This window comes from Ammospiza nelsoni, chromosome 2 (assembly GCF_027579445.1).
Source record: "Ammospiza nelsoni isolate bAmmNel1 chromosome 2, bAmmNel1.pri, whole genome shotgun sequence".
Classification (NCBI taxonomy): domain Eukaryota; kingdom Metazoa; phylum Chordata; class Aves; order Passeriformes; family Passerellidae; genus Ammospiza; species Ammospiza nelsoni.
The window spans coordinates 44903144-45144301 of NC_080634.1; the positions used below are offsets into that span (position 1 = coordinate 44903144).

Here is a 241158-nt window from a genome sequence, read left to right on the forward strand (position 1 = left end):
AGAGCTAGATTCTCTTCAAATTTGAAATCACACATTTTGAACTGGACATTCAAGCCAGGTGTGCAGGTATTCAGATATGGAGTGACAACTTTGTGTTAAGAACTGAAGCTTGGAAATAAATCACTCAGTATGATTTCTTCCTCACAGTTGTGGGCCACACAATAAGGATGAAAGATTAGGAAGAGAACAGATTACAATAATGTATCAGTCTGCCTGTTAACATGATTTGTCATTTATTATGCAATATCTACTGCTTGATCTGATCTTGTGTTAGGCACTTCCAAATTAAGAACGTATTTGTTCCCTTAGATCAAGATCCCTAGCTCCCAATTCCCATGTCAATGACATCTTCAGCTAGTGCCAATGGCAAATCTTGAGTCACAGATAACAGACATTTTACTAATAAAAAGATAAATATGGCAAATATTTCCCCATTTGCTAAATCTCAGCTGTATTTTTTAATGCACACTTTGTAAAAATATTCTGCATTTAGGTGGAATAGCTGTATGCTGAGATCTGGATAAACTTGTTCAGTACTACCAGTTTTCAGATTTTTTATTATTTCTTCCCTGCTCAACAGAAATTCCCCAGATTTCCCACAGTAAGTGATACTGCTTCCTTACTCAGACTTCATCCCAAAAAATCTCATTCATTAGTTAAGTCAGGACTCTCCCTGTCCTATAAAAGCAGGGTTTCTGAGCATTTGCATAAGTTTCTGTTAGCAGAGTAAATTTCACCTTCAGTTGAAAGCTTCCACACTTTTTGGGGGGAGAACCTCTTAATTCATGAGCATGCTCTTACTAGAGACTGAGAGTTTTCAAGAAATTTTCTATAGAAGGCCACTTGTTCATGCTAAAAAGAGAAAGGGCTATTATTATATCAGCTTTCATGCTTCAAGATAAGCCTGCTAAAAATGTAGAAGTTCATAAATTTCCTGGCTCCGTCAGAGTTCCAGAATTTTTTTTGGTCTAAGTTTAATCATTTTGCTGGGTTTACATAATAGTGAAAGATCTATTTTTCCATATAGGTAGATATAAATCTATTCAAAAGACACTGAACATCAAGAGGAAAATTTAAGAAAAGGCAAGCACAGTGTCCAATATAATTTTGAAGAATGCAACAATGAAGTTTGAGAAACAAATTTTTCTCATTTTAAATTCAGTAGTTACCCTGTTGGAGCAGCTTTTTTACTTCCTTCTTAAAGTCATGCTACAGAAGAAGAAAAGCCCTACAAGATATGCAGCTAAAGTAGTAAAATCAAGCAGTTAGAACTGTGAAAATCAAGGCGTTGGAGCTGCATTTGTGATTTTAAATTTGTTCATTTTAATACATAATTTAAACTGTCATTACTATAAACTGTCATTACACAATTACTTTGAATATTTTTCCACATAATTCTGACTCGGTATGTAGTCATTATTCAAGTGAGTAAATATTTAGTGGAAAAAAATCAACCCATCTTTATCTACAATCACAGAATCATAGAGTGGTTTAGGTTGGAAAAGACCTAGGGGAGCCTTCATGGGGAGATCTGATAAATGTGCTACAATGATGAATTGGCCAATAATATTAGCAAACACTAAATCTGACATATTTTTCCTCATTAAGCTTGCTTGAATATATGTAACATTCATTTACAAGACTGAACTAACACTATTTTTCTAAGGCTGCCATTTCTTATTCTGGGACTATGCTGTGGCAAAAATCCTAAAAATGTAAAAAGATGTTGAATGTAGAAATCCCCACTGCCTGTTGCTCCTGGTAGCCTGCAGTACTGTGAGGCAGTCTATAAAAGATGGAAATGAGGAGACATTTCACCTTGTACACACAGAATGGCAGTAATTGTTCAGAATAAATGCAAAGACATTTTCACTGAGAATCAGTTTCCTCTAAGAAACAGTTTGTTCCGTATAACCTAATAAAATATACAAAATAATTTTTAAAAGGTTAGAAAGCCTACTGAATGTAATGATGAAGATAAGAGAGGGATTCAGACATTTTGTTGGTTGGAGAGTTAGCACAACCTACTCACAGACAGACAAAAGTCCTTAATTTGGAAATGAAATAAGGGTTGAAGAACAGCTTACAAAATTCTCCCCAAAACCCTTTGAAGTAGGTAAGATAAAAAACCAGATTCTTATATTAATAAGATAATTTATGTATTGCTTCACAAAGCTGTTAAAGGCGTTCAGTGAATATTCAGTCTTGTACCAAAGCGCGCATCGCTTCACGAGCTGTATGCTGAGTTTCCTTTTGAACATCCTCTGCACATCATTAAGTGACCAGCTGAAAGCCAGCAAGCTGTCCCAGACAGACACACAGACACGCACACAGGGACTGCAGACACCTGCTTCCAGGATGTCCCTGCTCCTGGGGCTCCTGTCCAGGACTGAGGCAGGAAGCCTGGCTGGGAAAGGGCTGTGTGCTGATGCAGTGGTCACTGGAACAGGAGCAGGGGGCAGTGCCCCAGGTGCCAGAGCAGAGCTTCCCCTGTAGTGACCACAGCAGAGGGGACCCCACACCCATGGAAGGTCCCATGTCCCAGCAGGTGGGTAGTTCCTGAAGAAAGCTGTCACCATGAAGAGCCAACTCTGGAGCAGGGGAGAAGTGTGGACTGACCACAATGCTCAAACCCCATTATTCTACAAAAAAAAAATTCTATGTAGTCCGTCTTCATGAATTTTGCTTACTCTCAAGTAAAACAGATCAATAATTTTTATTATATTTGATAAAGAAAAATAAAATAATACACTGCACATAGACTTTTCCAAGAACATTTTCTTTCTATTAGGTGCCAAATAACAGTTAAGTCCGATTTTCCCTCCATGAAACCTGTCATCTCAGGCAAAGAAATCCTTCAAATATTAAATACATGTAAAGTTTGTCATGCATCATCAGAAATCATGTATATTTTTTCAATTAGTGAGGTTTAATTAAATCTTTCCAGAAACATCTGATCATGGATCAAATCATCATTTGTGGAAGTTAAAGAGAAATTTCCAAACTCTCAGCTGTTGAGTAGTAGGTAATCGCCAGTGAAACCTAGAGAAAATATTTTTAAGCCTATTAGCACTGTCCAGTGTTTCTTGAGTAACTTTTAAGTTGTAATTACCAAGGAAACCATATATGTGTTGATTTGCCCACACTTCCTTCCTAGAAACTGCTGATCTGCTACAGAGAATGACTCTTGGCAGCTTTGGCTTAGGAAGTCCTGCTTTTCCTAAGTTCCAGGCTTCATGCTTCAGCACAGCTATCTGGCTACTTGTATTTCAAGTGCATATTTTAACACTAACTTTACATCTCCAACCTACATTAGCATCACAGAAACAACTGCCACCTAGACCTACTCACAGATGATTTGGTTGCATATGACTTGACAGCTGCTGTTGATTCTGTCTTAATATCATTAACCTATGAAAATTCATTCAACATAACTGCAGCCTTCCACGCTGAACTTCATAAAGTAGTTCAAATCATTGTTTGCTGCAGGTCATTAAGAAACTAGTAAACAGACTATTTAACAATGATGCTAATGTAAATTTTCCATGACAGCAGTCAGTGGTATCCTGCTGACAAATGATAATGTCCTCACAACGTGTCCTCAGAGCTCAGTAATTACTTCAGTATTCATAAGTGCATTTGGCTGGAGGTTTACCTGATCTGAATGCAAAATCTCTATGCAAAGTTTGCATGTGCTTAGTGCATCAGGTACATGTACAACATGAAAATGTTCAAAATATCTCTAAAAGAATAATCTGTTCACTTCAGGCATTACACAATCTTTTTCCCATCACTGAAGATTCTTCCCAAAATACTGCTTTATTGAGCTATTGCTTTAGCTCCTCACCTTACTCTTGTAACACAATAAGAAAACATTTCAAGGAACAAAAAGTAAAATGCTCCAAAAGAACTGCGAAAAAAAGCTTTAAAGGTGTCTTGGCTACTTGTGTAAAACAGGCTTTTGATATTTCAAACACCACTAGCATAGTTTGAAGCATGGTTTTATGATGATGTTTCCTTCAAGCTGCTTTTAAGCCTTCTAAACTATTTGAAGGACAAAAATCTGAATTTCAATAGTTAAGACAGAATAGCTAATTTTTTAATGAGTTTGTTTATTTTAAAATGTCCACTAGTTGATTAAATTTACCTCCAAATGCATAGAGAAATAAATGTATTTGAAGCATCAGTGATTACATGTGAGAAGTCATATTAGAGAGGGATAGTCTCAGAAAATGAGAAAATCTGTATCTTTAAAAGAGGGACAATAGGGAATCTAAAGAAAAAGGGACACCTCACCTTACTACAGACTGCATTAACATGGAAAAGATGTGTACACAGAAAACTTGGAAACACCTGAAGAATAATAAAATCAAACAATGTGTATTTTTCAAAAATTAACTGTGTCAAGCTAAGCTAATCTCCTGGGGTGGGATAACTATATTACTGGGCGAGCTGATTTTGGCTGGCGTCATTTCCCTCACAGTAGCTGGTCTGGGGCTGTGTTCTGGATTTGTGCTGGAAGCAGTGTCAGTAACACAGGGATGTTTTGGTCACTGCTGAGCAGCCCTTACACAGAGTTAAGGCCTCTCCTGCATCTCACCCCACCCTACAAGCCAGTAGCTCAGTGTGCACAAGGAGCTGGGAGGAGACACAGCTGGGACAGATGACCCCAGCTGACCCAAGGGACATTCCAGACCGTACAGCACCGTGCTCAGTGTGGAAAGCTGGGGGGAAAGAAGGAAGGGAGGATGTTCAGAGTGACAGTGTTTGTGTTCCCATGGCACTGGTACACTTGATGATGGATCCCTGCTTTCTTGAAGATGGTTGAACACTGGGCAGCCCATGGGAAGTGGAGAAGGAATTCTTTGCTTTTCTCATGTGTGTGTGTCTTTTTCTTTCCTTATTAAACTGTCTTTATCCCATAAGTTTTCTCATTTTTACCATCCTGGTTCCCCAGTTATGCTGCAGGGGGAGAGACCAAATGGCTGTGTGGTGCTGAGTTTCCAGCTGGGTTTAAACCATGGCACAGGGAAGAAGAATTATGTTGAAGTATCTTGAGTACAGTGAGAAATTTAATTCTTTTTCATATTAAATTCTTGTAGGAAAAGAAGGGAAATGTCTTCTGCATGAAAAAACATATAGAGACTGTGTGTGACTTCTTGGAAAGCTCTTCTCAAAGAATAACTATCGGTATCAAATGGGGATTTTCTTTCAGACTGCAACCCATAGAGATTTCAGGCACAACTCTGTTCACTGCTTTCATTAAAAGTATGGATTAAAAAGTTAAAAAATATTGTAGATGAAATAGGATATGTGAGGATTACAGAAGCCTGGAGACTTCTGAACTGTCCTAATAAATACATAATCTAGAATTAAAAAGAAAATAATAAAAAAAGAAACAAAGTTCACAACAAACTAGTAAAGAGAAATGAATACTGAAAATGCCAAATGAGGAAAGAAGGACCTGGAAGTTTAAGAGTATTAGAAAAGACCTGTGAGTCAACAGTGCAGTATTACTGCAAAAGAAGGAAAGGGAAAATCTGTTGTCAAGCATTCTGAAGGTAAGATATGGGTCAGAATAATTTCCTTCTACTTGTTTACAGAGAGAATGCAGCTGAAGGAATGCCAGTGGCTTTCAGTGCCATACTCCAAAACACACACAGTCACCCTGGAAAGAATACAGAAGAAAACAGCAGGAAAGAGAAGAGGGCTCAGAAAGTATTAATAGTGAAGGAAGACTGCAAAAAGAAGGGTTTCTTTTAGTCTAGGCAGACAAAGACTTGACAGATCTTTTAGGACCTGGCAGATTGTTAATAGGAAAGACAATGATCAATTGTTACGAATTGTCCATGTGAAGGAAAGACAAAAAGTACCCAGTACAACTTGCAGAAAAGACTATATAGGTCATATATTAATAAAAAAATTGAGAGGAGAAAGCTTGAACAGGACACCCTTGGAGAGTCTTTTAGCAGAAATTCTAAAAAAAAGTAGCAGATAAAAATCTCTGTAGGAAGCTGTGGTGTATTTGTTCCTTCCCCAGAGGCAGAGGACCGGACGATATAACCTCTGGAATCTATTCCATCCCTGTATTTCTAATTCAATGACCACATGATGTGCTTTAGTAAGGACCACTTACGGGTTTTTTAAAAGAGTGCTCCAAGTGACATAAGGTTAGATAATTTCACCCTTTTGCAAAGTAGCATTTTCTTCCCCTAAAGGCACCCCTGCTTGCCTTGCACTTACTTGCAGATTACAGGGCTATTTAGCACAGCAGAAGACTGAGAAAGTCAACATAAAATGCATTTTGGATAATTTTTATAAGTATGTATACATCAATTATTATGACAAAATCTGACCTGTTACAAAAAATGCTCAATGAAAAAATTTTCTGCCAATAATCCCTAGTCCTTAGAGTAGGAATCATTGTGTATCAACTGTTAAATAAACCAACAGCTTATAAATTAATTTATTTTCAGGGACATTAGAGCTAGATGGGACCATTACAGCACTAAATTGCTTCATAAACTTTACTTAATAATGCAACAGATAAACCCACCTTCTATCTTCACCATGTATTTTTGAAGAAGAAATAACTGAATAAAAACTGGTATGTCTTGACTATCAGAGCACTAGTAAGAACGTATAGCATTTAAGGCATCAAAAATTGTCTGATTTTCTAGGGAAACAAATTCTGGTTCTGCAAACACAGTACATGGCTATAGCTGAATGACAGCAATTATCTAGTCTGCAGCTTTTGTGGTGTGGGGAAGGGGGCTGGAAGCCAGCTAGAGCTGAGCCAAAGAGACAGATTTATTTAAGATAAACTTTAACCCTGCCATGGAGCAAATAATACAATTTCGAATACAGAAAGGCCAAAACTGTGGGCTGAAAATGCATCGTCAAATCCAGGCAATGTTTTATGGGCTCTAATTAATGTGAAATATAGCAGAAAATAGAGAGAGTGTGTGTCATTTGAGAAAAGCATTGCAATATTTGATTGTATGTTTTTTTCTGAAGCTGAGAAACAGCTCAATATAAGTAAGGAGTACTTTGGTACAAAAGCAGGATATTTATCTCTCAGACAGGCAGATACAGGTCTGTTAGGGACTGGGAAATGCAAGACAAGATCACAGGATGTAAGTGAAAAGTATCATTTTTATTGGCAATAAACCTCACTAAAATTAATTTTTATGAGCAATTTAGTGTATCAAACTGCAGTTAAATTCTATAAGTATGATTCTGCAGAAAGAGCATTGAAGGTTTCCTGGTTATCATGCTTGAAATATTTTTTATCAAATTTGTTTCACTTCATGTGGTAAAAAGACAGGGCAGAGGCTTCCTCTCAGCAATTTCACCATTCCCTTTCTCCCTCTGGATCTGGAATCATCCTTTTTGCTCATCCAGCATCATCACTACCGAGACTTGTGCAGCTTGATCTGATGAGGTGATTCTCTGATAGTAGTGAAACCAGCACCACAGAAACCAGCTCACTCCTTGTGGGTGACAGCACTCGGGAGGTGAACAAGAGAAATGAGCTAAAAACCATTGCCTTCAAACAAAGGTGAGCTTTGGGGTGTTTTTTCACAAGAAGTGACAATTAGGTCAATACAGCAAAATGCTATGGGTAGTGAACAGAGGCTATATTTTATACAGTTCTGACATCTTCCTCACTCTGCTAAGTAGATTATGTCCCAGAGCTTATGGGAAAACATTTTAATGAGAACTGGTAAGAAAATGAAAAATATTTTCCATTAACTTTTGGCAAAAAAAAAAACCCAAATTACAAAAATATTTAGGGGAAAAATATTATTTGTCATGAAATTAGTGTGATGTTTTAATATGTTTTTGTGGTTTTGGTTTTTGGTTTTGTTTCAGTTAGTTGGGTTAATATAGCCCAAAGAAACAGTCTTTTTTTATTTAGGAAAAGAAAAATTTTATTCACAAGAATTCACATTCCAAATATCTGTAATTACCTAAATGGAGTTTCTGTCTCCTGATTTTCTTCTGGTTTCTTCCCATCTCATTCCACACTGAATTCAATTTCACTACAAAGTGTTCACCTGCGGGGTGTTGTCTTTGTTACTGTGACTGCTCTTTGCTTAGGAGATGTAGAACCAATGTCCTGATCCCAGATAAAAAAGGGAATTTTTAAGTACTGCATGATTCAGAGGAGCCATGTGCATGTCTCCTGTCCCCAGCAGAGGGAATATGGGTGAATGACCTTTCTCCACTTGTTCCCTCCCTTTCAGGTAACAACCTGACTTTTTGGTGTGGGTGATTACCAACTAGACTCCTCAGATACACCCAGAGGAACCCTTCCTTTGCTACTTCAGAAAAGTACTCAGATGAGTAAGTATGAAAAATGAGAATGAAATACACTTATTTTAAACCCTGTTTCATGAAAGTTTGCAAACAGTTGGTCTCACCTGCCCAGTACCTAGAAGATTAGCAATAACTCATTTTGAATTCAGGAATTACTATAAGTGATGGGCAGAAACCAGCATTAGCAAAAGTTAATCTTTTTTCCCTGTATAAGCAAGACCAGATGGGCTCAGGTGGAATGCTTTTAAGTTCCTGCATTTTCCCCACAAGCACACCTGTAATTGATGAGGAAATTACCCCATCCTTCAGAATTGCCTGGCATTTACTACTGCAATAAGCTGTACTTAGGAAAGAAACATTACTTCAAACTTTTGTATTTTCTAAGGTACACCCCATGATGCAGCCCAGGTTATAAATATGGACAGAAAAAAACCTATTAAGCCATTATAAATGTAATGAATATGAGATCAAATTTAAAGGGAATAGATTCTGATTTTGTTATTTTATCAAATTCCCAGGGACTGAAGCTGTCTGGAAAGTATTGCAGAAAAATTTCACAGTACTAATTGATTGAAAAATAAAATAGCAAATGAAATTCTGTATAAAAAAATTACAAAGAAGTGTACATGAGAAAAAATCCCCTTAACTATGCATGCACAATGATAGGCTCTAAATTAGCTATTACCACCCAGGAAAGAGATATGGAAGTCTTTGTGGATAGTTTCCTGAAAACATCGTCTGCGTGCTCAGAAGAAAGTGATGCTTTAGGAATGATTAGGAAGAAAATGAGTTAAGCAGAAACCAGTTTTACACCTGAAAAAATGTGTTGTATTTCATGTGTCCTGTTTTTCAGAAAGACATAAGAGGCAGCAGAAAGAATAGTGACCAGGAGGATTGATATGTAGTATAGACTATAAGATATGGGAAGACAGAAAGCGGTGACTGAAAGGTGACATTATAACAATATATAAAGCTATGAATGATATTGCAAGGTAAACATTTTTTTTATTATTACTACCTTTCAGAATTTGCAGGAAAAGGTCAATACAATGTAAGATTTAAATCAAACTAAACAAACTGCTTTCTTAGTATGGGGTTATAGAGTCATTTGCATAGAATGCTGAAGTAAACGTAAGGCAACAACACTGTAGGCAACTCTTCAACACAAAGACCTCCAGAAAATCTTTAGTTTAAAAGCCCCAAAGCCCTGACTGTCAGGAGGTCAGAGGACTCAGAAATAACCTCCCCGAAGCCACTTAAATTTTAAAGGAAAAGCTGCTCAGCTCTCCTACTCTTTCCTAATAAAGCTCTATCAGTTAATGTTACACATAAGATACTGTTAAAAATGGACATTGAGTCTAACTTAATAAGGCAGTTCTTAATTATTGCAGTGCTACCACATTTTCCTCAGGTTGACAAAACTCCCTGACTGATATCAGCACAATTTAAATTATATCAGGATTTTTTCCATTCCACAACAACTTCTCCTTTCATGGTCATGGCATCTTATAGTATCCCATTAATTTCCTCAGGTCATTGGGTTTGTAAAGAATGATGTTAACATGCATCACGGTAGAAAGGAGTAGGACTGGTGGATGAACACATTCAAAGCTAGATGCACTGTACTACAGTTTTTCCAGTATCAAAACAAATCTCTTAATGAGAAGTGTTATTAAAAATAATTAACTGTTCTCTCTACCCCAGAATTTAAATTAATGAAAAATAGTAAGAATGAAAATAGGTGGAAAAGATCTTGCAAAATGGAATAAATTGCTGTGAAGCTATTTCTTGAAAAGGAGTTCTGCTACTGAAAGAAAACTGTATCTTCTTTTTTGTGTGATGGTTATCTATTCAGTACTGCTGATATGACTACAAAAGTTCACATGAGACCATGCCAAAGGGTGGAGTGCACCCAAAAAAAGTACATAGAAAAATTCTATGATGATGATTTGTTTTTTATTTACTTTTTATTGCCTAGCACTTCACAAAAGACATAGCCGTGTCCCAGAGTTTACAGTCTAAGGGATCTATTTGACAGATGTGTGAGCTACAGCATTTCATAAGGCAAGAAAGGACTAAAAAAGTACAGGGTGTTGACTCAACTGGTTTTGCCACCATTTATTTATTGCTGAAGCATTTCCAGTGGCCACACAGTGAGAGCTGCAATGAAAATTGTATTTGAAGCAAGACTAATCTGAATGAAGGAGTCTCTTTTGGGATGGATCTCTGTACCCAGATGGTTGTGCCATGGGGAGCCATTGTGGCACAGACATTTGCCTGCTCTGGAAGGAATCATTAGGAGCCCTGGCACACAGTCCAGGGGCATGGTGCTGTTTGTTTTAAAGCTGCCTCTGTGCACCTGCAACCTGCTAGGAAGGGTGATGGTGGATCTCTATTTTTGTGTCTTTTGATAGTGAAATTGTCATTCTTTCCTTCTCTCTGTGCTCCTGATTGTTACAACCTATCCTTGACAATTGGCACAGCCTTTACATTCTCCCTTTCTCACTCAAGACCTCCCTCAAAAAGTTACACATCTCCAGACACATAATAGCATGCCTTTTTAGTAGATGGTGTAGCTGGAATTTGCATTTTGGGTGCAAGAACCTATAAATAAGAGTCAAAGTTGCTACTTCAGCATGTGGTTATTTATGTACTACATATGTAAGACGAACTCTGTCCATGGTGCTAGATATCTGTCTCCTCCCTATCCTGCTTTTCCTCTGGGATTTCCATAATGAATGCCTCTGGTATCTTCTCTGCAGTTTTATTCCTCCTAGCTAACATACAGCCTTCATCTCTTCTTTAGAGTAAATATTCTCATATTATTCAAGTTCCTGCAGGGTCTTTTCATACAGTCATTTTGTTCAAGCACAAGACTATCTGATCAAGGAAATAGCCAAGGGTTTCCAAACCTTGCCAGAGGCAGGGGGGCTAAAGTCATATTCCTGCATCTTCTGCAGCAGGAATCATTCATGTGCTGCAGAGATAGCCAGACTCTGCTGATTCTCTACAGAGTGAGTCTTCTCTCTAGTGGTGGCCTCCAGCCAAGGCCAACAGGAGCTGTTTGTGCCCAAAGGCAGAGCAAGCCCTCACCACGGACTGTCAGCACTCCCCAGACAGACCCCCTCTAGTCTATCCCTCCCATACAACTGATGCATTCAACGAAACTTCTTTCACTAATTTCTTGATTTCTCTGATATTTCATTGTGGAATTCTGAGGCCTGTCCCTCGTTCCCTCAATCACCAAACACAACTTTCCTAGGTTGCCTGAGGGGAACTAAGGGAATCCTGGGACCTCAGCTCAGGAGTGGCTTCAGCACAGCACCAGGAGAACACACAGGCTCTTCCTTCTGGTCTCCTCTTGCTTGGCAGGCCACAGCTAAACTGGTCTGTGTGGCCAGGCTGGGCTGGGAGGGTGTGCTGCAGGCTTGGCCTCTGTCACAGAACACCACAAGCTCCCAAAAGGAGCCAGTTTCATCCTGTTCCAAAACAGACCCATGGCTGCCCAAATCTGAGGCCATCAGTGATGCTTGGTGGCACCTCTGTACTGCCCAGGAGGAGGAGAGAGAAAGTCATGGAAGAAGGAGTGAAGTTGAGCCTGGTAAGAGAGGTGTGTGTGGGGTGTGTTTATAGTTTTGTCTTTGTTTCTTACCATCCTATTCTACCCCTTACTGGCAATAAATTAAATTACCTTTACTCAATTGGAGTCTGTTTTGCCTGTGATAGTAACTGGTGAGTGATCTCCTCGTCTACCATGACCCATCAGCTTTTTCACCTTATTTTTCACCCCCTTCCTTTTGGGAATGGGAGAGCAGCTTCGTAGGGACCTGGCAATCAGACAAAGTTAACTCACCAGAGCAGTAGAGAGTCTAAAATCTTATCTCACCTTTCTTCCCCTCCAGCCTTAAGCCTGATTACATCCCTGTTACATCCCTTTCCTGTACCAGTTCTTCTGTAAGATAAACATTGTCATCAATCACTTCACCATCTCCCATTCACTTCTCAAAACTTACTGAAATAGGATTTTCCCCCTTTGATACTGCAATTCTTTATTTTTTTTCCCCTTGTGTCTTTTAAACAAAATTTCTACAGTATAGCCTCATCCCCTTTCTTTCCTCTGCTTTCCACAGCTGCCAAAATGATCCTGAGCAGTCTGGGCAAGGGAGGGTCAAGTGGAGGACGGGATTATTTCCAGGAACAGCACTGAGTGATACCATTACAGGAATACTGGGTTCATCTCTGACAGTGAACATTAGAAACCAAAGCCAGAAAAATGCTGGTTTTAACAAACGAGAGAAGATATCAACTTGAACAACTTACCCTGGGAAGTGATGGATTTCCTGTCCCTTGAAGTCTTTAAATCAAGATTGGATGTTTCTCTAAAATATATTGTCCAACTCCAAGAGAAATTACAGATTTGATGGAGGAACCTCTGGGTGAGACTCTTGGTCAGATCAGGGTAGACCATTGTGTGTTCCTTGTGCACTCTCAAATTAAATTTAAATTAGCATGCTACCATTGTGTTTGAAAAAGACCAAAGCATGCCTCAGCTCAGTTAGCAGGCAGTACCTTGCTGATCACTATCATGGATAAAGGTCTAAAATCTTAATATTTAATACTTATTTTGCATGAATTCACATGCATATTTGCCAGCAAAATAACTAAATGTTTTTCCAAGTTCACTTGTTCTTAGTGACAAAGAACCAGACAGCCATGGAAATACTATTTTCATTGCTTTTTATCTGGGTTTACAAAGTCAAAAAGTTAAATGATGAACAGTGGAGGAAAAGAGGAACCAAATTTTGGGGAGAATTTAGGGAGACAAAGGAGGCAAAGCAAGGAAGAAGAAAAGAAAATCAAACAAGAGCGAAAGCAGAAGTTACAAAAAGAGATGGGTAAATAATGTGAAGAACAAGCCTGCCATTTCAGAGAGAAGACTGGAAAACGTGAAGGGAAAGTAAACAGAAGTAGAAGATTTACTGAAACATAAAGTATTCTGAAATGCAGGTTAAGTCTGTTTGCCATTGACCTGCAAAGAAATCTTTCAAAAAGTAATTAATTTACAGGAATTTCGCCGTCTCCCAAACACACACACACACAGAGTCATGCGCACAGCTGGACACATCCACACTGATGAGTCTGTCTATCTATACATCTCTGCTTTCAATGTTCTCTGCTTACTCTCCCATGTGGTAGATGCTAGGAGCCCACAATCATTCTTCACAAATCACTGTCACCCTCTGCAGCAAATAGAGGGGTTGTATTTCACCCTGCAACAGGAGAGTTTGAGGACACAAGGTGCAGTAAAAAACTAAGAAAGTAAACTTGAGTGAAAGGAGGCAAAACTCTGATCTTGGAGCAAATGTGTGTGTTTCAAAGCAGAGCCATAAAGCTCACCTTGAAAAAATCACTATTCTTTCATATTGCCAATTAACATTTTAAAATTATGCTATTGCAACTCCAGTCATTCCCTGTGACTGACAGAAATATCTTGTAAAGCCACATGTGAAGCTAGAAGCTCCCTCCTCTGACATACAGCTATTGTTGGATGATTTCATTACCTATCATTTATTATATATATCTTTTAATTATTAACTGCAATAGACCCAGACTTCTAGCAGCTCCTCTGGGAAACTTCCAAGGCTTCAAGAGAAAAATTCAAAGGCACCAGAAAAAGACTAGACAGTAAAAGAGCTCCATTTTTTTTCCTCCCACTTAAAAATATTAAGAAATTAAAAAAAAAAAAAAAAAAAAGAAAGAAAGAAAATAGAAAATAGCGAAAAGGAGGTGGCGTAGGAGCAGTGAAGTTTTCCTTTGCATTCGCTCTCCTCCCTTTGGCACGAGTGGCACAGCGCTGAGCGCTGCCCTGCTCGCTCCATCCCCTGCCGCAAAGCGCGGCCGGCAGCGCGGAGCGCTCCCGCGGGGAGGGGGGCTCGCCTGCCCCGCTCCGCAGCCGCTCAGCGCACGCACACCCGCCCGGTCACCCTCAGTAATAACAGCGGGTACTTCACAGCAGCAGCCCCAGGGATGGGCTGCGGAGGACGAGCCTCCCGCGCCCCGCCCGGGGCACTGTCCTTGCCGGCCCGACTCCGGCCGCACAAAGTTCAGCGATGCTGCGCGCCCGCGGATGGGGGAGCGGCACGAAAAAGGCGGGGTGAGGGGCGCGAATAAAAATTTATAAAAACCACCAGTACCATCAACAACAACAAAAAAAAAAAGCCCCCCCAGAAATTAAAAATACGGGCGAACGCGGCGCCTGCGGCCGGCGCGGCGGCTCCGCGGCTCGGGGCGGAGCGGGGCGCGCTCGGCGGCCGCTCCCGCCCGCGGCGGTGCGGGCGGCGGGGGGGGCGCACGGCGCATGTCCGCCCGCGCCGCGCCGCGCCTCCGCCAGACGCTGCCCCCCGCCGCCAAACTCACCACCATCTTCTGCATGTGCAACATTTGCAGCCGGACACACTCCGCTCCCCGGCGATGGAGACTGCGGGAAAAATCCGCCGCGGCGGCATGGCTTGCTGAAGCGGCAGCCGGGAGAGAGGCAGGGCGCGAGCGGGAGAGGATAGCGAACAAATTCTAAAACCAAACCACCCGAAAAAAAAAAAAAGAGAAAAAAGAAAAAGAAAAAGGAGGAAACCTCTCTTTTTCTCCCCCTTCCCTTTTTTTTTTTTTAATTTTTTTTTTTTTTATTCCTGGTTTTGTGTGTATCCTCCTCGCCCTCGATGCCTCTTTAAACAGCATCCAGCGAGCGAGCGGGAGAAGGCGAGACAGAGAGGCAGAAGAGAAGATGAGGATAATTTGCAGACAGCTTGTCTTGTTGTTTTCTGGCTTTTGGGGACTAGCAATGGGAGCTTTTCCTAGCAGCGTGCAAATAGGTAAGCGCTGCATTGGGCTGCGTGCGTGTGTCCAGGGGTTCAATCCTTTGCGAAGTGAGTTGAAAAGCAGGCTCTGGAGGCAGCTTTTGCAGATTTCTCCTCCAGCACCATCCCATTTCCGTGCCTGCACGAATCATCCTCGTGTTTCTGTGTATGTGCCTCCGTGTGTCTGTGTGTGTGTAAATATTTCTGTGTGCGTTCGCGTGCGGGAAGGAGGATGCTTGTCTTGTGCAGAACTCCTTCCAGCCCCGGGGGTGCGGTGTCGACAGGGCACGAAGGGGCTCGGGGCTGGTGCCCCTTGGCTGCTTTAGCCCCCTCCGACTCCCCTTGCTCTTGCCTGACTCTCGAAGGAATGGCGAGTCCTGAGCAGCGGAGGTTGCGGTAGCCGGCAGGGATGGGGGGGCAAAAGGCTACATCGTCCTTCGTTCCTCTGTGTAGTTGGAAAGTTTAGGGTTTTGTAAGTGTGTCCCTCTAGTCCTGTGCCCCATCCTTACCCCTTTCCCATCGCCTCCCGCTTCCCTCCTTTCGGACGTGTTTGGGATGGGACGCAGCTATCTGAATTCTTTCCAGCTCAGCTCCATCACTGCATCATTTCTTGTGGACTTGTAAAGATGCTGCTAATAAGGCTGAGCTGCTCCCTGCCTGCACATGGCTGCAGAGGAGCAAAGTTCATTATCTTCCTCTTCAGTGCAGATTATCCTACGCCGAGTTGGTATTCCCTTTTTTTAATCCAGAAAGCATCGTTCCGCTTAATCAGCCCGCCACTTAATGTGAGAGGCTGTTGAGCAGCTGATTTACCAGTGTGTTCAGTATCAAGGAGATGGAGGCTAAACACTTTAAAAGGTCACTGTAATCATGACAAATCTGGGTATTTATGTATGAAAGGCTGAAAACCGAGAAGTCAGAAAAGAAGCATGAATGCATCAGGGAGGTTAAAATCGATTGAGGACGGTGATTTAAAGGCAGTGATTGTGATTATGAATACGATTAGTTCCTTATCCATTAAAGTCTTAGGACTTGCCTTACTGTGCAGCTTTGGGAGAGACAGTTGCTTGGTTTTACAAGACACTAAGTGGCTTGCAAATGATTTACCCAGCTGCTTTTGCTTTTTGCTTTTTTTTTTTTTTTCTGTTTTTTGTAGGTGGTCTCTTCATCAGGAACACAGATCAGGAATACACTGCTTTTCGATTAGCAATCTTTCTTCATAACACCAGCCCCAATGCATCCGAAGCACCTTTTAATTTGGTTCCTCATGTAGACAACATTGAAACAGCCAACAGCTTCGCTGTAACAAATGCCTGTAAGTAAACATGCCACTGATCCGACCACCTTACACATAAATTGCAGTGGAAAGAACAGGAAACCACGTAGTTATCTTGCATTGTAAATATGTCGGGAAGTCTGTCTTCGGTACAGATAGCCTTTGCAGAACAGCAAAAGGGGCAGCAGTCCTCGTTAGTTCCTTAGTGGAGCAAAATCCCCTCTCCTGCCTTCTGCTGACTAACCTGATGTGACATTTACTTTGGTAAAAAGTAAACTGCAGTATTACTGTAGTTTCTTGCTTCTTTGTTTCTATGGAGATGAATTTTGTTGTTGTAAAGAAAAATTGTGAATGTGTCAATAAGCGCATAAACCCCACACTTTTGTTTGCTTCTGTGCATGCTGTGCCTTGCATGTATTTGAAAATATATGATAATGTTTGTGCTCCCAGATGCTTTTCTAATGGCTGGAAAGGAGACAGGGAAGCAGTGGTGTGCAGGATAATATATCTGAGTTGCTTGACGCTGCAGTTGATCTGGTGATGTCACTTGAGGCAGCCCTGCTCTTATATTCTAGGTTGTAAATGTCTCTTACCATTTCGTAATGCATACATCCTGTGGATATGTCTCTGTGCATCCATACATTGGTGCCAAATCAAGTTAGTATCTGAGCTACTTGGTTTCACAGACCACCTCAACTGGAACAAATATTCTCGTCCTACTATATATTTTATAAACACACACACACCCACATACACACAGATGCACATACACAATGAGAGGAAGACAGAGCAAGAAATGCCCTTAACAAATGAGGTAACATTTATTTTCTTTAATTTCCATTTTGATAAAAGTGATGTATAATTAGCTGAACTTGCTACATTTCAGTCACCCCAGGAACCTTACCAGTGGTTAAAACATGTACTAGATATGCCTAATCTCTGAGAGGGGCAAAGCATTATTTCTATTTCTTTTCGTGTGTGTCTGCCTTCTTAAAAGGAATTCATGTTATTATGTAAGATGCTGGTGTACTGTGGGGCAGAGCTGAAGACTGTAGTAGCGTTACTACTTTGATGTTCATATTTCAGGACTCTATAGGTTTTCCTCTGTAGCTCTTAAGTTTTCCAGTCCCTCCTCTCCGTTCATGAGTGAATTGCCTCTGGAAGTAGATGCTCTAAGCGACATTGCTGAGCGAGTTTAAAATAGAAACATACTGGAGAATGTCTTACTGCTCATGGTGCCTTTAAAATATGTGCTGTGTTTCTCTTCACTTTCTCACTGCCATCTCTGTGGCACTTTTTAATATGTAAACATACAATATGCTGTGCAGTTCTCATGAATAATTTATTGCATGATTACTAAATTTATTTATCCAAGTCTTTGCTACTTCAAGTTTCAGATGACCTTGCCACCCTGTTTAAGAGGAAAAGCTTCTGAGCTGCCAAAATGGCTCCATTCATTTTATGCAGGAAAGGGTGATGTCCCGTAAAGCGTGGATTCTATATTAAGCAATGTATTAATTGTATTTAGCCTGGAAATCAGTATCAAATTCCATAAGGCAAAAACATTTCAAAAGATGCTTTGAAACTGGAAGGAATCAGGTCTGTGCAGGTGTAGTACATTGAGAAAATACTACAGTTCATGTCAACTTTTGAAAGCACTGATAATATTTATTCCATGAAGACCAATGACACACTAGCATTTTTAAACTTAAATTTTTAGCAAATGGGATGGGACTAAAATTTTTGTGTTCTAAAATCTGTAATTTTAATTTAAGTCAATTATTCTAGATTCTGCCTATGCATCTAGTTTTGTCAATTTCTCAAGCTATTGCTTCATTTTGGATTAAGGATATTGCTTAGTCTTTCCATTTGAATGTTAGTGAACTAATTCTGATTTGCACACATTTAAAATTATCTAAAATAGCACCACTTCACTGTGTAAAACTAAACACCTTTAAATTCAAAGAAGTGTTTGGCCAAACCTTTGCTGATTTACACTATTTGCAGCAGATTCTTCTCTCTTTCTAACCACCTTATGCTATTTTTGCCTTTTATTTAACTGAGGAACACCTCTCCCATTATGTTTGCTGTCATTTATAGAAATAGTGATTCATAACCTGATCCTTTTTTTTTCTTCTTTAAACTGAACCCAGTTTCGGTTCCAAAGTATTTAAGAGCTTTAGAAATGACGAATCCTTGTAGTATGGGGAGGTGGCAGAGAAGAAAGGGAAATTAAATGTATATGCTTATGTGTGTATATGCTCATAAAATTCTGTACATTTGTATTAAATAGAAGTAATCCTAAAGGCCTTATTTATGTTTCTGCTTGCCACTTAAATGCACATGTATTTTTGCATTAGTCCAAGTTTGCATTTATTTCGTGTTTTGCAGTCTTGTGCCAATAATCTGACTACTTCTTTTTAAAAACATTTTATTACTGAAGAATATATTTTAAACAACAGATATTCTCCTAATGAAATGTAGGCAAACCAACTGACAACTGAATGAACATATCTCATGTTCCTTAAGCTAAATGTGAGCAGAGTCCTGCAAAAATCAATTGTCTGATAGCTGGAGGACACTGGCTTCCATGTGATTGAATTTCCTGGCTTGACAGAGGCTTCTAAAGCGCACATGTGTGAGTTTTTCTAACCTAATTAAAGAAACCCCCACCATCAGCTCTGAATTAAGTGATTTCATATGTTTTAATATGAATTGAAAACTCTTTGCTGAACCGCTGTGAAACAGTGGGTTTGGACCTTGCTGTTTGCGTGGAAATTACTCAGAGCACACGTCCCCAAACAAAAGCCTGAGAGCTTCTGGACCGAGATGAATATTCATGTGAGTTCAAGCATAAAGCCCTGAGACATTACCAGTTTCCTCTACTTCTGTTTCCATTTGCTGCAGAGGTTACTTGTGCAGATTCAGGGCCTGACCCTTTGCATGTGTCAGAGACAGTAGACAGATTATTTCAAAGGATTATGGATGGCATACTAGCAGGTAACTCACTGCAACACTGGATAAACTTTAATGGTTTTTTTTTGTTTTCACTAGGTTAAAAACATCTATCAAAATGTTCACCCAGGATACTTTTGGAACTGGAAAATTTTGTATGTTCAATGTCATAGCTAATTTCCAATGGTTATTTTATGCATTTTTGTTGTCTTCAAACAGGCCTAGAACATTAGTATTTTTATTTTAAATCTTGAATGCATATGGAAACAGGTTGCCTTAATAGATAGAATCTGTTGTGAGTTATCAAAATTGATCTGATCTATATCACTTTGGAGATTTCAGTCCTTTTTCTTTTCCCTTCACATTTGTGTGTTTTATTTAAACTCTGTTCATTTCTTTTGCACTACATACATTATTCAGAGAATCCCTCTTACTGACAGAGCTGAAATTATTCAAAAACATGAATAGTACAAGATTCTTACTCATCAGAACACAATACACCAGAGCTGAAACATTTGTCTATTGGCATACATTGGTTTGCCACTTATAAGCAGGAAATTCTGCTCATGATTAGAAATCTACCTGCATTCAGTTTGATTTCAGATGTTGGAGCAATACATTGATAATTTGGAGGGGATTGTATATATTTATTCTTTAGCTGAATGCAAAATAATTTTTTTCCCTCCGTGCACCATCTATATAGTATGTTAGTATATCTCAGCAACACAGTCAACATTAAACATGCTTGAGTACTTAGGAGAGGTAGTGCTATGGTTTTATAAAGAACTATTTGCCTTTCAGCTCTTGTGGTTGAGAATTTTTCTCAAGTTGAAGTTTGAACAATCCTTAATCTGTAGCAGTTTGCAGTTCTTGCACAGAATTAAGCTAAAGGGAATGAGGAGAGATTGATTCCAGTCTTTCATTAGTGTTTTATAGTAAAGGTAAAGCTTTTCTCTTTGAGTCTGTTTGACTTAATGTGTATTCTGAGATGAATATATACCTAATAAATGTAATTTAGGGAAAATGAGACCCTTCCTTCCTCTTCTGCACAGTTCCATTCTTAGTAGATTTTAATCCCAGTAGAGGCAAACCTCCCAAAGCATAATCTTGTTTATGTGCCACATGAATGCGAAGAAAAGCCTACTGAAATAAAAAAAAAAATTGTATCTTGGAATAACTTTCCTCTTTCTCCAAGAGTTAGTGCCTTGGACTCTTGTGCCCTCTAGATTTATGTGGGGCTGATGACCTGAAATTGGAGGGCCTGATTCTGCCTCACTAGTGGGAATGCAGTTTCTGGGGAAGATCTGCTGAGGTCAGAGGCAGCCCTGAGGTCAGACAGGAGCCTTCCTTGTCACTCTCACCTCTCTATATGTTTGTCTCTGGGTTTGTACATGCTCCCGAGGGGAGCAGCAATATCATTTTGGAGTTAACTTTCTGCTGAGAACTCCAGAAAGCTGAGGAAATAGACTCACACATAGTATTGCCCTTATATTGTGACTATCTGTCATTTTACTTACAGGAGTTTTCAACTTTGATTTCCTCAGCTGCATCATAATGGGATTTTCATTAAATGTGGTTATTAATTCTGCTTTATAATTACAACTCAATTTAGCAATAGAAGCGTAACCTTGGTTGAATAATCAGTGTCATTTAAAAACATGATGTTCTTTATTTAGAAAGTGAGATTTCATACAGCTGAATGATGTTTTGCTATCAAGAGCAGTGCAGTATTCCCAAGGATGCAGTTTGGAGTGTGTTGAGAGTTATCATACAGTCAGGTTTTAACTGCAAAAGCAAATAGTGTACCAGTTAGCTAGAAAGATGGAACTGGATTAAATTCTACCCTTCTAAGACAAGTTCAATTACAAAAATCCTTTTAAGTGAGTGTTTTGCTTTAATATGTGGAATTTATCTCAAGCTAGACTCCAATTACTGTTAACAATTTCTCTTAACATTTTTTATTATTATCAGTTGCTGATGGAATCAAAGAATGTGTGTGTACTTGGGTGTCATCTACCATAAGAAGGATTCTGTATATTTTTTAGAAATAAGAACATCCATATTCAACGAGTTTCATAGCTCTAAATGTGATATTTTTAAATAACCATACAACAGAGAGATCAACTGTCAATATCTCCAGTCCATCAGAGTCTGGTTTTAATTTTCAGGGTTATTGTTGGGAAAATAAAAGATGGGCCTTTGCTGACCTACAGTCAGATTTCTACCCGGGAAATCCAGAACATTCATTTCCCTGGCATTTGTCCTAGCATGTTACTGGACTGACTAAAACTTTAAACTCAAAAGCTTTATATGAGCCTATAGAAATAATTTAATGTTCATTTCAGAGGATTAATAAGAAAGGCTGTGTTCCTTCATTCCTTTTGCAGAAGGCAAAGCAGTGCAGTACTTTTTGTGTAGGACAAAGACTTTAACAAGTAAATTAAATTGATTAACTTCAGCTTTATCATTGTGATCTAAGTTTGTATGCTAGTCAAAATAAGTCATGCATTTCATTTCTAGGTCCTGATTGTTTTGAGACTTGCTTGTTCATGAGAGGGGAAGACGTCTGCTTTGATTTCTTAACAGTTTTAGATCCCACAATGAATTGTGCAATTCCAGACTGTGAGCAGGTGAAGTTCTTTGGATTTAAACATGTTGGACCAAATAATCATTTCTCATAGTTCCTATTCCTTAATATATGACTCATTTAAGGGTATGAAATCTGTACTAGTGCAAAAGTGAAGATGTCTCTGTGATTGCACCAGTGTAATTACAGGGAAAATTGGCCTGTTCTCTAGATTTCCATTCCTTTGAGCACTTAGTTTGAGGCAAAGATTTTGGACTAGTACAGCACCAAGTCTGCTTCTGCAACTGAGGTGGGCACACCAAAGTTATGTGGTAGGACACAAAGTCAATCTAGATAATTTATTCCTGTGTCGATCAAAAATTGTTCTAAATTTTGGAAAATAAATTTACTCAAAAAGTATCTGATCACAGTGTCTTGTTTTGAAATTTCATCATTGCTTTACTGTTAAAACTTTTCTCAGATGTTTTAACATCTTCCTCAGTCTAGTATACGTTCTTACATAGATTTTTGGTTGTTACTATGGCTTACAAAGATTCCTACTGGCTTTTATCAAAGTTGATGTGAATTCATTTGTTTGTCAATGCAGTTGTATCTTGAGTTATCTCAAAAATTCTATATTAGTGATGTCTGCTTTCAGGCACCCAAGTTCAAATAGGAAGGCTACCCTACATTTTGGCACTCAGAGACATTCTAGTATTTTCCAGAGTCCTTAGTAGCCCCTGCCTTCCTCTTGGCAAGTGCTTATGGCTGAGCACTTGGGAAAACCTGTCCTCTGTGCAATATATAATATAATATATAAATAATATAATATATAAAAAAAGTAATGCATGGGGCAAGTGTCTTCTGTCGGTGCTGCTACTTCCTTGTGAGGACTGAGTTTCTTCCCTCTTTTTCCCATAGTCCAGATGAAGTCTGCCTGACTTGTACAAGTAATTGCAGGTTCCGTGTGGTGAGAAGATGGAACCAGAGTGACACATACCCATCATCCTTGTCCTGGCAACACATTGGAAACACCCAGCTCATCCCTCCTCTTCACCAGTTCCTCCAGAGCTTACTATAGCTAAGGTTTATGTTGGACTCAACTGGAAATACCCAGATACTTACAACAAAGCTACTGTAATGGCTGGATTTTGACCAGCTATGTTAGCATTAGCAAACTCCAATGCAAACACTGGCCCTTGTCATGCAGGTTTTTTTCCCCCAGAAAGAGCTGTTTGTGATTTAAATAGGGGCTCTACCTGAGCAGTGATTGCAGTTTGGAACCTCTTAAAAAGAAGGAGCAGTAGGAATCCAGTTTATTTGCAAGAGGAATATGTTCACATTTTTCATCTCATAGCTCAAATTTTTAAACTTAGTAAATTGCTTAACTCCTGTTAGTTTTAAAAACCAAAATGTTTGGCAGTTGGACCCCTGGTACATAATTGCCTGTTTACAAAGAAAGTCAGTTGGGCTACTGTTTTCTTGTGTTCCACAGGCTACTTCAATGTTGTATTTGTATGCAGCAATTGCTCCTGAAGTATGCAGGCTTGTGCAGTACCTTTCACTATATTCATGACCAACATGCAGTTGTTTTTTCCTGCAAATACAAATACAGCCCAAGAGCAAGAAAAAGTACTTAACAGTTTTCACTAGATTATTTATTAGACTGTTTGTGGGGAAAAGCTTTAAACACATTTTGAAGATGTATTAAAATACATTTTTTAACTACTCATAGCAGCTCTCTGTTTCTTGCTTTCAGACCCTCTGTGGGGTAGATTTCTGCATGCACGCTGTTCCAGTAGCTTCTGTGGTGTATTTTTATAATGAACTTAAACCCATGAAAATGCAACTTCATTTTTTATTTGCTTCATTTTTACATTTTTTATTTTATGTTCTTGACGTAAAGTTCAGATCCACCTAGTGAATATCTGTCAAATTTTAGGGAAGTTCACAGACAGAAAGTTAATTGCTGAAAAGAATTGAAATCTTTATGCTTTGCTTGCCACAGATTTCAAGGATATGGAATTTGCATCTTCACATTGTGGCGTAAAAGATGATCCATATGTTAGTATTAGAAATTATCACTCAAAATAGTTAAGAATTATTATTAAAATATTTTTTTGTTAATTTCTTTCTCAGATATGTGCTACACTTATTTTTTTTTATTATTGTCAAGGTCCCCTTCCAACCCAAACCATTCCACAATTTCTTTTTCTTAGAGATTTCACTGATGTCACCATGTCAGGGTCAGATCTGTTTTCCCAGTGGGAAAAGCAATTCATTTAATAGATATTCAAGATAAAAACAGCAGCAAGAGAGGAAATTCTTGTAGAAAGGAAAGTATGAAATGTAGAGTATTATTTGTCCCCAAAAGCTTCCTGTGCTATTTTAATATTCCTGATGTTCAGTAGAGGTGTTTCATGCTACTAGTTAATGTGAGATATGGATCTGGATGATGCTGTGTTAAGGTCTGGAAAACATTGTGTATAAGGGAGAAAGATTTTCTTAAACACAGATACATTCATGTAACATTCAGGAGAGAAAGTTATAATAATTTTTAAGTAGTATTTGGCTATCAATAAATGGTGCACTTGTTTTCTCACCTAAGCTGATGGGGGGGGAAAGGGAAGAGGCTTTTACAGGCCCTCAGTCTCAGCAGAGTAGTGTAGGATCGTCTTGCAAAGATTTCCTCCAGGTTTTCTGTATGGATCCTGGAGAGGTTTGCTAATAAAGACCTTCAGCCTTGGTAATTTCCTTTCATTTAAATGGAGAAGAGTGTTTAAGAGTGGACTTTTCAAAAGCACTGCATCTGGAAGGATAATTTCCTTCAAAAATCAATAGTCATGGGCTCTTGGCTGACTCAGGAGTTTTTCTCACTTCCCCTCCAGGTAGAAAGCACAAGCCAAGTAAAATGCTGGGTTTTGGGGCTGTTCCCATAGCCTGTTAACACTGTCTCTGTGTCTAGCTGTTTGTGTGTCCTCCAACTGAGAGCTGGTCAGGAGTTTTTCTTTCTCAGGTCCTTTGTTTAAAAATCAGTATCTTTGGTCAGCTTCTCACAGGTAAAAGCAGCAGAGTAATGCTGTATGACATGTTATTATATAGATCAATTAATAATTAGAGTTGCTGTCTGGAGGCACAAACAAAGATCCAACTTCAAGATGAAAGATTCAAGAAGAAGAGCATAAGAAGTGTATTGGGACAACTTTCATTGGCATTTGCTGCAGGCTTACATAGATTCCATCACAGTGTGTGTCTGGAAGGTCAGGTGTGGTGCTGAATGGAAGTGATCCAAGTTAGAAGTCCTTGCAGATGATGAGGAAGGATATGAGAGCAGTCTGGGGGAGGAAATGTTGACTGATGGCTATGAGCATCATTGCTTCAACAAAGAAAAAGTAAAGGTCACCAAGTGAATGGGAATGTAGACAGTATGCAATAATGTCCACAGATAAAGGATTGGTGGGACCATTTTGGTCACTCACTGGGAGCATCAAGATGCTTGTCAGCCAACCTCAATACCCTTATCCAACCTGTAATTTTTTTTTTCCCAAATAAATCCAGTCTTAAAGACAAAAAAAAAATCTCAGGTAAATTGTCATGTCATCAACACTTCGTTGGGATATGTCACCCAGCATCTTTGTGTTGAATGTGGGAGCCATAAAGAGTAGGAAAGGAAGAAGTCTACTGGGTCTATTGTTGGCTTTTACTTTGGAGGGATACCATAATCAGCATGATTTTTCAGAGTTGTGCACCTCCCAGAGCCCCTGAGGTTTGTTCTGTATGGTTGCCAGCACAGAAAGGTGGTTTGGGACACCTTTAGTAGCATGGTTTAGGTATGGCAAGATATGTAAGGAGTTACAGAGGCCTTTTTCAAGTTCCCTTGAAAATGCTTAGGGTGGACACAAATGGTAGGGCTTTTTCCCTCGTAAGAATAAAACCATCTCCTAACCCCAGCAGGGACTGTGGCTTGAAGCAGCAGTGATATAAGCTTGCTAAATGTGTTCCAAGACCAAATTAAGTAAATTTTTGCTTACAAATGTGTGCTAATCCCCGTTATTTGTATTCACAGACTCATCTACCTTCAAATACAACTTAATGGTCATATGTGTTACACATATTTCACTTTCTATGAGCCACAGAGGATGTGAATCTATTACTGCTTTCTCCTGGAGGCTTTGGGCTGTTAGCTTAAGATATCAAGAGTTATGAATTTAGCTTTGGAAATCCCTAGTTTCATCTGCTTTGTGTGTCAGACGAGATTGCAGCCTGAACACAAACATGATGATGAATGATATTTAAAACACAAGAATATTTGCAGAAAGCAAAAGACTGAATAAAGGAATACAAGAAGTGCTCCCATAGCTGTCTTTGATGATCTGTTGCAGTGTTCTGAATAGCAGATGTATATGGAAAGAATAACAAAGGACAAACCCTTTCTTTCCTGATACTATTAAGTCCCTAAAACAGGGGCAAGTAGTAACAAAAGACCTCAGCAATTAATTATTGTTGTAGTAATAGCTGTATTTACAATGTTCTGTTTACTCCATCCATTAAATGCTTAGCTTAAATTATTTATTATTCAGTTATTATTGAAATCAGCTGGAAAATGTAAAGGTCTTTTCAGACAACTCAGAAAAAGAACGGGCACAGTTAATGCAAATGCATGTATGCAGCAGGTAATTGACACGGTTTCGGCAGGGGCTGCCTGAGGTGATTTGGAGCCCAGCTGGGAGGTGGGTCTGCCCTGGTTCTTCAGACACCTTTGCAGATCAGAAATGAGAGATTACCCAGAGTAAGGAATTTAATTTAGAGTTTGAGATCTTTCCCCTGAAGTTGCTCTTTGCCCTTCGTGGACACCCAGCTGGGTGGGAGAAAGCTCCAAGATCCATCAGGAGCTGTGTATTAAGGAAACATCATTATTTGGTGTTGGAGAAAGAGGATTCAGAGTGCAGAGAACGGACTGATATGGAGCATGAAGCACCTCTTGCTGCATGGGGAATTTTCTGCTTCTGGAAACACCTGGAAGGTGTGGCTAGTGCTTGTGAACCAGGCACTATAGCGGGTGCGAGCTGACATGACTTTGTAAAGATTTAAGGTGAACATTTGGTTATGCCAAGCTGAAAATGTAGTACAGAGATGGAGTAAGACCTAGACCAGACATCCAGTGAAGCACAGGAGGAGACACAGAGGAAATTCCGTTTGCTTCTATCAGCTATCTGCTTCTCTCTTCTCGTCCTCTGTTTTTTGCTGTTACATGCCCCAGCTTTAGATGACAAAATGAGAGCAGTATTCAAGAAGCACCACCAGTGGAAGCAGTTGACGTGGTGCTTCCCAAGCTCTGCACCACTGAAGAGGATCCAGGCATCCCAGAACCAAATTCATAATGTCCCGGCTCTACCCCACAGCTAGGGACAGGCTGTTGTCCTTCTGGGTTCAGCACCAGAAGCCACAGCAGCTGATTAGCTCCTGTAATGTATTGATTGCAGATAACTGTCAGCTTAACTACTGCAGGGAAAGGAAGGAAAGGGAAAGAGCATAAAGCATTTGATTCTTGGTCACAAGCAAAAAAGAAATTGCATCCTTATATGACCTCAGAAAAACTCTGCTTTTTTCTGTCTTTGTCTTACTCCCCCAAGTCAGACTTGGACTCCAACATGGTCAACACTTTGAGGGAGTGGTGGTGCTGTACCACAAAAAACAGTTCATGCAGATGAATTGGATTGCTTCCCTCCATTCTGTTCTGGGTCTCTAACAGGTGTTGAAGGACTACTGTTTTTTTAATTTCCTGATGAAAGGACCAGAAATGCCATCATTCTTTCGGTTACTGTTTATGATGGGAATCTCTTGCTCTTCAAAACTGCTGGCAGGAACCAGAGATTCACAACTTAATCACATTTTCTTTGTCAGCCTTTCACATACTATACTAAATGGGAGACTAGCAGAAAATCCTTTGAGCAATTACAATAATAGGATAATAATAATTTTTGCAGTTCCTTGCCCTTATATAGTGTCTGTGAAATTAAAATGAGATCCAGCATAATGTTACCCATTTGAAAAGGCATGGATATCCGCTTTCAGGAGCATCACCTTGAGAAACTACTCTCCAGGGCCTTACCTTCCTGCTACCTTTTATTTTAAAGCAGGGCTGTACTGCCACCTTCCTATTCACGTCTGTGAGCAATTGACTGCACAAATGAAGTCACGAAAGAGAATGTGAATGAGGAGAATCAGCACCATGAAGAAGTTTTTTTTCCTCTTGTGCCTATAAAAGAGGGGGTTTTTTTCCTCTTGTGCCCATAAAAGACAGGAGAACATTAAAGGATAATCTCTCCAGTTCAGAGGGAGCGTGCTTACATAAGATATTTTCCTTTCTTGACTGCACATCATGTAGGTCTTAGAAGTACTTGTTAAGAGAGTGAAGTGAGTGCCACCAAAAATGTAACACACAGGTATGGCTTTAAGCCTGTTGATTTCTTAAAAGATGTGCATTACAACAATGTACTGCCTTCCTGTCTGGGAAAGTATTGTCTGCAGACTGTTGGATTATTGGCACAGTAAGTTAGCAGTTTCTAACTACTGAAATAAAATCCCTCAGGGCCTTTGCTTGGCCTCAGTAAAAGTGTTTCACATTTAACTAAAATTATAAGGTTCAGTGTCATGCTTTCAAAACTTTGTACCTATTGTTAGTGCTGTAATGATGGTAAGTTCCTTACGGTATATGAAGGAATAAAGGCGTGCTATAGTTTTTTCACTGAGACAAAAATAGAAAACTCATTAAAATCCTAGGGTTCGGGATTTTTATTTTACTTGTTGATAGAGACTTTCCACACTGAGAATAATGAGCAATTTCAGATTTTAGTGGGAACCTGTCCCTTTTTCCACCTCTCAGCAGACAGAGATGGAAGCATTCAAAACCAGCCAGGAACAAAGCAGACTATCTCCCTGCATTTGTAGCATGGGTGACTGAAAGAATTGTTTGTCACTTGCATTAATGTGTCTGTCCTGATGCTTGACTTCAAGAGAGAAAATAAGGCCTCAGACTTCCTAAAATCCAGGATGTACCACAATTCTGCTCCCTGTATAGCAAGTTGTTACCCCTAGTGGAACTCCATCGAGGGCAGCTTGGATGTGGCCATTCCTGGTGCTGCACTGGATGAAATGCTTTTACCACTGATCATCATCATTGCATGTCAGAGGTTATACAGTAACACTTCACACTCTCTTTTCATCCTCATCAAACAGATGTTTTGGTCCCTGATGTCTGTTTGGCTGTAATCCCCTGGAATTTTAACAGCCTACAGGGGTCCCAAAGGATTGCAGCAGAGGTTTGCTGGAAGATCTCTTTTCCACCATGCCTGTGTTTACCCAGCTAATTCTGTCTCCTTTTGGCTTTGTGAAGGACATGAGGAGAGCAGAAGATGGTGACTCTGTCCTAATTTGCGCCTTTTACTCTTGCATCTACATTTCATCCAGTACAGCCTCTACCAAGATTAGTTTTGGGAGCTTGGACTTTTTTCTTAGGATTGTTACTTGTGTTCCAAATGATACACTTGGTTGACAGTGTTTGTACCCAAGAAAGAGGTATGGGATAATAGGAACAAGTCACTGAGGCTACAGCATTTTGGGATAGTGTCTTAGGTTGAGCTGCAGATACATGCAATAACATCTTACTTGGTTTTTTCCATCTGTATGTAGAGAAAGCTCTATAAAACATTTAAATTCCTTTAAAATGCTGTATTTTGGCTTTATGTGGAGAATTGCAAACCTTTAGGAGATGCTTTTCAGGAAGAGACTTTAGGGTACTTTAAGCATTGCCCATCCTGTCAGGGTAAATTCCAATACCCTGTTGGAAGCCTGGATGGGAGTTATTTTACTTAGAACAAGTTGTTAATTTCTGTTTGAAACTGTTGCCCAGAAGCCTGTGTAAATGTGTATAGCTGACAGACAGCTGTCCTTCTGTGCATATATTTTTGTACTACTTTCAGCCACTTCAATGTTTGAAATACTAAATCTAGCACTCAGACAGCTTTGGAATTTATGCCGGTCCCTGAAGGACTTTGGCTTACAGTTATTCATATAGGTAGTTTTGAAAATTTATGACAGAAATAATAACTCTGTGGTAATATTCATCCAATTCCTTATTTAGAGCACCCAGTGTGAGATCAAAAAACGAGCAGCTAGAAATTCTTGGGGCAAAGCTTTGGCTCAGTGCTCTGCTGTTCCTCACAGAAGGGGGATGCCAGAGACATTGCAGAGACTTAAGGCAGTTTTCAGAATTTGTAGAGATGTAAAACCAAAGTGAAATTTTTCCCAGCAACTAATATATTTAACTGTATTTTAGGTGCTTATCTATTTCACCTTAATCATTGTTTTCTAATATTCAGGAATGTGCACATGCATTGTAGAAGCATTTAGTGAGTGACCTCTGTCCCACTCCACGTGCTGCTCGGGGCATGATAGTGATTTTCAGCAGCTTGTTCTGCCCCTCTTGCCCCTCTGTCATTGTTTGTGGTGTTGCACACAGCACACTCTGGATCTCAAGAGGCTGTGGCAGATCTCTCGCGTCTAGGCAGTAAGAAGGGCACCCTGAAAAAACAAGAACAGGCAGGAGGAGATGAGTGGAGAAGTGTCCCAGTGAACTGCATGATCTAGTGATGTGGTGTTGCCTTTCCTTCTTCCTTCCCTCTTGGGCCATCACATTCACCAAGCTTCATGAAAGGAACCTGCTCACAATATATTTCTTTTTTTTGTTGTACCTGCCATCTGTGTTTTCTGCATTCTGTAGTCAAAAAGACCAACTGTGACCTGAAGAAAAGTCCCTTTGCAGAGGGGGCAGCACATATCCTTCTCACATGTATATCTTTGTAAGAAGAGGGTTAGTGATGTGATCAAGCATGAGCAAGAGATGTAAACATTCAGGTGTGATCTTTCAGATATGCTTGGGATGATAGTTTAGCTTTGATGTTTATTTTTGTTTGATTTTTTGGAGGTTGTTCTGTTTTATCTCAAATTCAAAACTAATAATAAAGAATCACCTGCATAAACCTTAAAAAAAAATAGAAAAAAAGAAGAAAAACTCCAAAGTGGGTGAATGTGGGCAGAGCTGGTACTTCCCATTTCAGCAAGGCACACCAGGGCAGGTGTGTTGGATTAGACTTTTTAATAAGCAAAATAACTGGTGCTTGTTTATATACCTTGAAATTATGTAGGTTTTCTTCTTGCTCTTCAGGGTTAATATACTGTGGCCATGCCACAAGAGTGTGTCTGCTAAGTGTTTCTAGCAAGAAAATGAAATGCTGCCAGAGACCTGGAGATCTGCATACCTTGCTTTTAACACAGAGCGACAGCTTTGAATCACACATTGTGCCGCTGCACAGCCAGGATTGTAAATACTGAATTTTAATTATCAGGTGTATTCATAATTCATTAATAGGAGGTAGACAAATAGACTGGGCTGGCTTTGCAGTGCAAGAAAGATAAATGGAAGATGGTGCATAGGTGATAGGTGCTGGAGTAGAGTGTGTAGAATTTTTCTTTCCTCCATTTTGTCTTCCTGCAGCTATTTGTCTTGAACTCTCAAAGTCATTCCAGGAAGAGAGGCTGGAAATAGGACAAATGTACATTCATCACAAATGTTCAGAATTCTGAAACGAAGCTTTAATACAATGTGAGCTGTTGAATGCAAAAGCTGCAGGATCAGCCATGATGTTATGTATGTATGTGGCAAATATTTCTCTAGTTACCTAATAGCAACCACTGAAACTTCAGATGCATTAAATTAAAAAAAAAATTCTTCACCATGACCATTGCATTTGTTCTTGAATGTATAAATCTTACTGATTAATGATAAATATTCTAGGAATTGCTTATCAGTTTGGGTGGTATGATAGATGATATGTCACTGATTTAATGACATAAAACCATGTTTAGGTAATGAACTTTTCACAGTCTTTCTCTCGTTAATATACAATCACCAGCTTCAACAGTTTTTTTTCAGGCTAAATTAAAATTAGCATGTGAGACATGTGAGATATATTCAGTATATCACATACTCAGCTGTAACTTGAGCCTAGATAGCAAAGCACACGATTGCCTAACCATCAGGCTGGGTTTGGAGAAGTAATCAGCTATAAGAAAATGATGAGCACATAATTTTAGATCATTAGAGGTAATTGTTATAACTAGGAATGCTTTTAACCTAAAGGTGAATAAATGGCACCTCTGCAGTATATATGTCCATGGCTTGGAATACCATTTGAAATGAAAGACGTAGTGGGAGATAGAAAATGGAAGTTCTTTGTTTGTTCGTAATATCCTTTTTTCTTGTGGAGGTGCCTTGGGAGGCTTAGGATGGAAATGACATTTAATACAATGTACTATTTGTGTGGAGGCTTAGTGTCAGATATATGTTACCTTGCTCCTCAATGGGGAAGTTCTTTGACTCTCTGGGTCAGCACTTGGCTGGGAGGCTCCATGGCCTCTACTAATCTCCACACGTGGGTGTCAGGGGAGTCTAGGGAAGCACAAAACTTCAGGGCCACTAACCTGTTTTACTCTGATGCAGTTCATTTGGGAACATAATTCATACATTTTGAATGAAAAAGGCACTTGTAATTTTTTAAAAGTCAAAAAATGCCAGATACCCCATACCCCATTGCCTACTGTGAAAACACCTGCTTATAAAATGATATGCAGAAGCATACTTAAGAAGTCATGGCAGGCAGGGGAAGTTCCCACTGCTGGAAAATGGGAAACGCAACTTCCATTTTTAAGAAGGGGCAAAAGGAAGACACAGGGAACTGGAGACCAGTGAGTCTCACCTTGGTGAGTCTTACCTTGGTGGCTGGCAGAGTCATGGAGCAGGTCCTCCTGGAAGCTATGCTAAGATTTAGATTAGATATTAGGAAGAAATTCTTTCCTCTGAGGGTGGTGAGGCATTGGCACAGCTTGCCCAGAGAAGCTGTGGATGCCTCAGCTCTGGCAGTGTTCAAGGCCAGGTTTGATGGGGCTTTCAGCAACCTGGTCTAGTGGAAAATCAGTTTGGAATGAGACAGATTTTCAGGCTTCTTCCAATTCCACCCTGTCTATGACTCTTGCATTTTCTACTGGTCCGGCATTTGGTGTCTTATTTCCAAGAGTGGTGTGCTGACGACACACACTGTTCTGTCAGCCAGAAAGATAATGGGAGATGTTGTTCTCACTTTTCTGAAAAATAGGGCTGAATTCTTCTCCCAACTGAATCACCAAATGTCAAAGGCAGTTTATTTTGCTGGAAAAAAAAGGTCAGTAGGGTTTCTGCTGAAGCACATAAATGGTTTCACCCAATTATGGAGTCAGTGGTTTGGTGACATGACTTTAACTTCTGGTTCCATTTTTGGTTGTAAAATAAGTAAAATCAGCCCAAACCAACTTATTTTCCAATTTCCAGGACAGCTGCAAATTTTAGAAAGATTCAGTGCTCAGCTGTGTATGCTGTGTGTGCAATAGCATCTGCTAGGGAAATATAATGGCAAAATGACTCAAGGTCCAATCTCCAACACTATTCCTGTATGTGCCAAACAGAGAAATTTTGTTTTAATTAGATGTTCTCAACAGCAGTGATCTGCTATTTATAGACTGAAAATACACAAAAAGGTTTAAGAGAAGGAAATCAGTGGCATAATCATGTCAGGTGTGGTCCTGTTTCCCATGTCTGAGGGTTTAAGGGGGCACTTCGGAAAGAGATTACACCCTATCAGTTACAAGTGAAAATAATCATTACTTTATGATCCATCCAATGTGCTTTTAGCAATTCAACTTTAAAACAAAAGTTACAGATGTTCTTCAAGGCTCATCTCAAAAAAAAAAAAAAAAGTTTTGGTGCTTTTTTAAGAAAATCTATTATGTTAAAGCCTTTGCAACTATATGTATGTCTAAAGTTAAGCACACTTACTTCAAAATGCTTAGCTGAACAAGGCATTCAGGACATTTTATTGTTCTTTAGGCCAAAGCACAAATATTTTACAAATGGGGAAAACAAAGTGAAATATTTGCTTGAGGCTAAGGAACCAGTTGCTAGCCAGTTTGGAAGGGACTAAATTCCTTCACTAGCTTCTTGACAGGTAGAGCAGAGTCTGAGAGCCATTTACTTATTTAGATATAGGTGTAAGAAACTTCATGATGGGTGTGTTTTATGGTTGTCTTCATTCTTTGTAAATGCTCTGTCTGAAAAATAGGATTTTTTAAAAGAGCAAATAAGCTATTACATGCCAATTACTATTATGAAAATAAATTAACAGTTGTGCGTACTTTCTTGTTTTTTATCTTACAGTGTTGTCATGACCAAGTTTATAGCCTTAGCAGTATGTTTTATTTTCCCTAGAAACATTAAAGCTGTCATTTAATTTTAGTGGGATAAACAATTGCTAGTTGGTTTATCATCAAATTTAAAGGGTATATTCCTGGAGCACGGAGCACAGCATTTCCTAGGAAAATTAATTCCCTGATTGTAAATGTCAAGAACAGTTGCTGGACTATTGTTTTACTATTCTGTTTTTAACTTCTGTTTTAATAATATATTAAATATGTAGTGTGAGCTTCTTACACAATAATGTTTCCCTGAAAAAAAAAAATCTGAAAATATTCTGTTTATTGTTGGGTTGTTTTAAAGGAAAATTTATGTCCTTGCTGACTTTTTAATAACATTTGAAGTATGGAAACAATTATTTCCAGAGAGTCAAATGAACTTTTGGAGTTTAAGTAATAATGGTATAAATTAAACCTATTTATTTCATACATTTTTTCTGTATTCTCTCAACAAAGTTTTTAAGCAGCAGATTCAAAACAAACAAACAAATAACAAAACAACAAACAGATGTGGTTTTGCATGAGAAGTGGTAGATCTATGGGACCTTTTCCTGAAGAAAAATGCAAACAGCTTGCATGGATTCGGGTTCAAATTAGCTGTGCACTGGCAGAGGTTCATGAGTCCAAACCACTCAGAAGCTGTAATCAGGAGTTGTAAATGCAGATAGTTTCATGCTGGGAGAATATTCATGGGAATGACTGATATCTGGACACTAGTGGAGATAGGTGTGTCCTTTACCTGAGGCAAAACTGCCATTCTTTGGCAATGTTCCCAATCCTGTTACAATCACAGGCTCTTCTGTGTGCCACTGTGCTAGTATAAGGACAGGCTAGACACGATGGCAAACCAACCAACACCTTTGGGCTGTTGGTGCTTTGGAGAGCTGGGTGTTGTTTCTGGGAAGCGAGGACCAGCTGGGAGTGCTGCTCATGCTACTGAGCATCAGCTCTTGTGGCTGCAGGTAATGGCACGAGATGGAAGGATGGGAGAGGCACAGAGCCAGGGAAGCAATTTTGTGCCCAATGCAAACACCAGCACTAATGAAAGCCTCACAGGTATTTTCAGAGGAGAATGTACCCTTTCTATGCATAAACATCAAAGGATTTGTAGGGTTGCTGATTAGGAACTGCAGCTTCTTTCGGTTAAAGAAGGCATGGTTAATTAATGATTTTGCGTTCTGATTAGAAAATTAACATTGCTAATGCTGTTATTAGATAACTGAGTTTCAGTATTATAAAAGCCTTTTGAAATGCAATTTGACAGAGCATATATCAGATGAAATTGGATTGATTATGGGAGTTTTGAAGTTGTTGATTTCTTTGAGAGCTCTGTTAACGAAGCATTATATTGTAACAGAATCCATTAATAGCTCTGTTCTCCTCAGCTAACGGCCTATTACCCTTGGTAGGTAATGAGGTGCAGACGTGAGACACCCTAGCAAGCAGGGTAGGACAGAGTTACTCCACTGTGGCCACTGCAGATCTTGGTGCACAGTTCTAATTTTGTAGAGCTGGGGGTCCTGTTCTCACTGTCAGCTTGGGTTGGTGACAGCGAGTCCCACGGAGCACTGTCACGAAGGAAGGACACGCTTTGGCATTGTCCATTAGCATCAGAGGACTGGTGTGGTAATACCACGTGTCAGGATGGTGCAGTAACGGTGTGCTGTCTGTTTCAGGAACTGGTGAAAGGAATTGACACGCTGGGACAGGTGACCCTCCCAGGATGGCAGATACTACCTGCATACCCTCACCTCCCCAAACCTTTTGTTTTGCACTCTACATATGCCAAGGCAATTTCCTCAGACTTGCTGATGTGCTAGATACCTAAGTGGACAAGACAGTGTTATGGGTTTCCTTCCCCCTCCCAGGCGAGGGTAGGAGTCTTATGCCACAGAACTAGTGAACTGATTTATTTACCAGATATCTCTGTGTAAAACAGACCTTTCTAAAAGGTGTAAGAGTACCTACCCAAAGACATTTACTCCACATTTAGGGATATAATTAAGTTGCTAGTGCAGAGTGGTTTAGCTGATGACCTTAAGAGTACTGGTGCTTTTTTCTTTTGATTTGGATATTTGGCACATTCCCTTTTTTTTCAAGACAAAAAAAAAAAAAAAGGAGACCTTGTTTCTTCCAACATAAAAAAAAATCTGTTATTTTATGATTCTATGTAGTTTCTTTCAGGTGAGGTATTTTTCTCCCTAGAGGCCAAAGCAACTGTGTTACACTCTGGGATACCATGCAAGAAACAAAAAATATGCATTGAATAATAAAATAAGAAAGGTAGACTCAGAACTATTAGAAACTAGAGGCTTTGGCTGAATACCAGAAGCTCTTTTCAATTCTTTTACAAACTTCCCTGCACTGGATCTTGGCCAAAACCTTATCTTGGCCAAACGTTATATCTTCAAAAGTTTGGAGAGAAAAAGCCTTGCTGTCTCATCTCTGAGTGTTAGTGCTGCATCTTTGCTACTTTCCCATCCATTACTGTAATGGTCCCATTGAAGCCAATGGTCAATACCACTGTACAACTCAAGAGTATAATCCAAAGTCCTGTGGTGCACAGATACACCAAAAAAGTTATTTTTCATCTTCTGATCTTTTTTATCACAGTGATGATGCAGGAAAAGATATTTTCACAGCTGGCGGCTGAAAACTGGACCTTTTGAGGTCAGGAATATAAGAGGTCAAAAAATAAAATCCATGGTGCTATCTATTGTTATCTTTTGCAGTAAAATTGCCTTTAATGTAGATGTTGCCAAGTCCACAGTTACGTCCTGTGGTTGTCTGGGAGCCCAGAAAAAGAAGCAGCCTGCAAAGGAAGCAAGCAATAGAGAAATAAATACATTAAACAGCAGTTCTGTTGCCATCCTGGCATGCAACGTCTGCTTTTCTATGCTTAGGAGATAAAGCAAAACTTTTACTTTCTTCAGTGAGGAGATTTTTTAAGGGTGGCAAAAAAATTGAGGATGTGAGAAACTATGTACTTTCTGGAGGTTTCTATTAAATTACATGCCCCAAGTATCTCTGCATGATCTTGACTGTAAGGGGTGAAATCTGGGCTCACTATAGGTTAATAGGTCCCAGAGCAATAACCCAAGAATACCTAAATGCACCTGTCAAAGACTGATAAGAGCTGAGGTCTGTCAGCTGCATTTCTGTAGTTCCGGAATTGTGTCAGCCCAATTTCCTCTCTATTTTATTACTTTCCAGTGACACAAAATTCTTAGGTTGTCTGGTGCCTTGCAACCCCTAAAACATAACTCAAATTATTTGCCACCAAAACTGCACTTGCAGACCCAGAATACTAAAATTCTGCCTGCATTTCAGGGTGGAGGCAGTAGCTAATTTATTTTTTTTAAAGCCTCAACAAAACAAAAAAGTGAGATGTTTGATGTTTGATTCTTCTTTGCCAGACTGTTGTTTTTTTTTTTAATGAAAGTTAATTAGATTGAGTTTATTGAAATTTATCTGAATTACCATTGTTTCTTAATTATTTTATCAAATTTTTGTTTTAAGTAGTTTGGGTTTTATTTTGAAAAGTATTCTCCACACCCAGAGTTGGAGACTTGTGAAGCAGTCTTGTTGTTAATGTGGTCTCTTTCAATCAAGATAACAAAAGAAAGTAAAAAGCAGATGGAAAGGATTTACTGCCATGAGACAAATAGGAGAGTAAGAAAAGAAATTCCAGGGAACTGGAACATGAGAATGGTTGCACTGTGACCCATGCCACTTCTGCTAGGATGTAGAGATTTCTGGAGGCAATGTGCTTATCCAGGCCACGGTGACTTATTCAATCAGTTTATCTATCCTTCAGGAATTTGCCTAATCCCCTTCTGAATTTGTGTATCCTCCTGAAATTCTCAACATCCTGGTGTGGGAAGGGAGCTGGAGACACATCATATGCATCACCTACAGCATCCTTCCTGTTTTGAGTTATTAAATGAATGGGAAGGAGTCAGATCTTCACCTACTGGCAGTTGCTTTTCCGGAGTTTATGCAGAAAGTTGCATCAAGCTTTGATTAAACCAGACAAAATGTTTCTTCCAAAATATCTTTTAGCCAAACATACAGATCTGTTGCCATTGATATATTTCATTAATCCATTTATATTTTGTGAGTATGTCTGACAGCATGTTCTCTCCCTGTCTCTCTCATCTCTTCACATTCCATATACTTAAATAACAATTTCTAGGTTTAGTATTTGACATTTTAGTTTTGACAAGTACTTTGAATTCAATGTAGAACAATGAAATCACATAATTATTTTTTTACTTTCAGATATGTTCCTGACTGTTTTACTGTCAAGGAAAGAAAATGCTCTTCTACATAAGATGTTGATTTCACTTGCAGAATTTCAAACAAACTGAAAAAATAAATTATGCAGACAGCTTTCCTCATGTATCTTTGGAAAACTGATGTTTATTTTAGAAGCTTCAGATGACAATAATTTGTACTTTAGTACTCACTGGTGTACTCTAGTCTTGCAAATAATAAAAGAACATGTATGCCATTGGTACTTTGCATGGAGTATCCCAAAATAAACCATTAACTATCAAAAATTAGTCCCTTTATGCAGCTCCAAAGTCGCTACAGTACTCTCTGTCCCCTTAAGATTCTTGTGACTGTTCAGTCAATCAAAATCCAAGTGGAACAGCTAGCTGTTGAGGACACTGAATTTGTCAAAGTCCTTTGAAGATGTGGCATTTGATTAAAAAGATCAAAATGACAGTAAAATTGTCTGTAATATCTGTGACTTCTTTTCCTGAAACCACTGCACTAAAATTTTTAAACATAGAAAGTGTCTGAAGACTTCATTTTGGAAATTGCACTTTTATGATAAGTAACTGCAGAACAGTTTTAAAGGATATTACAATGCCTGTATGAATGATCAAAAATTGCAAATTATTCAATAAGTGGGCACGATTTTTTATGTCATGCCAGTGAAGAAAGACAGTGAAGTGCAGCAAGCAGGGACAGAGCTGAGATGTAGAAGTCTAATTCTATAATATTGCAGGTAGCTGCTCTCTACCAGAGTTATTAGAACTCTGTGTCCCTTGAGAAATAGTAGAAATTCCTTTGCTTGCTTTATTCTCAACTCTTTACACCACTTCATAGAAAACAAGAAATAATCCTTCTGAAAAATCACTGTAAGTAGATAATTTAGATTTTATTTTCCCTCTATTTTTTCCCTCTCTGTATTTTATCACACTGCCTAATTAGGAAGATACTCATGATAGGTGAGAAAATTGCTTAAATATTGAGGGCCTTTTTTTGGCTTATTTTGAAGCAGCAGAACGCAACTAGAATCACCAAAAGTGTTCAGATTCAGTTCTAAATATTGACCTAATAAATTTTTAACAGAAATTTATTTTGTAAGAGCCATTAAAAAACCCAGACTTTTTAATGCAAGCTAAAATATAAGTTGGGAAGAGGATTTATGTTATTCACGTATTGTGAGTGGTATCAGAAAATCTACTAGGATATGCATTTTTTTCTCCTTTTTTTCCCTTATTTTTTTACTATGCAAAATCAGCTGTACGTGTCCCTTTGTGGAGTTTTGAGTTTTCATCATTACATGTAGTAATCTATTACATAAAGGCATTGGATAACTACTGCAGATTACAAATACAGCACAATAGGCTACACGCATCTTCTCCTCATTTCCACCTAGGATGTTTGATAAGAAGAACAAGATTTATTTTTTTTTTCCCAGTTGGACAGGCTTCTGGTTGTGCAGACAGTGGATGAGACCTATTTAACATCAATATTCTCAGTAAAATTAGACAGATGTATCAGTAATCGTGCTCCGGTCTGTGTGCTGACAAGCAGTGCATGAGTAATGAGGAGGTCTTTCCAATGTGACCCTCCTGCAGAGCGCTAATGAACAGGGATGTGCATTATTAGTTGATAGTACATACCACAATTAGAACAAAGAAATGCAGTTTAGGGTGCTGCTTAACTACCTAGAGTTCAGGTGGCTTTACTTTGGGGAGCAGAAGAGAAATGGGATTTCTGTGCTGGACATGGACAAGTGATGTTTTCCTTGTTCTTTAAGGAATTAATGCTTCTTCAAGAAGAATGTAGAAAGTTTCAAGAAATTATTGTTCCTGTCTTTACAGTCAAAAAATCAGACTATCTGACCTGTAAAAATATTTCCATTTAAATTGCAGTATGGGTGAACAGATAAATACTTTTAAAATGAAAAGTCATGTTCAGTTAAAGGTAATGAACACTTGACTTAAAAATGGAAATACGGTTTTTTAGGTTTTGACATCCACTCTTACCTCAGAACTATCAGTCGAACAAATCCTGTTTTCTGTCTTTTTCTCTAACATATGCTGACAGAACTTATATTTTGCTGATTTGGTGATAATGGGCAATGATATTTATGACAAAATTAATTTTTGTATACTTCAGAGTGCAGATTAGCTCTTCACGTCTTTTGAAATTGTTCAGTTTTGTATCAAGAGAGAAAGTAAGACATTATGAAATATAATTTCGTGCCAGAAACACTGCAATCCATAGGTGCTCATTCAAACAAGGAGATAGCCATGGAGAGTTGTCAGAGGTCCAAGGATTCAAGTTAGAATAGCACATTGCTCCAGTTTGGCATTACTGACACATGGACGTTGCTGAAACCCACAGCACACTCATGCACTGGACAAAGGCAGATACTCACCCCCCAACACAGAAATTATCTTTTGGTGCAGTAGTGTGGATGTGGAGATGATTTTTCTGCTCCTTCAGACTTGCAGCTATGTGTACAGAGGTAGTAGAAAGGAGATATGTGATGAGTTACTGGCTGGAAGCAGAGTGTGGAAGGAAAATAGCAACTGGCACTGAGTTCAGTCAAGGAGTCTTTGGTCCTTGGAGCAAAGATACTCACAGAAACCTCCAAAGACATCAAAAGAGATTGCAAAGTATTCCATAAACCATGCTACTGTGGAAAAAAAAGTTCACCTCTCTCAACTTTTAAATTACAGATAGATGAGAATCATACTATAAAGGATGTTTTTCATTGTTATGGAATAATATATGTTCAGAATAAGGAACACCTAGTTATTATCAGAGCATGAAATCATCCATCCATTTCAGCTGACCAGCTAATTTGAGGAAACATCTGGTCTGTGGTCTGCACGTCCCACAGATGACTGAGGAAGCCAAGAAAAAGTGCTTGGAAGCCAAGCAGTCTTCCAAGTTCAGTACAGTGCAAAATCATTTGTTTTATTTCACTGAAAATGGTAAAGGCTGCTGGTGTACCAGACCGCCTTGGAGGTGTTTATGTTCAGGTTACACAGCTGTGTGAGAAAGCTCAAGGCTTGTAATTGGAAGCAAAGAAAATGTGATTCTAATCCTCATGTTAAAAGAAGTATTTCAAAATGTTTTGGCTTTCTTAAAGCTAAAAGTTAGCCCCTAATCTGTAGTGTGAATCCTGTTAAGTTGTGGAAGTAGTGGAGAAAAGTAAGTAATTTGTTTTGGAAATCATTCTTCTATTAGTTTTGCTTAGATTGGTTTCAGTGAGAATTTGCTTGATGATTTGTATGTACACTAGGTGAAAAAGCAGCTAGCCCAACCAAATTGAGTAACATATTTTACCAGTTCAACAGTGAATCTTCCAGCTGAAGTCCCTCTCCATGTATTGGAGATCAGCTGAATTATTGTTATTTGTGGTGGCCCTTTATTTGCAAAAGTAATGTAATTTTAGTACTTCTATGTACTAAAGGATTTTACAAAGCAAGTATGTAAATTTTAGAGCAGGGAAATGCAAGAGACCTAATTTTGTTTCTTTTTTTGTTTCTTTTTATATTAGATATTTTAGAATATGTGTGTTATGTTTCTGTTTACCTATTTTACCTATTTATTTTTACCTATTTTCCTCTAGAAAAAAAAAATCCTTATAATTACAGCAACATATGCATATATATGTATGTCTGTGTCTGTGTGTGTGTGTACAGATGCATCTGTGTATGTTAGACTTACCCTAAGCCTAGTTGCTGGTTCTGATGCAAGTTTGACACTTCTAGCATAGTCACTGTAAATACCTTGGGAAAATAAGATTTTAAGGTTAGTAAAGGATGTGTGAGAGTTGTGCTCCTTTGGTTTTTGCTTGCAAAAGATTAACGTGTTTCTGGGAATGTTTACACTGACCAAATGAGCCAGGCATGAGGTTTCTCTGCCTTTAAACCATTTGCTGGATGCCATGTATGTTCTCTAGGACTGACATGGAGTGCTGTGGGACTGTAGGTCCAGTTGTGGGCACTGGAGGAAAGAATCCATGATTTGAACCTGACTGCAAAGATAGAACAGGAGAAAGAACAGAGTGTCCCCATTTCTCTGAATGGTTTCTCCCCTTCAGTTACACCACCGTACACCACATGAAGTTATTTTCCTTCCCAGAAGTGTGAATGAAGATTTAAAGCATTTTATCCCTGAGTTCCCCATCTCGTAGACAGGCCAGGACGAGGGAGCCTGTGGGAAGCAAAAGCCCTTGGCTAAAATTAAGATAGCTAAAAAGAGTAGTGGAAGTTTTTCTCTCTGGAAAATTGGCTTTTGACCAAGTATAACCTTAAGGCTTTCCCAGTGGGAAATTTAGCATACCTGTTACTGTGACCCTGCCCTAGTAACCCCTTGCACCTGTAGCAGCTCAGTGAGCTGGCAATCCTGCTGTTTTTACAAGACGTATTCATGAGCTTAAAGCAGTTCAGGGTTATGAAATAAGTTTGTAAACCTTACGTTTTCACAGTAAAAAATTAATGCAAATCTGTTTTGCATTATTATTACACAATGCATCGTGTTCTAGTTTAACAGGCAATTTGTTTAATTTTTTTTGCTGCGGAACTGTAATATGTGATTTACTTATATAAATATTTTAACAATAATCTGAACAACTGATCTCTTTAATTAGTAACCATTGTTTTAAAAGAACAACTAAAGTATTAAATGAAACTTAAGAAATGAAAATGAAATATTTTCATTTTTCTGACTGATAAACATAGACGTCTTTTAAACTGTTAAGGAAAGTTTCCTATCTGACCATTCAGGGAGCACTCTGGCAGTCACAATCCCACCATCAAAGACTTTTCACTGCTGGGGCTGAAGCCCTTTGCAGTAAGGCTCACACAGTCAGAAAGGGTTTCCTTACTGGCTCAACCACAGGTTTCCCATAGCGGGTCTCAGACATCTGAATCCTTTAAATAATTTAGTTAAGGTGCAGAGCACAAGGCCAGTTTGAGCTGGGTGCCTGCAGGGAGGGACCCTGAACAGCTGAATCCCTGAGCTGCTAGACCCTTGCAGTGTACGTGTGCCACAGTCTGGGCTGCTCCTGCTGAGTCCTTGGCTCCTGCAGTGTCTCTGGGTGCCTGCTCTCCTGGCTGGCCCCTGCGGTCTCTGCTGTGCACAGGGGCAGCACCACTTCACAGCCTTCTTCCTGGGGCTCCCATCATTTCCCAGCACCCAGCACCCAACCTGCAGCTCACACTGCAGCTGCACACTGAGATACCTGCACTAAATTAATTCCTCAGTGGGACCACTGAGGAATTAATTGGTCAGTGGGACCACTGAGGTTTGTGTTTACTGACTGTTCACAAGTTCCAGAGTGCTCTGCTATCCCACATGCTGAGTTTGCCATTATGCACCATGAATTTTGTAGAATGGGAATTATAAAGCTTTACCTGATGTTTTGTTAGCATCACAGTGGTTGTACACTGAGGATTTGTCATGCCTGATAAATCAAATAATAGATTCTCATGTACTGGGACGGGTGCCCATCAGTACACTCCATATTAAGCCATGAGAGGCATACTTAATCATATTGATTAGATGAGGAGAGTTAGAGATGTAGAGAAAGAATTTCAAATTGAGTAAAACTCCGAGGAAAAAAACAAACCCAAGAAAGGCAGGGCTGGACTGAAAGTATCATCATACCTGGTAAATCCCTGTGCCAAGCTATCATGCCCTGCTTGCAGAAGAGGCAGGGGAAGGAGACAAAGTGGAGCCACATGTCTGCCTTTGTCCCAGCACAGCCCAGCTTCATGGCAGTGGACCTTGTGGGTGCAGTGACTGTGGCTGCTGTGGCTCCTGTCAGTGTACTAGACACAGTGCTAAGCAGGGCTGGAAATTAAGAGAATTACCCTGTAACTCATAGGGGGCCTTTCTAGAAGGCAATTGTCATACCCTATTAAACATTGCATCTCTTTGTGCTCTGTTGACTAAAAATTATAATTTAAACCTTTAAAATATGTATCACAGTGCCTGTTTACTGTAACATTAATCAGGTTGTACTGTTCCAGGTTGACTGACAAGATAATATATATTTAAATAAAAAATGACAGTGGGGCTCCACAAGATTTCCCCGGGATTCAAGCGGCAATTAAACATTACTCAGTCTTCTTTGTACCACGAAATAATAAAGAGATAGAACAATCAGAGGGGAAGCTTACAGCCGGAAAATACCATTTACATAAAGTGATCATTTATAGGAAGTCAATATTTACTACACTGCAAATACACAGTCTTTCCTTTTGTAAAAATTAACCACAGGCCCATGGTACGTGTCTTTACAGAGATGACTGGCGTAGCTGCAAACAGCTATCAAGTAAATATACTGCCAAGTGCTATTACCACTTGTTCTTGCCATAGAAATAAGAAAAGCTTACATACAGTTCTTAAATGAGGGCAGAGTAAGTAGCTCTGGGCAGTAATTCAGAATGTCCAGTTGTGTCACTTTTACAAGAGCACTGTGACTAACAATAGCTCTCTAGTACCAGGAATAGAGAGACTAGCATGTGGAGATTCAGGTTATTGTTTATCCAAGTGCTGCTAACTCAGGCCCAGACCTTGTGGACTTTTTGAAAGTAATCTGTTATTTCAAGGTATGGGGTTAGATTTGCAATACGAGGTAAAAGCACAGCAGTGTTAACCATTGGAGCTGACAGTAGGTGTGGTGTTGCCACTGAATAACAGCAGGAATTCACTGCTGAAGAGAAGTCATACCTCAAAATTAAAATTTATTAGGGACTTAAAAAGCATAAAATCAGCTAGAGTGAATAAAATAATAGCCTAACTGACAGTATTTAAGGAAAAATACCCAAATTGCTCATTTCTGTTAATGCACTGAAACAGGGACAAAATCTCAGTAACGTGAACTGTAACAACATTTATTCAGGGTGGAACTGCTTGACAGCATGTTTCCTCAGCTCAGTAAACATGTGGTGAGCTTGACAAGGGATAATCGATGTAAATCACTGTCTAACCCTAAATTCATTATAGTATTGCAGTGATAACCTGCACTTGAGGTTGCACTGCCAAATTTAGTCTCATAAAATATTGTCATAGCTGGGTAATAATAATGAAATGTCAGTCATGTTTTTATTCAGGCAATGTTCAAATAATTAATAGACAGATTCCTAAAATTACAGTTAATAGTAAATGTTTTATTACTTCAAATGCCCTAGCACTTGCCTTAACTGAAAGTGACTTGTCTTTGAAGGTAAAATAAACTCTCAACAACCTTGAGGTTTCCAGGTGTCTGAACAATGGAGTTTCTTTGCTTAGGATAATGGATGGAAATGTGTTTTTACACATATGTGCAAGAGAGTATAATTTTAAGTCCTTATGTTTAAGATGCATAGTATATTCTTGAAAGATGAAATATGTTCTCTGTCTCACTTGAAGATTATTTTTATTAATACAAGTGCTGTTTAAACCAGATGGAAGTCAAAATGTGATCTGTGAATTTAGGACTATAGTCAGGGTTCTAGCATTGCTGCTGAATTTAAGAAATGTATGTGTGTTCCGAATTTGAAAAAATGTACATTTATATAATTAGCTTTGAGATAGAATTTTTAAAGTAGAATAATCCAGGTGTTTATATGTCTCAGTCATAGTAAGGTTTGGGGTTTTTTTTGTACTACAGATTTCTGTGAAAGGGAGGTATTTTTCCAGAGACATAATTTTTTACAATAGACTTGAAAAAATGAGGCTTTTTTTCCCCAAAGGATTTCTGTAGATTGTTTAAAAAATGATCAAAATTAAAATCTTCAAATAAAACTGATGATTTATTACTTTGGATTAAAAAATGTTTATGCTTTTATTTTCATCCTTTGGAGATAAGCAATTGAAATTTTTACTTTGGCCTGTTTTAAAATACTACTTCAAAGGAAGATGGGAAATGAAATTATTGCTTCTTCGCTGAACAAAGTAAAGAATTCTTCCAAAAATTTTTGCAAAAATATCTGCTATCTCCAAACATACTTCATGCTGTATGTTTGTTAGTAGTGAGAAACACATTAAGACATCACAGCTACATTCTTTAACTGACAGCTTTCTGAGTATCAGGATGAATATTGTATTATGCCAAAGAAAGTCAATTGTATTTGCAATTAAAAAAAAAAGCATTATGAGAGAAAATGCCTTTGAGTTGTGTAAAACCAAGTTACTATTAAATTTACCTTGCCTTTTGAAATTTCTATTATATATTCTCTCTAAAAATATAATCTTACATACCTGTACATGCTATTCAATTATATGCCTTGGCTTTTTGTCTCTGCTCTTCTGTACTTTGAATAGATGTGATGTATTATTTAGTGTTAGGAAGCCACCACTATTTAGTTACAAAAACTCTTTTTATAATATTAAAAATGGAATATTATCTCTTCATAAGAATTTAGTATAAAAGTTAGACCAGGCTGTAGTTTTGGAGGAAGGATATAGAACAAATGACCTTTGTGTCCAGTATTGATTTGATTTAATCTAATTAAAAGCCCCATGAAATGGTCCCTGATGAAATGCTGCTAAGCAAGAACCTAATATTTCAGCTTTACAATTCTTTGCCAGCAGTGCCTCTCTCAGCAGTTAGGAGCATTATGAAATCTTTTTAGTACCTGAGATGCTCCCAGGTTTCCTCCTAGGAACCACTTATAACATGGTTGCAGGCACCAGCCCCAAGCCTTGCCAGGGTGGGCTGTCTGGCTGCAGTGCAAGCCAGAAATGTACTTTCCCAGCTGAAGACCTAAAATATCCTGATGTGCCGTCTTGGCTTGTCACCTCACATCCTCGTCAGGCTCTGCTGCTTCTCACTGCCGATCAGGGACGTGAAGGACGAGCTCCTGCCCTACTTTGTACAAGGTGGCTCTGAAGCACTCTCAGAGCCACATCGGTGGTACCCAACTCTTTCTGATGTCATTTTGGAGAGGTGTTTTGCCAGATGTGGCTGCCTGTAGGAAACACAATGCAGGGGAATGTCAGGGACTACGAGGGGAGCAGGGTTCTTTCTCTTTTAACAGAGAAAAAAGAGCTGGCTCTGCTAGAATGAGTTCATGTGGTTCAAATTGTTAGATAATAATTTCTAGGATGATTAGTTATCTTTATTGCAGTAGTAGCCAGATGCTATCAACACTTACTTTGTATGCAGCAGGAAAGATTGTCTTGTGGAGGCTTGGTTGGCGGGGGGGAACTGACACTTTGGTTTTTTTGGTGGTTATTTTTCTTTTTTATTGCTAGACCCAAATAGATTCTTCGGAGCTAAAGGATTAATCCAGACTAGGACTATACTTTTTATACTGAAATTTCTGTTTTGTTTATACCAGTTTATGAGTATGGCTGAGGCAATACCTGGTAGTCCTTGGTTTATAGGTGCTTTGGAGTTTGGGTAGCATGGGTACACCATGTAAATTTTCTTAAAAAAAAAAGTAATGCATCTGAAGAGACTTTGCTTCTCCATAATCTGGCTGCTTTGTCTGTTTTTCTCTTTGGGCACTAAGGTACCGAAACCATCACATAGATTTATGACTTTCCTAGAGGACTTACAGCAGCTCAACAAGTTTTTTATGTGCCCATTTGTCGTCTGTTTTAAGCAGACTTGGTGGATACTTTTTATACCTGAATCAGTGTATGAGTCCCTGAATATTATTCATGCATCAATTTTCTTTTGAAGGCATAACATTTTTCATGCATTTAACTTTTCAGTCAAACAGAAGTGTAATTGTTGATTCCATATAAAAATGTTGAGTATATGAAAGGCTGAATTTAGAATGTAAAGTTTGCAGAAAAGCAGATAGCTGAGAGCTGACCATGTGAGTGTTCAATGAAAGTTTAGACTGCAAGGTGTCATACTAGTAATGTGTCACACTCTGATTGTCTAGTTCAATTGTTCACTACCAAAAGCCAGTCTAATGAAAACATTTCATTTCAAGAAGTTGCAGATTGTGGTCACCATGTGTGCTGTGTATTAGTGTTGGCTGTGGTTATAATTTGAAGGTGGTAACATCTAAAGTAATGCTGTGCTAGGTGCTACAGCAGCATAAGGAATCAGTCCCTGCCCAAGGGGCAGGAGATGATCAGTGCAAACAGTAGGAGTACCCTCCCTCCCAAAAATAATCAGCAATGCTCATTTGGGCAGGTGTTGATAAGGTAGTGGTGGTACCAAACTCTAGAATATTTATGGATTAATCATGTTGATGGGAGAAAGGAAGAAAACAGATATTTTAGCCTAAATTTTCTTTCTTTTCTAGACACTACAGGTGTCCAATACCAAGGATTAAGTGCTTGAGAGGTGTGAGAATATTTTACCATTCCCACTGAAATTAACTGGTGGAGAGGCCTGAGGGCAGCTCTCTCAATCAGGCCTAAATCTGAGTTTTGAGGTGTTTGCCTTTATATCCCCCTCATGTCTAAGTGTGTCCCTTTTCAGTTTGCATGCAGAAATTTCTTGTAAAGGTTGTTTACTTAGTACATAATTAGAATTCTAGCAATTTCTCTGTTTTCTAAGAGAGAAAGGCAGAACTGGAGCAATAAAATCATACAGGAGAGGCCTGCCTGTATCCACAAACAAATGTTGAACAGCACAAATTTGTCAGGATCATAGATATGTAAACCCTACACAAAGATCTGCAACAGATTCTGTTATTTTCTTCCTACTCAAGGGCTTCTAGGAAATGAACTCAAGGGTTTTCTGGTATTTCTAGTGTTACAGTCTTCAGGACTTGATGGTCACAAAAATGAAATCTTGGAGGCTGTCCATTTTCCTGAAGGATGCACTGGGAATTGCCCTTTAGCACTGACGAAGAAAAACAATCATGGCAGACATAAGTCTTCTTCAATATGAATTGTTTTCAGTACTGTTAGAAAAGCTGCACTGTTCTCATTTTCTGTGTGTCCCTTTCTGCCTCTCCTTTCTTTCCTGCATTTATTAAATATTAATTATATGGTAATACACTCTATTAAATTACAGGAAAAATCCATGTGATTTTATGCTCTGAATTTTGCAAACTCAGTAAGGAAATACATTAAAACACCAGTAGAGATGTAGTGGAGTTGCATTCACTTCTGCCATGTAAGTCTGTACTGAATTTCCCTTGTTGACATAAAACCTCTAGAAAATAGACATTTTTACACAGATGCCATAACAATAGAACCATAACAAAATGAAAGCACTTGCTCTTTCTGCCTTCTTACTTAAGTCACCTTTGGATAGTATCTCAGTAATGGAAAGGTAAATGCAAACAATAATATTAATGAGCAATGTCTCAAGGTCAAGGATATGTTTGCAGGTCTAATCTAACCTTATGCACCTGATGAGTGCCTGCAGGGTCTGAGAAAGGTGCTGCATGCCCATGCTGAATTAGGGAAAGGCAGAAAGTGACAGAGAGCTTCAATTTGCGGTAGTTGTTCTACCCTGGGTTTTTTCATCAGCCTCTTGAAAAGAAGGTTTTGGCAAGTTGTCTTCACTGGAACTTGATGAAAAACAGCTGAAGAAGCGTTACATGTGCTAATGCTCAGTCCATGTTCCAGCATTGTTCCAGAATCTCCTTAGGAGGCTTCTTATGCTGTGGCTGCAGTTTGTGCCACCGGCAGTGACTGTGCCAGGGTTGATGGACCTGGAGGTGTTTCTTGGTTCTGAGGTCTGTCTGTATATCCCACCTGTGCTTCAAATCCATACTCCAACACAGACTTGTTTGTGAAATTGTATGCTCGCTGTTCTTGAATTCATTCAATTTCTAACCCTAATTGCAGATAAGATAACAAGGCAGCTAAACAGATAAAACTCAATCAGTAAAAATAGTGAGATACTGAAACTGAAACATGTTGGGAATTTTGCATGCTTCTTAGAAAGTTTTTGCTAACAGCAGCAAAAACTGTTGGTTTTTGGTACATCAGCTAGTGAGACTGGGATTCAGTAGAGGATTCTTCCAGGGTGTTTTCTGTGCACCATATCTTTCCCCATTCCAGTGCCCTGCGATCATCTCAACTTCCTGCCTTGTTTGGGTATGTGCTTCCTTGGGTTTTTCTCCACCCAGGAAAGTCCTTCCTACTGCATCTCCTTGCTTCTCAGTTTGAAAATTTTCAGTTTGTAAAGGTCCTTCATTTCTTACAGCTACTATGTCTTCATGTATTCCTCTGATTTCTCCTATCCTCTTGACCTGCATCACTAGACCTTCCCCATCACAAGCAGCATTTACAGCATTCGTGGCATTAAGAGATTCTAGCAGATCTTGCCAGCCTTGCGGGGCTGGCATCCTGTAACTTGTGTGTCAGAAGATATTCCTATGAAGGCAGCTGCAGGAATGTACCTCATATTCAAATAGTTCATAACATATTTAGGAAAGAGCCCTTACAGTATGAAACTACCTATATTTTCATTTGCTGTGGAACTGTTTACTGTTTTATTCGTTGGTAATTTAGACAATGCTTGCCATAAAACCTATGCTTGTTTGAACCGTAAGTGCCTGTAACTTGTTTGCACTGTTGCAACATCCCTTTCCATCACATATAGAAGTTACTGAAAATGTTAGTTCAGTTTTAAATTACTCTTTGTGCAACTGCTGAAGCAAAAGCTTTGTCATAATCCTTTCTACACAAGTATCTGGCTTAGAAGAGATCTATTAACAGGTATCATTAAGATGAAAAACAAAAATAAAGTGTCAATTTTAAACTGCCTTAATTATAAATTCTGAATATAGACCCCACTTCCTGCGCTCAATTGCATAGCCTTACATAAAGACATTTTCTTTTTTATGCAGCTTTTTTTCTTTCTTATTTTTAGTGTGTACAATTGAAAAGAAAAAAATGACATCCTGCACTCGTAAGCTGAATCTGCTACATAACCAGGGAGCAATAGTTCTGCAGTAGAGAGAAGTACTGTCAGGTTATGTGGAATGTATCCTATGTGGAATTAGAGGGCATGTGAACTGATCTGATGTTAAGTTTTCTCTCAGTTGTCACCAGATGGGTCACCAGATTTACCTAGTACCAGTCACTGGCTTATCTCTATTTTGTATTATCCACCATGAAGTAAAAAGCTCTAGGTAAACAGCAGAACAGTTCAATACCGTGTGCTGGTTTATGAACACTTGCAATACAGCTATGAAATCAGAAGCAACTGCAGTGCAGAAGAAAGAAGTGTAATTTTTGGGCACCCCAGGAAAGCTGGAAATGTAGAACCAGTTTGTAGTAAATGTGCTGTGGAGCCCTTTCCTTTCCTAGGAGACGATTTTAGTGCCTAATTAATGGCGCTGTGTCTTGCTCGCATTTGAACTGCTAACATGAACCACACAGTGTGCTGCAGACTTGCCTGAGGGAGCAGAGGGGGCTCTAGTCACAGTTCACCTGCGTGACCTTTACATTGCTCTGAAGGATTGTGCAGAGCCTGTTTCCCCTCCTGCCTTCTGTAGGGGGGAGGTGTGGAGTATCTCCTGCTTAGCAGGCACGCTCTTAACTCCTGTTAATCCTTCTGGGAGCGCCACTGTGTATCAAAGTAGGTATATACTTTTAATCTCTAAAGCAGCCCTCTAAGAGGTAGCTGGAATTTATAAGTCTTATCAATTTGCAGCAGTGCAGGTGAATAAAGAGAGCCTTTAAAATAAAGCAACTGCTGACTCAGCTTGCATAGAGGCCTGGGAGTAAAACTGAAAATTCAGCAGTGCTGGTCCCTCTTTAGCTATCAGCTGATTGAAAGTATTACCCTTTTTGTGCTAATCCTCTGAGACTGGTGCAGTGTAAAGTACTGGAGATATGGGTGTCTAAATAACAGTAGATCACTCGTGTTTGGAGACCCTTTAAAGGGTAGCTCCTCAGGGTATCCTTCCACAGCAGGCAGGGAGAAACTCAAAATATTAAGGTTTGCTTTATCTCTTAAAGCTAACAAAACTGCTTAAGTAAATTCAGGAAATTCACTAACCTGGAGACAGTTCAGATGGATTTACTTTGCTATGGAAAGGTGGTAGGAGCATCTGCTTTTGATCACTTTTATATTTTGGTTTCCTGAGACAAGTAAGGTTCGATAGTCATCCTAACTCAAATAACAGCTGTCCAAATAGCTCACTGCCAATACATGTTGAATAACAGTATCATTGTGTAATGTCAGGTTTATGTAATACAGTATTTGTAATATAGAAATGCAAATTTGTTTTATGGTGCTGGGATGAGCGCATTTGGGATCCACATTTGTTAGCCAGGCTCAATTAAATAAAAGATCACTTTAACCCATAATTAACTGTGTTGCCTTTCCAATCTGGTCCTATTGGCTCAAATGTCTGTTCAGTGTTTGCAGATATGTTGAAAAATGGAGCTGAACAAATAGTTTATGAACAAAGAGCAGTCAGAGATGCTGTTCCTGCTGCTAATTTTTTCAGACACTTATGTTTATCTCCTTAGGTACAGGTGATATGATGAGTAATAAGAAAAAGTACAGTGGAATAAGAAGTCTTGTACATAGATAAAAATATTATTTAGTGCAAGTAATAAAACATAGCAGTGGTGTCTTGAAAAGCTTAAAAATTTCTGTGGGGGTTCTGATATTCTTCTGTTAGGTAATTTCTAATATCTGTTGTTTGATGAATAATTTCTATAAAATAATGGCCTTCTATTTGTGTCACTTAAAGTTGTTTTTTTTTCTGACTGTATAAAACCATTGGGCATGGTAGTCATTGCCCAGGGTGCTTTAAGAGCCAGAACGTTGTTCTTAGTTGTCAGAAAAGGGTTTTTTCTGGTACTATTCACAAATGCTACTTCCTGAAAGAAACTACATTTAATTTGATATGGCCATATTGCAGCCAACTTCTGAGTTTTAGAATGATAAATAACATTGAATTATATCTCTTAAGGATGCAGAAATTGCAGGTTTTCTGAGTCTTATTCTCATTACTTATTGCATGCTGATTTTGAATTAAATGTTCACCTACCTACTAAATGCCTCCTTCACAATGCACAATAAGAGAAACAAGTACTGTGAACAAAATTCCATAAAGTAAATATTGCTTATACTTGTAGAGATGGAGCTTTTTGAAATCTCAAATGCAATGAAGAAAAATGGAAATAAAAAAACCACTGTGCTTGCAGATACTTACAGAGAAATTTCCTGGACCATTAAATGCTTCTTTTCATTCATTATATGGAAGCATAGAAAGATGCATCTGGTATTTCTGTTGAAAGAAATCACTTCCAATTTTTTCAACTTCCTGAAGCTTAAGACATTCATGATCTGAATAACAGATTTTACAAGAAAAAGATTTACGGGTAAATTCTAAAGATGATGACATGAGACAAAATAGCAGAACACTAAATTATATGCATAAATCCAGGTATTGAGGGCATGGCACAAGGCTGCAGAAAACTTTATGAACCTGGGACATATTTTGATTACTGTTCCATAAAGAGAAAATAGTTTTCTAAGAATTCATGGTATTTGCAGTTAAGTTACAAAGAAGATAACATTATAGTAAATGAAGAAACATAAATTTGGAGTTTATGTTCATGACTTCCAAGTCTAGGGATCTGCATATCATCTCAGAAATGAAACAAAAGCTGAACCATAAATCAGCTGGTGTTCATTATAATTTACATACATGTATGTAATTAGAAGTGAATGGAACACTAGAAAAATACCATCATTTACTATATTTTCTTAAGAATTGTCTGTAAACATTCTGTGTATTAACTGTAAGCTAAGTCACAGCTGTAAGTTGATGTCTTTCAAAGACGAGAAACTGCAGAGCGGGTCCTGTCATGGATGCAGAGACTCCACTGGAACGTTGCTCATTGGGCTGTTTCAGCCTGAGATTGCCGTTAAGTGGATCCCTTGGCAATGACAGCTGTCCTTTGCTGGAGCTAGCTGCTGATGTTTTAAATGCTGGTAACCCAGCTCCTGTAACTCCATGTTGTTACTGCTGTTGTACAGCTCAGTGTGCGTGTGTGGCTGCTGCCTTCCCTATTCCCGTGACCTTTTCCTTGTTTGAGCGTGGAGTCAAGCATGTTAGATTGAAGTGCCTTCAACTGTTGATTTAAGATTTAAAAAAAAAAAAAAAAAGACTTTTCATTGGGGCATTGAGACTAGGAAGCACTCGTGGGCTCCATTTAGTTTGCTTTGCTGTTGTCATGGTGAACTCCAACATGGAAGTGGAAAAAAATGGCCTGAGGTACTAACATTTGCAGCTCTTCCAGCTGCCTGCAAAGTAATATATATCTGTGACCTTAAATTCTAGGATGTAGTGTCATAGTATGTGGTGAATTTCTGTCCCTAAAATAAATGTAAATTTTAAAAATGAGCCCTTTGAAAAGTATATTTATTTAAGTCTATAGGATCACACGTTAATAATATGGATTGTAAATACATGTTGTTGCTTTGAGGATGTATGTCTTGGTGCTTGGCTTTCCCAAGGCACACTCTAAGGTTCTGTAATCCTCCCTGGTCCAATGGTAGAGACAGTCTTGTAAACATGAGAGTGTTCTCCATAAAGCTGCCCTTGCAAATTGTATCTGTGCAATTAGCCATGTGTCATTCTGTTCAGCACTTTCTCCTTCAAATACAATCTTCCACTATTCAATAGGTCTAATTTAGATTAAGTCTTCAGATCAGGGTGGCAATTTCTCTGTCTGTTTACATCTGTGGTGCTATTTAAAGATGTCATATTGTTGACCAGAATCATAATTTACCAGACATATTTTTATCCAGTAGTGTTTCGCGAGGCTATCTGGTTACAAGGTGAATGGGGAGAAAAAAGTGCATTTCTGGAGGGGCTGGAGAGCTTCTTTTAGTTTTTGCATTTTCTGAGGTGCTATGTGAGTGAGCTGTGAATGGGGAGAAAAAAGTGCATTTCTGGAGGGGCTGGAGAGCTTCTTTCAGTCTTTGCATTTTCTGAGGTGCTATGTGAGGGAGCTGTGAATGAAAAAGGAATTGGGCAGTGTGTCCAAGGCCTCCAGTTTCTTTTGCAGTGACTCAAAGGAGTAGGAAGAAAATGGGACATTTCCTCAGATTTCTTCTGTTTGAAAGCTGTGCTCAAAGCTATGTGAAGAATGTTTTATTGCTACCCAGGTACCAAGACAAGAGGGGACTCTTTGACAGGCCCAGGTTTCCTTTGGGCCCCCTTATGTTGTTAATTTGGGCACGTGAAGTGACCTGAGGATGGGCATAGCTAACAAGATGACTTGTGGCAATGTCCATTGGGATCTGGGATCACATCTGTCACTGCACATTGCACTGCCTGATCTCTCTGCAGCTCAGAAAAGTGTCCTCCTGCAGCTCAGAATAATCCTTCCTTTAGGTGATGTTTCTGTCTTTATCTAGCTCTTCTTACATGACTTCACTTTTTTTAAACCATGAAATATATTCCTTCAGCACTGGAAGAAGACCTGCAAATATATCTGTCATTGGCCTCAATTCAGGCTGTGGGAATGCAGCAGCCTGGCTGCTGCAGAGCTGTCCCAGTAGTTAAATCTGTATCTGTCAAAGCTGATGTTTCATTTCTCTATACATCTCTCTACTCACACCCCGAAGTCAGAAGCTGGGTCTTGGAATTATTTGAGTCTGTGTACACAATTTCGTACTTGGACCTGAAAGCTTAGGACAGTTCTGGACTATTCAGGGCTTTTCACCTTGGCCAAGCTGTATCCTATCTCAGAAGCAAGTTCTAGCTGGTGGTCACTGAACATTTGTGTAGACAACCTGGTGCACAGCTTGATCTAGTAGGTTTTAGCTGTATTCATTTCAGAGTGATCTGGTATTTTATCGCTGGATGTACGAGCTGAGCCAGCCCAAATCACTGGCAGAGAAGTGATGCACAGGGGGGGATAGAACCAAGCTGCTGTCTCTGGGTTTGAATGTTAGATGGACATGCTCTGAATGCACCATGTTTACATGGAAAAGATGGAGGTTTAACAAGTGCAGTGTGGAAGATTTCGTGCCAGGAGATGTTCCTGAGGTTCTCCTGAAAGGTTTCCCATAGGGCATGTGAGTGTGTAACTGGCCAGATATTCTATGAATCAGTGTCAGTACACATAGCTCAAAGAGGTAAAAAGTTAATGGAAGTGCTTTAGGGTAAAGCAAAAGGAAAGGGATTTAATTAAGGCATATAGCTCCAGGTGCCTTACTAGCATGTAAATTTGTTCCTGAAAACTGCACTGAGCAGTTTTGGAATTTCTGTCATTTGACTGAGAAAACCATGAAGTGTCTGTGGACTTCCAGGACTTGAACTCACACAGGAGGACTAGAGGGCAGAGTCAGACAGATGCTTGGTATGCATTTACAAGCTGAGCTTCAGTCTGATATTAAAATCAAGTTGTAGCTAGGTGCACTTAACAATGCATCAGTACCTCTGTGGGTAGCAAATGGGATAACAGAGGTCTGTATTTAAATTCTTTGTTTTTTCTTCAAACCCTTCTTGGGCAAAGCATTGTATTTGAATTACCTGCTGATGTTATATTTTTGCTAGGAAAATTGTTAAAGCGGAGGGGAGAAAGGCTTTATGTTCAAATGTCCTGAATAGAAGTGAATGATTAACCAATTTACATGTTTAGTTCATTATTAGAATTGATGCAAACATACAAGAAAGGGGGGAGGGGGTGCGTTCCACTATTTTTTATTACTTAGTAGTTATGAAACAAGTATTATTGATGATGGCTTTAAAGCTGGAATGTATAGTAGTTATTTAGCATCCTTGCTTTTTATTTAAGATGCCTTAAGCTACTAGAAAAATCATTTACTATGTCACAAAATTTCCTGCCTTATTAGTTAAAAGAAAATATTTCCCTACAGATATTTTCACATGTAATGCTATTTTCCATATTTCACAAGCTGTTTGCAGTTTAAACTTAATCGTATTTGTCTCTCTGTCACTGAGGCTCTTTAGAATTACCTTAGAGATCCAGATATTATTTGGATATTTATAGCATAATTAGATTTGACGTATCATACTTTGTTTATCTCAGTTAATGCCTAAAGGCTTGATTCTGATTTGAGATCTGCCGAAGCATAGCACCAAATTTGGAATGAACTCTGTATTGGAAATGCTAATAGCAGTCTCTGTCCAAAATAGTTACCCTGCTCTCCTCCTGTCTCCTAAAATGTGTTAGATTGGAAGGATGCATTTGTATTTTTTTTTTTAAGAATGAGGTAATGGCAGGAAGTGCAGCCAGTCTGCAGTATTTTAGTCTTCTCTCACAGTACTCTCTGTAGATATTATTGTGTAGCTAACACAAGAATGCATTTTATTTTCTAAAATCACTATGCTTTTGATCCTTCAAATATACCCTCTCACAAAGAGACAAAATCACCAGTACTGTTGTCTTGTATTTTTTCTCTCCATTTTATTAAAAGAGAGATCCAGACATAAAATTCAGCATTCCTGGAAAGTCAGTCTGGGCTGATGATGCTCCCCAGAGATCTCTATTCTCATTAATCAATGAATTAATCATCACCCAGAATCTGCAGTTTATCCTCAGTAAATGAAAAATATTTTTGGTTATCTTTCTTCATATGCATTTGCCAAGGATAACTGTAGGGTTCTGACTGCTGTAAAGTCACATCTTTCCTTGCTTTGAAAAAGTTCAGTATGTTCCTGCCACACCAGAGATACTCCCCATAGCACTACAGCAAATGCTGCACCAGTAGAAACAGGTGCAGTGTGTGTTGGCTGGTGATGCAACAGTTCTTAGCGCTGAGAACTTGTGTTTGGAGCACACTGGATTGCAACACAGAAATTTACATCCTTCCTTGCCTTGCATGTGTTGGCAAAATGCTGTCAGCATCCTTCCCCCAGATGCATATTTTGATTGCATATCTGCTATCATCATCTTTAACTAAGCTGGTTTATGATGTGGATCTTGAAGGCTGATGATGTTTGAAGGCAGGAGCACTTGTCAGGCTCACATTGAAAGTGTAGGGACCCTCCTGTGTCCAGCTCTGAGAACAGTGTAGGACAGGAAAACCCTGGTGTAAACTGCTTCATTTCTGCACTGCTTTTGGTTGAGCCCCTCAAAAATTTGTGCCAAAAAATAGATCTGGCGCTGCTTAGCTCATCCCTGATTTAGGTGTTGGGTAATGCAGCCCATGGACTGACTCTGTTAAGAAATCTTTCGTAACTCTCTTTTTGTCATTTGAACTCTGACTCAGGGTCAATGAAATTCAATGGCCATAGTCATGCTTTGTGACTGCTACCCCTCTTGTGAAAGGAGGTAAGGTAAGACTCACAAAATATTTATGTATTGTCAGCTTCCTCAAGGCATGGAAAGCATTTGTGGATTTCCTGAAAGAGGTAAAGTAGGGGAGAGGTGTTTTTGAATTACCTGTTTTAACAGACTGAAAATACGCGCTTGTGTCTTGAAGGTTGTTTATAGTGTTGTGTTTTTATGGAAAAACAATATGCTAAATTAAAGTTTGCTGACACACAGTGCAGGTTTAGCTACACTTAAAAAAACAATGCACATAAAATACTGTGCAATTCTCATAAAAATACAGGCAGAGAGACTGATTTTTTTCTGGTTTAACCTTTAGATGAAGAATGCTGTTTAGTATTCATAAGACAGAGGGTAAAGTCTTGCTTTTTGAATTCTGGTGTTCTGTGGAAAAATGGCTAGTGCTGAAAATCACTATTTCTATAGAATTTAATTTCTCGTTGGACTGTTTGTGTCATTTTAGAGAAATATGGCTTTATTAAAGAAAAGACAAATTAATATACTTAACTCATTAGTAAGAGATTTTGTATACACTAATTAGCACTATGTTATTTCTCAGATATTCAAATTATAGTGTACAAATAAATTTTACTTGCTAATGATTTGTACAAAAGTTATCAATTTCATTATTACTGAATGTTGATACTGTGGAAAATTATTAATGCATTAAGCATTTTAGACAAGAGCAGGGCCATAATTATTGCTACTATTAGTATTCTAGTGTTTTCCAGAATTTACTGAGTTCTTTAGAAATGCAGAAGACAGCAGAGCCTGCATCTAAAAAAATGCATGAAATAGCGAGAACAGATGTAATATTCAGAGTGTCAGATTGATGGTAGGCAAATGCATTATTATTTACAGGTTTGCTCCTGTCTGAGTCCAGATTTAACACATTTGGGGTATTTAAGCCATTGCTGTCTACACTTATCCATCTGAGTCAGGAGTGACCAGCCTGTGGCACTTGAGTAGGTGACACGTGGCCCCTGCTGTGGCTGTGAGCAGAGCCATCGTGGGGCTGTTCATCAGGGGCATCACTGCAGAAATAAATCACAGCCACGGGAGCTGGAGGATGCTGCTGAGGCCACAGGGGCCCTGCGGGGCCTCAGGGCTTGGCTGGGCTGGAAAACACTCCCATGTCCTTCTTTGTGTGCGAAATGCTTGAGAGCTTTGGATGTGCTTCCCTGCTCCACTGCCTCCTAGCCCCATTCGGGGATGGGCTGTCTCTTCCTTTCATTCCCATGAAGTGTGATGATGCAGCACACACTGTAGCAGCAGCTGGAATTTGGGCTGCTTGTAGCCTTTTCCTGCAACAGTTCTGGCTAGGTGAATGTAGGCTTTGTACCTGTGGGCCCTACAATGCATATCTGAGAGCTGCCATAGGGAAGAAGAGTGACTCAAGGAGACACCTGGCAGGGAGTGGGAAGCTTTTCCAAACATTTCAGAGCAGGTGATCCCACTGGAGTTGAACCATGGAGAGAAGAGAGGGCATAACTGTGAGAAATGTAACAAATGAGCTGTGAAAAATGCCTTCATGACTATTTGCTTTCAATTTGCTGCAGCTGGAGATCTCAGAAGTAACGCTGGTAAGAGCTCAGAGGTGATGCTGTGATGAGAAGCAGCAAGGGAGACCCTGTCAGAGATGACTCTTACACAGACCAGAAAGTAACAAGTGTGGTTTCTGTCAGGCCAGCAGGCAGGCATTGCTGTGAGTTGAGCTGGTGAGGGTGTAATAGGAGAACAAAGCAAAGAAGATGTCTTCTATGCAGTGTGAGAAAAAAAGTATTAGACACCACTTGCTGGAGGGAGAAAGATGAGGAGAAGGGGTCAATGTTTTGTTGGGCTATATCAGAACTACACAGTGAAGCAATTCCTGGAGAAAACAGAAGATCTCTCTTTTGCCATGGTGAGTTGGGCAGATAGTATGAAATAATGAGTTAGAGTGATTTATAGAACTGAATAAATTGAGACAGGCCATCACTGAAGAAGCAGCTTTGCTGTGAGTCACCTATGCAAGACTATTACCTAACAGTGTGTGAACATGCAAAATTGGGGGAAAAAACAGAAAAAAGAGGCAACTTCAAGAGAAATCAGTGAATGTGGGTAGACAACAGCATTTGACTGAAAAAAAAAAAAAAAATAAAGAGTGTTCTCACTGTTTTCCAGTTTCTCAGCTCGTGGTAAATTAACATGTCAATTGGTTTGAATTTACAACAACTGAAAATCAGACCTTCAATACTGAAACAAAGTAGCATACATAAAATGGGCAGAAAGGCCCAATAAATAACTTATTTGACCTTTATATATTATTTATAAAGGGCTATGCATGCAAAGTGCTAAGCATATTCCATTTTCAATAACCAGCCTGCAGCAGATCCCATAAAAGCATTGCTTCAGTCTCACCTGGAAGGAAGCCAAGTTTATCAGGGAGTTTACCTCAGGCAGTGGGATGTGATGACTTCTGCTGCCCTATTGACATGAACCAGCTGTGTAGTGATACCCAAAAGAAGATTTTAAATAAATAAATGCAAAAAGTATGCCTGCATGGTGCTGGTGACAAAACAATGACAAAAAACCCCAAAGGATTGAAGTTCTGTAATAGAAATTAATTTAAATATGGTTTGTGTTTAAGACTTTCTAAGATTAAAGAAAAATGAAAACCGTAACCTTAAGTCAGATGAACATGAAGTTGTGATTTATACAGGGATGCTAGTGAAGAATGAACATGCTAGGAGAATTATTGTGGGTCAAACAATTTTTTATGAAATGTACCACATTTATACCAACAAGCAAGAGCAAGTGGAAGCTGTTGCAGTTGTGAAGTTCCTCACATGAAAAGAGTTTACAGTCACAGTCAGGATTTGCAAGATTCTGCAATGGCTTATTTAGGTACAGATTCCCCAGTGCTTAACGGGCTGAGATCTGAGACTGCTTTGGGTCAATCAGAAGTCTGGTGCCAGAAGCTACGCCCCTAGCACATGTAATTTTAAATGAAGGTTTGGAAACAAGAAAGAACTTCATAGTTTTGTAGCCCATTCCTTCCCTTAATTTGCAAATATACCTGCTTGCATTTCTCAGATCTGATCAGGCTTTTTGTTAAAAAACAAACCAAAAACACACAAAAAAATTAACTTTCAAAAAACTGTAAAAAATTCATCAAAGTTTTAATTAATCAATTTAAATAGAGCAAATAAACTACTTAGTTTTTTGTATCATGAGGGTGCCTAGACAAGATTTTAGTGTGGTGTCTTCTGAACTAAAAATCTATGTGTCCAGGGTGTTATGGTAGATTGGTTGATTGCAAAGGTGGCTCTTACTTGTAAAAATTAGATGGGTTAACAGTAGCTCCTCTCTTAGATGAGATGACAGAAATTTCTACTGGTGGAAGAAGGCATTATTCAGCTACAGTCTGTATTTGGCCTTCTTGAGAGTGGCAGAGCATTAATTGCTCATACTTTAAGCTTTGGTAATGCAGAAAATTGTGCACATTGGGGATTAGCTGGATTTCCTACAGAACTGTGTTTCTTGTACAAATTACTTAAAGGTGTGCCTTTTTTCTTTCAAATATTGAAGTGTTTTGTGTCTTCATTAATTCTGTATCTGCTGCAATAGCTCAGTTTAGCTGCTCTGAGAAATCAGTCTTTTACAGTGCACAGATTGGATCTTCCAGTGTATTTTGGAAGGTTGAACTTGATGATCTTGGACATCTTTTCCAACCTTAATCATTCTATGATGTTCTGTTGGTGTTGGCTTCCCCCCACTCATGAAACTTTCTGTGTGTTCAGCTTGAAGTTCAGTGTGTCTGAGGCAGCAGAGCTTCTGCCTTTGGGGCAGTTCATCTACACATTGGAATAGCTGCATTGATTCTTCCTACTTATCTTAAGTCATGCATTACATTCATTCTGTCCTGCTTGAGTGCAAGTTGTGCAAGCCAAAGTATCTTTTCTATGTTTTGTTTTTTTTTTTAATTTGGAGACTATTACTTTTCTATCCTTTAGGAATGTTTCTTCTGATCTCTTTGAGGAAGCAAATTTAAAATTAGTTTTTCTTTGGAATCTTCTTTCTCCCCTTTGCTTCTCACTTGCATGTGTTTGCATTGTTTGGTTTGTTTTATTTTAAAAGAATTAAAAGACTCTCATAAAGAGTGTCATTGGCTGACCGTGGTTAAGGGCCACCTTAACATTTACTGCTGTGGACAATGCAGACATGATTGTGGGAAAATTAGCTAAGCAGGTTTTCCCAGGGTCAACTGCAGTCCTTCCCTCCTGAGTGCTTCACCTTGGCTGCAGGGCTCAGCCATGGTGTGTGGTGGGGCCCTCGGAGGCAGCCCTGGCCTCCCTCACTGCGCAGCCCTCCTCACCAGTGCCTGGGTGCTGACACGCACGCAAAGAGACACAATTCAGTGAAAACATCCAAAGAAAAGCTCTTCCCAATCCCAAGTACATTTTCTCCATTCTGTTTTCTAATACTTTTGGGCTAAAGCTTTTTTTCTGCTGTGGATATGTGCATGAAAGCTTACTGTCTGATTTTATATATATAAATTTTATAATTTTCAAATTATACTATTTAATTCCTAAGATGCTGCAGCTTCTTGCATAAGTTCATCTCCCCCGTCCTGCTGGTTGTTACCTCAATTTTTTTCCCCTCCCACAATCAACTGTTAATTGGGGTTTACTGCTCTGTCTTTATCAGCATTACTCTGCCTTTTGGTGGCCTGCTGGAGATTCCCCATAGTTGCTGTTTAGTATCAGAGGGCAGTCTGTGGCACTGGGCCCTTTCTCTTCTTCCTCTTCCAGCGTGCTTTGGGCATGAACTGGGTTGATGCCCTAATCCTTGCCCAAACCTTGCCTCTTCTACCCTTTTGGACAGCATTACCAATTCCAGTTTGCTTGTTACAATGCTTGTCCACTGCTTTCAGGAGTAAATGTGCTTTTCTTCCTAATTTTCTTTTATTGTTTTCCATGGGCAAAATTGTTTCCATAAGCCTCTGACATTTGGTTGTACACTGGCACAGCCATACTACCTTTACCTAAGCTTACTTTACATTTTCCACTTCCGTTAGGTGTATATTGATATCTCTGAGTTTTTTCCATACATATATATGTAGCATTTATTACATGTATTTTGTACATTAATATGATATATTATAATTTCCTCTCCTTAACATTTAGCCACCATTATAAATGGTTTAATATCTTTGCCAGACTCTCACTGTACTCTTGATTGAAAATTATGTTTTTCTTACTATTTTAGCTATCCTATATTATGATGGTTTCAAACTTCTCATCTTTCGCAGCTACAGATGACTTAATTATTGGAGTCTTCTGTTGATAGAATAACAGAGACTGAACATGGGAATATTTAGACTCTGAAGCTGAGGTTTTTAGGGGAGCTAGTTAAACATTTCTGATCTGAGAAAAACTTAACATTATAAATTATGCTAAAATATATTTGTCAAATTCATCTCTGGACAGCCTGTAAGCTGAACACTGAGCTGTGTGCATGTGGTTTTAGCTTAGTGAAATGTTATCTTCTAAAGTATAAAAAATATAACCACTGCAGGACTGTGAAATGTTATCAAAAGTATAAAAAAATATAAGTACTCAGGTTTAAGAAAATCTGAGTCACTGAAGCTTAATTGCAGAACAACTGGTATTTTGTGAAATCCAAGTCAAGTATTTTTGTCTTAAAAAATTATGACTTCCTGTCCTTTTAAAACTACTACCTATTTTGATGTGCTTGTTTCAACTCTTGGCAGTGATGAAGGTGTATGTATTATTCATGATCCTTGAATGTCAGGTGTATTTGCAGTTGCTCTCAAAGTTAGACTGCTCATTTCATGACAGGTTTTTTTGAGTAGCACTAGTGTCAGGTAAGACCAAGCCATGTGTTAAAAAATCCTCCTTCTGCTTTGCTCTTAGACATTTATAGAAATAATGAAGACAAAATAGCTGTATTATATGGCATATCCTTACATATCTTTGGAATAGATTAAGATGGAAAATCAAAACCACTGTTCCTCCACTGCTCCTTCTTCCCTCTGCTCTAGCAGCAGCTCTTGTAATCATCCTGTTCAGAAGGCCAGGGGAAATGTTTTGTTCCATTATGAGAATTGTGGTCTGACCAGAATGCTTCGTTTCAAGTGAGAGTGAAAAATTGTCTGAAAAAGGAAATGAATAAGGATGGAGAGTTCTGAAACAAAATTTTCTGAGTCAGTTTAAAAAAAAAAAATTATTTTAATCTTATTTGCAATATATTTATTTATTTATATTTTACTGGTGAAAGAGTCTTCAGGTAGTTGTGAGTAGATGTCAAAGACCTCTAAATTTATAGGAATTGTATTTTCCTAGTAGTATTCCTATTTAGGTGTCAGAAAAAAAGTTTCTTTGATGTCACTCTACACCGTGATATTACTCTTGTGGTACTTTTACTGAAATTAGAACCATTAGTTCTCATTAGATATTTTTATTGTTTTGAAATTATTTGGTAGTCCTTGGTTTTTGACATGTGGGATCTCAAGAGATGAACAGATGAAAATTAGAGAAAGGTCAGTAAGTAATCATCTCTGCAATTAAAAATACTTCATGCTGTCTATGAAATCCAACCCAGAAAAATGTCACAATTTCTAATAACTTTTCTTTTGTGTTAAATACAAAACCCAAGAGTAATTACGGCAAAAAATAATTTGGCTGTGTGCATACACACATGTAACTACCTTTTTACTTCATTGTTTGCATAGTGTATCATTCTGTTTTGTCCCTATTATAAATCTAAAAAATGTACATCATGTAATAGATGCAATTTAACGACAATAGCCTTGCAAAAATAATATATTTTATCATTGCCTATGTGATGCAGTACAGCAAGGAGGAAAATTGGCAGCATTTTGGATAAGAGAGAGCCCTCTATCAGAGACCGCTTACGGCATATCTCACTAGCTGCTTGATTTCCTGATTGCTCAGCATTTTGCAGAAGATTGGAGTTACACTAAAAGCGAAGTTACGTGGTTTTGACAAATTATTCACTATTTATTTGCTGCAAGGCTAGTACAGAAAACAACTTGCACTTTCCTCATTTGGCACGGAGGAGCTTTTAGGTGAAGCCAGGCGATAACCTCGCTTCACCCGGCCAGACGAGCGTAAACCAAAACACTGCTCAGTGCCGAGCGTCGCAGCACTCAGTGGCAGGCAGAATGCAAGCACCAGGAGGAGGCCGAAGTGCTGTGCTTCCCTCAGTAGCCATCAGCTCATTGCTTTATCTCTAAAGAGAAGGATCCCCATCCATCACACGCTCTGGGATGAGGTGCTCAGTGCTGTGACTGCCTCCCCTTCCCAGGTGCCTGCGTAAAAGGAGTGAGGCGGCTGTGCAAGTGGGATGATGCTTCATCCCACAACAACAAGGATGATGCTTCATCCAGGTGGAGGTGTCAGCAAGGTTAACCCAGCCTGCACCCTGCACCAAAACCACTTCCATAAGAAAAAGGTGTGTCACTGCCATTGGAGACGGCTCCTGAAATGAGCACAAGCCTAACACGTGGACTGGAGCCACTCCTTAGGGAAGCCTGCTGCCTCCCTGGGGATCAGGTTAAAGATAGAAGAGAACGCCTCCTACCCTGGGTATGGCCCTCCGATTCTCAGATAATTATTGATCCATCAGGTAGGCAGTGTTGAGGTTGCACCAAGAAGTCCAACGGCAATCAAGACTTTATGGCCCTGGGATGACAGGTCAAGGGATGAGGAGCACAAGCCATTTCTCTATCCATCCAGTTGCAGGGAATAATGACAGAAAAAACGGGAAGATCCAACAGATTCTCCTAATTGTGTGTGTTGATATAAGGAATATCTTTGTATGAATTGTGTGCATTGATAAGGAATATCACTGTTTGATATTCCTTAAATGCTAAATTGAAATATATTTCAAAGACCTGTATCCATTTTTTTCACAATCTTTCCACTATTTTCAGGCTATAGATCACTTATAAATTGTGTCCTCTGTCTACACAGCCTCCTAATTTTGTTAATAAGTTGGATCTCCTATGCCTGTGTAGGAACTGATTTCCACAGGTGCTCTGTTACAGCTATGGTCTGCCACTTACTTCCTTGAGGTAATGCAAAAAGTTAGGAAAGTAAATGGAGAATAGTAGAGCAGGATGAAATATGACCTCTAAAGAGCAAGGCCTTTGCACTATTCTGACATGTCTAGACCTATGCCTTAGGCTGTGTACAGTGTCAAATAATCAAATTGTGTTGTTTAAAATACTCATTGATATATGTTGTTTTATTTTCTGATGCTGTGGGATGACTTCAGGCTAGATTTTGCCCTTGTGTGTGCAGAAGCAGTTTTTACTGACTTTGAGGCAAGGTGACTCCACACAGAAGTGGGATATTGTCTCTCAGCCTGTATGGCACTGCAATTATTTAATCAATTGAAGCTATATTTTTGTGACACCTCATAGTGCACCAAATCCATAATAAATGATCAGTCTGGATTTCTGGAGTTAGTAAGTGATTTGGAACAAAACATGTTGCTCAGTGTGTTAATAACATTTTTTCATTGGCTTGTGCATGCATGAATGGGTGTGTGTTTCTTTATGTTTCTACAGTTGCCTTACTCATGGTCCAAATTTGTATTGGGATAGAGCAATATGATTATTAAGTGCAAATATGATTATGTTTTAAATGTGTATTTTCAGACACATATGTACATTTGTGTTCATTGACATTACCATTGATAAGCCTTGGTTGTTCAGGTTTTAGGTTGGGGTTTTTTTCAGCTGTGCTGACTTTGATCATAGTAGTTACTTACTGCTTGCAATATGCAATGAAAATGGTGACATTTTCAGGTAAAATTTTAAGAGTGCCTGTTAACCAATACATTATCCTGAGCTGTGTGAAAAGAGCCAGAGACAGTACATCAGAGTATTACTCACCTTGAGCACCAGGCGTGTGAGGAGAGGCTGGGGGCCCTGCTCTTGTTCAGTCTGGAGCAGAGATGGCTTTGGGGAGCACCTGAGAACAGCCCCAGTGCCAATGGGAGACCATCTAGGAGATGGAGCTGGGCTCAGTGGAGTGAGGCTGGGTGAGAAGCTGAGAAAGTGAAAGTAAAGTGAACCAAGAGAGGTTCAGACTGAATATTTTTTAGGATGCCCCTGTGAAGGCAGGCAGTGGAACAGAGCAAGCAGATACATTGTGCTGGTTTTGTCTTTCGGGACTTTCAGCCTTTGCTAGGTGAAGCCCTGAGAATATGGGCTGACCCCAGAGCTGACCTCCTGTGAGCAGGAGGATGGACCAGAGACCTTCTGAGGTCACTCCCAGTCTGAACTACCCTGTGATCCTGTTCCTGCCCTCCAGACAGGTTGCTTGAAACCTGTCTATCTCTGTTTGCTTTTTCTGGGTTTTGATCTGAGTTAAGCTCAAGGATAAAAAGTACCATGGTAAGGAAATCCTGTGAGATTGTGCTGAGTTTGAAAGTACTGAGGTCAGAACATTATGACAGGGAACATGATGCTGGAGGAGATTCCTTTGAGTCTCCAGTATGGTCGTCTCTATTCTCACAGGCCACCAGCTGGCAGGACATCCCTCTTCTTCAGTCTAGAATGAAGGGGAGAAGAAAAACAGGCAGCTGGTTTGGTTAAACTATCCCTTGATCATAACATAGGAAGAATTAGCCAGCATGTGTGTGGCTCTGAAGTAGATGATCCAGGCATTGAAAACCAAAATTGTACAAGGATTGGATTTTTTTTTTTTTAATCTCCTCAGTGTGATTTCAGCAAGACATACCTTAAACCCAGCTGAACCTGGAAGAAAGTTAAATGACCTACCTAGATTATGTTTCATTTTAAGCAAAAGAGAAACTAATGCATCTCTTTCTATTGTGAGTAGGTATAGAAGCCTGACTACTGTGGAACTGCTAAAAAAAGGCTAAGAAAGAGACTGTAGAGAAAATTAAGTTTTAAAAGGACAAGTTTTCTGTGCTTCTGTGTATTATGCCTTTTTCACAACAACCCTTTTACTTCAAATCAAGCTGTGCAAAATATTATGTATTTTTTTCCTGACGCTTGAGTAGCATCCCTGTTCCATTGTTTACCCATAAGCAAAAGAAATTAATCAGGCAAAGAGTAGTTAGACTTTGCATCGCTGTGTAAGAGAATAAAAATGCTTTACTCTGTACATTTTTCCTGACTGATTGTGTTTAGATATATGTCAGCATTTCTTTTAAATCTTTGGTTGATTGAAAAGTCATAATCAGCCTGATCAGCATTTTCTAGACTTGAAGAAGTTGATTTTGGCCAGTAATTGCATATCTGCGTAATAAAATCATTGTGGTGCCTAACTACTGAGTTTTCTGTATGTTAGAAATGTAAAAATCATAAAACATTTTCAAGACAAATGTAATGGGACTTTTTTTAAAAAAATACATGCTGTGGTAGCTGTGAGCTACCAGAAATTCATAGTTTTTAATGACAGAGGTGCTTATATTTGTTAGCATATATGCATTAAGAAATGTGTTACAATCTTTGTTCAGGGAAAACTTCCCTTTCTGTTAATGAAATTTTGCCTGAAACAGAAGAATAAGCAAGCTAAGTCTCAGAGTGCAAGGAAAAACCTTCTTTATTAGAACAGGTTTGAGTACATCTTTCTGGAACTAATAAAACTGTGAAAAACCTTTCATTTTTTTTTAATCTTATTTTATAACTAAGAAAAAAAAATTGAACCTGTTTTTTTCAAATATTCTACTTATATTGGTTTCTTTTTCCCCGGTATGGCTGTAGGCAGTGCCAATCCATTATCCTAAGGCAGCGGTTTGATCCTGCAGAGCACTGTGGAGAAAAGCAGCGTGCACAGAAGCATTTCTGCGCTTGCTGTTTGGTGTGATTGCTTTGGTTCCACATTACCACAGTCACATTTCATCCACCAACTCTTCGGCCACCGTTAATATTTTTTTCTCGTTTCTCTTTTCTGTGTATAGCCACAGATTGACTGGGAATTATGAATGAATATATGCTAATTAAGACAATAAAGTAGTTTAAAGATACACAAATGTTAATAGGATTTGAAATAAGAGGTAGCTTGAGGCCACTGCTGTAACTAACAGGCCATTTAAAAATTATTAGCATCAGGCCCAGTGGACCAGTAGTAAAGTACAGCTGCCTTTTTAGCAGAGTATCAGAGCTAGCAGCCCCTAGACCCTGAGCTTTACTCCAGTGATCACAGCTGTGAACTGTGCTGAATTAATTTTGCTTATTCCTGCAAATGCCACCATAGAAGCTACTTGCCTTACATAATGCCTAAGGTGATATATACAATATTTCATTATTCCTAAAGCAGTCTTTACAGCAAATTGATTTCAATACATCAACAAAGACATGTTCTTGCATCACAAGCTGTTAAATATTTTATTAAATTTGAGTTGTCTGTTTTCATGTACAAAAGAACAGAGTATATTACTCATTTTGTTGACCAGACAGTTCCGTGAAGTGATGGACTCTGCTTTGCTGAAGTCCAAAAATAAATAGAAAAAAACATAGGTTTCAATTGAGAAGGCTGCTGTTGGAATAGCAAAAGAAGTTTACATAAGGTGATAGCTATTTTAAATCTCTTGTGATAAACATGATTTAAAAAAGCATTTGTAATGGTAAAGCCTGCTTGACAATGTGCCTCCTTTTTCCCCAGACCCCACAGCACACCCTCCTTTGGTCCATTCACAGAGATAACAAGGTGCCAGCCAAACAATCTCAGCTCCCTTCTTATCTGTTTTCTTTTCTAAAACTATCACCAGCACATTTGCCAGCTCTGTAGAAATCCCAATTATAGATAGTCTATTTCAAAATGCCTTTGGATGAAGCACCATTCCTGCCAAAGATATGAGAGAACAAAATGAGAGGGCTCATGCTCCTGTTTTAAATTAGTGAAGTTGTGGAAATACTTAAGATGGTGCCTGAAAACCAGGCATAGAGAAGATAGAATTAGCTGAAAACTCAGAAAGAAATGGAGAGAACTGAACACATACTGTTTTGCCTTTTTTTTTTTTGAGCATTTTCCAACTACAAAAATAAGGATCTCTGTCTTCAGAAGATGTATTTTTTGTAAAATGAAGAAAACTCATTGCATGTAGAAAGATGTGAATTGATGCATACAACTGAATATTGACAGCTGCTTTAGGCTTGGACCAGCAATGCTCTCTCTCTAAAATGGTTTCAAATACATTTTGCCATCTTTTTGTTGTGCTTTTCAGACTATTGTTCTCATTTATAACCTCACAACCTGACAATGTCATAGGAAGAGAGATGGCATTTTTGATTGTTGTGCCAAAAGCAGGATGGGAGCCGAAGTATCTGCATTACATTGTGCTAAGGAGAGCAATGGGGAGATACTTTTTGAGAAGCAGTTTGATTTCTTCAGATTTATGATTTTAAGTCAGTAGGTAGCACTGACATCTTTTTGTGTGGTTGCAAGAAAGATTCTGGTATTACTGTAGTGTAAGAGTGTAATAATTAAATTTAGTAACATCAATTGATTTTAATGCAAGTTAGCAGTTTTGCTCTTAGAGGAGAATACAAGGTATGCTAAGCAAATTCTGCCTACGAAGGGCCGTGTTGGGTTTCAGAATGGCTACCTGAGTCAAGGGCAGGTAGGTCATGCCAAGCATTCAAAGCCTTTACCTCTGTTCTACAGTCTGCTTTTAGTTTGGAATCCCTCAAGAGCTTTGTTTTTGGGTTAAGACACTATTTTGTTTAATGTTTTACAAGCACAGAGTTACAAAAGAGGTGTTCATTCATAACAGAAGTCAGTGGTTTAATGTAGAAGTTAATTATTTCATGTGAAAAATTGTTTTGTGTGTGATAACAATGCTTTATGAGACAGCATAAACATTCTCCTCTCATCAACTGCTAGGCCCTCAGACAATAGTAAATTAATTTCCATAAGGATCTCCTGCTCCAGAATTGAAATTAAGTAAACTCTCCATGCAAACTAAACAGGGAGAAATATGTAAGCCAAGTATGTTAGACAAAGTGATGTACTTTATGAGGCTTATCTGCATACTTCTTTTAGAGACATCTAAGCTACTATCTATCTCTTGATTTATGTGTTTAAAACAAGCAGCAGAATAGAAAAATACAGAATAGAAAAATTTGTGATCCCCAGAAACAGAGAACATGCATACATATTATGATATGTAGACAGGTATGCTTGGGCATGTATTAAACTTCTTTTCTTAAGTCTTGTTTTAGCTGGAAAGAGTTCTTTAGAAAGCATAACCCATTCATGGCATTTGGCACTGAAAACTGCCTTTCATATCAAACAGTTGGAGCTTGGAGTCATTAAACAGAGTGCATGGCCAGAATATATTTTGCACTCAGATCTGATGAGACTGGTCTTCCATTTAGAAGGTGAATGACTTTCACTGTAAATACCCTTGGTCAAAGGGTTCATCCATATTTTATTTTTAGAAAAGTAATTCCTTCTTCTCATTACTTTAGTTATTATGTGAGACCTTTAGCTGTTGAAAAATGTATTTTATACATAAAATAAGTTGAAATATTAGTTTTTTTAGAGAAATTAAAATCAGCTTGGTGGCAAAAATGGAACATACATTTCCAATCATTCATACCAAGCATTTGATTTTAAAATCATCTATTTGTACTGTGTCTGATTTCCACTGGCATAATCATAAGAGGCTAAGAAGAATCTCTCATCAAATGAGTAGAGGAGAAACTGCAAGGCACAGTGGGAGAAAATGGGCAGAGGGTAGGGGGCTAGCTTGGGGTTTCTTAAACTTTGGACTTCTGGCCCTCCACAGACAGTAATTCCCTAATGGCATTTTGATCAGACATAACCATAGTAGGCAGAGTCTACATCTGAAAAAATTCCTTAGCTGTGATTACTGCATTATCTGTGGGAAACAGGCAAGCTAAAAGATGCTGGAAAAACATAAATGCTGTGAGATGATTGAAACACCAAGGTAACATGAAGGACCAAGTACAAGTACAGAAAACACATTCTGCATGTGCAGCATCAGATGTCTGAAGGAACCATGATTTCCAGATGTGTATAGTCACCCAGGCAGGCTAAGATCCAAATTTCTAGAGAGGAAATCTCTTAGTATGGTTTTGGTTATGTAAAGAGTAAAATGCCTGTGATTTTTGAGGGAGGGCTGTAGTATAAAGTATAGAATGATGAAAGAAATCTCAGAGAATCCATGCTGAACAGGCCAGTGATGAATAAAAAGGGTATCTACAGTCATCTTACTGATTCTTTGAAAATATTTTATTCTTTACTTCAATTATATTAAGAACTTAAATGTTAGCATTTTGGTTTTCAGGAAACTGGATTTTAGAAAACTCAGAATAGCTAATTGAAATGTCTGTTGAAAATTAAAATAGGACCTTGAGTGCAAATTTACAAACTCCTTGGCTTTCACTTCTCTATCCTTCCAGGTACCATTAAGGCAGTTCATTAGATCAAGGCAAGGAAAAGCAGTGAAAACAGAAAGATAGTCCCATTTATGAGGTAATTCTGGGCTGTTGTATATCTTGCTGCTTGATATATCTTTATCTTGAAATGACAGCTTAGAAGATCCTCCTTGACTGGGGAGAAGCTTCAGAAGAGCCTTGTAGACTTTGTCAACACCTGCTATCCTGCCAATACCTGGTCACAGGCTGCAGAAGGCAGCAGTAGAGTTTTTCTAGATCCTCTGAAGTTCTGTCTCTCTCATCAAGTTGTATGTAATCTCTATGAGATAGCACATTCCATTTATCCAAAAGTAACACTGGTTTCAAGTGGTGCTTCCTACCATCAAGAGGAAGGAAGTAAGGGAAAGATAAACAGATTTTTCCAAAAGCATTCAGAAGCTTTTTGTATGTAAATCCAAGTTATGAGGACTAAAAAAATTAGTGAAAATGCTTTTTTTCAAGTCAAAGTATATGAAATTAGATACTAGTGGTTATTAACCCATGGGAAATTGGGGGGAAAAAACAGGTAAGATTTTCGTCACATTTGTCCTCTTAACATGAAAATTGTTTTCAGAAATTAAAAACTGTGTTTTCTGGATTTTTAAATGATACTCAGATTTAAGAGTGTCCAAGGAAGCAGTATTTTATTTAATGTTATTTAATCAACATCATGTGATGAATGTCTGTTAATCTTATTGAGGCCAAACGGAATCCATGGCTTCACTGATTCTAAATAGTAAATAGCAAAGTGGGAGAAATTAATTATGATTATGTCTTTGCACAATAGCATGAGTCAAAGTCAGCAATGATTTAAGTTGCTAGTGAGGGAACTCCTGATGATGTGAAATCAGTTACTGAGGAGAGAAAGTAAAACCTCAGCCCCATCTGGGCCAACACAATCAAAAGCCTGGAATGGACAGAGATCATTGCACTTCAGGGGACAAACTGCGGTGGCTGGAAGATTAAGGTGGAAGAATAAGAATTTGAGAAACAGACTCACCAACAAAAAACATTAGAGTTCTAGTGATGGATCAAATGACATCTCTCCCCTAAAGACAAACTTTATTTCTTAATATAAATCTACAAATCAGACAAAAAATAACATCTTTGGTCAAGTCTGAATGAAAATTATTGTGGAATGACTCCTCATGCTGGACATCTTTCATGATTACCTGCCTTCTGCATCTTCCTTTGCCAAATTTTTCAGTGATCTGGGAAGATATTTCCTAAGCCAGAAGGAGCAGTTAAATGTCCAGTCCCCTTTTAAAGTCACATGGAATTGTTGTACCAAGCTTCCCCAATACTTTAAAAAATGCTGTACTTAAGCTTCCTCAAATTCAAGGAGCCTTGATTTTTTTTTCCGGTTCAGTAAAATCAGAACACAAAATTTGACATAAAGAAGCAACATTGGTTCAAAATGTGAGTTACAGACTCACAGCTGGAAAGACCTCTAAGACCAGAAGTCTAACCTTCTCTGAAGAAATATGGAAACCAGTACATTAGGAAAATGTGCTTTAAAGAGAAAATGCAGGCTATGATGTAGGATGTTCTGGCATGTGCTCTCGTTAGAAGATGGATAACATTGGAGCCCTCCCTGCCCCCATGCCCCCCCCAGTTTAATGGAATTATAGACTAAACATAACACACCATGTCCACTTCTAAACATGTCCCAGAAGTGCCACATCTGCATGTTTTCTGAACACTTTCAGGTATGGTGATTTAACCACTTTGTGGTCAGCCTGTGCCAATGCTTGACCATCTTTAGTAAATAATTTTTCTAATCTCCAATCTAAACCTCCCCTGGCACAACTTTCCATTTCCTCTCATCCTATCACTTGTTGCCTGGCAGAAGAGACCAACCCACACCTGGCTGCACGCTCCTGTCAGGCAGCTGCAGAGAGTGCTGAGGGCCCCCTGAGCCTCCTTTTCTCCAGGCTGAACAGCCCCAGCTCCCTCAGCTGCCCCTCACAGCACTTGTGCTCCAGAGCCTTCCCCAGCTCCGCTGCCCTTCTCTGGACACGCTCCAGCCCCTCAATGTCTCTCTTGTAGTGGGGGCCCAAATTGAAAACAGTATTTGAGGTAAAAATTACGGTAAAGTCTTCATCAAAACAATTTAGGTTAAGAGCCAAGTTGTATGGCTTCACCTCACATCTCAAATTAAATACAGTAAAGTCCTGTCAATTACACTTTTTCTGGCAGGAGTACTTCAGAATTAACGTTTACTTCTCCAAAAAGAAGAAAAAAAATGCAGTTCTTTTTTTCTGTAAAGTATAAATATTTCTTCTTATGTGTAAGAAAAGCCTGTGATTACATAGCTATGAATAAAAAGCTGGTTTTATGTCATTAACTGCATAAGCTACCCTCTTATTTAAAACTGATGAAACTGATTCTTTTTTTATTTAGCTCTTTTTCTTCTGGAAAGAAAAATTTCTTTTTAAATATGCCTATTTTTTCCCTTTTCAAGATAAATAATAATAATTTAAAAAAGAGGCTAGCATTACAGGGAAGTGGGCCATCAGAAGATTACTTCTTAAAACAAAACTTTTATTTTTCTTTGCTCTATTTCATTAAAATAGAATATGGGGCAAGGTTTTATAAAGTATTAGATTTGGGGGGAAAAACAAGCTGCAAGGTAATTTGTTTTTCCTACAAAGAAATATTTGGATGAAGTCCAGATTTAAACTGAAAGAAGTAATATGTCTTGAAGAAAATGAATCAATCCAAGAAAGAGAGAAAATGTTTAATCAGAGAAGCAAAAAATGTTTAATCACACAGGCTATCTAGATAAGTTATCAAACATGATTCCTCTAGATATTCATTTAATGAGGATGAGTTTTCCCTCAGCTGGCAAACTGAAAAGGTGATAGGATTTTGCAAGAAGATCTCTAACCACCAGGAGTATCAGAGGTGAAATGTTCACCTCAGTTAAGCAACTGGGAATTTTACGATTGATTCCATAAACCAGTTTTTTACTGTAGTCCAATCTAATTTCCATGCAATCTGTTATGCTTCTCTAAGCTTTTATCCTGAAGCAGGAAAAAAATTCAAAGATGGCTGTATAGACTTTGTCCTTGAGAAAACCTGCCAGTGCCACAGGAACTTCCTACCACGTTTAACTTTCTAAAAAACTTCTGTAGTTCTGAAAAGCTTGGAACTCTCACATGTTACTGGTATTTTTATCAGCTTTTAAAAACAGACAAAAAAGAACTTCTGTACCAACGTGGATTCTCATTCATGTGACTATGAAAGGTAAATGCTGCATGTGGATTCTCTATGGTGGAGCTTTCAAAAAGAAAGTTTTGGCAGAGTTAGGGATACGCACGTGTATGTGCATTGCCAGGCAGCTATAAATATCACATCCATGGAGTGCACAGGACAGGAGGACAAAGGCACAAAGACTGGATGATTTATTGTAGAGCTGTAAAGGGCTTTTAAAAATGAGAGAAGATTTGTTAGTGTTCAGCACATGTGAAATTCATGAGGGGCTTTCTATTAAATAAATTAGCCAAGGCACAGAGGAAAAGTAAATTTTGTAAATAAACCCAATGGAAATTTTTTTCTTGTTCTGTAAAAACATTCCATTGGATTTAAATTATGTGGAATTATATATTAATGAAAGTAAAATACTTTAGTGGTGCCCAAGTTTTCAGATGGAGGTATTTAAAGATTAAAGCATTTTCCCTCTCAGAAATTTATAAATTGCCAAGCTACTTTGTGTTCTTTATCAAGAAATGAGAGTTGTGAGCACTTTCAAGGAAAATAGAGATACATGATCTCTGTGTGAGAAATACCTGGAGCCCCTGGCTGCAAGGGATCTGTGTCAGTCATATGAGATGAGACTCAGAGAAGGGCAGCTCCAAATCACATTGAATTTAGGGATGGAAAGGGAATTAAAAATAAAGAGGTATTTTTTCTAAAGTGAGATTGTGTGAAGAGTTTATAATCTATCTGTCTATCTATCTATCTATCTATCTATCTATCTATCTATCTATCCATCCATCTGTCTATCTATCTATATTGTATCATTTAATTTTGTAGTTAAAAAGAGAAAGGTACCGCTAGTGGATAAATTGGTACACACAATTTATCGCCCATTTTAAGATCTGTCTTTGGAATCTATTTTTTTTTCGATTTTAGAGACAGAAAAAAAAAGCCCCAGAAATTAAAACCCTTGACTTTTGGGTGGTAAGAACCAGGTGAGACAGACTCATCCACTCTCCCTGTGCCCCTATACATACAAAGACGCACGTGCTTGTTTCACAGCTTCTGCAATTGGCTTGGAGGAAACTTTAATCAATGTATTAATTTGTGGAGAGAGAATCTTGCCTCCATATGACGCATGGAGAAGAGTTGGGCAGTTGGACTTACAAGCCAGTCTTGCCTGGTCTCAATGGTCTTTTATATTGGACATCTCTCAGGATAACCTTCTAAAGTTAAAGTTCTGCAGCTTAGTGGTCTGATGTAAGACATTGTACACAAAACACTATATTAAGTTTAAATTTATGTTAAAAGAAGAAAATACCGTGCATGTTAGTTAAGCTCATTCAATTCCATTTTTCCATTCAATAGGCAAGCAATGCACTATCACTTTCTGATATTGTTTCAGGAATTGTCTTTGAGCAGAAATAGTCTTTTAGAGACAATTCACAAAAACGATTTCTGGAAATGTGGCAATTAATTAAAAATTTTGTAAGTTTGTATCTTGTTTTGCAATATGTTCTCACATCTGCAGCTGAACAAACAGAATTGCATTTCCCAAATTAGCATTTGATCTACCACATTAAACCAAGGCTTTCATTGTACTTAGGAGAGTATTTTTAAATTAACTGGTAAGTTGCTTAGAAGTGATTACTAGAAGGAATCCACTGCTGTGAGTAGAAAACACTGATGAATTTTCTGTGTTTGGTTTATCTGGTGCTGAACTCCAGTTAAAAGCTCCTGAACACGTTTTAGTAAGTGCTTCATCTTATGCATACAGTCAAACACAATGACCTTTGGGACAAAGGTTTACGTAGTTTTAGGGTTTCAGAATTTACTGTAGAACTACAAGAGATGGGTTATACCCACTAGGTATAACATTCTTACACATTGGGGTAGCACTCAGAAGCCACATTGAGACATCTGGACCATTGTGCTAAACTTTTACAGATATCTAACAGGAGACTGGCCTTCCTGTCAAGTGCTTATAGTCCTCAACAGAACAGACAGTTTAAACCTTGAAAACTGAGACATGGGAATGCAAAGTGACTTGCTCCAGGGGATGAATTTAGTTTCAGAGATTCAGTACCCAACATGCCAGACTTCTCATTATGCAATGTCTTATTATAGGAGGACAAATGTTTGAGAGGAATAAATACTCAAGAGAGTAATACTTGTGATTCATTGGGGTTTCTTTTGGTTTTTTTGTTTTTTTTAAAAGCTGGAAAGATCATAATGTAGTCTCTTTTTGTTCACCTCAACCACTAACATGATGGTAAATTTTAGAGCAATAAGCTGGTTTGGTTAAACTGTGATATTATTTAACCATATTATTATTATTTGGTTAATGCTGTGATATTATTTCTGGTTATAATACTTTAGGTATGTTGCTACCTGACATGTGATATATGCCTCCTAAATGCAAGATAATTAATTTGCTTGAAGGAGTTTGTGATCAAAAGACAGAGATGATGATTTAGAAGGTGCAGGGTCCATAAGTAGAACGCGAATAGGGTTTTGCTGGATGTTGTTGGATGTATTAACTATATAATTTGTTAAAAACTCCTTGCTTCCCTTTTGTTAACTCCTTGTTAACCGTATTTAGAGGTATACTATTCTACTCCAATCAATTTTTAAGATTGTAGTATACTGGTCCTAATACATCTATAATATTTTTCATCTACCCACTTTATGTAACACTGCTTCCTTTTTTGTAATCCTGTCTGTCATCTTATATCAGTGATTTAGTTCAGCTCATTAAGTTTGTCTCAGTGTTGGGAATTATTCTTAATGCAAGAGCATAATTTAGTATTAAATCAGCAGTCTCAAACCCAACTGAGGAAGAGCATACGTGTTTCAAATCTGTACTGGATTTGGGTACAAGGTAGTTTAAAACTACAGAGGGATGAATTTAGATCATTTGTCTTTTAGTTCCAGAGCTCTAACTAACCCTGTGTCCTCTTCCAGGAGGCAGAGGTCGGTGGAGTGATCAGGAGGTGGATCAGAGAGCAGAGAGGAGAAAGAGACTGTTGGGATGATCTGTGCAAAATGAACAGAAAGATCATTGGACATTTTAACAGGAAACACCAATCTCAAAGTTATTTTAGAAATAGTGCTTAATCTCATCTCCTACATCACAGTTCTTATGAATATAAGTTTATAAATCATTAGATCTTCAGATGTGGTTCATATTTAGATTAAATGATTCTCCCTTCTGTGCTTAATCTCGCATGTAGAGCTTGCATCTCCATATGAGTAGGCTGTTCCTCTTGGAAGGAGATCTTCAGGTCAGAAAAATTTGCTCAATATTTTTTACATCGGTGCTGGCAGGTGCACAGCAGCTGAACAGTGTATGTGACTGTGACCCATGAAGTCATGGACCACTGATGGCATTTCAGACACGCCTCAAATGAAATTTTTCATGGTGGCACAAGGAAATGTGACTCCCTAAATATGCTTTTTAAATGTGTTGCTCTCTGGAGTTTACCAGATCAAAGAAGAGTAGAATAAGCTATGTTGGAAGTGACCCTCAAAGATAATCATCAAGTTCAACTCCTGGCTCTGCACAGGACCATCCTCAAGAGTCACACCATGTGCCTGAGAGCATTGTCCAAGTGCTCCTTGAACTCTCCTTAGGCTTGTTGCTATTACCACTGCTTCCCTGGGGAGCCTATTCCGGACCCCAGCCACCCTTTAGGTGAAGAACCTTTTGCTAATATCCAACCTAGACCTCTCCTGACACAACTTAGGCCGTTCTGTCAGGTCCTGTCATTGGTCACCACAGAGGAGAGATCAGTGCCTGCCCTTCTTTGGCTGGGGGAGGGGAGTAGAGGGACAGCTTCTGCAAGAAGATGCCAGGGGCCACTCCTATGTCAGACAGAGTTTTCAGCCAGCTGAGCTTGTCAGTGATGCTGTGGTACCTCTGGGATAACACATTCAGTAAAGGATGAAAACCACTGCTTAGGAGCAGTGAGAGAGAGAGGAGTGAGAATATGTGAGGGGAACAGCCTGCAGACCCCCAGGTCAGTGCAGAAGGCGGGGCAGGAGGTGCCCCAGGTGCCAGAGCTGAGATTGCCCCACAGCCCATGGCACAGCCCATGGTGAGGCAGCTGTGCCCCTGCAGCCCATGGAGATCCATGGGGATGCAGAGATCCACCTACAGCCTGTGGAGGATCCCATGCCAGCAGGTGGAAGTGCCCTGAATGAAGCTGCAGCCCATGGGGAGTCCACACTGGAGCTGGCTCCTGGCAGGAGCTGTGCTCCAATGGAGAGAGGAGCCCATGCTGGAGCGAGTTTTCTAACAGGAATTGTGGCCTGTGGGGGACCCATGTTGAAGCAGTCTTTTCCTGAAGGACTACTTGGAGTGTGCAGACAATGTAGCAGTTCTTGAAGATCTGCAGCCCATGGCAAGGTCCCATGCTGAAGAAGTTTGCAAATGACAGTATCTCCTGGGGAGATCCAGGAGATCTGGATCCAGGACATCTGGGTTAGGTGAGCAGCCTGAGGAGGAGGGAGAGTCAGACACAAGTTGTCAGTGACCAATCACAGTCCCTAAGCCCTGTCTGGATGTCCAGAGCATGGGAGAAAGGGAAGAGACAGCAATGAAAGACTGTCCTCGTATCTGAAAATTTCCACAATGTAAACTAGTCTGGAGTCTTTCAATTTTTGTGGTTCCACAAAAGTTTGTGTTTTTATGACAGATCAGTGTGTCTGTTAACGTATCTGTAATAGCTAACCATACCAGGGCTTCCCACACAAGAGTTGAAAATGTAGGGGAAGGCTTTTACAATGCTCATTCCAGAAGCTGTGTCCTGGAACACTCAGGGTCAGTGAGTCATGACTGATGAAGGTTCTGTCATATTACTTTAGTGTTAGGCTGCAGGTCTTCCAGGTTCCTACACATGGTGCCTGTTTGCTGCTGAGCAAAACTAACATTGTTGGCAGACCAGCTGTACCCTACTTTCTCTCTGTAAACATATTGTTTAGAGGATTTAAACTGTTTGAGCATAACTTGGGAATAAGAAGTTGTTGGAATTTTTCGATTTTTGTTTTTCAAGATAAGATTTGTGTTTTAAGTGAGGAACTTGTCTTTAGAGCTGTAGCAGGAACTTTGGAAAGTTCCCTTGCAGAGAAAGAAGACCACGTGACTTTTCCGTGTGTCTCAGCAAACCCTTCAGTATATGCATTTTTGCCATTTTGGCTTTATGATGTCATTTCTTAACTGAAGGTCCTGAGGGTCATCTCTTCTTTTAAAGTGATTGTACTATCATAGCTAGGACAGAACACATCTAATTCATATTACAACTACTGCAATAATGCTACCTTGGCAATTTAAGGTGCCATGCAATGTTTTTTCTGGAGTCTGTTCCAAGGGGAACAGGCTGGGTGGAAAAAGGATCAAGAGAAGCCCTGGGGGAAAGCCTTGGAGGTGTTGGTGGATGAGAAGCTCAGCATGTCTCAGCAATGAGTGCTCACAGCTCAGAAAACCATTGGTATCCTGGGCTGCATCCAGAGCAGTGTGGAAAGCTGGGTCAGGGAGGGGATTCTGCCCCTCTGCTCTGCTCAGAGCCCACCTGGAATCCTGCATGCAGGCCTGGGGTCCCAGCACAGCGAGGAGCCAGTTGGAGCCAGTCCAGAGGTGGGACACTTGTTCCCAGGGCTGTAGCACCATTCCTGTGAAGACAGAATGAAAGAACCAGGTTTCAGGCATAATTGCAGACTTCCACTGCCTGAAGGCAGCCTACAAGGTGGATGGAGAGAGTCTGTTTACAAGAGCATGTAGTGACAGGACAAGGGGAAATGACATTAAACTTTAAGAAGGTTGGTTTAGATTAGATATTAGGAGGAAATTCTTCTCTGTGAAAGTGGTAAGGCGCTGGAAAATTTTGCCCATAGGGTTTGTGGGCTCCCCATCCCTGGAGATGTTCAAGACTGGGCAGAATAGGACCCTGAGCAGCCTGATCTAGTGGCAGGTGCCCACGACAGGGAATATTGGAACTAGATGATCTGTAATGTCACTTTCAACCCAAACCAGGCTGTGATTCTATGAATCTGACCTCCACATTCATCTCGTCTTTGGTGAGACCGATGGCATCACAAAATCTGCTGGAGAAAATAGCATGTGTAATACAGACAGTAAGTTGTCAGCTTTGAAGAGGTATTTGGTTTAGAGACAAAGTTTTGTTCAATATTTTTCAAAATATGCTCATAAAAGTGTATTTGTCACTGCTTTGTGTTTATGAGGGAAAAAGTCTTGAACAAAATTTTCTTAGAATGCTAGTATGCAACTGTTTTGCCAAGCATAATTTAGTTAATTTTTAATAAGTAAAATGCCTTCAGAAGTGTAAGAGAACTGGAAAAAGAATTGGCAAATTCAGGTAGTCATGTTTGCCGGGAGGCATTTTCTGAGAACGGTACTGAGTTGGAATGCAAATCCTCGTGGCTTTGCTGATTTTGTGGTCGCTGATGATTACTGTAAAATTGATTCAGGAGTGTTGCAGCATCTCTGCATATGTTTAAGCTTCATCTCCATAGTGTCACAGGCATTTTTCCTCTCTGTGGGTTTTGTAGTGAGTAAGAAAAAAGTCTCGTAACCCTCATCTTAGCATTTTTTCTTATCAAGGAGCACAGAAGGACACTCTTCAGTGATTTTCCAGTCTTGATCTCAAGTATAATAGCACGAGTTTTCTTGGATTGGCTATTTTGGGACTTTAATGGTATTCAGATAGTGTTTTATCATATTTGGATTTAGACTGGGGCAAAGATAGTTTGCTTTGAACATGAAGAATTATTATTCTGTTACTCTAAGTACTTCAGGGTCGTATTATGTTATTTAATGAAATTTCAAGTTTGACTTTTTTCTCCATCCTGGTAATGAATTTGAGCCTTAACTCCACTAAGTGTACCATTTCACAGCTTGTCATTGATTTCTTGAATTTTTCATCATGTGGATTCCTACTGTAAGGACCATGAGCTACAAAAAGTACTCTGTGCCCCGTAAAACTGCAAAGATGTACAACAGCAGTTAGCCTTAGGAAGAATTTTGTCTAAACAAGAAATACATAAAGTAACTATCTCTTACATGAGGGTTGTGTTCAATTATTTCAGTTGTCAGAGTTAATTGAATTGTGTTTAAAAATAGAGAAGGCCTGCCCTATTTTCACAGAAATCCTTGTAAAATATGAAAAAACCCCTTTTCACAGGAAAGTAACATACAGGGTGGGACTCAATGAATGATTATAGAAGCAAGATACAAGTTTGGAAAGTAGTATAATTAAGAAAGACTGTGTTTAAAATAAGTGATATAAAAGGGCATTTGCTGCAGAAATGAAACCTTCAGTTAGAGCTTCCATTGAAAAATGAAACTTTTAAAGAACATTAAAACAAAATGTTTTAGAATTTTGTTTACATATTTTAATAAAAATACAGGAAATAGAAAAATAAGCTAAATTGTTCGATATTGGTGATGTAACAGAAAAGCAGGAAAATCTAGTTGGAGATTTAAAACTAATAGATATTTCACATTGATTTTCACTCAAGGAGAATGTTGATCTTGAAAGAGGTGTGATGACTAATGGGAACAGAGAAGTCAAATCTTTATTTCCTGGTTCTTCAAGAACTGGTTTACTGAAGGGCAGATGCAATAACAAGTGCCTCTTACTAGAGCTGTAATATGTATGATCAGTGAAGTTATGGAACAGATTTTGATGGAATGAAAGCTTTAAAATATAAATATAGATTGGAAATGGCATAAAATGCAACCAGAAGTTTCTAAGGTAGACAGTATAGGATTGATCTCTATCTTCCATTTGCCAAGAGAATGGTATAAAATAGACATGGTCTTAAGAGAAGTGATTTCTGGAAATGGTGACAAACAGAGTCAAAAGGCAAGCATGAAACTTTGGAGAAGATGGCAAGAAATTTTGGTATAAGGGGAGGTTCCAGGCTGGAGAAGCACAATTACAGGAGAAAGATCTTAATTGTCTAATTTAACACAGAGATGAAAAGTCAGGGTACCAATATGGAATTTGCTGGAAAGGGTGAAAAGTGCATCAAGCAGAGCAGATTAACACTGTAAGCAGAGAAGTAAATAATTTTAAAGGAGTTCAGATCTATGTGGAGCATGATAGAAAACAAATAACAGTGCCTGATGAAAACACTCTGCTATATGCAGAAACTCATCATTTTGAAATGGCCCAGAAGGAAGAAGAAGCAGACTTTTGATCCCAACATGATCATCAGCCATCACTGAGGTTCAGATTTTAGAAAAGCACAGTGTCATCTTAGGATATGTCAGAAAAGATACTGTATGGTTGAGATGGGGAAATAATGTAAAAAAAAAAGCAGGAAAACCTTTAACTGAAGTTCTCAACATGTCAGTCATCTGTGTTCAAGCCAGATGAGATGGAGCTGGGGAAGCAGAGAGCAATGCTCCCTGTGATGATTAGTGTGATGATTAATGACAAGCCAATCATTTGAGGGGTCTGTGGGAATCTGTTTTGGGTGGTCCAGCAAAGAAAATACTAAGAGGGTTTGTAAGAGATGTGTATATTGAAGGTGAACTTATTGAAGGTGAACTGAAGGAAGAAAGCTTTTGAAAAAGCTCTATTGATATAAAATCTGACTTTAAAAATCATTAGGATGGGACGCATAACAGTGGAGGAGAACATAAAATCACAAAACTGCCCTCAAGTCACTTACTCCAGTTCTGGCATCAGAAGTGGGTAAATCACGCAAGTCTCGGGAGAAAAATGCACAATTCCTATTTTCAGCTCTTTGTGAAATAAATGTAATATGAAAAAGTTGAAGCTGGAGTGCTTTAAATTTGGTAAGGGTGTACATCGTTCCGTGAGTGTGCTGCACGTGCAGAATGACTGTGAACTCCTGGCTAGTGGGAGGATGCAGGATGCCTTAAGTTTTCCCATGTTTAGGCAACATGTAAGAATGGACTCTGAGAAGAGAGCATCTGGAACAGGACAGCATGGGAAATTGTGAGAGGAAAGCATAGAAAATATGATGATCCCCTAACTGACCGTTCCTTTCTCCATTTTCTGTGTGTCTGGGAGAGGTAACACTATTAATGATTGCACAATTTCTAATAACTTGGTTTGTGCTTCAAAAAAATGGGATGTTTTTCATTAGACTCTTTATGAATTGATAAGAATGCAGTAAATGCTCAAGAAAACACCCATATGCTTGCTTTTCTGTGCAGAGATCAGTGAAGTCCTTACGTAGTATGATGAAATTAATAGAAGTCTCTCCCTATGTGTTCAGTGAGTCCAAGAGCAAATCAAAACTGAGAATACATGTTCAGGTCATTTGTTTTCTGGTTTCCAGTTAGCACGGAGTAGAAATAAAAGGGTTGGGGCAAAAGTCAGATCACATTGACTTACTACATTTTACTTAAACTGCCCTCTTAAAGTCAAGGAGATTATTCATGAAGTAGGTTTTACTCAATGTCTCTAGAAGTGTTTTAATGTACCACAAGGGCTTCCTGTTTAAAAGGGAGCAAAGGTTCTACATCGTTACAATTCAAAATGTCCAAATTTCACTTACAAGGTCAGTAACATTTTTGATAATTTTCACATTTTAGAATGTGAACATTTTTCAGTTCAAGGTAATGGAAATGCTCAATGCCTGATACTGTGCAGAGCTATGGCTAAAACAGTACATGTTGATTTTTTTAACTGGTCTACAAGAACATATGTTATTTATTTTACATTTATTTTAGAGTAAAACCACTATGGATACTTTAGTGTTCTATGAATAGGATCAGAAAGTCACAAAATGTTATTTAGCTATTTATTTATTGGTTTCCAGAATAAAACACATGAAAAATGAACGTAAATGTACAGGCAGAATTGCAAATCATCAAATTAGAAATTTGAGGATGTTGGAATGTGTAAGCTCATGTCTACAGATTTTTGTCACTACTTAAAGTCTCTTTGTTTGCTTGTTTGTCTCTTTCAGTTTGCTCCCAGTATTCTAGAGGAGTTTTTGCCATTTTTGGACTGTATGATAAGAGATCAGTACATACCTTGACCTCATTCTGCAGCGCCTTGCACATCTCGCTGATCACGCCGAGTTTCCCCACGGAGGGCGAGAGCCAGTTCGTGCTGCAGCTGCGGCCGTCCCTGCGGGGAGCCCTCCTGAGCTTGCTGGATCACTACGAGTGGAACCGCTTCGTTTTCCTCTACGACACAGACCGAGGTAGGCTGGGACACAGCTTTCTTATCTGCATCCTTCTAATCACTTTGTACGTCTGTGGAACTTTCATGTCCCATTGAGAGCTTGGAGAACCAAAGTTTAGAGGGCCTTTGGGGTGAAATGCCTCTAACTGAACTCCTTAGTCTGCAAAAATTGGGCATTGGATTCACATAGGATGTAATCGACCAGCCAAAGCCTGGGCTTTAAGTCTAGAATACTAAAATCTTTAAACCAATGGTAGTGAAACAAAAAGCAGCATGTTCAATAAGCAGAATGTTACAGCTCTATTCTCTCTTCAGTTCACTTTGTAAGTGACAGCAGTGCAAAGTAGAGAGGATCAGCCTCTTTTCTGCATCTGCACTGCTGTAAGCTGAGATGAGAGCGAGCCTGTGGGACTTCCAAGCTTTGGAAGGTCAAGGCAGAGAAAGGCTCTGCCCTCAGGCTGTGCCACAGTAGTGGAGGTCAGAGGCAATGCTTGCAAGGCACAAGGTATCCACAGGCAGAGGGAGGGAGTGCTGCCGCAGCCCATCTTCTGCTCTTTTTAGCTGGGGTTACTTCTGTGATGGACTACACTTTCACAAAATATATAGTGAACTGCAGAAAAGGGCATATTTTCTATCCACAGTCTCCATTCCACATCCCAATGCATCTCAGAACTGTTTAAGCGCTAAAAAACTGCAAGTGCATCACTGCATCACCTCTCAGTGAAGAACTGAGAGGTAAAAGCTGTTCTCTTGAGTTGTGTGCTCATTCTGCTGGCAAAGTCTTTGTTTGTGGAAGAGGACTGAGCCAGCATCGCTGAGCTTCTGCGAGAGAGGCAAGATTTTTAGGTTGGTGCCTTGCTTTCAGAGGGGAGTGAACAGCATAGCTGTAGTCAAATAATTATTTTACTACAGCTGTTTCAATATAGTTCCCCATCTAGACAGTCTATTCCAGAATTAAAGTGGCTTTATTCCAGTATAATTACTCTACAGAAAAAATAGGGGATTACAAAGACCTAACTAAATCTGTTTAATTACTTGATTATGGCTATAGAAGTTAATTTTCTCCTATATACAAGCACTACATTTTAGTGAGCTTATACCTTGATATGCTGCCTAAATACCTGAATTTGAATCAAAATGAAGAATGGAAGAAAATGAAAGAATTTTTATTGTTACATAATTGTTTGTTTTTTTTTAACTAAATATTTTTTTAATGTTTGCTGGACCCATAGAAGAAGTTCTGGGAAGCATTACAGAATGTATTAGGTAATGGGAAAGAGAAAAATTTAGCAGAATTTTAAAGCATTTTAAGAATTTGAAAGTATTTCTACTCAACATATAGTTATGGATAACAAGAAAACAAGTACATAATTACAGATGTGGTCTTACAAGTTCAACAGTTTATTAAGTAAAGTGCACAACCTGTAGTTACCTTTCTCATCTAAATTCACACACTTAGTTAGGTTGAGACATCATTTTTAAGCAGGTGGTATCACACCAAGGACAGTTTCAGAACAGAGTCTATAACAGCATGGTTAATAATTAATTCTTATGGCACTGAACTCTGCCACTCTGAACTCATCGGCACATCTTTGATAAAGACATGACATTTTCCACCTTGGATTCAGGGGATGCTACATTGGGTAGTCTCTCAAATTCTCAGTGGGTCTTGTGATGCAGTTTCATGCAAGGGAAAATAAGATTCAATGTATCTTTTAGTATTAAGAGTACTGTAAAGGAACGTAATTGTTGAGTAAATTTTCACCACCTTTTCACAAGACAAAATTTCAGTGTGGACCTCAGATACACTATAAAAAAAGTAAGCATCACCTTACTATCAGAATAAGTGTAGAAAGAAAAAAAAAAACATTAATGTTAAGTCATAGACTCTGTCAGTGAGGCCAGAAATTAAACTTGTCTAGATTTTTGTCAGAGATTTCACATGCCAGATGTCTCCCTATATCTCTGAGCAGCTGCATCAAAGCAAACTGAAGAAATGGGAAGCCCTTCAGCATTTTGTTGTGGGGCTTGCAAGTTGATCTTTGCAGCTTAAGTGGGAAGCTGTGAAAAAGCTCTTAGGGGGAAGGTAAGCAATAAGCCTAAATTCCAGCCTGACACAGTAGCTATCTGGGAAGAAAGCAGTGTTTAGCAGCTGTCAGTATTGCAAAAGGCAGAAGTACTTCACAAAAGATAGAATGACAAAATACACTTCAGCAGCAGTGGTGGACAAATGAATGTTGTTTCCAGACCTGCTTTCGAGCCTTTCTGTCCTGCTTGCTCCTTGGTTCTGCTGTGTGTGACTCAGTTGCTGCTCACTCTTGGGGGCTGAACAATTAAATCCTATTATCCAGGAAGGTTTCTCTGTTGTATCATTCCATTCATGTCTTTGACAGCCCCTAAGCTCCCTGCAGAACCCCAGGCTTTAATGCTGGAGCCACCTATGTTAACATTTCAGTTAGGCTAGTAATGTACTTTTGTTGCATCTCTGTTAGTCATTCCCACATTCCACACTTTGGGTTAGATAGACCCTGTAGCAGTCTTGGACCACACAAACTATGATGAGGTGGTGGCTTCAGCTATTTTGTTAAATCTCCCTTTCTGATGTTCTGCCAAACTCACAGTCTGGAAAATCACTGTCCTGTGACAGAATTAAGATACTGGGACGAATGGCAAAAATACAAAATTAATTGGATCTAGCAGGGGGCATTATGGAGAAGGAGAGCAGGTTTTGCAAGAGGCATTAGACCTAAGAGAAAGATGAAGGAAAATTCAGCTCATTATTTAACAGGGGAAAGTCAGCAAGTAAGGAATGACACAGAATGCTAAAGCCTGAAGGGTCCTTTTGTTTCAATACATTTCTCTTTCTCTTATCCTCCTTCCAGGTTTAAAAAGGTTTAATTATGACCTTGTGCCTGATACAATTAATAATAACAGCAGAGTCCCAGGAACACAGACAGCACAAAGAAAAAAGGAGGCTGAAGAACATTTATTTGAGTTATGCAAAGCATAGTAGGAAAGGGCTGAAACAAAAACCATGCCTCTTTGAGATACCCATGGGAAAGGGAAGTCCAGCAGGGAAAAAGAGCTCAGGTAATGTTTGATGTCATCTCTAAAGGGAATTAAGTGAAAAAAACCAAATGAGTAGAGCAGAAGAACATTCAGCTTATATATTTTGTTTTGTTGTGACTGAGAGTTATTTAATATTTAAAAAGAGGCATATAATCAAGTGGAGCTGTGTATCTGTAAATTCATAGGATTTTTGACCTAGCACAAGTACGCCTGTAGTGTGATTCCACTAGTTGGTGACAACATTTTCTGGCGCAAGAAAAAAAAATTTGGTCCCTGAAACCACAGAAGAAGGTTGAAGGAATTTGTGTGACATATGAGAAGCTGTTTAAGAATAAAATCGTAGAATAATTTAGGTTGCAAAAGGTCCTTAAGGTTAAGTCCAACCCCCCACCTAGCACTTTCAATATCCAATATAGAGTTGAGCAGTGCAAGAATTGAACCTCCAAGAGGTCAGTGTTACGTTTTTACACCATGTGCAGCCTTAGTGCGAGCTGGAGTGGCTGAAGTTGCTAGTTAAACTCCAGGGATCACCCAGAGCTGAGAGGTCCCGGGATGGAGAGTGGCAGAGGGGCTGTAGCAGCATGGGGACACGTAGGACACCAGGGAGGATGGCAGCCAGCAAGCTGGAAACTGCTTTCACAGAATGTCAGCATCCGTTTGAACTCAGCTGTGTTTCCCAGAAAGTTTCAGTCCCTGACTGTGACTAAAGTGGGGAGCACAAAGGGTGGAGCTACCAGCTGGCCTAGCAGTTGGGTCACCAGGGGCAAGGACTGTAAAATAGTTACATTGTACAGAAATAAGTCATCGTGTGTGAGTCTGCTTATGTACCTTGCTAATGCTTTTTTTCCCCCTCCACTCCTTTTAATTACATGTTCATAAAACCAACTCAACTATGGCTGCAGATGAGGAAAATTAGCTCACAGTGTACAAAGTAAATTCAATTTTCCCACATTTCTGGATAGCGTTTTAATAGCAACTCCTTTAAAGCTGAAACTGTTCTGTGACAATCTAAACCTGGCAGAAGTTCTGTACAAGTGCTGGTGGCCTGTTAGAATTAATCCTACAGTACACAGAGTAACAATATCTAGGATTTTGTCTCAAAGAACTTGTGGAGGATAAGTCAGTCTCAGAAAAGAACAGAAGATGTCTGGAGAAGAAAAATAGTGGTGTATGAAATGTAAAGTTTTCCCACTTGTTTTGAGGGAGATTATGGATTTTATTTACAGTCAGTTTATCAGGCTAATTTAATTTCCAGTTTTGGCAGAGCTTCTGTCTCAGCAGTAACCATTAGGTTTGGTGTATCCATGATCAGTACCTCCAGTGATACTGCCTCGGGCCTGACTTTTTCACAGAAAAAAATAGAAAATAGAGGTTCAGCTATAGCATGGTAATTTGAAAACTAGAAATCAAAACCCCAATTTTTTTTGCTAATAACATATTTTAAAAGTAAGAGCAGGTATGAGGTGAGGTGCAAGGGATTTCTCTCTGAATTTGCATGACAGCACAAAGAAAGACTTTGGTGGGTTTATGAGCCTGGCCAAGGTATGAGTGGTACAAAAAGGGTTCAGCGTTCAGAGTGACCTGCCAAACAGACAGTTCAAGAAGGTGAAATGTGATGTGTTATAAAGGCTATACATAGGAGGGAAGATTCATAGATACAAAGTGCAGAGTCAGTGTCTCAGAGTTAATATCATGGAATATATTTTGGAGTTGTGGTGAGCCATAAGTATGATGTAAGTACAAAAAGCCATACTGAGTCCAATAAAGTAGAGGTTATTTTGAAATTTAAAAAAAGAATGTTGCATGTGAGATGTGAAAGCTTAATATTGCTCTCACAGCTGGCCATGCTGCTATGTCGTATGTTGAGATTTCCACTGCAAAAAAAAATAACAGCAAAAAATTATCAAAACAATTTTTCCTTGCCTTTTTGAAGCACTAGATACTGTTTTCAGCTATAACAAGGGCCTTCAGTACAAATGTAGCACAAGGATCCATTGCTGGAATGGCACTGACCACCACGTACAGATATAAGTTTCAAGGGTCCACTGAAGACAAAGAATATTAAAAAAAAATTAAAAAAGAAGACATGACCAATGAGAAAAAAACTTTACAAATGGAGATTTTATTTTACTTTTTTTTAGTTGTAGGACTGGTAAGGAGCAAAGATCAATTGTTTGTACCTGATGAGACGTAGGCAAGATAGAATTATGTAGTCAGATTTGAAGTGCTATTAGGAAAAAATGTTTCAATAAGGTTGGAATAAGTTGACGAGGTTCTTACCACTAGGGTGAGATTGCTATCACTTCAGAGGTTTTAAATAGGTTAGTAAATATCTGCAGTGGTGACGGGCTTTGTTATATTCACCTCAGATGATCTCTTATGTCCCCTCAGGATTATTTATGTAGTTGTCATGATTTCTCTAGGAAACAGGGAATTGCTTCTTCACAGTACTTAGGACGCTGAAAAGATAGTTTTCTTAATTTTCTACTCTGGAGCAACTTTCAATAATATATTATTTCTATTCAATTATATATATAGCCTTTGTAAAACATTTAGTGTGTTCTATTATTCAAAAATCAGATCAAAAATATTCTAAGTGATCTAGATAAAAACACTCTAAAATCAGGTTGAAGGACTATCATTAGAATATGGTACTCAGCAAGTTATCATTAGCTGGGCATTTAGGTGCTGAAAGAATTTGCTCTACATCAACCTTTACTCAATGTTTTTACTGCAATTCTGAACAAATTTTTGGATGTCTCTCTTGTGAAAACAGTGGTAATATCGTAGCAAGTTATAAAGTTATTTCAACACCTCAACTGAAAGAGCTAAACTTACTAAAGTTTAACTCACAGTAGTGATATAAATATATAACTTACATTTTTATGTGCATAAAAACACTGAGACAAGGCTCTTATTTGTGAAATAAGTGAAAAGGATCAGGTGTTGCTAATAAAAAGCAAATTGCAGGTGACCTTACAACACAATACTGAAAAAAAATGGTTTTGACACAAGTGCTCTTTATTTATTGTTTCCTACATAGCACTGTTAAGCTCAAATCTACATCACTCTTGCCTTAAACTTCTAGAATAATATCACAGGAAAGCCTGAAAAAACAAGTTATGTCTAGGATTGTAAAAAACATTATTTTGGGAATCTGACATGGTTCAATTGCAGTCATCCACTTGGTCTTGGACCCTTTTTGGATTACTATTACCAGGAAGAATTTGGTAGGATTCCCACAATATGAATTTTTCATCTTACTGATCTTTGGCAAAATGTTGGACAATTAAAAAAAACGTAAGTTCATTAATGGGTCCACTAAAAATGGGAGATTCCTACTTGCATCATGCAGTTTTGCACCAAACTTTTGTGAAATAAAGATCAGTGTTGTCATGACATTGAAGAAATATTGATAAAAGAAACAGCAAATAAAACCTGCTCTCATAGTCCTTAGAATGCTCTAACATCATGGTCTGCAGGTTTGAACTTTTCCATATGCCTCACTAGATCTGATAAAAAGCTGTTTGTCTTCAGCAAACACTCTTACGTGGGCAGTGAATCATGTCACAGACACATTGGGATCCAGCTACCACTGTGTTTGTTTTTTACCAAATTTATATCGTAATTTAATCAGACCTATCTGAAACCGTACACAAAACAGAGAAAAAATGTTTTGTCAAATATCAGTGAAAACTGCAGTAATTTTTTCATATGATCTACTGTTGTCTGTACTCAGTAAATTCCGTGTTTTTAGTGAAATGGGGCAACATGCTTTATCCTTCAGTAATTGGCTTGCAGCAGATTTTGTTTTGCCAGTGCTAGCTCATTAATAATTATACCAGCAAAATGCCAGCTCATCCTCAGCTTCTCAGCAGGTGGTAGCAGCTTGAAAATACAGGTAATAAATGCACACGTGAAACTAAAATGCAGCTGGTTCCTAAAATCAGCATTAGAAATGATACTGTGACTTTCCATCATTCCCTTCTTACCACTAAAGAGGAGCAATACTGGTAAATCAACAGAGTCACCATTTAATTTACGACGTGTGAAAAATCTTCCAAGAGCTTTCAGAATGCTTCATTTAACGAAAGTGCTCCTCTTGTTGACTGAAATGATTGAACATTAAATCAAGGTTGAAATTAATAGACAATGCAGGTATTGGAATCAAAAACTGATCATCAAGTACAGATGAGTCCTCTGACTTTGGTATTCCATGTAAGATGTGGCTCAAACTATGCTGCATAAGAGCTTTTCTGTGTGTTTGGTCATCTGGCTAAACACTCAGAAAATGGAGCACAGCCTAATATGCAAATGCCATAGAAATATATAAATCCTAAAACATTAAATAAATGGCTGCTTCTTATATTCCTAGTCTGAAGAATTTGCTGTCCTTTATTCTGACTTAGTGGGTGCCATGGAGAAGACAAGAGACTCATGATAATTTAAAATATTGCTTTTTAAGTTGCCATGCCAGTGAATCATCTCTGCCCTTTCTAATGATTTGTTTGTGACAGCGTTGCAGAATCCTTAGAGCTAAGTTCTTTTCTCAGTAGCATTTATCTCAGTTTTGCACATGTGTAATACAAGATTATGCCTGTAACTTTTATATGCTTTTATATTCCAACATCCAAATGTAAATAACATTTCAACTTCCAATGGCTTGTTCTAACGATATCAGAGAATTAGAGAATAGTTAATTTGTTGTTACCTGCATATGTAATACATTCCTTTAAATGAAGGCATGCCATTTTTATCTGCTTTTTACACACATTCTGTATTTACTTGAGAGCAGGGACAGTATGGTCTGTAATTCTGAATGTCTGTTTTCATTTGCTTAAGAGCTTTTCCACACAAGGCTGCAGTTGAGAAAAAAAGTGACTGCATACCATTTTTTTCTGAAAAAAAAAGCTCATGTCTTGGCATTTTGTTCTCTATTTTCTGAATAGTAGAATTAATTTCAGCTGCTTTTATGAGTTTCAAATAGCAACTCTGAGCACATTTCTGATTTTATTATTATTCGATCTCAAACGAGAGGAGGTGTTTTACATACGTAATTATTGGACTTGTGTTCATCTTTTCTGTGGATCAAACCAATTGCTGTCAGAGAGCAAAGTGTTAAGCAGGAATCTGTGTTATGGTTCACTAGTATTTAGCTTTGATATTAATATTTAGGGTAGACCTTGCCCTTCTTTATACATATCTGTATCAGTGGTTTGACGAACGCTGCAAAAAAACTACCTTCAGTGAAGGCAGCCTTACACCAGCCCAGCCAAGAGCATCCTTTCTGAGTGTGAGGCTGTGCTATGCCGCCCCAGCCCAGGGCCAGCAGTAACCCTGCAGACAGTTGAAGGATCCAGCGCCCAGCAGCGTGGGCCGCCAAAGAGGGCCTTGAAAGGCCTCAGACGAGGAAGCCAGCCACACATCCCAATGCTTGTGCTTTAGAAATTCCTTTCAGTATGGACATCCGAGTCCTGCAGCTGCTGAACGGAGCCTTTTATATGGCCACAGGTGTTGGCCTCAGGGCTGGAGCACGAAGTGGTAGCAAACAAAGGGCAGCATAGTCAATGCTGCCAGAGACCAGACGTGGTGCCAGTTTAATACTGAATGTAAAACAAATACTTGTGCCAAGTTGTTTCTAAATGCATTTTTAGTTAGAAAAATTAGCTTGTCTTTTGAGAGTATTATCCATGTGTAGATGAATGTTCCAAGTTTTAATGGAGTATAAAGCAGGCTTTTTAAAAATAAAAATAAATAAACAAGGCAGAGACTTACAAATATCAAGACATACTATTCCATTTTTTATGCACCTATTGTTTAAAAAATAATCAAATTTATAAAGGTAATTTAATTCTTCATGATCCCTCCTTGGCATGTTTTTGAGACATTTATCCCTTGTGTAGTGTGAGTTACTTCTCCAGAGCTGGAGCAGGCGGTAAAGGTAATTCCACTTTAGTGTAAATCTGTGTTTGTACATAAGGGTATTTCTGGAGTTGCACATTCTTAGTCCAGCTGATTGAACAGTCTATCATCTATGCAGTCTGTGATTTCAGGGCTACGTTTTCTGCTTCTGTAAAGAAGCATATTCCAATGTATTTAGATGTTCACTATTCTGAGATGCATTTTCCCTGTAAATGGACTATATTTTAGGTGATTCCCTCATAAATTACCACTGAATCCTATTTGCATACATATTTATACAAATAATTTGTCTTTGGTCAATTCCAAAAGGGGTGGTTGAAGTGTAGACATCCTTTTAAAATGATTGACTGCTTATCACAGTGCTACAGATGCTATTTCTGCCTCTGTACAGGGAATTTCCTGCACTAGTATTTACAGATAACAGCATTAGCAGCTGCTTCTGTTACCAAAATTGCAATGCATGTTTGAGGTATTTAGCATTTTGCAATTGGAAAGAGAGTTACCAAAGGGTCCTTTAATCCTGGGGTCTCAAAATCCCCTTTTTGTACAACTACCTTGGTGGGTTTTAATATTAATGCACACCTGGATGCTGCAGGACATTTTCCTTTGGACAAGGGGCATACATTGTGTTCCAGTGTGACTTCGTCTGCAAATGGCAAGCAGAACATTTAATGTGGTTCTGAAGATCTGGGCATAATAAATGATGGAAGTGTCACCAAAGAGAAGGGTTATGAATACAAAACTGGTTGCTAGTGTAGGTCCCTGGAACAAATATATATTTTATGTTAACCTCTCACTGTGAAAAAGAAACCAAGGAAACTGTCCTGGGAGTAAGGACTTGTATCCTAGATCATCCCTCTCCTAAGGGTGAGTTCAGTCAGCATGGGACAGTGAACTTGGGAAAGTCCTAAATACATACTTTTATTTCATAAAAAGTATTGGAGCCAAATTTCCTCTGTAGTGAGTTCAGAATAAGAAAACTAAATAAAAAATATCAAGTGAACATAACATAATATATAAGTATTAAACACAGAAAAATAATAAGCAACATTTTTAAGTATGCTATTCAGAGAAGTCTCTCATAACAGAGAAATGTGTTTGCAGATGCCTCTTATAAAATGATTTGATATGTATGGATGAATCAAGTGGAAAGAAAACAGTTTGCTATGTTAGTAAACCTGATAAAAATAAGGCATTGTGATATCTCTGACTTCAATTATATCCTTCCTGTAGAAAACAAAGTACTCTCCTTTATATAATGGGATAAAGAGAGTTTCAAATAGGTCTAAAGTATTTAAAACCCTTTTAACTAATGGTAGTGAAACTAAGGCAGCTTTGCCAAATTTACATTATAAACAGTTTACATTTAGAGTACAAAACAGGACATGAACCTGACCCTAACATTAATTTTTGTGTGGAATTTACTTTTGAGGGTGTGGATGAATTTTTCTTCATATATATCTATATATATCTATATATCTATATCTATATATCTATATATATATCTATATATATCTATGTATATCTATATATCTATATCTGTATCTGTATCTATATCTATATGCCTTATATTAATTCTATCTCCTAGCTTTGTCTGGATGCAGAACAGCTGAAGTAATGTAAATATCAAAAATCTTCATATCTTACAAATTCAAATCATGCTACTGAAAAATATTCTAGCAGTAATTTTAGATTATATTTTCTTTTTAATTTGTATTTTCATTCTCATTAACCATTAGATTAAAACCCAACTTTTTTTACAACCTTCAATTAGTATGGCTCAACATCTCCATTATTTTATTTTAAAACTATTCAAAATAAGAAACTCATTTAAAATAGCCTTTTCCATGAAAAGCGTTTCAATATTTGTTTTTCAAGGAGAGAGTCGGGGAAAAAAGGTCCCAGCTAATAGTATCATATAATTGTTTTACTGAGAAAATAATATCCTTCTTCTGAAGTGTTTAATAAATGTGTTTTAAAAGACCAGTATATAGACCATTGTATATATCTTTTCATTTGTGCCTTTTGCTAGGTTGATTTCACATCCAATTCCTCCTCAAATAAGCAAAGCATTCTGCCAGGTATTTCCTAATGCAGCTACATGCTCTTGATCTTGAGGCAGAATGAAAATCTCTGTTCTGAAGCCAAGGGTGACGTTCACAGTGTGCCTTTCTGCACAGGACTTCTATTATTCTGTGACACATCCCCTAGACCCCCCCACTGGATGCATCCTTCTCTTTCGTGATCTCTTCATTACTCCTTGTGGGAAGAGGAACTTCCTTTCTCCTCTGTGTCAGAATATCTCCTTGCAGGTTCTGAATCTGTGGACTGTGGGTAGAACTGCAGTGACTTCATCTTCTGTTCCTTCAGAAACTCTGTTTGGTAGGGCCTCCCAAAACTCAGCTGTTTTGTTGCTCACATTTCCACTGCTTCAGGGAGGTTTAATTAATTTCAATTGCATTGTCTTGTGAATCACCTCAGGATCTACCTCTGCATTCCTGCTTTCACATATTTGCCCAGATTTATTGGCTTGATTCTGCTTTTCTTTTCCTCCTTGATAAGTTATATTGGCTTTTTTCCCATACTTTCTTCTAAACCTTTTGCCATGTTTTCCAGTTCTATCAGTACATTCCAGTAAGCTTGATCCATTTTCATTTCTCGTACGTTATTTCAGAGACTGGGAGCATCCCACTGCCATTTACTTCCATCTCTGCTATTTACAATTATCACAGATCATGGTTTTTAGCTTGAAAAATGAAACATGTAATAAGACTTAAAATTAGTCTGTGGCTGTCATAGTGAAAAACCTGCAGTTTTGTCTCAGGGAGAACAAATAGTTATCAATATATTTTAATGCATCAGCATTCCAGTTGAATGAAATGAAAGACATAAAACAAAATAGAAAACAAAACCTGAAACCAGATATCAATTATTTTTGGTTTTAGTCTAAGTCCTTTTAGAATGAGAAAGAATTCCAGTTTTTATTTACTTACTTTATTTCTACTAAAAATGTTCATGGTTTTCATGTGCATGAATCACCAAACAGCAAAAGGAGAAGTTCACCAAGTGCTTTATCTTGTCATCTCAAATGCACTTCCAAGCTTCCAAACAAGTGATAATAGGAAATGCATAGAAGTGCAGTATTTAATCTGAACCAAAAGATGAATTCACAAGTAGTCTAAACACAAAATTACATAATTTCTCCTCCTGCAAGTCAGGCACGTTATGGTGGCCACTGCGCAGCTGCTGGCCTGGGCGACATCCAGGCAGACACAGTCACAATTGTCTCTTTTCATCTGGGTCATTCTGAATTCCTTCAACAGGAAATGGAGCACAAGCAGAAAAGTTTTAAAAACATCCCAGACTTGAATCAACAAAAACCCCAAACATCTGCTCATCAAAGCTCATCAGAAAACAGTGTATTTTATTTACACTACTCTTCTGGGTGTACTGAGAATGCCTAATGAGGCTAGAGATCACTGGAAAATATTGCTGGTATGAAGTGTCCATTTCATTTTCAGAATAACTGGCCTAATCTACCCAAAATACATGAAATGCAGTGTATTTCTCTGCCATTTTGCTATTTATTTTAGCATAAAGTGCTACAGTTTTATTCAGAAACGCTGTTCACTTCAAATCCAAGCTGGCTAAATAAAGGGACAACACCTTAAACATTATTTTAATTTGTTTTGAACATAAAATGGTTCTAGTAAATGCAGAAACGGGGATAATAGAAATGCAGTTGGTGTAAATGCATTCATCAGAGATGTGGGAACATTTTCACATTTTCACAAGGAAATGCAGGGTCAGATCCTCAGAGCAGCTCAGCATAACCTACTGACTGCATCCTTTACCAAGAAGGAATTGGGCCACTGGGTTTAAGCATCTAATGTCATATAGATTTTTCTGTTCCACAGGACCAATCCCATACTTCGTGCTCATGCAGGATTTATGAATCCATGTGTCCTTACAAGAGGTCTTGTTACTGGGGCAGGTCTAATTCCAGCTTTGTCCATAGTAAGAGCTCAGATACCCTTTTCTTCAGCAGCTGGTGTTTTTGTAGAGCTGCATTTAAGCTATTACATGAGGAAGTGGTTAACTAAAAGGTGGTTACTGACCTGGGCTCCTTCAGTTATTTCAGCAAGGGGTTCACCTCAGCTACAGTGAGAAAAGTGCCTTTGACTTTGTCCTTGCACACATCCTCACACTCTGTTCACATCAGAAGAGAAATAAAATTTTCTTTTGTTGAAGTAAAATTTGTCAGGGAGCAAAGAGATTGCTTCAGTTTGTACTTGTACACTGATCCTCGCCTTATTCAGGCTCTTTCAACAGTTCTTATCATCTTAGCATCAAAAAAGCACATAATATTTCTTCTGAGGCTTTTCTGTTTGTGCTCATAGGGAAGCGTCTTCCTTGGTTTTTAAGTGAAGCCAATAGAACACCTTGGTAACTATCTTATGGACACAACTTGGAGGTTTTGTTTTTCTTAGTAAATTCCAGAAGCAGCAATACTCTGATAGTGTTGGTTTGGAGAAGGAGGACATCAGCTATGAATGAGTGGAGCAGCTGTAAGTCGCATAAGGGGAAATTATTCTTTTCAAGTGTGGAAAGGAATCTTATTCTGCATGTCTGCTGCGTAGCTACAAAATATTGCTGTCGATGCCAAAAAGGATAAACACCTGCTGGAAGAACTGTGAAGAAAATTATCTCTCTTTCCTACAGATACACTTACGAAATGTGTACTACACACTGGACCATCTCCAGGTTTTTTCTCTTTCTCTCAGCATTTTTCTAGCCATCAAATCAGTTGTTCACCCTCTCTGCTTGACCTGTGAAAAGGACTTCTGCTATAGAGAGAGGCCAAATATCAACATATGACATGCTTAAATTTTGTGGTGCCAACCTTGTAGGATAGAATACTAACTTGTTTTTTGTTTGACCTGCTTTTGAGTTTTGCCACATGATTTAGTCATTGGGATGTGGGGCCAGTACTCTTTTCTGCTTCTTATGCTTTTTTGCAAGGCTGGAAAGAGCTTCTTGCTGACTTCTCACTACCTGTGCAGCTGTTACAATGCTCTGCCAGAAATGCTAATGCTCCTTTGCCAGTTTTTAAACATTCTGCCAAGTAGAGAGAATTAATAACAAGATCTGAATCATCCCTAAAGTAACCCCTGTGTCCTGTTCCTCTGGTATGATGTAATTTTTCAGCTCCTGTCCGGGATAATAAGAAGGATCTCGTATACCCCCAGAGCTGAGAAGTGTGTCAGGGCAGGCCACACCATTATTTCAGCCTACCCTTTTGCCTTTGCAGCGCTAAATGTTTTAAAACCTTCAGGCCAGATTTTACAGTCCATGTCGTGCTGCTCAGCTGGTGCAAAGTGGATGGACTGCAGCCAAAGCTGGCGAGTGGCCACAGCCTTCCCCTCGTGCCCGTGAAGACAGCTGGGACAGGGCAGTGTCCCCATGGCTCCTCGGTGGTGTCACATCCGTGCAGCCCAGGCCAGACCCCCACCCTTGGAGGGGAGCCCCTGGCTGGGCTCAGCCCTGTGCATGGCGTGGGCAACCCATCGTGCCATGGCTCACATTGGCCCCTCTGGGGACATCCAGGTTTTAGAGCACGGCTTTTGGTTTTTCGACTAAAAACCTGAAGATTTGAAACGATTGAAGGGTTTGAGTGGAGGTTAAACCAATAGGGAAAAAACTACCAAACCTGAAACATAGCTGATAATATCTGCAATATTCATGCCTACTGTATCTCCAACCGTCACTTTCTGCTGCAATGTGGGCTTAACTTGTTTCTCTTTTTTTCCCATCTTGTTTAATCCTTTTTGCTCCATTTGGAAGTAAAAGCAAAGATCTTAAATAGTCAAGATGAAATGTCAGAAGTTAGTAGTGGAAGATGCTTTGGGATAGCCGTGCTCAGTTAGTGCCACACCTTCAAGAAAGTGCTAAAAATTGCTCCTTTTAGGTTTGGAAGTGTTTAGTCTTTTGTATCAAGAGAAAAACTTGGTCTTTAGTCTCCAGAGACCTCTACAAACTGCATGAATGTGTGCAGAGCAGGAGCAAAGGAGTGGATCATGTTCCAGTGAACTGTGGTGCCTCTTTCTGCTCCCAGCACCTTTCACTCCTGTTGCAGCTATCAATGGATTGCTTTGGCAGGGCTTCGAGTTTTCCTTCCCCAGTGATCTGGTGAACAAACATGAGCTGGTACATTCTGAACTTCTTCTCTGTCTTCTCTCCTGTCTTCTACCACACATCAGCCATGAACTTTATTTCATATTTGCATGGTATCCTTTGCTTGTCTCCAGTGCTCTGCAGTGCTTTTGGTTTTTCATTGGGCATGAAGACTTTGAGGCAACAGTTCTGCAGCTCACTGCTTCTGTTTCTGCAGCCTACATCTGCTGTTTGGAAAGCAACAACTCTGATTGCTTGCAATGGCATCCCTAAATACCAGTGAGGCAATTCTGAGACTATAGTGTGATAAAAGGCAAATCTCTTTGCAGAAATGGAGACAGGCTCCCAATACTTTGACATTCACCTGTCAGTGGCTCTGCCTTGGCCTCGTCCTGCCCTGAATGTGTGAGTTGCATATAAATGCCACATCACATCCCCTTTGGCCACTGCTTTTATTAGCAAGGTGTTATACCACATTGGCTGTGATAATAACAGAGTACCTTAATTGATATTTCTGAAAGAGCCGTCTGGCACAAGACACTAAGTTCTTTCTGATTCTCGGCTCCATTTGTAGTAAAGAGGCAGTTTCTGAAGGCCTAAAAAGTTATCTGGCTTGTAAAGAAAAATCCACTTTCTGGCAGAGACTGAAGTTATAAAATTTGATCTACTTAACTAAAAATCCTATTAGGTGGATTTACACATGGCTCTCTGACATCAGGCTGTCCAATGTGAAGAATAGGACCTGAGGTCTTTTAATGGGTCCTGAAGCCTTAAAGCTGTTTAATGCTGCCAGGTTACTTTTCCATGTTTCCTTCTGATTCTGGTGCTAAGAACAATGCAAGCTGGTGTCTGATCCATAAAGACCTTGCAGTTTGGAATACAATTGTGTCAAATTACTAAATATGTTACATTAGAATTTGATAAACAGCATTGCTGTAATAAAAAAAAATAAAATGCCACAACTAGCTACATGGCATAGCAAGATGCATCTCCTTTGAGGTTGTTTTGAGCTCTAAAATAGTCAATTCTCATTTTAGCTAGCTGTTTTAAATCCATTTTTTCTTGACTTCATAGCACTTCAAATTACCCCATTCTGCAAAACCATGTGAATTAATTTCAAAGCTAACAGTATTAAAAGAGTTTGGGACCCCAAACACTGCACTGGCTCAGAAATCAGGTGTCAAAACATTTACCTTTAATATCCCTTTTTCTTTATTAGTCTTGTAATGTTTATTTTATTTTATTTTAGTATCAAGCAATTGCTTTGGAAGTTTTTTTGCTTAGTTAAACTTTAGTTAACAAGATCCTACCCAAAAAATCCCCAACAAATGAACCCCCAAAGTCAACACAGTGCTAGAGATCCTATGAAATCCATAATCACTGACAGTTTCGTTAATTGGGATTATTGCCTACTCCCTTAGTCTCTTTGATTTCTTCTTATCTTCTAGATAATAATGTTGCTGTAAGGGAGAGAGATGTTTTCCAGCATCTTGGTACCATCTTTTGCATAGCTGTCAGAATTTTCATAATGTGAGCAGGAAAAGAAAATGCATATACCAGCCTAGAGAATTTGCTTTCTGCATTTCCAGGAACTCAGGGAACTCACAGTCACCCTTTGCAAAACTTGGTGAGAAGTTTTTTGCCTTAAAGTGTTTGGGATGGTGTTTCTGGGCCCCGAGCAAACACCTTTTCCCCCAGCACCCTGCAATCTAAGCACAAGGAGAGGACATTACTGTGTTGGGCACGCTGAGCTCTTTCTGGGTGTGAGCAATATTGGTACAGGTGTTCTGCAAGGCAGAGTAGCTTACTTTCTATATAAAATAATATTACTTTTAGGTGAAATATTATTTGTCTAAATTAAAACACACTACACCAAGTTTGCATTTAGTTACCATAAATGATCATGAAAATGCAAGGCCTTATATATTGATTCCTCCCTCTTCAGATCATTGAAGTTTACTGTACATTTGGCAAATGAATATTGACCTGCACTTTGATTATGGTCAATGTTATCTCCTAAAACATTAAAATCATAGTCTCATCTAAACAGAAGTATATATCTTCTTACTACCTCTCCTTTTTTCCACATGGATTACTGTATTAAAAACGACGAGCCATGAGTTTGGCTTGGCCTTACTTTGAATCATACATATGCTTGAATTTTCAAATAGGGTGTTTGAAATTAAAATAATGTATTAAAGAACTCTGGTGAGACATAGTGGATTTATAAAAATAGAAAACTGCAAGCACAACACATAAATATTAATGGTGAATTTTCTTATCCCCGTTTATATTTTATGTAGCATAATATTTCCATCATAGTCTTAGGTTTGGTCTCCCACTGGTTTGTGTGACAAGAAATTTAGAGCAGCTCACATCAATCAAAATAAATCACAGTGTGCAAAGAGTTAATATCAGCTCTACAAATGCGAAAGCTTTTCAATGCTAATGCTTTTCAATGCTACTAATTTTTGTGCATGTCTTGTCCTTCTGAATTAAAAGGACCATTGGGGGCTGAAAATTAAATCCTAGATGAACTGGTCTTCAATTAATGAAACGAGGGATACAAAGCTTTTAAAATACTTTGTGATTCATAGATACACTTCATAAGTGCACGTGGCAGTGGCTGTTTCTTCAGCCTGATTCAGCCTTCCCTGACAGTGGTGAAAATCAGCAGTAACTCCAGCAAAGGCTGTGGAGCTACCTGGGATAAGATGAGAACAAAATGAGGAATTTATTGTCACAGCTGTGAAGAAAATATACTGCAGTGATGGATTATTTCTTTATGGATTATGACACAGCTTGAAGGAAGGAAAAATAGTAGTGGCCTATGAGCAATTGATTTTTTTTTTTTCATCGCTAAACAAAAGTAGAGCCATTGTTAGCCACTGCTCTTATGCAGAGAAACAACTAAAAAAGTACAAAGAAGTGGTACTAGATGTGAAGATCTTTTGCAAAGATATTTTCACTTTAATGATTGGAACACAATATTCTGCCTTTTTATAAAGGAAAATTTGTATCTCTGAAAGTGGTGACAAGGTCTGCCCGGTAGCAGGCAACTTGGAGAAATGTATGGCAGAGACTGCCTGAAATATTCTTTATTTGCAGATTAGGATATTTTAATGTATGTAATTTTGAACTGTTGCAATCTTCTGTTAAATTCTTTAGTTAATAAATAACGGATGACTTTTGGTTAAGCAGATCAATGAAGACTTTAATTTCCAGAGTTTTTTTCAAACTGCTTTAATCCCTCTCAACTTTCCAATGCATACAGGTTAGTATAATGCCTAGAGTTGGTTAACAGTGAACACTGCAAGTCTCTATGTGTTGCTAGTAAAACTTAATAAGCCATTCTATTTATCTTTTTCTTGCTATGCCTTGTCCTTTTCAAATTAGATCCAACACTTGGTTTTGGTCTTTAGCAACAAAGTGCCACTATATTCTTCTTCTAATGTATCAAAGTGCAAACTGACACCTAAGTCTAACTGCTTAAAATGCAGAGGGCAGAGGATTCACTCAGTGAAAGAATTTTAATAGCCAACAAGACTTCATAAATGTAGTGAACGGAAAGCCAAATAAGGATATCAAACTCTTATTTTTGCTTGGTAAGATTACAAAAGAGCTACTAAGATGGGGGATTTAAGCATCAAAAATGTACATGGAAAATTTCTTGGAACACTATTTTAAAGTAACCAAAGAAAACCTTTAAAAGCAGAGTCCTAGGCTCAGAAAATGCATAGTGAGATGAATTCAGATGCTGGGAAATGTAAAATGTTGTAACTACAGGACCATCACTAAAGGGAAAGGAAGCTTACAATTGAACATCAGGCACAGATAGCTGTACATTTTATTCATTGCCTTTGAAATTAGTCAGAGGAAATACAGAAGCTAATAAAGAGAATAAAGCTATTGTTACAAAAGACCAGTTCTCTTTCTCCATTTGAGTGCTTATGAACAAAGATATGGTAGATTTATAGATCTATAGATATTCTAGATTGAAACGGCCATGGAAAGGAGGCCATTTCAAAACTCTTGAATTTTGTATACAGTTCTGAAGTATACCACAATCTGAAGTATACCACAAAAATGACACTTACAGGATATTGCTGAAGGTATAAATGCACCATACCTCAATAACCAATTGGAGGCTGTGATGAGTAACAATATCTCGAGATACACTCTTGAGTAGAGCCAAAGAAGAGCTATTAAAAGGAAGACAACTCATGGCAGATTTCAAGCCAGTATCTGAATGTAAGGGAGCCTGACAAAACTGATAGAGAGTATAAAACATAGCAACTGCCTTTTGGCCTTCTTGTGAAGCAGCTGGTGCTGCATAGTATAAGAGGTAGGATTCCGGATGGATTTGGCTTTAGTGTCAAATATTATAAGCTGCAAAGTGAAAAATATGGCGATGACTCTCAAATAAGGTGATATAAAACCTGTCTATAAAAATTCTCTTGCCCAAATTTCTCTTGGATTGTTTGTCCAGTTGCATTCAGTGTGGTCGGACTGTGGTAATTTATCCTAGGTGACAGTAGGTCTTAGAGTTTTAAGATAAGCTATGTAAGAGAAGAGACTTCAGCATAAAAAACACTGAGAAGTAATAAATCTTTTAACTCCTGATTGAAGAACTCCCACAAAGCTAACAAATTGTTTTTAAAACTAATGACAACATAAAGTGAAAATCTAGTTTTTGTGGGGAAGTAACATTTCATTCTGATTTTCGAGTCAAATCACGTAGCTTCCTCACAGGAAGCAGCTCCCATGTTTTCTGTTGCTAACTGGTAAAACTCACCATCAGGTGATGCCATTGAGGTAGTACAGCTGGCTAATGTTTGCGTGGAAAATCAGAACATTCAAATGCTAAAAACTAAATATCAAGCTACTTTTTGAACAGCTAATATTATTGGGTTTAGGAGTAATAAAATTGTAAATGTAGATGATGAAAGAATAGAAAAAAAGATGTGTGTGTTCCTGAATCATTTGGTATTATGTTGCCTAAGCAGTGTGAAAGATGTTTATATATCTGGTGCCATGACAGTCAAAGTTACTGCAAACTCTTTAACCACAGAGTGAAAAACTTATTCAAATATATATAACAAGAAAAAAAAAAGAGAACCCATATTGTAGAAAATGTTGAGGCTTCTTCCATAATCAGTCTTTAGGACAGCCAGCAACCCACGAAAAATAGAATCTTACTTTCTGAACTAGAGGAGTAAAAGTTCTGTGAAAGCTGTACCAACTAATTAGTGTCTAATGAAAATTAGGCAGACAAATTCCTCTGTTTTCTGGTAGCTTCAAACATGCTTCAAATGTGGAGGTACACATATATGTAAAGATGGAAATGAGTCTAAAAAACTAAAACCACTTTCAGTGAAGTTTCAAACCAAGTTTTTCACAGATCTTTGGTGTTGTTATCAGGTCTTACACATCTACATTGCTTAGCAAAGAGTATTTGTGTGTATTCTTAGCACTCATCTAAAAGTGATGCTTGTGATAAACCAGGAATTACCAAGCTGCTTTGAGAAAAATTGTCTCACTTGGTTTTTCTTCACTGGTTTCCAGTTCTCTCCTACCTGTTTTGCCTGTTTTCTTCGTTATCCTTAATGGTTACTTCAGCTAAGTGACCAGCCACTGACCACTGTGATTTGTGGTTACAGCATCAGGCACCTGCACTTCACCTCTACCTGTTCTGCTCTACATGACACTTTTATTCTATGGCCTGCTCACCCTGTGGTGAATGACTACGTTATCACTATCCACTAATTAGGCATAGGTGCTGCTCCTATCACTATGCACAGCTGAACTCCAGCTGAATTATTTAGACAACAGTCAAATGACTGCCAGATCTTGTCTGAAAGAAGCTAAAACCTGTGCACATGGTGTGGCAGGTTGCTGACTCTTTCTCCTTGTGTTATGGGGACTTCACTCTTCTCCCCATCTGTGTCTTCCAGCTCAGGGAATGCAGGGATACCTGGCATACAACTGATCTTACTAATAAAGACTGAGGCAAAAAGACAGTTAATACTAAGTACCTCAGCCTTTGTCATTATGTTTTCCCCTTCATCTAGTAAAGGATGGAGGTTCTCCCTCAGCCCTCCTTTTCTTGCTAATGGATTTATAGAAACATCTTTTAGTCTTTTCCAGCCGTAGCCAGATTAAGTTGTAGTTGGGCTTTGGCCCTTCGAATTTTCTCTTTTCATAACCACACAATATCCTTGCAGCCCCTCTGAATTGTCTGCTCCTTCTTAAATTCTCCTTTTTACCCTGAGGTCTGGCCAAATCTCTGCTCAGCCAGGTGGGTCTTCCTGCCAGCTCATCTTTCAGCTCATTTGGACCTTCTCCTGTGTCTTTAAGATTTCCTTTTCTGAAAATGTGCAACCTTCTTGGACTCCTTTGCCCTTCAGGGCTGCTTCCCAAGGGATTCTGTCAATTCAACTGCTAAACAGGCCAAAGTCTGCCCTCTGGAATTTTTTTTCCCATAGTATATTTGTATTTGCAGATTTTCAATGTCACAACAAAGTGCTTGATAGCAACATCCTAATAATGAATAATGCAATAATAAATAATCAGAACAGCCCAAGCACTAGTTCACATTGAGAGCCTGTGAAAATAAAAAAAAGGTGTTTCTTGTTAATGAGTGAAAGAATATTAACTAGAAAGCTGATGCTCTAAAATGTTCCTAGTAATTTTTTGCTAGAAACAGACATTCATTTGGAAACAGCTCATGTACAAATTACATTGTGAGAGCTCATCAAAGAATATGTAGTTAAATTAAAGGAAATATAATTTTCCTTTTGGCTGATTCTTAACCTGATAGGGGTCTGCCCCAGTTGCAGTTTTAAAATGAAAAATTGGGGAATCCACTTTAAAGGATTAATCTGGCTGCTAAAATTAAAAAATAAAAATCAAACAAAAAATGAATGAACAAAAAGCCCTGTTTAGTTGCTATTAGAATTCATTTTAAGCCTTGAGTTAGTATATGAGAAAAACTTCTGTCTTCTTCACTGAGAAAATACCACAGGTACTACGATTTTGATGAACATCCCTGCTAAGTCTTGGATGTTTTGTTCATCTTGGATTACATTTATGTATTCTCTCTTTATATGGGTTTCATACTTCGGTAGACTTGATGCAGTGTTAAAAATGGGAGCACAGATGAAAAGACGATGAGAGATTGTCTTGTTAGACATGGGCAGAACTTCTAACATTACATTCTTTATGTCTAGTTTCTTCTTTCTTTTCTTTGAATTGTTTCTGATGTTTCTGATGGACCCCACATAAATGGTGAAGAAATGCAGCACCTCTTACTGCTCCCATCAGTCTGACTTAATGAGAACTGAGGGCTTCTAGAGATGAGTTAACTGGACTGTGTTCATCACCTGAGCATTTTGCCATATATAGGACAACAGTTCTCTGCAAGCTGCTGCACCGTGAGTCCATCCTGCAGGCCAGAGTGCTCCCCAGGCTGCTGCTCCATGGGCCACAGGGTCAGTGCTTCCAGGGCAGGCTGCTCCAGCATGGGTCACAGTCCTACCAGGAAACCTGCTCCAGTGCGGGCTCCTCTCTCCACGGGTCTGCAGGTCCCTGCCAGGAGCCTGTTCCAGCACAGGCCTCCTGTGGGGTCACAGTCCTCTGTCGGGCATCCCCCTGCTCTGGTGTGGATCTCCTCCATGGGCTCCAGGAGGCTTTCTGCATCCCGTGGGTGCTCTGTGGGCTGCAGGGCACAGCTGCCTCCCCGTGGTCTGTGCCATGCAGGGGAATCTCAGCTCAATGCCTGGAGCCCCTCCAGCCCCTCCTTCTGCCCTGCCCTTGGTGTCTGCAGGGCTGCTCCTCTCACGAGTTCTCACTGCCCTCTCCTCTGGCTGCAGTTACATCCGTGCAGTAACTTTCTTTTTCCTCTACTTGAATATGTTATCACAGAGGCTTTGCCATCACTTCTGGTGGGCCCTTGGCTGGCAGCATGTTCGTCTTGGAGCCAGCTGGCACTGACCCTGCTGGACATGGGGAAAGCTTGGAATCTTCTTACAGAAGTCACCCTTCTGCTCTCTCACACAGTAGCTCTTTCTGCCACCAAAACCTGGCCATGCAAACCCAATGCAAACACACATCTGAGTCGACAGCAAAACAGACTGATGTCCCTGCTAAAATCACAGAATCACAGAATAATTTTTGTTGGAAGAGACCTCTGGATTTCATGTGAAAATTCTCCCACCCCAATATATGGGCAGAATTCAGTATTAGAAAGGTTGCTCAAAACCTTCTCTAATCAGTTTTTAGTGTCTCCAATGATAAGGATCCCAGATCTCTGAGAAATCTCCCCTTTTGATTATCTTCATTATGGGAATTGAAAATTCTGGGTCTGGAGCCTGCATCTATTGGGCCTGTCTTTCTTTTACTGTGCATAGCTATTCAAAATGAATAAAGAACCTTATTTGGAGTCACTTACACCAGTAATAGCCTTTTTCAATCTTAGTTATGGTGTCAGTAGTATAATTTTATAATTTGACTATTTTTTTCTCTGCCTTGAGGTAAAACTAACAGCAGAGACAGAAACTGCACATTGTGTTAGACTTTGCTGGTTATACACCCTGTTGGCAGGGGCAAAAACAAGCTGTGGCACTGCTCCATTCTGTACTCTGTAGATTGTCATCTCCCCTCCACCTCAGCCCATCCTTTTCTGAGACACCCAATGCAGCAACAGTTCAACCAACAGTTGAAAAAGCAGTGAGTGTCAGGATTGTTGTTCTGGCTTCAGTGAGTACTGTGTAAGAAATTGGTAGCACAAGGAGTAGGGATAATCTAATGGCATGCAAATGTCCCACTTCTTAGATATGCAAACACACAATGCTGAGGGCTGATTTTTTTTGCTTCAGTGCCTTTGTAGATGGGGGCTGTTTCCCCAGTGTGCTGCACCTATGTGAGCCAACGGAGGAAGTGTAAAGGAGGCAGCAGTGAGAGGCATTCTGTGTCTCTGAGCTCTCTCCTCGCAGCAGCTGGGCTGGCAGGAGGGCATCTCAGTACACCTGGTGCACGCCTGGCTCCGGCTGCTCCGCTTCAAGGGACTGAAATGTGACTTTCTGGGTCACCGTGCACACCCGAATCTGCCCCTGAGCTATGCAATTACACATTTTCCTTATTCAGGGATCATGCTGACTATGTGATCTAAATAAATTTCAGAGGCTTCTTTTCATGTGGTTGTGATTAGATAAGCTGGCACAATGGCTGTTTTATAGAACTGCAGTGCACTCTGTCTATGCAGAGTGCAATGAAATGCTGAAAAGAAAATTCTGAAATAATTCTTTCTTCAACTGAAATTTGGTTTTCAAGTTATAACTAAAGGGCATTTTTGAAGATTTAACTGGATATTTTTCTCTCCTGGGAGATATGTGCGAAGCTCTCTACCCTGTAGATAAGGCAATGACAAAGCTAAATTGATGCACTAAATGTCATGCTTCTGCCTTTTCTGGTGGGCGTACCTTGGAATGATGTTTACAACATGAATCAGCATAATTGCTCCTGATAGGTTGCTTGTAACAATTTAACTTTCCTCCAACAAAGACAGCTCTTTATTTATTTTCTTTGAAAAGTTGAGCACCTCTTATACAGCTTAAGGCTTCGTAACTGAATTTAATGCTTTTATGAACATCAGCAGAAGTACCTTTTATTGTGTTTTTCCTGACGGAATTACTGTGCAGGAAGAAAATTTTTGGTCTTAGTATAGCTCCTCCAAACTACAAATATACTAATGCAGAACATCTAACACCAGACAATTGTAAGTGTCCGTATGCCAGAAAATTTGAACTATTGTTCTCACAGATTGTAATTTCTTTTTGCTGTATATATGCAGAACTTAGCATTTCTCACTACAGCTTTATTGTACTTAATTATCATTTCATAGTTACCTTATGTGGGATTTATTTTACTGAAAGCTGTTCATTCAGATTTTCATTGTTTTATGTGTTCACACAGTAAATTTTTCCAGTGTTGTATACGGAAAGGTGTTATGGGTCCTGATTTGGGGGTGAAAGGAGGATCAAAGTTAGGAAAGAAGGGGGGATAATTAGGCAGATAGCAGTGTACATTCCTGAACGAAACTGTGTGATTATGTCAGAAGTCTCTCCCTGAACTGATGCTTCTTTCAGGCCCTGTGCTGTAACTGAGACAGCATCTGATCTGGATGCATTTGTGTTGTGACTTTGCAAAAATGCAGGATATGATGAGATAGTATAATGAGAAGCAGAAGCACTTGTAGCTACTGAAGTCTCTCCTTGTCGCTGCTTGTGTGCAGCTGTTGTAGGTAAAGGCTGACAATTCCGCGAACTCAGGATAAAAGCACTAGAGGGAAGGAAAAAAACAACTACATTTCTTCAATACTACATTGTCAACAACAGCCAGGCTGCAATTTTAAAATGGATGCATTTTTTCTAGATCTGATTTTGAGTCATTGTGCCATGATAAAGTTAAAAACTGAAAGTGAGGGAGATTAAGAAGTAATAGCATCATCCTCCTTTTTGGAAACAGGCTATCTCACATGTACACTGAAATATGTCAATCTGGTGTAGAAGAGTGACATGCATACTTTGGAAATGGAAACAGCAATGCTGCATCATCAGAATGGAATCAATATTATTAAAGTACTAAAAATAGCAAAATTAATGAGGATCTTGATGATGAAAATGAAAAAAAAAATAATCCAGCAATAAGTTTTGCATGGGTTTGAGAAAAAAGAAGCAACAAATTATGAGCAGAAAAAACTATTACGTTTCTGAAGTGGTTTATACAAAATTTTCCTTCAGCATTTTTTTAACAGTGATCAAATTATACCTATTCCATGAAAGGGGACATATTTGTGATGAGTCATTGAAACCCTTCATAGTCTTCACAGAATCACAGTAATATAATTTGTCCCATATAGTTCAATAATGACATGGCCGAGTTTATTTATCAGTTTTTAGTCATTAATTTTATTTATTAACAGTTCCCTTCTGTTTTGAAAAACAGAATGATGTTGCCTTATAACATGCAAGTATTCTGCAAATGGCTACATTATACCTACCCTGGGTCCACTGAAATACATAATCTCCAAGTACCGGGCCTTGGCATACAGCTACATATTAAAAACATTAATATTCCATGAAGTGAATAGGGACTGTCCGAGTTCTTTGTCTGTAAAATGGGGTTAATGCCTGGTCTCTGTTGCAAAAACATGCACAGTTTTTGAGATGCTGAGATACAGGAATGCTAGAAGCTATTAAGTCTATGGAAAGGAAATCCGAACGTTATAAAAGAAGTGATAATATAAAACAGAGAGTTTATTCCTCTGTTTCTTCTATTAGTTTCTTCTATTTTGTGATTTGTCAAATCACATGGCAAATGACTTTGTTTGTGGAGACAATAAAGTCTATATGTCTTCTGTCACATCCCTGGAGCAGGCAAGAAGCCAGTTTATGACATAAACTGATGCCCTTTTTTTTTTGCCTTTTTGAACTATTCATTATGCTAAAAAAGTTCACATTTTTATTTAAACCTCTCGCCCCCTGAATTCCTAAAGTGATGTCAGCTACATGTAGAAGGCCAAAATAACCAACAGTAGATGATTCCTCTTCAATATCTGTCAGATACAATTTTCCAAAGCGTGAAAACTGCAGCTTGCTCAATAGCACTCCTCTTATGAAATACATTTCATGGATTACATGCAGAAACATAGAGAGAGGAGCACACTGAGGCATCCTATTTTGTTTTTTCTTGCAGCTGTAATTTGACTTTCTGGCTTCTCTTGCACTTATATAAAATACAGCTACTGGTCGTACTGAATTGTCACTGTTACCTGGTAAACCCTGTGCTTTAGCAAATGAACAGCAATGGGTTTATTTCTCATTTCTTTTCCTTTTTCACTCTTTTCTTCTGTTTCTCAATGTACTCTGGCATATAGCTTTTAGCTTCATATGGCTCTGAAGATGTTTGAGGGAATCTTTGCAAAATTGGAGAAGGTGGCAGCAACAAGACCCAGATACAAATGGCTGAGAACCATTGCACAGTGCTCTGATTTCTCTGGTCGGTAGAAGAGCATTCAATCCCAAAGATTCGCTTACCGATGGCAACGTTGCTGAAAGGAATTAATGTGCGAGTGTGGCGTAGCCATGACTATTTCTTGCCTCTGGTAGGACGGAATAGCTGCTAACAAAATATCCAGGTGATTGTTTCATCTAGTATTATTCAAAGCCTTTGTTTTTAAGATTCCAGCTTTTCAGATACAGGATTCTTGGTATGCATAGATAGCTGACAAGCCATTCATTAAACATAATAAGAAATGAGTCAAGACAATGTGGGCTATGCCTACTCTTGATGTTATACTTTGATTGGGAGCTTGCTTTTCTTGACCATTTTTTGTCATATCGCATGGAGGTTTCCTGACTGCTCAAGAAACATTCCAAAAATGGGTCTTCTTCAAAAACCTTAATGGATTGATAGCACGACAATTTTAGAATGGAATTATCAGCGGAACTACTCAAAGGCAAACTACCAAGAAAATGGAAGTAGTATGTTCATATGAGTATTATTTGTTGGTATCATTGTAGCATTTGAGAACTGTAGTAAATTACACATAGGAGTACAAAAAGACATCACCACTGCTTAAAGTGATTACATCTAGGCATTAAATAGGACAGAGAAAGCAAAAGATGGGAGAATTCAGTCATACAGGGAGGCATGAAAAGTATTCTCACCATCATGGCAGCCTGCTCATTGTCGAGCTTTCTTGCAGGTGGCATGGAAAAGCAGTATTTGAGGGAGGGTAACAAGGTGCCTAAGCAAATGCTCACAGGGATTCTGCTCAGCCTCACAGATTCTGCAGAGCTACAAAGGAGAAAGCTGAGTTAAAAGCTGGAAAATTTAGTGAGTGGATGTGGGATTAGCATCTCCAATCATCATCATCTCTAAAATAAATGATAATATGGTAGAGCTCATTAGAAAGGGCCTTGAAAGTGGAGAGAAATATTTAAGTTTGATGCCATAAGGAAAGAAGAGCAGAATAACAGGAATACAAAGAAAGGGATATTATCACCATAACAAAAAGCTAAGAGCCATTGAGTAATATTATGGATAGATATGAGTGAGGGAAAAATTATGTATTTCAGAAATTAATAAATAATGTTGAAGTAGATGAGAAAAGGGATGGAAGCTATGGTGAGTTTGGACTGCAGGCTGGATACAATATGCAAATATTAAGAGAATTTAAACTGCAAAGATAATATTGTACCATTAGCATGTTTAATGTGATAAATTATCAGAGTTCTGATGTGTAGGTTAAGAGCCTGCTTTATAAATAAGATATGCCGTTTATCTTATCACGCTATTTAAGTCAATAGGCAGGTCAAAAAGGAAAATTATTCATGCTGATCCTGAGTTCATGAGGAAAGAGTAGAAAGGCAGAGGACAATTTTCATCTATCAAAAGTGCAGGCTAGACTTACAAATGTACAGGTTATACATTTGACAATGGTTAAATATCTAGGAAAGTAGGGACAGAATACAGATTTAAATGCTTAAGCAGAAACTTTAGCTGATATAGACAGGTAGGTGGGAAAGCAGACAAGATGATGTGAGAGGGACCTAGCAGACAAATATGCTTAAAGGGAATGTAAGCAGTGGATTCAGAAAGCTTAGAAAGAAAGGAGATTAAAGTAGTAATTGTAAAGGCAAATGGATGTAGGGTTAGTGCAAATTCAAGTTCTGATTGGGAGGAAAGGATGATTCTAATGTGTATGAAGAGCATATACCTGTTTAGTCATACTTATAAACTTATAAAATAAATACTCCAAAGGACAATACAATCTTTTTTTTTCTTTCACTGTAGCCTCATTGCCACTTTATTTTTATATTAAGTGTGTGGGTTGGGAATTCAGCAATTCCTTGAGAGTAAAAAGGGCATAACACTGACTTAATGTGTGAAGGGTTAAATTAAATTGTTCTATTAAGAGCTTTGTTCCACTAATTATATAGGTAGGTGCTAATATAACTGGTTTATATTACATTTACAGTACAATATGCAAAAGGAGGGATCTTGCTTTTCCAAACCTCCTTTGCTGCAGAAAAAGATAATGAGAGCTATATAAAGTCCTGAAATCATAGCCAATTTATCAGGCCTGCTATGTGAGCTAATGCAAGGCTGGAGACATACTGCATCGACTGCTGATCGTTTTATACCACTTTTAATGCCAAGAAATTAAAAGAAAGAAATTAATGGGGAAATACAGAGAGAAAATTGACTATATGTAATGTATTTTTGACAAGTTGAATCTCACCCTATTATTGGTCTTTTTATATGGAAAAAAATTCCAATCCAATCAGACAAGTATTCAGATTTTCAGCTTTAACTCATATACAGGGATTTTAGAGGATACTCCAAGAAGTGTTGCAAAATAATATATTTCTGATAAGGATCTAAAGCGAACAATGAATAGGAACTAATACAAATATGGTTTCCTTAGCAATGATGATTCATGATACCATAATTATTTGTTGTTTATACTACAACAGTAAATATTCTTTTATAAAACAATTACTAGAAGTCTACAATTTGCTTTTGAGGCCTTTCTTTCGTCTAAGAAATTAAAATGTAAGCAAAATCAGCTCGTTTTAAGTAAAGGAAGGCGGAAAAAGATAATAAGGAGCAATAGTATTAAAAAATCAAAATTATCTGCATATCTTTATTTAGGAATGTATCAGAGCTCTTGAAGGGGGATTGGGAGGCCATGAGAAAGCAGGCTATGGGAAAGCACCAGGGGAACAGAGTAGTGGAAGAGGCTCTCATGTTCTCACCTGGTGAAAGAATTGTGGCTGTTGTCCCACCCCAGTAGTCTATGCCTGAATTCAGAGAGCATATGGGACAAGCAAGAGGGATGAGGTGTCTCTGTGTGGCCACCCATGTGGTGGGTTACAGAAAGTGCAGAGGATGGGAGGGTTACAGGCCACCAGGAGATGGACAGGATCCAGTGCTGTGCTCTGTGCAAAGGGATTACTGCACTTCCAGGAAATTCCCTATGGAGCAAATGGCCTGGAGCATGGGGGTGAGGAGCAAAAGAGAGATAAGCAGGTGTGATGGCACCTCTGCTAAATGCAGTCAAGAAGTGGAAGTGGAGGAAACCTTTAGGCAGCTGGAGGAAGCCTCAAAACTGCAGGTTCTGATACTCACAGGGAACTGCAGCTGCCCTGATAAGTGGTCAAGATGCAATAAGGTGGAATGCAAGCAAAATAGGAGATTTCTGAAGTACATCCAGATGATTTCTTGAAACGGGCAGTGAAGGTTATAACCAGGGTAGACCTGTTAAACTTGCAGTTACAAGCAAGGAAGAGTAAGGCTGGAGGTGGGCAAGGCAATGGCAGCCTTATAAACAGCAACCAGCTCTGTGTTTATGAAGTTAACACAAAGATGTAATAGAAGAGTCAGAGCCCTGGTTTTCAGGAGAGCAGCTCATTTAGGGATCTTCTTGGCATGGTCCAACAGACTTCTACCCTGTACAGGAAGGGGTCCAGGAAGCCAATTGACATTTTCCTTAAAGCACTGAAATTATCCTTTTTAATGTGCAGCTCACATTCAAGCATGGCAGGTGCTTGAATGGGGAACTCCTGACAGAGCTCAAATGTAAAAAGTAGATCCACTGAAGATGGAAGCAAGGACAGGCTCTCTGAAGGACTACTGTATATGACCTCAAGCATGGACCTGTCAAGTAGAACAAGAGTAAACAAAGGGGTGTAAAGTGAGTGAAAGTGTATTGGCAGAAGAAGGAGGAAAAGAAAAACCCATGTGAGCCCACTGTCCAATGAGCAGTGGAAGAATGGACAAGTACACAAAAATCTCAGTGCCTTTTAATCCTGATTTTTACTGGGAAGATCTGCCCTCAGGCCCTCTAAATCAAAAAGCAAAGTGGCAGAATGGGAATGAAGAAGGCCTGTGTCAGAGAGCTTTTAAGCCAATGCTTTTTCAGACCCATGGTACTAGATGGTTTCAAGGGCATTGAAGAAACCAGCTGACATAATTTAAAGGCTGTTCTCTTTGGTCTTTGAAAGATCTTGTTTTTCAAGAGGAGGTTCATGGTGACATGGAAAAGGAAAATTTCACATCCATCTTGAAGCAGGGGAAGAAAAAGGATTTGGGGAGGAGGAATGTCTTTGGCTCAGTTCACTAAGTAGTTATGGAGTAAGTGTTCTGCATGTATGAAAGACAGTGAAGTGATTTGGAATAGTCAGCATGGATTTACCAGAGTAACACTGTGCCTGAACAATTTGATTGCTTTCTATGATCAAAATATTGACTCCATGGACAAGGGTGAAACCAGTACAGTTGTGAGTAGATGTATTTAGTTGGACTTTGGCTGGGCTTTTGGCATTATCCTCCATGCTATCAACAACTGGGATACATTTTCGGTGCATGAGTGCTAAGGTGGGTGTACTGTGGGCGGCATTAATTATGCTGAAAGGGTTGTGATTATCTGTACAAACCCCAGTTTGCAGCCAAGTATTGGTGCTGGGTGGTGTGCCTTAGGGGCTGTTGGGGTTTTTACTCCAGCCAGAAAATGTGTACCATGCAGCTGCTCACTCACTGCCCACCACCCCAATCCCCAGTGGGGAGGAAAATCAGAAAGAAAAAGTAAATCTTGTGAATTGAGATAATTAGATTCTAATACTTGAATAAAATATATAATAATAATAATGATATTAACAATAATTATAGTAATGAAACAAGAGGGAGAATACAACTACAGAGAAACAAGTGATCCACAATACAATTGCTCAGGCTGATGCCCAGCCCAACCCCCAGCAGCCTGGTCAACGTGCAAGACTAGGTCTGCAAAAGCACTTGAACACATAATTCCCACTGTTTTCTGTAGGATTTTTTTTATATTTTGTGGTGCTGGTCTTTACGTTTTAGGAGATCCTTTTGAGAAATATTCTTTCTTTCTTTCTCTAGGGGATCTTGTAGCCTATAATTTAAATACTTCTATTTTCATAAAATCATAGCATGGTTGGGGTTGAAAAAGACTAATAAAGATCATCTAGTCCAACCTCTCTGTCATGGGCAGGGACATATTTCTCTGCATCAGGTTGCTCAGAGTCCCCTCCAACCTGGCATTTGAATAGTTGCAGTGATGGGACATCCACAGTTTCTTTGGGCAACGTCTTCCAGTGCCTCACCAGCCTCACTGGAAAGGATTCCTTCACTGTAAAGAATCTCTCTCTTATATCCAACCTAAATCTACCCTCTTGCATTTTAAAACCATTGTCCTTTGTCCTGCCACTACAGGCCCTGGCAAAAAGTCTCTCCATCTTTCTTATAAGCCCAGTTTATATATTGAAAGATGTAATAAGGTCTCCCCAGATGTAATAAGGTCTCTCTTGTCTTGTCTAGACTTAGCAACCCCAGCTCTCTCCATCTCTGACTGTTCCAGCCCTCTGACCATTTTTGTGGCAATCCTCTGGATTTGTTCTAACATATCCATTCTTTCTTGTACTGGGTCTCAGAGCAGGACATCTACTCCAGGTGAGATCTCAGGGAAGCACAGAGTAGATGGGAAAAATCGTCTCCCTTGACGTGCTGGCCACGCTGCTTTTGGTACAGCTGAGGATATGGTTGGCTTTCTGAACTGCAAGCACACATTGCCAGATCATGTCCAATTTTTCCTCCACCAGTACTGCCAAGTCTTTCTTGTCAGGGCTGCCCTCAATCCATTCATCCCCCCAGTTTGTATTGATACTGAGATTGCCCTGACCCAAGTGCAGGACCATGCACTTGGCCTTGATGAACTTCCTGAGTTTTTCATGGGTTCACTTCTCAAGTCTTTAAAGTTCCTCTCGATGGCACCGTATCCATCCACCAGATCAGCTGGACTGCTCAGCTTGGTGTGATGTGAAAACTTGCAGAGCAGGCATTTAGTCCCATTGCCTGTGTCATTAGTGAAGATATTAAATGTTGTTGGTCCCAACATGAACCCGTGAGCAACACTGCTCATTATTGGTGTCCATTTGGGCATTGAACCATTGGCAATAAATCTTTGTCCAATGCAGACAGACAGACATTTCCTTATCCTTCTGACAGTTCAGGCATCAAACATGCATCTCTTAAATTTAGAGGTCAGAATATTGGGGAGGATGATAGCAAAGGATTTGGAGAATTTAATATAATTTTTACCTTTTTTAGCATTTAGAATTTAGGATGCATAGAAAGGGACACATTAAGTACTGGTAATGATATTGTGTACTATAAGCATTACTGTTTTTATTCCTCTTCCCCAGAGAGCTGTGTTAGAAAGACTGGAATAGTGTATATTAAGGCATTTAAAATATTTTTGTGTCTTTTAATTATTCTCTAAATTTACATATGTGTGCATTTTTCTTTTAAAGTCTCCTAAGAATTTCCTTTACATTTTACTCTCTTTTAAATGCCTTCTGCTGTCTTTTTCCTTAAAACATGAATGAAGGAGTAATTTTTTTTGCAATTATAGGTTCATTTTGAGCCTGTAAAATTTTACCACATCTGTATACATTACTAAGAGGAGGGAAAAAATTGTATTTCTTTGTCTTTAATGTTTGCAATGTATATCATAATGGTTTTTTTTTAAAGCAATACTGGAGACGTGACAGGCATGTGAAAGTATTTCTCATGCATGAGTTGTGCCTTTCCCTACCCCCACCAAAAAGCTGCCTAAATAGATTTTTTTAACCACTCATCTTTATTAGTACACATTCCAAAGAGTAGCAGATTACTGTGCGTAACTCACGATGTTCATTGATTCATTGGAAACCACTGTTCTGCTCTCTGAGCTCCATATTTCATTTGCCTTCTTCTTAAGTGTCAGGGGGGTTTTGCATATTACAGATTTTTCAAACAGCCCTGAGATAAGTGTCAGAGAAATTAGATTATCATACCTCTGGAGAACTGAATTTACTTGGATACCACTCTTCAAGGTGCTGTAGTATTCAATTATCTCCTGAGATTTCATGCTGAGTTATGTTAAATAGTCTATCTGCTTCCTAGCACTTCTTAATTTTTTTTTTTTATTTCTTTCCAAACTCAAATAAATAGTTTGTGCTTTGAAAGGATGATTGTTAGCATTCATGTGCATAATGTTGATCAGGATGAACTTTTTTTTATTATTATTTGGTACTGAAGACTTTTAGCCAGTTAATTCTTCTCTTGGAGAAAGAGGGATTCTGAGAAGAACTGCTAGGATGATCATCGCTATGCACCATCTGTGTCATGAAAGAAAGAGACTTGTCTGTAGTTGAAAAATTACTGGGCTTCATCAATATATTAGGAGAATAAAAGTAAAGGAAGAAATAAAACTTCTTAAACTAAAGAGCAGCGTTGAGTCAAACGGAGTTATGTAGAAATGGACAAAAAAGCTAGTCTATATTGGAAATAAAATTATCTAGTAAAAAATGGAAAGAAGGTTGTGGAAGAAGCACCACATGAGCTTTATAGAGGGAAGATTGTGAAGTATTTTTAAAAGATAAAATTATGATTCTTGTCGTAAGGTTGGATTTTGTCCAGGTGTTTTGTCACAGAATGACTTTTAATGTTTGAGAAATGAAATGTGTGTTGTTCTAATATCATGTGCTTCTAGTAGAGTGTTTCTGTACCAACTTTTGAAAATACAGACACTTTTGGGGAAGATACCACATTCAGCAGTGCAGAGATAGGGAGCAAGGATATTTGATAATTTCTAAGTAATAGTGGTAGTTTGTATGGTTAAAACCCACCTTTCAGATTCAAACATACAGTAATGATAAATACTGCAGAAGACTTTGGAAATACTAGATGCAGTATAAATCACCCATTATCAATAACCACTCAATGAACCTATAATACAAAATAAGAAATTCTCGTCCTTTACTTTCTGTAAAATTGTGTTCCCCAGTCCTGGGCTTTGTATTGCCTTACTTTTGCAAATGTCCATGCCATTAGGAAAAATCAACATTATCTGAATAATCCAAGAAGAGCCCAAAATAAATAGAAAGTGATCCCATTCAAATTCTCCATAAAATCTAGGATTTATTTTTGTAAACTAAGGGTCAGAAATATTGTTTGTCTAGAAACATCACTATGGTAAAAGAAAGATCAAGCTTCTGAGAAGATAAAAAACCAAGAACTGTCAGGATTTTATTTACTTGTCAAGAAAAAGCAAGTTTCTGAAAATGAGATGCCTGACCCTTTCATAGACTTTGCCTCTCTGTTTCTTATTGTGTCTCAGTGTCTGGAGGGGAGTTCTTCTTCTGACTGTTTGGGTCAAGTAACTCCTCTCTTTTATTAGATACACTGGTCTTTGGCAGGGCTTTTAGGAAATTAATTCACTTCCTTTTGGACTTCATCCTATGCCAAATACCTAAGTGATATTTTCAGGAGAACCTTTTCTCCTCTTGCTGTTCTCTGAAGTGTTATGTCTACTTGTCAGATAAAAAAAAACCCTCAGATTTTGACCAGTCAGATGAAACAGCCTCTTGAATAAAAAAAAGGAAAAAAAAACCAAAACCAAAATAAAACAAATCACCAACAACACAAAACCAAAACCCAAAACCAAAAAATAACCCCCCAAAACAAACAAACAAACAAAACTGTTAATTGGCAAAAGCCCCTTTGAAAAGCATTTTCTATCTTGCTGACTGTATTTTGCCTGTATTGACATCTAATGGACCCTGTAATTTCTGGAAGGACTTCGGGTTTCACAGAGACTGTACATTCACAGACACAAATTAATGTGGTTTTAGGTTCGTTTTTTTCTTCCATGGTGTGTAGAAGATACATACATCCTGTTGGAATATTGAGTTGGTACAAAGTCCTGATTGTGGGGAAAGAAGAGGATTCAGCAGGCTTCCAGGATTGGGCCCAGCTGCTTCCTGATGCCAGGAACAAGCTCTCTGTGTTTTATCAGATTGCAAGCAAAAGCACCAGATGAAATTCTCTATTGGATTGCTAGAGGTGAGGTGGGACTAAATAGCATAGAAAGGTTTAATTCCCTTTTCCTGATTCAGCGTATTTGAGTGTGGGCAAAAGTAACAGTAATGAAAGCTCCAGAGAACTGGAGGAGGTTTAACTCAGGGTAATATACCCATGCTATGTAATGAGGAACAGTCATGGGTTTCATCTGATTATCACCAGTATCTTTGAACTCGATTACTTCAGTCTGTCACTAATCTTTAATTTCAGCCTTGAAGTGGCTGGACACTTAGAGTAGCTTGGTACTCTGCTTTCTAAAAAATGAGGAATAAGTTACTGAATGAGATTTTATTGCACTAAAATAGAATGTAGAGTCATTTCCCAAGCTGTTGGGCTTTTTACTTTTTTCAGGTGAATACATTACATTTGTGGATTAAGTCTTTGTATTTATTGAAAAGAAGCATTTATATTTTAAAAGCATCATAAAACAGATACTCAGATCCAACACAAAATCTGTGGATCTGGACTTTTGTAAATTCACTCAGGTGCCTATAAACCCCTCTAAGTGCAATCAAGTACTGTAGTGAAGCATGGATTTAATCTTCAGGGATAGTCCTACATGAAGATAACTCACAAATCCAAAAGAGACCAGTATTGGGAGCAATACCAGGAAAAGAAAATCCCAGGGTGCTAATTTATCAGATATGCCCATTTTATTGTCTGCTCTTTCAGATACCTGATTTCCTGTTAAATTATCTCCTTCCACTTTATTGGGAAATGAAAACATTTTGCAAACTCACAAAGAGCCAATCCAGTATAAAATTTAATTTTTAAGTGTATTTTGCAATCCTGAATAACTGACAGTACATTCTAGGTTCGGTCTTTCTTAAATCACTCTTCATAAGTTTATCCCATGCAGGTAGCTTGTACTGCAAGTTGTATTACTTTCAAATTTGGCCTGTGACATTTATGAGAACTTTTTGTTTTGATAGGTTACTGTTATTCGTGTTACTGTATAAAAGCAGATTCTCAGGTGCCTTTTCAAAACACAGATGGAATTTCCCAAGAATAAGGTTAGGCATTGGCACAGGCCTTCCTAATATGGGAAAGTGGCATTTTGCCATGTTTTAATCATGTATCTTAAAAGCATCAAGTCAGAATATATGTGTAGTTTTTTTAAAATCTGAATTGTAATAAACCTGCAGGATAGAAGAGCCTTGGAGTGCCAGAGTGTAATGGGAAAGTGTGGCTTTTAGGTGAGAATGTGCAAGAAGATATGATGAGGTACCTAAAGACAAGGCAGCTTTCAGATTTGAACATTACTGTGGTGCAGCTCAAAGGCCTTTTCTGGTACCAGTTTTGAGTGGCATGAGACCACAAGTTCAGTTCCTCGTGGGTTTCAGTTGACATTCAAGCCTGGAGCGTGCCTGGAGCAAGTTACTCTGCCAACAATGGAATTTGCTTTTCAAACTGAATGGTGAAATACCAGTTTGCTGCAATTTACCTCCCTGTCCTGTAAATGTTCTGTAGCATTTTAGTTTTAGCATGGGAGGCTGTTTTTAAAGTTTCTTTCTTCACCAGCTATTAAGTAACCTGAGTGTTAAGTGGCTGAGTACATTCCAGGGTAGAAGGCTGCTTTGGCTATTGCAATCCACTGAATATTTCATACACTTCACCTGCATAGTTCTCCTCAGCCAGGAAAACAGCTAATATTGACATATTGGCATGCTGATAATGAACTGTCAAAAATGTCATGAATCCTAAAGAAAATAACTATGCTTATCTGTGGTAGACATGTTTGACCCTGTTTTAAGTGTTCAGTTTCCAAATAAGGCATGTAATTTAAAAATCAGAACCTGTCACTTTATATCTTTTTGAAACAGTCAGAAAACACACACAGCAGCTTTTTAAAGTGTGTGGCAAAATTGTGCCACATATGTTGTGACCACCCTGAAGTTGTAAAACTGTATGTATATGGAGGGTAAATTACAGCAAGTTGCACAGAAGAGGTGAACATTGTCTAAAAAGTGAATAATCTATTTCTTGGGAAAAAAGTATATCAAGGCAATATTTAACATAAGAATAAAACATCAGTTCCAGTCCAGACCATGATTTGTCGTGTTTACTACCCAAATTCATCTATAATATTTTATATGTTTTGTGGTAATAGAACAGTTTTGGTGTCCAGTCCTAGTCGTTCAAAGGAGGGTGCCCTTCCTGCCTGCCTTCCTTCCAGATGTAAGGTTTTGCCAGCATACTGGGATTTCATTTTCATATCTGGTTCTTTGTTATATTTAACTTCTTATTGTCAATTGCATTTTCACCTGGCACAGAATTAGTTGCTATACAGTTAAAACTCAGTGAATGTATTACATGGGTTTTGGAATTAAATGCTCTCAAATTTTAATTATATCAGATTTCAAATATTAAACCAGCTTCTTCTCCCGTGAGTAGTCCCAGCTAAAGTCAATACGAATATTTTATGAGTTATGCAACGGGATTTGTCCTGCCTTTTATAAGTAATCCTTACACCCACACACAGAGAATTTCCCTAGTTCTTATTCTGTGAAAATGCAAGTTAGAATATGGACTGTGTAGTGACTTACCTCTTATGCTGAAAAAGAATGATAGAAAGGAAAATGCAAAGTAAATTATTTAAATTATTTGCTCCTAAGCATATTTCAAAAGAAACAAATATAAATAAAAATAAGAACTTATGTATATCCAATATATGTCTAACTTGTATTGCATATTTTGATCATCCTACTTTTAAATGAATTGTTGACTATCCATTTAGAAGCAAGTTGTTTTATTTTCAGACTGATAAGTATGAAAAATGCCTCTGAAATGTCTTGTTCACCTAGGAATAAACAACTTTTCCTACCTCCGAGTCTATTTGGTTTCCAAAGTGCTCTTTTTGGAGACCTTTTTTTGCACGTGTACTTGGTACAGCACCTGGAACAATGAGGCCTTTGAGCACAACATTACTTATGTAAATACAATTATTCCTATCAACATGCCTGAAAATTTTTTCCACATTCTCTACTACAGGCTCTGTTGTACCGGCCTGTATTTCAGATAGTTGTCTCAGGATCAGAATAACCTTTTTAATCATAAAAATGCATTAACACCAGACTCTTTCACTGAAAAAGGACTTGTTCATTTTACCTGCCGTAGAGACGAAAGCTAAATGGTGAATATGAACAATCTCAGGCAGAGATAAAACCTTAAATAAATATTTGTAAAGTAATTATAACTCTTTCATACACAAATACCTTCCTAAATGAAGATATTAAGGGTTTTTTTAAGTCTTCATTTAGTGATACACAAGTCAAGAAGACATCGTCAATAGAATGCTAAATGTATGCTGAAACTGGTATCTTGTATTCTTCCATGAACAGACGCTTTATGTTTTCTTCATTATATTAAGGAGAAATCTCTCCTTTTTGTCTGTCATGAGCAACCCCAGAGGACACAACATGATGCTTCAGAGTAGCTTCAGGCCATGGAAGCAGCCTGGCTCCAGGACAGAAGTCCTTGGAGGGGACATGGGGAACAACACCACAGAGGATAACTTTGCAAATGTGCACAGTCCTCCCAACTGCAGCAAGGTTGTTTGGTGTAAATGTCCTGCAGTGTGTCAATATTGAGATTTTTGTCCTCCTATCATCTCCAGTGTTAACAGCTCAGCAGGGAGGCGTCTGCTGCTGCTGCTTGTATCTGTGCAAATTGTCTCTCATGAAACAATCTCACAAGGGACTCAGGCAAATGTCCAGTTTCTGTAATGGTGATGTTTGTTTATTTGCAATTAATTAGCCCGAGATTTGGCTCAGTGATTTGGAACCTGAGTTAGCAGGTAACTTTAGCAGGAGGAATGAGGTGACCCTGTCTTTTGTACTTTGGGACATTGTACCACGCACATCCCAGCCTGGAGTCACGGCACAAAGCTGCCATGTGAGAGCTCCTTCAGGCTGCCACTGGGCATAATTCAGTATCACAAGCAAAACACAATGTGCTTAAGGAATTTTGTGAAATTTTATAACTGTAACCTGGTCTCTTGGTGACACTTTGGGATCCCCAGCAAGGGAGCCAGGGGTGATGCCCACTTCCTTCCACTCTGCTTCCAGAGAAAATGCCCTCAAGGAATAATTGTGGCCCACTGCTCTTTTTGGAATAATGCTTCAGGGCTCAGGTTGAAAAGATTGGATGTCACTGCTTTAAGCAAATTGGAAAATTCAATTCTGCATTGTATCTCTTAAGGAAAATAAGACAGTTGACGTAATTTATAGCATTTAAGATACTATACTGTGAAATAATATCTTGTCAATCACATTGAAAAGGGCAATGGAAGCACAAGCCAAAATACACAAAGAACTGTTAGTGGGCAGCAGTTTTCCTACTGTGGTTTTTGAGCAATAGGCATAGATAGTGTTGTTCCTGGCAGCAGTGTGTAAAGAAAATTAAATAATACTGGTTTTTTTAATGAATTATCACTTGCTGTAGATTTTTAGAAATAGATTTTCATTTCCAATAAATAGATTTCAATTTCCAAGTACAAAAGTGGGGACATAAAAAAAATTGTTAAAGTGGGAATTTTCTGGTTTTGGACTAATAGAACTGAAATTCAACCTTATTTACTATTTTATTTTCAACTGAAATTAAAATCTAAAATGCCAAATACATATTCTAGGACTTGAAAAGTATCTTATATCCACTGAGCAGTTCCTTGGTTCCCACTTCTCATTCCTCTTAGACACAGAAAGTCCCTCTGTAATGTCTTATTTCAGCTAATTTTTTTCAGCCAATTCCCACATCTTCTGCAGCTTTTTCAGATATTCTTTTATAGCTAATAACTAATTAGCCACGGAAGATAAGACTGCATTAAATGTTTCCCACCTTTCTGATAAATATTCTTTGTACCATGCTGCAGAGTAATTTTTCTCTGTCTTTTTCTGCCTTGGTGACTATTTTAGCCTTGTTTTCATACTGTGGGTTTGCTGGAGAGGTTTAGCCTAAACCACCCAGGACGTGCTCATTCCTAATGATCGTGACACAGTGTACTCAGGGACATTCAGTGACACTTGCAGAATTCCATGCTTTCTTGACCAGGAATACTGAGCAGATGTCTTGCTGCCACTGCTGGTAACAGTTAGGCAGATACCAAATTGTGCCTATTGTTTCTATTCCTGGAGATGCCCTAAATGGAAATATTTAAGCAACATCCATTTTTATTAAAGAGATGTTTCCTTTCCACTCTTCTGAAACCTAAGTAATTTTTTCTCCTGGCAAGTCCAAGGCAGAAATGCTCACTTCTGCTCATTAAGACTTGGGATTACACCAGAGTGTGCTTTTCTGCAAATAAACAGCTGTTCAGGGGAAGGAAAATACCCAGCTCTAAAATGAACAAAGTTCTTAAGATCATTTGCTTTCAAAATGGTCAATGCAAGTGCCATTGTATAATGAAACGTCACAGGCACTTAACTTTTATGGAGCAGTTATTGACTGGTCACTGTTCATTTTCAGACATTAATGCCAAGGTCAGTTAAAACTAACCAAAGTCCAGATCAACATGTATTTCATATTAGAAACTTGCCAGGATTTTATTCACTATTTTCTTCCCTGGTCTTTTTCCGGACAGGCCAGTCACAGTTTTCAATGTCTGTATCCTTTTACCTGTTAATTTTTCATTATACCTTTCCCATTTCCATGTTTCCCACTAAATGTCACTTCCTACAGCTGAAATTTAATTTGAATTGTTAAATGTATTCATTCTACCAGAGCTTTCGACATGAGTTTATTATTACTTCTTGGCATATAGCTTGCCTTAGTGGGCTTTAATAAATTAGTCTAATCATATGGTGAGTACTTACTTCATTCTGTGTTTGTTCCTGCTAGGAACTGAAATTGTCTCTGTAATTGTATGCAAATCCCTTCACCAGAATAATCAAAGGAAACCTATGTGTAACTGTCCATCCTCCACAAGAGAAGCATAAAAGTTACCTAACTTTTAATTCCACTTAAATGAAATGTTGTATCATCTGTGAAATGTAGATACAAAATAGAAGAACAAAATTAAAATCATGTCAGTAGCAGATACTGTGATAATATTGCTGGTTGCTTTTAGTCCTGCTCTTTACATATGCATAACATAATTTTCATAGTGTTCAATGTTCTCATTGAACCTGAGAAATAATAATATTGTGATTTTTCATTTTAAACATGGTGGAGTCTCTTCTCCTCCAAAAAATACGTGAGACATATGATGGAGGGTTTTATGAGTTGCCTTCAAGAAGGTGCCTGTTTCCTTCTGCTGCAGGATGAGGGATACTGGATGACCTAGCTCAGAATTATCCAAATTCAAATTAGTCAAATTTTCAGTTGAGAAAAATTCTCCTGTAGTTCTCTTGCTCTAAGGCATGTTTTATATATTGGCCTCAAATCATCTTGATTTGCTTCTTTGACCTCTGTCAAATATTTTAGCATTAATTTTTTATATGTGGACACCAAAAGGAGATTCAGCCAAGTAGGAGTAGTCCACTGTTCTCTGTGAAGATCATATCATTATCCTCCCTGTTTCTCTGGGTAAGAACCTAGATGTTACATTAGCTGTCTTACAGCATTGCTGGAAAGATCAGTTCTGTGTATCAGTGACTGTGATAGCAGTGTTTGTGGAGACACTCACAGAGGCAGGGTTACTAAGTGCCTTCTGCTCTGCCTGCTCTGTTCAGAGCAGTATTGAAAAGAGTTAGAAGAGAGGAGGAAGCCAATGCAATCAACAGTCTCTGCTCATTTCCCTTCTTTGAAATTTTTGTTATTTCTTTGCATGCTGGTTTGCACAGGTTCATATAAAGCAGTTACAGATATCCATACATACAGATGTATTTACGTATTATGGACATGTATCTGTATACTTGAAATATTAAAAAGAACTTATTGAAATCTTTTCTCACTTTTTTTTGCTTTTTTTTTCTTTTTTAATTGTAGGATTTGGGGTTTTTTTAAGACACTCAGATTCTGAGCCCTTTTCAGGATTTAGTTGAGAGTGATATTTTCAGTCCCTAAGATGAAGTGCCTGGCAGGTGCATTATTCAATGTCATAAAATCATAGAATCATTTAGGTTGGAAAAAGTTAAGATCAAGTCCAAACATTAACCCAGCACTGCTGTGCTCACCCCTAAACCATGTACCCCACTGCCACTCTAAATGTCTTTTAAATGCCTTCCAGGTTAGTGACTCAACTCCTTCCCTGGGCAGCCTGTACAAGGGCTTGACAATCCTTTTTATGAGGGAATGTTTCCTAATATCCAATCTAAATCTCCCCTGGCACAACTTGAGGCAGTTTCCTCCTGTCCTGTCACTTGTTTCCTGGGAGAACAGGCTGACCCCACCTGGCTGCACGCTCCTGTCAGGCAGCTGCAGAGAGTGCTGAGGGCCCCCTGAGCCTCCTTTTCTCCAGGCTGAACACCCCCAGCTCCCTCAGCTGCCCCTCACAGCACTTGTGCTCCAGACCCTTCCCCAGCTCCAGACATGCTGCAGCCCCTCAATGTCTTTCTTGCAGTGAGGGACCCAAAACTGAATTTGAAGTCAAGTAAGGAGAATGATCATTGTCATTACATTTCAATAAAAGCCACTATATGAAATCTTGAGATGTTTCACAAGTTGCTGCTCCAGTTCAAAAAGAAGGCGCCTTATCTTAATGCTGGTCTACATGAGAAAAGCACTGAATTAATTTTAGGGACTCAAAGAAAATCATAGATCTTTAGGATTATCTCCAAATTGTTTTTCTGTTGGGAGAGTAATTAACTTCTAATAAATTTGTGGTCCATGTGTCAGTTTAAAAAATATAGTAAGACTTATTTCAAACTCTCTTCAGACAAGTGGTAACTATAATTGTAGAACTCAGATTTTAAGTATTGTTTTCCTGAGGCTTATTACATTTTTCTGAAAAAGGTAAATACTTCAAAATATAGATTTCAATACATTTTAAATTAAATTTAAAATCAGATATAATGTGCCTGGGGTCTACAAGTAGAACTTATGGGAGGAAAAGGTCCTAAATATTATTTGCTGTGTAGCTGCCAGTAAATATGGACATGGCCACAAATGCATAGAGATATAATTAAGGTTGTGACTTCTTCAAAATGCTTGTTAATGTGAATGTCTGTTGTTTCAGTCTGAAGACTGTTCTTTCTATTTTCTATCAGGCAGGAATTAAAAATGACACAGCCAATAGGCAGAGACTTCCAGGTATTTTATAGTAAAACACTACTTTTCTAACAAATCCCTATAGAAAGGAGGCAGAAGAGCTGGCATCAAGATCTTCATTTAGTGCCCAGAGTCACTGTCCTAGGGCGCAGGTATCTTATTGCGGCAGATGCCTTATGGGGAAAAGTAGTGCGTGACAATATAAAGACAACAGCACAATATATTAACCAGAATACATTAAGGTACTGCTAATTTGAAGTTATACCAGCTCTTGGGAGCTTTAGCTCACAGTGCTAATATCCTTAGACATGGTTCCTTAGGATGTTATTTACAGAAACCTCTTGTACATTTGTGTACCATCGCAGGGCAAAATAAATCCTGTTCAATTGAGACTGGAGGGGTAGATTGTTGGCAAGCTAGCAACTTCTGGAAAATAGCTAAGCCTGAATGAAGATATTGTGCAAGAAGGATAATTTATTAGTATCAATCTTACAAACTATAGGTTTTAGCGAAAGTAAGGATTTTGGCAAAAGGTAATAAGGCAAATATTTGAACTTATTTTCTTCCATATGGATTCATTTCTTCCAGTGAATTCATTTTTTCCTCTTTTCTGCCCCTTCATTAAAAATACTGATACACATTAGCCCTAATGATTGTCCCAAGATGGCTTATCAGATAATTGGTTATTTATAGAGACTACATAGACGGTCTGAGGGAGGGTATGCATAACACATGCTTCTTTTTCCTCCCCTCTTTTGTTCCACTTGTTTGCTCAATTGCTGGGGGTTTTTAGGTAATAGTTTGTAAACTATTGCCTAAAAAGTAATTTGGTTTTGTTGTTTATCTGTAAGTACCTTTGGATGTTTTCATCTCCATGCATACTTGTCATAAGAAAAATGATGGGCCTGCAATGTTATTTTGAAGGCATATAGTGAAATGGGAAGAGTAATGGTATCTGAAAACTGTGAAAGCCCAACCAAAACTATAAAATTGACTTTAAAACCAGGGCTTTTCTTCAGTTCCTCTCAAGTTCCCAGTTATCTCTATCACTTGGCACTTTGATGAGACACCTTTACAGCGTTTTTCGTATGAAGGCTGCAGAGTCTGAAATGCAAAGAAGGGAAAAAATCTTGCTGCTGAGTGGGCGTAGCATTAATGGGACCTGACATAGCTTGAATCTTTGATCATGAATTCCCATTGTGGTGTAAGCCAAACCTCCTCCCATATGCTCCCTGAAAGCACATTTCTTAGGCTATGTTGTTCCACTTAAGACTAAAAAAAAAAAAAAAAGTAATGGCTGTAATATATTGACAGCATTTTCTTGTAGCTTTATGTTGTCCTCAGGAAAGAAGGATTATTAAATACTGCAGATGTAGCTGCACAGGTACCAGTCTCAAAAGGATTAAGGGAGAGAATGACAGAACATCTGACCATACACTATTGCAGGATCTTGTTTTGAAGGTGTCTCAAACACCAAGAAAATATTCAAGGTCATAGTTGTCAAAGAGGCAAGAAATATGATCTCAAAGGCAGTTTTCTTTATCATTAAATATTCCAAAGTATTTGGAACAAAAACACAATAGAAGAAATAGCTAAATTGGATCCATTGTTTCCTCAGTTTTGGTTCAGAACCATGTGCAGTAAAATTGTCCTGATCATTCATGGTATAGGTGGCTTAATTGACAATCTACATCATAGTCGATCTCTTTGAAAGTGATTTGAATTTGAAAAGTTAAGTAAGCCCAGACATGGATTTTTCAAAAACATATTTTGTGAGCTAAAGCAATTTTCATTCTATTACAAAATGATTTTGTTTTCTAGACACTGGAAAAAAATTGTGTATCTCATTCTAAGGCAAGTTTTTGCATTTCCATGAAATTTCGCTAGATCAATGCACTGGGTTTTCATGGCAGGGGTTTGGTAGTGGGGATCTACAGGGATGGCTTCTGTGAGAAGCTGCCAGAGGTTTGCCCCATGTCTGATAGAGCCAAAGCCAGCTGCCTCCAAGATGAACCTGCCACAGGCCAAAGCCAAGCCCATCCCCGATGGTGGCAGCACCTCTAGGATAATGTGTTTAAGAAGGGGAAAAAGCAGTGCAACAGAGATAGACATGAGAATATGGCAGAGAAAGAGCTCTGCAGACGCCAGTGTCAATGCAGAAGAAGGGGTGGGATGCTCTCCAGGCCCCAGAGCTGAGGTTCCCCTGCAGCCCTTGGTGCAGACCCTCGTGAGGCAGCTGTGTCCCTGCAGCCAAGGAGGTCCACAGTGGAGCAGATTATAGAATTGTAGATGGTTTGGGTTGGAAGAGACCTTAAATGTCACCTAGTTCAAACACCCCTGCCACAAACAGGGAACTTTCCACTAGGCTCAGAGCCCTGTCCAGCCTGGCCTTGAACACTGCCAGGGATGGGGCATTCACAGCTTCTCTGGAAGCTTCTCTGGGCAAGAATGCCCTTCTACAGACATATGCATAGTTGAAGAAAGGGGAGGTGGAGAGAAAACATTAGAGATTTTTCCCCACATTATCCTACTCTGATTTGATTGGCAATAAATTAATTTTCCCCAGTTGAGACTGTTTTGCCCACAACAGTAACTGCTGATTGATGTCTCCCTTTCTTTGTCTTGGCCCACGTTTTCCCTCATCCCATCCAGTTGAGGCGCAAGAGCAATAGAAAGCTTGGTGAGCACCCAGCATCCAGCCAAGGTCAACCCATGGCAATGAGCTAAAGAAATTTTTTCTGGATGAAATTTCTAGAAGACCTATCAAAAACTGATCACACTCAAACTCAGAAGGAAGTATACGAGATTCACTGTCAAATAAAGAGGTATTAAGTATTGATCCATTCTGGTTACAGGGTTTTTTTTCCAGTGTCTTTATTAATGATTTGTATGAAGAAATACAAAATGCATTTGTTAAGCTTGCAGAGGATAAAAATTTAAGAGGACTGTGTGTACTCTGGAATACATTTTTAAAATACATCGTATTTTCACCAATGTACTTCAGGAACAACTTGGATCAATTGCAACATATCCAGAGGAAAGCAAGGAAAATTGTCAGAATTGAGGCTAAAACATTTTCCACAAGGAAAAACCAAGAGAATCATGTTTCAGAAACAGAAGTGGAGATAAAAAAGAAATGTAACAACAGTCTTCAGTTACATAAAGGATTGCTTTAAGGAAGAAGGCAACAAACTGTTCTCCAGGCCTACTCTAGAGATAGGACAAGAACGAGTGGCTTTAAATTGTGCCAGGGGAGACTTCGGTTAGACTTTAGAAAACATCTCCTAATGATAAGGATAATTAACCAATGAACATGTTACCTAGGATGTGACTGAATCCTCTTTAGAGATTTTTAAGGACAAAGAAAGATATCTGTCTAGAATTTTTTAAATATACTTTATATATTATATATATATTATATATATTATATAAAAGTATATACCTAAATATAATTTTTATTTTTGGTGGGATGGAGGGTTATAGAGGAATAGATGGAACTACTTCTTGAGTTCCCTGTGTTACTTTCCAATCCCTGTGTCATTTCTGTGAATCAGATTGAAGAAGGACTCACCTGTAATTCTAGCTTCCACTCTGTCAGAGAAATTGGCCAGTTTGCATGTGCTTTTTGTTGAAAGTTCTGTCTCCAGCTCACACTGCAGAAAAAATCAGGGGTGCAAGTTTGTTTAAGTTCTGGAAGTTCTATGCTTACCAAAATTTGAAACAAAACTGTGTGTTAATAAAAAGGTAATAAACACAAGGAAAAATGAAATATGCATGAGTTAGAGTGCTTGTAGTTATTGGTGGAATGTATGGTCATGCATCGCTCATACTGTAAATTTCTTGTATGGTTTTCATTACTGTATTTTCTGGATTCATCTCAACAAGATTTGGCCAGATAAAATAAATGGTAGTTATTTTCGCTAAATCTCATGTCCAAACTTCTTCGGTATTCATTGAAAAAAACACCTTTGAGATAGATATATAAGACCAAAAAAATGGGGTTTTTTACGGGTCACATGTGTCTCCTTTGCAAGCTTGGATGATTAACTTAGACAACTACTCTATAAACAGCTAGAATTAAGCAACATTAATCCAGTCCTGAATTTTAAATATATTGGCTTATCCTTACCAAATGATTTATTGGTCATTCTTCACTTCTATGTGAAGAATCCAACTGTGTGTTGGATTTATAAAAAACTTACTCTAATACTAATTCGTATAGTTGGAAGTAGCTTTCATAAAGTAGCTCCACCAGTGTATGGGGCTTTTGAAATCATAGTAAACCTTGGGAATGAGATTTATTCCTATTTGAAAATTAACTGGCCCTGAAAGAGAAGCAAATTAATTTGCATTTCAGTAACATGCAGCACATGAGCCCATATAAGCCCATCTTTGGAAAAGACCCATGTTTGTCAGAGATGTTTTCTATGCCTGCGGTCATAACAAATATATTGCATATGCTGTTTCCAAGTTTATTAACCTCTTAACTTAATAATTCAGTATTGTTAGTCTGCTAACCATAGCAAAATACAGTCATAATATGTAAATATTGCATCCTCTTCATTGCAGAAAATTAGTGATAGGTTGCTGGACAAAAGTTCCAAAATAAGAATTATTACTGGGGTGCTACTGTTTGGAGCAAACAGCCACTTCACTGTCTGTGTCCTGGCAAGCCCATCAGGAATGATTGCTTGTGCTTAGAGGGTTAGGGAAATGGTTTCCCAGAAGGAAAAGGCTGCTGTAAGATGAAAGTTATTGAAATTTATTATATCACTGTAATTGATCACTGAACTATCTTCTGGTGAAAGCAAGCAAACAAGGAAAAAAAAAAAAGAAGGAAAAAGAAACAAAAAATGAGAAAAAAAGGAAAGGTCTACATCCCATCAGAAAAATAAGTCAAGATGGTAATCCTGTATCTCTTCAGTTTATTCTGAACATGCTGAAGAGATATAGATATCAAATTGTACTTTTTATTTAATCTGAAATAAATGAAATCAAATAATTTCCTGGTGAAATGAAATTGTTTAAGGGAAAGCCTAGCTGAAGACAAATAAAAAAGTCTAAAAGGTAACTTAAATTTTAAAATCAAAAGCATTTCTCATGATTTCAGCTACTTGGATGGAGGAAGGTTGTGTATAGGCTCCAATTACAGGAATGTTGCAGCGAGTAGGAGGAATCCTGGGCTACAAAATTGCCCATTTTACACACTTTGGCCTCCAGAAGATATCTGACTCTGAACGAGTACAAATATCTCTACAGCACCAGGTGCACATATGCTATTATTTTTCTATGGCTGATCCATTTTTTTGATGAAAAAATGCCAGTGGGTTATGGAATGAGGGAAGAAGGCTTAAAAAATCTGAGATTTTGTTTGTAATATATCTAAATGTAGTATCGACCTCGATGCATGGATTTCTTGCAGAAGGCATCTCTAGCTTTCATTTTACAGGAAACCAATAGAGTAATGTTAAATTTTCATGGGGGGGAAAGGTGGGGTGCATGGGGTCATGGGTATTTTTCACAGCATTATGACTGTTATCTTTTGGGACCAAAAAAAAAAAAAAAAGAAGAAAATAGCAGTATGGTATGTCATCACAATTCTACCTGACCAGAGAACAGAAAATAAGGAGAGAAGGGCTCAAGAAAACAAAATCTTTACCCTTTTGCTGTTTTGGTTCCAGTATATTGAGGTGGAATTGGAATTGGTATTACTAGTCCTTAAGCAGTGGGTAATAGTATCTACATTTAATCAATGACCTGTAAAAGTCAGTTGGCAGACTTCTCATCACAGGTCATTTGAGGAAAGTTCCCCAGAATGCAGTTCCATAAAGAGGAAAAAGAAGTCCTGCTTGCATATAATGTCCTTGCATTTGGGAAGGACTTCAGTTGAGCTTTCAGGAAGTTATGTTGGTGTTTTATTTATTCATAGATTTTTAAATTGAAGAAAAAAAAAAAAAAAAGAAAATAAAAAAGGCCAGCTCTGTAAAGGACCAGGAACTTCTTGATACACAATTCCAGGCTTCAAAGTTATGCTTGGGCACACCCATTTGTCTTTTTTAATAAATGAGTTGTCTGCATTTCAGGGTTGAATTAGTTGATGAGGAAAGGTTGCTCTAAAAATTTGTGAAAGAATTTAACTTACTTTTATATATTGGCATAGTCCTAAACGTTTTGTTAAATAATAGTGTTTAGAAAAAATATGGATTTTGCAGCTCAGCTGATATGAGCTAGCCTAGGGATTATTTTGTTTGCTTGTATGCAACAAATAGTGTTTCACAATAAATGGAAGGGATGTATTCCAGAAAATTAATCATTCATCTGTCTGTAGCATAACTGAGGATAAACAGCAGGTAAACAGAAAATAAATACCTTTTAGAAGACAGCTATAATATTCATGTCTGCTGTCTTTACTTGTGCAAACATCTTTCTAAAGATTAGGAATTTTGCTTGAATAGAAATACAGCATTTAGCTTCTGAGAATTATCCCAGGTTAGTTTCAGAGGGTTTTGCCTTATAAAATGTTTGCAGAAATCAACTTTATTTCCTTGTCAGCTGTAGCCAATTATTTTAGACAAATAAGCATTCTCCGCAGCATGTCTAATTTTTATCCAACTGAGCCTGTGAATGTCTTTATTCATTCTGTGTAAACTTCATACTTGTCAATCTGTTACATTAAAAATTGTTCCTGCACACTGAATAGATGACCATGCCACTGGTGACTTGCACAGGGATTCTGAACTCTTCTGATGGAGAATGCTGCACCATATCCCCTTGGTGCTGTTTAGCTGTGTTGTGCCTACTTGTGAAAACCCTCATCTGAGTGACAGCTACCAACAAGAAGCTGCAGAAGCTTCAAATACATAAATGAAGGCAGTTGCTAATGAAATGTGGCAAGTGAAACCTTGATCCAAGATAGAAGAAAAGGCTTTCTATGTGTTTGTCTGATATTTGTCCTGCTTTGTGCTGGGATAAATTGCCAATTTGATCCAAACACATCTTAGTGAAGTTGTCCAAATGAAATAAGAAAGGAAGGAGGGAATGTCAATTGCTGTTTCAAACACCATTCATTCTGAATCAAAGAAAATGTTAATTAGTGTCAGGAAGCTGAATTAAGTAAATGTTGACTGCCTTGGTAGCACAGATCAAGTCAAAGTTACAGTGTTAAGTGAGGTAGGGACCCCTGTAACATTGGAGTGGTTTTAATATATGTCTATATATGGAAATGAATAGGAAATGAAGCAAGAAATACAATGCTTGGGAAAGAATCTCGCCATGATTTGCAGAGATAATTACAGGCAAAAAGGAGATTGAATATAGCAACAGGAAAAGCAGAATAATTATGCGGCAATTTACAGGAAAGCTGATGGTTCTTTGAAAAAAAATAACAGTCATCGGGTTAAAAATATATGCTGAGTGCAGAAATGTTTTAATACTTGATACATTGAGTATTTGAATTCATTTCCTGCAATAAAATTCTGTTTCATAAAATAAACGTCTCATTTTTCTTTAAAAATATGTCCTTCATTTTATGGATTTATTATAAATGTTAGTATTTTTATCTAAAATGTCATCTGAATTGGGGGGAAAAACCCAATAAATGTTCATTTTGGAGTGCTGGTACATAATGTCATAAAGATAAGAAAATTTATATTTTAAGTTAATATTTAAAAGACTGCATATGTTATAGGGGCCAGTAGAAAAATAGCTAGTCCTGATTTGCAAGAAGATTAGTTTCTCATGTGTCAGAAAAAAGTCACATTCTAATAACACAGTCATCTAGTTTTATTTGACAAATTCAGATTTCCACTGTGATGTAGGTCGTCTCCTAATTAGTTGGTTAGCAACCACACACTCAAAAGTGCTCTTTCTGAAATGTAACTAACTAAGATTCTTCTTGAAATCTCTGGGATATCTCATAGTTCTACGGGGAATCTGCCATGCAGTGGCATCTTTAAGAGCAATAAAATGACACCTGAGGGTCACTGCACTCAGGCATGGGACACTCTTGCTGAAGAGAGAAAGAGGCTACCACTGGGTGACCTCATCACTAAGGAAGATTTTTAAGAGGTGGAATCTTTAATTTAAAGCTAGTGGGGGAAATTCTGCCAGCTCATGAGTTAAAAGCCACAATCCTCTTGTGGTTCTAGACAGGAGGAGCTCTTCTGAATTGTGTCATTTTTATGAACGTGTTATTGAGAAACATATCTGTCCTTCTGTTATTTTTGTCTTTTTTAAACATCTACTCTGGGTGTGTGGTGTACAATCTTCATTGCTTTAAAAAATTCCCTGCTTATTCTGGATGAAGAATAGAATAATACATGCTTCCTGCTTCATGGGTTGGTTGAGCAAGTCAAGATGAGGTTTGCAAGCTGTCCTGAGTCATGTCATAATTTCCCCTGCTGCCTCTCTACTGCACATCCCCAGTGGAAAAAGAGCAGGAAGGAGGTGAAGGGCTGGTGGTCCAGGGCAGCCTGAGACTTCCCTGCAGGTTCAGGGGGAGACCTCTGACAGGACACTGCCTTTCCCATCTGTGAATGGCTTCAAGGACAACAGGGAGGCATCAAATACTGGTACAGATAAAGAGCAATAGTCCTGCCAGTAGTAACTGTTAATGCTTCTCTGGTGCCCTTCATTCAGTGACCTCTAATCTCTTTGCATACATTGATTCAAGCTGTATGGAAGCTCTGAAATAGTTCAATATAATTTCTATTTATACATCTATACTGGCATATAATTTATATGTATAATTAAATTAAACTAAGAATTCTCACTAGGAAGCATTAGAAGCTGCTTGGATTAAGTGGTGTTATTATAAAAAGAAACCCAAACCAAAGCATTTGAATGCTTTTGTGGTATGCAAATACTTCTGCTGAATGAGGAGGCTCAGATTTTTCCTTTGCTGTGTCCAGATACAGAAATTGTATAAAACTAATCTGAGAAGCTGAATGCTTGAGTGGAAGAGTTTGTGTGTATGAATCATATGAAGATTATCCATAATGCTCAGCATTCTGATCACCCCCAGCAATTGTAAATTTTGTTAATTGCATACTGTATGCTGATCATGACAAGCAGCATAGGTAGGATTCAAATATTCTCTTATTCCCTTCCCTGCAGGAGCATATGTTAAAAGACATAATATTGATTAAGGACAATTCCTGTTCAAAAAACGCAATGATTGTGTTACTAGTGTACTGTATCCTTCTCTTTTAGGTTATTCAATACTTCAAGCAATTATGGAAAAAGCAGGACAAAATAGCTGGCAAGTCAGTGCCATCTGTGTGGAGAATTTTAACGATGCCAGCTACAGGCGGCTTTTAGAAGATCTGGACCGAAGGCAAGAAAAGAAATTTGTAATAGACTGTGAAATAGAGAGGCTTCAGAATCTCTTAGAACAGGTAATAACACCTGCTTTTAATGTTGCTGTAAACATGTTACTGAAACTCCAGATGAGATTGTGTTTTGTTTATTTTGTCAATGGAAATGAAATTGATTCTTTTAAGTTTTATTTTTTTTTACTTCATCAGCCTATATTTGTATGCCCACTTGCCTGTTCTGCTCTCTTTTCATCTACAGTACTTGTCCTAGCAGCTGGCATGTCAGGGCAGGGAGCCTCTCCTTTCCCCCTCAGGACCTTGGTGGTGAAAGGTGCCAGCAGTCAGGGCAACTGCACATTTGGTCCCACTTCCAGCACCTCCCTGCCTGATGCCTCCTGCATCAGGGTCAGAGGGCTGCTGGAACAACAAGGTGTTGTTGAATTGCCACTGTGTTCTTAGTCTGTACCTTCATGGGGGTAAAGCTCTGCTTTGTTTGAGGGGGGAAAAATGTCTATTTTAAATCCATTACTCTTTCTGCTTGCCAGATAGCAGAGGTCGTGTATATCTAGCCATAAAAAGTTTTAAAATTATTGTTTGAGATATTTAAACTGATAGTTTTATCACCTTAGCAGGGTATTTAGGAACACAAAGAGCAGTGAATAAAAGTGCTGTTGAACTGGGAAGAGAGGTCAGGTTCTTCCATCAGTTATCCATGGAAACATGCTGCTGGGGAAAAAAATACTGGGTCAGACAGACTGGCTTCCACTGGGTAACATCTATACCAGTGTGCAGAGTGAATATCAAACCATGCTGCTCTGATGTGTCAAATCTCTCTCTATGCAGTGTTTATGTGTAAACTGTTTCTTAAATAATGGAAAAAACAAATGATGCTTTAAAAGAAAAGTTTTGCCGAATGACAAGAAAATCACTTACGTTTAACTATCTGCATCTCTTATGATCTCACATATTACATTGCTGTGGTGCAAGTTCACTGTTGCTGCTGCAGGAATTGCAGGGAATGAATGCCATCTGCTGGTGCTGGACTCTCTGCCACCACTCTCCTTCTCTTGGTTAATGTGTTAGAGAATTTTTAAGATTTTGTTGCAAAACCATTCATGATGCATCTGCCTCTGAAGTCACTGAAAAATGAAATGTCATTTTTCATACAGAAATTCATAAAATATCACTCAAAAATGCATGAAATAGTACTCAATGTCATATATACATCAATTTTACTTTCACTGGCAGGAGGTAAAGAGAGAAACTGAGAATTAATAGTGTGGCTGATATAACAGGAAATTTTTCTATGACTATTGCCAAGAAAAGAACAGACAATGCTATATATTGCTACAGATACTCATTTGGCCCTTACATCTTTCTTTATTCTGAATGCCATTATGTTTTAACATATACCTTCTACAGCTTGTAATGAAATCCTCCCCCAGGTCAGCCTACATTGTAGTAAAACAGAGCACCCATGTGAGGGTCTCCTAAATTACATTCAGAAAAACAATTTCTCCCTCACTTCTGTGCATGCACATGATGTTACCTGATTTCTTTTACATGGCATGCAAATGTGATATAGAAAAAGTATGTTCTGTTACCACAACTCTTGAAGTACACCCACCATCCTGTGTAGGTGTTCATAGTGACTATCCACTCAGTTGCAAAGGAAAATGAAGTCACTGAGTACATGTTTGGATCTCACTGATCTCACGTGTACATTTTATTTTCATCCAGGAGCTGCTACTTATTTTCCTTCTAAATCGGCAGCTACATAGTCAGTTCATACAGGTCTGGATTTTGCATGCCTGAAGTCGGTAGCTAATGCAAGCATGTTAAGAAATAAAAATGGGGTTTGTGGCCACAACAGGCTGAATCAGACATGGTGAGTTTGTCTCACACCTCCACAGGACAAGCCTTAAAGCTAATTGAGTTTTTTCATTAACTGCACAGGGAGAGTTGAGGGTAGGAGTTAACAACTTACATGCAGCATACTTGTATCACTTTTAGGAAGTGATTTATCTGGCTACTGTCTAATTTTGGGTGGGATAAATTTTACCTAGGAAGTGAGCTTTTTTTTTACTTGTACTTATGTTATTTGCTCCTAAGTGTAAAATCTGTGCCCTAAATCCATGCTACTGAACTGAAAGAAACTGGCTCGTGGGCTTAGGGATTTTTTGTTCACTCAGTAGTCATCGTCTATACATATCTACCATATACATATCTATATTTGCATGACCTAATTAAATTGGAAGTCATGTATATGCCTGGAGATTCTTTCCATCCTTCTAAAGTACCATCACTGTAAAAGCAGGAATGGCATTAGAGCCAGGCTAGAGAAAATGTGCATAAGCGTTGCAGCTTTACTCTCCCCTGTGAAGGTTCTGGTCTTCCTAGACAGGCTGACCTACAAATGAGCCTGGGATGCTGGGTTGGGGTTCCAATATGGCCCTCAAAGACCAAATGCTGCCTTGAGGATGGGTAGTCAGAAGCAGTCTCAGAAACAAAGCATTTAGTTTTCAAAAAATGGGAATGAAGAAATTAGCAAAAATAAATTAGCCCAGTGTAGAAAATGCAAAATAACAGCCATTTTCAAATATCAGCCATCGACTTTTTCCCTTTGCTTGGGGGCTTTAATAACCTGTAGCAGACAGGTAAGTTGGCTTCACAGCTTCACAGCTGGACTAAAAGTTGGCGTGTTCTTCCCTGCATACACTGAGGAATTGATTAAGCTTCAGTGAGTCTAATTAACTCAACTTCTTTCCTGCCTAGTTCTCCTGTAATTGAGAGCCTAAGTTGTGACTATACTGTAATACTTTGCAATGTACAAGTAAATGTTCTGCAGAACATTTAGGAAAAGTAATTAAATCTCAGTAATGAGACCATAACTCAAAGTGCTTTGCCCTTAAATCTGCACTAATGAAGGGAGGGAAACTGGCTTGTGGGCTTGTGGGTTTCTTCTCAACTGACTGCCCCTGTACATACACATTCACACTTCTCATGACTGTGTATCTCAAGCAGTGAAGACTGGAGGCTTTTCCACTGGCTGTGTTGTCAAAATGAGCTAATGTGCTCCTCCCCAGCCCATGCCTGCTGCCCACTTAGCTGACCTGATGCTTTCTGCTCGCTGCCCTCTTCACCTGCCAGCAGACAGAAACAGCACTTTGCTGTTTCCTCACTTCTTGTATAACTTTATTGTCACCATTTCCTATTTCCTTTTGTCCCTATATTTCTTAGTTCCTTAGTCTTTCTCATATATTTTCTCCTCTCTGTGTATGTCAGTGTGTGTGTGTAGAAGCTACCCCCCCACACACTCTGTATCTGGGACTTGTCTTCACAGAAGAGTTCTCTCCTGGAGCCCAGTGATGTGTCTGAATTCCAGAATTCCAGACTCCCTCCATGCACAACCCAGGATATGCTATTTTTATCATGAGATCTTCCTTTTAGGTTTTATGTAGCTGTGATAGTTTGGGCAGGGCCAAGTCTGTATTGCTTTTTGTGGTGAAATACAGAGAAATGGGGTTTGATTTTTAGATTTCCATTCTAGAAAGGGATAGTAAGGCTGCCATTACATTAAATCCAGAAGATGGATTCAGCTTGCACTCAAGGGTTTGTGTCTGAGTTGCTTGTATTGCTCCCTTTTGTCTTCATCTCAGCAAAGGTTTCACATTTTATCACTGAAGGATATTCTGAGACTGTGATGGGTTTCTTAATAAAGCTGTGCTGTCGTCTTTGGTCTTGTTCACCCACACAAGACTGACTTGGAGGTATTTGGGAATATTTTGCTTGGTTTTGGTGTTAGTGTCCATGGCTCAGCTTAAAGTCAGCTTTAAACATAACACTGAAGCAAGACATCCATTTCTGCACACATGAAAGAGTTGTTGCCTCTGTGATCAGTAAGAGAGACAGTGTCTTCAGCCTGAGTCAGCAGATCTCCACCTACACTTGATCATCTGCTGTAACATAAGCCTACCAAGATAATTTTAGATCCTTTTCATCCTTTATTCTCAGGATGGTGAAAGAATACCTTATCTTCTTAACAGCTTAGAACAACCATAACCAGGAAGACCTTTTTGTTACCTGGAAGTGAAACTCATCCTTTACGCTCCTCTGGCAGATCTTACCATCCTGCATCCTGGGCTCTGAGAGACACCACACCAAGACTATTGCCAGAAGTGTTTTGTTTACTTGCCCCTTTAAGTGATGCACATGATTTGCCTTTGCGAAGGGCAAGCAGGCCTGCAGACATGTTGTTGACCAGTGTAGTCCTGGTGTGTGGCTGGGGGTGGTGTGGGTCTAGTCCGGGGCTGTTCCCTCCCCATGGCCTCTCAGGGCAGCCTTGGCAGTGCTGGTGCTTGGGGCAGACCCACAGTCTGTAGCACGAGGGAATTCAGTGCTTGACACGACCACTGCTGCTCACCTGCAGGAATAACCTCAGACTGGTGTGTTTCATTGCTGAGCAGGAGCGCCCACAGCAGTAAAATAAGATGGAAAGTAGGGAGCAGGGGGGTTGGGACTCAGTAATCTTTAAGGTCCCTTCCAATTCCAACCATTCTAGGATTCTATGATCTTACAAAGATCTATTCCATGTCAGCTTTCCACATAGCTTTCAGAAAGTGTGTTTCCATTTTGGAGAAAGCACATCTGTACTTAACGGTTATAGAAAATTTCTTATGCTTAACAGAATGTGTTCTAAAACCTTGTAAGTGATATCACTAAATCTGATTCCCAGTTAATTTACCTAGTCCTTTGTTTCATCTGTTCATACACAGCCATAAAAAAAAAGTGCAACAAATTTTTAATTCAAAACATAAACCAGGATAGTCCTTTATTTGTGTTGCATAAGTGACAAGAAACAGAGGCAAAGCCCCATTTTCCTACGGGCATGAAATTAGGGGTCTTTTTACCATTATCTTTACAGATTACTGGGACAAGACAGAGAAACAGAGCTAAAACAAAGGCACAGAAAGATAAAATGGTATCTCCACAGTTTTATGTAACAGCTATAGCTTATATAGCAGAATGCATTTCTAGTGATTCATTCTCTGTCAAGGACCGTTGTGTCCTTGTTTACTGACATCCCTTTTTCCATGGCACTTTCAGCAGGTGGTCTTTTAAAAGCACAAAAATATTCTGTTTGAATGAAAGGATGAAAGTCAGTGAAAGGGATGGAAAATTCTTTGCTTCTATGCCTCTTCTTTACAAGCAGTGTTTCTAAAATGCTCCCATGAATTTAATACAAACAACTTTCTGCTGAAGATGAAATGAATGCTTGAAGCCCATTGTACGATGATTTCCAGTTCCTTCCAACTAAACCACTAACACTGGCAGCAAGCTGTACAGCATCTGAGCAGCCCAGGCCAAAGGAGTCATTTGCCACATACGGCACAGCAAGAAACACACAACTGTTCATTGAGAGTTTTCCTTCTTTTCTTAGCCCTTCTTTTCATTTTATTTTTCTTCCTGCCTTTTAAAAAGAGTTTATCTGTTTGCATTTTTGCTCCTTCAGTGAAAATCAGAAGTCAAGTCAGCCTAAGGCTGAAGGGTATTTCTACTAAACTTAGAAAATTATTACTTTAAACTTACATGTATTTAGTGAATTTCTATCTGAAATGCAGAATCCAGGCTTCAAAATAAATATGCTAACAAAAGCAATGTGGGTTTATTTATTACTGAGAAAGCTCAAACAAAACTAATACCACACATCTATTTAAGCTGAAGTTATGAAACCCCAAGTCAGGCATCCCAGTCTAACAAAATCATTATTTTTAATTTTTTTTCCCACAGAATTTTATTTGTATTACTATTTATTTATCACTTAATTTGTACAAGTCAAATCTGAAACAATGCAGAAACTAAATATAGGAGGTGGAAATGGTGTTCAGAAGTACTAAAACAAGTGATCTCTCTCTGGTTTTTTAGGGACTTTGTTTTTCTCCTAGTCTACCTCTTCCACAAGCACCACAAAAAATTTTTTTCCCAAATGTGTACTTACTGAGCAAGAAAGAAAAGGCAATTGCCATGGCTAATCAAGGAATGGGTGGAAGGTGTCAGTACCCATGTGCTGACTGGTAGCTGTCAGACAGGAGCTGTAGTGTCCAGGTGCTTCCTGTCCTTTTGGTGGCTAAAATAGATGGGTCTCTGTTCTCCACCCAGCAGCCAGGATTAATAAGAACTGTACAGACTTAATGCCTTACATGTGTCTTAGAGATACTGTCTTCCTTTCAAATATAGCTGAAATTGCCACATGTGTTAAAAAATATTTTACTGGAAAATTGATAAACAGACCCAGAGACAGCTCAGTGGCAGAAAAGTGATTTCCTTAGGAATGATGACAGAAAATATGTAGCTAAAACCACACATTTAAGGAAATGCCATGGTGCTCTCTCCCATGTTGTACGTGCATTTAATTAGTTGGGATACTTTACCTTCAGTAAATACACATTGTATATTTCTTCCATTATTTCTTTGTTTGCTGTTTTGCAAGCAATGCTGAAGTGTGATAAAACAATGCGGTCAGATTTGAAGACTATCACAGAAAATAATTTTTAAGATTTCAATGAAAACATATTTTATTTGTTCAACCACTGTATTTGTTCTTTTACTTCTTCAGAGACTAATAACCCTTATTACTGGAGAGGCAAACTGTCATTTGCTCAGCCACTGCTGATATCACAGCTATTTCTTATACTTTGTTCAGTAGTCAGAAATGTGTTCAGGTATACAATGCAGTCAGTTCTCCAAACAGATTTGATAGTTACCCTGAAAAGTATAAGCTAGGTGTCATTTAGGTCATGAGGAATAATGGTATTAACTGTAAATATTTCAGCCCTTTTCTTCTGGTCTTTCAATATTTTTTTCTTGTTGCTGTTAATCTATACCAAAAAGACATGTAAAACAATGTAAGGAAGATTTCAAAAGCATGAAGTACTGAAATTGGAAGTTAACAGTTTTGTTCACCTGTCCCTTTTTCTGACAAAATTCTTATTGTCATTGCATATTAAGGATTGCAGAGAAAATAAGATTCCAGAAGGAAAAAAAAAAAAAAAAAAACTGGACTCTTAAATTGGTGGTATTTGTTTTCATACAGATTTTGGAGCTGGTCTTGAAGTTCAGACTGTGAAATACTGACATGAGCAGTTCTGTTTCACAAACTAAGAGAATAATTGGGATTGAAGGTCACCTCTGAAGATCACTCCTGGTGCCCAAGGGGGCAACCTTAGATCAGGTTACTCATTTGGCTTAATTTTGAATGCATCCAAGGATGGAGATCCCATAACACTCTTATTTCGTGTTTCACTACTTGACTACCTCATAGAAAAAAAAATAAAATTCCTCATGTCTGGCTGGAATTTCTTGTGTTGAAACCCATGTCCCTTGCCTGTCGTCCCATCGTTGTACGCCTCAAGGGAGAGTCAGGGACCCTCTTCCCTACACCATCCCATTGGGTATTTATAAATAATTGCGAAGATCTGCCTGAGGTATTTGTTCTCCAGGCTGCTCCAGTCACAACTCTCTCAGCTTCTCCTCATATGAGAGAAGCTTCAATACCTTTTGGTGTTTCTCTGGACTGTTCCAGTGTGTGCATGTCTCTTTTGTGCTGGAGGCCCAGCAGTGGGCACACCATTGCCGATGCGCCTCAGCAGGGCTGAGCCCAGGGGCAAGATCATTGCCGTGATGGCACTGCAGTTCAAGAGGCTCTTGGCATTGTCTGCCATGAGGGTGCATGAGTGGCCCATGGGAAACTCAAACCAGAAGCCCAGGAGCCTTCTGGCAAGGCCTCTTCCTCTCCAGTGTGTACCCAGCCTGTCCTGCTGTGCTTCGTGAGTCAGGCTGAGAGTAAGGCAATGAAATAAGGCACAGACGTACACAGATGAGCTCCTTTGATTCACAGTACTCTTTTTACACACCTATAGACATCTCTTGGTGTAGAAATACCTTATAAGTGAGTGAACTGTGTGTCATCTTGTACTGAACCTTGCAAATCCGTAATGTGCTCGCATGAGAAACAGCCAGAAGGGATATCGGGTGATCGGATCAACCTCTGTGCTATATTGTGTGACTGCATCTAAAAAAGTCCTTCAATAAAGAGATGCCTCTCCAGCATTTTGTTTCCTCATTCTCTGCTACTGAGTAGTCTGCTTCTTCCTTGTTTCTGATAGCCCTCTCAGATTTTTACCAGAAATTCAATTTAATTGTGTCTCCATAACGACCTTCATGCAAAATTCAGCAAAGCAAGCTGAAAACACAAACTAACTGTAATTGCATTTACCTACCTTTATGTTTACTTCTTTCTGAAAGAGAATATTGCTACTCCTCATTTCTGTTTTCTAGGGCTTTTCATATGCAGTAACGTGTCAGTGTTTGTTTCTATATTTATATAAACAGATATGTCCATAAACACATCCACATGATGGGGACTATATTCAGAAAAGAAATGTTTCTCCTTTCTGCATGAATGGCAATGGATTTCCTTTCTTCTTCCATCTGTAGCAGCTCCATCCTATCCCACTGTCTCCATCTGACAAAGTTGAAACCTCAGCATTCTTTGTGTTCAGAGCCTTCCAGTGTCCACTGTGAACAGCATTTTCTTCTGATTTTTGCAAAGTGAATCAGTTTTGCTGTCAGAGATCATCAGTCGAGCTCGTGGTGTACCAAACAGGCTGATTCCAGACAGTTTTTTCCTTCATCCTGTTCTCCCCAGACCATAAGAATTAAATAGGATGTTTCCCAGTAGATGAGCACTTTTCTCAGCTCTGTCAGTGTTTTGTATCATCAAGATCAAGCCTCATTGCTCATCCAGGGCTTATTTTCCTTTAAACACAGAGGTGAAAACTGTTATGGAGCATCTGCCACAGATTTAATGCTTCAGTGTACACAGCTGAACTGATACATAATAGTAAAAAGAATTACCATTGCCCTGTGTAGTATTAAAATTTACACATGGATGTAAAATTGCCACAAAGTACCGGTATCATTAATCTTGTAAAAACTGCAAGCCAATAAACTCTAATTAATAATAGCCAACAATTGTTATTAACAAGCAAAATAGGGAAGTAGCTGCCCAGTGTCTGGAATGCTGTTCACAGCTGTCTAACTAAATCAGTTGTTCAGCGTGTTGCTTGACACCACTGATTCCTCAGCCTTAGAGAGCCTTGAGATATGTTGCTGAGAAATATCATGTTATGTGTTTGCACTGGAAACCAAATCTCTCTGATAGGTAAAATGGAGCAGATTGTCACAGCAAGAATTAGTAGTAGAAGTAGTAGAAGAATAATTAGTAGGACTAGTAATAGCAGCAGTAGTAATAGTAGTAGTAGTAGTATTACGGTCAAAATGAAAGCAAATAAATGTATGTGTGGAGAAAAGTACAGAAGCCAAGATATTCCCCTTCTTCTCCATCTCCTCTGAATTTGTCTGAGGAGTGCTAAACTTGAAAAAGTAATGTTTGACTGCGGAATTTCTCTAAATTGATGGAGTTGTCAATTTGGCTGGTTTTAAAAACATTTTTTTTCTTGTCTTAGTTTCCAGTGTGTCTACTAACTGAAGATAGCACTTGTCATTTCTGCAATTAATTTAAGTTAATAATAAATTAAAACATGATACTTTGCAATAAATTGCAACATAATACAGGAAGGCAAAAATTAACCAGACACATGAGTTACACAGAGTACTAGCTCCAACATTCCTTCTTCCCTGTTTTTCATGAGCATGGAGATGTGTTGGCACAAAGGATCACTACCACAACACAGATCGGTATTTATCAAGAGACAGCATGGCTTTTACATGTAGTTTAGTGGCATAATGTAGATTTCTTTAGCTCTTGTTTGAAAAACAGCATGGACTGTCTGTATTTTTCCCCAACATCTATTAGATTTGCATTAATGAAATGCAGGTTTAGTTGTGCTCTCACAGAACCACAGGAGCAAATCATTAGCCAAAAAATTTGGCATGTGCACTGCACACAGTAGTATGGGCTAGTAGCAGCATTGTTGGACTTCATAGCACTTCAGGGATGTAGTAGCAGCTCTCTGCATATCTCTGTCCCAGAGGGAATGGAAGATTCATAAAGTGCCTTTTCTTCTTCATTCTTTATTCTCCATGCCTTTTTTTTTTTTCTTTCCCTAGAGGTCTATGGAGTTGCTTCTAAGCAGCACTGGCATGTCAATGCAAACTGATAGTTCTCCTTGAAGGAGCCAGCCGCCAGCACTGCCACCAGCAGTTTCCTCACCCTGCAGAGCCAGGAGGAGCTCTGCACAGGCTCCTCTCTGTGAAGCAGCTGGCATTTTGCACACAGTCCCACACTGCACAGTAATAAGAATGCATTTTGTGGCTGCAGCACACAACTGATGAGGTTTGGACATGAGAAATATTTTATTTCAGTCACTGAAAGAGCAAATAGGCATTAGAAGACAAATGATGAATATGAATGATTTAAAGGATTTGTGATGTGACCTTCTTACACCCTTCATCTCTTTCCTCAATTCCTTTTTCCTTACAAGTCTCCACATCCTATTTAGGATAGGAGTAGGCACAACTTCAGCAGCAGAAGGAAGCAAATAGCTATGTGCAGGGCACTGGTTAATGACCTTTGAGCCACCTCTCCAGGTCTTCTTCCTCTGTAGCTTCCTGCACTGAGCAGGGCTCTCTGCTTTGCCAGCTGCTGATAAGCATGGGGTCTGTGTGGGAAGCATCGTTTTCGGCCCAGCCGAGAGGAGCAGGTGTGCACAGCCCTGTTCCAGCTCAGCACCTGCCTTCACAAGAGAAACAGAGCCACATCTGCTTTGTTTTCTGCCTTTTTAGCATCCTCTCTAATGGCTGTCCACCCTTTCTCCAATAAGAATGCCCTTTTCTGGGCACTAGTTGTTAAAATTAGGCTTGTTTCTCAATTGCTGTTTTTATGGCTTTATGGAAGATTTATCGTAGGTTGAGATATTGTGTAAAATCCCACTTCAGTTGTGGTTTATATCATCACCATTTCTGCTGCAATATTGCAGGTCAGGTCTCAATCTTCTGTCTTTAACAAGTCTCCACTCTTTTTGTATTGCATTAGACAGCCTTCATTTTATTGCAGGTGTTCTTTTTCTTAAGGCAGTGTATTGTGACACAATACCAAAGAGGAAAACCTTTGTTAAAGTCTGATTGGTAATGCACAGCTATCTCCCTTTGAAGAGATTTAACTGAAAATAAGTCCTTTTCACTCCAGCTGTCCTGACCTCCAATCTCCTGTAAATCATAACGAGGGACATTTCACGCTACAGAAGCTAAGCATTATTTTAAAATGAGTTATGTGCAATATCCATTTCACAGTAGTAGAGAACAGAAGATGACCTGGGGCCAGATTCTCTGTTCAGATGCTGATGCAAGTTTGCAAATGGTTTTATCAAAGTCAGTGACCTTGTCACACACAGGAAAAAAAAAAAAAAGAAAATAATCAAAGCAGACACTGGTAGCCCTTCTTTCCAAGAGTGAAACAGTTTCTGTATTTCCTAGACCAGGCCATTGTTCAGCTAAATTGAAAGAACAGTATTGTATCATAAAGTCACAGAGTTGTGTCAAGAGCCCAAGTTGGATCTCACTGGCCCTGCTTTTATCAAACTTTAAAGTCAATGTAATTCTAGTTACTTTTGATTACCACTGGCATTCTGAAATCAGAATAAGGCATTTTTATAATTGTGTTATAGTAGATCAGCAACTAAAAATTCTCACAATGAACTGTTCTGTTTAGTTTCTTGTATGTATATGCATTATATAATGTGATTAGATCCTAATGCTGATTTGGGTTTTTTTGAAGTTCACCTTTCTTCAGACACGTACATAAACAGTAATATTTGGGGGGGAAAAACAACCAAACAAAATTGTGTTAGATTCTGAAATAAACTTGATAGCCTAATGGCCTTAATATCTCACTATTTTTTATTCTGTCCTGTTTCATTTACAGAAGTGAGATATTCACCAATAGTGTGACTACGTGGTAATATATGGAATGACTCTTGTCTTCCCTGTTAATAGCAATTTGGGAAGCAGACTATATTTTCTTACTCATTCTTCTTAACACTGATGATTATTTAATAATTTCTTCAATTTTACAAATAAAAGTATAAAAAAAGCTCCAATTCTAGTTACTAGTCACCTTGGTCATTGAACTAAAAACCTGAAAATCAATATGCAAAAGCCACTGCAGCATCCTGCTTACAGCTGCTCTCAGCCTTTCCCAAAGAAGCAAGGTTTACCCTTCCCAGCAGTTTCTTCCTTGAGCAAACTGAGGTCACCCTAACCTCCCACTGTGACAAAAGCTAGGTGCACTATGTTTGTGTGGTGTTTAAGAAGCCAGAGTGGGAGTACAGAGTGAAACCAAATGTTTAGAATGTGTAAGTGAGGAAGTACTGCATAGCCCATAAGTATTATTGTGCATAATGTGAAAATACTTGCTGGATTGCTGGCACTGGGACAACTATGAATCAGAGCATCCTGAAGCAGGGAAGAGCACAGTTACACGTGCAGAGGGTTCCTCCTGACCTACCATGACCCTGACCTACTGTATCTGCAGTTTCCTGGTGTTCCACTGCTTGTGTGACAGGCACAGCCCAGCTCCGATGTCTCAGCCCTGCTAGGTTTCACAGCTGGCCACAGTGTGAAAGCTGTGTGAAGCTCCCTGACAGAGCCACCAAAGGTCCCTGTGGCAGCACTGCCCTCTCTTCCAGGACATTGCTTTTGAAATTAAGGAGTTCTGACTGCTCATCCATGTGCTACATGAATCTGTCACCTGCTTCACAGATGCTCAGGGTCTCTCTAAGAAAGTGAAGCCCACAGGAACACAAAATATCTCAGCTGGAACATGCTTTTTTTTGCAGTCATTCTCCTGGTTCCTGAGTTTCACATTAAGGTGATGGACTTGGACTCAAAATACATGAACTGGTTTTTATTTGGATGATGCTATACAAGATGTGCCCTGAAGTGTAGTGAGTTCAGTCTGGTGACCAGGTTAGATGGAGTCCGTTGTAAATCCCTGAAATTTATGCAAGGGATGCCAGCTCCTTAGCACCAACACTTGCTCACAATCTTATCCCACCAGCTGCCCTATTTGCTAATGTAGATGTTAGACAATGCCACTTTGCCTTCCCTCTGGGCTGTGATTGAACTTGGCCTGTTGGTCTGAATTGACACATGCACAAGGAAGCACCTGGGTTTTTTAAGTACCACCAGATTTAATGAACTTCTGTAGCAAAGGCTTTCTGGAACACTCTGTCATCTGACAAAATCTCAGGCCTGTTTTGGTTTCTGGGTAATATCTACTCTTACATTAATGGAATGTGGAGGTCTCATCTCAAAAGTTTAGCAACTCTTAACCAGTTAAAGCACAGAGAAGGAAAGTGAGAGACTTCACATTCCAGACTGAATAGCCGTCCAGCTCCACTTGAGTTCATTGCCTCAATGTCCTTCAGGGCAGAAATGCAGTGAAGTAAAAGGGGGTGGTTCAGGTAGCAAGAATTCATATCTTGGTTTGTAGATCGTACTCTGCATCTTTGAGTATTTGAGAAAGAAAGGTGACAGCATGTCTAGTTTTGATATTCAAAACTATGACATGTTTACAGAAAACTATTTCACTAAACAGGCACTTTTTCCCAGGACTATAACCAATTCCCAGTTTTCAAAGTCTGTGTGATCAATAGCTGTAACACTTTCCAAATTCCAAGTCAGAATTGTACCCAATCTTGGTTGAAAATAGAAGCCATCACTTTTCTTTTCTGGCAACATAATCAACATTTTTAGGGTGAAATTCATCTCAGTTAACATTAGGGAAATAAAATGTAGGTGTCTGCATCAGAGTTAATCCCCATCCCCATCTTTCTAGTCAATGCAGAAAAATACACACTTTCAGGGCACAAGGTGTCTAATTAGTTTCACACATGTGCTTTAGAATAAGCTGAATCATTTCCTCAAATTGACTGCTCTTTCCACTGACTGTAAGGGAAGTTAAGGCAACTCTGTGATACATAACTGTGTACTTGTGTCACTCACCCAAAGAAACAATTTTGAGAGAATACAATGAAAACATCAAATTTCAGGTTTTTCCAAAATGTTATGTATTATTCACATCAAATCCAAGAATTCTGAAGTAGTATCTGCATGCATTTCCTAGGAACAAGCACAGAAATAAATCTCAAGAGGAGATTTGCCCAAGATAAGGGTGAATAGATTAAGAACAGGTCCGAGGAGAAAGAATTGGGAGATGTTGGAACTAGATGATCTGTAAGGTCTTTTCCAATTCAAACCATTCTATGATTCTATGATTTTTTATTATGTCAGTCCACTTAATAACTCTCAGGTTGTAATGTGGTATTTATTTTAAAATGTAATTTTTTTACCCTATATCAGCTTCCCTGTAATGAGGAGGCAAATACTGTATTACCATGCACTGCTGAATGAGTACAGATGTATAAGCTTTACTGGGATCACAAATCATAATCCTGATTGGAATCAGGGATCATAATTCTTTTGAATCCAGTTTCAAGGCAGGACTTGAAAATTTTTATTATATGGGAAAATTCATTACTTGAGAGTATCCTCCTCACATGTGTTGAGCTTGTAATAGGCAAAGTTGTGACTTCTCCATCTCTACCGCGCCCAATAAAGTGTCAGCAGTGGTAATAAATCACTGATTTGGGAGTTTTATTAAGTCTAAAATTCATTTATACCAAGGGTAACAGTCTGGTCATGGCTTGGGTGTCTAGTGTCTTTTGTGATTTTTTAGGCTTATGTTTTGGTTTTTAAATGCAAGCACTTTAATTGTAGACTATTGTCCTGGTTTCAGGCAAATTTAAGAAGGAAGTGTCCAACAGGGTCCCTCTAGAAAGCAAATTCAAGCAGCCCCTCCCCCTTCTCTTTGGAAACATAAACGTCTTTCAAAAGAAGTGGTAGAAAACCATTTATTGAACAAAGTATTCACAAACTTGAGAAAATTAATAATATTAAACAATGGAACCTCTCACTGTTCTGAAGAGATGGCAAATTCAGAGTCCTTTTTATAGGCTGCAGCTCAGATCGCTCAGTCTCTTATCAGAGCCCCCACTTTCATTCATAAATTCTGCACTTATTTTAAATAAAAAAGTAAATTAGGGGGTAGGCTTTCTGTCTAGTGTGACATTTCCTCCTTTTGAGTTCGTATTCCATAGATAATTGCTCTATTTGGTAAAATAGTATATACTACAGTAACATTTTCAATAAGAAGGCACTCAGATTACCAGTTCATTACTTTACTCACTGTAATTTTAGCTTTTTCCCATTATTAAGCCCCTGGAAAGATATAGTTACATTATTGTAAAAAGACTCCCAGCCTAATATTACCAGTGCTATATATTTCAGTTTATATCTAGCTTTCTATGAAAGCACTTTTATAGAGAAAACATTGTTTTTCCTTTTTTTGTCTTATTTCTCTCCCACAGATTGTGAGCGTGGGAAAGCATGTTAAAGGATACCATTATATTGTTGCCAACCTGGTAAGATACTTTTCTAGAATTATACCCCTACTCGGTAAGTGAAACACTCAGTTTTACTTTGAAGTTATAGCACTTCACACAGCATTTCCCATTTGTCTCTAATATGTGCTTGAACATAATACTTTCTTTATGATGTGTAAAAGAACTTGGGTTTCTTATTGCAGCTATCTAGATATGAAGGGCACAGTAATATAGTAAGTAATACTTCTAAATTTTATCAAAATCAAGGTAGGAGAAAGAACTGATACATGTATCTTGGAGCTGAATTAAACTAGAACTATAATGATTTTTGACTTATCTTTTTATTATTACTAACACAAGAACTCTAGAGATAACTTTTATACATTCCCCGGGGAACATGTATTTTCCAGTAAGATCAGCTATTTCCAGTCAAATTACTACTTCAGTATTTTTACTTTAAGGCTAAACTGGACATTCACACAGCTAATGTTCAGAAGAGGGCAAAGAAAGACCAAATGCAGTATTTTATTATTTAAATGACTCATTCTTTAAGCCAAAATACCTGCCTGGCAAAGCACAGTGAATGTAGGACAGAGTATAATGCATGCTTTAAACTGTTTGCTTTCTACTCACCCTCAAGGAATTTTAGTTGACGTGAAATATTTTATTGTGCTTTGCTGCACTTGAACCTTCACTTAGTACCACTTCAGATTATATTTAAAGCCTCAGGTGTTGCAAATGAGACATCTGTACTCTTAAGTCTTATAAACTAGATCTTTCGGCATTACAATTTTGTAGTTCCCCGAGTAATTTTTCTCATGTAAAATAGTTGCTGTAAACAAGGAACTGGATGTTGCAGTAATCTGCTAGTGAGGTATGCAGTGGAGACAGGCACATCTGATCTACTTCAGCAGGGGCACACTTTGTTATCTACTGTCTGTTCAATTATGTGGATAATACAACGTCCTGATGCGTCACCTTTTATAGCTACTGTCAGTAACCCTTAGGACATGAATCAAATCTCTGTCCTTAACAAGTGCTTTTCCCCTGGGATATTGGGCCCTTACCCCAGTACCCCGCAATTTTTTTCCTAAATATTTCTAGATTTTCACTTGTATTTTCACTGATAAGTATCAATCAGAGGAATTTAAGAAAATTAAAATAAGATGCTTCTGAGCTAACCTTAGACATAGCAGCCAGGAAAGGAGAAAGATTTATGCTTGCTTCTTAGTGCTTTGACAGTTTGTGTTATGCAGTTTGTTGAAGTTCAGTTCTGTCTCTAAAGGCAAAATCTAGTAAAGAATTTTGCTGAACAGATTAGCCAGAGAAACCAATAGGTCAGGAGATGTATGTGCTTTATCTTCTCTTTCAGTGTTGGGATTCACTCTAGGTTTTCAATATATAACAGATCTAAGAGCTACCAGAATCCTTTTTAACAGAAGTGTTATTTTGATGTTGTTTTCCTTGCACTAACAATGAGATCCTCATGTGCTGTCTCTGCCTTCTAATGTCTAATATATTACCTCATTTTCAGTCTAAACGAGGAAGACTGGAGTAAATGTATTTACAGAGTAGGGTTGTTCATTTTTTAACATGCAAAAAAAAAAAAGGATGTATTTTTTAAAGCATTAGTACAGTGCTTATTCCAGTCTGACAACTTTAATGGAAATTGGATTAAGCCTTTAATATTCTGCACACATTTTTCAGTTTATTTGCCAAAGGCACTTCTTCAAAAACTGTCTGCCATTCCCAACAATGTGTTGCTTAGCTGTCAAGACCACCCTAGCAATAATTTTGCAAATCTATTTCTTGGCTTTTTTTTCTTTATTACACAAATGGAAGTTATGAATGAAGGTTCAACATTATTTCCTGGTTTAAAATTTTGCCTTCTAATGGAATCCTGCTGCTGTGCATTCTTTATGCTGCCATGCTGACCTAGAACAGATTGGACCCACAGTGGCGTAGGAGGGAAAACAAAATCTTAAATTGATTTTCTAGGGATTCAAAGATATTTCTCTGGAGAGATTTATGCATGGGGGAGCCAATGTGACTGGATTTCAGCTAGTGGATTTCAGTACCCCAATGGTAACTAAGCTGATGCAGCGCTGGAAGAAACTGGACCAGAGAGAATACCCAGGATCTGAGACCCCACCAAAGGTACTCCCCAATCTGAAGCACTACCAAAGATATCACTCCAGTGTTCTAATTTCTTATTAGCATTGTTGATTACATGAACGAAAACTTTAATATTTAGGCAGAGGAGAAGGCATTTGATCTTACTATTGCTGGCCATTAATCATGCCTATCCTTACATTTATATGTGGAAATGAAAACTGCAACACATTTTGCTGATGTACTTAAATGTCTGTTGTCATTTATTCTCCAACTTCACCCCATTACCGACAGCAAATAAAGGTCAAATGCTTAACTGACAACTTAATTTCAATAAAATTTACATTAATTAGTCTAATTATCTAGGTTTCTTTGGAGTGCAGATCTTTCCTGACAGATGAATTCTTCTGGATGAGATACTACTTTAACTGTAAATTTGCTACCTTTAAATTTTCGTATGGGGTTTCCTCTGGAAATTTTCCACCTCAAATCCTCATGTAGAAATCACAAGCAGGCATGATTTTAAAGTTAAATCTCATCCCAGAGTTCCTCTATCCTAATCCTTCACAGAGTGATAAAAGATATTTTTTTGACATATAATTTTCCTGGCAGGCAAATCACAGCAGAGCTGTAAATATTACTTCAACAAAGTAGTTCTGTTATTATATGCACTAATGCGTGCCAGACATGCTTGAAAATGGGCCCCTTTGTGCTGGGCACTATGCAAAGATATGCAACCAGCCCTCCCTTGGCTGGGACATTGGTAGTTTGGTGAAGTCTAGAGAGAGCATCAACATGGCTATTACAAGACATAGCTACAGAATTCAGTGACAAAAAAAAACCCCAAAAAAACAAAAAGAAACAAACCAAAACCAAGGGCTTGGAATGAAGACTCCCCAGTTACTGGTGACAGAAAAAATTCTACCTATAGGACACCTTGTGACAAAAGCAGGATTATTCTGTCTGCTTCTGAGAAGTCAGCATGATTAATTGGAATCACACATAATTCATCTCAGGATAACCAAAATTTGAAGCTATAAAGATAAATCATATCTCAAAGACCTTATAATCTGCAAGACAAAGGAAAGGAAGGAAATTAGATTTGAATAGCGGAATTTGAATTTTGGAAGTTAGCATGCATATCAGTAGCAGCCCTGAGCATGTGAACAACATTTCCTGATGCATTGTTTTTATCAGAGGACCATACTGAGAAAGCACCCCTTTGTTTATGTGGCTCCAGGCTAACATCTGCCCAAGACTTGTTTTAAATGTTTCGTTTGGCATATTATCTACCTAGAGCAGTTGCTGTAGTTAGTGTAGAAACACAGACTGCTCAGGGTACCTATAAGGCAGAGATTCAACACAGGTTTTCCAATAGGAGGAATCTACTCTTGATCATTCCTAACAGTTCCAGTAGCCTGAATGCCTGCTCATCAGCTGCGCATTTTTTCAGTTTTTTTTTTTTCTCAGTGAGTTAGTTTCCTTTTTTTTTTTGAGTAGGTTGGGTGGATGGGGTTATTCCCTATTGTGTAAGACAAGTGGAAAAAAAAAGGAAAAATACTTGAATATTTCAAGTTTAATTTTTTTTCTTTTTAATTAATTCTTAAGATGCAGATTTTTCTACCCTTAGGAAATACAGTTTTAAAGCTGTACCTACTGCAATGTCCTACATTTGTCCCTTAGACAAAATTGCTTTTGATTTTGAGGAGAGCTGTTTTCTAAATGAAGGTATAGAAACGGCTGCATAATGAATCAAACTAGAATTATCTTGAAACAGCAGATTATTTTTTTTTTTGTCAACTCTGAAGGGCTGTGTTTGTCTATCTATTTAGTATACATCTGCATTGACATATGATGGAGTACTTGTGATGGCTGAAACTTTCCGTAATCTTAGAAGACAGAAAATTGATATTTCAAGGAGAGGAAATGCTGGTGATTGTCTTGCCAACCCTGCAGCCCCATGGGGTCAAGGAATTGATATGGAGAGGACATTAAAACAGGTAAGGGGAGGCTTTGTTCTAGTGATCTTCTAGAATTTTGGATTTTAGAATTTTGGACCAGTTACATGCTATTATGACTTGCAGAACAGTATACACTACGGTAGTAATAGGAGAGGGAAAATTATTTTTTACTTGGAAATTGCAAGCAGGTTGGACTGTTCAGGTTGTTCTGATTTGTAACTTGGAATGAAGGCAGAGAGGAACTACTACTTTTTGAAGGTACTGTTAGATCTTTTGAGACAGTTGGAACTTCCTCCACTGTACTGCTGAGTTCATTTGTTACTATTGCAAATAACCTGCTGTACAGATATTGTCATTTAAGAAAAAAGGTATAACCACATAATATAACCTTTCAAATATGTTTCTGTCATCTTCAATAAAAGTAGACTTCTCCCAGGGAAATCACATAGGTAGTTTGAGGGTTTTTTCTTTAAAAAGAAATAACCCAGAGCTATGGGTTATTTCAGGATTTTGAATTCCTGATGAATATGGATGCCTAGAAAGTTCCAGATCTCTGTCAAGATGATTTAGCCTTTCCTTTGAATGGGACAGTAACAAAAATAAAAATCCTGCAGTAGAATTTAAATCATTGCAAATGAGGAGACTCCACTCAGGAGAAACTGTTGAGGAGAAGTGACTGCTGACAGAGCTCGCAGCTCCGTGCCTGGAAGCCAAAGATTCAGTCCTGGAGAAAAATCAGTAGATAGAAATGGACAGAGGGAAAGAGTAAGTGATCTCAAGCCACATCCTGACTCTTAGGGAGAGAAATAAAGCATTTTGTATGCTTCACATATTCTGTGCAGATGCACAGATCTGTAACAATTGAGAGAAACATTAAGTCAGGCTTCTGTGGCAGGCAGACAGCATGAGACTTCAAATTCTGCCAGAGAGGTTTTCATGGCCAGATCCTGGTAAAATCAAAGCCATCAGCAATATGGCCACGACTTCTTTGGGACAAGGACCACTGCTTGGGTGTCCTTCAGCGACACAATTAAGTGCTGGAAGAAAGAAGTGTTCTGGTTTCAGCTGAGGCACTGGTGGTGGGAAACTGCCACAGCCAACTGGCCTTCTTCATTCTAATGCTTTGAAAACACCCTTTTCAAGCTCTATCCATATCAGCCCTGTATTATCTCCCCTGATAGTAAGCTGCTTTGCTGGGGCTAAGGTTGTTGTCAAGTGGGAGTGGGAGCTAAAAAGACGTGAGCTCAGGCCAGACTTCCTTTAGGTTTTTACATATGACCCCAGGAGTGATGGGAATAGTAAAAAATGTATTTCTCTTTAGAACCTGCAGCTGGAAGGTGTTGATCTGCGCAGCATGAAGGAAGGGAAGGTCCACTTTGTGTCTTTGTTAGCAGTTAGATACTGACATATCTAAGCCTGTTTTGAGCATGGTTTGACAGGAAAAACGAATATAAAGAAAGCAGCCAACTTTATTTCTTTGAACTGTTCTACAGTAGGGTTCTTACGGCAATCTAAGGATGTAGCCAGGATAACTTGTACTGCTCTGTGACATTTGAAGTAAAAAGCATAAGACTGGATCTTCACAATGGTTTTTCTTCTATTTGTAGGTTCGAATACAAGGCTTGACTGGAAATGTTCAGTTCGACCACTACGGTCGCAGGGTCAACTACACCATGGATGTCTTTGAGCTGAAAAATACTGGCCCTCGGAAGGTATGTGCTGACATTGCTATCCTCATACCATATAAATGAGTTGTGTATGATGAAATAGTTATGCAGACTTACGTTAAAGTGGACTCTGCAGCTGGAATAGGTATAATACACTGAGTACATGGATACTTCTGGTGAAAGCAGGTTTTACCTGCATTTTCTACTAGATGCTATGATTCAGTGCCTCAAATTGGGGAACACAAAAACAAGTGTGCATCTTGGACTGGTGGGATGTCAGTCAGTCAAACATACTAATGAATATCAGTTGGATGACATGTTGCTAGGCTGCTGGGTGCAAATGGTCAGAATTCTGAATAGTAGATATTTCTTGTATCTTATCCCAAGATTTCTGTCTTGAAAATTACTTGCATTTTTAAGCAAGTTGATTTGTACATTCTGTGCAAACATGAACCATAGGCTGTAACTAACACTGGGCTTTTAAGGGTGAAAGGATAGAAGAGGAGAGAGGAGGAAGAGAGAATGACCTGAATACTTGCATTTTCTGAAATTTATTGCAATATCTAATCCTGTGTGCTTGATTGGCTTGGTTGCTTGCAAGCAAATGCACATTAATACATGTCTAAGCAGATCCTTCATGACTGAATGCTCATTATCACTCAGCCCAATCACTTTGAAAATATAAGCTTGGGTACTTTGTTGATCCTTTCTCTTCTGCGCTGAAATTTGTCCATTTATCATAGAGTAAAACAAATAAAAGCAGAAAACGTACTCAAGCTCAAGGATTTTCTCTTTTTCTTTTGAGTCATTTTGATCTATTTTGCTTATGAGGTCATCAGAACAAGAAAAGGGGGGAGGTGATGATGAATAGGGTACTCATGGCTGCTTGAGTAGGGCCAAAGCAATCAAAATTGAGTTAAGTAGTCCTCTGCTGTTGGCCAGAGGTGACAAGTGCAGTAAATACTACCAGGTGAACTGTGTGTCCCTGGAGACAGTTACCGGCCACAGAGCTGAGGAGGCAGAGTGCTAAACTGCAGACCCAGAGCAGAATTACACATTTGGATGTAAAAATTGCCACTATATCACAGCGTAGAGAGGCAGACCAAAGCAAGGCATGTGCCTGCATATAAGGCCTGTTGGTGCAGTTGTCTTTTGAAAGTGTGACAGATGGGTGAAGAATAAATTGGGAAAGGTGAGTTTGTCTTTCCTCTCTTGGGAAGTCTGCTGTCTTGTGCCAAAAAATGTGTCTGATCTTGCTACCAGCCCTGCTTCCTTCCAGTCTCCATGCCACACCATTGCCAGCCAGGAAAATATATGGGTGGTTAGGGTACACTGGAGGAAACAGTGAATTATGCCCTTTCCATCCTCTGTTCCCTCTTCTACTGGAGGAAAGACAAGGTGCAAATAGATGTGTTTAATTAGGTCACAACTTCAATAACTCATTAGGGAATTTACTTGTCAGCAAACTTTTGTAAAGGGTTGATGTTTCAAGCTTTGTCACCTGTTATGGGGGAGGTGTCGGTCTGGCACCACTGCAGGGATGTCTCCTTCCTCTCTTCTTGCCTGCAGTTTAAGGGGAGGGTGATTGCAAACAGAGGAGCTATGTCTGAGCTGTGCTAGAGGCCCAAGGAGCTTTTCTTACCTTTCAGTCATGCCTCTCTGCTACTCCTAAGTCTTTACCTGTATTTGACATAACAAGTCATAACAGCTTTGACAGATCTGGCTACACACAAGAATTTATTTCTCATGTATTGGATAGTGCTTTATATGTGATCATTGGACCAGTTCTGTAGTCCAGCCTGACAAATCCTATATAATATGTGAGAAATGACTGTACTTAATTGAACTAAGAGGCCTTCACTATCAATGTCTTCTTCTCATGTCCAACATAACATGACTTATGAGTCACCCAGCTGCCTTTCCAGTCAGAGTAATGCATGGATCTAATCTTTAGAAAAGTGACTTTTGTTGCCCACAGCTTTAAATATGTGAAGAGACCATTAAAAAATGGCACAGCTAGACAGAGGCAGACTTCCACATGGTTTAGTAAAACAGGAAATATTAGCCTATGCTCACATTAGTTTCATTTATGCATCACTTCTTACTTGGTTCTTCTTTGCAGAGCAGTAACAAAACCTGCTGGTGAGGGGAAAGGGTGGGAGGACAAGGATCACAGAGATGTAATGGAATGGCTCCTGTGAATGGAGGGTTGTGATCAAGTCATACAGGCTTTACACTGGTGCCCAGGCACTGGACCAGGGCCGATGAGCACAAACTGAAACACAGGAGGTTCCTTCTGAGCATTAGGAAATACTTCTTCATACTCTGAGAGTAACCAAGCACTGCCACAGGTTGTGCAGGGAGGTTGTGAAGTCTTCATCCTTGGAGACATTCAGAAGCCATCCTGACACAGTCCTGGGCAACTGGCTTTAGGCTGAACAAAGGGGTATGACCAAGTGACTTTCAGAGGTCCTTTCCCAGCTCAATAATTCTGGAATTGTGTCATTCACCATGATAGGATGCATGGTGAATGATAAGAAACCTCTGGAAGTCATTTGTGAATGATAAGGGACCTCTGGAAGTCTAATGTAGGTAATAAAATGAAAAAAAAATTGAAAATAAAAAGTAGACAAAGTATATACATTACATTGCATGCATTAGACAGTCTAAGATTTGGATTCTGAATTCTAACTTGGCAACATGAAAATTAGTTATCAAAATGTTTCCGTATTTTCTTTCTCTCAGTGGCTTGTGAGCTCCAACAGGATTACTTCAGTGGTTACTACAAGGTGCACAGGCCTTCAGAAGGGACACTGTTCATTCAAATCCAAACCGTTATGGCAAATTTAACTTTGGCATAACTTTGCCAACTTTGAGGCCAATATTTTTGCAGTATTTTTTCCCTAAAAGATAAATTCAGCCTCTGTATAAGTGGATGCAACTGCTATGAAGTTCAATTGTGACCCAAATAGAATTGGAGGTATTTTTATAGCTAAATTCAATCCTGCACTTTGAGAATTTTTTTTTCCTTGTGAAGATGAGGTATTTATGGGAAAGCATACTGTTATTTAGTGCTCTCAGAGTGACTGTGTATCTCTATACTTTTATACAAGTGTCATGACATATCTTTCATATTTATTCAGTAATCTAGTTTCAGAGTTACTTTAGTGCAGGTTAGCACCGAATACATACAAGCTCACGCCAATGCACAAAAGCTAAAATTCCTTTAAAAGATGCCTGTCATTTCTCAAATAATGCCTTTATCTCTGTCTGAATTTTCATATGGCACTTACTTTTGTAGCACAGTATATCATTAATTTTCTGCTTTCCTTCTGAACTTTATAGCAATGAAGAATTGCACAATGAAAAATCGTCATTCACTATCATAATAATTCCCTACACTGCTAGATTTTGGTGTACATATTTTGCCTTTAGCTAGTCACATTTTTTTGACAAGAACTTCACATTTTCAATAAGCAATTTTATCTGTGGCTGTTTGGCTGTCTGGCTGAAAAAGAATATTTGTTAGAAGTGCATACTACCAGGAAGAAAACCTTCCTCTTCTCTATATCAGCACTGCTGACACTTCCTGTTAGCTGCAGACACCTAAATCAAGGCTCAAGTACTGCAAGAGAAATCTCAAAAAGAAAAGGAACATTTCAACTAAATATACCAGAACTTTTGTATATATAGTTTGTGCATGTTTGCTTCACATTGAAGTTCTGCCTGGAGCCCACTTTCCATTAAAATCCTGTTCTTTTTCTAGTAAGATAAACAAGGCATTCCTCTCTTCCAACTCTTGGTCTCCTGAACTCCTAATTCATCAAGGAAGGGAGCAAGGGGCAGTTGCTGCTGACTTGTCCCCAGGTGCTCCCAGAAACTGAGCCGTGCCTGCTTCAATTGCATCTCTTTGGTAGAAACCTTTTAGATCATCTGTCTGTTAAATCATGCTAGGCAAAAAGATCAGCCTCCCAATTCATTAAGTTCTCAGCAAGCAGGGGAGCCCCTGGAGGTGGAATTTGAACACTGTGCTACTGACAGGTTTGTGTTCATGTTGTCCATTTGACATGGAGCTGTCAGTGCTGGGTCAGGAAAAAAGCCCCAGCAGCCTTGTCAGTGGATGCACAGACAGCCATGATCTATCTGTAGAAAAGAGAATGGACAAGAAGGGGGAAAGAATAGGATTGGGGATTTTCTTCCATGGGATTACAAGGACAGCTGATTAAAATCTGACTCTAGAGAATTCATTGCCAGCAATGAACAAGGGCAGCTGTTTTACCTTAAAGCTGCTCAGGGAAGGGTTATGGCAGCCTAAATGCAGCCAAGGAGAGAAAAACCCAATTTGTTCCACCTCCCTGTAGGCACTTCCCAGAGATATATTTAGGAAGGATTCAGTCTCACCGTGCTTTGCAGTCAGTGGGAAAAGCAAGCACCTTTCTAGGAGGGATGCTTAATCCTGCATGAGCTGAGTCACTGCCTGCTGGTACTGTCTGTCCTGTGAGTGTTAAAAAAGCACAAATAACAGGATTTCTAATGTAGGTAATAAAAGGTCAGTGCTAGCAGTTAAGTGGAACAAGCCTGGTATAAATCCCAGAGCTGGGGTCTCCTGGGAAGCCCATGATGGAGCAAGGAATTGAGATCAGCCGTGGGATTGCAAAACTGTCATCCAGATGTCTTTCATTCCTCTGTCTGAAACCAAAAGATCTGGAGGACTAATAAACAAAAATATTCTTGTGGGTAGAAAAAATTCTTATATCTCATTTATGCCCCAGGAAGGCTTCAAGGTAATGAAAATGGTGTTTACCTTGTGTCTCTTTACCTTCAAGGTAATGAAAATGGGGTTTACCTTATTACTGGTTGAAGTAAGTAGCTCAGGTCATTCAGGACAAGTGAAGTGGAGGTGGTACCAGGTCTGTCTCTGTGCAGCAGGGGTGCAAAGGGATACACCCAAAGTGATAGATGCATACTCCCATATCTGACCAGACAGCACTTCCTTTGGACAAAACCATCTTTGGATCACTCTTATTCTTACAGGAGTTTATATTTGTTGTTGTGCAGAATGTAGACCTTACTGCAAATTATGTACATTTTATTTTGCAGGTTGGTTACTGGAATGACATGGATAAACTAGTTTTGATTCAGCATGAACCTACACTTGGAAATGACACTGCAGCCATTGAGAATAGAACAGTAGTTGTCACTACAATTTTGGTAAGGTGTTTCTTTTTTTTAATGCTTATACTGGTGTGTGACACAATCTCATTTCTAGTTATGATCTAATTTAGTCTGCCAGTTCCTAGGGTGGTGGGAGGATGAGCCATATATCTTAATTATAATGACTGTCATGTCTGCACAGATTTTTTTTTTTGGTATGCATTTGATATAATGATTCACTTGAAATCAGGTTTTAAAAATTGAGTTGTGGTAACTTTTTCTTTAATTCAGTCTTTTCCATTTTTTGCTAAAATAAGTCTCAGAGATATGACTTCTTACAACCTCTAATTGATAAATCTTGACTCACAGAACAGTGGAAGAAAAGAAAAACCCAAAACCTTTAAATGACAGAATAGAACAGAGGGTATAAAATGAGATTACTGTAATACCAGTGTCCCTTTTTCTTGGTAAATTATAAACTCAATAATTGACTTTAGTAAAAGCTAAAGCTCTTAAGTGGTATGGTTCAGTCAACCAGTCAGAACTGGATTATCTATTCTTAATTGTGGATGAAAACATGAATTTAGTAGATGCATTCCTAATGTTCATTCAGCATTTCAGTAAAATTTCCATTTTAATAAAATCAATATAGATTTGGAATTTGATTTTGCAGGATTATTGTGTTTTTAAAGAGTGGTTGCATAGGAGAATGAGTTTTTTGATTAATTTACATTTTTAATTCACAATTTTTCAAAACAATTGTTTCTTACAAATCTGTATTTAAAAAAAAAAATATTTAACTTTTTTTTTTCCTCTGAAGTCAGACTTGCCCTTTATAGCTGATGTTTATCAAAGCCAAATGGCAAAGGGTGACCTTTACGTGACCACTTTTAAGATTTTACATCTCAGTTCACTGCCCTTTTCACCTGCCTCATTTAGACAAGACATGTTAACCCAATAAACTGTGTCTCAAATGGGAAGGAATATTCTGTAGGTGTTAAAAAAATAATTTTTTCTAACTCCATACAGAGTTTAAAGTAATCCAAATGAAAGCATCAAGCAATGTTCTATCTAAAAATACAGTTAATTACCAGATTTTCAGCAGTCTGTATCAGCACTTATGCGTTAATTATGTCTTAACAAATCTCCCGTTGAAGGTTGTCATTCCAGGATACAAAACAACCAAACTACCATACAAGAATTCAGAATATAACTCCTAACCAAATTGTGTAACTTTTAATTTTATTTTTGCATGGGAAATTTTAAATATATGTATCTTTTTCCTAAAAAAAAAAAAAAAAAAAAAAAAAAAGACTCGATGATGGAAAAAAATATACTTCAGTACAGTCCTCCTCTTTTCAGCCTCTGATGAAGAATCCTATTTTAAGAAATTGATCAAGGAAGAAAAGAGTCCCAAGATGCTGCGAACATTCCTAACTAAGGCTCAAGTATTAACCACCAGTCTAGTAACATTGAGCTAATTTTTCCATATGGATTACTGTTCCTCTGACTGGATGACCAGGCACTGAACCACCAAGAAAAGTTCTGTGACTAATCTGAAATGTCTAGAACAGATGATGTTAACCTTCAACTTTGCCAAGCTGAGAAGAGAACGATGTGAATTACAAGCTTTCAGTCGAAATTTTCCTCTCAAACCAATCCTGATACCTTTGACTGAAGCTCTCACACATGAATACTGTAATTTCCATAAATAGCTCCAAGCTTAGGAGAAGCGAGTAAAATATAATAAGGAAAAGTAATAGAAAAGGTTTCTGTTCACCAGAAAGGAAAAAAAAGGAAAACAAGAAAGCTTTTAAAATGTGTTATCTTGCCTGTCCTGTTTGCATTAAAGCATTTTGATGTGCATAATAAATGTTATCTTCAAAAGAACTTTTCCAATCCCTGTATTGAAGGGACTGATGGGATCGTTTGCAAAACCAAAAAGCTGAATTAGTATTCCAAAGCATGCCCTGTGTTAATGCAGCATGTCATTTTTGGATAAATGCAATTAATTGAAAGCAGCACAGCTTCTTGACCAAAAACTGTCCCCTTTCCATGTTTCAAAATCACAGTGCAAGAGAAATATATTGGAATTTGGTTTGAATAAGAATATATGGTGAATTCTGCCTTATCATGCTCATCTCCCATGTACTGCTCTGGGAGCTGCACACATGATGCTGAAGGCAGAATAGAACCATGATTCTTAATATTGGCTTGCTAGGACAATGTATTTAGCATCTGCAAGATCACACACACAAAGAAAAGAAATATTTAACTACAATAACTTTCAGACTCCTGTTATTTTTCTCTTCTTTGTTATGTTGCAAATGCCACAGAGACTTTTTCACCTCTTCATTGCCCTCTTCATGTTGAAGGGAAGTTGAACCATTGTAGATGACACATTTAATTTTGGTTGCATGCATAGTTTCCAACATTAAACTGAAAAGCCTCTGCAAGCAGTGCTGTCAGACTTTTCAGTCTTCAAAGACAGATGTCATGGCAGCATAGGAAAAGTTTACAGGTTTTCAGCATGGCTCGCTTTAATTTTTGCCTAAAGCCAAATAGCACAAGTTGATTTGTCCTCTGTTTCTTCAGCTTTTATGTGTCTATGCTTACTTTGCTGTAGTGTGGCTGTATGCCTGTTGCATAGAAACTGCATTATAATGATCAGCTCTGCACCCAAAGAACTTAGTATAGTGTTTTCTACTTGGCAAAATGTTTTCTTCATTTGTAACACAGTGAGAGCAGGTAGAAGTTATTTTACAAATTTGGTTTAGGCTCTTAGCCTATCCCCATTAGCTGTGTGGTGCAGTAGCAGCCCAGAGAGAGGAGGCAGCAGGGGGCAGCTGATGTTCTTTACCAACTGCAATTTATAGCTCCTATTCTGCACCTCATGTGATGCACAGCCTCCTGCACTCTGGAAAGGACACATTTCTTACCTGTGCAGAGGCATTCCCTTTGGGGTGGGATGATAACACCTCCAAATGCACAGTAGGCTCATTGCATGACTGGAGAAGGGATGCTCTTTGCAGCCCTGCTCTAACACTAGGGTAAAGCAAGGGACTTGTCTAGCTAAGGAGAATGATCATCTCTAATTCTGCAGGTTCAGAAATATGGTCCCAACTTGTTGAGGAAGAATCTAGGGAAGTTGGCTCAGAAGACTAATCCAAACTCTCAATACATTTCATGATAGGGCCAACTCTGCACTTAACTCTGAGACTGCAAAACTTAAAAATCACAAAATTCCTGTAAAACCAAAGCTTGACGGTGAGCTGCATCTGCATTGTGCTTACAGTTCAATATCTGAATGAGATATCCTTGGTGTTTGCAGATTAAGTTCCAAGGGCAGGATTCAGTTCACAGCCAAGTCACCTAGATGTGGATGGCTTTACAAAGGGTATTGATTCAGTTGCATTCAGTGACATTCAAGATGCTCTAGGATGCACAGCCTGTCCCCCATTTCTTACACTGGAAGGATCACCCTTGCCTGTCTCATGCTGTATATGTGACCTCTTCTTCTGGATGTTTTAGCTGGTGTATGCACTTTTCCAGGCATGTGGGATAAGTTTTTCCCCAAGATTGTAATTCCACAAAAATTTTGAAATTGATTCAGTGGCCTATAGGTGAATGCCTTATACTGAGGGTATCAGACCTATCTGTAACATGCAAGCACAAAGCACCTGCAGAACAGCACCTTGGGGTCAAGCAGGTCACCTTAGGGCATCTAAGATGATAGGCAACTTTCATTAGGTGACTGAGAATCACCATCACTGTTTTGACTGATACTCTTGATAGAGTCTTACCTCAGAAATTCTATTATAGGCTTTTTTCGCATAATAGAAAGATATTTTTTCATTAGAAACTTTATTAATTAAATTCCTCAGTAGTGTGGAGAAAAAAATGAAGTTTGTTGCATGAAAATAATAAAGACTTCAAACCGAATCCTGGACACTTTATTCAGAAGAAAAAAAAAGTAAAAGAAAAAAAACTTACCAAAAAAACCTTCCATTAACATTTACAGAAGTTTCTTTCAGAATAAAGTGTGATAATGTGTCCCACACCTGTTCTAAAAATTAGAAATTTCCTTGCACAGATATCTGCCGCTTTTACAAATTATTTTTGCAATGGTGAATATTTTGAAATCCACTTTGGAATAGGAGAACCAAGTTTAAATCTGTTTGTTATTTGGGTTAGTTACTTTGTCCGACTTCCCTTATAGTATGAATCATCAGTTGTGAGCATTTAACTGTACACATGAATTTGTGGCAATGTGGTGGAATGATCTGTTTACATCTATAAAGGTAATTGTTGCAGACATCAACTTGTATTTGCAAATGTTAAGTATTGTTATGAAATTGTGAATTATATAAGTAAAGCTTGCACCATTTCAAATATCTGTTCCGTGCTAGTCATTGGTCATTTCAATGTGGACTTTTCCGTGATTCAGTACTCCATAGAACATTCTTAAGCAGCTGAAATCTTGCAAATATTGCAATATAAAACCTCATTCATCAGTAAGTCAGAGGTGTGCTTTATATCAGTAGGTTAAAAGCTCATAGTCCAAAAATATAGTAAGCACAAAGATGGTGGGCAGAGATAATCTTTCTATTAGACAAGATGCTAAAACTGGAAACAGTTAAAAAGTAGGCCTATGTTTTCAGCTATTTCAGCTGATTTAAAAGAAGATAATACCTCTCCACAGACAACTTGCAGCTCTTGCATTTTTAGACTACCATGATTACACCATTACTACTAACTTTGAAAATACTATCGCAAGGAATCATACAAAAGAAAAAGGTCTTTTTCAGTGCCACAGATAGAAAAGAGCATCAAGATATGGCTAAGTACATGCTATTGATCAATTCAGGTATTTCATGACTTCACAGTGTGACCTTGAAAGTTTATCCGTGTAAGTTACTTGTTAGCAAAAGGTGCCTTGTAGTGTCTTTTTATTATAACAACTGAACACCTCATCAATTTGAGACACCCTCAAAGTCTGAAATGGACAGGATTTAAAACTAGGGCTACTATTTGATTTCTTTCTTTTTAAAAATAATCTTTATAAGATACTCACATGCAGTCCCACCCGCATTCCCCCATTAAATTCTATCTTGAAAATAGATATCTGATTACTTGGCAGGTAAAGTAGGCACAAGAATTAAAGAATAAAATAGGTTAGGAGGGAAAGATCAACATAGTAAGCAAATGATAGTAGGTGTTGCTGTTATCTTTAAATGTGCCATTTCACACTGGCAGATCATACTCAGTTGCTGCTCCTTTGAAAGCAGTCACAGCAAGGCATGCTACCTTACTCTGTAAGCTAATTGCATTATGAAAAATGCTCTCTGCTCTGTTTTGCTCTAAATCAGTGAGATCAGTGTGAGAAGGGGAGATGGATGGGGAAGAGAACCAATGCAGTTCCTCCAGGTATCCAACAGATCCCTGTCAGATCTTAGTGGTCTCTCAACTGCATGGGATGACCTATCCGTGTACCTACCAAGGACAGAACTGGGCCACTTCCCTTCTCAGTGTTCCCTCACACAACTCCTGGCTAGGAGGGCTGAAGTGCACTTAACCTTTAACAGAAAACTTGAGGCATCTGCCACTTGGCTTTGCTGTGCAAAAACAGTTAAAATGCTTTTTTTGAAGCAGCCCTGCCAGTGGTGGGGTGCAGGCAGAAGCACAGTGTCTGGGTTTTGGAGGAAGGAGTAAGCTGATCTGGCATACACTGTGCCTGTCTTTGAGTCCATCGCCAGAATTATCTCCTGGTGTGACTCTAGTTGCATGCCTTTGGCTGCAGATTTATGGCTGAATCAGAAGAGCTGGAAACCACTGACTCTGGCCTTTGGAAAGCAAAATTGCTTTTGAGGTACAGCAAGCAATGTAGCTGAAGCTTGTAAGGAGAGTTCACAAATGTAGGACAGTGGACAGACTTTGTTGCCCTTCTAGCAAGCAGTTGGCTAAATCACAGACAGGACAGAATCTTTTTCACCTCTGTTTATTTTAAACTTTTTTGTGGCAATAACATATGTGGAAAGGCACAGATTTTGGCTCTTCCTCTCATATGAACAAAAAGTCTTTGTGGGGGAAGAACATTTTATACACATGGCCAAAATACTTCCAAAAATCAGGAGCTTCTGCAGAGGTCAAGATCTCCCTGCTTTTCTCCCTCTCTCCCTCTAGAAGACCAGTGGTTGAGATCAACGTGATTTAGGTAGGGATAGGAATACAAGAAAAAGTGCAGGTTGCTGGTAATACTCTGCAGTTTTCCTTTGAAAATTCAAACTCCTTACAGGCAAAGGCACTCATTGGACTGCACTCATATAATACCACCTATCCTCCCTTGTTAGACACCTAATAGAGGTTAAAAATTGTTGTTGCTTACAGATGATGTTCTTGTAGTTTCAGAGGAGCAGGCATTGCTGCACTACATATTTAAATTTATTTTTATTCTTGTGCTAATTATATCTGTAGGAAAGATGGGAATGGGATACTACCAGAATACTACCAAGGATAGTGTCAAAAGACCAACATTTTCCAGGGATAGCACAGAGAAAACTTAAGTTGCCAGTATTTTGTGATGTAAATTCAAACAAAGGGTGACCTAAATTACCTTTTATATTAGACAAATATTTCATCTGGAACTGGCTCTGAATATGAATTATGTGAAGTAATTTAAAATACCATCAGAAAGTACAGTTTTACTTAATAATTTCTAAAGTCTGAATTCACATAGAGCTAATAAGAAAATTACCTTGATATCCCAGTTGCATAATGTTCACTATTGTAATAGCATGGTTAATACAGGGAATGCAAGATCTGCTCTTCAAGACAGGTTTTACTCGTTCTCAATGGCACTCACTGTCCCAAATATTTGGTACTTCTTTTTCATACAACATGTAAAGTCACTGTCAACTTAATACCATTCTTGTCCTTGCATATCACTGAAGTCCATCCTAAAAAACCTTGCAGAATCTGCACTGTTTTATTTTAAAGGAAAGATGCATATTTCCTTGGGAGTGTATTTCTGTGTTCTCAGTAAAATGTATGTAGCCTCTTAGGAGCTATACATTCTAAACCTCAAGAAATGAAGCCACTCAGGCTCTGTATCTGAAATTACATAGGCAGTCACCCCACTATGTTAGAGGATATGCTTACTCACTGAAGTCAGAAGTCTACATTGTACCTTCATGATCTCACAGCCCTTTGCACTGTATAGGCCCAACCTCTATTCATACTTTAAATTTAGCATATACTGCACTAAGGTCTGTCATTTAAAACAAAGTAAGGTTGATAATTCTTGTGAAATGTATAACCCAAATCAGTGTGAAGAGTATATCTTGCCAGAAGGATTTCTGTTCATACATTTTAATTTAAACCTGCTAATATTGTCCATGAACTTTTTATAAATTGTGTGTTATTCAGTCAGCTCATGACATGTTTGGTTTTTTTCAGACTATATTCGGTACACTTCTCCTTTACAGTTCTACTTCTTTCATTATAGGAAGCCCCATATGTTATGTTCAAGAAAAACCATGATACGTTTGAAGGGAATGACAAGTTTGAAGGATACTGTGTAGATCTGGCATCAGAAATTGCAAAACATATTGGTATCAAGTACAAAATTGCCATTGTTCCTGATGGAAAATATGGAGCAAGGGATCCAGAGACAAAAATCTGGAATGGGATGGTGGGAGAACTTGTTTATGGGGTAAGCATACCAATTTTTGAAGCAGGATTTAATTTATCATAGTATAAGTCATAAAATAGGAAGTATATGTGCATTTTATTTAATCTTGGGGTCACAGAAAAGAAACATCATCTTGTTTCAGGTCTGTGAGTTATCACTTATTTTCAAAATTTAATAGTTTCATCCAAGTTCTACAATTTATTCAATTAGTACCATGAAACATTAGAACATCCATAGTTTGTATATCCCTTAAAAATTCATTAATGTTAGAGACCATCTATTCTTGACACACCGTAAAACTTGGTTGGGAAGAATATCACTCATTAATTAATTTTCATGGAATGGTGGACAGATCTTTTTAAAAAGATGGGATTCTTTGTCTAGTTTGATAAATGAAAAATCCACCATCATATATATTAAACATAGGTATTAAACCACTACAGACAAGTACATAATTAGGCAATTCACAATGAAGACAGACTTTTAAGATGACCATCAATTATAAAATTTAAGATCAAACCAGGTAAGTTTAACAACTGAGAACATTATGTTATAGAGTGCTCTGGAGAAGGATTCTTCAGAATACCATAATAGTTAGCAATTCTGTTGACACATAAAGTTCCAATATTTAACATAAAATAGCTCCAACTGACCTAAATAAATATTTTCAGTATCTGGTATTACCAAAAGTAGGAAAACTCAGAGCTGAGCTTGCTGATGACTATAGTTGCTAGTATCTGCACTGAGAAATGTTCAGAATTCTTAGAGAAATCTTTAATTTCAGTGTTGGAATAATAAAAAAAAAATCCTCAAACTACTCAGATGTCAATATTTCCACCCATGAATTCATAACATGCCTCAACCTCCTCATAAAAAATTCCTGCATACCAGTTGAACCATCCCCATTTTCACAATTCCATTGGCAGGTCAGGCCATACATTGCAAAGGCCTCGTAGCTTTTGTAGCAGCTCCATTTCAGTTCCCTTCTGCTAGTTTAGCATAGCTGATAAATTCTCCATTAGCATCAGTTCAAGGGACTCTGTAGAATGAAACAGTCTCTGTACTGTAGGAGTGTGGGAAATGTTGCCCCAGAATTTCAGTGATCTCCCTTCCCCATTGGCATGGAAAGGTTATATCAGGTTCCCAAAATTCTCCATGTTCTTTGAAGTTCGTGAAGGAGCCAACTTCAATTTTGGAGCAAACCCATGGACATCAATGGCCAAGCAATATTTCATACTAGAATGTTTTTTTCGATTATCCAAGAAATGTTACTATTTAGGAGAAATCTCTTTTGTTCATATGTACTGTTTCAGTGGCCTATCATCTAGTTGAAAATTATAGAGGAAACTTGATATTACACTTTCATTTTCTGTTTGTATGGGGTATTCTTTCCCTTGTTTTATCTTAAAAAAATTTGCCTCATCAATCCTAAATTGCCCTAGAACTAGACTGAAATAAAAAGTGTTGTAAGGAAGCTCACACAGATGTGCCAACACCTACAGCTTTTAACAGAGCTGAAAGCTGTACAGTTCACAGGCATGAGGAACCTGTTGCAAATTACCCACATGAAGAAGGCCAACCCAGAATACTAGGCCAACATTTCATTTTTTGTAATGGAAAAGAGTGAGGAGGAGACTTTTTCCAGCTATCTGTTTCGGATGTCCACAGTCTTTGCAATTCTGGGACTAGGCCCTGGGAATGAGCTGCAGCAAAGCTCTTGGAGCTGCTTTTTTACTGAAGTCAGCTGCTGCCCAGGACATTCACTGCACTGTCATAAGGCTCCCTGAGGCTGTATCGATCCTGATGTATCAGTGGCACCAGGGAATGTCCCTGGGCTTCAGAATTCACCTGATTAATCTGCTAAATTTCAAGCATGGTCTCCAGTACATTTTTGGCCCATAATTACTGTCCAAAACAATTCCTGAGCCCTGCTGGACACCAGGATAGAGCAGACACCTTTCCCTACAAGCAGCTCGAACGAGGCCACGCAGGTTGAGAGGTCGGGTGACTTTGATGGCAGCGACGCGGCCTGTCCAGTGCCGCTGGGCCTTAAGGCCAAGAGCTACACCGGGCATGCTTAGTGTACTTCTACATGTGTAGCTTTAAAGGAAATTGTTCTTTCTGCTACTTACAAAGTTTTCTGCTAAGGATTTCCACAGGGAATCCATCAAGAGCATGCTTCCTGCAAATTCCTTGAGTCCTTGCCAGGCAATTTACAGAGCATCAGGTTCCCAGGCCTAGGAGAAAACAGAAAAATCAGTCAGGCAGAGACTTTGCTGCAAAGCTCTGCTAGAAGAAGAGTATGTTCATCTTCTCTGATAGATCCCCTAATCATAAACACAAATAGTATGAGTAGTTGGCTGTATTTCAAGCGAGGCTTTTTATTTGCAGCCAGGACTGGGAGAGAATTTGCAACGGAATTAGCAAGTTGACGAGATGATCTGTTTGGGAAACATTTTAGAGCTTTTAATTCCCAACCATGTTAATGGATTAACAGACAGTTTTGCTCTGGCTGGTGAGATTGGACTCTTTTCTATACAACACAAAAGATTCCTCTGCTCTCTTGCTCTTACTCTCCTACCCCAAAGCCCCTTGGCCCTATCCTTACTACTGAGAATTTTATTCCATGTTCCTTTAAGACCTGTATGCACCAGAGGTTGTTCTGGTACCTGGACACTCCTGAGCTGCACAGAGCAGGGTAGTCATTTCCTTGAACCCCATGGCTGATTTTTCCATCATGTCCCATATAAAATGCTGTGGGGTACAGTTTTGCTAAGATTGTACAGAATGTCACGTGGGGATGGTTGCTTCTTTTCCTCTTTTGATTTTAGCACATTATTAAAAACTATGAGAAAATTTTGGTCATTTGTCCCTGATGAATCCACATGCATGCACTGGGCCATGGGGATTCTGTTTGCCTGGATATCTAGCTCACAGAAGAAATGCTGGCTGGGGATGAAATGCCATTAAGCACATGTAACAGGTGTTTCCAAATTCACCAGCAGTCAGCTCCAATTAAATATTCATTCTCCTGACACAGAATGCTTTTCTTTCACTGCTTAACACAAAAGGTCACAACTCATTTCTGTTTGAAATCTCAGAAGCCGTGAGCTTCTGAGATTAAAATCTGTTTCTGCATGATTTTTTTCTCAGATAGTATTTCTACCTTCACAATACATGTACCAAGCATAAATTTTATTCTCAACATTATAATAATTATATATTCTGGAAAAGAAAATGTCTCTCTCCATCAGAATCAATCTTGTCTCTTTCTGTAATATTGGAAGGATCCAGAATGCATCTGTACTTGGTAATGGTGGAGCCTTGATTGAAATGCTGTTACAGATGCAGTTATTAAACTGTGAAGTATCATTAGTCTCTGTCAAAACAGATTTCAATGGCAACAAAATCATTAATTGTTTTTGCACCATAGTTATATTATTAATCATTTAAATCCATAATTATATGGTGTATGTTAACTGGGCAAAGCACATAATTATCATGCACAGCTATTTTCATTATTTAGCTTTTGGAATAAAGAGTTTATGTAGGCTTTACATGGCACACAATAGTCATACAAAAATAATAATATGATCAGTCTGGGGCGCTGTCGTTTCTCCAGTTTTTTGGCGTTTAATTATGACCGAGCTATATATTTTCCTTTTAGATTTCTTGGCATAAAATTGATTTATCTAAATTATGAATTATCTGATACTAGATCACTATTGTAAAAAAATGGGTTAAGTTCCTGTTTCTCCTCTTTAACTCCTTCAAGGTCTGTAGGCAGCAGTTTTGATCATGTTCGTCCTGCATACCCTATTTAAGCATTTAAATTTCGTATGATAAATCCTCTCCAGTATTTCACATATAATATGCAATGTACTAAGTAGGTATTCAAAACCTCCTCAATTCACACTAACTTGGGGAAGTCACTTTTCCAGCTCACACTGTGAAAACTAACAACCCCCAGGAATCTGTTTTAACCCCAGTTGAAATCTGCAGACACAAAAAAAAACCCTGTTAGCCAACATCTTTGAAGACCAGTGACTAGGTCTGTCATTTACACTGTGTTAATGAAGATACCACTATATGACAAACACAGAGAGGATTGGCAGGAATAGATTACAGTTGCCATGAGTCTTTTGCTTAATCAAAGGACTCCACATTAGGCATTCGCAATAATTAAAACTCAGAAATACAAAAGATGTTGACTTTAAAGAAGGAAACCATTCTTCTGGAGAAAAGCTACTTATGAGTAAGATGAAAAAAAAAATGCAGAAAAGCCAGTAGCTCAAACCATCCTGCAGTCTTTAGACTACAGAAATTAAGTTTACTTTCTAATTTTCAGGTTAGTTGAAATATTGATATTAATATTTTTATATTTTAGACATGTTACCCTTCTCAAAGAATAGCTGTTTTCATAAAACATCTGTTTCACCCTGATTTAGATAATCACAAGGGATTAAGAAGCCAAATTTTTAAAAAATGCCTTGTATAACAAAATGTAAATTAAAATTAAGAGGATTAGCAGTGATATCATAATGTTTACCTGAGACATTAGCACCAGAGTTAATTTCTGATACCTTTGCAAAATTATGATTTCAGATGCATTGCTTAAAATGTAATATCTTTAAATAAAATTTTGGAAAGTGTATACATCACAGATATTTCAGAATGACAGATATAATCTGATGATTAATATACAGCCATCTTAATACAAATGTGCATTTTTGGGCCACTGAATGAGTCAATTCTTTTGAATTATTTACAATTGCAAAGCTCTCAAAATAGGTTTAATTTTTAACCACCCAATATTGGTTGAAAATAAAGCTTATATATGGCTTGATATGAATTAGCACATAAAATAGAAACCACAAATTAATTTAAATGCATTTACCTGTTTCAAAGTTGTAACATGACAAATAAGCTCCTTTTCAATATTTTCTTTGGCACACGAGCTATTTACTTAACACTGGATTAAACTATTTGAGCACATCCTTATTTTTCAGCATGTTTTAACTTCATTGAAACCACAAAGTGTTCACAAAATACAGTTACTCTCCTGAGCCCATAAGCTGTATAGAAGTCCACACTGGTCACAGAACACAGGCTCTGCTCTGTGGCTGTACCTAGGCACAGCACTATGGTGATGAGCAGGACACAGGCTTCAGCAGCTCTTGCATCTGTTCCCCTCTCAGGGATGCATCCTTTGCCCCAAAGTCCCCACACAATTCCCATCTGAAGCCCTGCTGCACTGACAGCTTTAGTGTAAAAGGCAAGGCTAGGCAAGGAACAAACCTTAATGTAGTGTAGCATCCCTAAAGAGAAGAGCAATGCATTAGCTTAGCTCCAATATTTTATGGTGCATACAGACATCATTGTTAGCAGCCATGATCACCGCCATCAATAACAATTCATTCAAGATTGGCATCGTCATCCAAAAAACAGATTAGAAATACATTTAAAAAATATTCCTGACACTAGTGGGAATGGATTCAGCACACATTTTATCCTTTTAGCTCATAATTTTGCACACCTATTTCCTGTATACTTGCCATTTTTTGCTGTTTAAAATCTAATTCAATCTTATTAGGCTATATGTCCCTTGAGACAGCTCTGTGCAGTTTGGTGAAATCACAGCAACAGTTAACCACTTTAGCAGCCTCATGCCATTTGGAGCTTTTTTGAGTCTATGAACTGCTTTACCTCAAAATATTATTATGTCTTACCAAAATACAGCAATTAAAAAGTCTCTATACATTCAGTGACAATAAGGTCATTCTCATTTGCCATTCTTTCTTGAATTCCTTTATTTAAATCTAAATTAATGCCCAAAATGATCTTCCTATACTGCTGCTCACCTCTGTAAGATTTGCAGAAAAATTAAGTATTTGTATAATTCTGTAAAATAAAAACCTGCAATGTGTATGTTTTACTGAAATCATATTGAGTAAATGCAGTGTGATAGAAAGAGAAAAATGCTACAAAGAGCATTTAAGCCATGGTGTCCTGCTGATGTTAATAACATACCTTTGGAATTAGCTGCTTACCAAGTGTATAAGCACACATCAATTAATCTATACATCTATATTTCTTTTTTCTTTATAGAAAGCAGAGATTGCTGTTGCGCCTCTGACCATCACTTTGGTACGAGAAGAGGTCATTGATTTTTCTAAGCCTTTTATGAGTTTGGGGATATCCATTATGATCAAAAAGCCCCAGAAATCTAAACCAGGAGTGTTTTCCTTCTTGGACCCTTTGGCGTATGAGATCTGGATGTGCATAGTCTTTGCCTACATTGGTGTCAGTGTGGTCCTGTTCCTAGTTAGCAGGTTTAGTCCGTATGAGTGGCACACAGAAGAACCAGAGGATGGGAAAGAAGGACCCAGTGACCAGCCTCCCAATGAGTTTGGCATATTCAACAGCCTCTGGTTTTCCCTGGGTGCCTTTATGCAACAAGGATGTGATATTTCCCCAAGGTTTGTGTCAAATCTTTTTACATTTGCATTTTGTCTTCAACACTGAAGCATAAAACCTTCTTTCATTAATTTTCCTGGCAGTGTTTTGAAGTCCATTCTTCAACCTTTTCTTTTTCTTTTTTTTTTTCTTTTTATTTTTTAATAGCCATGATAAGAGCAACAGATAGTCTACTTGAAATTTCAGTCATTACTATTATTTTCCCAGTGTCAGTGTGCATAAACCCCAAATAGCTGTCAGAAACAGCAGGTTCACACAGGGGAAATTCCACTGGGTTGACTTCTAAAGAACTGTGTTGTTGTTAGATTAGTTCCATTGTGTTGCAACCATGAAATGCATGCACACAGTTGTGCTGAATATCTGCCTTGCATCAAGAAATGTCCCACTTCTGTTTCAAGTTCTACAGTGCTGCTTCACAAATACTGCTGTCTGTGAGAGACAATATTTGATTGTTTCTGAGAAGCCACTATGTGTTGCTTTTACAGCAACAGAGGACATGCCTCAGATCTACTACATGTTTAGTTCTACAGTACATGATTAGTCCTATAATATATGATAATCTAGTAAATGATTAGTGTAATATATGCAGTCCTGAATTTCTCAACATTTTATGAAGTTAGTGGGCAGTAACTAAACTTTTTAATTAAATATTATGACCCAGTCTTTCAAAATTAAAGGCTTCATTTTAGCCATTTGCAGTGAAATTTTGAATGTTCAGCATTGGCCTAATCCTTCTATTATTGAAGTTAGTAATAAAACTGGTGCTAATTAAGCGTGGATGTGCCTTGCTCCTCAACAACCTTCTCATCAAATTGCAGGTATTGAAAAGGAAAATACAAGTTTTTATTTAACAGAAATATCTTTTCTATCAAAAAATTCTTGCTTCCTAAAGAAGAAAAATGTGAATATTCAATGAATGATTGCAGTGGCTTGTGGAATTTTTGAGAAGTTTGGGTGACAGGAATATGTTAATCCTAAAACCAACATAATCCATATGCAAAGCCTTTTGCATTTTTTTTAAAGAGGAAACAGAGAAAGCTACTGATTTTCAGCTACCATGCTTTACTTTTGTCTCCAAAAGAGATTACCAACCCAGTATCTTTTGACACTTTTTTCCTATTTTTAGGCATGTCCTGAAATAATAGGAACACTGAGATTACTGTCCAAGAGGATTTAAACTTCTGTGTATGTGTGATACACATTGGTACAGTGGACTACACTGTAGACATTAAGTTTCTAAGAGTAGAAGCATCTATTAATATTTAAAATGCAAATGACCTTCCTCCCATTGATTGTTGCTTAATGACAAATGTTCAGCAATAATGGTGCCTTCACTCTCTCTCTCTCTCTCTCTCTCTCACTTTTCGTGGCTCAAGAGACAGGAAAATGTGCATTATCTTATTCATGTTTAGATCCCTCTCAGGTCGCATTGTCGGAGGTGTCTGGTGGTTCTTCACGCTCATCATTATTTCATCCTACACTGCTAACCTCGCTGCTTTCTTGACTGTTGAGAGAATGGTCTCCCCCATAGAGAGTGCAGAAGACCTTGCCAAACAAACCGAAATTGCTTACGGGACACTGGACTCAGGGTCAACCAAAGAGTTCTTCAGAGTAAGTTGGCACGTCCATTAGAGCAGCTATCCCTACCAACCACTCTTTTAAGATGCTTGGAAATGTGAAATAATGTGACTTTGCAATTATATGCAGTATGGTTTTATAACTCCTGAAATGCTTTAGCTACATTTTTACCCCCACAAGACCATTTGTTGGAGTTTTCAGTTTTTTAATCTGTGGAAAGCTTATTGATCCTGTCAAAAAAAAAAAAAAAAAAAGGAGATGCAAAAGAGATGCCTGGGAGGATACTGAAGCAAGTGATAATTAAAGCAGCATTGCACTATTGATTCATGTGAAGCTACAGTACTAAAGTGATGTGCAGCATTGAAAGCCTATGATGGTAAAGTGGAGTCTTGCAGGTTTTGTTTCTGCTTATGGATTTGGCTGCGTGCATTTTCCTTTAGGGTCTTGGGTGGTGGGTAGGAAATGCGTTTTTTAATTTGCTGACTTTCAGATGGATAATAAAGAGAAAATTTAACTCGAGGGGATGTGGTTGGAGCATTAGGAAACAGGATAAATAGCCATTCATATGCCTGCGCTGTCTCTATTGATTACTTCATTGTCATTTGCTTTCCTGCATTAGTGTGGTTGGTATGTAATCCTCATAATTTGCCAGCTGGAAAGCAGGGAGCTTGGACACATCACAGGCAGCACATAATAAACAGTCCTTCCTGCTTTATTTCATTACTCCAGCAGATGAAAGTTAAGCTCAGCTGACCGAAGTGAGTTTAGTGTTTAAACGCAGCTCTGAATAAATGCTGTGAGCCAGTAACCTTTCCTTGAAAATTTCACAGCTAATTAGGTCATTATTTAGCTGAAATGTGAAGATTAAGGGATTTTTAGAGGTCAGGAAGATGGAATGAAAATTTCTTCTAATTGCCTAATTGAAAGGAATTCTGTTAGATACTCACACGCACCTTCACTGTTTTCAATTTGGCCAAATTGAACTCAGTAAACCATTAAGAAAATTTTCAGTGCCATTTGGAAACTGTAGACAATATCCATTCAAAGACAGTGTCTCAAGTGAAATAACCTTTTTATTGCAACAACTATCCCCATAGAAGTGTTTGTAAATCTGTTCTATTAGCTGCAGAAAGATGATTTATAAGATATAGATTTCACTTAAGCGCAGTGATTGGACCTTCACATCATGAAACTGCTCAAGGAGTTCAGTTTAACCCAGTTTTCTAGATTTCTTCTGTAGACACTGGAGAAGGAAAAGCAGCCCTGTGCATCCTATGTGAGATGTGTGTGTTATGACGATATAAAGCACACATTTAAGTACCTGCCTCTTTACTTGAACTCTAGAAGGATCCAGCTGAAATGGTTATGGTGCTTGGTACCTCGACTGTTCACTAAAAGGTTTCTAACTACCCCTGTCTTACTGTTTTTTTTAATGAGTACAGTCCCTCCTACCAATTGTTTATATTCACCTATGTTTCTCCCATAAACACATTTTTAGTTCTTTTTGTGGAAAGTTAGATATTTTATTCTTGGAACTCAAGTTTCAGTCCATCCTAAGTTGAGGTGGTAACCACAATATATGGGTACAAATAGATAGTTCTACTAGAATGAAACTGTGATGATACTTAAAAACATGATGCTGATGGTCAGGCAGATTTATGTAACTTTGCATTTATTAATTTGTTGCATTTTTAAGAGTACCTAGTACTTGCAAATTTGTTAGGCGATGGTATGCAAAAATTAATTCCCAAAGAAATAGTAAAGAATGAAGGACTGGAATTGTTTTCTCAAGACTTTCAAAATACGTATACAAGCCATTGTATTGAAGTAATGAGATCAGATATTTTGATGTAGAAACACTATTGGTGATAAAAATTTCATGGTTCTTTTAAATCATCATGTAAACACAGAAACTCTTTCAATATTTTATGCAAGTTCTCATTTTAAAGAGAAGATACTACGATGGAGTGAAGTGTCTAAGGTGACAGCCCTTTTTTCACTTCAGTCTTAAAGGGCTAAGAGAAAAAAGAAGGAAAATCAATGTTGCTCTTTTTATTTTTTCTTTTCTTTCAAAATACAAAGGGAAACTTTAAAATTAACTACAAATACTATTGCATATGCAAAATATGAAGCTTAATGAAAATTTAAACTGTGTTGATCACTTTCTTTAAAATGGTGCAGTTGAGGCCCTGCGTTCAAATGATTTCTAGTCTCTCTCACAATATAGTGATTCTTAATGATACTTTATGTACTATTTCTAAAGATATTTTTCACAAAACAGGGAGAAAGATAAAATATCAACAGACAATATTTACGTAAAAGCTGTTTTCAAAATACATAAATTAAGACCTAGCCTGAAACAATAGTACAAGAAGATTGTGTGCCAAGTCAAACATTTTGTGGGTTTGGAAGCAATTCACTTCTTGGTATTAGAATCATGTGTAACTTTTCTGTCAGTGGTGATTATGTGGCTGAAGATGAGCCTTCAGGACATTTTCTCATCATTTTGTCATTTCTGATCAAAATGTCAGAAACACCTCTTCAGCCTGTTTTAAATCTGAATTGAAAGCAGAAAAGGGAAAATCATTTTAAAGCCAACATAAAGAAAAAGAGGAACTTTGATACTGTTAGCTGTTATATACTCCTGTTTCCTGGTGTACATGCAGTCAGAGTTGTATTTTCCAGGCAAACTGCTCAAGAGGGAAAGTAGTTAGCTTTAGCAGTTCTACTCAGAAAACCCCGAAATTAAAATTATCCCAGCTGGGCTGACTGCAGGGAAAGCTGCAATGTTTTCTCATATGATAATAAAAAATACTTGTTAGTTCATTCTTCAGTTTTCACTCTGAGTTGACATGTAGAAATTGAATGCAAGCAAATGAAAGTTTGGGAGAAGAAAATGCTAGAGAGCAGATACTTTGTTAGACTTTCCATATTTTTATATTTTCATAGGCAAAGGAGACTAGATGCTAAAAGAAAAAAATAATTAAATGCAGCCTTTTCCAATTGATGTAGAGCAGTGTTTCCTGTTACTAATCAAGCTGTTTTATGTGCTGCATAAAGTTATAAATGAAAGTGACCTATTGTATGGTTCCTTTATAAAGAAATAGATGTAATGGATGTTAAGATGAGAGAAATGTTTGGAAGTGAAGGCAGACAAAGGCAAGAAAATACTCTTGAAATTATGACTGATTTATTACTACACTCTTCCATTTTTTTCTTTCTGCAAATTTAAATCCATGTAATTACATCTGTGTAAAGCAAAAATAATGCATTGGTGGCTTAGTTTATGCTCTGCTCCCAGCCACTATTATGTAAATATAAAATAGCTGTGACTGTAGTGAAAAGAAAGGGTGACAAGTCAGGATGTGATTATGGACATACACAGCTGTTTTTGATTCAGATGTTATTATATTTGACAGAAAGATAAAATTATGCATTCAGACAAACTAAAAAAGGAAAGCATAATTTATGATGTTCTGCTATATGGCATTTTTATTGAACAGTTTTAGTTAAATGCCAATTATTTTCAGGATAGACTTAGGTCCCTTGCAAATTATTTTCTAAGTAATAGTACAGTCATTCAGTAATTGGTAAAAAGAAGTGCTTCAGGGAAATTACTCTCAGATATAAAAAAGGCTCAGTTCCAGGCTTCTTAAAGCCATTTTTTATTTGTATAATACTAAGATCATAGGATTTAGTATTTGTTTAAACAATCTGAGGCCCTTTGTTCTGGGGCTTTTGAATAATGAATATTTTCCTGGAGTGCTCAGCACAGTGTAGGAACAGGCTCATAGACCAAAACTTGCTTAGCTAGAAACTCCTCTTGACTCAAATAAAAGCTGACTTGAGCATTAGGGTAAAAAGTCCTTTTTGCAGCATACATAGGGGAAGACAAGTGCCATCTGTTATTATAAAAACAGTGTGTAGTGTTCAGCTGACACACTGCTGGTTTGCATGTATGTATTCCTGTTGTTAGAGGAAGCAAAGGAGTCGTTGGGTGAATCTAATGAGGCATGGGAAATTTCTCCGCCTGACATCATTTCCTTCCTTTCTTTTAGTGAAATTTTTTATTTGCTTTATTTTTTTATGAAGAAGTTTTGTTTTTTGCTTAAGTATTTACCTGTTACTCCATGCATTCTCGGACAGGAAAATTTCCAACTAATGCACTCTAAGCCATGAATTGTGTGCATTCTTTGAGAAAGTACATTTCTTACTCAGTTATTGGCAGGATGAGAGTCTTTAAAATAAATCCACTGATACTGCAGTTCTAAAATCATACCTAATTCTTTAAGAAAGATCCTTATGGCATTTTACTTCCTTTAGTATATGCTCCAACTTGCTGTTTCCATATTTTACTGTGAACCATGTCTTTAAGTATTGTATAGCATTTCTGAATATAGATCAGGTCAGTTCTGAATCATGAAAGCAGAAATCCTTCTTAAGCTACTCTGGTTTTGATGGTAGAAGAAGTGGGTGTTAGAGAAATGCTTTAAGATTCAGCTGAGTATTTATGGAGAGATGATTTTACTGTTTCTCTTAAGAGTACAGGCTTATTGTGGACATCTATTTCATATATCATTCCCTAAAACACATTGACTGTGTGAACTTCCTCTATCTAACAGTAAATTCAGCTTTACAGGTTTCTTTTTTGACTGCTAGAGGGTAGCCAAACTCAAAAATTGTAGCTGCTACTATAGTATTGATAATTTTCTTTTTTGTCTCTTTTAAAATAATGGAATTCAGATGAAACCCTTCTCCAGGATTTTCCCAACCTCAAATGTCTTAAAAATTAAGTATGGTTGATTTTATTTGAGCAGTGCCATTCTGAAACGTTGCAACATTCTTTTGTTCTAACTTGTTTTTGATTTTCCCCAGAGATCAAAAATAGCAGTGTATGAAAAGATGTGGACCTACATGAAATCAGCTGAGCCATCAGTGTTCACTAGGACTACTGCAGAGGGAGTAGCTCGTGTCCGCAAATCCAAGGGCAAGTTTGCCTTCCTGCTGGAGTCCACCATGAATGAATACATTGAGCAACGAAAGCCATGTGACACCATGAAAGTGGGAGGAAATCTGGATTCCAAAGGCTATGGCGTAGCCACACCGAAGGGTTCTCCATTAAGGTGGGTGGAATAGTATAACAATATAAAATGTGTTGTTATAGTATTCCACCTTCCCTGATGTCCCTGATATAGCTCTTTTTGTTTTGTGTGTGAACATGGTATGTTATTTTTATTTTCTTCCATTTCATTTTTTTTTGATCAACAAAGGTAACCATTTCTAATTGCAATATGGATTGAGCAGCTATAGTTGGCATATGTTTCAAGGCCATATAAAAACCAAACTGGTTGAACACTAGCTACTTGAAGTCAGCCTCAATAGAATTAACACTGGTTATTCTATTTCATCAGCTTTTTTTCACAGAATTCAACCCTTTATAGCAGTATTATGCTTACATTATCTACATCAGTATCTGCATCAATAATATGCCTACATTTTATGTTTTGTTTATTGATCTCGGCTACTAATTTCTGAGTAAGAAGCTGCTTGTAGCATCTTTTTTCAAATGTCATAACTTGGAGGTAATTAGTCCTTCATTAAAGTACTTTTTTACTAAAGCACCTTCTTATTTAGAAAAAATGTTTGTGTTTCTAGCATTATGCATTTCAGTACTGCCTTCAAACTCACCAGTATTTTCTTTTTCATGGTATCAGATACATTCAGTAAAGTAGAAGAGTTTTTGATTCACAGGCAGAACATCATTTGCATTTCATTTAAATTGTCAGGGAACAAAAGTCAGATTTGTGTTAAAATTGGTGGTGTTTACCATTCTGTTTCTTTAATGTTTAACGCAAACAAAACTTCCATTTTCTAGTGCAGGTTTGCCAATTTTTTTGAAAACAAAGAGCAACTAAGAGTTGAAGGGAGTCTGACAGTGATAAGGTGCACATGGGTGGGGGAAAGGGAACGCTCCACAGAGTGCTCTGCACCCCATTTTTTACGTCTGTGCTCATGAGAAGGAAACACAATGTGAAATAAAGGGGAGGAAGTAGGTGTAAGGGAAGAGTTGCAAGTGCAGATGTAGCCATATGTCTGTGGATGAGGTAACCAAGGACCTATTTGTCTACATCTGTGACTGCAGAGGAGACATCATTGCCACTATGCAGATAACTAGACTCACTCATAACTCATCAGTTTAACCTGCACAGAATGCCATAAACATCAGTAGCTCTTACTGCATTACAGGGATGGTAAAAGGAATATCATTAGAATCATCTGCATCCACAGCAAAAGAAGATTTGTATGTGCAGGGGAAAATCAGGACAGCTATTTCAGTGACTGGATATGAATTTTTGGTCCTTAACATTCAGTACCTATCAGATTTAAAAATTGCCACTTTCACTGCTGGGCAAAGTAGAGAGAACATTAAGGAAGTGAGAGAGGGAAAATGACAATAAAAATGTTAATTCTGTAGAAAAACATGTCCAGAACTCATAGAGTAGTTAAAGGTGGTAGTTAAACGTAGTAGTTAAAGCTAATAGGAAAGGCTGCTCTATTATCTGGATATATTTTCAAAACACTTGGTTTTTATTTGATATTTATGATAAATTAATATCTCCTTTTCGGTGTTTCAGACAACCTAAGAGTGGTAGGCAGCACTGCAGTTTAGGGTAGTAAGGAAATGCCCACTGCTGACAGTCATGCTGTACTGAGTCAAAGCTAGGACATACATTTTAGGAGTACTTTGGCTGCTGTCATATATGTCCTGACAGTGGGCTCTTTGCTTTAAGTGTGCTTTATGGTGTTCTCTAGTCCCTTTCCCTTTCTTCTTCAGAGTATTCAATACCAACAAGAGACAGCCTGTTATAATGAGCACTGATAGCCTGTGGAAATTGATTTGTGTCAAATTTGGGCTTATTTCAGGTTTGTTCAGTTGGCTAGACAAAAATACCTAGGAGTAATGGGGATGAGACATAAAGAAGTTAGAAGTAAGAGGGCCTAGTAAGACTAATAAGAGCAGAGAGGAAGAGCACAGCCCCAATTGTAGGGTCCAGTGTGAAGTCCTGGTTATATCCCAGCTAAAGTTCCCAGACAGTTCAGTGAGGCCATAGTTTCATCTAACTGGGGGTCAGCAGCTGTCATTAGGGTGATGTGATCAAAACCCTGTCATTTTTCACATCCTACCTTCAAACATTTTTCAAAAAGCAGAATAGGGAAAATCCTACCGGACTTGAAAATTGGACCAAATCTTCTTTCAAGCTGTCTTGACTGGCTGTCCGTGTCCATGCCTTTCCTGAGCCTTTCTTTCATATGTGCTAAGCTGCGTGTTCTCCTGCTGCACCCCATTCCCTCTCCAGCCCCAGTGACAAACCATCAGTGCTGCTTACCTACTAAAAACATTAAGCAACACACTTAATGTTCTGGATAAAAATAAAGAACAAGCAATACCTCACATTTTTACCACCTCTTTCATGTATATCTATGGAGAGTAGCACTTACAGAAGAGGGGAAAATCTTCCTCCCCCTGTGTTTTTGAACAGAAAAGAGTCAGCTGTAAATTTTATCTGCATGTTTCAGTATTTTCTGAATATTTTAAGATTTAGATTATGCTGCTTTTGCTATTTTGACTTCATCCCACATGGTAGTGTTTCTGTCGCTGATCAGATGACTTATGTAACTGCTGTCTGCACAGATAATTGCAAATATTGAACATGCAGCTTGAAATCCATGAAGGGCAGGCTAGCTGAGCTCATTACATAAATTAGTCAAAAGACATAATTTGATATGGGAATTGCAAATTTTGTTTTATTTAATAATCCTAATTTCCTATTTGAGTTATATGTAGACCACAAATTACTTGATGTAGTTCACAAATAATTGCAAATAGCATATAAAATTTAAACATTCAAATGCTGTCTTTGGTTTGTTCAGGACTAGGGGAAAAAAACCTACTTTTCCAAATGAATTATTCATATCAAATTAATCACTGAACTGTTTGAACACCTATTCCATTAGAAGTATTTTTGTCTTAATCCTCCTCCTACTTACTCAGTGATATAAATCAGGAGTTTTTTCCCTAAAAATATAGTAGCATCTGAATAAAATTGATGTGAGTCTGTGGAGAACCAGATCACATATTCTCACACATCTAACTGACAGAAAGTGGTTCTTCCTGTAGCATAGGATTAGGGATGGTTCCCTGCCATCACATCACCAGGCTCATGTTCATTATAGAGCACATACCCATCACTTGGTTCATGCAGATGAAATCCACTTGTCAGAGAGATCCAAGGACTGGTCTCTCTGTTGCTCATGACCATACACATGAGCAGGGTAGTGGATTTTAATTCAAAACTCTTCCTTGTTGGGTTTCATGCTACACTCCTGCAGTGTTCAACCAGTACCTATTGGCTAATTGGAATGATTGATTCTCAGTGCTGGTGCAGTATTACAAATAATGCATATCACTGAATGGAGGAGAATGGGAAATGCCTGATGTGTGTTTCTTTTATGCCCAATGGGCAGTACCACATCACATATCATGTGTGTCTCCTTCCTTCCTTCCTTTTCAGTGATATTCATTTCTATATGATGTTGTAAAAGACTGTCGTGTTTGAGAAGGAATGTGGGATTGAGGGCAAAGGCTCTCATCACAGCAAAGATTGAGTTTCTCTCATGGCACTACCCAACTGTTCTTACTGTTTCTCCTCCTACAACGGTAGGTATCCTTCCAAAGCCACTGTGTGGTACTCAGTGTGAATTAATGAGTTTTTTCTTCAAAGGTGGTGCTTTCAAAGGTGGTTAAGAGAGTGCTGCTTGTCTGCTTAGCAAGACCTACCTCTGTAAAAGTGTTGTCATTAGATGTTCTTGTGGCCAGACTTCTGGCCCTTGTGGATCACCCTCGGGTCATCTCCCTTGCCACTTGCAGTAACTGTGTTATCAGAGGGCAACACCTGAAGATCTTGTACTTCTCAAGTCCTGTGCCTTGCATGCCTCTGCTTTTCTGTTTTAGATATGTAGGCATCATAAACAAGTTTGAATAGTGAAGAACATGAAAGAGTTCTCCACCCTAAGAGGTAATGATAAAGAAGCTAAGGGCAGTATTTTCTCAAAAGTACACTAAAAGCTTTTTCAGCTTTTTGTACCTTGAAGCTGTTTTATGTTAAGGGGAATGAGAGGTTGGGCTAAAAAATGAGTTGTTATCATTTCTTCTCTTACTGTTTCAACTAAGGACATTTGTCCTCTCCTGTAGCCAAAAGTATGCAGCATGCATGAGTGAAACCTGCAAGGTCATGAGTGTCTGGTGAGACACTTTGAGCCCAGGCAGATGAGAATGGCAGCATTAGATTTAGACAAATAATAGAAAAACTTTGATTAGATGCATCAATGTATTTTAGAGATTGGTGATATTTGTTCACCAACCTCATGAAATCCAGAGCTCTAATAAGTTCCTGCTATTGGAATTACAGTTAATGTTTATATATATATATGAACCTGGGATTCCATATTCCATTATTCAAGCCTCTATTCTTTATATGTATTAAAGGATTAAATCAGTTTCATTTTAGGAAGAATTCTTTCTGTTCTGAAGAGGAAGGCAAAAAGGTCCGCCTGGTGATATCTGCTGGTTTTTGCAGTGTGACATCTTGTGACATGAACTGACTCTTTGCACTTTATCCATTCTTCACTGTGTTTAACATAAGATGTGCAGTGTGGGCAGTGAATCAGGGATGCTAGTGTTGCGGATGTAATTTTGCCATCATTTTAGCAACTTGTATGGAGGGAAAAGTGTAATGTAATTGAAGCTAGAGATTTTAGTTTCCATTCCCTGCAAGGGAAGAGCTCCCTGAAGGTTGCTTGGGGTGCAGAAGGCATCCAAACTGTCCTGTAACAGTGTATGGATTCTCCTGTTTTATATAATGTAATGTGCAATACCAGAAAGAGATTTACCCTAGAAGTGAGAGTTCTGTGGTGGAAGGACGTTTTCCTTGAAGAAAAATGAATCTGTGGGAATAAGATAAAGATCTGTTATGAGGGGAGTCTTTGTGTGCATGGGGTCTGTAATCTACCATCTTAATGACTTCATCTTCTTGTTTTCCTGAGGTGAATCTGTAGAACTGCCATTCCTCCATTGCTTCATATCAGTGTGGTACTACAGCTGGCAGTTACCTTGGCGTTTCACAGATATGTGTAGTACGGTTCGTTAGAAATCTAGTGTTGGAAGAAAACTTATTTTAGTAACTCATGCTCATTCATAAAAAATTTTGGCAGACCTTACATAGGATGGAATATTTCCACCCCTCCCTTTTTTTTTTTCTGGTAAGTGATGTTTCCTTTTATTATTTTCATTGACCTGAAAATAGCATTATGATAGCATAGTTTCTTCCAGTGGGACTATTTAATTTTTTATCAAATGTTGTCCTCAATGTTTTTGTAGACCAGACTATAAGGAGCTTACTATGGAAGGAATTCCAAGCTCATCATTCACTGCCAAAGCTGTTTATTGTGAATTTAATATAATATTCTGAGATATACACCAGTTCTCATTGTACCCTGGATTTGTTGGTCAGTGATCTGGTAATTCACACCAGGCTCTGTAGGAAAACCATCAGAGTCATTATGCAGTAGTGAACTGTAAGGATAGGTAAAAACATTTCCCCCCAAACATATTACACTCTCTGGTTTCTTATGCTTTCTAGAAGATTGGATTTGTGTGTGCAAAAGAATAGGAATGATATTCACAGACTTCCTCTGAGTAAGAGAAGAACTAGGAAAAATGTTTAAGCTGGCCACACAAATTTTTTACACTGTCAACATTTGTTGACAGAGGACTACAGAGGACTTCTTCCACTTTTGTTTTTCAATGGTTTTGTACTGCAGAAATCCATGAATCTTTAGAAAAATAGGCTTTTCCCGTCAATGAAGCTTCCTTGCACAAAGTGTGTTGTATCATAAAGGAAGCATTTCCCTAGACCACTCTTCAGTGTACCCTATATTGTTCAGTTTCCAAAGGTCTTTATAGATTTTTTTTTAAACCAATATTGTTGGTGTAACTATTCTGTTTTGGTGTTTCTGTGGATCTGGGCTGCATTCTTCAATCAGTGGCATGTCCCTGTTTCTAGAAAGGTACCAAAATAGGTAAAAGTAATGTATGGTTGGGTCATCCTGATAACATCTGAGGCCCATGTGCCTCTGAGCATATTCTGGCACTTCGGAGAGAAGAATGGGTATTTCTTTTGCTGGTTAGCTGTCTTCTGGTTGGCAACACTGGCACATAAAGGCCTCCCCAAATCATTCTGAAGACAAGCAACCGTGACAGTGAGGAAAGATGCAGAGGAAGCAGGTTTGATTTTTTTTTCACATTTCCCTTCTCCTGCCAGAATGCCTGGTATTGCCCTTAATCAGTGTGTTATTCACAGAGTTGTTTCAGCAAAGCACTGTAGGACCTCAAAACTGATGTTATTTATATACAGTGTTGAGAAGATATAGCAAGAACTGGTGAATAATTGAGGTTTGATTATTAAAATGAGTGATTGAAAATACTGCGTTTGACCTCTACACTTTTGAAGCAAGGGCCACTGGAGAAAGCAAAAACCCCTCCATAGTTATGGGTCTGTCTGTTGATACTTGAAAGAACAGGATTTTAGTCAGCTTAGCAGAATTTTCCAGGATCATTTCTTTCTGTGATGCAAAATTATATGAAAACTAGAAGGTGATCTGTAGCATTTTATACATATATAATCATTATCCTTTTTGTTGGTGTAGATCATACTGTATGACTTTGCATAATATTCTTCCCTTCACTGTAGGCATAACTTCCCTTCACTGCAGGCATAGCAAGGCTTGAATTACCACATCATTACCATTCAGTGTCAAAGCTTATAGCTGAGATATTTCTCAAGCAGGTCAGATCCTTCAGAGCTTGTTGAGTTTTCTATCAACTGAAAATAACACTTACTAGGTAAAAAGGCAGAGAATGGGCCATTGCTTAAGAAGGAATATAAAAGTCAGGGGTCAAAAGAAGATCAGTGAAGAGAACCTGACAATGAATGTTAGGAAGTTGTTCTTTCAGCTGAGCCTGGGAGGCATACTTAATTTTGGTTATCTGGGTTATTTCTGTCTAAAAAACAGAGTGTCTATTTGAAAAGTAAATATAAAGCCTTGGGAACAGAGATTTGAGTCCCAACTTGCTCTGTTCCGCAGTGATGCCTGCTGGATTAAGTTCATAATTTTCAGTCAAGATAAGGGTCTTCCCTATGCAGAAATGGTGCAGTAAAAAAAGGGAAAATTTCATGATGACTAATAATATTCACTGCAAGATGTACAAGCAAATGTATTGAGGCAAAATCTTCTACTTGAAATAGTTTTACCCATTCTTGCAATTTTTACTTACAGAGGAAGGAAATTGTAATAATTCTGATTTAAGTCACCAAATGGCAGTAAAGAGCATTGCTATTGAGATAATTTCTGATACTTATCTCTTTGAAAGAAAACAAGTCATTAATGTCCATGATGCTGCATTTGCTGAATTTTCTCTGACCTGGGGGAGAAAAAAATCACTCTATCTTTCAAGTACTTCAAAGAGCCATCTCTGACCTGCCTTGCCTCACAGAGCCTGTTTCTTCATTGCCACTAGCAGGAAGTTTTCACTCTCAGACTTCAAGGATGATTCATAATTGAACAAAGCTCTCTGTGGTTTGGAGGAGAAATCAAAAGTCACAGGAATTTGTTCTGCTGCCATTTCTGTTTTCCTACACTACAAATAACAGTAGAAGCAACTGATGGAAGGCAAAACTCTTCCAAGAAGCTTAGCTCCCATCTTGATCACACTGTCAGGTTCTGGCGCCTCTCTGCTAGTGTCATCCTGCTCCTTACTCCAAGGAAAGTCTTGGGATTTTAGTGAGAAAATGAAGTGCTTCTGAACAGGAGTGAAAGAACAGAGCATGGAAACAGCAGTAAAACTATTTCATAGAAAGGCTGCGGGGTTTTTTTGGTTTCTTTTTTTAATTTAAACATTTCAGTGGCAATAGGTATTTTTAAATTAGCAGTATAATCAGTGTAAAAGGAGAAGCTACCATTCTGTATATTCTGCTTTAGCATTTGCTTAAAAGCACAACTAGGCTTTTTTCAAAAAAAGTTTTATAAACTATTTATACAAGAGATTTCTCATTCCAATATTTAGTGATTACTAAAAATTTCTTTACTGTCTTACAGAAGCATTGGGCCAGAACGAGGAAAAGTTCAATAACGGGCTTGTTTTCTACAGACAGAAAGAAATCAAGGCAGCAAAAAGATCAGAGTTCTTTTCTTGCTTGTCTGTTTCAGAATTGTTTGAATGCAAACAGGATAGGAGCTTCACAATAACAGATCTATCCAAATGAAATTTGTCAGACTGTTGAATTCTCTGACAGGTGAAGAGGGGCTTATATTCCAGTATAACCAGTGAACTTACCTCAGACTATCAGCAAAGGCCATAATGTCTCAAAAATACTGATACCATTGCTGTGCACACATCCTACTGATTTTCTGGACTTTTACAAACCTTTGATAAGGATTAATCCCCACTGTATGCCAGTGGGATACAAAAGGTTATGGTTGTTTCCAATCTATAGATCCCCTGAGAAATAAATGCTGCCTCTTGCCACTTCAGAAATAATTTTCTCCTGCCCTTTTCCCTGCCATTTCCCCAATCCCTTGCAAAGCATCTCAGCAGAGGGCAAGATGCAGCCCTTTATATTTTAACAATGCTGCTCATTATTCTTTCTCTCTTTTCTTTTTATTACAACTCTCTGGCCGCTTAGGTGTCAAGTCCCAGGAACTGCCCTTTGAAGTTGATGGTACAGTTCCCAACAACTGAAAGGCCTATCCCACTAAGATAATAATTGTTCAGGTAAACTGTAGGTAGACTGAAGCAAAGGAGCAGGCTGCTGAAAGGCATCTCAGCAGCTTGTAACAATACCTCTCTGTGGAAATGACATTTGGGGTACAAATAGCACCTGAAAAACAGTTTGTGATTAATCTGTGTGATAGTTGCAAAACTGCCCACTTCCAATTGACAGTAAGTACAAGATGGACTCCACGAGACATAAAATGGCTATTTAGTCTTTGTGCAGCCTTGATTCTTGTGAGAGATCTCCAACCAAAAGTAGGGAGAAAAGTTTGTTTTCTTTCTTGCGGTTGCTTTGAACTGAGAATAGAATCTCAGACTGGCACAGTGTGTGACAGAGTAGGCATTATGGACTGAACATCCCAGCATGAAAGGTAGAAAGGTGTTGACAGCACAAAACAAGTTTCAGAAGTCTTAATGTATAATTTAAGCTGCTGTGTGTCTTGACACAGCAGCTCTAAAATGCAACTCTTTCCCATCATCAGAATGCTCCCAAGGAGCTCAGGTTCCAAATACAAATGGCCATATGTGTATCTCACTGAACAGTACAAGTTTAAAATATTGTTTGATTAAATAGTGACTTGTGGATGATCAGTAATTTTTCCTCTTAACTGGTCTGCTTTGTGTGTGGTAAGAGGTAGAATGAAAACTAGAGCTCTTTTTCTTAACTATCTCTAGTTATCCTTAGCTCAAGTCTCTGCGCTTCTATAACTCGATGCCTTACTCCCGTTTTCTGCTTTCCTTCCTCTGCTTCCTATTCCAAACAAGTCACTGAGTGAAAGCTTAAATCAAGCCTGAAAAAGGATTTAGCTCCTATTTAACTATATCTTTTAGCAAATCACATTATGCTAAGCAATGCTATGTGTTCTTTTGTTGTGACTCTCTTTTAACAGTTTTTGGCAGGATTGGCAGTTTTCTGTAGTCAAAATTTGACTAAAATTTTCCCTGCAGTTTTTTAAAGCCAAAAGTCAACTGGATAAAAGGGATCCGAGTCTGACCTGATGCATAGAGCTATTTTATTTTTATACTTCAAGTACTTCTTTCTACTCTAAAAAAACACATGAAAATAATAATCTGCCTCCAGCATGCAAAGAAAATATAACTTTTTTAGATGTTTTTTTCTCCCGTCTTGTTCAGGAATAGCATCTCTGTGCAGGAAGATCCAGATCCCTTGCTAGCTTCCAGATCTTCCATTACTAGCAGCAGGAATGAATGAGGTCTGCAGGTGAGAGCAGCCCCAACATCTGGCAGCCCATCTGTTACCTCCAGAATATGTACAGCTTTCTCTGAGCATAATTTCACATCAGGCTCTTTCCAATCTGTTGCCGATATGGTTCCATTTAATGTGCCCTGGATTTGTAACTGTGTCTTTAAGAGGCTTTTATATGCAGAATTAGATGTTTGGATTCTTTGGTATGGATGCAGGCACCTGATTTCACACATCTTATGCTGTGTTGTTTGTGTGATTTAGGTCTATTTTGAATCTTAAAACTCTTAAGCCAACAGAAAAATTCATGAGATCTAGTAATGTCCTACAGAAAATCTCAGCTTTTTCTAGAAAACTCAAGTTTTCCATATTTCATATGCCTTAATGTAAACATTACTAGACAATTCTTCACATTTTTACATTTTCAACCAAAATTTTGAATTTTAAGGTTTCCACAGGTGCCTTTTATTGCTTGCAACACAAAATATGACAAGACAGGTTTTAGAAGTGTGCTCATTTCTTCATTGGTTTTAAATAAAAAGAAAATGCCTTCTATCCAAAGCTAGAGGACTCACCCACATTCAAATGCTCTGCATTTACTAAGATCCAGCTCCTCAGATTTTAATCACTATATGATACTATTCTGATTATATTCTATACCTGTTGATAATATTTTTTGGTTTAAAACCACATGAACACTTGACAATTAGTTTTGACTTTTCGGTTTAAATAATGCAAGCTCAGTCTTTGAAAGTGTAGTTGAAAGTGAACAGAAAGTCATCACAGTTTCTTGAGGATTTAGGATTTTTTTCCTGTCACAATTAAATAAGCAGGCTGCTATTTTTGGCATCTCTTTTAGATAGTGGGCAATTATCCAAAGCAGTTTCCAATTAGAGTGTTTTTAGTTCATCCAATTTGTAGGCCACAAGAGAAGATACTGTTGCATTAGATAAAATAATTGCAAATATTAGGACTGCATGTAGAACACAACATCCTTTTTTTGTTTTGGCCTCCTCACTTAAGACAAACATCAATAAATTGAACCTATTTCATGGAAGATGATCAAGATAGAGCTGGATATGAATCTGGACCTTCTCTGATGAGGAGAATCTGGGAGAGCTGGACTTGTTTAGACTGGAGCAGAGATGGTTTTGGGGCATCTTAGGAGCATCCCAGAGTGTCTGCGTGGGGGTCTTCGAGGATATGGAGCCAGACTCTTCACAGCAAAGTAGGGCAGGAAGGTCGGTGACCACGAACATAAAATGAAAGGGGAGAAGTTCAGACTGGATGTAGGGGGGAGCTACTTCCCCTGACTGCCTGAGGGCAGTCTGACAGTGACACTCTGCTCAGAGTGGCTGTGCAGGCTTCATCCTTGGGAGTGTACAAATGTGACTGGTTGAAGCCATGAGCAGTTTGATCTGACCTCAGGACCAACCCTTGTACGGGCAGGAGGTTGGACCAGAAAACTCCTTAGGCACTTTCCAGACTGCACTGTACGATGATCCTTTTTGAAAATTATGTCTATGTTAAGGATATCTTCATCACATTGAATCTCCTGGAGCTTCAGGAGTATTTGGAAAGTTGTAGTAGCTTATGGAAAGTGATGTTTATGTTTTCTGCTTTGTAGAAGGTCTTCTCCTGTCCATTAGGCTTTAGTTACAATTTCTGTGAATTAAATGTCAAGCAGATCATTCCCATCTGAATAAAACTTTCTTGCTGGAAAAGCAAAATAGAGTGAGAGAATTTGAAGTCCGTGAAGTAAGTGACAGTGCTTCGTACCTTTTCTTTGCCAGGGAAAAAGGAGCAGTTAACTTCCTAAGCAGCTTTATTTAGCTGCTGAGTGATTGACAGCATGGATTTTTTTGGGACTCCTGAGTGGGTCAAAATGTGGAAGATTCTGTTATGGGAGTCAAGTCACTCAGGTTGGCTGTCTCCCACTTTTGGCAGGAAAAATTAGGAGTATGTTGTGGTTAAGGACTGAATCAAGGAAACACACAGAAGTTTAGGCTTAATCCATCTCTGGGAAACCAGAAGGATAAATTCTCCATGAATAGTTGCCTGAAAAGACACAGATTTCTGAGAAGCAATGAAGTTTGATTGCCTGAAGTCATGTCATACTGGTGAGCTTATTTAATGACCCTGCCCAGATTTCCTGGGAGTCTTGAAGGAGATCTGTACTTCAGATTCACCTTTGCAAATTGAGGGTAATGACAATTGCCCATCAGCCTCAGAGGAATAGTGAAGATTAATAGCATTGTGTTTATTGCGCTGTGGATAGTTGAAGCCCATTCCCACTCCAGATGTTTCTATGATTATTTCAAATCCATGGAGGTGTGTGCGTCAGGATAAACATGGTGGTAGATTTCTCAGTGTCTTTGGTCAAAGAAACTGACAAGAAAAGAAAGTGACTGGGAAATTGTAACTTCAGCTAATGGTTTCTGAAACAGTTTGTGGTCTATGACCACATGTTTTGTGTTCCATTTAAGAAGCAATGGCAGAAATCTCCATCACCACTGGACCCTACTCTGTATGGCTTTTTTAATTAAAATCGGCACATGGACATGTGTTCAGGACAACAGTAATACATTATTTGTATCTCCATGACCACTGTGGATATCTATTAGTACTTTTAGTACTGTGTTTTCTCTGTTGCCTGGCTGCTTGTATTTGAAACATTACAAGCAGGTGTTCCTGTATCAATGTGATAGTGCTTGGTCCAGTTGGTCTGAGAGCTGCTATATTTGCATTTCAGAGAGTGGTTTGGGTTGGAAGGGACCTTAAAGATCATCTGTTTCCAACACCTGCCATGGGCAGGGACACCTCCACTACTGGACCAGGTGGTGTAGTGGATGAGAATGAGTGGGACATAGTAAAGTCATGGCAGAATCGTTGTACTAAGCTAACTGTGGCCTTTCCTTCACCACCACCAGTGGCAGTATAGGGACACAGAGCTGTGCAAAAGTGAAGGTGCTCTGTGCTTGAGCGGAATCTGTTTCCATGCTGGAGGAAGGTGGAGAGTTTGCTGCTGTGTGCATGGATGTATTGATGGTGACATCATATAGCTGGTTGCCAGAGGGATTGGATTGCCCTTGTGATCATTTCACCTGATGTTGGGCTGCTGTTCAGCTGGCTTCAGGGCATTTTAATTATCAGCACACTGGCTATTGGACCAACCATCTCATCTGGTTGCTGGCACTGATTATGTTTGTCTAAGCATATCAGATATTCCTCATTAACTTCTGCAATAATATTCAGACAGAAAGTCCTAGGAACTCTTCCAGCTAATCCCCATTTTGGCTGCTGACCAAATAAAGCTTTATGTGGCACAACTGTAATTGCTTCATTTGTATGGTATTGATCTGCCATTAGGCAAAACACAAGCCAGCATGTCACTAGGGCACAAGTTATGCAGTGCTCTTTATTCTTTGCATTGCAGTTGCAGCTCCAGTTCCCACCTGGGAAATAGCTCCCCTGTTTTTGTCTTTCAGTCTCTCCTTCTAATTAAAGTAATGAACTTCAAAGTGCTTGCACCATAATTGGACTAAAGCTTAAGAAAATGAGTCTTAGCTGGAATCTTTCCATTTATTGCCTTTATGAAAAAACTCAGTATGGAGGCACAAAGAAGCATGAATGTAATGTTACAGAAATCCCTCATGCCTCTTTTCAGTCTAAGTTTAGACCTGCCAAAAATTGTATGAACTGTACAAATCTCATGAATTAGTGATCTGTTTCTGGGGGCCATAAAAGTCAATAATCCATCCTGATTTCTGTGCTGCCAATAGCTTTTGTCATAGTGGCAACGTTTCATTAATAACTTCATGGACATTGATGTCAGTGGATGAATTCCCTCTGAAGCAAACAGCAGTTTTGCCCTACAGCTTTCCCATGTGGAGTAAGCTTTTCTTACTAGGAAAAAGTTATTGAAGAGCTTGCTTGTATTGTAGCCCTTTTAGTGCTGCAAATATATATTTGATTGGCTTTGCAGTCATATCATGCTTCATTCTCATTAAGGTGAGATTAGGGCTTGGTGGCTGAAAGGTCTAACCAGACAAGTCAAAAAGTTAGGAACGATACCTTAGGAACAGAACAAGCATGTGGTTGTTCCTAAAATAAAGATGTAGACATAAATAGAACCACAAAATCATAGAGTCACAGAATAGTTTGGGTGTGAAGAAACACTTAGGGGTCATCTAGTCCAACCCTACTGCACTGCTCAGAGCTCAGTCCAGCCTGATCTGGAATGTTTCCAGGAATGAGACACCTCTCTGGACAACCTAGTCCAATGTTCTACCATCCTTTTTCTAAGAAATCTATTCCTTATACGTAGACTAAGTCTACCTTATTTTAGTCTAAATCTGACTTCCTTTAGCTGAAAACCACTGCTCCTTGTTTTGTTTTAGCAGGCCCACTCTAAAGCTTTGTTCCCATCTTTCTTATTAACTCCCTTAAAGTATTGAAAGGCCTTAATAAGGTCTCCCTGGAACCTAGTTTTCTTCAAGCTGAACAATGGCAACTCTCTCAGCCAGTTCTGATGGGAGGGCTGCTCCGTTCTTCTGATCATTTTTTGGCTGCCCTCTGACCCCATTCTAACAGATCCCTGTCCTTCCTGTGCTGGAGTCCCTAGATCTGGATGGAGGTAGTCACAGGAGGGGAGTAGAGGGGTAGAATCACCTCCTTTGACTTGTTAGCCGTGCTTCTTTTTATGAATTCAGCTGAATGTGGCTACTCCATTAATTCCTGGGAACAGCAGTAGCACTTTTTTTTTTTTTTCTCCCAAATGCAGCTTTGGGAAGATGGCAGAAGTTGGGTTTTTTTCTTTCACTGTAGCTCTTGCCACAGGTACCTGTATCTGTCACCCTGAAAGTGGTTAAATGAAACTCCTTTTGTAAGACTCTTCTCTGAGGACATCTCAGAAATATTAGCTAGGATAGAGGATTTTTATCACTTTTTATGGAGAATCATAAGCTGACGATAAAGTAGTTCATGAAAAAGGCATGCAGAGATGCTCAGTTGAGGACTTTTACTTGTAGAAGTCACTCCACTGTGACTCCTGATGTTTTTCTGCCATATCTGAGTCTTAAAGACATCTTACACTAATCAGGTGCTCTTGTGAGATCCTGATGCTTGCAAGAAGGAAAATACATCAACATATCATAAGGAGTAGAAAACAGGCAAAGACCATTTCAGATGTAGCTCCTCTCAGCCATTATTGTATGTTCATAAATGGTAGATTTACCCTTACAGTAGTGAAAAATTGGAGAATTCTGAGAGTGAAATCTTTTCAAATATTGCCAGATTAGAACCAAATCTGCAAAAGTACCAGGTATGCTCAATACTGCACTAAAATCTTGCATTTGTTTTTATCCCCTGCTACCCACTAAATAGAACATACATTTATATAGCGCATTGAGATATGGGGCTGGTTAGGAACCTGAAGACCTAATATTTGCAGTTAGTCCAGCAGGATATTTAATCTTCCATGATTTGTAGTGAGATTCAGCAATAAGTTCTGACTCCTTTTGGATGTCACAGTAACATTTCTTCTGGGTAGGTGATTCAACCTAGGACTGGGTCTTCCTGCAGAGGAAAGCTGTGAAATGCTCAGTCAAAGGTACAGTATTTCTGCCACTGCTGGGACATGTTGAATGGAGTGAAAAATTAGAAGCTGCTGCAACAGCTGCCACCTGCTTTGCTCTGGAAGATTTTGATGTAGTAAAATCTTCCTCTGCATCAGGTAGCCAGAGTCAGTGATCTTAATAAGCTCTCTGGTAATCCATCAGTGATATCAAATGGATTGAGGTGGATGTAAAGAAGGAACAGCTTTCTAAGTTACAAGGAACCACACCATATTTCTATTCAATAAGCACTGAATTGCATCCAAAAGAGATATGTTTTCCTAGACTCATTCTGGGTGAAAATAGTCCTTCTGTGGCATTCAGAAACATATATTTTAAAGTCCTTACAAATATTATTAAGATATTATAAAAAGGAAAATTTAAATCCTCTGGCCAAGATCAGTAATCATGAATAATGTTTTCAGTCCTGTTAAATCATCCATTTGCAAAACAATAAGATTAATTGTGCAGCATTTGGCTTTTTCTTGAGATGGAGAGACATAAGGAGTCTCAACATATGCCTGGGTAACAAAACAGAATGTCATTGCAAGAGGCTTACACTAATGCAGTCTAAGTGGGAGAGGAGCAGGACAGCATGAGGCATGATAGATCTTCACTGCTGTGACCCTCACCTCAAGCTGCTACTCCCTGCTTTCAGCAGTGCCTATCCAACACAGATGGAACCTGTGCCTGGCACTGAACCACATGCTGTGCTTTGCCATGGAGCCCCGACCTGTCTGTGCCAATACCGTCATTTTCTTTCAGCTGGGGGACCCTGAACTTAGGAGTTACTGGAGAGGCAGGTGAAACAGTATCCAAACATCTTGCTGCGACCAAACTATGAATTGATATCTGCTTCACCTAAGGCATAAAAAGCAAAAAGCTTTCTGCCAGCCATACCAGAGGTGAAAGCATTATGTATTGGTGGGGGAGAGGGATGCACTTATACATGCTCACTTTACACATATCAATTTTTAAAATATTACTGTAAATTCTTTCCACAGTTTCAACTATGTAAAAACCATAAATGGTTTTTACTTCCTTTAGCTCAGGGTTGCTAATGTTTCTGAGGTGAAAGAGAGTTTTGAGGTTCTTGGCAGTGAGCTAAGCTTATATTGAGAGTGGTTCTGCAGCATGGAGTCAGTGCTACACTGGTGCTCAGACACTTTTGAAAAATGTCACAGAAGTGAGGGATTTGTTGAGGGTGGTGAGACACTGGCACAGGTTACCCAGCATTGTTGTGGATACCCCATCCCTGTAAGTGTTCAAGGCTGGATTGGATGGGGCTTTGAGCACCCTGGTCTAGTGGAAGGTATCCCTGCCTGTGGCGGGGGAGTTGGAACTAGATGATCTTTAAAGTCCCTTCCAACTCAAACTATTCTATGTCTCTATAATTCTACACCTTTAAAACATGTATTCTGACTTGCAGGTGTTGGAGTCCAGCAGCCTATTCACATAATCCTGCTTATGCTAGAACCAGCAAGAAAAATTTTGCTTTAAAAAAAAAATGCACTGCTCAATGACAACAGGATTAGGTAGTTGTTAGCAAAAATTAAAATAGTTCAGAGTTGGGAGAAACTAGAATTTCTGCTGCTGCTAAAGACTGTGTACTGAACCAATATGAACAGTTTCTCTAGGGACAATTTTATGTGTTTTTTATTTACTGTAAAGCTTTGTGTAAAACAGAGAAACAAGCTGAGTTGCAATCGCAGGTCAACTGCTGTTGTTTTTACACAGGCAAAATATATATTTGATTGCTTGTGCCAAGAAGTGTTTGCATACTGTAATTGGAATATCTTGCTGCAAAACAGCTTTCAATCTATATAAATATTTTAAACTACAGTCATCAGACCTCTAGCTGGTGTAAATTGTCAGAACCTCTTTGAATTCAAAGTAGCTGTGGCAATTTTTAGCAGCAGTGGGTCTCCCATTAATTGGAACTCCTGCTGATCCTCAAGGTGTCAGTTTGGCTCATATTTGTTTACAAAGCTCAGCTCGAGGAACTAAACATGTACTATACTTGGGATATCCATAGAAGCTGTAAATACTCACTGGCCCTGGAAATTAACCATCTTATTTGGATGGCTAAATGAAGAATGCTTAACTTATTTTAATTAACAACAATTGAAAAGTATCTGAGCACTGCTGTAAATTTCCCATCTCTAAATAGATAGGAATAAACATACATTCTTGTAAAAATACTTTATTCTTATTGTTTGACTAATATTTTGATATATTTTTCTTTAAGAGGTGTTTTAAGTGCCCTAGGACAGGGGGATTTTAAAATAATGTTTTTAAAAGGCTTCAGCTTCTAATGCAGCACAGAACCTGCCCAGAGCTTTCTTGCAACACTTTGGCTTTTTACAGTCCAGTCAATTCTTCAGGGCAGGGGTATGTGAATTTTGCAAGATGGAATTCGGGAGGCATTCACTGTTCTGGTAGGTCCTGAGCTGGACCTGAGCATTCTGCTGAGATGTCTGATCACGTCCTTTCTTTGATCAGCATGAATATAAAAATGGAGAAGCTTAGCAGAAAAGCCTGAGAGACCCACTGGAGAAGAGCTAGTATATTATGAAGACTCACAACAAGAATACTAGCAGTTCTTTATTTAATATAAATGCTGGCCAAGTTGTGACAGCAAGTGCCAAGGACTCTATTTTGTGTGAACTAACATGTGAAAATGTTTTGATGACTCCTGTGCTTCAGTATTTGAATACAGGTTTTTTCATACAAGTAATGTGACAGCATGCAAACCTTTATAAATCCCAGTAAAAATATTTCCCCTGTAAGGTCTTAAATGGGTTTAAGAGGACATGTTTTCAAAGCAGGCAGGTCTTTTGTCTTTAAAGTTTAGATCATTTTCTTGTAAAAATGTTCAGGCATTAGCTCTTCTTTTTAATATTTATGTTATTGATCTTTCAAGCCTTCTGAGTACACAGTGATGTAAGCTTTGGCTACATCTTCCTCATTAACAGAGTGCTTGTTTCATTCCTAATTTATTAAACATATTCAGCAGTGCCATGCAGCTTTGCACTTAATTTCTCTGATGAATTGTCAAACACCCTTAAACCACACTGCATTTGTGTCATGTTACAATCTGCCATCAGTGCTTTTCAAAACAGGGATAAAATAAACAGCTCAAAAGATGTGCAGGTCTTAATTTTTTGCTTGGTAAGGTTGCATTTTAATTTTTCCTGTTAAAATTTATTTGAATGGATGATATACACAAGCTGTAAAAATGCACCCACTTGTGTTTTGCTAAGCACTTTTAAGACAGATCCTCAGCTGCATGCAGGAAGCGCTAGGCTGGGGGTGAGGAGAAGCTCCTGGCAGCTGTGGCCTCCTCTTCCCAAGCCACCTGGGCTGGAAACAGATTAGATCACGAGAGAATAGCTGAATTCACATCACTGAAATGAGGTCACTGACCTTGGCTTCACCAAGCACCCTCTCTGCCTTGTCCTGCAGGAGGAAGCCCTCCAGGAGTGCCCAGGGGCCACTCTGCATGATGGCTGCACCAGCTGCAGGGTAGCTGCAGGGAAGGACATCCACAGTGCAAGGAAGAAAATGAGCTTGGGGTTGCTTGGGACACATCATCACTTGCCAACACTGGCTGTGATACTGCAGTCCCAGGAAAGCTTTTCCTTCAGTGGTGATGCACCACCACATCTGTACATCTGTGGTTTTACTTCCCATGTTTGCTGTTACCTCCTTCTTTACAGGCAGCAGTTATATAGGAGTATATGAGCAACAATTATGGGACAATGTGGTCATATATTTTATCCTAGTAGAAAGGAAGCCTGTACTTTGCCAGTTGGTCCTTACCTCACATATGGAGCTTTGTTCATATGACCTTCAGTATTCCTTGTTGAACTTTGTTATATGTTCAGACAGCCTGAGGTTAACCAGAGATGACATCTCTCTGCACCATGTAACTTCTAAGTGACTGAGTGTTTCTGAGACTTTGAAATCCCTTGTGGGAATGATTTGTGAAAAGCCTTTTGGAGGGTTGGGGTCTCTGCTGTGCTTTTGACTCCTCAGCTGCAGCGGTGGCCCCAGCCTTTCTGGGACAATGGGCTGTACAGTATGGCTGCAATTTAAACAAGGCTCTCTTCGTGTATGTAGGGTCTCATTAGTGAGTCACGTTATTTTTGCACATCTTGTTCATTCATTATTGCAAGTGAACAACATCCCCAGCTCTGGAAGTGAGACAACAGTGCCGCCGCCTGTGATGGTAACTGCAGAACTGTGCTAAGGATCTGCCCAGGATGCAGGGAAGTATTTTTGCTATCTAACACACCAGTTACACAGGATTTATGAGACTAAGTGCAGGAAAGGGATTCAGGAAAATGTCAAAGCTGTTTAAATAGCTAAGACATTTAAGTTTTCCTGGCAAAGCTCTACTGGCTGCTAAAATATTGTTATTAAATGCCTACAGCAGAGATCCTGCCTTGGTTGTAATGAGTGCTTAGGTACCTGTCTGTGCCTTTATGCCAGTATTCAGTATTTAGTATTCAAAAGTGGATATTCTGAGACTGTACTTCATGGAGGCAGTCTCCATGAACCAGGCCAAGGCTGAGTCCTTGGAATTGCATTTGGGAATGATGCTGAATGGTGCAGATGGGTGGTGCTTTCTACCCATCCTGTGAACCATGGTGCATCCAGATATTTTGGGAACTGAATTACTTAAATGAAAAGCAGCTGTGGCTGAGAGTATACATATTTGTATACAAGTGTACATACATCTGGATAGATATTCACCCTAACTAGGCTGGAGAGAGCCTTTTTTATGTATTGTGTGTATTCAAGCTCTGGGCATTAGTTGATCTTACTGAGCAGAATGCATTTCATGTTTTAGTTCCTGTTTTCTAAGGGGTGATGAGTTCCTGTGCTGAAATTGATGTTGAAAGTGTTGCAATAGGCAAAATTTTGTGTCCCTTTTCATGATGTACTGCTATGACTGTCTCAGATTTCCAGCAGTGCTTGTGATGTTGGCCGTGGTGGTCCCTAGCCTGGACCTCTATCTCGTTCCCTTGTGGTGCAGGAACCTTTGTGTGTCTTTATCAGCTGTGGAAATACCCCTCCTGTGGTTGAGCATGTACATGAGCTGGGTACCACAGTGTGGTGCACCATGCTGTTCAGGTCATTTGTTGCATGCCTCCCTCGCTGCTTCTTACAGACTGAAGTGCAACAGATGGGTCAACTGCTAACCACTGCTAACTGTGATCCAGACTCCTGAGAAGTCAAAGCAAACCTCTCTGCTGGCTTCCCTGGGCTTTGGACAAACACCCTGCTGCAATTCTTTTGGGTAACAAATGAGGTATCTGTTTGAAATCACTGAGGTTATTTTGCAAGGGACTGGATAGTCCCCTTGTCATCTGTCTGTGTAATTTCATCTTTTGATGACTGTGAAAGGTGTATCTACAGCACAGATGGGCTCTTCTGAAAAAAAAAGGGATACTTATTAATGTATTAAACTTCTCACTGCCGTTTATTTATAAGGACATGGACAGTGATTTTAAATGAGCAAAAATTATTTCATTCTTATCACATTTTTCATACTGTAATTCTAAAGACTCATTTAAAATAGCTGTGATCCATGCATTGAAATCACTGTCCATGCACCCAAGTACTTTTGAAGTGAGGGCTGCAGTTTGTCTGATCTGGCTTGACTACTGCATGCAAAGACTGTTTTCTTCAGAGTAATGGAAGAGGCAGGACTGTGCAGTGACACCAAGGACTAAGAGTCAAATATGAAAGGCCTTGCCTGCTTTCTACTATTAAACCCTGACTCTTGTAAAGATGCCAGTTCCTTTATTGAGGAATACGCTGTCTTTAGTGGGAGTTTGGGCTAAGTGTGCTATTGCGGATACAGTCCTACTTTTTAAGATTAAGTGTGCTATTGCGGATACAGTCCTACTTTTTAAGATGAAAGAAAAGTTTCTGCCATGGAGACTCAGGTTTCCAAATGCCTTCCTCTGTGGCAGAACAAAGCACTGTCTAGGATGAGTGTGGGTGATCCAGCCTGGCTCTGAGGTCTGGGTGTATAATTTTCAATGCAGTCACCATTGCACGTTTTAGGCTCTCAGTTATAACCTACCTGGGAGGTACAGCAGAGTTGAGCAAAGGTTCTCTGTGTTTTGCTAACCAGAGGGAAATTATTTATTTCCACATGTTGAGGGGCACCTGGATAACAAAGCAACAGAGAAAGCAGTGTGAAACTAACCTGGTTTTACATGGCCTACTAGACGTGATGAGGACAATAATGTGTTACATTTGTAAACAATACAGTTTAATTTCAGAGTGATGATTGCAGCTTAAATCCACATTTACTTCTTCATCCTTTTTATTTTCATTTCTCTATTGTGCTGTGAAACTGTCTATGGATATGGCTAATAACCCAGCTAAATAACCCTCTCATGAATGGGTTTCATTCATTTATTTATTACTCTAGGATTACTATCAACCAGCTGCAGCTTTTCTAAATGATTGTGGGAAAATTTTCCTTGATAATCTTTAATGCTTTGAAAGATAAATTTAAACATTTGGCAAGTGAGAAAGCTCTTTCCCTTCAACATGAAAATTAAACATGAAAACTTATGTTAGTTGTCAAAGACATCACCTAGTTGCTTTTAATTCAGCTTGGAATATCCAAGTGAAAGGTGTAAGTAGACTAACTTGAAAAAGAAGTTGTAAATTATCAAGTAACATCTTCACCCAAAATAAGATAAAGATTGAAAAGAAAAACCCTTTCTAAGAACATTAGCATAAGGACTTTGTCTAATTTGGTGAGCTTTAATGTTCACACTTGAGAGACTACAGCTCAGAGGAAATAGTTTGAAGATGATTTTTTCAGATAGACAGATTGATAGGGCTTCCCATCTGCTTTAAAATCAGACTGAGATTAAGTGGCTTGTTGAATTGAGAGTTAGTGATATTCCTTGAGATACATTTCATTTTTCATGGGAGTGATCACTCCTGCCTGCATCTGTAGAACTGTCAAAGCAGCTGCTTGTGTTATTGCTGCCCGCTGTGACAATTCAACATAGCAACATTAAATTAGACCTTGGTTTGGATCCTGTTGAAGCGAGAAGGAGTTTTGACATTGACTTTGTAGACAGCAGGCTCCAGATATATATCTAAGCAATTTTCAGAATAAGTAATGTTGTTCAGCATCAAAGAAATGTGTTTCCAGGATCATCTTTCATGTATGGCCCAGTCCCCATGTCCTTAAAAGGTAACATTTATATTTAGTGTACTGGAAATCTCTCTAAGTGGCAAGGCTGGCCATACAGTTACCTTTCTGAAGGGGCAAACAGACTGACAGCACAGGCTTTGTAATGAAAAGCTGAGTATGAAAAGTCTGTAGTAAATATGACTGATTCAAAAGCAATTGCTTCCAAGAACAAAAGGGACAAATGAACAATTTCATTCCAATTTTGCAATTGCTTTTCTCCCTCTGGAGTGTGAACCATAATTAGAGCACTTACACAAAATCACATTTGTCAGCCTGGCTGCTAAATTCCCCTTAAAGATTTATCCACCAAGAGCAGTCTGTTATCACTCCCACTACAGCCTGAAGTTCTCACTTTCAGGGACAGATAAGCAATCACTTTATCTCTGTTGAAAATCTCATGTAAATCTAACTGCAGCGAAGTTAAGGAACATCAGATCTACACACAAGTAGTTTCCAAATTTCATGACCAGCCAGCAAGGACTTGTCTTTCATCCAGGAGGAGCTTTATGAAAAGCTGTTACCAGAAGACAGTAAAAGTTTGCCCTGAAGCTGACATTTGTCCCACAGATGGGCCAGAGTAGTAAAGCGCTCTCCATAAGCTATGAAGTACCATTATCTGAACCTGGCTGCCAGGAAGATACCTCTCTTAATAAGAGAAAAAATTTACATTCCAAGACCAGAAAGGACCCCCAGAGATGAGAGATCAGCCACCTCTAGAGAGGCTGAATCACAAACCCAGTGTCTTCTAGTGCCATATAATTTGATAGAACCCTGATGCCAGAGGATCACTTCCTGACCCTTCTCTGAGTGCTTTGAAGGTGTTGCATCCTCTCGTTGTTGAAATGAGAATGTTATTGACAGTCATAGTTCTTGTCATATCCCACTCAGTCCTGACAGACAGATCTTGAGAGCATTAAACAAATTCAGAGAGAGAAACTCCCATCTTTCTCAACCCCATATCATCCCCAAAGAGCAGTAGGTAAGCTACTGACACCTCTCAAGTAATTTGGAGATGAACTGTGCCACTGCTCCACGTGCCTCTGCAGAGCCACACGAGAGCCTGGGCAGACACCCATCAGAGAGAGTGTACATTTCTCATAGGCATGGATGCAAGAAGAACCTCTGGACATAAAAATAGGAAGATACAATTTTACTGATACTGATGTAGTTGTATATCATTAGGGTATGTGACTCTTTAGGGTCCTAGTAATAATACAGATAGGAAGCTGTACATTTAAACAAGGGCAAAGTTTCCTTTGGAGATGATGAAGGCTGCATAAATACCTTGGCAAGATTAGTTATCAACTGATTTTAAAATGTTATATTGGCTATAGTCACTATCATAAATCCAAATACCTTACATTCAGGTTTGTATGGTGGTCTATACTGTCCAACTGCTGCCATCCAATCCTGATGCTCTGGACACCTAAAGGGACACCTGTGAGCACAGAAGAAACTGCATCATAGGACCAGCTGTGTCCTAGTTCGTGGCTGAATTCCAGTACAATTCCAGCAGCCTTGAACTCCTACAGAAGCAGTGGTTCTGTGCTTTAACCTTCATGTTGGCAGTGCCCCTCTGCCTGCACAGATCCAAAGTCTCTCTCATCTGAAAAAAAGAGCATTTAAACATGATATGGAGGACACCAGGCTCACAGAACCCCTTTCAGTCTGTTGTGCCCATGCCACTGTGTTGCTAGCAAAGCAGGATTTGTCTTTCATCCGCTGGTAGCATAACATGTTAAACTCTCCAGAGAAAAGTTCTCAGGATGTCCAAAAAATCTCTTTGTATCTTGGGCCCTCAGGATGTCCAAAATACCTTCTTATCTCTCAGCACTTAACTAACTGGCTAGCTTTTCTCTTCCAGCAGTGCTTGAACTTCAGTTTGGCCATGTTTCCCTAGCATAGACACCCTTCATCACCACCTTCCTTCTCATTCCTCAGGTGCTCTTTGGGCTGGGACACAGGGTGCTCTCCCAGAAGAGCAGGGCAGTCCCTAGAGTCATGGCACTAAGCTAGACCCCAGGTCCTGCCTTTCAGCCAAGCCTCTAATGTGCAAAGGGAGCAGGACCCTAGAGCCTGCATCCCATATGCACAGATGTGCCAGCTGCAGGATTTCAGACAGACAGACAGACAGACGGACCTCTGGACACTTTTGTACAGTGCTTTCTATTGACTGGCTCTGGACAGCGTCTTTGTCAGTGTGTGAGCTGTTAGTCCTCTTCCTCCCACAGCCTGTTCCTGGAGCCCTAATCCTTAGCTCATGCAGGATCAGTCAGAAGTGCTACATGTCAGAATTGCAGTGACACGGCGACTGGCAGCATCTAGCACAGGCAGTCTGGATCTTGCCTCTTTAGTACATGGGGATGCATTTTCTCATCTGCTTGAAAAAACAGCCTGGGCCCACACTTTAAATATAGATTCAAATAAATCTGTGTAAATCGTTTTTAATTCCAGACAGAGTTTTATCATCAATTTGCAAAAATAGTTTGAGTTGGTTGATAGAATTTTTGCATTAAAATCCAAGCTGTTCTGAAAATCGTTTCTAGAACTGGAAACACATTTTTCACATTTGGAAGTAACCACAATTATTTGTGCTGCCAAGGGCTTTGAAATATGGAAATGAGAGGTTTATTTAGTGTGTGGATCAAGCTTATAAACAGCTTAAGTCCTCATTCCTTCTAACATCTTAACAGCTGTGCAGTTTCTTACAAAATATGTTTTATCGTTTCAAGAAATGCTGTTAACCTCGCAGTTTTAAAACTGAATGAACAAGGCCTCTTGGACAAATTGAAAAACAAATGGTGGTACGACAAAGGAGAATGTGGCAGCGGGGGAGGTGACTCCAAGGTTAGCCTCAATGTCACCAAAAGCGGGTAAACAGTATGTGAAGTAATTGGTGCATCTGCTGGGGTCTCACCTGCCGCCAAACAGCTTCACCAGTAGCACAGCACTGCTGGTTCTGCAGCTGAAACCGAGGTGTATGCAATTACTGTAAAAGCAAAAATATTTGCATTTGTTAAAGCACCCCAAGGGAAACTCATAAATGGTCTCTGGGATGAGATCCGTCACCAATTTTCAGAAACATGTATCTTCTGAAATTGTGGTGAGCCTTTTCCAAGCTTGTTAAATACCTTCTGAAGCCTGCTCACCAGCTAAGACTTTTTTCCTATTATGTGATACTACTAAAAATATTTTTCAGTGACATTAGAGGAAAAGGGGAAAAAAATCAGTGTGACTATCTCTGAGGGGTAATTTAATGTATGGTCCAGGCTCAGGGATCCATTGTTGACACAAACAATACTGGTACAAACTACAATTTTCACAAGTATCCAAAATAGGAAGACAAATTTCAGATAAAATATCTTCATACTGACATTTGCTGATATCTTTTCAGCAAACTGAAATCCATGGTGGTTCCCTAGGCATAATTTGCCAGAATTTATTGGACAGGAATTTTAGGCTGCATGCTAGGCTGAGGTGTTAACAGCTTCATATTCTTACTGCATTCTTCTGTCTTCCATATGGCCAGCACCAGTTCTTCCTTGCTGCCTCACAGCTTTGTTTGAGAAACTGCCTGGTGCTGAAAAGAAGCAAAAATGTGGAAGACAGTGAAGTGGGGGAAAATTGAGGTATTAAAAATACCCCTTCTGTTCCAGGCAGCGTATAATAATATTTATTTATGTGCTTGTGTGTGAACAATATATTAGAGAATGCTTCACAGGTAGTTGTGCAGGCACAGAGCTAGTCAGATAGAGATGATTAAATTTGATTGATTTGTCATACACAGCTTATGTAGCTTTCTTTACAGTTGCCTACATATATTTTTTCTTACTATTTTCTCTCCCTCTTTAGTCCTTTTGCTCTTTTGTGCTGTGTCCTGGCCTCAGGGACCATCCCTTGGGCTGTTCTGCACTCACCCAGAACTGGTCTCCTAATCCTCTTCACTTTGCCTGCAATCCTGCTGCTCTACCTATTTTTCCCCACACCGCTCTGCTTGCCAGCAGTCACAGTTTCAAAAATGGTCTCTATTTTCTCTTCCAAAATGTTCAGATATATTAGACCCGATAGAACTTACCTCTACTCAAGCCTGAGCTTTTGCATTACTGGGGGAGGAGTATTTATTTATTTATTATGTTTTAATATCACAGGCAGAGGATAAAATCAATAAAATACTTACATTTTCTTAGAATATCCTCCTCATAAACCTGCAGTAGTTGCAAAGTGAGATGAAAGTTAGATAGAAAACTAAGGATGTTTTTTAACTTACTTTCCCTAATTACCAGCCACAGGTGCTGGGAGTCATAAAGCAGGGAAAAGGGAGCAGCTCATGGTGGAGGGACACACAGGGCTTCACCAGGGAAATGTCTGGAAGTGCTGAAGGAGCAAGTTTGGTGTGGTAGAAAGTGACAGAAAAAGGAGTTGGGGGGAAAAAGTAGAAAAGAAGGGCAAGGAGTGTGGTTCATGGAGAAACAGAGGAGCTGTGAATGCAGGAGGGAGGAAGGAACACATTGCCAGTGGAAATAAGCAGCAGGTGACACAGACAGTTCAGGATGCAGTGTGGTGGGCAGGACAGTGTTAGCAAAGGATGGAGAACATGATGGAGCTCAATCCATGGTTCTGGGACTATACCCAGCCTGCCAGGAGCATTTATCTGGCCTTGGGCCTGTTTCTTGCCGCAGTTTTTCCCAGGCACAGCTGGGTGAGCGGGCAGTACCAGTGGTCCTGGGAAGCTCCAGGTCTATCATGTGCCCACACTGGCCACGTTGGGTGGAACCAAGCACATCACATCGTGCAGGTGAGCAGGCATCCCACGCTTCTCAAAGTCTGCATTGCAGCTGCATCTGATCCTGGGTTATAAACTACAGCCAGGCTGATTGCCCAAAGGGTAACTTAGCCATTTATCATCTGTACAATTCATTTCCTTGCTCAGAAACACTCTTGATCAATTGAAGTCAAAACCCTTTCTACTGAATTAATGGAGCTCTATGTATTTTATTTCTTTTCTGCTAGCAAATTATCATTACTGGAATAACCAGGACACTATGCATTTCCTTAGTAAACCTGATAACTGCCAACAAGTCCTGAACTAAGTTCTTACCTTCTTAAGAAGGTTAAGAATACTTCTTTTATTGTACAAATTTAAAAAGAAGCTTTTTTTAGCAGCTCCAGTTTAAACTGCAGGGCTTTGTTGCCTCATGAATGAGAATACGAAACTCCTCTTCTCTTGAAAGAAATAAAGCACCTGAAGCTAAACTGATAACTGTGCTGTTACTATTTGAGATTCATTATTCAGAATATGAAAGTGTAGACCCACAATATCCCTTCATGATAGTACAGAGGACCACAGAAATGAGGGAGCTTCCAGAGAGTTCAGCTGTTCTCCACAGGTCTGTATTGCTCTGTAAATCAGGATGTCTCCTACCTCCATTCTCTGCTGTTAAAAGGTCACCTCTAGCCTCCCCATTTATTGTTCCCTTTAAGGGACAATCTTCCAAAATTCAGAAAGGCAGTTCAGAAAGCTGCCCTGTGTGAGCCACCTGTGGTTTAGTGATCTGATTAATTAGTTCATGATTGAAGATAAAAGTGAGTTCCTCAAGTCATTTGAGTGTTTTTGAAAGTATTACCTCAGATCCTAATTGTATGCCATCATCTCATGTGGTGCACAGGAAGGTACTGAAACACAGTTTCTGCCACTTTGCTCCATTGTTTGTATAAAGTGTGAGTGGACAGAAGCTGTGCTGATGGAGATTCTTCCCAGTCTCCGCTGGCAGCCTGCAGGAGAACACGGTGGCCCATGTTTTTTTCAGTCAGCTAGGAGTCTGACCTTACACTTAATGGCTCAGCCATGAGTGGCTAATGAAAATGCTCCTAAAATATATCCATGATTGCATTTTTAAAATCCTTGTCTCTCTGAATTCTATATTTGTTTCAGAATCACTTAGTATTGTGATTTAAATGTTATAATTGCCCATTTGTTGTCCTGAACACAGCTAGCTCAGGACTTCATTAATACCATTTTAAAGCACTCTGATTTTGCTGATGTTGCTGGCTCAAGATCCAGCCTGAGGCTCTTGAAAAACGGCCCTTTCAACAGCAAGTGATTGATGACAGGATAGGAGGAAATGAGTAAGAAGCCAAGAGAGGAGGTAGAAGGGCTGAGAACGTGATGAGAAGTTAGAAAACCAGTGTCCCTGTGCCCAGGTCAGGCTGTGCCAACACTGACTTTGGCACATGGGTGAAGAGCAGGGTTTCCTGTGTTGTCACACAGCAGTTTTCCTCAATGGCTATGTGGGGCAATTTCTTCTCCATAGATAAAGGGTAATTTTAATTATTATTTCTCACATATTATCTTTACATGAACTTGAGGTAGCTGGATTCTCTTTATATACAATAACAGAGATTCTCAGCAGCTGTACATTGGAAAAAAACTACGCTTGATTTTCACAAACTGTGCCAGTGTACTCTATCTGAAGATTTAGCCCAACATTAGTAATTCAGAAATCACTAAGCAATTGAACAAGACCCAAATCTATAGTCACTTTCAACTGCCATAATAAGAATACGATACTGAATTTAATGGGAGATTTAATTGTAAATGCTGAATTTATCCCCTTTATGTGACTTCAGTACATTCCTCTTGTTCACATACAGCAAACCAAAGCAATTTTTTTTTGTTTCTGTCCCCTTTAATATCAGTGGGACTATTCACCAACTGATTGTGCAAGCAATCTAGTAAGAAATTGTAGTCTCTGAGTTTGTGACTGACATGGTCAAAATAAGTGACTTGGCCCACGAGCCAAGGTGATCTGGACATGCATCTCCCTGTTGAAAATGTCCTACTGAAAATGAAACAAAGAAACAAAATAAAAACCTAAAATACATTAAAAATCTCAACACCTGCAATCACTTACTGTGATTGCAAAGAGGTGCATATATGCTATGACTCTGAAAATTTAAGCAAAACCTCTTCTTTTTCCACTCTGCAGCCCCTTAGTCTGGGCTTCTTATATTGGATCATGTACATTTCCCATCACAGCTGACTGATTTAAATTAGGGCAGAAATCCTGTTTTGAAGGTGTAAAATATTTTAAAATATTGTAATATATAATTTCAAAGTTTTTTTTCTTAGAATGCTTCTCCTTCATTACAGCTGTGACTGTCTGAGGGCAGATACGAAGGAAATGTCACAGAGCCTTGTTCAGGCAGGCAAGAAGGAGAGGGGCCAAGGGCAGGCTTTCTTGAGCTTCAGCAGGGCCTGCATTCAGAAAGTTTTCCACCAAAATTCATGGAAAGGAGAAACAAGGGCCTGGCATCAGTCACATCACTGCTGCATCCCAGTGAAAATGGAAACTTCCTCTGCTGATCATTGCCATTGAGGTTGCTTAGAAACTGAGGACAGCATGGCAATTTAAAGTGTGAAATTGATTGTTTTTCCCAAAGGAAAACCTGAGAGCTTCCTTGCAGAGACAATGCAGAAAGGATGACATTAAAGGAACTACAGTTGGAAAAAAGAAAAAAATCCCCAGCCTGTTTCAGCTTTTAAATGACTAAAGTGTTAATCCTGGGGGAAAAAAAAAAAAAAAGCAGAATAGGACATGGAAGCATCTGCTTTCTAACTTGTTCCCACCTTGCTGGTGGCCTTGATAGTTCATATCTATTCCTAGTTATCAGTTTGATCCATTTAATCTGCAGCAACTCCATAGGCTTCTGATTTTCCAGTGGAGAACAGTACCTGTAGGTCCCCTTACCTTTGTCATAACCAGCCCTGTTCCCCTGACAGAATTCAGGAGCATGGGAATGTGGCTCAGTGCCAGAGCATGACTTGTTACAGAGGATGGCTATTCAAATAATATTAATTATTTTGTGCTTGTGCTAGAAGCCAGCAGAGGATCATGTTGACACGCAACTTGCCAGCACCCCACGCCCACTCATTTCACAGCTGTGGGACTCTCATGTTCCACTGTCAACCTGCACAGCCTGCTGCCAGAAGCCTTAAGGCAAAATTTAAGTTTGAATACTGGAAAAGAGCAAAAAATTGGGTATTTTTTGTTTCTAGAAGCAGAGTATTGCATATGAATTAAATGTGTGGGATTTGGAAAGTGGATGAAGGTTTTCCTTTACTTAGAGTAATCACTTGAGAGTTCCTGGGAAATCCTCTCACCCAACTGTGGCTGTCAAAAATTTCTCCAAGGCACCAAGGCTTCCTCAGCAGTAAATGAAGAGGCAGGCGTCTCAGCATTATCCTTTGTTAATATTGGTATCAAGGCCCACCATTTGGAGGTACCTACCTTTTCCCATTAACTGCAGGGAGGTCTGGACAGACAGACAAAGCTTGGGGCATAATTTAGGGTGCAAATATTGAGGTGAGGTGAATTCCCACATTTTAGGTACATATAGAAAGAGTAATTAGAAGTTATGAAGAGGCAGGGTCCCTAGAGTTAAAAATAGCATACAAGGCTCAGAAGCTGTTACTTGTGTATTAAATAGCTATGTACAAACCTGCACTAATATATTAATACATTTGGGAATTTCCAGTTATACCAGTTATAGAGTGAAATAAGCCCCTTTCCTCTTAAATGCAAACTATTTTAGTAGGTTCAGTTATACTAGACTAATTAATGTTTGCACTGGTTATTTATTTATTAAGCCTTGAATCCGTAAGTTAATGTTTAGGTAATGAATGAATTATGGCATATTATGGGAGATAAATTTTCCCATAGAAATCTGCTGGCATAGACAGGATCATGTCATTTAACATCACCAGAAGGCTATCTATCACATGCCATTTCTGTTTATCTCCCTGCTTCTCTGATATATATTCTATTTGCATGCACACCTGCACATAAATAGATATCCATATGCCTACCACATAATTCCACTAAGAATTGGGCAACAATTTGAAGTGAAAAGTACATAAAATAAGTCTGTTAATAATTTAATACGTTTTTAAAACATATAGTGATAGATCTGCATGAAGTGGGGCATTACCATAATACCCTGAGATTATTCAATGAGTTTAAGCAACTTCACTGTAAACCTATAGCATTTCATGATTCTGAGGCAATGGATTAGGTTTCATTTCAACATTAAACTCTGTTACACCACCCACAGCAAATACCACCAGTAAAAATAGCTATTCCAAATAGAAATTTATCACCAGCCTGGGACCCTTGAAATATTGACATGAATATGTGAGATTTAAGGAAAAACTTTGAATTTTAAAATAATGTTGAAATGGGAAATTAAAATGGAAGACTCGCTGTCCTTCTTAGCTGAGGATAAGGGGATCTTTGCAGCTGTCCCCCCAAGTTATTTGCATGCAGACATCCTATTACAGGCCTGTGCCAAATGTTTATGGGCAGCACACTGCAGGAAGTGTCTTCTTTTCTTGCCAGGATAATTTTGAGGGCAGTAAATGAAATACCTATGGCCAAATCATATTATTAGTTTGTATGCATCCAAACTAAAAATAGATTGAAAGCAAGAAACACAAATTAACATTTCTTAAGTCACAAATGCAGTTATCTTACAAATATCTCTGAAGGGTTTGTTGTTAATGTGTGTAAGCCAATAGTTTTGGGTTCACAGTAATTGCATACTATTTATTTACAAATCTTCCCCAGCAGTATGTGCCTGTTACCTAAAGCGATGGAGCAGGTCCCGGTCTTATGTCTGTCTCTAAACCTGGGCCAACAGTACATGACATAGCACCCACTGTGGCCTCTGCTCTGTCACTTTGCAATGCGATTCTATGTAGTTTTACTTGAATAACATAAAATAACATATATAATGTTATTTATGTTATTTTCCACGTGAAGAACTCCTGTAAACCTTGCCGTTTTGAAACTCAGTGAGGCAGGCGTCTTAGACAAGCTGAAAAACAAATGGTGGTACGATAAAGGTGAATGTGGACCCAAGGACTCTGGAAGTAAGGTCAGTCGCTACAGTTCGGGACCTAACTATCGTGTTCACAAAGCAGTAGAGGAAGTAATAAACAAAATGACATAGAAATAAAATAAGCAGCTGTAGACACAGAATGAATCAACTTTGGCCCATCTTGATGGCGGTCATGCTTTAATTTAAGGAAGCACTATTGCATTTTAAAATCTTTAGTAATACAAATCACCAAACATCATTCCACATATTCAGAACATCTCTTGATGAAATACAAAGCAGATTTTTGGTTTTGGAAGAGGCAGCCTGTGACAGTGTTCACAGGGTTTTTCAGGATGAGGGAAGAGACGTAGATCTGACTCTGTAATTCAGAAGACTTGATTTATTATTTTATGATATATATATTACATTATAACTATACTAAAAAGAATATAAGGAAAGGTCTCATCTCAGAAGGCTAGCTAAACTAAGGATAGAAAAAAATTAATAACAGAGGTTTGTGTCTCAGACAGAGAGTCCAAGCTAATTGGGCTGTGATTGGCCATTAATTATAAACATCCAAGATGGGCCAATCACAGAACCACCTGTTGCATTCCACAGCAGCAGATAACCATTGTTTACATTTTGTTCCTGGAGCCTCTCAGCTTCTCAGGAAGAAAAAAATCCTAAGAAAGCATTTTCATAAAAAGATGTCTGTGACAGCAACCTGGATTAGTTATTTCCTTCCTGCCTGGAGGGTATGGACTTTTCCCATTGACTGCTTAGGAAATACTCTTTACACTTCCTTTAGGAGCTGGCCTACCTCAGCAGTGTTCTGAGAAGAAGAAATGCTAGCAGGAAGGATTGCCTTCCATTGCTGGCCAGGAAGGTGGCGTCTTGCACATTTGGGGATGTCCCTGGCTCCTCGGGGGCCAAGGAAAACTTAACTTGAGCTTTGAAGTGAAAGGCTTTGGCAATTAATAGTTTCTACAGCTTCCAGTGTTTATCTTAGTCCATACCCAAACAGGAATCCTGGCAGCTCCAGAGAGCTGACAGCTCCTTCTCTTTATGGGGACAGACACAGAACCGGGTATTTTCTGATGGCTGGGAAACACCACAGTCAGTGCCAGCCCTGTATTTGAGGAGGCTGACATTCCTTCACATTACCTGACTCCATGCCAGCCTCTGCAGCCACAGCTAAAATGAACAAATGACAGGCACTGACTGCTTGCTGCCTGCATATCTCCAGACTTACCTTGATAAAATTAGTGTGGGAAAGAAGCTTTCAACACATTTCACTTTTTCTGGCAAGTGCTTTGAAAAAAAGGAGTGAAAACCATTTAAGAGGATGACAAAGTATCTGTAAATAACAACTGAGAAAGCCTCAACCTACCACCTACATCAGGGCAGGTCTTTCTCAGTCCTGCCTCCTCCTTGTTTGCAAGCACCATGTTAGCAATTGCCACCAGAGGGACAGTCATCTCCAAGATACTTAGGCTCTTCCTAGCCATGTAAAAAGGCACAGACAAAGCAGAACCCAGGTAAAAGCCCCAGTCGCCTCTGTACACCCGTGGGAACCTTTACTGTGCTCATCTACTGATTACACAATGAATAGTGCCTCTTTAAATTAAACATCCAAATTTTTTGCAGTCTACATAAGTTAAAATTTCATAGAGATTAAAATCAGAAGTTAAATACTCTCCTTACTTTAGCTAAAGATTATATAGTCTGCATAAGAATAAAGCTTTATAAGTATTTTAAGGCACACGATGTAGCATATGAAGTCAATCCTGAGAGAGTTCCTTGAGAACTATGCTGAAAAAGCACATGGATTTCAAGTCCAAAAAATGTGATTCATAACTAAGCAGTGAAGTATAGAGAAATGTAGAATAGTTATTTACTACATACACCCAAGAAGGTGATTATAAAATGATGAATATTTAATACTTTGCTAAAGAAAATCCTTACTTTTATCTAAATTATGAAAAATGTGTTAAATTGCATAAACTGATATTTAGAAGTATACTGTTACTGAGCTTAGTCGTCCATGGGCATGTTCCAGAACTGTATCTATAGTAAAATAAAACAAAATACAAGAATAGGTAAGAGGCAAATATATCACAATGTGTATGGTACAGTGTGCACTTTCAAAGGAAGTGTTTGTTCAAAGAAAGAACTTAAGCCTCACATGTTATTTTTGCCTGTCATTTAAGTATCAGAAGCTCAGTCTGGATCTTTTAAATTAACAGCAATGCCTATCACAAGTACAATTACTGGTTTTTGTAAAGATCAAGCAGAGTCTTGTCTGATATAAAATGGATTTCTGGATTCCCAGGCTTCTGAAGAGCTTTACATAAATGCAGTTTCGTATCATTGCTGAAATGTCTCCTAAATAGAGCTAGACATGTCATTGTTCAATTCTCCATGTAATGGAGGTAATGCTTTGCAGTAAGCAATGACATCCTGATATGTTGGCAATATACTTAGAATAACTTTTTTATGCCAACCGGGAAAACCAGTTGTTTAAAATATATTTTGTAGATCCAGATAGGTCAAATTTTGCTAAAGTGTGTAAACAACTGTCATTAAATTTCAGCTAAACATTGTTACTTGTCTATTTTTAATGTTTTAATGTGTGTTTTGTGCTTCTTGGGATCCATTTTCCAGGGTTAACTGTGTGACTTCTGTTTTCCCAGGACAAGACGAGTGCCTTGAGTCTCAGCAACGTTGCTGGAGTCTTCTACATTCTGGTTGGAGGCTTGGGCTTGGCAATGCTGGTGGCTTTGATAGAGTTCTGTTACAAGTCCAGGGCAGAGGCGAAACGAATGAAGGTGGCAAAGAGTGCACAGACTTTTAACCCAACTTCCTCGCAGAATACCCAGAATTTAGCAACTTATAGAGAAGGTTACAACGTATATGGAACCGAAAGTATTAAAATTTAGGGGTAGGACTTAGGGCCTACTACAGCGAGTGGGTGATGCATCTTGTAACGCAGTGTTGTGACATGTCTGTCTAGTTGTGCTTGCTTCTGAACAGAGCTTTATATTTTGGAAAACTTCAGTGCAAAGTGGTTCAGTTCTTTTGGCTGCAGATGTACAGTACATTATTCTATGTTGCTAATAGACATCTGCATTGCAAGGAATTTTTAACATGAAAAATACATTTTGAACAATTCAAAGTTGTCAAATCAGTTGAGAAATGACAACTATTTTAAATAAGAAAGTATATATCCAGAGGGCCAGTTTTTAAGTACTTGATTGGAAAGTCTGTTTTCTGAAAGGTTTGCACTCTACTAGAGACAAATTGCTGCAAGCCTGTATTATTCAATGTTGGCCCTATCTGTAACCAAGATTTAGGATAGGCAACATCACTGAACCATAGTTAACCTAATGAAAGAAAAGGCACTGTTACAAGAAGTCTAAATGTTGTTTTACCTTCTCTCCCTCCTCCCCTCCCTGTGCCTTCACCCTTCCTTTGATACATGTTTTATGCTAATTGTGTGGCTTTTTTTTTTTTTTCTCCCCACAATATCCTGCTTCAGGTCAACTTTTGCCCACTATAATAGTCTGAGAGTCACTAACCAGGGGATAGACCTTGATTATCACCCTCAGCTTTCAGTAACAAACCCCTTTACCTAGGTCAAGACTAGTGTATTTTAGACATTCATGCAGTGATTTTGGAGGCTGAACTGCTGATGCTGCCGAGCTGCATCCTGCCCAGCTCCCCTGAGTAGGTGTGCAGGGATGGTTTACTAATGTACTTGCTCTCATCCGTACAGTGAGTATCTTGCCAACTAATCATTAGACAAATCAACTCCATGACCTTTGGAAATGGCATGCAGCAGCAAATTGAGCTTCTAAATATAACTTTTACGTAGCTCCCAAGCTATGCTGGCTGCTGTATAAGTGAACGTGCAGCTAGCACCCTACCCTGTCATCCTTGAGCTCCCTTGCCCTTGCAAACAGCAAGCCACATGTCTCCTCTGTTAACAACTATCTTCAGCTACATTTTCCTGAGCCATCCCTATATAGTGGAAGTAGAAAACACAAATTTAGGGAAATGAGATGAAGAATATAATACTTATGTTGCCACTTAGGAAAAAAAAAGCTTGTAGGAAACAACTGGAGATGCACTTATTATTTTTTATTTATTATTTGTATAGCGCTGGAGTAGGCGGCGCTGTACAGTAGGTGAAGTGTGCCAGACACACAACAGGTCCCTGTCCCGAGGAGCTTACAGCCTAAAGGCACAGCCCGTTCAGTACCGCACCATTCAGTACAGAGCAAACACAGAGTGAGCAGAGAATGCTGTGTGAGCATGGTAGCTGGAGCGCTGCGAGGAATAGGTGGGTTCTCGGGGCGCGAGGGAGGGGGCTGGCTGGGAAACTGTCCCCTGCACACTCTTCTCTGGGCTTTTCTTTTCTTCCTTGTTCTACAAAGAGTCATGACCCTGGGTGTATTCTAATTGCAGTAGAGCTGCCAATTTCCCCATGTTAAAAAAAAAAAAAGAAAGTGTTAGCTATGCACTTTGTTCACTAGAGAAAATGTGAGGCATGCTATGTGCCAAGGGAACTCCAAGAGTATAGACCGTTGTTCATCACTGTGAACTGCAACACAGGACTTCTAGATGCTAATATTAATCTCCCAAGTCCACTCCCTTCTGTCAGTAATAAGGGTCTTGAAAAGAAGTAATCCTGTGCACGTCATTGTGCCAAATGCAGGTGAAGGGTGTTTTTTTCCTTTAAATTATTTAGTGATGTGCTCACTGAAAGTGTCCCCAGGCTGGTATAAAAGTAAGAATCCCAGAAAACATATTCCTTATCAAGTTTACAGAGTGCAATGCATTCAAAATACAGTCTTTAAAAAAGCAAACAAAAAATAAAGCTTTCTTTCAAATACTGACCTGACCCCAATTGGCTGGCATGCTAAACATGGCAAGACTTGAAAATCCCCACAGTTGCCACCCAGTTCTGTTATTTCATTGCAACAGACACTGATTATAGTTGCAGAATTTTTTTAGTCTTAGTGTTTTCTTATAATTAAAAAAATAGAGCTAACTGAGTTTTGTATTTAAAAAAAAATCATAAGTACCATACTCTAAAATCTGGATTTCTGTGGGACTTGTATCACAAAGATGAATTCCTACTGGATAAAATATACTTTAAACAGTACAAAAAAAGATACAAAAATGTTGCATTTTATTTAACTGAAAATTCATTTTTGGGTCAGTCAAAACTTCTGATAATTAACATTTTAGGGCACAGACTTTTAAAATTCACAAAAAAATCACTATGATTTTGAACAAATATTTACAGACTTCTGAAATTCTTCTTTCTGCTTATTTGGCATAATATTTACATGAAATTGAAAAATTCCAAGTGAAGTTCTTATAAAAATGTTTATAGTGATATGTGGGAGACTGCCAAGGCCCAGTCATCCTCTCCTGGCCACACTGCACAGGGGGACTATGCCATCTGTTAGAGCACATGGTAGTCACAAACCCCTGTTTAGCTGGCAGCATTACAGAGCCCACAATGATGGCTGCACATATTTCTGTAGAAATATGTCTGTCTTACACATTTTGAAAACTTTGATATGGTTTTTTGGTTTTTTTAATCCAAGGAGTAAAGAGATCCTATTGGAATTAAAACTCGCTAATATGGAAAGATGCCTGGTGGTTCTAACCTGCATGAGTAACCAACACATCTGACTTTTTAAGCTAACATCAAATAGTTTTAATGGTATATGTTTTAAACTAATATAAAATAACTTAAATAACCCTCCTGAAAATTAATATTCATTACCCTGATTTTTAGTTTAGTTTCATACAGTTAAACATGAGTTATCTCAGGGAAATTCACCTTTCCTCAAGGCAGCTGAAAATGAAAATGAAGGGCTAGTCTGTATATGTGGACTGGCTTATATAGTAATGGATTAGTCTATATGTGTAGGATAAAGACATTCAGAAGCACTGGCAGGCAGTTGCATCTGCTGAAGAGAGGGAAGAAAGTTTCCTTTAAGGAGGGAACAATCCTTTCCTCCTCCTCCGGGCAGCAGTTTTTCCATTAGTATTAAGCCCCTAGTGTAAATGTAGAGCTGATAGCGAGAGCAGAGAGGAGCTTAACATCCTTCTGTCCATCTGCTCTAAGGCAAAGCCCTGCTGAGTTCCTCACCCCAAACCCACAGGCTTTGGAAGGGGTTGTTCCAGTATCCAGCCAGCCTCCACCACCACCTCTCCATGGCATTCTTAGTGGGCCATGAAGCTCAGGAACCAGCTTCCAGCTCAGCTGCCTTCTCTTGCTCTCCCATCCCATGCTGTTGTTTATAACTAATGAATGAAACTAATTGCAAAACAACAAAAAGCAATGGAAAACATCACTATTACAATTAACTACAAAAAAAGGTGAAGTGCTACAGGATGGCTCAGTAAGTGTGTAATGTACTTATTTTGTATACTTCCAATTTCATGGTCAAGAGAGAAAAATACATTAAAAGTCCATCTTAGATATTTGTGCCAAAGCCACCTCCATGTGACCCAAGTACTAGAGGAGCATGTACAACAAAAGAGCTGACACAGGCTAGGATATTTGTATTACACAGACTGAGGATATCATCTTCCAAAATTCCCATTTCCCCTCTAGAAACAGAGCAGTCAGTGTTTTCACATGATTAATTTCACAACTAATCTAATCAAAACTAATGGCAAATTTGAAAATACATTATCACTATTAACTGCATACACTGACTGAAAGGAGACTTTCACAGTTTGCATAATATTCACAGTAAATACCGAGACTTTTCCCTCTTATCCCAGCCACTCCTGAAACTGTTTCTACATCCAGGCCAGAAATCTGAAGTTGTAGCAGCACAGTCAAGCAGAGTACTAGCCTGGCTTGTTACCTATAGCATAGTTTAAAACACAGAGCAGACACCTATCTGGTTACTTGGCTTTATGGCACTGTCCCAAGTACAAGTTTGACCTGCTCCTCCTGGCTTTGTGTCTGAGTTGTCCTGTGGTGTGTTGCTGAGCTGTTGTTAGTCTTTAACTGAGGACAAGAGTTATTTCCTTGCAGCTTTTCTGTTCTTTTGTGGAAGGCTGCTGAGAAAATGTTGTTCTCCTTTTTTTTAATCGTTTTTATTTATCCCGGATCCCTTTTATTGTCTTTTTGTCCTGAGTGTGTTGTCAATGGCCAGAAAGTTATTTAGACTGAGCTAGCACAGCTACATAGAACTTGTATATCCCATACAAATCTGAGTGCTCTGACTCAGATTTCCCAGTGGGAAGCTCTGAATGGCCATGAACAGATAGCTGATGGGTGTGCTGGAGAGACTCTGGTAGACAGTTGTGACTTTCTGGGAAATGTAACCTATCTGGAGCAAGCTGTCCCTTTCCACCCAAGTTTGCTTTCTAATCTGGTTTGGACTCTCATCCCTCTCCCACACTAAAGCACCTTTAGTTTTTCTGTTGCCATTGATCAGAACATGTTCTCTGCACTTCTGCAGTTACCAGTACCCATTTGCAGGGACTCAGGACATGCACCATGTGGATCTGTACCACACTGCATTGTGTCTGTGCTTTGCAAATGCAGAGATTCTTATTTGCTGCTGGGAAGTAGTCGGAAGTTTTTGGTAAAGTTCCCCACTTCTTCATCACCTCTGCCACACATTTTGTATCTGGGTGTTGTTTTAGATGAAGATATGTTTGGTAACAGTCCCTGTCACAAAGTACAGTGGTGGCAGGGAAAGGTTTCAAAGGATGTCCTTTACCAAAGCCAAGGTTTTCCAGAATAAGGGGGATGCCATAATGCCCTCTGAAAGCTGAGGCCTTTTCCTGAATTTGGGTGCTTTTAAGGGCTGAAGTGTTTAGGGTAATTGGTTTGGAAAGCTGCTTTTAAATCCAAGCTCTGACTGTGCCACAAACAGCCGCTGTATTTCTGACAACTTTTTGAAGCAGCTCCTGATAACAATGCAATATTAGACTGGTGCGTTTCCACAGAAGTGCACCAGAAGCAGTGGAAATGTTTGGGAGTTTTAAGGGCTCATCCTCATCCCTGTATGCTCATATATAAAATAAACTCCACATATCAAACAGCAGCTCAGGATTTCAGTGCTACCTCAGAAGGAGAAACTGGGCTCAGAGGGATAAAGTTCAAAATGCAGAGATTAGTAAAAAAGCAAACAAAATGACTTTATGATGTTTGTTATCCTTTTGCTCCTATGTGAATGCTCCTATCTACCTTTCTTTCCAATTAGTATTTCAGACTGCATCCCTGCATTTACATAACTTCTCCTGACTAGAAATCAGATTTCTGCACTAATTAATATCTTAACATGGTTATCTCTGAAATCTCTTTTAATGTACTATAGTTTGGATGCTTTGTTGCATTTTTTTACCTTAGACACTTACCCTAACTATAGTAATCTGGAAATCATTTACTTTAAACTAGTCATCTTGGCTTTTTTTTTATAATCACTTGAGAGAGCCTTATTGGATTTTTATATTTAGCTAGTGATTTTTTGATGACTAAAGTTAGATGGCATAACTATAAATCCTTTAACAAATCCAGATTTTTTGCTAGAGTAATTTAGTTCCTAAACAAGATATTTCATTCTGATTTAGCTGAAACGAAAGATTTTTAAGGAACAAAAATGTAAACCTTCCTATGGGAAATTTATACGTAATGTAGAAAACTGTATAAAACTGCATTTTCTCTCAATAAATTACATTTTCTTTGAAAGTTATCACCTTCTCTAATTGTAGGGAAAAAAAGAAATATATATATATATATATATATATATATGAAAGAGATTTGAGGACAGTTCTCAGATTTCCTGATACTAAATATTTCCATTGTGAAAATAAGTAATAATTTCTTTAGATTTGAATGACGGAATTGCCAGATAGCTGGTACAGTTATTGCAATTTATACACAATTTTCAGTAGTTATGTTTAATCCTGGCATGCCTAGTTGAAGGTCAAAGCCTATAAACACCTGTGCATGACTTCATTCACAGATGCTAATGCTTTCAGGTTCCAAAAGGTCTTCTCACTGTATTTAAATTTAGTTTGAAGCAGTTTAGATGAAGGTATTACCTCTTCAGTTAATTTCATTATCAAATTCAGATTTTATATTTAAATCAATAACAATTTATTGTTATGAAATTGATCCTCAGAATTGCTAGTCTTTTTTGCCCAGTAGACTTAAGTGCTATGTATTATATTTCTGATGATTACTATTTCTATATTTAACGTTAACATGAAAAAAATGCAGATGTCTAAAATTTAATATTTTGGTGTTTGCTGTGTCCGGGCTGGTTGAAGGACAGAAACATTATAACACTCTCCTCTCTTCTGCTTTTCCTTCAAACCCAGCTTACCTTTTCTGAAGCCATAAGAAACAAAGCCAGATTATCCATCACGGGGAGCGTGGGAGAGAACGGGCGCGTGTTGACTCCCGACTGCCCGAAGGCCGTGCACACCGGAACTGCAATTAGACAAAGTTCAGGATTGGCTGTAATTGCATCGGACCTACCATAAAAACCAAAAAATTAATTGAGTGCCTTAATCAAACTGTGTTGGTGACTGATGGGAACACAGCACAGACTGTAACGACATGGGAGTGTCATTGATGAACTGATAATTTGGCTGAGAAAGGGAAGTACGTCCAAATGCGCCAGACATCATCAGCAACAATGTGTGCATGAGCTCAGCTCGGAAACCCAAACTCAGATTTTATATCAGGAAAATTCATAATTTAGTTTTGTTGGGGGGAGGGGGCTGGGAAGGGTGTATTAACAGCAACAAATTTCACTTGAGTGGACTTAAAACTAATAAGACTTGCCAATTTAGCGCATTAAACTGTGAAGAACATGCTCAGAAAGGACACCATTTTGGTCTTTGTCTTGACAAAGAGAGAAAAATAGCTATAGAAGTCAATGAACATGCTAACCTGTGTCTCCAGAACATCAATATATACAATGGAAGAATACTCAGCTGTTCAGCTGTAGAAATGAATCACTAAACTGTGATAAAAAAATAATAAATATGTAAATCCTGTGAAAAAAAAATAAAGAAATTATTTACATTTTCTTTGGAAAAAGAGAAATATTGAAACATGCTTGCTTTTTAACTGATGTAAATTCAGTAGAGGACAACACAATTCTTTTTTCTAACCATCTTAGGGAAAAATCATTGCAATAATTGATATAAAATGCCATCACTGTAATAAAATTCAGAGAATTTTTTTTTATAAAAGTTGTTGGTCATCCTCTTGTTTGCTGTTACCTTCATTCTGTTCCATCATTCCGTGTTCCACAGATTTGCATCTGTCTAATACAAGAAACAAAATGATAAAATGTTTAGAGTACTTCATCAGTCTGCAGTGTAGAATCAAAAGAGACTACGGGTCACTCATGTTACAGATATTATTTATAATCTTGTTCTGTGTAAGAAACTGTGGTTTTTGTACCCACCAAAAAGAATAAAACAACAATTGTTCTTATAATATTGACAGAGCTTGAGTTGTTTTCTGATCATTAGGGATGCCACCTGGAAAATAGAAAAGGGCCGTTCATTTCTTACAACAGGATTCAGAATCTTGTCAGAGTCAGTCTGAGTCCCTGCACATTTCTAAAGTGCTTTTAAGGGACTTAAATTGGGACAAAGGACTCTGAGCAGCTAAAGAATTGTCCTGGTTATTCATGATGTATTTTAGTACTAGTCACTAAACACCTACCTGAAGTGTTAGGGAACCATTTAGTGATAGTGTTTGTCCTCTGGGTAGGTCAGGGACAGAGATGCCAGGGAGCAAGGAAGTACAAATGACAGTCCTTGAGACTGATGTGATAGATGATAGCTGCAGCCTGCCCCAGTTTTCATCCCCCAGCCTGTCAAGTGGCATACCTGGGAAAGACCATTTGAATAAAAGCCAGATGTGAACAGGAGCAGGCGTGTCTGTAGGTGCAAAGTAGCAGCGAATCTGTTTTGTGATGGTCATTCTCCTGGCATTCACAAGGCCTGGCAGTGGTGTCCAAATCCAGAGTATGGCCAGCACAGTAACAGCCACATGCCAGAGCTCAGACTGCAAGTGAATTCAGACTGGAGTGATCATAGCTCCTGAGTTTCCCGGGCCCATGAGGGGCCATGTTCCAATGGCTTACTTATCCCCAGAGCCTGGTGCTGGTGCTTCTCTCAGCCCTCAGGGCTCTCATGGGGAGGAGAGCAGGCCCTGGGTGGAGCCCAAAGCCCAAAGCTGCCCAGCAAGGACCAAGCCCCAGCTGCTGCCAAAAACAGCAACCTGACACTGCTGAGCCGATGCTCCTGCTGTCTGGCACAGACAATCACAGAGTTGCAGAGCAGGGCTCAGTTTCACTCCAGATAGCAACAACATAAATATGAGTTTCTTGCCCCAAATGCTCTATAGAGACCCTTTATAACTACTGGGGAGGAATAGAGAATGAGTGAATGACTTCCTCTTAAAGTGGACCTTAAAATATCAGACAGCTGAACCACAGCAACAAGAGCCTAAATCCTTCCAGTAACCTTAACATAGGCTGATGGAGACCAGTTCCTATAGAGAGTTTGACAGTGCAGCAAACATGAAAATAAGGTGATGCTTTCCCCTCAGGCAGAAAAACTACAGTGTGTGCAGGGTTCTTAGAGAAAAAAGACTGATAACACTACTATGAATCACTGTGACTAAAGTTACTTTGTATCCATGTTTTACTGGCATGTTTAGCACATTCATTATTTACTGTGAATTGTTCTGTGTTTCTCTGGCTAGGTTAGGTGAGTTGTCTGGTTTTTCTCTTTTTTGAGTAAACGTGGAAGCTCCCTTCTTTTTACAGCTGTATTTAAAAAAACAACTTCTGGATGGGTTGGTTCTGAGTTTGTCTTTTTTTTTAAAGAAAAAAATGTTTGCCTCCATTTTTCATAACGTAACATATTAGAGGCTGAACAGATTGAGAGACTGAGGATGAAGAATGCTGTCTGTTTTGTTTTACTGTGTCTGTCTGTTTTTCCAGGAGCTTGTCTTCATCCTTTCTTTGTCCATGACTGTGAGCAGTACCAGGGCTGTCTTGGGATATTTACTGTCTTCCAGTGTTACCCCTCTTATACACTCCCCTGTCTCTTTAACACATTATGTTTATTTTTCCCTTTCAGTAAACAGCCCATGGCTGCTGTTAGGAATGTTGCTCCATGGAGCTCATTGTTCCTTCCCTAAGTCAGTTTCAACGTGGCAATGAGGCACCCAAGCCCTTTGAGAAGGCCAGTGTCAGTAGCCATGCACTGGGAAGGATTCAGAACGGAGCAGCACGAGCAGTGCAGCCACTGAGCTGCGTGGCCCTGGAGTGCCGTGACCCACCAAGGGCCAGCACGTGGCCAGCAGCCACAGGCGGGGATCACCACATCCTCTTACCGTTTCCAAGACTTGTCCTTGCCAAGGGAATGCTTTGCTGAAAGGAAACCTGGTCAGCTGAGGTAAAGAGGATACGCTCACTTTGCTGATGCCTGTCATAGGCAGATAAAATATTTGAAGAAAAAAAAAAGAAAAAAAAATCTGGATAGGAAAATGCTACAGCAGCATTTCTCAACCACTACAGCTCAAGTGGTTGAGAAAGCAATCTTGGGGGATTAGTCTGCTGTCTCCACAGTGACTTACACTTTTGTCTTACTCCAAGAGGGTAGCTGCTGCACAACTGCTGTGACCATGAGAGCAGCCCTGGGGACAAGGACAGGGGTTGCTGCTGGATGACAAGCTTAACATGTCAGCAAAGTGCTCACCCAGCCCAGAGAGCCAAACGTGTCCTGGGCTGCATCCAGTGGTGGGCAGCAGGGCCAGGGAGGGGATTCTGCCCCTCTGCTCTGCTCAGAGCCCACTGCAGGGCTGCATCAGCTCTGGGGCACCAGCACAGGGAGGACAGGGACCTGCTGGAGTTGGTACAGAGGAGAGCTTCTAAGTGTATCACAGGTCTGGAACACCCCTTCTGTGAAGACAGACTGAGAGAGTTGGGGTTCAGTCTGGAGAAGAGAAGGGACCCCTGTGCAGGTGTCTCACATGGCCCAAGGCATCTCTAATACCACTTGTGAGAGAGTAAATGAATTGTGTCCCAGTCTCTAGAGATGAGTTCTTTCCAAGCCTCCATTGACTAGATCTCCATGGAGTATGAAAATACTTCAGACACGTAATTTTCCTACAGATTTCTAAATTTAGCTGTCTTAATGATCAATTGAATAGTAACAGCATTTATCTGCTTCTAAAATAATTTCAGTTTCAATGTAATCAAGAGCAATTATTAACATTAACACTCACAACAATATTAGACTCTGCAAAATAAATTTTCTGAGCTGATGAGAATCATAATGTAGGCCTAGCCTGCTTTGACATTCACTGTTATATGAGTACCTTCTTCTCCACATTAAACCCTCCCACACTGGTTGTGTATTCTATTAAACACCTATTAAATTTAAAATCAGTACAGACTTGCTGGGTTGTCTGAGAGCCTCACATGCAGAATTAGCTTTATGCAACCACTTGTTATTGCTGAATTTCACCTAGGACTATTCTGGGAACTGAATGTACATGTTCTGAATTGAATTTGCCTCGGTACAATTGAGAACAGAGCCTGGGGAAAGGAGAATAGCTTTATACAACTGGTTGTAATCATTGAATGTGGTAAAGGAGGGCAGTGGCACTTTTCACCTCTGTTGCTTAATAATTCTGTAATAACAACCCTGATAGGATGTAGAATGAAGAACAAATATTCTTTAATATTCAATGTAAGTATACTTTTATCCATGATTAGAAAATTACAGCAAAAGGGACCTCCTAAAGCTGTCAACCTGCAGACTTTACATACCACACTAATGCTGAAAACAAGAAAAGAAAGGCAGCCTGCAAGGAGCTGCAGAGATTTGTTGTAGACATGGATTAATTAACACTGTTACCACAAAATGTGTAATTGGTATGCAACAGCAAGTTTAACTTCAGATAAAATGTCGAAGGGTAAGAAGTCACCAGTGGAATTATAAATAGAAATTTAGAGTCACTTCCTTTTCTAAATGAGAGGAGGGCCACAGATTGCAAATAACTTACTGATTTCATAATGGTTGCATTAAATGTAAGGTCAGGCAAGCTGAAACTAGTAAATAGGAAACACGAAATCATTTAGACTGGAAGGGATTTCTGGAGGTCAGATCCTTCAAATATCCATTTAAAATAGGTTCAGCTTTGAAGTTAGATCCAATTTCAAAGCTTAAGAGGTTTCTCAATGTTATTCTATCATAATTTTAGCATCTCCAGTGTTGAAATTGCATAACCTCTCTGGGCAACCTCTTCAAAAGTTCTGACCACCCTCAATATTTTCCTAAGGGCAAAATTTTCTAAAATTTTTTGTTGTTACTTTGATTCGAAAGCTGCAACACATATCTCAAGCTGCTTACCTAAATATGTGCATTATCATTTGTGTTGCTGAGCTCAGAATCTGGACCTATCTGTGAGGGGACTAAGGCATGTTATCATTACACTTCAGAGGAGTGTGCCCTGCTGTCAGTCTTTCCTTGTGGCTAAAACAAAGATTTATGCCCGTAGCTCACCAATCCATCGTCTTCTATTAGCACCAAATACTATAAAGTTCTGAAGGCCAGACCCTGATTGTCTTTTTAGATTGTTCTATCTCTAAGAGCTTCAAAGACCTTCAACAAGGCTAAACTGTTGAAGTGAACTTTCAAGTGCTGCAAGATAAATTACACTTTTTCCTAAGTCCTGGAAAAAAGAATTATGTTACTTTTCAAGGTTTTGTGTATTTTAGCTGTCCCTGTAAGGATTCCAGTGCTAATGCCCTGATTCTACCTAGCCATTGCCTGATACTAATTGTTCAAATCCATGCATAATGTTGTAAAAATGTAAGCACTAGTATGGAAGGAAAGAGCTGATCTGGTGGGACTTTTAAAAGTATTTTGGTGTAGCTGTGTACAAGATGTGGAGAATTTAGAAGTCATAAGACTGCAGCAGTTTAAATCCAGTAATTCTATTAAAAGAATCTTTCTAAACACTACAGTAGTCATGAAGTGCATAAATACATAACAGAGGTTGTGTCTTGCCTTCTTCCCTTTTATATTCCGGCTACCTGCAATATTGTCAATTGCTGGAAGTTCCCTGACATTTCTAAAACAACTTTAGGGAAAAAAAATGCCTTTTTGGCTAAAGGACAGAATCAATATTCTACAAAAAAAAATCATCTGTTAAAAGCTCCATCACAAGGATTAAGAAATAACTGCTGGAAAGCCTACAGAAAATGCAATGGCATTCTGAAAGCATCTGATATTCCGGGTGACACTCACTGGCTTTGAACATCTCCAGTTTCACTGTCTAGAAACTTGTAGGATGCAATATAAAAAAATTATTTTAGACGACTGTTTGTGGGTGGGACAGCGATGCCCTAACAATCTTCTCTGAGTGTTGTTGGTGAAGACAACCAAGAATGACTCATTCAATGGCTGACATTTACGGAGCAGGTGCCCACACTTGGGCAGATGACTCCTCCTCGTGGGGACCCAAGGCCAGCCAGCACACTGTGAAATGGAGTGATTCTGGCTCGTTTGCAGCATCAGAGAGACGAGCTCTGGTCACAGTGCCACTGACACAGGGACACAAGGATGGAGTTGCTGCCATCACTTCCAAACTGAATGCTTACTACCTTCAGCTGCACAGTACCTGATGTCAGGGGGTGCTTGCTAGCCACTCCATGTAAACACACAACTTTGGATCCCTGATGCTCTCACAGCTGCTGCTGAACACCACCAGCCTCTAGCAATGTCTGCTTGCCCCCAGCTCCAAAAGATTAGGTTGCTTGGTACCCATTGTGTTCAAATTGCCATTTAATTAGTGTAAGCCACTGGTAAGCTCGTGAGAACCCTGGTTACAGCAGCAGCTGGATACCCCAAAATCTGAATTCTCAAAGAAGAGGTGAGAGGAGGTGGGGAGATAATTCCTAGTGGCAAGTGTACCTTCAGCAAACCTCAGGAATGACATTTTGGATCAAGAGGGTTGGAGGCAGGTCAGTGCAGCCTGAGGCACTCTCCCTGTGCATTTCACTGGGTACATTTTCATTACAGCTGGAACGTGAGCCTGTATTTCCTACAGCTCAAGTGAGTTAACTACTGGCAATATAGAAATTTCCATTTTCATGTTAGTCTATTAATGCTTATTTCTTCACAGCAAGTGGAATGTCTTCAGAAGAAACCCAAGCCAGGGGCAGACTGGTTTTCATCCTCACCACCGGAGCTATTCCATGAATCAGATCTTGGATGACAACAAAGAAATTGAAAATACATGAAAAGGACATCATTTATATAAAGACTAGATGTAAGACTTCATTTCTTCATTTAGGGAGTATTTTAAAATAATTCTAACACAAAGCAAAAAAATGAAGTCACTGTATGAAATACTGAATTGCATCATTCCCACAGAAAATGCAAAGAGGTGCTTCCTTTTAAAACAAGCAATTATCACTCTGAATGATGCTGGGAAGAAATGCCTGCTCTTTCCCCAGAGACGTTTCTGAGTACAGGGAGGAGCCCTGAGGAAGGAGGCTGTCAAACAGGTTGAGTTACACTGATAACCATGTCAGGTTCAGTTACGTTTGATATTTTCCAAGTGTGTGATCAGTCGGTGAAGGCTTTGAAGTGGCAAGCGTGATGCAATTGAGTCTGAAATTCCTGCAGAGTTCCTGAACAGAAGGGGAGGTTTCTTTTTAAGCATGTGGGCACAACTTCTAACCTGTCTCCTCTTTCTCCCCATCAAACAGAATCTGTTTCAGGAGAGAGAGTGCAGTTAAGGTCACTGCTTTCAGACAGGTTCCTCAGTGCTTGGGAGGCAGGAAGGTGATGTGGAAATGCTGCTGCATCCTTTTTTCCCATTTGATTGGGTCACGGGGGCATGCAAATCCTGAGAGAAGGCTGTAAGACATCAAAGCCATTATCAAGCACAACTGATAAGATTTGGTCCATCATGCTGATATATTTTCCATGCATTCAGACCTGTCCACCTGATTATCACATCCTCTGTTAGGAACTGAAAACCAGGAGTCACTGTGACATTAAATTTACCTAGGAAAAAAGAAGTGACAAGCATGAATCCATTCTTCCTACTTTTGGCAAAGTCTGTGGGATGTTTCTACAGATAAATCACAGGAGTCCTGACCCAAAGGGGAAACTGGCTGATGCTTTCACTCAGCATTGTTGTAACCATGATGTTTTCTGAAGATGGTGGAGCTCTTTGGGACTGTGTGTGATCACAGAGCACTAGCAATTTGTGGTCAATCTGAAAAAAGCTCTCGGGAGATTTTATTCCCACAAGGCAACACAGGCTTTTGACTTCCCATCAGCATGAAGTTACCCAAACCAGTCATACTGTCTCGTCTTGTTATGAGTCTCAGTAATAGTCACAATTCACAGTGCAGGGACATGTCACTTTGTGGGATGCTCGTCTGGCCTCTTGTGGATCAGCAAACAAGAGGAGCAGAAAGATCTCTTCTGAAGTGCTTTGTTTCAGGTCCTGTTTCTGGTCCCATCCTTTCTTCTCTTCCTTCCCTGCTGGGCCATTTTGGCCTTTTTCCCTGTTTGTGAGATTCTAGGCTAGAATTCTGCCCTGTCAGGCATTAGTGGGCTAGAGCTGGTGAGGAGGAAAGGGATTGATGGAAATTTGAATGAGTGAGTTGTGAACCTGCTCTACTGGTTGCTGTTTGGCTGCCTTTCCTCTTTACAGCTCCCTTGCTCTCTCCCACACTCTGTTAGATCTCTTTCCTTATTTCATGCCCCACTGAAGCTCTGGTCTCCAGCATGTTTCTGCCAGAGCTCCTTCTGCCAAAGAGTGGCTCATCACTTGGTTATGAATTTCTTTCATGCCCTGAGGTTTTCCACCTTTGTTCACCTACATCAAGCCCCAAGTCATTCTCCCACCCACTGGAGTTTCTTCCACTCTCACAGCTATTCTTTGTGCCAGGATGATAAAGGTTGGGATCTTGTCACCACGCAGGGCCCCCTTGCAAGGCAATGTCATACCTACAGCTCTGCATCACAGATGGGTTCTTTCCAACTGAACCAAATCAGTCCTGAAGTCCTATTTGAAAGCCTCCAATTCCAGCCTGATGAGTGGTCACAATAAAAGCAGGAAGATTCCTTTCCATGCGCATTGCAGACAGAATTCCTATTTATTTTTTTTTATCTGCAGGAGTAGGAGGGTGTTGGTGCATTTTCTTCCTGACGTTTTGCAGTAAAGCTACAAAGCCACTCAGCCTTCATCCTGCATTTCTGATGTGGATTACTCCTACTTAAGTGTATAGTTTTACATTTGTCCATCTTAAATTGCATTCAATTCTTCTAAACTAATTATCCAACACCTTAGTTTCATATAAAACTTTTCAACATTTCATATGAAATAGAAAATAACAAGGGAGAATAAATTGGAAAATTATGTTCTAATAGTGAGAAACACGATTTTATTATCACAAATTGCCAGTGCTATTAATATTTAATAAAATAAGTCTTCATTCTAAAGTTTTCTCATTAAAATGGTGATTTTCTGCAAAACATTGCAGAAAGACTGCATTTAAAGTAATCGCTTCAGAGTTATTTTGAAAATGATGGTCATGAAATTATTTTGAGGCATTAGCAACAGATGATATTAAGTTGTTATAGGGACAGAAGTGATGTGGTGACTTTGTGGAACTGAGTGACATTATGGTGACAGTTTGGGAACAGCTCCTTTGTTTATGAGCTTGGCTTTGAAGAAGAAGGAGAGATGAAGCTTTGCAAACTTAAAGCTTCTCTGTATATAAAATGCCAAGTATCCTAACTACTCTCTGACCAAATTTACAGCTGAAAGAAGACAAATATTTCAACAGTACTTCTTCAGGTCCATTTACTTTAATATCCCTTAGGAAAATAAGATTTATACCCATACAGTAAGCTTGTACAGAGGGAAAATACCACATGTTAGTAAATTTGATATATCTAAAGGGTTTCCCAGTAGTTAGAAAACAGAAATCATTTCTAGGCAGAAAAATATTTTTTTCTTTCATGGTATGAAGTCATCAATCAGAAAACTTTATCTTCTGTTTTTTAATTAGCTCTCTTTGATAAATGCCAAAAAAACCCCATTTGTTCTGTAAAATGATGTTAAGACAAAGAAATGTCCCTTTCTAGAACATCTTTTCTTATGTTCTTTGTTAGAAGAAAGAAGAGGAAAGAAAAAGATTTGTACATTTTCCAACTGTGGTATTGAAATTTTTATAGGAAATCAGCACAAGCCACTTAGCAACATTCTAGTCAATGGGAAGACCAGCATCAGCCTACAAAAAAAAAAAAAAAAAAGAAAAGAAAAAAATGCCAAACTCCACAGTTGCAGCTACCATTAATGTCAAACAGAGAATGTGCAATTGAAACAAAAACAAAGGAAGAATTCTAACAGTATTCTCAAAACTGGACAGTACTTGGAGAAAGTCCTTGGAATGAGTCACAGAAAAGCTAAATCTTTTGTACTGAGCTGGTCCTAGTAGCCAAGCAGAAATCCAAACATCTTGTTAGAATAAATCCAGTGGGAGACTGATCCAAGGAAAGCGAGAGCATCTCCGGAAATGCCAAGTTAAGAGTTGTGTACAAAGGCTTGAAGGGGACACACAGGCAGAGAAAGGACATGGCACAGTGGAGAGAAGTAACAACAGCAGAAATCAAAGTTAGACAATTGTAAACAAAATTTTTACAGAAAGGTAAAAATGGTCAAACATGGAGACAGGCTGCTCAGAGGGACTGTGGAGGCTCCACTCTCAGGGGTTATTAAAAGCTGCTGAGTGTGGGTCTGAGCAACCTGATCCAACACTATGTCCCAGCTCTCAGTGGGGGCTGGTACAAAAACTTGCAATGGCCTTGAGCTTCTTGCAAGTTAAATTATATTCTCTAAACATTTTTCAGTGGAGGACTGTTTCCTTCCTGTCACTGGCTCTTCAACATGGAGAAGCATCGTTCCTTGAATGGACAATCTAGAGAGAGATAGAAACAGTGCTGTTGTGGCCAAGCAGATCCCATGTACTGAACTAAAGAGAAAAAGGCAGCAGAACTGGCTAACATGCGACTGTGGAGTCATTCTTAAAAGTATATTGCATAAGTGGGATTTTCTGACTTTTAAACCCTTTGCAACCAATGTGGCAGCAATGAGTCGCAAAGATGAGGGAAGCAACAAGTTTCCTGGGACAGAAGGAACAGGTTGCTGAGCAGGAGGTTTATGCTTAGCATGTGATGCAGCACTGTGTGCTGGGAGATGATGTGGAGGGTGCAATTTAAGGTGCTGATCATACACAAAATTTAGGAGCCAACAGCACACCCACAGATCCTGATTTGTCCATCCCAGTGGGGAATTGGCATTCTTCACCAAGGATTATTCATATCTAGTAAATGATTATTTTTAAAAGGATGAGACCATATATTAAACAGTTGCTCCTTATAATGCCCAGCTTCCCCACATCTCCTTTGCTCCCTCAGCTCCTTTCATGAGCATATATTTCCCAAATCTCTCTCACTAAGAGAACTCCAACTTTGCAAGATCCATGTGTAGTTGCCTGGACTTCTACTGTCCATAGGCACACAGTTCCCTATATACAGCAAAGAGAAATAGTTTCATCTCTAAAAGACATTTAAGGAAAAGCATAGGAACAAAAGAATGGGGAGAGCAGCTATAGCAAAGTCCCAGCAGAGAAAAGGAGACATGTGATAGATGCAGTGCTAAGGTGGTTATCATTGCTGAAGGGAGCAAACAGTTGTAGCAGAGTAAATGCAAATCATTGCAAATTAATCATAGAATCATTTAGCCTGGAAAAGACCTTCAAGATTGGTGAATCCAACTGCAAACCTGACACTTCCACCTAACACAAGTCCACCACTAAAATATAAAGTTCAAGAGGTTGCTGTTATGTGGTGCTTATTTTGGAAAAAGACATCATAATGGCAGGATTGCAAGGACATAAG

General features: G+C 38.8%; 1 protein-coding gene across 7 annotated transcripts; it reads left to right on the top strand.

The window, feature by feature from the left end:
• Positions 1–14780: 14780 nt before the first annotated feature.
• GRIA4 (glutamate ionotropic receptor AMPA type subunit 4) lies at positions 14781–230641 on the top strand. Of its 7 annotated transcripts, none has more exons than XM_059467009.1 (16): positions 14781–15191; positions 16333–16491; positions 86379–86618; positions 140114–140298; positions 155667–155720; positions 157680–157838; positions 159626–159793; positions 161362–161466; positions 166522–166632; positions 174080–174286; positions 180374–180744; positions 182155–182353; positions 187196–187443; positions 212997–213111; positions 222834–223081; positions 229510–230641. In XM_059467009.1, exons 1-15 carry the CDS (start codon positions 15104–15106, stop codon positions 223077–223079), a joined length of 2655 nt encoding a protein of 884 aa, XP_059322992.1. In that variant the 5' UTR covers positions 14781–15103; the 3' UTR covers positions 223080–223081; positions 229510–230641. The 7 variants fall into 7 exon arrangements, with proteins under 7 accessions (XP_059322992.1, XP_059322991.1, XP_059322993.1 ...); XM_059467008.1 differs by having other exon boundaries at positions 222834–222968; XM_059467010.1 differs by lacking the exon at positions 212997–213111 and adding an exon at positions 220083–220197.
• The last annotated feature ends 10517 nt before the right edge of the window (positions 230642–241158 follow it).

What these genes read in the sequence shown, in the direction of transcription:
- GRIA4 (XM_059467008.1), top strand. Translation starts at nt 15,104, where the DNA reads ATGAGGATAATTTGCAGACAGCTTGTCTTGTTGTTTTCTGGCTTTTGG. An exon ending in TCCTAGCAGCGTGCAAATAG is followed by an intron (nt 15,192 to 16,332) that starts GTAAGCGCTGCA and finishes TGTTTTTTGTAG; the next exon opens with GTGGTCTCTTCATCAGGAAC. An exon ending in TTCAGAATCTCTTAGAACAG is followed by an intron (nt 140,299 to 155,666) that starts GTAATAACACCT and finishes TCTCTCCCACAG; the next exon opens with ATTGTGAGCGTGGGAAAGCA.